Source organism: Pagrus pagrus (genome assembly GCF_965226575.1).
Source record: "Pagrus pagrus genome assembly, chromosome: 15".
Classification (NCBI taxonomy): Eukaryota; Metazoa; Chordata; class Actinopteri; order Spariformes; family Sparidae; genus Pagrus; species Pagrus pagrus.
In genome coordinates, this window is record NC_140199.1 from 9,022,053 (window position 1) to 9,261,625 (window position 239,573).

The following is a 239,573-nucleotide window of genomic DNA, read 5'->3' on the forward strand; positions in this document are numbered from 1 at the left end:
CATTTAAATTCAATTGACAGCCTTATATTTGTGAGATGGAATTATAAATGTGTTATATGTATTTTTACATATCTTTGTGTTTTGTATGTATTTCCCATTGTTGATAATAAAGTACTTTAAAAAAAAAAAAAAAACTGTCATCAAAGTAAAAGACTATCATTTGTTTGCAGTGTATAGATTTCCTGTAAAGACAGACCACACCCAAGCATTGTAGCAACAATTCAAGATCAGTTTTGATGATTGGCAATTTGTTTTGCATATATCACATCATTACAATACACAGTATTTGTCCCACTCTACCTGGTGTCCCACATTACCTCATTACCAAACCTAATGTTCCACTTATTTCATACATTATGGGCTTTATTCAGCTTTAAAACCAGCAATTTAGTTTAGCATTCACCACACAATTTCTTAAGGAACTGCTTCTCTAACTTGATGTTGATATCTTGGCGCTCTGGTGATTAAATCCATACAGTAAATATATTGAATAACTTTGCCTAATAATAGGAAAAGGTTTTTAAGATTTAATAATGTCTGTAATTGTCCTGCATACAGGGGAACATAGTGAGGGTTCTGGGTGAGGGATGATTGATGGATGGATGGCATCATCATTAGCATGAAATACTGGCATATAAAAACAAGGCAATACAGGCAAGTTTATGTCTTCTATAGCTTTTCAACACAGAGCCTAAAAAACCCTTTTTAAATATATATATATAAAAAAATGGATGCTAAACTGTATTGAAAGAGAATGAAATTAACTAAAAAATCCACACACATATAGAATAAAAAAGAATAATAGTAAAGAACAGTCATTAAAGGTCTCCAATTTTAATAAGGGAAATAAAAGTGCAGCAGTGAATATAATCAATTAAAGGCACAGGATAATAAGAGAGTGTTTAATTTAGATTTAAAAGTGGCTACAGCTTGGGTGCATTTAGGATGATCGGGAAGCTGATTCATTCTGTGTGCAGCATACATTAATTGCTTAATCCAACACAGTGTTTGGTTTTGAATCAGAGCACTTCTTTCTGACTACTTCCCAAAGATTTAAGGGGCCTAGTGGGTTTAAAATGTTCAGCTGTATTTTGGCCCAAAGCCATTAAGTGATTCATAAACTAACAGCAGCAATTTAATGTCTGTTTTATAACCAACTGGAAGCTGGTGTAAAAGGTAAGAATGGCTCTTGTAGCAGCGTCCTGAAAGGGTTTGCAGGGTGGTCTGCTGAGAAAAGCAAACAAGGTACTGTTTTGACGGAGGCAACCGTGAATCTTCTTTTGGACAGAAAACTTATTATATTTGCTATTGGTACGTGATAATAGGTTGATGTAATTACTGCCTTGATGTTGCTGCTGAAGTGCAAATCGACACTAACATTTTGAGTCTATGGACTTTAGAGTTTATATTGTCTTAAGTCTTTCTTTTTCAATCTGTATTTTTGCTTTTGGTTCTTATTGTCGTTAAAGTGTATTTTAAAATCTTTCTAAATGTCTTATTTTTAATGCATTTCTATGTCCCTGTAAAGCACTTTGAATTGCCTTGTGCCTGAATGGTGCTTCATGAATAAAACTTTCCTTGCCTTACAGGATTTAGCCTAAAGGTAGCCGTGAGGGGTTGAATAATAGAGACCCGAGAACTGAACTCTGTATGAATCTTCATGTCATAGTCATGCCTGCCTTACATACAACCAACTGAAGCAGTCAGCCACGCCTCAATTTAGAGATTATCTTGAAGTAGCTTATGGCCAATGGTCCCAAAGGCTCCACTAGTTTCCTGAAGCACAGCCTGATATTTTCATGAATCACTGATTAGATGAGAGTAACAGTGCAGTCTTACGCCGCCAAGCCAGAATGAAAAATGTAAAAAACTCATTTTATATTTATGACACTGTTGTTGACTGAATGAAATGAAATCTCTCAATACTTTCAGAATAAACTTAACATGTGAGAGGGTTTTATTTGGTTTGGAATAATTTAGGTTTTATATTTTTAAGAAGGCATTAAGTTGCTTGAAAAACTGCCTGAAATGATCCACTTGCAGCACATCCAGTTCTGAAAAAATCTATAGCACACACACAGATGATTATCGTGACTGATGCTTAGGATACAAGGAAAATAATGCAACGATTGGATTAAATATGGACATCAGCTGACATAGTATATTCCCTAAGGCTGTTATATCTATTGCTGTTTGGCTTAGCAGCCTATTATCTGTCATTATAACCACATGACGGATATACATGGCCCCAATCATGCTGGACTGAATGTTAACATCCACATTGCAGAGAGCTCCAGTCCTGAGAGAGCAAAGGGGAAGGCAAGACGGAAAAAAAGATAAACATACAGACACATACAGTACATAGGGAGAAGAGGCACATCTGTCATCTTTCACGCTTGAAAAGCTGCATACCTCAAAGCCACAGATTGCAGCAAATTAAGAGATTTTTTCTATTTTTTTCAGTCATTCATTTATGCAGCACTGGATGCATTGACTCACAGAAACTCATAGCTGATCTTTAATATTTACAGTCAGTGTCTGACACAGTTTCATGGACGCTGGTGTAAAATACAAGTGCAAATATGTTGATGATCAAAAAGCAATAAAATAATTTCCAAACTGGGAAGGCTGGATGATTGGAACGGTGAGGGCTCCACCCAGAACCAAAAAAGCTGCTTTTGCTTTTTTGCTTTGAACTACAGTAATTATAACCTAATTTTATTTTATCATTATTTTTCAATGCATTATATAATTAATCATTAAATAATAATTATTTAATTAATGCATTGTCTGATGGATTGTTACCATCAAAACTAGTGTCTGCAGTTTTGCTGTGGGTGGTTTTGTGGAATATTATTATTGTCGTTATCACTTATGTGTTATTATTATTATTATTATTATTATTATTATTTGTATCTTTCTTTACATTGTTGTTCCTATTTTGTTATGCTTCGTATTCAACTGAAGGGAATGTGTATGTGTTTGGGGGTTGGGATTTATTTCAATTGTTGTACACTTAACTGATATTGTCATATAATAAAAACCCAATGATAAGATTTTTTAGAAGTATTAGGCACAAGAACTGCATTATTCATGTTAATCCCTGTGTTCTGATTATTTTTTTTTAGCAAAAACTGAAACCCTTCTTAGTTTAAGTAAAGACGGAAAGACTTAATGGCAAAACGCAAAACCTAATTAGGCACATGCAAGTCATTCAGAAAAAATGTCAGGACTGCCCTAATGAGCGTGACCCTACAGCAACTGCAGCGGTGGCTAATAGTTCCTTCAAGGTGTAACTACTCTGTCTAAGAAGGTCGGCACTTCATTGACTGTCAGGGATGAGCCCATTAATACACGTCAGATGAGTTTTGACTCAGATAAGATCCGGGAGTGGACATCACATTAATGAATTCTGCATTAAGAAGAGTAGAGGAGCAAATACTCAGATCCAATGTGTGTCAGTATTAACAATACCACAATGTCAAAAACACTCCATTGAGTCTAAAAGTCCCACATTTGAATTTTCATCTAAAAGTATTTTCAGTAAAATGGATGTACTGAAAGTATAAATATAAAAGTATCATTATGCAGGCGAAATGACCTCTGTCAGTGTTGCATTATCATATAATTGGATGATGCATTCAAATGTAAATAGCACTTTAATGTTGTAACAGGCTGCAGAGCCAACACCACCAATAAACTGATGTTTTTTACTGTATAATTACATTGTGGGCCTATTTTATTTGTTCACTGTAGTCATATCTGAATAGACATAGAAAGTAGCATAACATTTGCTCCAAAAAGTTCCTTGGATTGTTGCTTACAAGTAATTCTTAAATACATAACTTAACACTAAAGATTAAGGAAAAAAATGACCAGATTCTGCCCGAATATTGAATCACGGTCCACTGCAACAACAGCACCGTCTGGTATCGGCTACATATTAAAGGATAAGTTCACCCGAAAATGAAAATTTTCTTTTCACCCAGAAGGAGAGTTGGATGAAGTTTCATAGTCAACAAACATTTCTGGAGCTTCACAGCAAGCTCAGCAGCTACAGTGAACATTTCAACAGGTGTGACTTCGGCTCTCTATATCGCTAGCACAAGAGCTTGGGACCGGACCAGGCCCCAGAGGATGCCGTACAACCTTGCTTTAAATCTGGCATGGTGGTAACTAGCAGTATTGCAGCTAAAAATTTCCCTGCCGCCCAAAAAGCATTTTCCCCACAGAACATTATAAAAACGATATCTGTAAAACTGTTGACAGGACATCTATTTTTTATATTTGTAAAACTTCCCTCATTTAAAAATCTGTGTTGTCAACACGATGTAAAGTCTATGGGCTGAGCAGGAACTTGCGGGCGGGGCCAGTGGGGGGAAACTCTACTGCGTATATCCAGCAGACTACATAACCAGGAAGTAAACACGGAAGCCAGAATAACTCTTTTGGCGTATAAACCAAGCCCCCAGGGGGTAGTGGCCAAACCATGCAATTACATCGTCATGTGATGCACTGCAGCCAAAAAAGACTTTTCCCATAAGCCAACATTGTGAAAGAAGGGTCTGTAAAACAGTGGATACATTTTTCCCCTGCAAAATGATTTGTTTGACTGTCATAATTTGAGCCATACGGTCCAAATAAAATTGGAAAGTCTAGAAGAGACACACGATTAAATTATTTTATCCCAACTCAAGTTAGCCTGGCGCTAAACTGGAAGTTTGCCGGCTCGGCCAATGGAAGCGTCTAGTGCGCACGTCCTATGGGCCACGCAACACGGACAATCCGAGTATTTTCATAGCCGGGAAGTCGAGGCTTTTTTGTGGCTTCAAAATGCCACTGAGCAGAATGAATGGGGCTCTGCCTCCAAGGCTGTGTCCAGATATAATAAAATAATAAAACATCCTTGGTATCTGTAGGTGAGCAATTCTCATTGGTTTGAATGGGCGCCATCTTTGCATCCTGTACATAGTTCCTCTATATAAATCTACGGACCGGAAAAGCTGGGGCTAGCTGGTTAGCATGCTAACTTCAGTTGACAGACAGATATCATGACGTCAGAACAGCTAATTTTTCACAGTGTTGATGGTTTAAGTTCATTTTGACATTTTTCCAACTAAAGCTCTTACATATTGCACCTTTAAACTGTGGAATATAAGAATTATGTGGTATACATGAAAAGTAAAAAAAAAGAATAAACATATTTTTTTAATATTTTGTTCCTTCTTGAACTCTGATAAACATTGACAGTGTATTTTATCTCAACCTAGATTTCAGAACCTGCATTTCACATTGGTGCATGTAAAAAAACACACATTGAGCTGCAAAACAATAAAAAAGCAAGAAAGAAACAAGAAGAAGAAGAAGAAGAAGAAGAAGAAGAAGAAGAAGAAGAAGCTGTATGTCTCCAAAAACGGGTTGTAATTTATTCTTCACACGCGATTGGTCATGGATCGATGCGCGTTCGCGGCGCTCGGAGGTGGCGCGCCCGTGCTTGTGAGCATCGTTTGGGAGTAGAGGAGCGGGGGGAGAGAGAGAGACAGAGAGAGAGAGCGAGAGAGAGAGAGAGAGCTGTACCACACCGAGTCCACCGAATGTCTGCCTCTTCACGCTGCCGATGAGCAATCCTCGCATTCCTATGTCTGCCAGTTGACACACTCAACGCGAAGGACCAGGCTTCCACCTCTGCGAGGATTCAGGAGTCCTACAGCGGGGCTGCGCGTTTTTTCAGGTGAGCCTCCCCCCCGACACCACCACCACCTCCTCCCTCTCCTCCTCCGGTGAGCGACGTCGCTGTGTTTGTCTGTGTATTTACGCGCTGTTCGTGATTAAGAAGAGGGGACGAGAACGGGCGTTTTTGTGCGCGTGTGTGTGTGTGTGTGTGTTGTTGTTGTTGCGGTAGCTGCTGGCCAAGGTGCTGAAACGAACAGTGGTGAGAAAAAAAAAACACACACAGCTGAAGACAGCAGCTCATGTTTGCATGCTATAGGCTATTTAGTGCTGCAGACTAAAAGGAAAAAAACCTCCCAAAGATGTCGTGTGGGTGTCGTAAAGAGGGGAAGGAGGAAGAAAGACTGATGAAGCTGTAACGTGCATGCGATATCTCGATATGCACGTTCTCACTATGGCTGCTCTCTACCCGAATCATTGCCTCTAAGCTGCATTGTGGAGTAGCCCACCTCCTCCAGGGACGGTGTGTTGTTTTTTTTTTTTTTTACTGCATTTACCCGTTGTCAGGGTCCGGGACTTCACCTCACCCTGTGTTGCCATTTGCAAAAAAATCTTTAGGATTGGATAGTGGGTGCCCGTGTAGGACGCGACAAACAAGTCAGATGTTCTCACTGTTGCACACATTGATTTTTTTTTGCTTGCACGATGAATCCATCTGAGGATAGGGTGAGTGATAGTCGTCCCCTACGTGGTGCCCAACATTACTGCTCCAAGTTGTGCCAGGCAGCCACACTTTGAGCCACAAAAAATAATGTCCTTGTCAAGACCTTGTGAAATGTGAAAACATGTAGTGGGAGCTCTTGCACATCCGCTCCATGTGGAAATGCCAAATGTGTGGAGACGTGAGCCAGGCTAACAAGTTATGTAAATTGTTCTCTTCTTGACAAGGTAAGGGGCAAGTCACGTTCAGGCTCCTTTGTTCCTCTGATGGACCGAAATATCTCTTCTGTCCACTACAGGGGCACCTGACATTTCCTGTGGCAGATTTACTTACTGGATCATGGCACAGACCAACAGCGGTGGGCAGGGGACCAACGGGGTAGCGGATGAGTCCCCCAACATGATAGTGTACAGAAAGGTAAGGCAGCTGCTATTTTTAGTCTGGACGTGTGTGTGTGTGTGTGTGTGTGTGTGTGTGTGCTTGTGAGCGTGTGTGCCTCCCTGGCATCAATTAACTTGATGATGAGCGGTGCAGTGGAAATTGATAACACTAATGGCAGGACGGTGTTCTCGCGCCATGGTTGATTTAGGGCTGTAATGCTACATCAGCTTGATGAGAAGATGACGAGAACATGCGATGTTTCCTCACACGACGTGCATGACATGAGAGCATGCTGAACTACAGAGGTGGGGTGGTCGCACGACTTGACTGGAGTCAGACTCGGTTCCCAAATTGGAGGACTTGGGACTTGCTTGACCAACACTTGGATTTGACTTTGTAATCAAGACTTGTGACCTGACACAGACTTTGGGTTGGGTACCAAACTCAGTAATTTTTAAGGGTACCAAGTACAGAAAGGAAGAGAGGGTGCAACCCCTCACCCCTGCAACAAGTTACAGTGAGTCAGAGTTTGTCATGCAAAATGCAACGCTGGCCCACGCAACTAATGTAAGCATTCCTGCAGCCATGGCAGTCGTTAATCGAGAGTTAAACCTCCATGAACGGCGAAACCCAGAGTGAGGCATCGACAACTTAATCGACATCCTCAGGTAATTAATTAGCCAGTGTGTATAAGTTGTTGTTGGAGGTACCTTGGCTGACAAATACTACAGTATACAAGCACTCTGTAGTGACAGGGACAACATAACAGGCAACAGCAACAATGATCAGATCCTGCAGGTGTTACACCCAATCTGGTGACTTAGTTGTTACACCTGATATTAATTTTTTGTAATTACAGAGAGAGTAAAGTACCAAAAAAAGTACCAGTACCTAATTCCAGGTACCAGCATCGGTAACGCATCGTGTTTTTCTTTTTGGAGATAATGAGAAGTTCTGGTTTTGAAACATGATTGAGTAATATCTAGTCCAGATCTTGCAGCCTACAAGGATGCTGCAGAGCAGCAGAGGCAGCTATCATGAAGGGGGCTAGTGCAAAAATAACAGAATTTGGATTCAAGGATTATGTCTTTGACGGTAGAAAGAAGAGAATAGCAGTATGCAAGGTCTCCTTCGACGGCACGACCACCACAACTTCCAACAAAGAAAGACACATGAATGTGTCTTTCGAGCTAACTCACTGGGTGTTCAGCTACAAGGCTAATGTTAAGTTTTTTTATGACTTCACATGCGTCTTCCTCCAATCTCTGCTTACCCACAACCACACACACACACATGGTGAGACACCCTGTCAAGCGTGCACTCATTTTCCCACTTAAACCATCAGCTTTTATTGCTAACATGTTGGAGGATGGATTTTTAACTGACTGACATTAATGAAAGCGAAAGGAAGCCAAAGGCTCTTTAACTGGTGCTCATTACGCAGCTACTGGTGTATTTCTTAATGGTTAAATTTGTTATTATAGAGTGGAGAGAGGGAGGGGAGTGAAGCGTCTCACCGCTGCGACACCTTAACTTAGTGCTGCTCCAAACATCAAACAGATTAGTGAAATAATAATCTGCAGTCGAGATAGCATTTGTTTTCTTTGAGGCTCGACGTCCAATTATAGTTTCTTCTTATTATAGAAAACTTTCACACCCCTAGAGTGAAATATAGATATGAGGCTATGTGCAGTGACTTGTGTGACTTCTCCTCGCACAGAAACAGAACAGTTTAAATGTAGAAATGTAAATGTATGAAACATCTGCCGCATCTCACCAGTGCAACAACAGCTGTACGTGCTTGAGCACGACATTGCCCGATGGGGAATGTAATGTTTTACTTCATTCTCAGATGCACCAATGAAGTGATCATTTTCTCATCTTACTTGTGGATGACTCAAGCGTTGAGTGAATTTCTTCATTTCATTTTCTCTTCACCCTTCAGCGAGTGCTCCCATTCCATCTGCGACAGCTTCTGCACACCAGGACGAGGATACGCTTAGCATGATATCATAGATTGACGGTATTTTATAGCACTCACAGCGTGTTAGGCGATATTACTGCCAGTATGGGATAAGATTTGCTGGAAGTGTCGCTATGCTTGTAGCAGAAAGGAGTGATTTCTATAGTCTAAGTCACAATTTTCAGGATCTTCCCGGAGCAAGACGTCAGGCTCATAAACTAGATGGTTCATAAAGTCAGCTGAATATTGAGGATAATGGAGATAGATGAATGTGACTTTTTTGCCGTTCCTTGTAAGTTTCATTCGTGGAGACGGTGGAGGAAATTGTGTCTCCCATTAAATTTTATTTAACAGTATCAAAATATGCTAAGGCATGAAAACTAGTTGCATCCTGTAAAAGGGCATCAAATATTGACTTGAGGTCTTTCAAGCTATTCAATTACATGCAATGTCTCTTCCTTTATCCTGCTATTGATCCATGAGTCCTACATCTTCGATCATGCAATGAAGGATCTGCACAGCCAAGTAAGCAAATAAGTAGTCGAGCCCTCGTGTTCATCTTTGTTGATTTTACCTTCATCAACCAGACTTTAATGCTGTCTTTTACTTCTTTAAAATTAAGAGGCAAGACAGACGTAAGGAGCCGTTTGTTTTCCGGTGTTTGGTCGATTAATATCTCAATCCGCGCTAGACTGCAAGTGTCGAGTCGGCGTCGCACTGATTTTATTTCTTACAATAAAGTGTATTGTTAAAACGAAATGAAATATCCTGCCTCCATGACGTTGGTATCTTCTTTGCCAAGTGTTTGATAACCATGTTTGAGGGATCATTACAAAAAACGTGTGTTTATGTATACAGTATATTCTGTGTATATAAGAATATCAGCCGATATATCAACAGCGAAATGCTTTAACTCCCAAATATTGGTTTCAGAATCAGCCTCAAAAATCAAGGTCGGCTGTAGTAGTCACTATTTTAGAAAGCTTGCTTCTTGCAAAGAACAAGGTCAGACGATAACAAGAAAATAACGATAGTATCATAAAGGTTTAATAATTAAAATGATAAATAAAACCCTCAAATACATAGTAATTGCAGTCAAGTTTGAAAAAACCAGTAGCAAACGTTGCAAAATGTAGATTAATATCATATTCAGGGCCTTTAAATTGGGCATCAACCTCACGTTACATGTGAAAGCGTCAAAAAAATAGACTTGAAGTATAAATAAACGTTTCTGCCTGTAAGACACAGCTGAGATGCACCAAGCCTTTAAAAACAGATGAAAGGTGCGAGAAGCGATTCCAGGGAAAGATCATTCCTCGGTTGTCAGAGACTTTGGGTACGCTTAAGCAGAATAATCACACATATCGAAGGAAAACTGCACACTGCACAGAAAGTTTGGCCGCTCGATGCTTTGAAATACGCAGACGAGACGGTTGCGTCAGCGTCGCGCGTACACTCCGGTCACGCCAGTGCGTCGGCAACGTGACGCTTGCGGTCTAGACGCGGCTTTAGTCATGAAGCTTTCATACATCATCCAATGCTTCACTTCTCACCACTTGACCACACGTGGCCGCGGCTTGGCTCTGTGTACTGACTGACCTAGATACACTGCAGAATGAAAGAACATAGTGAAGGCAGCAGAGATGACATTGTGTTTCGTGAGTGGGTTTAACTTAAACTGCAAATGGAAGAGCGCTGTCTGTAGACATGTTGCTACGGCCGGGCTGAACAGGTGCCCCAAACGCTTTTCAGATGGAGATGACTTGGCAGAGGTGTTGCAACCCACACTGAGTGAGCCGCACTTAGATGAGGTGAATTCTCAAGTGGGAAACATGCTTTTATGTCCTGTTTTGCTGCTCAGACCTCTTGTACATCAATATTGTAAGAACACAGTGGAAACGCTAAAGTTGATATTAAGCAACGGGGCACTATCTACTCGATAGTTGACAATCTGCTCGTGGTGTATCGTAGTGGAAGGATTATGTAACGTGAGCAGAGGGAGTTTTATGGTTGAGGACAGCAGAAAGTGGTTTGATAGTCTTTCCGCTGGGAGAACAACTATATCCTTTCACTCCCTCAATCATTCTTTTCTCTGTGGGCCGTCCAACCCTCCACTCCTGTCATTAACGTCTAATGAAAATGGATGGGTGGGCCGAGGTGTTGACCCGCTGCGCGCAGAGACGTCCTCAAGAGCGCATGCACACAAGCGCCTCGCTTGAATTGAATGCATACATAGATGTATTGAAAATGTAAACAATACAGCAGCACACACGCACGGCGTCTGAAACAGATGATTGACGGATTTATCGACAGCCGTTTCTGGTGACCGTGAAAATCTAATCGCTCGCTTTCTGAATCCAAGGAAGATGCTAACGAGTAATATGTCAGGACTCGTCTGGTTTATCAAGAAATGCCAATAAAATGTTCAGCGGAATAATTCAGTTGAAATGCACCACGTGTCTGAGGGTCTACATCACTATTTAGCATATAAAAGCCTCTGTGATGTTACGCCGCTCTAACGTTAACCATGTCGGGCTTATATCATCAAATGTACCAGATTGTGCTGTATGTGTGTGTGTTTTTTTTTCTTTTCGCTCCTGCTCACATGTGTGCACCATGAATAATGCTGTGATGCATGTGTGAGCATGTGTGTGTGCTGTATGTAGGGCGAACGCTGCTAAGAGAGAGTCCTGAATATTTTATGCGAGCCTAAAACAGCTCTGGCGAAGTTCATAGCCACTCAGCATGAGGAGGGAACATCTTCTCTCACCAGCCAGCGCTTTGTGTGCGTGTGTGTGTTTGTGTTCTTGTATTTATGCGTCTGTGTGTGAGAGCTTGTATAATTATATTAGTGGCGATAAAGAGGACAGTAAACACACAGTAACATATATTAAAACGATGGAAAAATACAGTAAAATATCATCGTTTTCTATACATTTATCATATTCAATCTCCCAACTCGACACCCACCTTTCACCTATTCTCATATATTTGACACATTTTCCCACACAGCTTTTTATCTTTTCTCCGTAACAATTTTTCTGTTGCAGAAACGACAAAGTGAGATATTTTTTTTGATGGGAAAATATCGTCTCTAACCACATGAAATAGACAGAGCTTTTCATACCGTGCAACAGAAATAATCATCTCAAACAGTTATTTGGCTTGAATGGAATAATTTCAAATAATGACAAAATTCCACTTGCAGCTCGACATCTCAGAGGATTTTTTGGAGTTGACAGTTAATGTCACTTGATAATAGGAGATTTTAATGGCTAGGGTTTTTTTTTTTGTGGTTTCTGGGAAAATATCATTTTAAGGACTCCATACGAGATAAAAAAAAGTTGTTATGATCACATTTTTGGCAGTATACTGTAACTACCGGAGTCTGATCTTCCTCTGTGGTAAAGTATCTGACAGCTGAAGCACCGGCCCACTCTTATTTACATCTGAACTGCCGACGGGCATCCAGTAATTGTTCTTCCAGCAGCCAGTTTGGCTTCTGTCTCTGTGAATGGCCATAAATCCTATACTGTATGTTTATTTTATGTTCTGCTGCTTCCTACTGAGCACATGCAACATTTTTTTTCACATTGTTATCTTCAGTCGATACCAGAGAGCACTGTTTTACATTCTGGTGCTTACGTAAATGTCAATACTGTGTATCTTTGAAGTAATTGGTCCCCGGTGAAACTTAGTTCTTTTCTGGTGATGACAGTGATTCAAAGAAAGTACGAGTCTGTGGTTTTTACTGTTCTTGCACCTTTCAAAACAAACTAACCATGGGTGTTATGGCCAAACAATGTCAGATTGACCCTGATAACTAGCGTGGAATACAGACTTTTTTTTATATGCTTCAAATTATCACCATCCAACATAGTCATGCAATTAATTTCACATCATATGACCAAATAATACATCCCAGCTGACCATAAGGAAATGGTGTCGCTTCGGCAAGTGTGAACCCTCAGCAGTGCAGCCACCTCGCATATCTAAACAAAACAGAGGACGGAGCCTCTATTTCACTACACGAGGTTACAGACGCCATTATGCTTTTTATTTTACGACACTTTTACACTTGGAAATGTCCTGTCCTCCACAAGTACATCCTACTCCCCATTGGTGTCATGCTCACAGATGAGCGGTCTTGAACAGCGGTCCCTCCACTGCCATCCCCTCCACCTCCTGATATGAAAGTCAGGTCATAGATAGGTTATGTGTACTTGATATGATACATTTCGTAGAAAGGTCAATATGGTACTTAGCCTATGACATGTAAAAATGTGATCAGTGGTTTGCAGAAACTTTAGCTGGCAACATTTAATCCTGGCGACTGGGATGAGTCACAGATAAATTGATTGTCATGGCAATAATATGATATTATATAATATTAATATATATATATATATTTCCTGAGAGGGCCCGACTGGACCATTATTGGACGTGGAAACAATCATCCTGTCTCACGACACGTCATTGACTGTTTCCTGGGATTACATTTCACATTTAGGGAAATTGGCAAGCACCAATTTGCCAAATTAGCTTTTGCATATAACATAAAACAGGGAAATACCACCTGAGAATAATAACGGTGAAGTCGTAAAGATCGTTAACAGTTTTTCAGCAGCTTCCCTTCTTACAATGTTAGCGTTCTGTCTGTGTTTTCAGCTGCGGGGAACTCTGTCCTTCACACTTTTGAAAAGGTGTTGATAAAGCACTGTGAGATCTGAACCATTTCCTCCTAGTGCGACTCAGTAATGAAGTAATGAACAAACAGAAATAACAAACAGGGCAAAGGTATTAGTGCGTGCTATTGATTTGTCAATTGATTAAGTGGTTGTGTACAAGAGATCACTTTGCAGGAACAGGACTGTCCCTCTCCAATGCATCGCTACAACACAGCAGTAATACAGTATTGTTAGATGATGCAGAACTGCAGCCATTATTAATAAACTGCCTTCGGTTTAGGATACAACAAATTCAGCAGAGATCTCCTCATTTGAAAGCGTTTTTCAATCTAGGCCTAATCTGCATTTGTTAAACCTACCCTATATCAGCCTGCCCTGCTATCAATACAATTTCCCAACCATCCTACATTGTTCATGAGTCATAAAGCGGAGGGACCTGAATACATTTTCAGCTTTTTCTCAGTTAAGAGCCAGATTGAAGGGTTCTTGTACTGCCTGTCTCCCTCAATCTGCAATCAGAAGATCAGGAAGAACGGGGAGAAAGAGGGAGAGAGGAGGGTGAGGTGGGACGATCTATAATTGCCAGATCAGAGAGAAATCTTTGTGTGTGAAGTAGGGCTCTTTGTATGTCAGCTTGCCAGCCAGGCGATTTCTCTTCCTGTGTATGGAAACATGCATGTTTTTTTTTTTTTTTGCACACACTGTTGAGGGGAAAGTGTGGGTGTTTGGCAGACACCGTCAGATGGAAAATTGGCATTTATGGCTTTGTGCGTTTCAAACTAATCCATTTTTGCTTGTATTTGCTGACATCAATACCTCAACGCCAATTAGAGGGGCTGGCTTTAGTGACACGTGCTACAGTCGACGGTGCAGTTCTGGTATATGTCATCATACTACTGGGGACCAAGATAATCCAGTGCTATGATACATTCCAGAAATACCACGAGTGTCTACAGGCTTTCTCAAGAAAAGCAATTTTGTACAATGCATTCAGTTTATGTAAGTAGTTCATTCTCCTCAGTCCCACTTTTGTTTTTTTTGAGAGACTGAATAAACGGGAACACAGAGAACACATAACAATAATACAATTTATTAATACAGAATTTTTCAAAACAAAGTTATGAAGTGCTCTGCATGGTTGCACCAGGGTTGAGGAAAATGATATCTTGCAATTAAAATAATACAGAAATAGAATGGAATAAATCAAGGCTCTCTGTGATTTATTTGTCATTATGCAACACAGGGTTGCATTACAAAATGTAAGTTTGTAAACTCCTTCTGGCATTTTTTGAATTGGCATCGCAGTGTATGTCAATAGCAGCAAGATGGTGATGATAACATGGTTGGCATTTTCATATTAAAAGTGCAACATCTGGGAAACACTGTCCGTCCACTTTGACTGTATGTGAGCACCAAGCATCCACCTCTTCTCGTCCAGCTGTAGTCCTGCGCTCTGTCGGCTCTCAACATGGTCCACTCATCTAGTGCAACAGCTCGATCCCAGATGGGGTAGAGACTTTCGTCTCAACAGAGATGTTGGAACAACAAGCTCTGATTTCCCGTTGCTTGACTTGCATTTTCCTGATCAGACATTAGCCAGGAGCATCTTGGATCTCTTCCCTCTTTTCCCTTGGGTCAGGTTGGATGGTTGAAAGATGCCATGGGCAGTGAAAGTCTGCTGCTCTTAACTGAAAACCATTTCTTCTCCGATGCTGACTAATGTATTTCTACTATAGGCAATATGTGTTTCCACAATAAAGCTGAATAAAAAATGTAGTGACAATTTGAAGGAGGTACCGGCTACAGCATCTGCATGCGCCGCCGTTGCCATAGCAAAACAAAATGATGATGATGAATAGTGGTAAAATTTCAATAAGACATGTCTGTAATTAAACAGTGTGCTAGAATTAATCTTAATAAAGTATTTTCTTTATAAATACACCTTTTGAGAAGTGATTTAAAAGATTGTACCGATTCATCACAACTCAGATCAGACTCAGTAAAGCCAGCAGAGCCCAACCTGAGGATCTGAGGCTGTGCTCAGGGGAGCAGGAATTCGGCATTATAGCATCAGAGCTGAACTGGGAAGTGCTTTACAGATGATCTGTAAGACCAGTTCTAAAACGGACTGGTTGGTAACCACTGAAGAGAAGCTGAAACAGGGCTGATATGATATTGTCCTCTAGTATTTTAAAACGCAGTAGGTGGTACTATCAAAGGCAAGTTATGCCTGTTACATAGTACTCATAAGTTTCTCCTTCTATGATAGCTAAGCAAGCCTAAAGAGCCATTAAGTGAAACACTGTAATGCTACCTTAGATTATCTTTGGGGTTTTTTTTCCAATCAGAAAAAACATTAAAACCATTTTATGAAAATCCTCCAACTTGGCGTCCCCTGTGGCAATATCAAAAACGTCACACACATGACAAGGTTTTTATGTTATCCCTGTGAGAAATATGTTTATTCATGTTGTTGTCGGTTGTTAGATAAGAGGAGAAATGCCAGGCTTGTATGTGTCTGCTCTGCCTATATCAGCACCTCTAACGCCTGCTAATTAACATGTTATACATGTTTTTGCAGATTGAACAAATGAGGTATAGTGAATTAATTAGTGAGCTTTAGAGATGCTGGTAGGCAGATTTCATTCCCCCCAGTATCTGCTCCTTATGCTAATGCTAGGCTAACCAGCTGCTCTCTGAAGCTTCGTATTTAATGAACAGATATATGAGAGGGGTATATATCTTTTTTTTTATCTAACTCTCTGCAAGAAAGCAAGTGAGATATTTCTAAAATGGTACGAACTATTCCTGTGAAGTTCAATTAGGCTGAATGATGGTTCTGATCTCGGTTAAACTTGACATTTACTCATCGCAGACGGGGATCTCCAATCTCAAACTCAAACACTTTATTTGGCCGCTGAACTCAAAATGGCAGAGTACTTCCTGCAGTTTAACTGGATGCTTCCACCGAGCTTAAATCATGAACATTAGCTGCATATGGACACGGCTGTAGGAGATAAATGATGCATGGCAAAAACTGGTTTGGTGCACGGTTCACCGACTACCACGGACAAAAAGATGTAATAGTGGACTTCACTGGGTGACAGTTCGGGCTGCTCTGTGAAGACAGTGAAAAGATATTTAGGCCTGTCTTGCTCTAAGCTCTTTCCTCTGTGTATGTCTGCCACAGCTGGAGTCTTTAGTGCTGTCTGTTAGGGTTATATAAGGGTCTGAGGAAGCCTGGGCATTAAGATAGAGAGGCTGACTCAGGCCTCGCTTCTGTCTGGTCATTTAATTCCAGCTCAACATTTAGCACTAGATTACAGGAGAACCCCTGCCAGAGTTGTGAATGAATCCTCTGCCATCTCCAGTGTGATGGTCTTAATGTGGACAGAGATGCTCAGTTAGGACTGCAGAGAAAAGGAGAAAACGAGAGGATGTAGAGACGCAGGATGACAGTTTTATCTGCATTTCTTCTTCTGTATTCAGCACACACTGGGTTATGTTTCTGTGCATCTGTCCGAAACATCCCTGTGTCCTTGTTCTCTCGTTGTTTATATCTCTGCCCTTCCTCTCCTGACCCCCCATCTCTGCATACACCATCTGCATCGCAACTGTGTCCATGCAGTCTGCACTTCTAACGCTCTCCCCTGTTGTGTCTGGTGACGGCCCGTCCCTTCCCACACTCCGTCTATAAAGTATAAATTCCTGTTTGCCTGCTTGTCTGTACGCCTTGATTAGTTAGACAGTTAGACGTTGTCTCTGTTTATTGTAGAAACTCTGCATTCTGTTTGCTTCACATTTTGCTTTTCGTATACTTTAAGACAGGCCTACAGCATTGTAGTGTGTAGGATTTCAACTCAGTAATATCAATAAATGTTGGCAGTGTACGTTTCTGCAAACCACAGATATGTTTGAATGGGACAATGCTGTGCCCAGGCTCTGGACAGGTTTAGGCACAAAAAACAGGTGGTTAGGCTGAGGAAAATATCTTGTTTTGGCTTAAGATACCTGATTTTCCCGACGTATTCTCAAAAATATCTGTTCTTTGTTGCAACAGCACAGCGTGAAATTGTCCTGAGGTCTGCTTATATATGGTGTCAGGCTTACAAATATTACTATAGGAGCAATAGTACCCCATTAGCAATACTTCTCTAAGTGACCCTCTTGTTGTATAAGGAGCGATCAAAGTCCGATTCGGGGGTGGTTGAATGGGTTATGGGTCCCGTTTGTGACAGTCAAGAGTGATTTGTTTGTAAGTTGTGTTACATATGTTAACCTGACCTAACTGATCTAACCAAACCATGACCGTTTGATGTTAATAACGGTCCAATAGTCATAATATGTGAGCTATTTGTCAGCAAGCTATTCTGAAAGTGTAACCAGACGTTGCATATTACATATTATTGCTAACTTGCCCGCAGAGCCCTTCACATGAAAAACTGACACTAGAGCGATAGGAAGAGTGTCATAGTTTGAAGCTTAAGACCACTGACCAAGTCTCGAACTGGGGTCACTGGCTTGGCAGCCGTCTCTCTGACACTGTAAACTTTAAAAAGTTGATTTTGCTTTAAAAAAGTTTTAATTTGCACAATTCAGAATTATTACTCTACTTGGTAATTTTGAGGGAATCGGTTTTCTTCGATTTCAGTCTTTGGCAGATTTTTTACAGTGTAGCTGTAGCTGTAAAGTGAACAGGATGTGTTGTAGAAATGGCATTATAGAATGACACATACAAAATTTGACTGTATCCGTGGTTTGCATAAACGTGCCAACATTTTATTCTGGCGACTGGGCTGAGGAGTGCAACTAACTAAATACTCATCTGACCTTCCCCTACAGTGGCTGCTAAAACTGAGAAAAACTCAAAAAAACAACCCTCTCTAGAGCCAGCGTTTGGTTTGTCCATTCTGGGCTACTGTAGAAACATGGTGGAGCAAAATGGCTGATCCATGGAAGAGGACCTGCTCACTCTGTAGATATAGTATGAAGAGGACAATGATTATCATTTCCAGGTGATTATACACTAATGAAAACATAACTTTGAATATTGTATTCCATTACTGCCAATAAAGCCCCTTAAATCTACAAGATCTGTAAACACTGTGATCTGTATCTGTGTTGGCCTTTTTCCTAAAATCTACTAAGGAAACATTTTTTGGTTGTGAAAATTTTAGCAAATTAGAAAACTGATTCATTATGTGAAACATGAACTCCGATGACACCTAATTTCTCTTGGTCGCAAAAAAAAGAAGAACCTTCTGAAGTCTGTCATTACAACGGCTGAAGCATTCTGGCGAAGATAAATAAAATGATCGGAGGGACGCCGTTCTCCAAAACAAGCACTGTATATTTCATCGCAGCCTCTAATCATCGCCAAAGCCACAATCATATTTGCACGTCAAGAGCCTTCAAAAGTAAATAGAAATAAGAAGCCTTTTTATCTTCTCCGCAGAGCATTTGAGTATTTCATGCATTACCTCCCTGCTTTGCAGTGGCAGCACGAAGCGAGAATGTGGTTTGTCTGCAAAAAAAAACCCCCTTTACTCTTCTCTGTCTCGCTGTCACTGTCTAGACTTACGAAAACATATCTCTCAGTCCCACGACTTTTTCCTCCCAGTTTCCCTCTCGCTCTAGTGTTCACTCTTTGCCCTCTCCCACTCCCCACCTCCCCCTCTTGTGCTACCCTCCCGCTCTCTGCCCTCTTTTGTTCGGTTTCAGCTCTTTGATGTTTCTCATGCACTCGCAATATCACACTAACTTTCTCTCTTTGTCTCGCTCGCCCTGGCACACATGTGCACTCGGCTCTCTTTGTACCCCTCCCTCCTTACCGAGCGAAGCATCCATCCACCTCTGTCTCTCCGTCCCCTCCTCTCACATCCCTCGCCTCTCTTTGAAGTCATCAGAGCCCTAGTCAGAGCTCATGCCACTCCAGTCAGCTTTTATCCTCACACAGAGAAGAAAAAAAAGAGAGGAGAGGAATGTATTTAGACCCTGCCGGAGCGCAGTCATCTCTCCTCCTGTGTGAAATGATTCACTCGTGACTCATAGCTTTATTGGGATCTCTCTCTAAACAAACAACCAGTGGATGTGGCATTTTCCATCCAAATTGACTGGAACTGTAACTGAGAGTGCTGGCCTGATTGTCCCCCCGCAGCTCGGTGCCACTTCAACAATGAGGAGTCGGTCTCCCAGAAGCAATCATGTCTCAGTGATTAGCCCGCCATAACTGCACAAATCCAATACCAGCGAAATAATAAAAGTCAAACAGCAATTGTTCCAAAGGGTACATTTTCATATGTTCGAGACATACATTTTCATTTGCCAAACAGACGGAGACACACCTTTGTCTCGAATCAGGCGCTTCTCAACTCCTTATTGAGGCAGAAAGACACACAGATGGAGACACACTCCCAGCTTGCAGGTTGCACTGTGCTGAGCAGCTTCCACCTGCAGCCTACTGAGGCTCACAGCTTCACACCATTAGTTCAGCTTAGCAAGCACAGCCATCCACAGTGCAGCCTAGTCTATAAACCTCAGGCGCCATCTTGACTCAACCTGCTGCTGCTTCCCTCTGTGCCTTTCACTGCTAAAATGTGGCAAAAGAACGATTTCCAGCCGTAAACAAAATACATGCAGGTGCGCTGTGAATTTCTTAAGTAGCTTGACTATATGCGTAATTGTCCTCACAGCAAACACAAGTGTTTTAGCAACCTATCCTAATAATGTTTAAGCCAGCCAAACTTTAAATGACATCCTTAAATTCTTCTGTCATATAGGTAACATGAAAGTTTTATGTTATATTTAAAAACAGAGAGGTACGGTGTAGCGAGACAGCCTGTATTATTTCCATTCATTTTAATATTCAAAGGTGCACTTGAAAGAATTACAGCAGCTATAAAATATGAGGAGGTTAATTAGGATCTGTGTGGAGGAAAGTTGGCCTCATTAGATGCATTCAAAGTCTGTCTTTCTTGTCCAGACAGCTATGTAAACAAGATGATTAATTGGAGCTATTCTAATACAGTTGGCACTGAAAATGCATACCAATATACAGTTTTCTTTAAAATAGATGTTATGATAAGAGCTGTTTTTAGCCATACTAGCTCTATGAATGGCGTTGTCGGTCGAACCACCACGTTGAATCAGACCGAAATATCTCAAGAACTTTTGGATGGATTGCCATGACATTTTGTACGGACGTTCATGTTCCCATGAGGATGGACTGCAGGCCAAAATTTATGTCCTAAATACTTTGGTTTGTGACCAAATAACTGCAGAACTAATGACATTCTCATGAGCCTCAGCTGTGCTTTGTGTTAAGTGATGATCAAATGATAGCATGATACCTAACTAAACCAAGATGGAAAATATTATGCCTGCTAGCATGCTGACGGTAGCATTTAGCTCAAAGCCGCATCACAGAGCTGCTAGCATGACTGCTGACTCTAAGTTGAAATCATTCACCACTCCATTTCACTCTGCTATAGTGGATTCATTTGCGCACTCAGAATTCAGACTCTAAAATAAAATGACGGACAGTAAATACACTAGATAGTAAATGGGCGCTATATGTAGAAATTAGTCACATGCAGAATTCAACAAATTGGAGGCAGCAAATCACCAGAAAGTCGTTGGAAACAAGGAAATGAACATTCCTTCTCATAGTTATTTCTTTCTGTCAACAAAATGTTAACTTAGCAAACACATGTCAGCAACAATATATATTGAGCTAATGCTAAATGCTAGCATTAACAGTTGTTTACTTACCAGTCTAGAAGAAAACGTTGGGATTTCAGCATCAAACTTCATCCCCCTTGTGGCAGTGGAAAGCAGCACCAATGCTAACTCTTGCTGTGCTTCTTTTTTTTATTATTTCTCTTCCTTGGCGTCGAATGTGGTTCATTGTGGGAATACGCCCATGGGACAGGGCTTCTTCTTCATCCTTTCATGTTGGGCTGAGGGCAGAGTGAGTGCTACAGTGTCCGACTGTCGCCTCTTGAGGTACAAAGTGCTTTTACGAGACAGGATGGGCCAGGGCTAGCTGGTTAGCATGCTAACCTCAGTAGATATCTCTGCAACACACCGCGTAAAACTCTTGGACGTTATGTCGAAACTGTGATTTCTTCACTCTTGGTTGATAATTTGAATTGAACTAAAATTCTTACATATACAATGCTCCTTTAAAGTTTATTTTACAATAATGCAATACATGCTTTTTTTCACCTGTAGCCTCATACGGTCTAAAATAAAACAGCTGTCCCACTACTTTAATTAAAAATTCCTTATCTCGGTAACCATTGTTTTAATCTGTAATATTGGTTCTCAGACACTGACCCGTAGTCACACAGTCTGTTTGCTAATTGAGTGATGGCATTCCTGCGGACAATACTGTCTATTGCGTTTGTGCTTTCTCCTGCCGTCCGTTTTGTTTCTGCCGTGGTGGCTGGTGGCTGTTCTGTTGGCATTCCCATGACAACCACACCAGCAGTCTGTCAAATGCTATTATCTCAAACACTTCAACAATGTGTCCAGCACACCCTTAGCTAGCAAGCTGACAGAACATGAGTGTGTCTGTGTGTGTGTGTGTGTGTGCGCTCCAGTATGTCTGTGCTAGTCCATGCGTATGAGTGAGCAAACATTCACACGCTTTAAAGAGGGCTGCTCAGTCCACGGGAGCCTGCAGTGCACCAACACCTTTCACTTATATCTACATGAAGGGGTGAAACACGGTGAATTTATTCAAGAGCTGCGCTGAATCATAATTTATACTTTACCTGACCACTTCCATTTTGTGCTGCTTGATACTATAACTTCACATTTCAGTTTCCTACATAAAGAAAAATGTGCGGTTCTTCAGCGGTTCTTTAGCTTTTTTTTTGTTGTGCAATATAAAGCAGCACTTCCACCACTTAAGAACCTCTTAAGCCCATGTTTAAGAACTGGTTTTGCTTTTTCCACGGGCGTGAGAGCCACAGTAGAGTTACATCACTCAGTCGCTGTATATGTTTCCAGTTTCTACCATGGAGGACTACAGTGACTCTTTACAAGTGTTGCTCCTGGCTTTGCATGCCTAGATTGGCATCCAAACATGACTGGTCCTCAGACAAACGTTGCTTCAGTTGGGGAAATATTTAAAATCTTTTGTTTATTCTACCATTGATAAGACAGAACATGCTACACTCGCTCTGTTTTAAAAGAAATGGTTGTCATAAGTGGTTTTAGTTGGTCCTTGGTCATGATACCCCTGCCTCCAGCCCCTGATGTTAGCAGTTCTTCGTTCTAGACCAGCAAAGTCTTTGTGTCACTGGCACCGAACCAGTACCTGAACCGCCTTGGTCTAAGAGGGGTGAGAAGTTCTCCACTGGTTCTTCTTGTCTCGTTCTCACCCTCCCTTGGTCTTGATCTTGACTTGGTCTCATCCCCTCAAAGTCTTGTTCTTGTCTCGGCCTCGATACACTCAGATTCTGCACGATAATAGTTGATTGTTAAGTTTCATTCACAAATGTTCAAATACCTCCAACCTTGGAATGAGACTCAACAATCAGCTATTTTTCTCCAGAAGCGCTCACTCCACCTTCAAAACCACAAAAGATCAGCAGCAGTAAGATTTCCAGCCCGTGTTAAATTACTCTTTTAACACATTTTCCTCATAATACTAATGTGCCTTTCCTTAAGACGTGTTTTTACTCCTTAATAAAATGTTTTATGCCGTTTTTTTAAAGGATCAGATTTCTTTTTCCACCACTGATAATTAGAACATACCGTATATCAGATTCTCCATCTCGTCTCTGCCAGCGACTGCACAGTGTTAACAGTGTTTCTCATCTCCCAATAAAGCCCCGCCATAGATCTCGTGGACATGTACATTGGCAGTGTTGCCTCTTTCTTTCTCGCTGCCTTCCTGTCCTGGACATGAGATAAAACATGTTATCTTTGCTTGAGCAGAGTGGAAGAAAGACAAGGTCAGGTTTAACAATGCATTAGGACACGATGGGAAGGGTCTCTCATATTCCTTGCACTGGGCTGATTTGATTTGTTGATATTAGCTTCCCTTGGCTGTAATGTCAGCAGAGGCCTGTTTGTAAATGGAAGAGCTGGTATTGGAGTGAGCGAGAGGCAGGATATGTCAGGGCGAGGATGGATGTTTGACAAGATTTGCTATTAATGAAGCTTTCCTGCATAAATGTATGAATAGAGGCCTTTTCTTCATACCAGTGGCCAACCTCTAAACTCTCCAAATATGACAAGTTGACAACTTTACGAGTCTTGCATTTTACTTAGCAAAGATAAAGTCTTACTATCTTTTTAATTTAGCGAGGTAGCGTAGCTTTCCATCTATGTGTTAATGGTTTCTACCTGATGACGGTCTGAGTCATCCCACAAGGGACTGTCACTTCTGAAACGTTCAGCGAAGCCTATCGTCCATCATCTTCACTGTGCCGTAGTTCAAGTGTCACTTGCGTTAAACAGTCTGCCCTTATCGGCTTATTGTCTATCCTGACTGTTGTGTCCTCTGAAGTGTGCATGCGTGCGTGTCCTGTCAGATACCCAGTCCTTGTCTCGTCTCTCTTGCGCAGACAGGAGAAGGCAGAAGAATGTCAGCCTGCCAGTATCCAGCTGCTTCCCTCTTATTGGTATTCGGGGCACACGGAGCCGTCCTGAGTGTCTGTTGCACGTGCCAGGAGGAGGAGAGGAGTGAGGCCCCCTCCATCTCATGTTATGTGGACCTAAAAATAGACAGCATCCTCCCTTCTTTTCTATTCCCAGTGCAGCTCTGTTTCCATAGCCAGCGTCCCTCCCTGGATCTCCCTCTCTGTTTTCCTCTCATCCTTGTCCTCTCCCTCCTTGTCTTTCTGTTTGGTTTAAGTAAATACGCTCTCTGGTGCCCGATGATAAGACTCCTCAAGTGTAATGCCAGACAGTTTGGACGCTAACAGGCTCGCCTTGATGAAGGATTAACTGCAGAGGTGATTTCATTTAACATTACTGTATTCCCATGGCCAGACTGCACTTTTAAACCACTAAAAAATAAAAGCATGGTTATTAAATGCTCAAAGCGCAACTCCCATTAGTGTCAACAATGGCTGGTTGCAAATCACGGACAAGTGTTGAAATCACCGTCTTTTATTATGCGTTTATTGAATTATAAATGAGGATTGTATACACGACCATTAGCAGCAAGATAATGTGTGTTTATTTTTCTAAAACTTTTGCACAGTACACCAGATTGTAACGAAGCTTTCTTCTTCCTTTATCTACTAATTTATGATAGCGTGCTGTTTGAGTGATGAAATCATGGTAGGTGGGCAGGAGGGATATTGGCTTTCAGTGGATTATGTTCTAGCACATGGCCAACCTTGGCTTAGTCATCGCGCCCACTGCCCGCCCACCAAGAAGATGAGAGTGAGAGAGAGAGAGAGCCAGAGAGAAAGAGAGAGGGAGAGAGAGAGAGGCCTTGCCCTAGGAACACTATCCCACCACCAGCCGGGATCATAGTAGGTTTAGAAATAGACAGAACCGGTGTCTAGAAAACAGAGTCAGCTGAAGGTAGAGACAGGAGAGTGAAGGTCGAGGCCCCAGGTGTGCTGCTCCCACATGAACCGCAGACTGATATGTAATAGCGGTGAGATTAGTACAAACAATAAAGACAACAGTGAAAACAGAAGTAATACAGGACAAACGAGTGTATGATTCGCTGCCGTGGGTCACCTGGATCAGAGTGTTATTACATTTGTCACTTGTCGGCAAACCAGAGTACGAGCAGTTTTACAGACGTAAGTGTCACCACTTACTGTCCCCGTGGTTACTGCTGACTACTGCTATAAAAAATCACTATTACTAGTCAAGCTACTGCTTGTACTGCTACTACTTTTTACTATTCCTCCAATTTCTTTTACTGCAGCTGCTCATACAATAGTCACTAATTAACAAAACAAGATACGGGCGAGTCAGTGATTATATAGAGGAGAATGACCTGAGGAGAAGGGCAATAAAATGTACAAAATTATGTATTCATTGAATTTAAAGGGGTTTTCATGGATTATTTTGCCAGCTGGAGGCAGCACAGCTACTGTAACATGTAAACACAACATCAGACAGTTACCTATTTACACATCCAGTAGATACAGAGCAAGATTACCTTTTTAATTGCCATGTTTCTGTCCACCTTATGAATGTAAATCCAATACCCCCTCTCTTTTTAGTTTGTTATTTGGTCTTTGGGGGAAATATCTGGCTCTCTCGCTGCCTGATGATTTATTATGTTCATAAATGCAGCTTTAATGTGAACGAATGTACGTTTATTTCTGTGCTGGTCAGATATACAATTATTATAGAAAGTTAGTACCACCCTCGAAAAGTCAAATATTGACAAATCTTAAGTCCCGCCCCCCTTAATTACTAGGGTTGGGTAAAAAATTGATAAAAGGATCTCGATTCCTGTCTCCTACGATTCAGAATCGATACATAATTGCCAAACAACAAATACTAAGCAGGCCACATGTTTGTGATCACTTTTAAGTCCACAAGATGTTACAACATAATACTAATGGAGCAGAGACTGCCAAAGATTCACTCACCCGCTGGTTACTGTCGCTGGGTCGGACAATCTTGACGATAACAAACATGGCGACGTTGGACCTGTTTAGTCGAGTGCCGCAGTGTTTGTTTCAGGTAGTTTCTGGGCATCAGGCTTCAAGGCGCCGAAAGCAAGGACTGCATTGCTTCGTGGGAGAATATATTTATGATGTTACAGTAAGTGTGTTGAGGCCAAGTCTTTTACCCCTTCTTGGGATCAATAAAGTACCCTTTACATTTAGTCTTGACTATAGACCATGGTGCTGACTGTAACGCAGATGGCTAGCTTTTTTGCTAATCATTGCTAACCTATGATGTGACTATGATGCTAACCTATGATGTGACTATGATGTGCTATCTATATAATGTGCCTTTACATTTTAATATTACCTTTGAAAAACAAAGGTGTCTTTGGTGATGATGATGACAAACTTAGCACATAACACACATAAGTTTAACAGAAAACAGGAAAGCTGACTGAGGTTCATCCAGGTACAAAGCTTGCTCAACTGTTACTGGACTCAGGCAGGATCGATTGGAAGTGCAGTCTGTTTCACCTCAGTGGACAAACTAAACAAGCCTGGTGCTTGAAGATCACAGTGAATTGAGAAACAGGCAAAACGGCGCACGATTTTAACATTTCCTTAAAGTAAAAAGAGCAGGAGACGTCCTGTTCAGAGCTACAGTTTTGTTCCGGTACACCACAGAATTTCTTAAGGGTCTGATGTTCTGCTAAAAGGTTTCGTTACATCTGTAAGAGTCGACGACAATGATGGTGAAAATTAAAACTTAAAAGTCATCACATAAAACCTTCATTTGCATCGGAGCGTACAGCTGTAATTACAGTTCCTCCGGGAGTTGTATGATACTTTAAAATGTGCGGCGAATGCATAAAGCATGAGAAGGCAGAAACGTACCGGCTGGCGAATTTGGAACTAGAACTGCATTAACCGCAGCAATGTCAAACGAGGATAAATGCCAGTGTTCTTTCTTTTCACGGAGCAGGCACTGCTGGATGACTACCTCTCATCCATGATTCAATGCTTGTCTCTTTTTCTCTAGTAGAGGGCTGTCCCTCGGGGGCGGGGGGAGGGATGTTGAGGAGTCGGGGGAAATATTGAACATCCTTCTGCAGCCGCACACCAGGGACGATGACTCTCCGGGGACGTGAGGAGGAAGGGCCCGCGTGTTCTAAAAAGATGTAGATGTCGATGAAAGTGCTGGGGAGGAGGGTGCTGTGGATCGCAAGTATGTGCTGGCAACCATCTGGAAAGCGTTCTAAATGAAATAGTGATAATACCATCTGTCCATCAAAAGCAGATGACAATACTGCCACTGCTGCTTCGGCTGTCATGCACGGGAACCAGAGAGTTCTGATTATTACACTTCCAGCCAGGAAATGATGGAGATGTTGATGCACTACCAACAAAGCGGTATATCATGAAAGGATTTTAATGATGTTGGAGGTGCGAAGGGGAGATGGATGATTATGCAGAAAAATCACAGAGATTATTTCCGTTTTCCTGGAATGATAGCTTCTGAAAGTGAAAAGACTTATTAGCCTGCCAAAATCACTCAGATTTCCACTTTGCTCCAATGAATTAGCTTGAGACAGACATCAAAAAAGGGCTGTACAGACAGTTCTCCCTTTCACTCAGCAATAAATGTGAACATTTCCTACACCTGATTAGACAAAAGCGCCATTCACTGCACTATAATTGGTCTTTGCTTCTGATTTTCAACCTGGAAATATACCAGCGATCCACTGAAATTGGTTTCTGAATAAATTAGAGGCAGGGAGTACATCGTGCAGCTGCAGCTTCAAGCTCGCTTTATATCTTCAGCACCACGTTTTGAATATTTGTTTGCGCCGTAGTTTTCACCCGACACACCTGATCATAAATAACCGCTGTTATTTCTAGACGATATCTGTCTTGGCTGAAATCTCGCAGAAAAATTGAGCTTAGTGGATGTTGTCTATGAAAAAAAGTGTCATTGCTGCTGCAGGATAACAGTGTGGGTTGAGTGAGTTACAGTACGATGGGTTTGAGACTGAAGGTGTCAGCGTGCTCAAGGGTTTATAGCTTTTTAAAATGTCCAAATACGCCAGGTGAGGGCGTATAGAGGGCCGAGATGCGATGAAACATACGAATTGTGAATAACCATGGGCGTTTTCAGGCTGTTCTTCCTTGAACGCATTCATGGTGCTGCGCTCGGTCGCACTCGGAAAAAGTGACAGAGGCAATTGTGTGAGAAATGAAAGACGAGGGCTTGAAAGAGAAGATCAAACACTGCCCGCCTCCTCACCTCCTCACCTCTGCACACCTGGAAATGTGCTGTGCGATGTGGGCGTGCTTTCGGGATTAGAAAGTTACAGAAACGGTCGGATGCAGCCCCCCTATCGATTTTGGCATCTGAAAGGTGTGGGGGAAGAGGAAGAAGCACTTACACCTTTATGAGTCCGATGTTCATTTCTGGCACATAATTATCAGCCAGGTCTTACACAACCTCTGGTGACAGTATATTAAATATAACGTGACTGATTTATGATATGTGTTCACTTCTCATCTGCCACAGACTGAATCTATGCATTTAAATTCAGTTTGGTTCCAGTTAACGTGGTATGTTGTTGATTTTTTTGGCCTTTTAATGTTAAGTAAAGGATATTTATGCATAAAAACACGCTGTAAAATCTGACAAAGTGACCTTACTTACTATTATTGAGTAAAGTTGACTAATAATTTTAAGTTGTTGAATCTTTTTAGCTCGTACAACTTAAATGCAATTGTCTATTTTACTTGGTAATTCTGAGGTAATCGGTTTCCTGCCTTTTTTAAAGTAAAGTCAACTTTTAAAATTTACAGTGCAATAAATTACCTTTACATATGGTCAAACACTGTTAAGATACAGCTTATCAGGCTTAAAATTGCAGATGAGTGCTGTTATTAGTTGGATTTAGCATATAACCTTGGGTTCTTGTATATTCAATCAATATCTGATGTAGGAAAATAACATAATACTCATAAAACATTTGATTTATATTTAAAAAATGTCAAAATACTGTTGTTTATCTGGTAATCAGGAGGAATTACAACATTGTGCAAGTGCCACTAAATTAGTATCAGTAGGATGAAGCAAAGTTAGTAAAAAGATAGTAAAATACTTACTATCACATACAAGACATATGCTTAAAAAATGTCTTTGCTTTAGGTTTTATGTGGAAGAAAATGCATTTGTTACTGTCATGTGCTTCTTAGTGCCTTTTGCTGTGTAACACTGCATATAAACCAAACATAACTTTTATTGTTTATAAGAAAAAGTCCACTGAGCACCTTTAACATCATGCAGCAATCAACAATCCAATTTGTACTGAGTATGTTTTATTCACATCACAACAAACAAGATGCTATATTTAAGCACGCAGAAAACAACACGACAACATGCCACCCAGGTAACCTTAAGTCGATAACACCACACGGGAAATCAAAGATCTTCTTGTTTGCCTGCAAACATCATTCTCACTTTCATCCATTAGCAAATCAGACCAAATCAGATCAAGCCATTAAAAGGCTCTCAGTCACACCTCGAGGAGCATTTCAAAGCTGAGGAGACATCATGGTTGACAACATCCATTTGTAATCATCCAAATAAACCAAAGTCTGTAGTAAGAAAGCCATCTGTCGTTCATCGTCCATGAGAGATTGCTTACAATAACACCGCTGCCGCAGCTGCGAGGAAGAGCCTTTTACAGTGGCATCAGGTTTTTCTTATAACAGTCCTCCATTATGGAAATAATGGACAAAGCAGCACCAACTGGTACATTATAAAACACATTAATGATATTAGGTGTGAGAAGCGAGAGGAGGCATCGAGGAGGAATAATTATCATCTAAAATATTCATAGAACTTTGCGGTTTGCTGGAACGACAACGACACGAGCTGCAACCGGCAGAAGCACTTTGCCTCCTCAGGTTTCTCTTTACTCTACCTTCTAGGATGTGATGTTATTATTAATGCCATATAATACGAATAAGTACGACAGCAGGGAACAAATGTGCAGAGCGAGGGAACATCCTGACGTGTGAAACAGTGAAGTGACATCCCAAGAAACAGATGCCTCATTTGACTGATGGCTCAATGGAGCTTGATTGTGTGCACAGCGACAGAAGTGTATTGATGAATGCCGCGGAAAGCAAAGCTTACCAAGCACCGAACTGCAGATGTTTTTAAACAGCTAATCACTGGTTTGCAGAACGTGCCTCACAGCATATAGAAATAAAGCCTCAGTTCGGATGGAGTAATTGCCTTCTCTCCAGGCAGTGTCGTCACCTGGGCATCTGTTCCCCATGTTCCATAATCCTTCGCCTGCTGTGAAACAGACTGTTGTCCGTTCTCCACCGGAGAGCCTCGGCATATGAGAAGTGAAGGGTTGGATGAATACATGTAAGTGAGGAAGAGACAATGAAAATTACAAAATCCGTAAGATTTAAGGAAGTCTGAAGGAAGAAAGCTCTACAAGGAGAGAATTTCACTTGAGACAGGATGGATTATAAATCAGAGCAGGTCATGTAAGATTAAAGGTGAGCAAAGCAAACAGAGCATGACCATCTGTTGCCGAGGGCGAGAGCGAGGGCTCTTAGCTTTTCTTTCATTACATATTAGAGTCTTTCCTTCTACAGAACCCTGAATGGTTTATGTTTAACATACTCCAGGCCCTCTGGGTTTTTGTGTGAAACAAGCTGCTGATTTGTTGATCGACAAGAAAATTATTGCCCGTTGTTTGATAGTTCAATTAATTTTTCAAACTAAAATAAAACGTTTTTGTTAGGATTTGCTGCTTTCTCTGTCAGTGACCAAGTACATGATTAGAAATGTTCTTATTCTAGGAAGTTTATGCAAAATCATCCAAAAACACAATCCCAGTCTATCCCAAAGTAAATCTAAAGCTGTTGTTGAACCATGTCAAGTAGAACAGGCACGTCAAGTTTTGGGCTTTCAAATAAGGTTTAATAATATTAACCAATAAGGAAAATACCTGAAGCCTGGTGACAGCTTATCTTAGAACAAGATAATTTTATTTAAGAACAAATCTGGCACGACAAACTTTGTTCAATTGCTGGAAACAGTAAGATTTACCTCGGACAGGTATTCAACATTCAACAGGTAATAAATACCAACCTGCCTTTACATTGTCTTGTAGTTAGAATATAAGGCACGTATTTATATGCTGAAAAAAAGAAGAAGAAGAAAAAAAAAAGTTAAACGACAGAGAACCAGAGGAATAAAATCTAATATCAGACCAGTCAGCAGGGAAAAAAGAAACAAAAAGCTAGACAAAGATTAGCTTGAGAAAAGGTGCCATTTGAAGGCAAAGCACTCTGATTGTGAACTTCATTTTCTCAAGACTCAAGAAATAATAATTAACATTAACTCTGCTGCAGAACAAAATAATAATATGTACTTAAGCCAACCAAGATATAACTGTAATGTACCAAATGTGTCGTACAGCTTAGTAGCTCACAAGTAAAGTTAAAATAACCCTTAACCGGAAACAAGAGCAAAGGAACCGGAAACACAAATCCGTTAACTCTGGACGATATCTTTCCCTCTATCCTTCACGCCCTCGGCCCTCGCCCCCGTGCTACCCCCACAACCACGTTCTTTCTTTGACTCTTATGAATGGGCGATGGCGAGCTGCCAAAGATGTCCTTGTGATAGTGGTCACAGGCTGTGTTGCTGTGGTAACTCGGAGACTTAAGATTCATGGCATCTATTCAACAACCTTGTCAGCATGAGCTCAATAACTTCCCCTACCTATCTGCAGGGTAATTTCATTTTGAATGCCCAAGTGGTGCAGTGCTGCACAGGCGCAGGATGAAGTGTTTCACTAACTTCGTTTTGTTTTAGCCGGCAACAGTGTTGGTGTTAGTGAACAGCAGACAGTCGAGCTAATACATTTTTAAGTTTGATCTCACTCCTCCCAGTCAAGGACAACATCTTGCAGTTGTTTCTCGTACAGTACAGGCCGGTTGGCTGTAGTTGGGTGTTGGCTGGATTTCAAATGCATTATCTGCTGTCAATATTTAAACATATGACAAGGAACTTTTAACTGGCTAAGTCTCAGTTTAATACTGATGGATCGCTATGAAATATCCTACATAAGCAAACAAGACCATCAGCGAAAAGATGGGCTTCTTCTATATAATCACTCTTAATGCCTGCCACCTGGTCAGATTCTTAAAATGGAAAACTATCGTTAAGGCAGAGTGCCGAGCATTAATAGTGGAGTCTTACAGTCTGAAGAAAGAGGATGCTCTTTAGTCTGGTGGTCATCTTGGCCAGGCCAAAAAAAGGCCAATTAAACCTCTTTATTTCGATTATTACCACTTTATCAAGGCACACAGGTTATAACTATGTTAACCCAACAATGTATTCACAATTTCCTTCCCGTCAGCACTCATTTTCTCTCTCTGGTGTTCATGAGTTGTGCTGAGTGTTTCTTGCAGTAGGTCTTTACCACAGGAGGCAGCGGTGCTCATACCCCTCTTGTCCACAGGGGGCGCCAGAATGGACGAAAAGGGAAAATTCCTTATAGCTGCTTTAAATCAAAGGTTGTAAGACACTTGCTACTCAGTCATCATATAGATTTGTTCTCACTTATGTAAAGACTCAATATCATTTTGTAGTTATGTAAAATTATGGAGTTATTAAAGTGTTCTGCTTCAGCAATATTACTGATTGATTTGTCTGACGCTCTGCCTGCGGCAATACGTATATGTGCGTGCGAGGCATTCATCATATCTACAACACTGTAATGATATTAATTAGTCTTCTACTTTCTCTGAATCCATTTAGACTAATTTCACTTTTATAATTAAGACTGATGTGAAGGTTTTCACTTTGTGTTACATTATTCAAAGGCTTTACATTGCTAGACATGTTTTGCTACACTTGTACTTTAATTGATTGATTAAACAAAAGGGTTTGTGGTGAATATAAAAGCTCCATTATGCTCACGCTGTGCAAAGTGCTCTTGTCTTACAAAGGCCATTACACTATAAATGCCTCGGGTCAGCATAACTCCTTTGTGTTTGTTAGAAAATGACGATGCAGTTGATCTCTGCATTCCTGAGTGTGGGCTAGGGAAAGTGTGCATTTATCATTCACGTGTTTGTGTTTGTTTGGTGCCTCTCGATGAGTAGAGAAAGAAAATCCTGCAGTTGGAGATAAACACTGGTCTCTCCTCGGAGATTTAGAGCTTATATAAGAAGTGATAATCTAATCAAGGCCGTTTGAAAAAGGTGTTTGAGTTCATCAAGTGCTGAGACTTTCTCCTCATCACCTAAATCTAGGTCACCACTGGAGAGGAAGGGCGTCACTTGAATAAGTCACCATTGTATACAGAAGGTAAGGGTGAGACAGGCAGGGAGCTTTGTCTATTCAGGAGACCAATACCAGGCAAAATCACATATTTCACATACAAAAAATCAGCCTTGGTATTTTATTGTTACAATAAACACAGTCTGAGAAATAAAAGAAAGATGAAAGCAAGTACTGCAAGTCAAGAAGCATAATTACAAAATAGAAAATTGCAAATTACATGAGAAAAGACTGTACGTTGGAAAACATGTTCAATGTGACTGCTATTTTATGAAAGAGCTGTATAGTTTCATGCAGGAATGTGGAAATATTCAAGTTGTTAATTAAAAGAATATTTACAGGATGGAAGAAAGAGTCCAAGAGGCATGCGTAAATGTAACACACTGCGTTGTGTAGACTTTAATGTCCAGAGGGTGGAGGGGGTATGTGAGTCAGTGTTATTGATGAGGCCAGCAGCAGATGGTGAGGTGTGGTTTGAATTTTTGGTCCTGATGGGCTGCAGCCTCTCAACAAAGTTTGTGTCCAAGGTGGGCAACAATCTTTCCTGCACGCCTCAGGCTCCTGGAGGAGTACAGGTCCCGGAGGGATGACAGATCGCAGCCAATCAGCGAATGATGCGGTGCAGTCTGCCCTTGTCCTTGGCAGTGGCAGCAGCGTACCAGATGGTGATGGAGGAGGTGAGGATGGACTCAGTCATGGCGGTGTAGAAGTGCACCATCATAGTCTTTGGCAAGTTGAACTTCTTCAGCTGCCACAGGATGTACATCCTCAGTTGTGCTTTTTTGGTGAGGGCTGCTGTTCAACTCCCACTGAAAGTCCTGGGTGACGATGGTGTCGAGAAGCGGAACAATGAGGTGTGAGGGGTAATGGGGGTGGATGGGGCTTGGCTCATTCCTGAAGTCCACAACCATCTTCAGACTTAAAGCTTTTAAAAAAAGCTTTTTCTGCCTTCACAAGGTCAGTAGATGATCAATATCCCATTTTTAGGTGGCCTCATGTGGCCTCAGAGATGTGACCAATCTTCAAAACTAAAGACGCATAACAGACTAATGACTGGAAGTGCAGCTGTTGGTGTAGAGGAATAAAATCAGAGGGCAGAGACTGTAGCCTTAGGGGGGATCCATTACTGATGGTCTGGCAGTCAGAGACATGTTTCCCCAGCTTCTGTCAGATAGGAAACCTGTGATCCCCCTGCAGGAGGAATCAGGCACAGTCACTGGGAGATAGGGTTGGGCCGATTTTAACATTTTCAAACCATCCATTTCACCTTGAGCTGTTGTTGGTGACTCAGCCGCTCCAAAGAGGAACATGATCAGAGCCTATGAATGACACATTCACAATATATTTTTCACAAGAAAAATCTCAACTTGTACATGATACCAAGACATAAGCACTGAAGCACCTGTGGAGCTGAGCTAATGGGCTATCCTGGGACTCCTGCTAACCAGCCACTTGCTGCTAGTTCTCTCCATGTAACGGTTGGCACAAAATCAAACTGGTTCAAGCTTGTACACCAGACCAGACAGGCAAAGTGGAAACCTACCCAACCTTACTGGGAGAGCTTGTTCCATAGTTGAGTTGGGATAATGGTATTAAAAGAAGAGCACTAGTCTATAAAACCTGGTATGGGTTCCTCAGGAGTCTAAGTGCTGGTTTATGGAGTTGAGGGCCGTGTTTACTGCTTCTACAGACCAGTTGGCTCCGTAGGCAACCTGGTGGGACAGCAGAGGATTATGTAGCCAGTGGTGGCTCATAGCTCATATTATATAAACATCAGGCTGGAAGTGATATTCTTTGAGAAATTATTAACAGTATGCTTTCCCTGTATTGTCCTACAATATTCCCCAAAGTATGAAGGCATGAAGAACATTCTGTTTTTGGATGTGCTCCATATGCAAATACAGCAGCCTGTCTCGAAGAGATGTGTGATTCATTTGTGGTAACAAGGCTCTTCACTACGCTTTAATGCAGCTGCAGTGTAGACGTCTAAGTGGTTTTGTCATAATATTGATCCTTTTTAAGTTACCTGACCTTGAATCCGGTGTGTACGTTGTAATCATTTTTCCAAACTGCTGCTGGTCTTTGAGGGCAAACAAAATGTGAAATAGCATCTCTCACCACAGGTTCTGCCTCATTCGAGGAGCCGAGGACTGCAGTTCAGAAGGAAATGAGATCAAGCAACTGCAAAGACTGTTTTATCTAGTTCGAGCTGTCATGCTATATAGCCGCAGGTTTTATTCGGGGCTGCTCTTGCGCCGCCTTAGGCAGCCAGACTTGAGCTGGGAGTCACCTATTTTGATGTTGTGCCTTTTAAAATATAATAATCCCCCACCTTCTGGGTTCATAAGCTTTCATAATATCTGTCTTTCTGTGTGTGTGTGTGTGTGTGTGTGTGTGTGTGTGTGTGTGTGTGTGTGTGTGTGTGTCTGAACTCTGTCTGTGCATATGCTCTGCTTGCAAAGTGACTGATAACCACTGCCTGTTCTGTTTGTCATGCAAAGATGGGAATATCTGTACTGCCTGTGTTTGTGTGTGGATGCATGTGTTCCTCTGTGAAGCATGAGTGCATATTCGTTGGGAGGAATATCTGTTCTCTTCATGTAGACACACGTGTCCTCAGATAACACTGTCAAGGTAATACCAATCTCCCCGTGCATCCAATGCAGCAACACTAACCCATCACAGCGCAGGCAATGGCGGGAGAGGGGTAGGAGGAGAAGAAGAAAAGGAGAGCTTTTAATTTCCTCCGCAGCACAGTCAGTGAGGTTTTATATGTCTGCACAGACAGAAAGAAACTGGAATGAATTCTAGATGAGTTTCCTTGACAGGACAAGCTTTATTTGATAAAGTGTTCTGAGAAAGGCCAATGTAGGTTTCTGATAGGGTTGGGTTTCCGGTTTTGCCGGTTCGCTCTGGTATACGAGCTTCTGCTGGTTTGATTTTGTGCAGGAGCCTGGGGATAGCCGATTAACTCAGGTCCGGACGTGGTGCAGTGCTTATGTCTTTTACTTCTCAGACTGAAGTGAAGCGAAAACTCGTCAGTAACGAGTTGGTGCAGGTTATGCTGCAGCTTATTAGCGCTAAAGGCTGTTTTGTAGCCTGCTGTACAAATGCTTCTGTTTGCAGTATAAGTGACTGCATTATGCTGTTAATACAAATTTAACACTTCCTGTATCCGTTTCAAATTAAACGCCCTCTAGCGTTTCAGTGGACAGAAAACCTTCAATTCTTAAAAAGGCTTTTATTGTGAAACCTTTGAAGGTACGTGTTGTGGAAAACACTTTGACTACTTGAAATGTCACTGTGTCATCTTTTCTCCAGGTTCACGTAGTTGTCATTTTAATTTTAAACACAACGTGTTGCAGTTGCCCTGATAGACTGTAGTGCTGCTCGACTCTCACTCATGGGTTCTCATTATGTTCCTCTCGGGAGCGTGCGACATCTAGTGGTACAATTCAGTATTACTGGTCCGGGTGAGTTTTAGGCCTTATGTCAAACTGCTTAGAAAATTTTAAATCGGCCCAGCCCTAGTTTCTGTTAGAAATTGTAATTGAGGATGAGGTCATCGTTACAGTGCATCAACTGCTTAGAAGTTGTTTGTGGGCATCATGTTTTTCATCATTAAAAATGTATCTGGATAGGTCCTTCAGTCTGTAATGAACATCATCTGTCTCAAGAAATGTAAAGTGTATGTAGGCAATGATGATCTACTTATTGCTGTTTGATGTCCATGCTCATCAAGTACTGTTGATTTTCTTCCGTCACTCAAATCTAGGTCAGCTCTATAGACGATCTGCATTATTGTCAAGGCAGGAAGCTGTTTCATGCTACCTGTTGGTTATGGAGCAAAATCAACAAATGAACGCTCATTGGTGTGCATGTAGTAGCTCACTTTAAATGTCAAGGTCATAGTAGTTAACAGCAATTGTGAGCCGTGTTGCCTGCCTCAGTCAGGACGCAAAGATGCCTATTGTCACACAATTCACTTACTCCAACTATGATTAAATAAAAACTCTCAAAAACAGTTCTCGGCGATATCTAGGCTGAATAATGTTCATTTTTTCCCTGTTTTACGTAGATGACAGCTGTGAGAAACAGGTTGGGAAAGATCCCCTCACATCCTGCCTGTGGACATAAAAAGAGCTTCTTTTCTTGTCTCCTTTCTTTCTAGCTGAGTTTTCTAATAAAGGTCACTTCCAAATCAGCTATTTCAGGGCAGACAATAGAATTGCTCCTAAATTCCCTTCTAAAAACATCCCACCCTCCTGATTTGTTCGCGATTGGACCTCTATAATAAATAATCCTTTCATCACCTCGCTTTTCTTAGAAACAGCACGTCAAATAAAGGACTCATGGTGCTCTTAACAATGGCTAAAAAAGAAATCTTAAGAGGCCGGCATTGATTTACAAACCCAGTTTGAAAATGTTTTTTTGCTCCAAATGGTGCTTCAGAACATTCTGATTGCACCCTAAGTGCCCTATAGTCTTTGAAGTGCTCAAAGCCGTGTGCTGAAGCTCAGTGTGTGCTTATATCCGGAGCTTTTGTTAGTCACTTCATATGTACTGAGTCCTGTGCCATCATTATTCAATGATTCACACTGTGCAGCCAAAACACTCACTGTTATCTGTTAAGAGGCTGCAGAGACGCAGTCAGACAGCTCTGGGTGGGTGGATGGGTGGGGGACAGAGAAGGAGAGAGAGAGAGAGAGAGAGAGACTCTTGCTCTCTTGTGGGAAACGACTTTCCTCTCTTCCTTCGCAACGTGAAGCCAGTGAGCATCCCGACTTCAAGCGCTTTAGATCCTGAATATTCAAATATTCACGCTGGTGGCATTTTACCATGTGTAGGCGGTGAGGGTTTGCAGAGATAGGAGAGAGTGTGTGAAGTATTGATCACTGTTGCTGTTGTCCTTGTTTGCTCTGTGTCTCACGGTGCCAGCTAACTCTCAGAGAAAAACAGTGAGACATGGATGCAAGGAGGAGGTTGGCGTTACAAGGCACACTCATTTAACGCTCATGAGTTAGGATTGGTTTAGAGAGATATGTTTAAAATGACAAAACATGCAATTTATGTTTTTATGTGTTCCAGCTTTGGATGACTTGCTTGAATTATATATAAATACAGAAATGGTTTCAGGTTTGATTTTAGCATGGCTGAGTTTCTGAAATGATACATCTTCATTTTTAGAGTCCCACCATCTCTTCTAACTTACCTCGAGATGTCTGAGGGACACCAAAGACAAATCTGATCCTCTGATACTTAAACTGTTAGATGTCAACATTTTCTGAAGATCCACAGCTTCCATTATACTGATCAAATATCGTCAGTCTCTCTTTGAGATCCACCCATTTTCCCTCAACCCGCGTTGTCCCTGATTAATTCAGTCAGTGACGTCCAACATATCCCAGAATGACTATTAACAAAGTAGTAAAAGTGTCCCTTTGAACAGACCTTGGTATGTCATTTAGCTTTGCCAGATGGGAAATGTTAAACTATCGTACCCGAGGCTTTAAATAATCATATTTTGAGGAAAATTATCATACATGAGTCATAACCAGTGGGGTCCAATAGATGTTAATGTGTAATTTCACAAAACACCTATCTTTTTAATGACTTTGTGACATGCCTACAGATCTACCCACATCAGGGTTTTTTTTTTTAAAGCAAGCTCATGTAGCGTGTGTGTCGGTAAGTCCATCAGTCTAGCAATTACTGTAATAGCCTGCTATTACAGAATTACAACGACAGCATGACTGGATGCCTGCTCGTATTTTTCATGAAAACACTTAAGGCAAAAAGCGGAGGTTATTAAAGATATAATATGTAGGAATTATGTAACATTTGACATCAGTCGGGGCTGACACAATCCAGACATCAGTCATGTGTGTAAATGTTAAAAAGAAACACCGATAAAACAACAACACCGAAGCAGAAATATAGAAATAATGGACAGCCAGAAGCATTTTTCCAGTAAGGTCTTGATACTTGTGTGAGAAATTTACTCTTTTTTCACAACTCTAATTGTATAGTGGGTGAGCATGGGTGAACGGCCAAGGTAATAATTTGTAGAGGCAGTTCTATCGACCTGTGTCATGCATGTGGGAGATGGAGATTAAAAAGACGGACTAGTATTATCTGAAAATGAATATTTTCGTTAGAAATTCAAAGTCTCTTTTCATACTTTCCTCTCTCCATCTTGCTGGCGCTTCCACCGTCCCCCAGCAGCCACAATATTTGCCTGTGCTCCATCATTGTCAATTACGCTCCAGTCACTAACTGGGATGATTTTAGCTCCAGGGTTTTTTGACTAGCTACAAGCTTTCATTCGAACATTATGCTACAGTACTAGCACATGAACTGCTCGACACAAGTAGTGACAGATTTACGTATCAAACATAGCTTTTTTTTAAAGATAATCATAAGTGTTCACTCTCATCAATGTGGCCACAGGTTTTAAAGTTTCACCCACACAAAATCTTCATTTGTTATGAAGTAGAATTGGCTGCGTCACGTTTACCCAGATGAGTTTCACTGATAAGTCGTGTGTGTGTCATACGAAGAAGGAGAGGAAAGAAAATTGAGGGGGATGATTAAGTCCGAACTGTGAGAAGAAAAACAGATCGGTGCAGTCACCACGCACTAAGTTATAAGTTATATGTTAGGTGTGATCAGATACAAAGGAAACATTTAATACTAAAGACCATTTTAAACACCAATATACAACAAACATTACTCTATCTAGCTCGAGAGCTCAAGATTGAAAGATAAGCTAGAAAGATAGATCTAGAAAATAACCCAAATTTCATGCCAAGTTTTTGATTCAAAGTTTTTTTAATGCTATTGTTAGACTTATACTTTTATGCTCTGATAACACTCATTTACATATTTTATGAGGTGCACTCGACGTCCCAGGCAGCACACATATCCTCTACAAAGCGACGTAGATTTCAGAGTTGAAGTACCTGAATGCACCACGAAGTCCCCCTGAGTGTGTCAAACTCGGGGCACAGACAGAAAAGCAAAGGAGAGAAGCACAGATAAATCCACGGAGATAAACAACACCGAAACACGACAGAGACGCTCGGCAGAGATTTTTATTAAATGACTTTCAGTATAAATTGTCAGTGTGGCGGAGAGTCTTATGAGATTTACTCACCAAAGTCGTCAATACTGAGTTTGATTTTGATTATTTTTAGATTTAAAATCAAAATCTATCACCACCAGTTGAAACAGCACGTGTATTTGATGCTGAGTGATGGAAAATGAAGTTTATGACTTGGACCAAGTGATCTACACTTTACATCGTGGCTGTTCTGGACTCAGAACTCACACTCAGAGTCAGAAAACCCATTTCCCACCTATTACTGCTTCTCTTCACTGTGAGCTTTAGCGTTGATTATACGAGTCCTTTGAAGAAAACATCTGATTGATTCAAGGGGTTACAGGCTCAAGCACCCCAGGTGAGGAAGCAGCATGCTCAGCTGTCTGCATATAGAAGCTTTAATGGGGATAATGAGACTGTTGCCCAACCGTTTCATTTTGAACAGACACTGTGACAGAAAAAAAACCCAGACACACCCTTTAATTAATTAAACCTGATGCCCATGACTGCCTCTTTTCAGAGTCATCTCTCAGTAATAATGCTATCATAAACCGACTGTGGTTAAAATGAATAAACCTTGACAGAAGCTCTCCCGCTGAAAAGGACTCGCAGTTTGACCATTCGCAATGAACAGTACAGAAAATCCTTTACAGGTGGAGGAATATAAAGCAACCCATCTTTGTGTGTTTGTTAATGTGTGCCTGTTTTTTACATTAGCATGTTACCAGACCGCTGAACTCCGTGTACATATTTTCCGAGTGTGTATTTATACACCCGGGGAGGAGTTTGGGGAGCTCTCTTGGCATCTGATCCAGCTGACATATCGGGGCCATGCTCCACTCTCCGCTTTGCTCCCGTCCGTGTGTTCTTGGAAACGTGGCCGCCTTGTGTTGCCCTGCCAGGCCATTGAGACGGTCCCAGTACATTTTGTGACGTGTGTGACTGTTTGTGTGTTTGCATGTGTCTGTGTTTGTTCGCCCTCAGTGCAGCTTTTTGGATCAGATTTGTAACTGGGGCCTGTGTCTGCTATGTCTTTTTGAGTGACGGATGTGTGGCTGTTTTTGGAAACAAATAAACTGCGATGGATAACGACGAGAAACTTTCGCTGCCAGAAATTCAAAATTCAATAGCTGTTGTAGAATTCAATAAGAGCAGCTTTCTGGCAGTTTCATGTGACAAATGACGCAAATCAGAGAGCTTTGTCAAAGGAGTGGCGGAAATCTGACAGCGGTGATTGTTAGTCACTAACAGCCTCACTTCATACTCCCCTGGAGACACGGCTGAACCACACAGGAGCCTGTTTTGTATCTGTTTACCTCTTTTTGTTTGGCTTACACACAACCTCCACTTACTTTGGCAAGTTCACAAAAAAAAAGTATTCACTCGCTCTCTCTCTTGCTCTTTCTCCCTTGTCCCTCCTCTTCTCTCCCACTGTCCCCGTGTTGTCCAGATGGAGGAAGTAATAGCACGCATGCAGGAGGAGAAAAATGGCATCCCCATCCGAACAGTGAAAAGTTTTCTAACCAAGATCCCCAGTGTTTTTTCAGGTAAGGCTTTTATATCTCTGCTCTATTCTTTTAAGCTCCTCTCTTCTCTTCTCTTCTCTCCTCCACTTGGCTCCCACCCACTAAGTACCCAACTAGTACTCTGCTCTTGCCAAACTAAACGCAGAGAGTATTTAGAGAGTTTTCTGTTTTGCATTTCTCACCAGCGGTGCCAGAATGTCAAGAGGATCATATTGGCTTCTCCAGCCGTGCAACCTAATAGATAAGAATTAATGTTGGTGTCATACTTTGTAAGAGATTAGTTGAATTTTATAGTATATTCAAAAGCTTAGAGAGCAAAAGCCGTCATTGCTGTAATGTTTAATGTACACAAAGATTAATCAATGCATTAAAGTGTAACACCACACCAAGTTAACACCTTAAAGTGTGTTTACAGGTCTTGGGGAATGCAGCTGCCTCCAGTGATGTCACTTAGTGGCAATGCTGCATTGTGGGTAATGTGGACGCCAGGCATTGCCTTCCTATGACACTGTTGGACTCACTATGGATTATTCAAAAACAAAAATTTAAAACTGATACAGCAGAATGAGGGATAACGCTTCTTTTATTGCACAAATTCTTCTTCCTTTTCAAAACCTGGTGCCTACATTACCCACAATGCAACTTAGCCATCAAGTGGCATCACTGGAGGTAAGTTATCAGATTAGATGCAGCTTCCTCTGAAGCCACAAAAGGCTTTCTACTCCTTCGTTCACATATGCAGTAGCACTCCCCGAGAGGTGTAGACACACTTTAATGTGTAAAACTGGTGGAGTTACCCTTTAAATATGGTAAAATATACTTACAATATTACTTTAAGAATTCCAGTATCACGTTTAAAAGCCTATAGCAGCTAATTACAATCAGATTACACAGTACACAGTTAAATTAAAATGTTGACTTTGCTTTAATAAAATTATAAGTCTAGTCTGCTAATTTTAAAGTCATCGGTTTCCTCCATTTTTTAAGTAAAGTCACTTTGTCAGATTTTAAAGTGTACTGTAATTGTGCACAAACCTTATTTTTTGTTTTCCCCTGGTCCACCAACAACCAGCCAGAACCACCACTGGCCCACCATCGCTGCTAACAGCACCACGCTCGACTTGTCAAAAGCAGTGACATGTCCCGTGAGCACCAAAACATGAACACCAGACACAGATACATTTAAATAGCAACATTTAGCCACAGTGACGTTAGCGTAACAATGATGGATGCTCTGGGCGTATAAACGGCAGCTGATGCACGGCTCTTTTTTTTTCACAGCTCTTTTCAAATCAAATCAACTGCAGGCTCTTTTTTGTGTGTGTGTGTTGGAAAACAGTGGGACGGCATATTGGTGAATAATGTTACATCTGGTCACTAACGTCACATCTGATCCATCTATGTTAAGATGAGATTAGATAAGATAAGATAGATTTTCACTAATTCTGAAGGAAACAACAGAATGTAAAAATACAACACAGAATATAATACATACACATGATAGACTTTCTAAAAAATAATGTGTAAAAGGAGTAAATGCTGACATTATTGACAGAATAACTATTAAAATAAGACAAATTAGGAAAAATAAGTGAACTATTATAAAAACTATGTAGAAGAGGTGGTTTATACAATAATGCTGAGAAGTAATAAAACTTAATATTGTACATGATATGAGAAATAGAACAGTGAAAAAGTACTATGGCACCTGATGTTATAAAAAGTATTATTATAAATGCTGTTGAGCAGTAAACAAAGTGATATTGAACACGATATTGAAAATAATATAACTTTTTGTCAGATATTATGCAAAGTCATGGCTTGAGTTTTTGGTTTTGTTACTTCCTGTTTTATTTTGTAGTTCTCTCCTCATGTGTCATGTTTTGCTTTTCACTTCCTCCCATTGTCATTTTCCCTCCTTTTTTCCCTGCCCACCTGTGATTCATTTGTTAATCAGTCCCTCTCTATTTAAGCCTCTGTTTTTACTCTTGCTCAGTTTGTCGGTTCGGTTTTCCACATGTCAGCTCTGTGTCTCCTGTGTTCCTCATACTCCTCGTGTTCCTACCTGTTATCCCAGCGCTTACTTGGTTTGTACTCTGTTTGGTCTTATGTATTTTAACTGGTCTTTATCCTCGGAGTTGCCCCTGCCTGCTCCTTCCATTTTTGTTGCCTTACGTTGCCCTCTTTTTGTGCTTGGACTTTTTATGTTGTATTTATTGGACTTTGGTTTACAGCTTTATTGTATTGTTCCTTACCCTGCCTGCCTCCAGAGTGTCTTGCATTTGTGAAAGAGTGTCCTCGCTTTTTTTTCTACATATAACAAGCAAACAGCTACACTTGCTACGTCTGTAGGGACACATCAGAACTGCAGCAGATGGCTTGTAGTTGTAGCTGACCTTTTCACCTACTCTTATACAGTATGTTTCTATACAGTGCTACATTTCTTCCCCATGCCCGAACGCTACATCATAATCAGAAACTCGATAACTGTATTTCTGTCAAGATAGCCTCGTGGAGCAAAACGTGCATCAATGTGCAAAGCTTTTTGAGTTTTCCTCCAAGAGTGCAACACTCGGCGTCATGCTAGCCCCTCCAAAACACATTTCCCCTGGCCGTCTCTGCAGCAAGGACACAGTCCCTCTGTAGCCTCCCCTCTGTGAACACTGCCACTTGTGTTCATTGGAGCCCTCGGCCAAGCTGTAAGCACAACACAACCCAGGTTGCTGCCGTGTGTTTTTCCTCTGCACAACTCAGACCCTCAGTTTTTTTTTTCTTCACCTGCCAAGTTATTCACTCGTTACATTAGCAGCACCTGCTCGACAATGATTGCACTGCTGACAGAACTGTTGTATCCAGACTAAAATAATGCTCTAAAGTTTATAAAGTCCTTGAATTTGTTAGCCACATATATACTTATGTAACATAAACTTGTACTGTTAGCCCCATAGGTATACCAGTGTGTTAACGTACAATATTAATGTGTCTGTTTCATGTGTAAGTGTGTAGTTGCTGTGCGTTTTTGTGGTATTTTGTGTGTTAGGTGTCCTTGTGTGTTCATTCCTTAGAAGAAACTCTGCTGCTCTGAGTTTTTCTGTTCGTGCTCATACAAATGTAACACAAAGCAGAAGTCAGCGAACATTCACATTTATAGCTTTTGCGTGTACCATTTACAGCGTCTTCCAACAGTTCATGAATTCTCATAATTTTCACTTGCATAATATAGTTAATTACATTCATTTTATAGCTTTTTCCATACATCATTTCTACTTAAAGCAGCTGTAAGTGATAATTTCCTGTGTTGAATAGCTCTATATTCCTGCAGTAATCACCGTTATGGTGTGTTTGGTCAGTAACCCATGTGATCCTCCCGTTTGCTGCTATGTCTGGCCGTTACCGCTATGCGTTCACGTGGTGACGTAGAGGGGACGGGGGGGTATTGCCAGCTGCAAAGCAGACAGGAAGCTAGCTAAAATGTCGACAACGCTTACAGCGACATTAATACGTTGAAGTGCTCATTCTCAGCTGTCCTTTTGCTGTATCCTGTTACTATTTGCAGCCGCAATTACCCAGTATTTATAGCTATCCTTGGGAGTATTAATTATTGATGTTATCGCTTATCAACCCGTTTATATTAATGTCACATTCTGATGCCCGCGAACGCTCGCGCCCACACACGCACAACCCAAATCTATGGCCGTGATATTAATCAATTCAAAGAAAAGCCTTGTTAGAGGATTACCTTACACATCTCATTTAAGCTGTCTCGCCAGAAAGTGGGTCATCTTTGATAGTGTGAAAATGGGGTTGTATTAATGACGTTAATCCATGAAAAATCTCATCTGGTTGCGGGGGCGCCGAGAAGCAAAGGGGGGTGCGGTGAAAGAGAAATACAGACAGAACGACGGCTTGATGGACAGAGAGACCGCCACAGGGACTGACTTTCTCACTGCATGAATTCCCTCATGTCTTCATTTCACACCTTTTTTCTGCCTCCCGTGGCTCTCATCTCCTCAACACACCTTCACCTGTCAGCATGACAGGCAGTAATAATAGGTTGGAAAATATATATTTAGCCAAAGTGGCAAAGTCACATGTTGTGGTGCGGTGTGAAAATGCCCGGGGGGCCAGAGGATGCTGTTATGTTTTTCTGAGAAGTGAAAATGATTCGGTTGCATTCTCAGACAGAGGATGAATTGCAAAATGGCATCCAGCGTATGAAAAAAATGTCCATTTAAGGAGAGGCGATATACGAAGTCATCTCTACAGCTTTGCTCGAACAGTTTTTGATGATTGCGTCTTGTGTTTTTGATGACACATGTACGGCGCTCGCTTTGTCTCCTGCTCCGTTTGTTTTACACTGATTCCTCCTCTCCTCTCCTCCCTGAGTCCCGACCTATTTACGTCTTAGTTTTTTTTTGTTCGTGACGGCTGGAAATGTTCGATGTGATGCATTGACTTATTAAATGAAACTATTCCAATTGCAACGTCTGTGCTGCGACTGAGTCAGACAAATTGTGTTGTGACTGTACACAATGGACGCTTCATTATGCCATTGTACCTCTCTGGTCATTTATATTAATGGACTACAGCTTAGAGAGGGTGTCAGAAAAGAAAATTTGGTAATGGATGGCCTATTACCCACCCACATGGTGCAAGGCGAGAGGAATTGGTATGCACTGTGATGATGAAGGGAGGTGGGTAGGGTTCAGGGTGTCATTGTTTTCCCTTTCATTTGCATCTATATGCGAAAAGGTGTTTCAGCACACTGTGAATATATTAGATTTGTCTGATTCATATTTGTGTGCTTTGTCTCATTTCAGGTTCTGATATTGTACAGTGGATGATCAAGAATCTGGACATTGAAGATCAAGGTAACAGAGCTGATTGATATTGATCCCGGACTGAGGTTTTCAATAGGCAAAGACATGAAAGAGACAGGTGGAAGCTGCTGTTCTAAAAAACAACAGGAGGTTAATTGCTGTAGTTTGATTTGGGCTTCTAACAACACGGTCCGCTGTAGCAGCAGCAGCAGAGGATGTGACACACAGCTCGTGGAGGCAATTAAGGTACTTTTTAACACTTAGCTGGTGCACGATTGACACAAGTTGCGTCAAAAACCTGCTCGGATCATAACTCAGTCAAATCTGAACACGCATATACCGTTACTTACACTGTCAGATCGTTTTGGTCGTGAATAAATGTCCATAAATCACAGACAAAAGAGAGGCTCCTTCTACTCCAAAACTTGCTTAAAAATCCTCAGGGTTTCAAAGTAAGACAGTGATAGTATCCACAAGTTTTTCTGTCTTGAAGGCCAATCGGCTCTTTCACCTATCTTTGCTGCCACGACGGAACGAGCTGTTATTGGCTATCAATAAATCACCTGCGATTGTAGCGAATCATTTTCCCTTTCCAGTGGTGTACGGTGGCCAGCTGGGTTACATCAGAGCCCTTGGGTAGAAGCCGATCGTCACGTGATTCACGGAGACTTCAGATAGTTGCAGGAAGCTCTAAGCAGGCAATTTAAATGCATGAACACAGAGAGAGAAGTACAATGTTTGTACTTAATACATGGTTTTATTGATTGATTGATTTACAGTACCGGGCTGCTAGTGACTGCAGCTAACTTCTAGGAACTACTGAGAGGGAAAAAAAAAGGTCCATTGGAGTAAACGGAGATGATGTGAATCTCTCTACTCAAGGGCTCTTGGTTGCGTGGTATCCAAGCTGTTTCAATGCATTATGATGCTAAGTTCCACCTCACAGACTGCTTTAGGGTTAGGATTACCCAGAGTGCAGTTCTTGGAGTGGAGGGGTCTTTTTTCCATTTGTTTTCTAAAGGCAGCTGAATACAGAACGTGAGAAAAAAAATATAAACAAAAAGTTTTGAAAGGTAGAAAAAGGGTTTTATAATCAATATAGATCAGGTAAAAGTCGAGGCCAAACGAGTGAAGCATTGTTACCCTCTCTTATTAAGCCTCATCGTTATTTTGGTGAAAGTATCGCAAAAGTAGTGTAATCAGTTATGCATACTCCACACAGACAAAAATATTGAACAGTAACTTGTTACTTCCAAATGATAGTAATAGGTAAGACATTACATTTGGGATGTAACTTGCCCAACACTGCCGCTTTTGTGGAACATGCGTATGTGTACCATAAACTTACTGCATGGAAAAAGTCCACAGTCAAAGCATTTTTCTTTGATCTGTCGTTTCATGTCCTTGAGCTACAGCAGAAGCTGCAATTCATCTTCTTTTTCATCCTTTTTTTCTTTCTCATTATTCTTATTTTATTCCAGTGAAATAAAGTAGAACTCAACTGTCTGGAGGGAGTTGCCAGATCATTAGTTGAGCCCGTTGTTACACCGGAAATAACTCAAAAGTGGACATGTTCAACCGTGACGAATATGAAAAGCTTGCACGCTTTGAGATCGTGATGAAGACGTACAGAAAAACAACGCGAAGAGCGATCTTTTAGGTTTTTGTGTGTCCCGTAGTTTGACGGTTGTGTGTGGGTGTGCGTTCCAGTGTTTGTCTGCTCTAGTGTGTGCCTTAGCATTGTGCTGCCAGTTCATAGTTGTAGTACTTAGCTGACTCATCAACTCACAGTCCCTTTGTGTGCTGTTTGCATGCAGGGATCCGCCTGCCCTTTTTCTAGGTTTTCTTAGTCGTGCGTTTTATATCGTTGGGTTTTAGTGAGGGGGTGGTGCAGACGTTGTGCAGTGCATATTTCTGTGTATGTGTGTGAATTTGAGGCCACTGTAAGGCATTTAGATCACAGTCAAACACCCCTGCAATGTTTGAGATTAGTTGAACGTTCCAGAGTGGACAGAGCTTTTGTTTTCTTTCTTTGTTTTCTTTTTGTTTTCCATTTACGCAAAGATTCAGACATTTCAATTTGAGGGATTATTCTGTTCCTCGTGCCTCAGACAGCACTCTCATTAATTATGTATCACAGCATCTCTAATATTCAAAAAAAGACAGAAAGAGAGAGATAAGCAATCAGCAGCAAAGGGCCCGTGGACTCACTTCTGCTTAATGTGCTAAACCGGTCCTAAAATTCTTGTTCTCGCTGATCTGTTCCTGAAATCTGGCAGTAACACATGTCATTCCCTCAAGCACATTTCCTTTTTGTGTAACCTGCAATATTGAAAATGTCCTGCATAACAGCACTCGTGATCAAAATCGTCAAAAACTGCATTTAATAACAGTTAATAGTCTGGAAATGTGCCAACAGACAGATGTTGCTTGTCCTTTAAGACATTTTTTTCTTTTTTCTTTTTTTGTCAGTGCACTGTGTTTTTTGCAAACGGACACAAAACATGCTGTCAGTTGCCCTGCGGTGGTGAACAGAGTGTGACTTCTGCACAGAACAACTCCTGGAGGGGCTGACAAACACAGCAAAGTGAAATGCAATTAATTTGGCTCACAGCACGATAGCAGCATGTTTATTATGTAAAGGCAGATGAGCTTATATCAAAGTTGACTGGGGATGAAGAGTTTTTAAATGAGTGCCACAGATAACAAACTGACACACTTCAGATGAACTGAACAATTAAAAAACACCTTTTTGAATTGGAAATTACTTACTATGTCCGACTATAAATGTCACATATCCATCATAAATAAATTGCATCATAAAAAAGACACTTAACTACAGATCTAACAAAGCTAACAGGAAGTGCTAGCAGCTAATTCAGCACGTTGCAGATTTACCAAAAACTCCATGCCAACATTATACTTTCTGTTTATGTACACCACCCGAAGCATGATGGGAACCCTGGTGAGAAAATCGCAACACATATTCATCCCATACGAAAACAGCCTTCAGTTCAGACGGGTTAATGGACTACAGATTGCTTCATGTAGTCACTTACAGTATGAATTAGATTATGCTGCTAAAATTACCATTTTGATTGGAGCAGCCCAATCAACTCCTGACCTCTGACCTGAAAATAAATCCTAGCAGGATTATTAATAATGTATATAATGTGTTATATGAAATAAATTCTCTGAGACTGTAAAGCTATAATAATACATCAGATACTCAAATGTCCTATTTACATTACAAGACTGTGGATTAAAAAAATAGAATTAAAAATGAAAAAGTTTGTTGACAAATCCAAAAGCAAATCCTCTTTTGTGCGAGCGAAACTGCAACCTGACACTTTGTGCTAACATTTTGCACCATTCATTAACGCTGACAGCTTTAAAGTTTCCTGATCATTGTTCGCCACATATAGCAGTTAGCTGGGTGAATGATTGAATGAATGAAATGCTTGTGAGATAAGGAGGTGTGTGAGGAAGTATGAGAAAGAAAAATGGATAAACTGAGCTGGACTGCGCATAATAGAAGAAGATAACATTTTACTTTTTACATTTTGGGGCAAAGACTCCGAGTCATTGTCTCTCTGTGTGTGTGTGTGTGTGTGTCTCTGATTGTATGTGTCTGTGTGAAAAAACGTGATAGCGATGCCCCAAATACACATAAATACATAAACAATAACAGTTTAGTACATAATAATTTCGATCCCTGTGTGAGGAATGACTATATAAATACAGGAAATCAAATTCACCACTCCGCAACAGGACATCCTCAAAAAATCTGTCAGCCAGTCAGACTGTCGCCGTCTGTGATTGTGTGTTCTTAACGGTGTGAACTGCGTATAACGGAGCGCCTCATCCGATCAGTGGAGAACACCAGGGAACGGTCGAATGATCTCTGAGGGAGGACACGTGGCTCATCAGAGCAGCATGGAGTGGGTGCACACTGTTCGTTATAATGCGCCTGGTTTTCAACCTTCTTTAAACCTCCTCCTCATCAGACTCGAGAGTCACTCTTGCGCTGGAGCACTTCAGATGATCCTTTTGCAGTCTCCTGAGATCACCTCTCTGCACACTGCTACCCAGGCATACAGATGTATGAAAGCTTAGTATCTTCCGTGAAAAGCAAAGCGTGGATTTATGAAACTGTGTCAGTATTCTCTCACTCCTCTTCTCCTCCTTACTGTAGTTGATCGAACCAGTTGAGGAGCAGGAACTGTTTAGGTTTAGGCACTAAAACGACTTGGTTATGTTTAGGAAAAGATAATTGATTAGGATAAAGTATGTATGTTACGTACTTGACGTTAAATACAATAACAATATTGTGTTTAATGTATTTTTGTCATGTTAATCTGAATCTGCAAAGCAACAAGCAACAAAAAACACCTGTACATTCCTGTGAGTCGACATATAAAGCAACAGAAAATAGAAAAAACCTGACAGTATTTGAGTGAATGTACTTAAACAAATATTCATCGCCTCAACATCTCCAACAGAAACGCATAGTGCAAATATTAATAATAAGGATAACAATAGTGCAGAGTCTCTCCCCTTGTCTTTAGATAAAGCTCAGCTGGAGGAACACTTCCACACTCCACTTGGCAGTGCTCCAATCTGCTGGGTTTTTGGCACAGAGCTGGTAATATGATGAAATCAGAGGGTGTTTTCCCCCCGGACTCCGAGGCTGGCCTTTCTTGACAACTTGACTAATTCCAGTCCAAGGTTTAGTCAGCTATAAAGCTTATAGAGAGCCTGAGATATGTTAAGTGGAAGCCAGAAGCTCCCCTGCTACCAGGAATGGATCTTTAGAGACTCTTACTAGAAAAGCAACAACAACAAAAGCTCAGTTAATCTTTTATTCAGCACAAGACAAAAACCCCACCTCCATCACTATAAGTCTAATTTTACATTTTCTAATGTATTTTTCTGTAGCTATCGTTCTGTATACTGTCTATACACTTACAGAAATTAAATCTTTGTTCTTGATTGTGTCTGAAAGAGAACTTTCCAAGGAAATTAACAGGAATGTGTGGGAAATAACAGGAATACAAATGGAAATATAAGGGTTATTTTCTCAGGCTGTATTTACCACGTCATATGGAAATAGATCAATTAAAGCTCCTCAGTATGTTCAATCAAGTTACACCCACAAGGTAACAGCCAGTTAGCAAAGTTATAAGCTGATCATTTTAATCAGGTGTGTTTAGGCAGGGAAAGGTGTCAGCACGCTCCAACAGCACTGTCCTAGATGTCACTTTTCATACTTTACTGACTTCACTTTGTGAGATGATAATCAAAAAGAAAATGACAACGGACTCTTGCTTGTAAAATGTCCGTCTTCCTGAATCCCCCCGTGTTTAGCGGACAGGTGCGGATGACGCACACGAGCTCTGCGTCTGACTTCATAACACACCAAAATATAACCACGGAGTGAATTATATATACTCACGTGGGACAACGAACGCCGTGAGAAATAGTACAGTGGATGAGGAGGAAGTGTTTATAAGTAAACAGGCTTAAATAACTTATGACTCATGATTTATTAATAAATGGAGCTCAGCCACGCATAAGAGCGCACGCACGCAGACACACAAGCATCCTGACCTCTCAAAGCTGTGACTGTCACCTCAGTGGTAAAGGAAACGCCGATCTATATTTATCTCATACACGCATACATCCTGTGTGTGCGTCAGAAAGCGAGAGGGCAGATCTGTGCATATTTTATGCATGCAAACAGACATTTTCTGTTATAGCGCTCATAGCTCTGCTTATTTGGACCATGTCAACGATGCAACCTTTGCATCTGTTGGCTTATTAGTGTTTTAAGATCACAGTTTAATGCAAGCCTCCCCTCTGGGCTTTACACACTCAATCGATAATGCAATGTCAAGAATTGACAAGGACGCTGCCGTATGAAACAACATATAAACTGTTTTCCTGCACAAGAAATGTGGCATCATTAACGGAGGATTGTCAACACATTATACGACACATGAATAATAGATACTGACACCATGAAGGGGTTACAGGAAGAGAACAGCGGGGAATAACTGGTGGCTGACGAGACACACTGTTGATGATGATTACATGTTTTCATTATCTGATGGTTTTAAATCAGGGACAGCCAACCGTGTGCTGTGGAGCGCCAGAGGGAAGCAGGTTTTCTCTCCAGCCAAGCACAACACCAGGTGATTTGACTGATGAGTTCCGCCTCTCCGGCTGAAGGTGGGCTAATCAGCGAGGCCTCCTGCTGCGCTGTTTGGTCGGAGCGGAGACCTGCCTATCCCTCCTGTCAAAGCAGTGTCAGAGTCTGTCGGAAACAGCAGCTCCTAATTTGGGTCGCTTTGTTCATTCTGGACATTTTGTCAAGGGTGAATTTATACCGGGGGATAAAAAGGTGAATGGAGTTAATTAGCTGGTGGGACAAAAAAAACAAAAACAAAACCCCAGCATGCTCAGGCTCAGGATCTGAAATGAGGAACTATTGATTGCAGGATAATCAGAGAATCTTCTTTTAATGAAAAAGTGAGATTCCAAAACAGGTTTATCTTTCAGCGCATCAGTATATAATGAATAACAAGTGTTTTTATAAAGAGGATGAATTAGAATTTATATTAAAGAAGGGCCTTATCACATGATAATTAAATTTCCATGGAGAGACTAATAGCCTTACACACTCATATTTGTCTGTTAAACATAAGGCCAGTAGGTGGTTAGCTTAGCTTGGCTTGGTGCAAAGGCTGGAAACAGGGGGAGCAGCTAGCCCGGCATTGTCCGAAGGTCACAAAATTCAGATTTTATTTTCTCCACTTCAGACTTTGTACGGAAAAAATAGATATGTGTTTATTTGTTAGCTTTAGACGTGCCAGTAGGTCGATTTCATTAGCATTTGACTGAGCCTGGCTAGCTGTTGTCAGCTAAGCTTACTTGCTGTTGCCTGTAGCCTTATATTAAGGCTAGCTGCCTTCCCGTGCTGTTTTCTCCTGTTCTCTTTGTGCTAAACTAAGCTAACTGGCAGTTGGCTCACGTTAAACAACTGTATTTTGTCTGTAAATCTGAAAATGCCCAATTATTAATACAAAAGTGATTTATGTAGACAATATAAAACCTTTTAAAACTAATAATTTAGTGGCTATAAATGTTTTTTTTTAATTATTATTATTGTGACAAGGCTATATAAACCAACTAAAATACAAAATACAGCTTAAATTTCTCAGTTCCCACTTCATCTGACTGTTTTCGAATATATTAACACATCTCTGAAAGCGCACAGAACAACAGCCATGTTACAGTCTACAGTATGTGCAAGACATTTGATTGGATTGTTGAATTAAACTTGCGAAAACTTCTTTTGAGAACAAAAGCTTCCTGCCCACAGGTAACACGTACACTCTTGAAACATGCTAAAAGATGTGTGAATGTTTTATACGCATTAAATTAAAGCTGTATGTGCCGCTGACAGAAGAGTACACCAAGTTGTTAATTAACTCTTTCGCCTGTGTTTTCTCCCAGTGGAGGCTCTTCACCTAGGAACTCTGATGGCTGCTCATGGTTACTTCTTCCCCATCTCAGACCACGTCCTCACTCTCAAAGATGACGGCACTTTCTATAGGTTTCAGGTAAGATATCATCAAAACTTTAATAGCTGTAGCCATGTCATGAAGTGGCTCTTTGTGATATGCTGGAGTCAGACCAGTTTAGGAGTTGCTGTGCCCCATAGTTATTAAAGGCACATGAAGAAAGAATAAAAAACACATTGCTTTGAATGTCAATACTGCGACTGACAGTTTTATTGAGTCTTAAAGGAAAACTACCGTTTTTTACAACCTGGACCTTATTTCTGGCAAAATATATGGTCATTTACTCACCCAGATAACTTTGGTGTCATTCGGCGTCGTTCGGACGAAATTAGATCCAGTGTAGCGGCGATATATCCATATAATGGGAGAGACGGGGCAGCGACACACAGCCTCTATATAACGCATTATCTGCCACGAAACTAGTTAATTTCATCAATATTTTGTTATGAAATGCTAGCGCTATTAGCCTCTGAGTCCGGGCTCGTCTATTGTCAACATCCGGGGTCTGTAGGCTGATCTACTACCTCTGACCTGGAAGATGTCGTCTCTGAGCTGCGCGCGCACCCGCGACAGCGCGGCTTGTTTACCTGTAGCTGCTACTGCTAGTTTGACCCCGGATGTTGATAACGGACGAGCCCGGACTCAGAGGGGAATAGCGCTAGCATTTCATAACAAAATATTGATGAAATTAACTAGTTTCGTGGCAGATAATGTGTTATATAGAGGCTGTGTGTCGCTGCCCCGTCTCTCCCATTATATGGATATATCGCCGCTACACTGGATCTAATTTCATCCAAACGACGCTGAATGACACCAAAGTTATCTGGGTGAGTAAATGACCATATGTTTTGCCAGAAATAAGGTCCAGGTTGTAAAAAACGGTAGTTATCCTTTAAGTAAGCTCCCCCAAGTGTGCTGCACAACTAACCCCAAAATAAATCAATGCCTGAGGCTGTTTCTGTTAGTAGCAGGCTTCACTTTGCTTTTTTTACGTGTATTCAGTGTTCATCTGTAACTAGTCCGCACAGAGCTGCCCGAGAAGGGTCAAGATTCATGCTGGTGTCTGCTCTCGGGCTTCGCTGAAAGGAGCTTATGTGCTTTAGGGCGTTCTGCTGAGCCCATTATACAACAAAATGTTTTATTGTGACAGATGCAGGGCCGCGACTGCGTGCCCACCTTAAATGACAGTGCAGACTTTGATGTAAGACACCATGTGGTTAGCTGTGCACTGTAAACAACAAGGTTTCTTTTTAGTTTTGTTCCCTAATGACCTGCTCTCCCCCCTCAGACTCCGTACTTTTGGCCATCGAACTGCTGGGAACCAGAAAACACAGACTATGGTAAGAGAACTGCATTATAGTCTAACTCCTACTTTGTGCATTGTGCACCGTGCACAGCTTAATGATGCTGACTGCAGCACATAACGTATATTTGTCCAGTCGATGTGTTATTACCGCGGATGTTGGTAAAAGTTCAAAAGATGAAACACAAATGATGCAACTGAGGAATCTGGATGTTCGATAGAAACATAAAATAAAATTTTTTTTTTAGATGCTTGGCCCACAGTTAGGAGCTTTTATAGCGCAGAGGGAATGCAATAACTCTGTTTCTCCTGTCGTATATTTATATTTCCAATGTATTCAGACAATTTCTTCTGACTCTCTGACTGATGCAGAGCGATTACAGTGAAGAAAACCAAGGCTGTGTTCGTGCACAAACCTGTTGTGCACATTTGGCTGCAGCGTTTTTTTATGGTGATACAGGGATGAGCTTTTCATTGTTTACAGCAGAGCGGAGAGGAGATAAACATTTCATAATGCCAAAAACGGCAGCGGGCGAATAGCCGCAGCTTTGCAGGTCTTTCATTTGTTGTTTTGAATTGTGGGAGAGGAAAAGGGTTAACGCTCGCCGTGGGAATAATCCTGGAAGTTATTGTGTCTCCGATGCAGCAACTGATTCACGTGAATGATGCCCCGTAATGAAAACAGCCTAATGGCATAATGAAGCCTCCGCATAATGGTCAGTTAACAAAGGGATGAGGGGATGATGATGATAGTACGGGAAGACATCAAAAGTCAGACACACGAGCACGCACTGTAACAGACGCTCAGACACCATGCACAGTCAATGACCTTTGTGATTTGCAGGCCAGTTTAAATGTGCAGTTGAGAGGATTAAATGAGTAAACGCAGGGCCACTTAAGGCTGTTAAAACCAAGCTGAGATCCCGTTCTCCCTCTATTACCAATCTGTCTCTCTCCCCCTCTCTCCCTTTCTCCCTCTCTCAGCTGTTTACCTCTGCAAAAGAACAATGCAAAATAAAGCGCGTCTGGAGCTCGCAGACTATGAAGCGGTAAGTGAAAGAGGTCTTTTAGTGTCAGCACTCCCCTCTTCACGTATCTGTTCTGCTGTTCTGTGTTGGCAGCGCTCTCAGGCTTTATCTCTTTGCTTTTTTGTTCATGCTGAAACTGAGAACATTTGTTTCTCTGTGTGTCACTGCATAATTTGTAACTTTCCCTCCACCAAAGCTATTAAATGAATCACTGGGTTAGTTATATGCTGGTTTTTGTTTTTCTTTTAAATGTGAGCGGGGGATCATTAAAGACGCTATCCAGCCGTGCACTGTACACATCACGTGCGGTAAACATAATCAGATCTCTCAAAAGCCTTTTTATCCCCCGCCCTGTTTTTTTTTTTGTTCTTTGTTTTGCTTGCAGGAGAGTTTAGCGAGGCTACAGAGAGCTTTCGCCAGGAAATGGGAGTTCATTTTTATGCAAGCAGAAGCACAAGCGAAGTAAGTTTCTGTAAGAACCACACATGCATGAGTGAGTCTCCTTACACCCTCAGTATGACATGATATACTTAACCCCCCAGTGATAGACCATATTCACACGATGGCCATTTTCCTCTGACATCACACTCAGATGTCATACTGCTGTATTCTGGGGTGGTCATTTAAACGTAGGCAATCTGACAAATTGTTATCATTTCCCCGTTTCCTGATTGATTAGCAACTGTAAAGACAACCGATAGTTTGATCTGGAGGCACATTGGATCATATTTCAAGGTAAAACCACAGGTTTGATTAGCTTCCATTAGACAACAGCTAACATTAGCCTTCTACCACATTCTAGCTGACGTTACTGTTTGATACGATACTGTCTCGATGAGATTCGATTAGGAAATGTGTCAATTAATACAGAAATATCAACACATGTTGGAGACATTTTCTGAACGTGGAGGTTTGTTACGACCCCAAAGGAAAGCTCGTGGCCCAAAGAGGTCTAACATAATTACACCAGTCAAGAAAAAGAGACAGACTTGAGTCCCCTCCCCCTCTTTATTGACTCCTCAATCAGCCTGAGCAGGCTCACCTGGAGAGAGGAAGAAAACAGACCATGAGTAAGTGACATCAGGGACTTAGACAGACTTTATTGTCATTCAGTGAGCAACAAGTGAACACGGAACGAAATTTTGTTTTAGAGGCTCAGCATAGAATTAAAATATGAGAGTATATCAAAAAACAAAACAAAAAGGGCATCATATGATCAGAAACGGGGGAGGATGTAACAAGGTGAAACACACAGGATGTAATGAAACAGTAATTTTAGCCCCCAGATTTTCACTTTCCATCATCTTTTCAGTTGCTGATCAATTGGGAAGCAGTGAAATAGCAACAATTTGTCAGATTGCCTACATTTGTGTGACATGTAACCTGGAACACAGCAGCATTACATGACCCCAACATCCAAGTTTCCCACCCTGGAGGAAGATGGCCGCCGTGTGAATGAGGACTATTGCCACGTACAACTTCACAGATGAGCCGACAGATCGTACGTGTGTTGGAATACACTACAAGCTCTGTTTTTCTTTCAGGGTGGACAAGAAAAGAGACAAAATTGAGAGGAAAATTCTCGACAGTCAGGAAAGAGCATTCTGGGACGTGCACAGACCAGTGGTGAGTGAAATTACTGATGTTGTCTTCGTCGTCACCTTCGCCGTTATCGATGTCGTTGCCGACATTATCAACATCATCTTAATTGGCCCTGGGAAAGTTTGAAAAATTGAAGGAAAAATAATTTCACGCTGACCACACGCGCAGAATCCAAAGCATAATTACACGCTGTAGATACGGTAAATCGTTTACGCTCCCTGGGTTATTTCACTGGCGGTAGGGATGCATCGGGCTTTGTGACAGAAAAGTTACAAACTCCTCAAAGGTTGTGTCATTTATACACAAGCTTTACATTCCTGATTCCTGTGAAATATGAATAGCGTAAAGAGGTGAGCACACTCTGAATTCCCCGTCGTGTTTTCCTCCGCCACACACACAAAATGCCACATCAATAACTGTCACAACACATCAGCCTCACTGCTGCTCTTCACCTTGTTCATACACACACTTGCGTAGCATTAGCATTTAGTTTCCCCCTGAGGTTACAGGGTCTCCTCTGCTGTATTTCTCTGAAAGCCACTGCTCCATGCTTAATTGGAAAATAAGTTCAATTTATGCGTCCTTGGAGCAACATAATCAATATTAATTCAGATTTCACAGTGACGCCGTCAAGCTACTTAGCTTTGTTCTTGTGGAAGAGACCTAGATTAGACCACTTGTTCAATCAGTCAGAATTTGCACACCAACACTGTGATTTCCCGCTGGTTTACTTGTTTTTGCTAGAATTGGCACATTCCATGTTTAATTAACCAGCATCTGACACATTGTCCTGGAGACTCCTCTGAATCACTCCACACGAAGAATATTGGCTTTGATTAACTCAATATCAGATAATGGTGACGAAATTTGCGCTTTCACCCCAGAGGCCAAGGCATAAGCAGCTAAAGTTGTAAAAATGTAATTTAAGTTGAATTAACTTGTGATTTTCTGATGATCTTCTCTCTCTCCTCTTATAGCCTGGATGTGTGAATACAACAGAAGTCGACATAAAGAAGTCCTCCAGAATGAAAAACCCCCACAAAACCAGAAAGGTAGAGCACTACTTCAACAATGACACAGACATGAACAGACAGGCTTATTGTTCCTTGCTGTGCTTGTCAGCGGTTGTAAGTCTACTCTATTTTTTTTCCCCTCAGTCTGTGTATGGGCTGCAGAATGATATCCGCACCCACAGCCCGACCCACACCCCCGCCCCAGAGGCCAAGCAGCCCACAGAAGAAGAACTGCAAGAACAGGTTAGACCTACAAGTGGTAACCATATTTAACCATTTGAAGTCAATGCTAGCACCAAATTGTATTGGTAGCTCTTATTTGTCAACTCTTAACTTTTTAAATAAAATCGTGACATGGACAGAGTCGACCTGATGTCACCGTTTGGTGTTTTTCCTCCATCATCATAATTATTGTTGCTCCAGGACTAATACTGTAAGTAACCGATCACATTCTGTAATATCATAGCGTTGTGACTCAGGGAGAAGTCCGGGAAAATAAGCACATGGGAGAAGTTATCCTTTCTATCCTTTTTAATTTAATTCATCCTCTATTTTAGCAGAGATGACTCACTGATGCCAAACTCCTACGACAACATACAAAAAAGGAAATCTACAAACTTAAGCAAAGTTATACACATTTACATACACATTTATGCAAACATAGACATACTGTACAAGAGTATTATACATAAGCAAACGATTAACAGCAACTGCATGTATTTTCCTTGATAAATTCAGCCTCTAGCTCTTTAAAAACACCAGATGACACCAGAGAAGAAGGAAGGTTATACAACATTACAGGTGCAGCAGTACTGAAAGCAGCCTTCTGCCATTTAGTCCGATACCTTGGCGTTTATACCTTCTCAATTACAATATATCTTGTGGTTTTGTTGCCTAAATGTAACCAAATGAAATCTGAAAATCCAGGACACAAACACCAGTCTCCAGGGTGAAAGTCCCACGCTTGACCCTTTCATCTACCACAACTGGCTCCATATGTGGACTTTGCAGCGATGGTCCTGGAGCAACATTAGATATGATGTCGTGGAAACAACGCCAACACAGTGATACCAGATAAAACAGTCTAAAGTGCTCACTTCAAGCTAAATAATATAAATGTCTTGTAGTCGTTATGCAGATATACTTGCAAACCAAACACTCTCTTGTGAATTCCTGCAGACTGATGTATGCTGATTGTTCCCTGCTATGGTTTCAGATCACCTTTTGGCAATTGCAATTAGACAGGCATCGACTGAAAATGTCCAAAGTGGCGGAGAGGTGAGCGATGTTGTTTGTGTCTTTATTCAGTTTAGCCATCGATCTGTTTATTGAGCCTTTAAACAGCCTAACGCGCTGTGGAATTAAGAGCTTAAGATGACCTTGAGGAGCAATCGGGCCTGGACAATGCCTTCAGACAGCGTCAGCGCTGACGATACCAGAGACCGGGTCGCACACAAAAGTGTCGGTTTGTCATTTCCTCCAGTGAAAAGAGAGGTGCATTCAGAGAAGAGTTGTCTAGCCTTGTGTCCAAGCTCAGGGTCCTTCCCTCTAGTCAGACTCTACATTTAATTCAATTTGCAGTATTGGCTCTCGGAGGGATTTCACTTCTCCTCCTGTAGATTTAATCTCACGAACTCGACTCACTCACAGAAAGAAATGGAGCATAACTTTACGGGACGTGATGACTAGATTATAACATGACATTTCCAGCTGTGATAGAAACTGACGTCATAATCTCTGTTGTTTCTTCTCATGAAACAGTTTGCTGGGTTACACAGAGCAGTACGTTGAATACGACCCCTTCCTCACGCCTCCAGATCCATCCAACCCCTGGATCTCAGATGACACCACGCTCTGGGAGCTCGAAGCTAGGTGGGTACATGAGAAGAGTAATATATGTAGACGGATACAATGATTGAGTTTATACTGAAGGATATGTTGTGTGTTTTGTGTGTCCTCCTCCAGTAAGGAGCCAGGCCAGCAGAGGGTAAAGAGGTGGGCTTTTGGCATCGATGAGGTCTTCAAAGATCCTGTGGGGAGAGAGCAGTTCCTCAAGTTCCTGGAGTCAGAGTTCAGCTCGGAGAATCTCAGGTACACAAGGAAATACACTTTATACACACCAACATGCACGCACACACGTATAATGCTATTTTTCTTACTTATAAAAACATTATATTGCCTGGAATTGATTCCTTTTTGAGGCTTGACCTAACCTTAAGGCCTTGGTCTTTGTTTTTGCCACATAAGTATGATGTATATTCACATGTATGACTAGATGGTTTGACTTTCAGCCCACGATTGAAAATATGGGACTGATTTACTGCCATATTTTTCTCTACACTTATATAAATAAACATGTTATATTATCATAAATTTATAACTTAAATACAGTTCTCATGTTAAAGGAACAACAATTTTTTCCCCTCTTTTTCCTCCTCTTTCCTCTTTTTTAAACTACTTTGTGAACATGCATTAGGTGGTTTGATCTATAACAATTCATCATATTATATGAGATGATCATGTGTTTGACATGTTATATCTTAATCTGCAAAGCAACCAGCAATTACAGCTGTCAAATTAATGTCGTAAAAAGCACATTTGTCCCCTAAACATAGTTATAAAGTAAGTCATCCTTCTCAAAATTATATTTAAGCACAGCACTTCCTACTGCGCCTGTCAATCCTAAAATAAATGGTTAACTTTCGTGGGACGTGCTTTATGCTCCCACATGGGTCCCCACAATGTGACTGTGTGAAGAGATATTTGTCACCACAACGTGATTAATACAAACACACACACACTCACACACAATGCACACGTGAGAGACTGTGGAGGATTTAACTTACACTTGCTTCCCCCTCTACACACACACACACACACTCAAATGAAATATATGAAACATCCACAGAAATCTACAGTTTGCTCACTGCGGGACTCCCACTGTTAATGCCCGTGGTTAATAACTGAGTTTTCTGGATTCTCTGATGCTGAGAGACACGATCAATAATATCTCACTTGAATTACTATGCAAATACTCACATAACGGCTGGTACATGTACATGTTGGTTTTTCAAAACTGTAGCTGTGGCTAGAATGACACAAGTGAGCAGGAAAATGTTGTGGTAATTGGTTTTTATTCATGGTAACAGGAACACTGCAGAGTATCAAAGGTTCATGCTAAAGGCTAAAAGAGTAACGACAGTGCAGGATAGCTCCTCAATAACTGCCCAAAGCTGATCATGTTGTCAGTTTGATTTAATTATAATTTGATATCTCAGTCAGTTGAGCACAATCATCCCATAAGCGTAATTTCCTCTCTTAACTCGTTTTAAAATTAAACTTGCGGCAAAATGCTGAAAATGTCTACCATTTATAATCCAATTTAAAAGTAAGGCATTACATAACGTTGAAATTCCACCTGTTGCAGCCGCTGCTACACATTTCATGTATTTTGTTCTCCTTTCTGTCGACAATATATGAATATCTGGAATAAATACCATAATGTAAAATGTAAAGGGGTTTTCTTAAAATGGATTTTCCATTTATCATTAGATATTATTTTCCCAAGCAAGTCCATTTACTCAAGAACTTGAGGTGTTGTTTCTCTGATAAAATGTTTATTATTTAGATGATTTATTTATCATTCCTAACTATTAAGCCCTCAAATGTTTTGCATACTTTACACTTCACTGTGCCATTTCTAATTTTTTGGTCTGTAGGTTCTGGCTAGCAGTCCAGGAACTAAAGAAGCGTCCCATCAGAGAAGTTCCCACTCGGGTTCAGGAGATCTGGCAGGAGTTTCTGGCCCCCGGAGCGCCCAGTGCCATCAACGTGGACTCTAAGAGCTACGCCAAAACCACCCAGAATGTCAAAGATCCTGGACGCTACGCCTTTGAGGATGCACAGGTACAAATGACTCAGATACATTAAACCACATCTTGTTACTATGTATTATTTCACACTGCACAAAAGCAGTGGAACATTGCTTGTGATCTGAAACTGTGTAGTGCAACTTATACAACAGCAGCATCTTCAACTTATGAATCACGGCTCTATTTCTGCACTCAATGAGGTATTGAATTTTATAATTTCTTTATAATCGCTGTATTTTCACACTATGTGCTTCTGCAACAGGAACACATCTACAAGTTGATGAAGAGTGATTCATACAGCCGATTCATCCGTTCCAGTGCCTACCAGGAGTTATTACAGGCCAAGAAGAAGGTACAAAACACAAAGCCTCGCTCCAAATAATGGATAAACATAGTGCTTTGAAAACCAGATGAGATGTGGAGACATCCATGTAGATGACAGTAAATCCTTACACTGACTCACTGACCGCATGCTAACCAGCTACCCCGGCCCCATCCTGTCACATAATACCACAACAGATGAAAGTCTGATACCCCCTGTAGTTTCAGCTGGGAGACATGCCTCTGTATGCAAGCAGAGAGCTTTGCTTCTTAGTCTTATAAATAAACAAAATAAACTCACAGAATGTCAAGACATGAAATACTGACATCTATTTTCCTTTATGAGACAGAAACACACAACCTTACACCATCTGGAGTCAAGATTTTCTCTGTTTACCAAATCAAGACGAGCTTAATTGCTTCGCTTACTCATCATAAAACACACTTAATTTAACTGCAGCAGAAATGAAATTAAACTCCAACTCGCCTTTGAATTCTGGCCGTTTCTTACAGATTACATCTTTAGGCTCATTCCCAGTAATCTGCTCACATACACAAACAAACACGGACATTTAAGTTGCTGTTACACTCACCTGTAGTGGCAAATACTCTGCAGGGGCAGGGTTGGTGTTATTCTTCTCACTAATTACAGTCTATACAGATATTTTTGACCACTAAGGGGCAGAAAGTAGTGTCAGAACAACAAGGACATCTCAGTGGGGTTGTGTTTCTGCTCCTTTTTGTTGCGGTTCGGTCCGCTCGGTCTCTCTTGAGCTGCAGACTTTGTGTGAGTTATTGCATAATTTTTCCCTGTTGGATTTGGCACTCTAAACAACTTGGAATTACCTGCGGTCATTTGAGTTATTACAAAAGCAATTGTGTAACGCAGGTTCAACTATATGTCTCCCACAAAGCACACTGTACCTGAAACGGATAATAAAAATGTGTGAGTGTGCAGAGCTGCTTCAAGGTACAAACCAGGTCAAACCAAAGAACATGTCAAACAAAATGGCACCCACGTGCCAGCAATACCAATGAGGGGCAGAGAGACTGAATGCTGCGTATTAATGGAGCCTGATATAGGTGTGAATGATGGAGTAGCTGATCAGGACGCCTGTCGGGTTTGTAGAAACCATTATGAATCGCAGACACCAGGGGCTGTCATAACATGATAAATCATTCAGAATTATACAGGTATATTTATGTGCTCAAAACCTGCCTCGTCTCATGCTGCCTACACTTTCTCTGCCCGTCATTCTGGCAAAGAAGATTTTAGTATTCTAGCGAGGGTTTTTAGATAAAATATCATTTGAATGCAGTAAAAACTGGAAGCGACTAATGATGGCAGACAACTCTTTCTCTGCCATCAAGTGCAGCTTTTGTCTATCTGGCTTTCAAAACCGTTCAAATTCTCGACATTTATGTAAGGCCTCCTGAATTCTCTGAGTGCTGACATTATTGAACTTAATGTGTCCTTTTTTTTTTTTTTTTTGTCCCACAGAAAAGTAAGAACTTGTTCTGAAGGCTCTGGCTTCCAGGTAATGTCCAGTACAAACTGTGCTATGTCATTCTGTTGCTGTAATAGTGCATACAATTGCAGATTGCTACCAAAAATGAAAGGCTTGTTCAGAGGTAATGAAAACACAACGATTGTTAGGGTGCGCTTGAATACTCATTTTGCTATGGAAGGTTGTTAACTAAGTGAAATGACCTGGAGGGAGTTTAATGGCAGACATGATAACAGCTGTTTGAATTTTATAAATGTTAAGATGCTTCCTTCGTATCTCCTTTTGCGTAGTCTACACTCGACCATCCTTTGTGAAAGGAAAGATTATTCCATCACACAATTCCTTCATTTAAATCGTCGCACCATTCACAAAAACAGTGAACTTTTCAACTGCACCCTCACTCTCTTGTGATTATACAGTAATAAAACATAATTATAAAGATTATATTTCATTCTGCCCCAAATCCCTCTAAATCCTGCACACTGGATCTTTAAATCTGCTCAGCATGCGATACGAATGCCAGCAGCAGGTCCGCGGCTGCTCTTGTTGTGTTAAACCAGAATATAAATGTATTTATTCTCCCTATTTCCCGCTTACTTAATTACCTCATTCTGTTTCCACCTGCTCTGCCTTCCTTTCTCTTCTCCCAGCGCAGTGGAAAACACTCGCATCCAAGAGGCTGACCAGTCGTGTGCCATCATGCTAAAATCAATGCCATCTCTCTCTCTCTCTCTCGGACATGAAGAGGGGGGGAACATCTCATCTCTTCGTCATCATTGTCTGTCCATCCGCTCTTGGCTCAGCTGGGCGATGAGCCTGGGCCGTCTGTTCGTCTGTTGTCCACCGGATGTTGCATGTCCATGGAGAGGATGCTCCTTCTTCCCTCTCCTCTTACAGTACCTGATATATTTCCAGTATTTCTCAGAAAAAGGAGGCACTGCTGGACTTGTGAGGACACTGACAGACTGGCGAGATGAAAAATGTCAAATCCGGTGCTCCGGTCCTTTCCATCGTTACTGCTGGATTGGAGCCCCCTCTCTCACTTCCAGCTGAAACAAATGATGTCAGAGAGAAAAAAAGAAAAAAGAAAAAAAAACACATAGAAAAAAATATATAAAACGACAACTTAAACTGATAAATCTAACCAGTGTCATCGCTTTACATGATCTGAGGTCACAGATACTTTGTCACGCTATGGGAAGTGTGTTGTGCAGAATGAATATACAATATATATACATATATATATTATGATTATTATGATTATGATTATTTATTGTGCATTTATTTTGCTTTGAGTTATTTTATCTCACTACAATAACTAGCGCATATGGATTTCATTGCACTTGTAAAGTCACATTCAAAAATGACAAAAATGCTGTCTCCTGTCTTATGTAGAACATAATTCTTTGTTATTCTCTCCTGCATTTATTTTTATACCATATTTAAAGACACTTTTACTTACTTGTATTATTAAAGTTGGCCCTCTATCTGTTACTATGGCCTGGGATGGTATTTTCTTTTTAGCTTTTCAAACACACAATGTGCCGGTTAGCATGCCGCAGCATTCCTTCTGCGGGGTTATAACGATCCAAGAGCAGTGCTCCAACAATGCATTTCTGCTTCCTACCACAAGATGGTGTTAAATTATTTCCTACAGCAGGGATCTTCCAGCTCCTCCCTGAACACAGATCAGCAAAATGCACCACATTGCTCTGCAGACAAATGAAGTTTTGTCATGCAAAAGTGTCATCAGTCGCTGGTCCGCTGGGGGGGTTATTGTTCCGACTGTACCCGTCTGAGGTTAGCAGGGTCTGTTGATGTTTCAACTCTTTGATGGCAGAAGCGACAGGCAGTGTTTTTAATCTCTGTGCCCGGTGGTCAGCTTAGCAAGAGCCACAAAACAGACAAACATTATTGTCTCAGTTGCATCGAGGAATGTGAAATCAAAGCGTCCGGTTAGCGTGTCTGGATACAGCGCAAACAATGATTTATGGATGGGAGATTATGAGGGGTAATGTGATGTGGTCAGAGTACCAATGAGAAAGAGGGTAATTTAGGGTTCTTGTAAGACATCTTTGTCCTTTGTTGTCCACGGTGCCAAAATGTCATTCATTTCCTAAAATTGTAAATGCAAATGGTCACAGGAGGAGAGGGAGAACAAAAAAAAGACAAAGGAAAAGCTCTTATTTTGATAGGTTTAATATATCATGGGTGAGAGTGCAATAAAAAAAAAGAGAGAGAGAAAAGAAATCAAAGAGAAATATCAATAGGCAGAGAGAGACGGGCTCAAAAAATGAAAGGAGTGAAGCTTGGTTTGATTCACACAGTGACCAGGGCCAATAGGATAAACCCTCCCAGTCTTGAGGAGGAAAGGGGGTGGTGGGAATTCAAACTAAGGCAGGCTTTACAGTGAGTCAAACACTCTCAGAGACAGACTACAGACAGTCTCTGCAGCACTAACATACAGGCTTACTGTGACCTGGAGCTTCTCTCTTAAACCTAAGAACAGAAAGACTTTAAAAAGAAAAAAAACTTAGACTGAGAGAGAAACTAAGAAAGACATACAACTCGTTCAGGTGGGATGGAAAACTGACCGTGTCCGAGAATCTTCAGCTGTGAGGAAGAAAAGAGGAGGACAAGCCTGAGGATACTACAGATTATGTTGCCATGGAAACCAAAACCTGGAAGCGGACGAAAGGACCACTGAAGGTGGACGACCTCCCTTGACTGCATCCTCGACACATTACTGTCCCTCTGCGCACTGTGGTGAGAGGTACATGAACCAGACTTTACGCTTCACTGCCGTAACACCTATTTAACACTTTTAAATAGTTGTACTCCATCAGGCTGCTCTAAAAATGTCATCTACCACAGCAGATAGCATGCCTTAATTCTTAATTAACGCAAGTTTTTAAATTAAGAGAGTTTTTGATGGAAGATAATACACGTGGGCGTACAAATGACCCCACTTCACTGGCTGTAATTTCACTGTAAATAACAGGATGTCAGAACACAAATGGTCTGAGTTTGAGATTCTGTGCTGCGTATGTGAGGAAACGGTGATTATAAATGTGAAAGTACCTCATGTACCGATTGGATTTACCAAGAAAAAGTGTAGATAAGTAAATGCTGGCTCGACAAATCCCACGTGAACGCTCTGAATAAGTGGGCAGTGAGAGACCGAGATAGTGAGACCGAGAGTGACTCAGTGAGCCTCTGAGTGACTAAGCGCAGAACCATGTAATCCGACCAGCGGTAGTTGCACTGCTATTTGGTATTATCTGCAAGCAGTGAGGGTTTGATTCCCACTGGGGCCACCCATAGTAAAAATATACACCTCCAAGGTACCGTAAGGTGTTCTGGATAAAAGTGGCGACTAAATTACTATCATTAGCGGCTGCAGGTTTCAGGGAATTAGTGTTGTGAGAGGGAGAATTAGTGCGTGATGATGGCAGGTTGTAGTGTGCTTCTGAGTGAGATTAAGAGTCAGTTTCGCCAGAGAAAATGAAAAATGGTGTTAATGTGCATAATCAACCTTTTTCATGTGTACAAAATACACTGTTCTTATCCTCTCCGTTCATGTGTACATGTGTAAATCCTTGTCTGTTCACTTTCGTGTCATTAATGTATTTGTGTGTAGTCATGTGTGGACTGGCGTGGTGTGGGAACATGTGTGTGTGCGCTCCCACAGTATGCGTGCAGTGAATGGTGGGGAGTTTGCCTTCTGATCCTTCTTACAGCTCCGGTGACTGCACCACCTTGTACAGGCCGCTCTGATGTCAAAGAGGATTTAGCACACAGACACATTACAGTTTCTTTAGCAACAGAAAATACTTCATCGTAAGCCTCTAAAGATAGTAAAACTGGCGTTTGATGGAAGCCTTAACAACATACTTAACACGTGAAGTTTACACATGAACAGGCACTAAGAAAACACGGACTAAAGAGGATTAAATGGGCCGAGGAATGCAGCGTTTTGGCTCGCTTGTGCCGAATATTTCTGTTAAAATCGACATTTTTATAAAAGAAACCAACATAATGTTTGCCTCACTTGTACGCTACATATGGTAGAAATGGAAATTCAGTCATTATCCACTCACCCTCATGCGGATGGAAAGCCTGGTGAAGTTTCCTAGTCCACAAAACATTTCTGGAGCAGAACAGTGTTGCAAGGTTGTCATGAACAACTGAAGTAGATGGGGACTTCTTTTAAAACGGCGGAAAACAACTGGAAGGAAAAAACATCAAATGGTTTCATACAGCTCATCCAGCTCTCTCCTGAAGAGCCCAAATTGATCTGAAAAGATATTATTTACACCCTGAACGCGCGGTGGAGCTATTGCTAATGCTTTTAGTTTATCAGCTAGAGTGAAGAGTTCATCTTAAAAAATGATTTAAATAACATCTTTTCAAAATATTACATTCTATCGCAAGGCTTCTGGACACTTGGAGAGTTTTTTACATTTTTAAACAGGTCCCCATCTACATTAGTTGCTTGAAAATGACTGAATTTTCATTTTTGGTTGGACTTATCCTTTAAAAGAACTATTTTTAAACCCCCTTAACGTGCAGAGGCCTGCTGGTGCCCCAGCCAAACTCATGCTCCGCAGCCAAGCATTGTTGAAAAACCCACAGAACTTTATTTCAAACTTAAGTGCAGATCCTTAAGTTTCCAAAGACACCAAATAAATCTCAAATAATACCCAAGACATCATGTCATTTCTTTTTTTGATGCAAAAGTAAAGACTTGGGAAAAAAAAAGAAAAGAAAACTCACTCGAAGAAGAATATTGCTCCAATAAAGATCTTGAGCAGCCTGGTACAGAATATAAAAGCAAAGACAGGATGACAAAAGGTCATTTTAGCTTCTCAGAAAGGGAAAACTGTATGTTAAGGGATTAAGCAAACAAATCCCACACTGTAAGTGCAACTGGAAGGTGGTGTTAATCACTGCAGCTAAGTAGTGCCATCCTGATGTGAAACGAGAAACGCTGTACTATCATAGCATCTCTAATTGCCCCTCATCCTCCACTAAAGCACTTAATGCAGCTGAGGCGAAGGACTTGCCTCACATTCTTGCCACTACTTAGCTTGGAAAGCATTATATACGGGCTGCTAGTCATTATCAAGATGGATTGTGGTGACAAATGGCTGCCCGAACTGCCTAAAGCAGCCTCCTGGCAATGTTGGCATTAGACACATTTACACAGAAAAGCCCCCGAAAGGACCTGCCCCCCCCCACCACCACCACCTCCTCCTGCCTCCTGCCCCCCTAACCCCAACTGTTAATGAGCCAACAGCCCGGCGTAGTTTGGGAAAACAGAATCCGCAAATGCAGATAATGACATGGTTCCTCTTTGTGTAATTGGCTCCGAGTGAAAACATTTCATTTACCTCTCTTTCCCTCTCTCTTTATATCCTGTGTATGTGTGTGTGTGTGTGTGTGTGTGTGTGTGTGTGGTCACGTATGGGTGTGTGTGCGTGTGTGATTGAGGTTTGAGCTGCACGGTGAATTAAATGCAGTTCTACTGTAATTAACTGCACTTACCAGTCTGTGTGTGAGACTTTCTGACGCACCAATAATTGAGGCATCAGGTTTTGTTTGTTTTAACCTGCCTTTGAAGACACGCTGGGAAGATGTTTCACATGGTTTAGCAGACGTACATCTGTGTGTACAAATTTGAGAAGTCTTGGAAGGATCCTTGCCGGTTTCATCCAATTATTAAACAACTTAATATCTGAAATATCAAAATATTTAGCAGCTCCACTGGATTTTCATGCCTTATTATGTTTTTCATTTCACTTTGAGGAAAAAAAAAAAAAGGGACCCATTGTTATCCAGACAGAAAACATTACCATGGTATTATCATGCCATTCTGAAAAACAAAACATAACAAGTTTCCCACTGATGATAATAGTTGTTTTCAAAAACCGGCTTGTGTCTAGCTCAGCAGTCTCTCTGGTATTTGTAATTTCATTAGAGGTCTGAATTTTGGAACCAAGGTCTGCCACAGTTCAGTGAAGCATATCCCCCAAGTATTTGCGGTTCTTGTAAAACATAAAGCTGTGTTTGTGGACAATATTAGTGTTTAGCAGACAGAGAGGTCCGGTTCAGTTCTGTCTCGGCATTAACACACAAAACCACAGTCTCCTTCCGTCTCCGGGACTCTGGGTTGATTAGCGTCGAGGAGAGGCAGACAGATAGAGTGACAGAGAGGTACAGATGGGGAAAAAGAGGCAAAAAGCTTGTGGAGGAGGGTATACACTGTGCATGAAGCCCAAGTGGTGTTGCTTTTGGTTCCCAGTAGGTCATCCGTCCTTTTTTCCTTGTCTCTCCAAACCCCAACCGCTAACCACCCATCCGTGCACCTCAGCGCTCCCCCAAAGCCCCTGAATCTCTACCCCAAAACCGCAATTTGTCCTGCAGCAGAGATTGATGAGGATAGCTCAACAGGGCCGACGCTATCATACATAGGCGAGTTTCGGAGCGGAGAGGGAGCGCGGCTGCTGACTGTATGGGCCATCTGTCATGTCCTATGTACACAGTCGGTCAGGTCATCCCTCATAAGTCCCAGAGGCTTCGCAGACTGTAGATCAACGCAGTCACAGCATGCCTCTTTGAGTGTAGAACAAGAGGCTGCACACAGAAGCAGAGCCTCTGACCAGGGGTTCATGCATTTGAATACACAGTCAGCATGATTGAGACAGAGCAGCTGAAGACAAATGAGACATGGAAGGTAGATCAGTGGAAGATGGAGAGAGGTCATGACTCCCTGATGCAGTAGGTGGTGGAAGGACCCAGCAGGAGTGTTTGGTTTAGTTATTCTAACCTTATGATGGGTGTGTGTGTGTGTGTGTGTGCGAAAATGTGTGGATACAGACGAAGCACATATCTGAGAAGTTTCAACCCTGATGAAGTTATTTAAAGAGTTATGCTCGTCCAAATAAATAAATGTGTCTTCTGGACATCCGCAGATGAAAAATACCAAATATCAAACATAGAAGTGTGGAGCGATGGAATCTGATTTTTTGGCGGCGAGTATAACAAAAATCAAAAATGCTTCCTCCCTCTACAGGTTTGATCTCTTTGATGAAGAAAACAAAAATCAAAAACAGATTCAAGAGATCAGATTTGCACAAAAAGCATCTTTCGTGTCCAACTCCAACAGGTCTCTTCATCTGGGACAGAAAATCCCCCTTAAGTATTCATACAACATCTCTTCTAGATGGACAAACAGCTGCTGTGTAGCTTATGGCAAGTGCTGCTGTGACGATGATATACAGACTCGGACATGGCTGCCATGACCTCGGGGTCAAGGGCAGAAAAAAGGAGGCAAAAAACCAGAGTGGATTATGATAAAGTAATTTGTTCCATGTCAGAGTGAGTTGCAGGTCCAGGAAAGGAAGAAAGGGAACATACAAATTTGCACAGCAAAGAAGAGTCTTTGAATAGGAGCGGCCAATGGCCTTGAGGCAGTTTGGTTCTCTGTCAGAATTTCTGACTTGATGTCATGCAATGCTTGTCAAGAGCAACATCTGCTGAAAAGATGCTTGAGTGATGGTCAAAAATGTGCTGGCGCAAATTCTGACAGCATGCACACGGGCGGATACTCCATCCTGAATAGCGGAGGAATGATGTCTCTAGCTCTCTCTGGTGCTGGCATGATAAAGTAGACACTATGATTATTATGGACACTGTGGGTCATTCTCAGTTCAGTTTGCTCCATAGTATATCACCAAAGAGTAGAAGAGTGGACTCCCAAAGGGCGCTGTCGAGTTCCCCAACTCTTCCCCTAATAACATGCAGATGGGCCTCCTTAATGCCTGTTTACATATCTGCGGCATAGTTCATGACTAAAGTAAGCAAAGCCCTAATTATTTTACCCGGCGACGGGACCAATAAAATCAACTTCCCCTTCTCGTTATGGGTGTTTAAGTGTATCCTTTGATGGCAGGGCTTTGTTTATTTTTGGAAGAGTTGCGTAGCCGAGAGGAAAGCAAATAGAAGTAATGACACAGAGATGCTGACAAATGGGGGCCCTGGTGATGGATTCATTTCCTCGATCATGCCTGGGAGGCTCGACTGCAAAGGTGGTTCAACGTGAACGTACATTTAAACAATTGCAGACATGATTGGCAATATTAATATCATGTTATCAGATGTAAGACTGTCATGCGTCATCACAGACTTCCCGACATAGTGCTTCACCAGCTTCAGTGTTTGATGACTGTGTTCATGTGACAACTCTGTGTCTACATTTAACGCATTATAACGTCTATCTCTCTTTTTCCAGAATGCTGTGGAGAATAACTATCCCAGTCATACTGGCTGGGGTGCTCTGCATCACTGCAGAGACCAAAAAGCCCCGACCCCAGGGATCCATCCCGTCCCCACACAAGACCAAAGGGAACCTGTCCTCAGAGCGTCACCACCGGTTACTGCAGCAGAAACCAGAGGTGCTCTCCTCCAGCCGGGAGGCCTTGGTGGTCACAGAGCGCCGCTACCTCCGCAGAGACTGGTGCAAGACGCAACCTCTCCGTCAGACAATCAGCGAGGAGGGCTGCCGCAGCCGCACTGTGGTCAATCGCTTTTGCTACGGCCAGTGTAACTCCTTCTACATCCCACGCCATATGGGCCCCAGCTCGGGTCAGGGCCAGAATCGAGGCCAAGCCTCAGGCTCTGGAAGGAAAAGTCACAACAAGGTCCAGGAGCCGTTCCAGTCCTGCTCCTTCTGCAAGCCACACCGTATCACACAGCTCACAGTGCAGCTGGACTGCCCAGACCTGCAGCCCCCTTTCAGGCACCGTAAGGTGCAGAGGGTCAAACAGTGTCGCTGTATGTCTGTGGAGGTGGGCAGCCACGGGAAACTGTGAAGAAGACTTAGAAATTACATCATATGAATATTGTCAGAGGTAGAATTTGTCAAGGACTGACTCCAAGTTGAACTACTCTGCCTCGTGTTGTAAAAATAATGGCTTGTCCAATAAACTGACATGAAACATGGAACTGGTATTATTAAACAAAAGGCTCAGCATCGATTTAATGAGAGACTGGCGGCCATGTTGACAAGCTGTTGAAAGAACGATTTAAGAAGCTGCAAGAGACACTCATGATGAAGCAGCCAATTATCAACATTAAACAAGATTTTCCTCCCTGTTATTTCAAAAAGTTCTTATCTACCTGGCTGTTTGTACTGTCGCTAATGGCTTCTTTTGTGATAAAGGAGTTGAGAAAGTGCCTCAGAGTGTGAGAACCACAAATACTAGAGACAACTGTAGAAATGGTGTGACACCTTTAACAAAGGTTCTGTAATATGACATGTCTTTCTGCAGTTGGATCTACAGCAATTACACAGTTTGCTAGCAATGTTTTTACCTGGTGAAGATGTTGACAGTGTTCTATAATAATTGCATTGGTTGTCTTTTCCTTAATGTTGATGTCAGGGGAAAGGTTTCAAGAAACATGAAACACCACAGCTACGACCAGTGACACCTGCCTGCTCGGACACAAGCCCGGCTGTATTCTGTACATCTGCCACAAATATACTAGCCAGTAGGAAAAAAAAACATACTGCAGCATGTGTAATGGAGGTGCAATGCAATATATACAGTATAAGTATTTTATGTATGTATGTGAAAAGTATATTAAATCTATTTCATATAAAACAACAGTGGTGTTCACAGTGTAGTGCTGTCTGACTTCATATCATGGTTGAACAAATAAACAGAAAACCGTCAACAACAGCAGAACTTTTATTAAAAATTTACGTCATTTCTTTTATTCAATAAATATATTTTTTTCATGGTCAAGGGTATTCAATATTGCACATGAACGTCACATCACATGATCCTATTGCTCCATTAACCTATGGGAGTTCACACACTTGTGTAAAGTAGGAAAACTAACTGCATAGAATTCTGCTTAAAGGGAAACTCCACCAATTTAACACATTCAAGTGTATTTCGAAGTCTTGGGGAGTATTACTGCATATGTGCAAAGTAGCATAAACCTTTCATGGCTCCACAGGAAGCTGCATTTAATCTGATAAAATGCCTAAAGTGATGTCACCACAAGTTGCATTGTGGGTAATTTAGGCACCACGTGTAGATAAGCAGTCCAATTAATTGGACAGTTTAAAAACAAATGATCAAAATCTGATGAACCAGAGATATCACCTTTTTAATTCAACACATTCTTCTTTCTTTTCAAAACCTGGCGCCTACATTACCCACAATCCACTGTGAGTGACATCACTGGAGGCAATTTATCAGATAACATGCAGCTTTCTCCGGAGCCACAAATACTTTACACTACTTTTTCATGCAATTGTATTCCCCAAGACCTTTAAACACACTCTGATGTGTAAAATTAGTGGAGTTACCCTTTAAAACATAAAGCAAATTTACAATATGGTTGAATAAAACAATAGCAGGTTCATATTAGATCACACCACTTGGGTATGCATGATTTTTTCAATGAAGAAAACACAAGAAGAAGTTCTGTATGTAAAACACATGTATAATTGTGACGAGCCTCTGAGACACTCTCAATGAAACTATTAAGAAAAGTAAATGTCACGTTTCAGCCCATGTAAAATGTCATTTTCTTCTTTACATGTAACATTTAATTACACATGATATGTCTCAGAAATGCGCTCTGTTCTACAGCACTCATTTGACCTCTCCACTGTGCAATAAGGCACTTTTCTGTTCTGGTATAGAAACATTATAAAAGTCTGTGCTTTTCAACTGTTAAGGAAGATATAAAGACAAAGTGTTCACGCCCTCCTGGTAAACTACACTTGGGTAAAAACACAAATAGGCTACATATGGCTTTTAAATACTGACAAGGTTTGGATATACTGAAGTGTCGCTACACATTTCAGACTCTGGTGGGCATTTCCTGGCAAGTGACTCAACTGCATTCGATCACCTCAGCTTATGGCCGTCTTATAGTAGCAATATTTCACTCAATTATGCAAGTGCTATCAAAGGGTGGCTCAGAATGTAATTTTTCATCCCACTTTTAAACAATATAAAATCCACTTTGAACCAACTCACAATAAACAACAGGTCTTAATCAAATGAAAACAAACACTGGAAGCAAATAAATGTTGTAAAAATGACTGATGAGTCATTGTCAGATTGTCCAAACAGCGGTTGTGCAACGGGCTTGGCGATGATAATTTTCCATTCTCTGCTTCAGATCTTCTGACCCAGCTTTGCTTTCTGTGGAATAAAAAAAATGGGAGTTATTTACAGCTGGCAGCACTGGCATTCATCTCGGTATGTTACTGCAGGAGCCAGGAGTGTTGTTGCTTCAACACCCTGCAAAGTGTTGGTGAGAAACAGAGCCCGAACACATAAAAGCACAGATAAGACCATGAAGTGTAAAGACGTACTATTCCAGTGGCATGTTTCGGTTTCACATTGTAGGAAGCCTTCTCCCTGGCGGCCTGTTTGAAGCACTCTTCAGCCATTTTGACCCTGAAAAAAAAAAGGCCGGTAATAAAAATCATTCACACTGTTGAAATTCACTATTTCACCATAAAAAAGAAAGACACAGAAGAAGAAATCCCAACTTGGAACATCCAGTCCATGGTCATGTGGTATTTGGACACAATGATCTCGGTTTGTCAAAGGGCCAGTCCTCCTGGTTTGAAATGACTCAGTCTGGTTTACTACTGCATGGAGAGAGCCAGCGGTGTCGCTACTCATTTGTGCTGTGAAGGTCCAGTGTGTAGGACAGAGGTGGGAAGTAACCAACCAATACTTTGTTGCTTGAGTCGATTTTTCAGGTATCTGTACTTTACCTGGGTTTTTCTTTTTCTGACAACTCTGTCTGCTTTTACTGCACAAACATCTGTACTTTCTACTCCTTGCATTTTTAAGAAAGTTACTTTAGTTTTAATGCATTTGAGGGGAAATATCGATCGTTTTTATTTTTGCGTCATTTCACGCCTCCTTCCCAACATCACAAGACTGATTTCAACCCATCACCGCATATCACACTGAAGACTGAGTAAGACGAGATGACGTAACAGGCGTGACAAGATGGAAACGGACAGAGAGGGAGACTCGAATGGGGAGAAAATGTGTGTAGTGACAGATGCTCAGGTTCAGTTAGCTTTGCACAGGTCGGTAGAAATGTCCTTCAGAGGGATACTTCTTACTTTTATACTTTGAGTACATTTCAGAGGCTGTACTTTATTACTTTTACTTGAGTAAAGGTTGAATTAGTATTTCCACTTTTACCAGAGTCTGTTTTTACACAAGTATCTGTAAGTAAAGGATGTGTGGTCTTTTGCCACCTCTGGCAAAGGATTCAGTGATATGATGATGATGATATCCCACCTCTGCCCATAGAGCCCCTACATCCTACACATTGGAGCTTTAAAAAGATGAACGATTGGCATGTTTTCATTGAGTGAGTTGAACACTGTATACCAACAGGCACAGGGTGGTCTCAGTACATTGGTTCTGTGTGTGCCAGTGCTGAATGTTTGCATGTCCATACAGGTGAGTATCTGTGGCCTACCTGAGTCTGAAAGGACACCAGCAGAGAGAGAACTGGGGTGTTTGCCGATGGCAAAGGGCAAAGAGTTAATGCTTTCAAATTTATTTTCATTCTTTCCTACTGAACAAGCAAAGCTTGTGACATTTAGCTTCTCTTACAAATACATATCACAATTCAATCTTCATTTGGCATAATGGACCAATTTGCTTTTTGTTGACATACTCAACAGTATCTTTATATTCATCAAACCACTGGAAGCTAACTGGATGCTGCATGTGTTCTTTTCATTACTGGGGTGAGGACGAAGATTTGGGTCATTTAACCTCTTTTCCCTTCATGAATTTGAATGAATCTGATAGGATCTTCAGTGAACACGAGATGTACTGCAAGTTATTAATGGTTCGGGAACTTGCGCTTGGGGAGAATTCTTACTGAGGAACATTGGTGTATCAGTAATGACATTTTAAAGGTCAGATAGTGGCATACTCTTCCCAAAGACACAAAAATGAATAAAAAAAGACCCTGATATCTCAGCAGGATTTGATTTCAGGACAATGGGTTCAAGTGTCCTGTCAGCAAAAGGCCTCTGTATCAGGTATAATACGATATTCTCACCGTTCCTGTAACATCAGCTTATTCTGCTTCTTCCACTGCTCTTTGAAATCGGTGGAAAACTCGTGCCAAATGGAGAAGAAAGTGTTGGGAGAGACTTCTTTCTCGCCCGCCTTGGGTTTAACCGAGAAGGACACGCTCAACTCCAAGAAGCTGAGGACAGAGAACAAAAACATTACTTTACCCAAGACCAAACTATTACACCATGAGATTAGAGAAACCCACACCGACTGTTGTGAAACCTGGCCGTGCTGAGCAAATATGCAAAATATGAAAGTTAATCTTGAAATAATATGCTTTTTCACAGATTTAATGGCAGAGTAACGTGAAAAAACACAAACCAATGATGACTGTGCAGTTCAGCGAACGGATTTACCGCCAGTGAAGCAGCGTAGTGGTATTTTGACCCCGACGGATTAACTTCCAGGGATAAATAAAACTCTTATACACCTCATATGCAGTGTTTAGCTTTGTCACTCCTCTCTCTAATGTGTATAAGCCTCTATGGAAGCTGTACGTAAGCACTACTGAGGAAAGAGGGGAAGGAAAAAAAGATGTCCGACACGTAGAAAAAATTAGCAAAAGGAAAAGGGCGCATGTGGCAGCGGATGACACGTTAAAGTGTTAAATGTGGTGGCCGTTCGCAGTGGATCAATACAGTGGACAGGTTGGGGTCTCTTTGTTTGGAGTGTGCTATAGGAACACATTCCTAGCCAGCAGTAACAGAAGCCTGGAGCCAAGGCTGTCTACTCTCGCTCCGCTTAGATAAACAACGCAGACACCGCACAGGGGGCCTCCCGTCTGCTGAAGGCCTGGCATGATGGCCTGCACCTTCCATGTAACTGAAGCAACCAGGAGTCCTAAATATTGACAAAGCAGCGAGATTGTATTTCTTCACCACAGTGAGAGTGTAGCACCTCAAACTGTATTGGATTGCATATTTCCTGCGATGCCTTTACTTTCAAATTCACAACTCTTGATCGCAGTTTTGACGCCTGAGAAAGGAGCAGAAAAGTGGAAAAAAAAGTGTTTATTTTACAGGCGAAGAGGCTCTCGGAAAATGTGTAAAGATCTCTTACATCTTCTGAGTGTCTGCCAGCTGCTTCTCTTGTGTTTCCAGTTCGGTTTTGGCTGTAAAAGAAAGCATAAATAAATACGGGATTAGATCGGGGTTAAGAGAAATACAGGATTTCCTGTTACATCCAAAAATACATTCTTTTTGTACCTACAATGCAATTTAGCAGGATTGCACATGTCACCATTACTTAAAATCAACAGTCTTCTCCAAGGTCAGTGCCGTAGCACCAGGTTATTAAGTGTTGGATTCTCCGCTGTTGCACAACTGACAAATGAGCGCTGCAGATGGCGGGACAAGTGCCTCATTGTGCAGAGTTACTTCAGATGGAGACGGATGGCTTTGTGTGTGTGCGAGAGAGGTGTGAGAGAGTGATAGAGACACAGGGAAGGTAAGAAGAAAACTGCACTGTAAATAACTGAGGGCAGTTTCATCCGCTGCCTTATATATATATGAGTTACGGTAAAGTGGCAACAGGCTGCAGAAAAATGACACTAGCACGTATAGACTGGTTCCCTATAAGCCTCGCTTTCACAACGCTAGTCCGTCTGCACACAAGGCTCGATTCTTCACATGAAGATGAAGGTCAAAGCGCTTCTGCCATTGTGCAACAGGAAGAGGCATTTTTTCCCCAGGTCGCTCTCCTCGTGTAACGGTGATACAACTTGAATAACTGTTCGTACTCGACACTGTGAAATAAGAAGAAGGAGAGGAGACGGAGGAGACAAAGAAGGCGAAGAGGACAGTGATAGAAACTGAGGCACAACAAGAGTGAAAGGAAGGTTATTCACTCGTTGGAGAGCACTGATGTTTCAAAGTCGGTTCCCCAGTTGATATGCGTTTTCTCTTGCCTCTAGGACTTTCAAAGGATGGTTCAAACACCTTTCTACTAGATCACTAAGTAACAAAACCTGCCTACTTTTTACTACAACCAGGTTTTGCTCTCCCTTTTTATAGAACTGAGATTGAGGTTATTTGGTCAAACTGGGATTCTTACGGGTGTTTTTTGCTTTGGACAGTAGCCAGGCTGCAAGCAGTAGCTGTGTTCGTCAACAATAATTGAAATGCTGGTATGTGACAACCAGGCAATGAGACTCAGAAATCAACTGTCTTTCTCAAGAGTGGCCTTCCCTACCTCTAACTGAACTTTACATAGCAACTTCATTAACTTTAAGATGTTAAGTGGAATCAAAAGCTGTTCTGTCACACTCACAAAAATTACAAACACATTTGATTTCCTTTTACATTTCCTCAGTTTAAAGAGTCAGTTAATCATTTTGTACAATACAAAACACTTTCTTCCTCAACTGGTAGGAAAGAGTGTTAAAGTGGGAGTTGGAAATTGATTAAAAATGCAATGTAATGTAACCCTGCTGTGATCTAAGCTGTTTGTTCTTACAATAATGAAACCATTGCCATGATGAAGCAAGAGTTTTAACTCTCAAACAATGCATGCTGGGTTGTCCGTTAATACACTGATTATTTCTTTAGAAACGTATTTTAATGAGTTGATTGAACTCTGTAATGTATATTCATACAGCTCATCATCCCAAGTCAGAAGACTTACACCTGTTTATAAGTCTGCAGTTCTGCAAAAAATAGAAATTTTAAGTTAACTTAAAATTAACTTGAAATACTCAAAAATTCTGTATATAAGTCAAGTTAATAAAAACAGATTAGTAGTTCCTGAACGACTTTTTACAGTGTGAGAGTTGGACACCATGGTACACATTAGGAAATATTTCCAGCGCCGGCCACAACATTTATCTCAGCGGGCCATCAAGATCATTTCGCTGTTATAAATGATGATATAAGAGAACAGCAGTGAAATGTGACAGCCTCACTCAGGAAAATGCCGCAGGTTACTACTTATCAAATTTCACATCCATTTTCAAATATAACAGAGCAGCAGTAGAGTCAATCCAGCTGTTTTTTTTCCTGTCTGTATCTTCACTGTGCTGCTGTGTGACAAAAGGTTAGACGTTAAATTCTCCCTCAGACAGCTTCTCTGTCCACTCAAGGCCAATTATCTGTAAGCTGCTGCTGCTTTTAACTGTCAGAAGTGACCCGAACTCTCCTCGTGGCTTTCCAAGACAGACATGACAGTAGATGGGACAGAGAGTCTTTCCTGGCACAATTCTGTGTCCTGCTCTCATCCCGGGAATATCTGGTTGCTAACATGTAATTGAAGCCAGAGCCACATCTAAAAATCTCAGACGAACCCGTTGAGACCAGCTTTACCATTCCGCTGTGTTAAATCCCTCTGCAGGCCGCAATCGTGTCTCTCATCTCACTCAGGCTCATCTATTAATGATGACAAATTGATAAAAATGTGAACTGGGCTTGCAAGAAGCATCTTTAATCTTTAACCACTGACATGGACGATTCGGCTATCGGTGCTATGTTAAATCTATTTTTAGAAATATATCAATTCTGACATTGCCCTGAAGCTCAACCATTCAGTGTAATGATTTAAAAGCACAGTTCACCCAAAAAAACTAAAATACATGTAGTGCTATTTATCCGTCTAGATTGTTTTGAAACGAATTGCCAAGTTTTTGACATTTCAGCCACAATGCACATGAACACACCGGAAAAACGACTTCCCAACTCGAGAAATGGGACCATCCAGGGGCGCACGTGAATGCAGCATGTGTCACCAGAAAATTGTAGCGCAACGCAAGCACGAGCTACGGTCTTGGAGAAGCTCTGATTACCTCTATATCGCTTCGTTAGGAGACACACTTTTGTTGCCTCCACCTCCACCTGCGCCTAAGGGTGCACGTATAAGTATGTTCACTGAGGATGCACGTTTGCACCAGCTGGGCCAGAAACTGTCGTTTGCCATCGTGCACTTGCATGGACCGTGCTTCTGGCCTAACGTTAGCTACCTTAGTTAGCTGTGGATCTGTGGGTTGTCTTCAGTAACCCGTGTAGTGTTTCAAATGTATTCTTCTGGTGAACACAACAAGCCGAGTGTCATGTAGCAGGTTACCCTCCCTGCGGCCGATATCTCCAAACCTTGGCAAGTCACACCAAAACAATCAAGATAGATATAGAGCACTACAGCTAAGAGGGAAATTATGTATTTTTGATTTTTGTGTGAACTGCCCCTTAAATTGCCTTCTTATGTGCTGACTTTAACGTGGAAATATGAGGACAATTTTGAGTTTTTGGAGCCCGATAATCAAACTAATAAAACTGGTAATTACAACCAAATAAAAGGAGAAAACATGCCGGTTCTGTTATTGCATCATGTGGTTCAACATGGTGACGATCAACATGTTGATTTTCCCTTCGATTTTTACATAACTTGCTATACATGAGCATCAACAGCAGAGTTGTAGCTGATAGAAAAAGCCAGGGAGAGTTTGACATCAGTGTTACTAATCTTCATGTCCATCAGAAACAGATTATCACATGGCCAGTGCTCTCTCGCTAGTCACAGTGACTCCATCAAAGGTCTGCATGCATGAGAATTTGTGAAGCGAGCGGGGAAAATCGAGCTAGACCAAACAGCCAAGCTCCAACAAGTCCGCTCCCACTGTTATTCTGTGGTTAGTTTCATGGTCAGAAAATAAACAAAAGCGGTTTAAACTGTGGAGCCAGAAACAGTTTAACCCCGGGCTTTTTAGAAATTACAGAAATAACAAAAATAAGACATTTGGCTGTTGTTCTTTTTTTTTTTTTTTCACCGCCGCAGTGGAGGAACCCCAAGAATCTCGTCTGGAGCCTTCTGAGTCACATGTCCATGTTACGGTGCTTACATTCTGCTCTCAGAGGAAAAACCTCGTCATTTGCATCAAAGAGAGAGCTCCCATATTTCTCTCAAACACAGAGAGAGAAAGGAAAGGAGAGGGGGAGAGGTGGAAATGGGAGAGATGCTTTCATCTGCAGACTTCCTTTAAAATGGACAGTGAGCATTACCACGGAAGAACATATGCTATATATTAAACTCTCATCTGAATACAAAAGCAGTTGGAAGAGAGGCCTGTGAGCCGGGTCCTTCAGAAAGATTGGTCACAGTCAACTGAATGTAGCGAGGGTCAAAGCCGACGCTACGAAAAGAATGACATTTGGCTTGTTATTTTAAAAGCAGGCATAACAAACTGAGTCCTACACCTTTGAAGTGGACCACAATATCCCAATATTATTCTACCGTAGTTGTCCAATTATGGAGAAGAAAGCACGGCGGGATGACATCTGGTGACGGACAAACATGAATACATTTTCAGGGGATTTTGCCGTAACAATATCTGGAAGGAAAATGTAGCAGTAGCTGTTGGCCTACTTCATAACTGAAGTTTTTTCTGTCTTCAGTTTGCTCTTATGGTGTCAAGGGGAGATTCCCAACTGGCAACGTTGGTCTGTCAGTCTACCATTAGTCCAGACTGAAATATCCTGATTACTTTACCTTGATTTTTCATCGAGCATCTCCAGCAGGTTAAAGTTTTCGCCTCTCCAATGAAATATCTCAACATTTACTTCAATTGGCACAAGACTTTTCATTGAAACGTGGCCTTTTTATGGTTTTTGGTGGAATATCTCAACAACTTTTGTCAGTGTAAAAGTACCCAAAAGTCATACTCAAGTTATCATGTTATACATGTATATTACTTTGGTAAAAGTGTCTGAAACTAAATGTACTCAAAGGGGCAATATGTAAGAATTTTAGTTGAAAACAGAATGTAAATAAATTAAAGGTCTGACATAGCTAATGATGTATATCTACTGATGTTAACCGGTCCGGGACTAGCTCCTGTGCTAGCGATGTACATACTAACACTCCCCTTGTCCCGAGCTCCCAGTCCAAATCTCTAGCTGCACGGCTAACTGAGATAACAAGCTAATGGCAGCTACAGTTGCTTAAGTATCAAAGATAATTTTCTGACAGTAAATGTACTGCGAAACAAATAACATCCCCATCAGCTGTTCCATGTGTTTAGAGCCACTTAGCAAATGTTAGCATGCCTAACACGCTAAAGTAAGATGGTGAACTTCGTAAACATAATATCTGCTAAACATCAGCATGTTAGCTTTGTCACTGTGAACGTGTTAGCATGCTTACATTAGCATTCAGCTCAAAGCACTGCTGTGTAACCTGACAAGAGCCGTAAGCATGGCCGTAGACTCTCAGTCTTGTTGAAATAAGAGGGCGAAGGAAGAGGAGGGGATCATACACAATCAATTCATCATCATTGTTTTAACAGCCCTCTTAGTAAACACCTCACTGTGGAGGTTTATTTGATTTCCTAATAGGAGTGATGGAGTGATAGAAAGAGAGAAGAGGTCACGGAGGCAGAGGGGTGCTTCTAATCTCGCTGTCTGTTCCTCTGACAGAAAAAAGAGCGAGCCTTGTTATTAGAGCGAGACAGCAGACAGAGTGGAAAAATAAAGGAAGACGGGAACCGAGGAGGAGGGATGAATTTATGACAAAAACAAATTATGACGTCAAAAACAAGGGATCAGGTGCCGAACATGTCAGTTTCACTCCTGCCTCTGAGGCATCCACTTTTGCTCTCCACAGTCAATTTAACGGGCTGCGTGACAGGTTCACCTTCCACCATCCTGAATCTTCCTGCGAGCCAGAGCAAGACAAACTTTTATGAAGTAGTGATCCAAGATAAAAGACCCAGCTACCAAGCGCAGTCATAATCTGTCAAAGCAGATAGGCATACTTATAACAATAGCTGTGAGTTATTCAACACACCCTGGAATAAACAGGCGTCCCTATGGAAACGACACGGAGTGAACCCTCGTGTGTGTACTGTATATCAACCAGAAAACTGCGTGGAACAGGTTTGGAAATGTGTGCAGACGTAGAAATCATCCTGATTGATGAGCCGCTTCGCATACTCTCACACCGCAGATGCATTTTCATCTTAGATATGCCAAGGCTGCACCGGCGCAGAGTACTCCTTGAAGCAGGAGGGATACATTATGTGCCCATTTTGTTTTAACGCTTTGTCTGATGGTAGCACATGATCAAACCATATGTTTGAACAGACTGAGCATCACCTGTCTCATCATAATTAAAGAAATAATATGTAACATTTCTGCATGTCTAAAAATGACTAGACCTTTGTGATATCACTCAGTCATGCATCTAAATGAAATGAACAATGATCCAACCCAGAGAAATACCTAATGTTATTCAAGGTAACGGTGCTTATAACTTCTGAAAGAGTCAAAGAGTGAGGAAGGAAGCAAACATGACGAAACATAGCGTCATTCAAATCATCTTGTGGTTGTTTAAAGGGTAATTCCACCAATTTTAAACACTGAAGTGTAATAACAGGTCTTGAGGAGTTCTACCTCATATGTGGAAGAAAGGTATTATGAAGCCTTTTGGGTGCTGCATGTAATCTGACAAATTGCCTCTAGTGAAGTTGCATTGTGGGTAATGTAGGCACCAGGATTTTGAAAAGCAAGAATAATGCACAGAATAAACAAGGTGATATCTTTAGTTCTGCTGTTTTGATTTAGTGTCCATAATGACTTCAACAATGTGTGGACTGCTCTTCAAGACCTGGTGACTTCATTACCCACAATGCAACTTGGAGGCAATTTATGAGATTACATGCAGCTTCCTTCCTAAAGAATAATATGTATATACTACTTTTTTTTTTACATATGCAGTAGTACTCCACAAGAGTTGTAAACACACTTCAATGTGTAAAATTGGTGAAGTAACCCTTAAATAAAGACATCAATGTCCATGATCCCACGCTGCTTACTCCTTTGGTTTGTTTTGATTGAGAGACCCCCAGCGGCAGAAATGACATACTATAGACTTAAAGAATAAAGCTGGGGATGTTCTATATTGTTCCTCTCGTCAACAAATGTCATGAAAAGACCCAGAATAAACATGCATTAGTCTGATTATCAATATTTTCTCTATCCCGTCTGAGATGCTCAGCCTCAAGCTCATTTTGTTCCTACTGATTACATCCAAAATTATTTTCTCTACAAACTGGAAACTTTAGCTCGTAGCAAACATTATTCAAACATGAGTAAATAGTGGAAGTCACTGATTCTCAGCAGTGGATTTAGTGAAATTACAAGTATTTATATTAAACACTATAATTATAATACACCACGCTGCCCATGTTCAGAGTGGTGAAGGAATACGTCAGTGAGCGAGACAGAGTGGCTCACTGATGTGTTTTCAACAGTTTTTGGACAACAATGGAAGCCAGTGGAACATAAAAAAAACAGAAGCTATAACAGGCTTTAGCCACACAGACAATACTTGTTAGTGGGATCAGTTGATGGTTTCGGTCTTTTCATGGGCTTTGTTGACAGAATATCTCCAGACTTACGCTTCGACGTGACTGGTGAAAGTCTTATCAATCATCAGTCACAACTGATTTGGAAAACAGTCTCACCTTGGCTAAGAAATGCATCCATCTTGTCCTTAAAGGGTTGCAGGTTCTCTTCAGAGGACATCTTGCAAACTTTCTCCGTCTCAGCTGAGCACGCTGAAACAACAACAGATGATCATGATGAGAAGGGAAACAGTTTCCCCCCCCCCCCATCTTAACCAGCATTTGAGCTGCAATTACAAACTCTACAGTGCACTTCACCCTGGTTGAGCTCGCTGAATCTCTGCTGAATTTCTGCTGAATAAGTGTCAGCAAATACATAATGACCCATAATGACTAATAAGGCACCCCCAGGAGCCTGGAGGGCCTGTGCTGTGATCCCGAGAGAACCTTATCGTCACGCTCCATCGGCAACCATAACGGATACACAAACTCAGCTCAAGAATTGAGAGGTGCAGAGGCCACGAGACGCTTCAGGGAACAGGGAGGTCGGGACTGGGCAAGTGGTAATTCATAGACCATATGGTGCCTCAACCAAAAAGGTACACAGCATGCTCCTTCCACTGTGTTTCTTGCTGATGTCCTTCGGGCCAGCCAAGGCCATTTCGGCGCCGCCTACCTATCGGAACCCCCCTCTGGGAACTGTCATCGAAGCCCGTGTCTGTTAGAGCGCTCAGCTGGCTCTGCGAGGTAATGAAGAGGTCTGCAGGTATAGCATGTGATGATGTATTTATGTACGGCCAAGCATGTGCCACCGCCACTGGGGTCAAAACAGACGCGGGTCCATTTCCCCCGCGAGCAACTCCATCTTTATGAATTGCAAATAATGAACAGCCTAAAGAATCATTACAGCAGAGGAAAAACAATATTTGGCAACACGGATCAGACACCTGATTGGTTTAGCAGCAAAGATACATAAAACATGATAGAGAACAGACCAGGTTCGGGGAATTGTCGATCGAGCTGCAGAGCGAACAAACTCACATGTACATACTCACACATGCGTGTGTGCGCACATATGTTTGCACAAAAATACACAGTCGGTTTTTTTAACCACCTGTAGGCACTTCAGTCCTTGGAAAGTGTTCTGAGTGGTGAGTGACTTGAGACAGAGTCATGAAAGGGAGTATTTCCCGACTGCCTTGTTCATTAGGACTCTTTGCACTCAACAAATCAGTTTGGCATGTCAGGCATAATCCAATTTCCACAGTGTTTTGCTGAGGTCTTGATATGCAATAACAGACCACATTCATTCTTGCATTCTAGTTTTTCTTTTTTATACTTTTACTTTTATTTAATGTCTGTGTTTGCGATATAAATGCAACATATGAAGTCTCTATGTTTTATTTCTTGGTTACAATTTACAACAAGGTACACAAAAATGTGAGTTGTTACAGAGGAATGAATGAGGAAGGACTTGATACTTAATGAATTGGCAATGAGTAATTCCTGAATATCTTTGATTCAAGTACTGTATAGTAGATAATGATGAGTTACTGCATTATTGAATCATTAGGTAATGATTAGTTCATAATGTCTGTGAATCAACATACTAACCACTTTCTTCATGAGTCGTTCCTGATTAACTATCAATCACCCACTGATTGGCATGAACCAGTGATGACATTAATTATTAATTACTGAATCATTAGTTACTCTTTTTTTTTTAACCTTTAAGTAAAGTGAAACATCAAACTGAGTAGTTACAAAATAGACTCCTTAAATACTTATTACTTAATCATTAGTTACTTTATCCTGTGATAATATATAGTTCTTTGATAACATTTTTAAGTAATTAGTATATAATGACTCCAGTAATTCATCATCATCTACTATATAGTCCTTGAATCTCAGTTATTCAGGAATTACTCATTAAAGATTAATTAACTATCAAGTTGTTCCTGATTCATTCTTTACACGCGCCTCCTATAAAAATCGGAGTGTACATTATTGTGAATTGTTACCATTTCTCCCCTAAAATCGATAGTTAGCGGTGACAAAGATTTGTTTAAACCTTATAATGATACTTTCATTACATAAAAGCTGCTTTGTGGAAATTGTAATGTCATGCAAAGATATGTAATAGATTAACCACATGCACTGACTGATGAATGAACAGCCATTAACCAAATCAGGCCATGCATAAATCATATTTAGTGACACAACATGCAGGAACACTCGGAAATTCTCTTCAGTACAGTCTCGCCGTTGTGTGTCTTGCAGCGGATTCAGAGTCTCTTCCACTTCAGTGAATAGCTGATGAACCTTTGATAGTGCACACAGGTAGTGGAAGTTCCCTGACCTTGCCCCCTCTATATTTTGATCTATTTCATGAGGACAGTAAAGGCACAGCAGGTCCAACAGGAGTCTACATCTGACAAGTCACATCTGCTTCTGGTTAGCTCGTCTGTATGACAAACAGATGCTATCTCTCTGTTGACCCGCCTCTGCGATTCCACACATGACCATAGCTGGTCAGGTTTGGAAAATAATTTTTTTTTCCATGGTGCTAGGAGATATGTGCATGGATTACCACATAATTTATTGCTTCATAAATTTCCAGGTGATAGTATTTTAAACATGATGTGACACCTGCCATAATCTGCTGGATATGGCATGGCCAAGTTCACTACCAGGTAAGCTTGTTGTAAATATGCAGTTTGAAGGTTTTTGGAGTGTGTAAGATGACGACCATACCGTTGAGGTCTTTCCTCAGCTTGCGCAGATCTCTTTGAAAATCGTCGAACTTCATCTGGGAGGCCTGGAAAAGGTCCTGGGGCTCAGGCAGAGGGTAGACACACGTCTCTCTGCCAGCATCCTGGTAAAGCACAACACGCATACGCACACCAATGTCAAAGTCAATCTTCCTCAAACAGGGAGAGGGCCTCTCTAGTATATACTGTACACACCAGGCAAGATTGGAATAAATGTCTTTAGAGACCTACATGCACTTATCAGCAGTCCAAACATCTCAGAGAAGATATGGCTGAAACTACGGCGGATAATGACCATTAAGCTTGGTGCGCAAACTGCAATTCTCTCCATCAGAGTTACTACAAGGCCATTATGAGCACTACAGCCATGTCATGCAGGTTGATTTTGGCAAGCAGCACTCTACTGAGTTCATCTCATCTGGAGAACCTAATTATTTACACTAGCGCTCCTTTGGATGCTGTGCCAACGAACAGACTGCAGGTTTGAATGAACCCAGACCAAAGCGGAGCGAGAGATGAAGAGTGAAAGACAGAGAGAGAATTAGAAGAGGGAGCCAGAGGAGGAGAGAGATTTGTTTCTGCTGTAAATGAGGAAAGAGAAAATAAATAATTTGATAAAGGATAAGCCATGGTATCCTCTGGCAAGAGAGGAGATGAAAAGAGAGCTCTGGAAGGATTTCTAAGCAAATCAGACTAAAACAGAAAAGTGATTCAAATAAACAGGAACCAAAACATACCTCATCAAAGTGCCTTAGATAGTAAGCAACAATGTAGGACAAAAGACTCTGGGAGTTATCCTGAAAGAAAGAAAGAAAGAAAGAAAATGAAAAGATCCAAATAAATAAACCAAATTCCTTTTATTTATTAATTTAATCATTTTGGAGCAGGACGTTTTAATTTGTGCAAGGCAAACAAGAACAGAGACAGCGGTCATAGAAGCTGGGGATAAATCACGACATTGGAAGAGCGATGCAAAAAAACACAACTGTGCTGGGCTGGCTGTCATAACTCAGAGTTGGTGGAAAGTTTGATGTTCTTTATGGATACCTTACTCGGTCTACCACCACAAAAACACAAACCACTGTGTCCTTATATGGCTGTGCCAAGGGCACACTGAGCCCGTTGTGATATTGAATAAGAACAGCAAACAGAGTGGCCTCTCCTCTAAATCTGCACAGCTACGGTCCTCATGTTTGGCAGCAGTGAAGGTCCCTTTCAACTCCTGGACTTTACAATAGATGGGACAATTGTAAAACTAAATCAACACTGAGAGTCACCATTTTCCCACATCCCTTATTTTCCAGCACAATGTGAATTACAGAACAAAACTGTTTCCGTGGCTGCACATAAATTACATAAACTTGTCTCCTTTGCTTATTTTACACAAATTTATACGTATACTTCCAGTCTCCGGTTTGCTTGTGAATAACACCTAATTGAGCTCTTGCAGAGTGAGTGATGTTTGCTTTTATTCCAGTAACACACAGACTCACACTGCTCTTAACGTCCTTCAGTTTTGGCAGAATGTCCAAGGTGAAGCCGTCGGCCTGCCCTCGAGACCGATTACCTCCGTTCATGTAGTTGCCAAAAGCCAGCACCAGGCCGAGCACCTGCAATACACACTCGGCACTCTGCAGAGACTGGTGCGCACACGCACACACACAAATGAGATGGAGACGTGAAGGTTAAACTGAGTGACAGAAAAGAAAATTAAACGAGAAGAAGAAGGCCGGTGACTCACCTTGCACACCCTCTGAAGGATTTCTACTTTGCGGAGGATTGAGGTGATGCATTCATGGAAAGTCGACTGAAACAGGATGCAGAACACTCGTTCAGAGAAGTTGGGGATTTGGGATAGCTGGAAAAGAAACCTGACGAAGGCACAAAATCAGTCACCATGACACATCTGTTGAACGACACAGCTCTCATGTACTAAATTCAGTTCAGAAGGTAGCAGCAGGTTTGGCTCTTACTGCTCAGGCTTGTCTAGCGGCTTGGCATCCTCCTTGTCTTTGGATGATTTGATGTGCTTCTTAATGCCGTCCATCTCATCAGCTTGAGCTCGCTGTCGGATGAAAATGCAGATTAAGTTAAGCTGGAAACCTGTTGTATGTGTGCAATACAATACAAATGCAACAAAGGCACAAGAGTACCGGATACCGTGATGTGTAAATATATGTATGAATAATTTCATGAATAACAAAGTCTCACGGTTTACAAAGGATTTTTTTAAACTCAAAATCAAAACATAAACCTAAAATGTAGGACAAGCTGACCAAAATAAAATATGTGCATAGTTTGGCATCAAGGGCTCAATGTGATCAGTTCCTGATGTTTCCCTGATCAAACACATTGGTATTAAACCAGAGTCCTGCTTCTCTGGGCTGCTTGCAAGCGAACATACAAGGCGGTCGCTTGATTCACGTGTATGTTTTGTATATTTTTGTACGTATTGAATGTATAATATATGTGTCCACTACATAACATTGTCACGTTTGGCAAACCGCAATGTAAGAAAATGTACAAAAGGGACAAGAAAATCAATGTACTTCCAGTGACATGCAACCATGAAAGAATTTGGATCTGTCAACGTAAATGGACGGGACAGCGACAAGAAAAAAATGCCTTAAACGTCATGTTGACTTTTACAAAAAGTTTGTCGGGTCCAAAATGAGTTTGTTTATCTCTGCGTAAGAATAATGACGGTTGGATCCAGCTTCTACCAAGGTTTGCCAGCCAATAGGATAACGGCATTGGTATCAGTGATCAAGAGTCTTGGTAGCTGCCAGTTTATTGAAAAAAAACATAAAATGATTTCTACCTACAGTTTGTTCCCTGCATTAAATGTCTGCCAGAACTCAAACAAAAAAACCAAAAAAACAGAGAAAGCTTCTGGACAGGATGTCAATCGGCTTTCTTGACTTGCAGGTGTGCACTTGAGATCTGGGAGGTGAGGACAGTGGCTCCTCTGCGACAGTTAACCAGCAACACTTTTCTCTGTGTAGGTCTACAATGACATTAACATCGCCCAAGAACAATTCTAGCCTTATGGTATTTTTATAAGCTGGGTGTACTGGTCCAGATGTTACTTTTTTACCATTAGGACCTCTGAGTTGCACGTATCATGCAAAGCAGATCAATGGAAGTAACTAATTACTTTTTGGTATTTAGGTTGGAGATACTATAAACCTTGAGGTGATGTTGTTTTGTCCGTTGCTGCCTTTAAGTTCAAGAATGAACTTTCAAGAATCTCTACTTTCAAGCCAACATGAATGAGAATTCCTTAAAGTGCTTTAGAAAATCTGGAAATTTGAACACGGCAGACTCCATCTGCCGATGAAGATCAAAAGCTCCCGAGCAGCTAAGAAACTGGACTTGAGGTGGGTTTGTTTAGTCAGTTTAGTTCTCAATTTCGGCCTGTAGACAAACTGTTGCTCAAGCGTAGAGGAATTCTAAAATTGTGACAATTTTGACTTAAACTCACCAGCGTGCCAGTTTATACAGCTTACGTTTCATAAATCTTAAAGAGTTGCCTTCAGCAGACTACATTCCTGGCTATTATCCTGCTGTCAGGCTCTGGACCACAGTTTTATACAAGGTGGTATAAAGAAAAAACAGGCCAGAAATGCCCGTTCGTTTCACAAGAGGCAAAGACAATAGATGTTAATGTGTCTGACGGAGTTGGGCAAAACAATAAAACCATCCCCAGCAAGGGAATGTAAACTCTCTCTCGGAGCCCGTAGAGCCCCTAAAGAGTCTCAGCCGTCTGCTCTCTCCCTCTGTTTCTCTCCATCTTTTTCTCTGGGGTTTGGCCTCGGCATGGATCCTTAGAAAACATCAAACACCAGCATCAAACGCACTGAGAGCCCGATTAGTATTCTACACACCGCTGCCTTCTGTCGACGAGGGCAAGCTCTCCTTCGCCTTCTCTCGAGATGTTTTCAAGTGTAAATATATTTAATACAAAGCAGATCCTTTTCAAAGGGCAGCAGCGGAGCCCAGCAGTGTTTGGTGTAATTGGGGACAAGTAGGCATTAGCGTGTGATCTTTGAATTGCTAGGGCATGTTGCAGAGGTTGTTAGCATGAGGAATACAGTCCCATGTGGAATATCAAATGCAAAGGAAAGTAGGATGATATTTGTGATGCCAGAATCCCAGCGGTAGCCAAGTGGTATTCATTAGCCAGGTTTTCTCATACGCGCACTAAACAGAGCCAGGCAGGGCTTAATCACTATTTATGTCACTCAATTTTCAAATGGAACAACATTTATGAGATTATTTGTACATACGAGCTGCCAAAGAATAGTGTCCAAATGAGAAATTGCGCCGTGTAATAAACATGTCAGGAATATTTAGACATCACAGGGCCCTGCCGCGGAAAAAAAAAAATCAACAGTTCGAGGTGATTATTTGTAGTGTAGAAGTTCGTAGGAGGGACTGTGGCTCTGACTGACCTCCGTGACATTTAGCTACTGTCAGCTGAAAGGAGCCTGAAGTTCAAACAATCAGTCTGGGCCCAGATTATGGCTTGTGATATTGGAGGGGAGGGAGCAGCGTCCCACTATCACTGTGACCCCTTTAATGGCGGTGGCTTATTGTTCAAAGAACAGGAGTGGCTATAATCCGCAGCTCATAGACTGAGCGGCTCTGTCCCGGCCTCGAGTGTGTGCGTTTCCGTCCGCGTGCGTATGTGCACATTCGTGTGGGTCAACATGTTTGTTTGCGAGCAAAGAGAGAGTGAGCGAGAGCAGTGTGTGATCTCGCTCCTAGCACAGTGAGTGAGGGTGTAACCATTAGAAGCCCCTCGCATTCCTCAAGACAGGCTGACTGTGCTGCCAACTGTGGTTTAGGGGGCTGGAGACCCACAGACAGGATGGAGTCTCGCAATACAAAAGAGAAACAATTTGGCTCCTCGACTCAATAACATAGCCTCAGGCCATAAGGGGGAGAAGGAGATGGAGGGAGAGAGGGAGAGGGCTTGAAGTCTCGGGGTGAGTGGAGAGGTTAGAGGACTTTTGATCCTCAGTTATGACACATTGGTTCATAACTACAGCTTGTCTCAAGCCTCAGTCTCATTCCCATGATCAACATTATTAATATGCCTCTGGCAGCCAAAGGTCCAGGCCTCTCCTGTGTAGTTGTGCCAAAAAGCAATTCACAGGAATTTCACAGCATCTTAAAACTGTATTACAGCTGAAATGTGGAAAACATGCCCGTTTTCATGTTCCATTATTTACTGACCTGACTGGGTCCTGAACCTCTGCTATCAGTGAAGGTTGATGAATATTTATTTACTGTACACAAGGAACCCTTCATCGCCAAAATGGAGACGTATTGGAAAGTAGTGATGACAGCTCTGTAATTCTTTGTATGCTAATATTATACAATATAAATGCGGTCATTTCACTTGGCAAGGCTCCCTCTTTCTCTCTTTTCTGAAACCGCACTTTCAAGAGGAGCTATGTGACACAAACGCTGGAGTCTCTCAACGATCGTTTGCTTTGCACAGGGGCATGACAAAAGTACAGTCAATCAGATCCAGTGTGAAGAAAACATGTTTACTATGTCAAAGCGTCCCGTCCAGGCCTGCAGACGGACCTACACAAGACCGACTGTGTCGCCAAACAGCACACATACCAGTACGGTTTGTGGCTCGCCTGTTTGTTTTGGTATCTAATGCACACTTCCTTTAGTTCACCCTTCAACATGGAAAAAGGACTCCACATAGAGAGAAATGTTCACAGTGATGTGACATCTCTGATTGCTTTATTTAACAGACTGACCGGATCAATTAAAAAGTGGATTTTTTCCCACCTACACTGTAAAAATAAAGCGCCGGCTTCTGAAAGTCCTCGTAAGGTATCTTTTGATGGATAGCAATTGGTGTTTTGTGGTTTACCCTCAGAGGAGCGCCAAGTAAAACAACGCTAACAGCTGATGAATGATTTTATTTTGCCATTTTGTTGATAACTGAGCTTGTTGATCCTTCTTAGGTTACATTCTATAATAAAATGATTGCCTGTTATTCATATATGGCATGAAATGAGTAACCATAAATCATTTCATTTGTCACAAGCAAACCGTTCCAAAATAATACTTTTACTGCAAACCACAGAGGAAAGGACGAAAAAAAAAAAAAAAAAAAAGAGACTGTGAGGTTTTCCCAGAGCGAACGCTGCAGTCGAGATCAGCTCGAGCTGTCAGTGGTGTTGCTTTGTATAATTATTCTCGGTTTGTTGCTCAACACTGTGTATTTATGTGATTCTGCATTGGCAGGAAATGTATTCCAGTTTGGGATATTGTCTTTTCACTGGTCTATTGACTTTACTGCAACCGCTGTCCACATGAGTCTCGATAATCCTCCCTTCAAAGCTAAAAATTGGCAAAGTTAGAAAATGTTTGTTAATGTTGTAATCGTAAAGACATTCACAAGCTCCATTTCCAAGTAGCGCTACAGCATTGTTATACTCACATTTTCGTAAAGGGCGTGCAGAGTCTCCAGATCAACGACGGCGTTGTCCATATTTAGGACGGCTGGGGGGGCGGAAAGCGAGGACGACATGGTTAGTGTGAGTGTTAACACCAGAGCATGTCATGACATTTTCTCATTAACAAGTCAGAAATCAAATCAGCACAAACAGGCTTCCACTTTCACAATCTCCAGACTTGTAACCTTTCTCTGTGGTTAAAACAATGATCAACTTTGGCAGAAGACCTTTTCACCTTTTTCTTTTCGGCTAGACCTTAATGCGGCGTGAAACAAGGGCAAAATTATCCTTGCACAGCCCTCATAAGGCGTCATGAGCCGTATGCTGTGAGTTACCTAGATATCAGCTCTCATCACGATAGCACGGAAGGGGCCACAAACTAAAACATAAATACGGAGGTCTTAGAAATCTGTCAAAGGTACAAAGATCTGTGTTTGAACTCCTGTGTTTGAATTCCTGGTGTCGCCTTTTTGTCTCGGCGCGAGGACCTGGCGCCCGCGAGCATTAATCCTTTGAAAGTAAATGTTTAAAGACAAACAGAGCCCGGGGGTCTGCGGTGTTGAGGCTGAGGTGTTGCTCTGTATGCACAATCGCCCAGTGAAGCACTCGACACCTATATATGTATTTCACCATGATGTGGGTGTCCAAATTACTCACATTGTTTTGATCTGCTGATTTGCTGGTGAGGTGCAGGGGGAGAAGCAAGTGTCAGAAGGGATAAAGGGACTGGGAGTCACTTGCATTGGTCATTGAATAGGATTGGACTTCTTACAAGCTTTTCACTAACACAAACTTAAAGGATAAGTTCACCTACGAATGAAAAGTCTCTCGTTATCTACCAACCTTCATACCGATGGAAAGTCAGGTGAATTTTAATGGTCCACAAAACATTTCTGGAGCAAAACGCAGCAAAACGGCGTCGTAGCATTCCCTTAAACAACTGAAGTATATGGGGACTTGTTTTAAAACATAATAAAAGCAACTGAAAGAAAACATAAAATGGCTCCATAAAGCTCGGTCGGCGTATCCCGAGAGGCCCAGATCCCAAATTAATATTAAAAGAAGTTATTTCTACCCTTTTTAAAGTTGATGCTGCTATGCTAAATTGTCTGAAGTGGATGCATGAGCACAACCGTTCTTATGGTTCTTAATCTTTGACAGCCACATATACTGTAGATACATTACATCAACACTATGCGACCTGCCAACAGGTTAAAATATAACAATAGTACTAAAAATAAGTCGAGTCTTTCTTCCAAAACAAATGCAGCTTGTGCAAGCCAAATCAAAATCTTCATGAAACACTTCCACAGAGGACGCCAGATTCGTCTTGAAACAGTTTCTCGAAGTTGCTTTAAGAAACGAGAATAAAGAAGTTCAGAGGAAAAAGTAAATGAGAGAAAGGACTTTGGAAAAGGCCTCAAGCAACTGTTGTACTGCTCCAGTCAGTTCTGGCTCATGTTTAATGCTTTGATATAGTTTTATCTCTCGTTATGTAATCCTGTAGCCTTTTTAATCCCTTCACTCTTGTGCCACAAGGGCAAATGTGCTCCAAGTTCCTCACTGTCACTCTTTAACTTCTTCACACTCTCTCCTCTCCCAGAGCCACCACAGAAACAACTTCCTCCTCTTTAACTCTCCCCTTTGTGTTTCTCGCACTTTTCTCTTGTAACCATTTGGTTTTCATTACTATCTAAACCAGAGGTCTGGCTGGCTGTTGTGATCGGGGACGGGTTTGTAAAAGAAATGGATGAAAACCGTATCATCGCTGTGACACAGAGCCCTCATGACCAAAAGCCAGACCCGTCAGCCTGGGTCTACCCCGACTACCACATTCAACCCCAGCGTGGCGCCGACAACCACCATCTAATACTGTGACTGGCGCTCCGAAAGCCTCACAGGAAGCAGACACCGCACGGAAGTGAATGAAACATGCAGAGTGTCGGCCAAGTCTGACAACAAACAACAACAGCTGTGAGGAGAAGAAAAATGTGTTGACTTCTCGCTGAGCAATGGAGCCGTCATAAACAGACACGATCTGAATCGATGATTCAGGAGTTGTTTTCCTTCGAGTCAGAGATATCCGAGTGATGAGGGCTCTGCTGGTCACCGTCTTCATCACGGAATCAAGAGGAAATTAACAATGATTCACAACACCGAAAGGGATGATTACAAAGTTTTGACAAATGAATCTTTTTCTTCGGTAATAAAATTGTCCCTTAATTCTTTAATCATCTTAAACCTCTGATGGCACAAGGGAACATGAGCTCAGTGAAGGAATGAGAAAACAATGGCATTGCTAATATATCGTCTTTTGGGAGCTTGTTTATGTGAGTATTTTAAGGCTATAATTACTCACGCCTGATAATCATTCAATTAAAATGCACAGCTGAATAAAATAACACCCTTTTCTTGGATTTTCTTGTCGACGCAAAGCGGTAGGCATCTCAATCATCTAGTACTTCACCAGCCACTGAGATATCTTCTCTCTGATCTTACTCTCCATGATATACTGAAGTTTCCAATCAGCGCTAATTATGTACTATGGAAAAACTGTCCTAACATAGGAGATGAACGACAGTGCTGATGAGAGTGGCCCTTGCTTGCCCTCCCTCTCTGACCTGAGATGGATGAGCCAAAAACAGACATTAAGGCCAGAAACATAAAATAATTAAAATGGTGCATGTACAATATGTAACAGCCGTGGTTGCCGCGGCACGCGTTTATTTTAACCTAACCTACGCAGCTACAATGCGCGTTGAGATAAAGATTCAAAGCTGTAATAAAGGCCTCACTGTAGGAGGGTTGGGGACGTGAGGAAGAGTGTTTAGACACATGGATGAGCGAAGACTGGAGAGCAATCAGAGAGAAACTAAAACAGGAAAACAGTCTGTTCCCATCAACATCTCCTGAATGACTTCACTTGAACAAAAGCCGTTTAGACAAGATGGTGACAACTCATCAGAGGAAGACAGAGAGCCGCGGAGGAACAAGATGTGGCTGTTAGATTATCTTAAACGAGAGGAGGAGAGTGACAAAGGAAAAACATTTCAGATGCTTTGTAACATTATCGCTTGTGATAAAGTTAACTACTACAGAGAGGGAGGTCTAAGCGTTTCGCAGTGACCTCATCTTGCTCACTTCTCAGCAGACTGAGAACAACGTGTATTTCATGAGCTGGGATCGCAGTGCTCCGAAAACAAACATCTCGATACAATTGCTATTTTTTGATTTCAAGGTTCGATTGGTGTTTGTACAGGATGCCTCTGACGAAAGTGTCTGCTGTTTATTGAAAGTCAGTGCTGCTCCTACACACCTCAGGATGGCTGCTTATCTGTTATTAAAAAGAGGAAGATACCGCCCTTATGGTGCTCTGAGGATGGGCTGTTTGCCAAAATAAAATGGGAAACAAGTTATTGAGTTCCTTTTTTTTTTTTGGTGGGTTTTTGGAGTCCCATTCTCCAGTTTCATGGTTTTCATTGGTGTCACACAACTCACTCGAAGCAAGCGCATCTGTCTTGTGTTTGATATAAAATGTGACACTCTACAAAACAAGACACAGTCTGCAGTCATGCTAGCAGCTCTGAGTGGCTGTATTAAACACCACAGTGTTTTGCGCTAACATTGTCAAACTGACAATGCAAACAGGCTGAAGTTAAGCAGGTATGATGTTAACCATCTTAGCTTAGTGTGTTAGCATGTTAACGTTTGCTAAGTAGTATTTAACATAGCTGAGGCTGATGGGAAAGTCAATTATGTTGTGGGTCATAAACCAAAGTTCTGGATATATAAAAAGTTTGGCTAAGGGTGGTGCTAGATTCAAATTTAAGGGATCACCAAAGTTATTCCAATTCATCCTGAGGGGAACATGATAGTCTGTAACAAATTTCAGGGCAATTCATCCTGCAGTTGTTGAGACATTTCAGTCAAAACCACAGATGTCAACCTCATAGTAGCGCCAGAGCAAACGTCAGGGGATCACCAAAGTCATTAGGATTCATCGTCTGGGCACCAAAGGTATCAAATTCTACCAGATTTAAGTGCAATCCGTTAACAAGTTGCTGTGGTATTTCAGTCTGGTCCAAAGTTGTGGGCAGGCTGACCAAATGGCACTGACGTCCTTAGAGCCATATTATAACACCCACTAATGACATCTATTGCATTTTATATTAAAGGAGACATATCACGACATGCTTTAATGCTCAAAAAACCAGTCCTCTAAATCAATTATCTCATACTGTCCAATGCTGCAGCACTTTATTCCCCCTCTGTCTGAAACGCTTTAGTTCCTGTCTCTTTAAGGCCCCTCCTCCTGAATACCCAGTCTGCTCTGATTGGTCAGCTCACACGCACCTGAGCCAGCACCGCAAACAACGACAGGGCAGCTGTGCTAAATCATATCAAATATGTGTCAGACTAGCCTGTAGGCATTTATTATGCATGGAATTAAAGGCGGGAGTACTGATGAGGCGTTTCAGGGGCAGTGTTTTCTGTGGGAGAGAGGAGCTTCTGTTGGTGCAGACTTAAATTTCAAGATATTTTACATGCACAAGAACCTATATAACACACTAAAGGAAAAGAATAATCTGGAAAAGGATAAGAGGTCTCCTTTAATACAAGATTAACCATTACAGTGGTGCTTTCAGTGCCACCTGCATACTGTACTAACAAGTAGGTAATAACATTTCGTTCAGTGTGCAGACACATTATTTTCCTGTAACTTCTGTCACTAAATCTTCTCAAAGAGCTTTAAGAAGATAAAATATGTGACCACATGATAACACGTACCATTATGGATGTCCTTCATATCCAGATGAATGCTCGACATCAGTATACCGACAGCCTGCGAACGCTTGTTGTTCAAAAGCTTCACCACCTGAGAGACAAAGAGAGATGTGTGAGCAGCGGGGTTACACCAGTACAGAGAGAACAGGGATGTTAATACTCCAAATACCACGACATGCACACACACATGCAGACAAGACATTTAATAATTGACTGGAAACAAAAGACAGGCACATCACTCTCCTTTGTCTGTTTACATCTGTGGGAGGAAAGCTCAAGACTATTTGCCCGCAAACATAAGGAAAATTATAATGCTGTCGAGCTGAATTATCATGATTAATTTATCCCTTCCCTCCAATTTTCCACATCCATCATCTTTCAGCCGTGCAAACAAAACCCTTCAGCCAAGAGGAGGCATATTTGCAGTATGAACACCAAATTCAAGTCCTGCAACTGATTAAACATACAGAGAATTACAATAGATTTTATGGTAATGCACAATGCAAGGTAAGGTATACGGCTTCAAGTTAAAAGATCAAAGTGCTCCAAAAGCAGCAATATCAACAAATGTTAGCTGAGTAATAATAGCTTCCACTTGTCAAACAGCCAGGAGTTGAATATCAAACCAGTGTTGTTATTAGGAATGAATAACTGCATCCAAGGGGGCCGTTATGAACCACAGCTCGCCTGAGTAAGCAGAAGTGTGCGCCGGGTAGCAAAGCGGTGAACGGATAGGGCAGGAAACCTGTAGCCTACTGCGATCCAGACAGAACGCTTCCATCGAAACCAGATCAGACAGACCACAGACCCCTCAAACACACAGGAAGTTATATCACCAGGCCCCAACTGTCTCTGTTTTCCCAGCTCGACCACAGCTTCAGGGGACACGCCGTTTTGAGATATGACGGCGAATGACTTCCACCGTGAGCCCGCGATAGCAAGAGTGTAGGGTAGCCACTTAATGGCAGTGAAAACACAAGTCGTTAGTCATGTTTTATCAGCTAACCGCGACTCAGGTTTACATAAAACAGAGTGAAGTAGTTTACTACCTAGCTGACCTAGATGGCATTTCACTTTACTTCTGTTTACATACATCTAAAATGAAACCTCCCTTGCAGCATATCAGTAGTGTTATATCATAATAAAACACAGCTGGATCCACGAACCACTGAGATTATTTTCATGACGAACATTTTCAGGACAACAAAACAACCCTGAAAATTTCATCTAATGCAGTGTTTTCCAACACTCTTATGAGATCCATGTGTCAAAGTTTTGGGTTTTAGAGCAATCCTTTAAGTCACATCAATCATACGCTGATGATTTGATCCGTTTAGCATTTCAGCGTTGGCCAGTGTGGACTTTCATCAATTCAATACAGCTCTGAATCACATGTGAGGAACAACTTGTCCCCTCAAAATGAATCAATATGGAAGTTTCTTTGTCAATTCAAGTTGGGATCGAGCACAGAGCTCAACAAAAAGTATTGCTTGGATTTAACCTGACGTTTTGTGAGAAACTAGTGCTCAACTAATCACCTGATGGTCTGAAATGAGCAGCGGAGGTGTTGTAAGTTTTTGCAGTCAAGTCAATAAAAGCCATATTTACAGCAAGATTCAGCAAAGACACTGTGTTGGGTATAAAGACACAGGTGCATGCTGATGCTGTTAAAACAAAAGAGAAGTTATTTATTTCAGTCTGGCAGCTGATTTGGCCCCTTGACATGGCACAATCAGTGATTGCAGAAGATGACGTCTCAGCTCATGGAGGCAGGGAAGGTATCCTACTCACTTGTCCAATTGCTGCAATGTGTATTAAAAGAAACACTTCTTCTTGCCTGAGTCATAACTCAGTCAAATCTGAACACAAAGCCATGATTCATATATTTTTAGATTTGTTCCGACTTCCACCATCCAGGGAGCTCATTATCTCCAATATCCATCACGAATAAAGATCCATACACCGACCTTGAAACTATGGGGTGAAAGTTTTATGTAACTATAGACCTGCCTAAGAATCATCACATTTTAAAAATAAGAAATCCATTAATAGCAGTCTGCACATCCATGCGTAGGCTGCAACCAGGAAATGCCAATTTGGCCTACTTTTAATGGTGCATTCTGACAAAATGTAAATACATAGGCCTCTAATATTATATATAATATAGGCAAAAATATGAAGTTGAAGCACACAGCTTCTCACCGACTCCCTGGAAACTTTACACTTCCTGTTTAAATCAACCTAAACATCATGAGAATTGTAGTTCCGTAAATAGCAGCAGTAATAGGACTGACAGATATAAGTAATAGTGGGGGTAGTTGGGGGCAACGTATTTGACTTGAAAGCCTCTGGATGAGCTGATGGACAGAAAATTAATCTGCATCTACTTTGATGAAACAAAAATGATTACCTCCGCCAAGGAGGTTATACTTTCCCCCCTTGTCAGTTTGTTGGCTTGTTGGTTTGTCAGCAGGATGACACAAAAACTACTGAACATTTTTTATTTACACAAAAATTGGATGCAGGATGGGTCTCGGGCCAGAATAGACACAATTAAGTTTTGGTGTGGATCGGGATAAAGGGACTGATCCAGGTTTGATATTGATTAGGCTTGACTAAATTAAAGGGGACTGTTGGGCCTTGGCTCTCTACTGGGTGCTTTTAAGCACAAATGCCAAACCAAGTTTCAGCCTCTTAACTGTAAGGAATTCACTGCTTTTCTTTGTCTTTTGTGATTCCAAATTAAATATTTTTGTGCTTTGGACTGTTGCTCTTACAAAAAAAGGGCCTGTTTCTCTATTTTTTTTTTAAAAAAAACATACAATTAATTGCTTGGTTGAGAAAGTAATCAGCAGATCAATGCAATTAAATAATCACTGCAGCCCTACAGTCATTCACATCTTCCCTTTACATGCTCATGAGAAATCTTCATTCATGCGGGATGGAAAAGTCTTGAAGAGCTTAGGACCCAAGCTGCATATTAGCATTTTATTTGACCAGAAGTGAAAACACACTTTGCTTCTCAAAAATCAAAGACCAGTAATACACAAATTACTGCAGGATTGACCCTGAGTGCCAAGAAACAAAAGCCAAAAATCTTCAAACTTGAATGGACGCAGATCACATAATTCAGCAGGATATTCCACAACCACACTCCACCTCGATATGAAAAAGGACAGCAGCATGTACTGTAAGACAGCTCCTCTTTAAAACCTCTCCGCGGAGAGACAGCAGGGTCAGCACATGACACTTGGTGTCAGTAGTAGTATTTCATCTCATCTGATACTGATGTCAGCCGAGGCCTTTAAACTGCCTGAGCGCTGACGTCAGAGCTGCTCTCTAGAGGTAGCTCTGAAGAAGATGCTTGTCCCCTCTCATCAGCGAGACAGCTGAACTCACGACACACAGGGGGATGGGAAGAGCTGCTAGTAGTAGAAAGATGGAATTGATCGTCTTGGGGCCTGCAGGGGCCGACGCTCATGAGCTGGAAATGTCAGAGGTTGGGTCCAAATTGGGGTCAGTCACAGTTAGACTGTACTGAATTGTACATTTGATTGTTTTGTTATTGACTTCAATATCTCCAGCATCATTGTCGTCTTGGAGGAATCGCAGCAATATCACTGATGTCAATTTGTCTCTTGTATCCAGCAATTTAGTAACAAAACCACAACGTGAGCTGATGTCGTAGCTGATGTTTTCAGAGATCGATCAATCAGAGCAACACACAAAGAAAAGTCTGCCACATGTCATCTCTTGTATCTCTGCTTGCAGGTGTACTGAATTCCCTCCATTGTGTCTCTCTGGTGTCAAAGAAACCACCTGACAGCTCCTGGAGTGTGCTTGATGACGGCTATTTCTCAAGTGTGTTTGAAAAGGAATTCCTGTATGAAAGTGTGATTTTCTTGTGAAGGGCAAACTCACTTAGCTTATCTACGGTTTCCGATGGCTGTTGACTTTTGTGCTGTATTAGACCAAAGCTGCAAGGTGAGTTTTTTTCTTTTCTTTTCTTTCCTCCAACTAGTCAACAACTCTGATGCATATTTGGCTGAGACCGACACCATTCACCCTATTACAAGAGACTGAACCTTAAAAATGACTCTGAAGCTGTTATTTTGAGGTAAAAAATGTACATAATGTTGCTTTAATTCGTCACCAGTCTGTAGTTAATATTACTCATAAAAGCATAAACATTAAGTAGTTCATGTACAAGCGCATGCTGTGTATTTCCTGATACAGGACTCTTAAGACTCTTCATAGCTTCACGATCACATAATTCTCCGAAGCACTGAGTACTGCCAAAAGTGTCACACTCGATTGAACCCATGAACTGGTTAAAATAATAAACACATGCTGTCGAGGCGGGGGAATCATCAGGTCTTAGATATACATCTTTTTAAATCAATTTCTCTGGGAAGCTCAATTTTGAGGTAGTTGCATGTGAATACTTCCATTTTAAGCCATGTTGCACTACAGTTTTAATTGATGCTCTCAATTTTTGCTATCCCATTTGCTGCTGTTATAATGTAAATTTCCCCATTGTGGGACTGAGAAAGGATTATCTTATTCTATCTTAAAATATAGATAAAAACAGAAACTATGACCAGTTAGGCTGTTTACTTTTGGATTGTATCAAACAGGCATTATGAGGGGGTTTTACTTATTTATTAGGTGTGTATCTGAAAAAGAAAACAGTAAATAACCTGTATAATAAAATTGTAAATAACTGTTTGTGCCTACACACAAAAATATTGTAATTTAAAGCAGGAAATATCAAAGCTGGTGGCAAAAGAAATGCCAACATTGGCCCAGCGGACATTAAACCATGTCAAAAGGTATTATCAACTGCTGAACCATGAAGCAAGGTTAAGTACAACACTTACTTTGACATAAGTTATGTAATGTGGCTTCAGAAACCACACAATTACACCTACGCTATTATTATTTGTATTTTCTTTTAATTAGGTTAAGGGTAGAGGAGCTCAACCGCTGTCGAGTCAAACTTTCATTCAACTGGAACAGTTTTTGGAGAAAGTTATGCTTTCGTGTCTCAATTCATCACTTCCCGTAAAAATAAGAGGATTTCCCACCGATGAGACCAACATTTCATCTCAGCACGAACTGTCTACTGGGTCTCAATTAGAGGGGTGAGACGTTCTTCCCTGGTGCAACATTATTTGTGACTTAGACATAAATTGGGCAAACAGTCCATTAACATACAAATCTTGACTGGAGCAGTTTTTAAAATTGTAGATCAAATGTTCGACTTCAAGATTGATGGAGTGACATTAAGGGCATTGGGGAGGCAAACAGTCTGACCATTAAACTAAGTCACACAGAAAGCACAATGGGAGGAACCACATCACGATATACAGCTCCCAGGCTTCTCCCTCCCTCCCTTTTTCCTTCTCTCCCCCCCTCCTTCTCTCCCAACAGTCATCACCGTCGTGAGGTTTCCTCACCGCACGCGAGACATTGGCTCGGTGCCACTGGATGGTCACGGGGGAGTCGGGTGGGAGCCAGAGCTCACACCACATAATAACTGTCTGGCTGTAGCAGTTCCTCCTGTCACTCAGAGCCACTCCGAAAGCGGAGAAATGGAAAGAAACGGGGGCATCAGAGCAGTGAGAGTGGAGATGGGAAAAGCCCTGAAGAGTGTCATATTTGGGACGTGCACACACATATTTGCATACATAAACAAATCAGCACAGATGCAGGGCATGGCAAAGTATTGATATTATATCATTATCATGATTTGAGACGTACGTATTTTGCTCGATGGTATAAGTGTTGTCTTTTCCTGCATCACAGGATATACTTGTTCCCATACTGCCCTTAGTCATCCAATAGTCATCACTACAATATCAATAGCCCTACTGGACATTTTAGTGGCTGAGATTAGTTTTATTGCTTTGAAACACACAGGTATCAGTAGTGGCTCAATGGTGCGTTCATGTACTGTCGGAATTATCGGAAAGACTCAAGTTGGAGCAACAACTCGGAAAAGTCTGAGAATATTTTGGTACATGAGTTGCCGAGTTGAAGACATATGACGCTGGATGAAAGTAATTGTGTGAAGAAACTTTTACCACAGTCCTGTATTGTTTTGTATGGTTTCCTTTGAACTTCCTCATCACTCAAATACTGGATACAGCCGTCAACGTGTTGTTTAAACGCGAAAAACTGCAAAACAACGTATTTTTGCCATCCATGTTGCTCCCACATTCTGACATGATGCACATGAACACACCGAAGTCGGGAGAACAGTTCCCAGCTTGGGAAATGGGACCATACCAGATACACATGAATGCAGCACGAGTAAATAAGTGACTGGCACTGTAACCCTGAGGTTATGAAGGAAGTCTGCAGTTAGGATAGCAGCAAAGGAAGCAAATATTCATCCAAAAACTGTGTTTTTTGTTGCATTCATGTATAGTTTATTCTTATTTTTGGGGCCATGTTCGTATAAAGTATATAAAGTTCTTAATATTTGAAAATAAGCAGTTTGGTTATGCTAGCCTTAGTGGCTATCTACACATATTGAGCAAGCTAGCTGTATGGCTTCACGGTAATATTAGAGGCCTGACCTTATATTGTTCCACTGAAAGATGCAGCACAGATGAAGAGTGTGTGCATGACGCAGGTACTATTTTGTTGATGAATAAGCTGCACATTTCATGGCATGTATTAGCAATTCATGTTATCGTTACCGGTTTAGTTATATTGTTACTGACTTATTTTATGCCGCAACCCTGATGTTTAGCAGGTTCAGTCGTAAATGGAAGACAGGCAGGACAGAAGCAAAGGAAGCTGATGTTCATCCAAAAAAATCAAGTATTTGTTGCATTTGAAGCACAATAAAATCTGACACCTGAAAAGTGGTGCTTCCTTTGAGGCGATTTCAAACTATATATATATTATAATATATGACATAGTGCATATGTAGCCATAGAGTATTGTGATAATCATTTTAAGGCCATATCGCTAAAGCCCTGAGATGTAGTATGTTGGATGTACACTGAAAAACTCAAAAGAAGAACATTCACAATGAGGAACATGCTGTACCTGCTTGGCCTTGGACTTGCTGATCGTGTCTGAAATGGGCTTTTTCTTCTCCTTCACAGCACTTTTGGAGAACAGTTCGACAAATTCTTCAAAGTCCACACTCGGTTCCTCGATTTTCTCCCACACCAGTGAGTCAGTGGGTCTAAAGATAGGAGGAAAGAGTAATCATTTACATTGCCAGTAGGCAGGCTTTAATCTGCCATGCACTGTTTGAAAAAAAGTACCCCTTAGTCCACGTTTACCGTATAATTCATGCTGTAGCCGCACCACAAAAGCCATTTCTAGATTGTCTTCTGCTGTTTTATGAGTACTCATTTGTCATCTTTCGCAGACTAAAATGTTATACACTTGTCAAATCCGTCAGCCGAGAAATTACATCTAGAATTCATTATCAAGTTCCTAGCTTGCATGTAAATCAAGTAGTCTATTTCTAGACGTGTATTTGATTGGAATTTTCCAGGCCTTATTAAGGAAAAAGAAACCTGGTTCAAGTCAATTCACTGCTGACCACAATGCCTGGACTGCATCACTTTCATTTTCCACAAGGTTAGCATCTTTATTGCCGTCACAGCACTCGGTTGATCTTAATCTTAAGTGGACAAGCTTCCTCTCAATTCTCTACTGTTCAGAGAATACCTTCGTGCAAATGATCCATATCTATCTTCACTTTATGCAGCATATCCTTACTTTTTAGCATGCAGCTGGATGCGTGTCCAGTAGAGGGGCTTCATTGGCTTGGGGGGCTCTATCACAGCTTTGGCAGCGGCAGCTTCCTGGACCATCATGGAGGGCATGGGGCCTGGTGGTGGTGGAGGCCCAAAGCCCGGGGCTGGGGGTGGAGGAGGGGGGCCCATTCCAGGCGGAGGGGGTGGCGGAGGAGGGCCCATGCCTGGCGGTGGAGGAGGTGGGGGCGGAGGACCAAAGCCGGGCGGGGGAGGAGGGGGTGGTGGTCCAAAACCTGGTGGTGGTGGAGGAGGAGGAGGTGGTGGTGGGGGACAAGGCCCAAATCCGGGTAAGGGCGGGGGAGGTGGTGGTGGCGGAGGAGCAACACCTCCTGGTAAAGGTGGTGGTGGTGGCGGTGGTGGGGGTCCAGAGAGTGGAGGTGGAGGAGGGGGTGGAGGAGCTGAGCTGCTCTGTTGCTTCTGCTGGCACGTGCAGCAGACAAAGCTCTCTGTAGATTTGGGGATGGAGGATGAAACGGGGGACGACACGCTGCCTGATCCTCTGTTGAAAGGCACGTCAAACTTAAAGCCCTCCTCCACAGGCGATGTCTGGATGGACACCTCCTGGCTCATCTTCCCCACTTTTCCTCCTCTCATCTGTGAGGCCTTGTCGTGGACAGCGCCCAGAGCTCCCATATTATCCCTGCTGCCCTTCGCCAAGGAGGCCTGCTGGCCCTGCAACACAGCAATCTTAATCCGCAGGTCATCGATGGTCCTCTCCAGCTGAGGGATGAGACAGCTTTCATCCTCCGAGGACGACTGACCTGACTTCAACCTGCTGGATTCTGTCTGTCGGCGAACAGAACAAACAAATAGAAAAAAGATTTCACTCAACATGCAACCACATCAGGGTTCACACACTGGAAAACTGTAGAAAACAAAACCCATGAATTTATGCTTTTGAAGAAAAAGTCTTGAAGCTCGTACTCAATATTAAAAAGAAGAAAATATGCTGTTACATCTCGGAAACACTTTCATTGCTTTATAAACAGCAAAACACCCACAACTGAGGGAGTTTGGTGACAGAGTTGTGAGTTAAAGAAGGGTCAGAAAAGTCCATTATGTCTAGACTCCATCAGACCTCTGGCTCCAGACTGGTTAGAGCAGGGATGAGGGGATACCGAGAGATTTGACCCCAGAGACAGTGAGTCTCGTTGGGCCTCACATGGGGAGGGTCTGTGTCTGCTAGTACACATTCCCCAGTTGTGGTCACATCGTTGAATCTTAAGGAGAATGTTCAGTCAGTATGGCCTTTCTAATTTATTAACTCTTCTGGGAATCGGGGAGGTTCACTGTGATAATCCAACAAGTCTGTCAAGACAAGCCTGACCTCTGGTGGACAAAGAAGGGTTTACAGCTGAGGCATTTAGCTGATGCAGTTTGTCCAGAGCAAATAATGAGTGATGAGGCTGAGGTTTACTTTATTCCACAACACTTTGACAGGCCACACAGGTCATGTTGTATCAGATAACATCCTTCAATGGCTAGTTGTGCACACAATGGATTGTGCTTCGAAATATGCATATATGAATGTCCCTCATTTTTTGGTCTTCATCCAAAGTCTATTGCATATTTTATATTTTTCAGTCATTTCATACATCTGTATATTTAGCATTACACTTGTAAATAAACAACACTCTATTAAATACTCATTTTAAAGCAACTAAATGCAACTTTCTTAAGAAAGATAGGTGATTATTTAGTTTCTCATCATATTCTGACGTCACATACTGATGCTTTGGGCTGGCATCTGACCCAAGTTGCCAGACAAAAGCTTCAGTATTTGACAGTCTGGGGATGAGAATCAACAATCGACTATCTTTCTCTAGGGAGTTACATTGTGCTGATTTAAGGATAAATAAAGTGTCAGTTTTCTGATACAGAAATACAGTCATAGTAGCTCCGCAGGCAATTAATATATCAGTCTTGCAGGAAGATCCGTTTATACAATGGTAGTGAAGGCATCACATCAGCACATAATTTGGTTTTATAACGATAATTGCCTTGAAATGGTTCATTTGGCAAAGAAGCTGTGAAGTTTTGCACTTTGCATCTTGCTGTTTTCATTTGTGCAGGATCAAGAATAAAAATATGAGGTACACACGAACGTCTACAGAAATAAAGACAGAGGAAAACAAATACCAAAAGCAATATATCTGTCATACTGTTTTTATGTAATAGGTTACCAGATAGAAGATACTCTCTGATGCTAGTAGTAAAACAAAAGCAGCCCAGTCAACAGGATAAAATGTTGGCATTAAAAGTGTCTGCAAACCACTGCCACGCTGTCACAGGCTACATACCATATTGACATTTCAACAAAATGTGTCATAAGATGATCACGTTACATGTGTTTTATGACCTGACTTTCACATCTAGAAGGGGAGGGGATGGTGGATAGCTCCAGCTCTGTCTATGACAACCAAAAGTCATATATTTTTGACTGGAGGTCGGAACTTCTCCAACCTAGTTTTTGGAGAAAGAACCGGTGATATTTAACGAGACGATGGGACATCTCCAGCCGTGTTTGTAGCAACCAAAAAGAGGTATCTTGACCTTTTCCTAACCTTAACCAAGTGTTTTTTGTACCTAAACCTAAGCAGAGCATAAGCTCAGAATTGTCAGACGCTAAAGAAACAAAGTTGCACCATAAAGAAATGTAGTTTCAACATATCCGTGGGTTTGCAGAAATGTACATATCCAGCATTTATACTGGCTATGAATCAAAGCATCCTTTACATGTGGAGTGTAGACAGGGTGAACATACTGTAAAATATTCAAAGATGAAGAGAGGATGTAACCAACCTGAGAGTGGAGAACTCCTGGTGTCTTGGCTGATGATTGATGCAAAGAGGATCTTAAGCTCGTCTCCCTGCCGGTGGTTCGCCCCCCGTAGAGTTCCCACAGGTGAGAGGATACCGGCAGGCCTACAGACGCCCAGGTGTACAGCTGCTCCTCCTGCACACAGTTTATAGAACGAGCAAGGGCAAACACTGTAAACATGATCAGATGTTTGTGCTTCAAACTGCTTGCCCCCATCAAGGACTGCTGTTTATTGTATGGCACCAAAGATGTGAGTCAAGTGCACGGGAATGCTCGAGGATAATAAGCAGCAGCAGAACCGCAGAGTTTGTTTTTACTTTGACATCAACGACGTAGAGTTCAGTTCAATCATCACAAAGCATCGTTTCATTTACACAAGACAAAGGTCCAGTAATGAATGACGACTGATACTGAGCAGGATATCGGGCTTTCAAAGTAAACCACACTGCCTTTGTTTGTTTTTTCAACAGAAACTTTCCTGTTTCATCGTGAAACATGATGTCTCCACCTGAGGTTAAATCATCTGAGGGGACTGTTATGCCTCATTTGTTAAGGGCTGGTAGGAGATAACCGAGCCACAGAACACACTAAAATAATTATTCCTGCATTTCTTCTTCTACTCCCTCTTTCTTTAAATGGTCCACTTTACAGCCACTCAGACATTCATGTCCAAAACTGGCTTTAAGACGCCTAAAGATGCAACCAAAGAGCTTCTGGAGCAGCAGGTTTCTTTATTTTCCTGTTAAGTATCAAAAAGGTGCAGCTGAATCCTTTTAATGAACACGAAAATCTTAAATTTTATGGATTTTTTTCTTTGTATTTTACAGATTTTCAATGTAATTCTGAAATACATGAAACAAATGTTAAATTAAAGTTTAATACTGAAATTACATTTATTGATTTAGATCAAACTTGTGACAAGAGTAAAAGAAATATAGGCTCTGTAGTTACATTTACAAGCATTGTATAGTTACAGTACATTGATTCGTTTGTTGACAGATATCTTGTACATACAAAATTATGTAATAAAATCCAACTAATAGCAGCGCTCTCCTGCAATTTTAAGCCTAATTATTTGTAATGTATTTGTTGTAAACTGATGTGTTTATACGAGATGGTTATATAACTGTTTTCTTTCGCACCTCTGCTGGCAGAATATTACCGATTTATTATGTTTGTTATGGTGCATGGTAGGCATGTTTCTAAAATAGCACCTTCTTAATCACTTCAAACAAGCAGCTAATTACAATCTGAGAATTAATGCATTTGTATCTGTATCATATTAATTTACAGTACTTATTTTAAGACTCAATGCAGGTAACTATGTTAAGCTGCTAAGCTAACAAGCGATCTGCCAGAGGAAATCAGGTCAGCTGAGTCCCCTTTTACTCCCTTCATAAAACACTATTATTATAGTCTTTCCTGATTTTTCTTGAGTTTTAATGTACTTCTTTCATTTTGCTTCCTTTGTGAAGCACTTTGCAACATAAATTTTGAAAATCGCTCTCTAAATTCTTCTTGTTGTTGTCCGCAGTCGTGAATACAGACAGACCACATAAATCTAAAGACTTCATGTGTGCATGAATCACGTGTGAGCATAAATGTCTCATCTGTTTGTCCAGAGAGAGTTTTTCCATTAGCTGAATCATCGTAACCTGACCTACAGCCAGAAACGCACACATGGTACAAAGCATGCCAAATTGATGCCCCTCATCAGTATTTATCCACTCAGCAATGTTTTGTCAAGTGTGAAAAGGGACGACAATTGATTTATTAAGAGTTTCTCTATACCCATCCCCCCCGAGCCCCATTTTTGGACTGAATGAAGCTGATGGAGTATTTAATTTCAGGCGGTGTGCAGAACAAGGAACAAACTACTCACATATTTGTTCACTGCAGCAAATTACAGTCATGAAACTGGATACAATGCCATATATAGATAGCAAAGTGCAGGACAAAGAGGAGGATGAGGAGATGGAGAAAGAGAAGACAGAGGTGATGCAGTGAGTGGTGGTATTTAACAGTGAATGGAAAAAGATATAAAAGTGAGATATTAAAAGGTTGCAGAGACAGCCTGTGATGATTTATTTTAACAGAGAGATTAGCTGTGAGATAGAAAAGCAATAACAATGAGATCTGCGCTCTCAGTGGCGACAGCAAAAGGTTTTTCTCGGTCAAGATGAATAATGCAGGGCTCGAGGCCTGAAGTAGGAAGAGAGCGGGGACAAAAAAGAAACAAAGACCACGGGAGGGCAGGAGTCCAATCCTGTCCAATCCTGACATGGAGAGCTCTTTTGCTGGGGAAGAGCAGCCTGAGCCCAAGGCACGTGGAGCTGTTACATAACATGGTCAGCAGATGGTCTACGCAAGCACAGATGTGTGTGTGTTTGTGTGTGACTGAGGAGGGTGTCACAGGGACTGCTATTAATCCAGCCATGCGAGGGAATGCCTGAGCATGTATGGGTGTCTCCTTTTGTGTGTACGACTACACACGGCAATGGCGGAGTTATTCATAAAAAGAAAGTGCTCTGCATTGTATGGCCTATTGTGAGTGCACACAATGCGAGCAGAATAGGATGTGATTGTATGCGAGAGATTTTCTATTTATGTGAACAAGAGTGTGTGTAGTTGTTTGTGTTGAGGTATGCATACTGTGCGTTTATGTGCATATGAGCATGGTGTACAGTGTGTCCATGCATGGCCATCTGTGGGGGGAAGTGCATTGGGCAGCCGGAGATCAACACTAATCTGTTCACATTCTTTGATATTCAACAGAGAAATAACAAGGCCAAGGGTCTGCAGTCATGCTGGCAGCTAATGTTTACACTGTAGATTAGTGCAACCCAGTCTGGCATCGAAATGTGTAACAGCTTCACAATAATGACTTTAATTAATAATCCGTCAAACAGCTGCATAGCACAAATAACATTACAGCTCCGATAACTACACAACGCAAAGACAGTGGTTCACAAATGATAGCTACGTGTTCACAGCAACAACAGAACACGTTGCATTTTAAATATATTCTATGCCGAGACCTGGATAAATCTCTAATAACTAACAAACATAAATCATACAAATTCACTGAAAGACTATTATGCAAATATTGCTTTTTCCACAGATAATAAGCAATGTCGGCCATTTGTTTGTTCCACAGACAGAAACCTGACAGTAATGTGACCCGAGTGCAGAACAAGAGAAAAGAACAGGCAAAATAACAAAATAAGTATCACACAATTTAACAGCCATTATTGTGAAGCTAATACCTCTTATGCTGTGGACAAATGGGGCTATTACACATTTTGATGTGAGACTGGGTTTTTTTAGTGTGTTAGCATGCTAACTTATGCTAATTAGCACAAAAGACAAGCTGTGAAAATGAATAAAATTAAGTTTTGCAGGAATTTGGTGGCCATGTCTGTATTTTATTTTCTAAATATACACATATTGAAGTGCTTCTAACAAATACATGGCATTGTAATTTGTATATAATCGTCCCAAAGTTCCTTGACTGAAAGCTGCAGTATACCAACATGAGGCTCAGTGGATGGACCCGACTGCTCGAGGACCTTGATAGAAAAGGCTCCGACAGCGTCTGTGTTGAACCGTGCAGCAGAATGTGACTCACGTGAGATTAGGTCTGAGCAAAGCACATTACTGGAAGGGAGAATTAAAGATTCATGAAATCAACTTTCACATGGTCACCCCGTCTACATGCTGCCCTGCTCTTCACATAATGAAACGTCTCTGGGATGAATCACAGAAACCCAGAAATAAATATATAGAGACACAGATTGGTTAAGCTTCTCTACATTAAACTGCAAATCGTTTGAGCTATATTCTTCCAGCAGTACATCTGATAAGCACATGCTCTCTTTAGCATACCAGCCCGTGTTATACTATCTTTGGGTATGTGAGAAATGCAAATCACTTTTCTGCTCCAGCCCTCGGGACGATCACTAACAAGATGCTTTACAGCTTTTAAAGAAAATTGGTGCTATGCTGCTGCAGTTACTGCCTCTTAAAGTGTGGAGTATTAAAACATATCCCCTTGAGTTAAAAACCAATGCTGTCTGAGAAGGCCACATACCCTCTCCTATAATTTAAACAAGACTAGTCCCTCTATGTGAGGTAGCTCATGTCATCATTTTTGTAGACAGTAGAGACAAAGGTCTTACATTGAAGACTGCTGAGACGGTGCTGTCACTATGGAGCTCTGAGCCGCTGTCGCTGAAGGGGTGCAACAGTCCCTGGACCAACATTCGGTGACACAATTCTTTCGCCTCCTCTTCTGTCGAGCCATCACCAGGATGGATGCACAGCCTTTCCAACAGAGTGCGACCTGAGGACAGAAGTGAAAAAACATGAAACATGGCCTGGAGAATACAGAGCTCCATTTTCTACTCTGGAGAAGGATGTTCACATGAATAAAGCATGATTCTGGACTATATTTCAGTGAGTGTTCAAAATAGACACCGTGTGTTATTCTGACCAAAGAGTTGCAAAGAGACGTCTCAGTTTTCAGACGCGATAATTAAACACCTACACGTGCAAACTTTATTCACACCTTTCTAAATGCGGGTGACGAGAGCGATGGTGTTAATTGTGCAGTGCAAAAATAAATTAACAAATGTTAAATGATATTTAAGGCACAAGTTGCCAGCGCATCTAAGAATACCTCTCTAAAGGAAGGTTTTAAAATGGCAATGGAGGAGCTAAATATGACTAAAGGATGTGTGTAAGAAGGCGAATAAACACATGGTGTAGATGTAGAGCTTGTTCATTCAAAATTTGATACATTGAAAAACACATTAGATCATCTCTGTCTGAAAGCAGCTACGCTAATGCCCATACTTAGTCTATAAATATACGTCTCAGACTAATAGAATCCAAACAACTAATACAATAAAAGCTGCTCTTAGGGTTATTTTTTTAAATTAAATTAAGAAATTTTCTAGTTTTCCCTGCTCACTTTATCCAATCAGGACAGAGGACTCCATAAAGAGGCGGTCCTGTCAACTCGTGAACGTGCAGAGAGCAGGATTGTCCTGTTTACCGGCAACAGCGGAAAGGCGAAAGCTGCCAATTCCAGCGCTCCCACTGACGACATTATACAACCAAGAAAAAACGCTTGATGAAGAGAAAGAGACAAAGAGAGCTGCCTCGAAAAAAAAACAACAAAGAATGGGGTCGTGCAAGTGTAGTGAGGTAGAGAGCACGGAGGGGAGTGCTACCTGCAAAATGGACAGAAAGTTAGCTAAAACAACGAGGACGCTTACAGCAGCTTTAAATGGATATTAAAAAAACATACCAGACAAATGTACGGAAACTAGAAGAACATGGTATTTGGCAATGTAGAACATTTTTTGTTTTAATTTTTGTTCTGGAAAGAGGTCAGAGTTAAACCCAAGAAGACAAAATAATTCTTACTGGAACATTTTCTGAGTGGTTTATATCTAGAAAAATGTAATTATAGCTCAAATGAACAAGCATTTATAAGCCTCAGATTGCTTTGCTTTGTACTGTTATGGAAAAACTACCCAATGGATACACAACAGCTTATGTTTAAGAATATGTGGAGGTCCTTCGTTACATTCAGTGTGTTTAGCTTTAACAGAGATCAATTGAATTACTAAATCCTGTCTGAGCTGCGAATAATATCATAAAAATCTGTCATAATCTCAAAATCTGTGAGCAGGTCAGGATCCCAGATAAGAAAAGAAGAATCCTGTTTCTTGTCGACCACGGCAGCAGAAGTAATCATTAGTGGTTGGAAAAAGTATTGACAATGTTACATCGACAGGATGCATAGCGTCAAAGAAAGCAGCTCCATTACTTCAGAAAGTCCAACCATGACACACCATGCAGTCAGTTGTTAATGATGTCAGACTAGCTCGATATTTTTGTTAAGCATGTGATTCAGAGGACATTAAATGAATTAAGAAGTCCTGTGACTCATGGTCCTGTGGACATTGATTTTAGTTTGACAAACACGAAAAGAGACTAATTCTGGAAATTGACTGTGTTTCACAAAGTGTGTGACGCAATTTTCAGGGATGGGTACAATCTTTGAGACACAGACCACAATAAGTCTTAACTAAATCTTACGGTTGATTCACATCCAGAGTCACATCAGTTCAAGTTCATGCATGCAAATCCAGAATGTGTGTTGTTTATCTCGGGGAATATGTTGTCAGCTGTGAAATCAGCCGTTCTCCTACTTCTTGGTCTCCCAGCACACTCCTAAGGGTTGGGTGTGACCTGGAAAACTCGCTGAACTGATCGATGTCACGTGTAGTGCTGGGTGAGCGAGTAAATGAAGAAATAACCAAAGTCTTTGTGAACAAAAACAAGACAGAATACTTTCCACAGTCATGAAAGGCCAGACGGATCAAATGTTGATGTTCGGCTACAGTAAATTCACCTGACGAAATGCGAACGGATCTCATATCATGCCTTATTTTTGTCATGCACCATAACTGTCACTTGGCTTTAGCATCCACAAGTGTGCCCTGTGCCTGTGTGTGCTTTTTTGTCTGGAATCAGAGGATGGCATCCCCTCGGGTCTGCGGCAGTGTTGTCATTCGGTCCTCTGATTTATGAGCACAGGCGCAGACAGTGGAGAGCAGCTGAGCTCTTGAAAGGCACCACAACAAAAAAGGAGGACAGAGTGGCATTGTTTTATCAGAGAGAGTCATTTGTTCTGAAGAAACCTCTCAATAAAAGAACCCCCACTGTTTCATCACAGTCGTCACGAGCTATTGTTCCTTTATACTCAAACTTTATAATCTCCGCTGTGATAATTTCTAGAATGTGATCATTTGTGAGTCATTAGAATTTAAATCACTTGGCAATTATCATAATCACTTCACAGTACGTACCATTGCGTAATACTTTAATCTCAGATGAGGACAGGGTCGGTGCCAAACAAGTAGGAGCCACGTCCGGCCCGTTGGGGGGTTCCCAGCAACAATAGCAACATGAACAAACAAAAATATTTTCAAGGAAGGATTCTTTGTTTTCCTCTGATATGTTTTGTGGTGAGGAAAGTGTTGCTCCTGTGAGAAGTCGAATCAAAGAATGACTATTTTCTATGTTTTCTAAGTTAGAATTATGATATTCTGTATTTTTCTCTGTCAAATCCAACAAAAAGACCAAAAGTAACAATGTATAAAAGCCTGATAAAGGCAGGTTCTCTGTGAAATAGACCTCCAATGCTATAAAAAAACTGAAAAAGAAAATGATATCACACAGTGCGACTGGGTGACATGTTCCTCGTGCGAACTGTTGTTTTATATTTATTCATTTTCTCACATACTCAAGCAGTGGCTGGAAATAGTCTGACATTTGCTCCTGTCTGAGTAACATTTGCTGAAAGCTACAGTTCTCAGTTGTTTCAGGAGTGTTTTGGGTGTTTTGATGCCTAAGCTTGGAAATTATGCAAGTGTAGTTTTCTGCGTTTTGCTCTTTGAATAGGCTTTTATATGCACAGTTAGTGTAAATAAGGAAATAAAGAACTATAATTAAGTTTAAAGTTTAATGCTGTTTGCTCTCCAATGCCATTTTGTTACTCTTGAGGTCAGAAAAAGGTTGTTTTTTTGTTTTTTTTTGCCAGCCGTCTGGATATTTCTTTAGAAAAACATGTGTTAAGTGAGCATTTTCATGATATTGTTCTGAAATTTGAACTTGGACCATGTGAGACTATATGACATGGACCCATTGTGCTTTCCAGCTGATAGGGTCAATTATAGGTCATTTATGCATTAAAAAAATCAGGGGAGGAAAAATTAATACATATTTCAATGTGTTCAAAGTCCTATATCAATGCCAGAAGGACTTAGAGGGGAAAGTTTACTCCTTTCATTTGGAGTACAGGCAAATGGTTCAACAACAGGTTTGAATTTACATCAGGCAGGCCTGGGGCACGCATTTAAGGATAATTTTACATAAATATTCAGGAATGGTAAGAGATAAAGTATGGAGAGAAAAAAAACTGGTTTTGTTTTTGTTTTTAAATGGGATTTGCTGATAATGAGAAAATTATATGTTCATAAATTCATGCAGCACTGAAGTATAATATGGGTTTTGGCAGATTCTGTTCCATATTGTAGGGCTGTGACGTAAACCTGCCAGATGTCTTCAGTTAGGAAGACATTTAATTCGTAATCCTGTCTTCTCTGCCGCTTCATTCAATATTTCCCCAGAGACAGACCAACTGGTGACTATCCATTCATATTTCCCCCACATCACTGTGTCATCCAATTTGTTCTCGATTTAACAAGCTATGCCCTCCTGGTTCACAATAATACAATTGAGAAGCTTTTAAAACTCTCTTGTGGTCTTTAACCAAATTAGCCAACTGTAGTGCATAACATTAAGGTTATTCCCACCAAATTAGCCCTGGTTTCTTTGAAGATTTTTGTTTTACCTTGGTGATGTCTAGCAAGCTCGTCAGTGTTTCCACAAGTTTTGAGCGGGAACATTGCAATCAAGGATGTGTCATCAGTGGAGGGTTGCACAATGCACAACGACGTGTAGATTATGACATGCCCAAATATATTTTGGGTGGAAATAACTTCTATTAACTGTGCTTCATATCTGTCTGATTGAGCTTTATGTGTGGCAACAGTTACCTGACGTTTTCATGACTCACCAGAGAAGACATCCAGGTAGGGTACTGTGTTACTGGAGCTCTTCCGTGCATGATGTGCTCTCCTGGAGCCCAGTGTCCAGTAAGTCCCACTTGTGTAACTCCTCTCTGGTGTTTCCTGCTCTGGGAATCTGGCCCCACCACCCTGCTGTCCTCTTAGCTCATCATCTGTTGACCAGTCTGAAGACACACCGGCAATGGAGCAGGACCTCTGCTTGTGCTTCTTGAGCCCCTTGGCCCCGGTGGATTCAACCTCAGCAGCAGTGGCATCTATTTTCCTGGGAACATTAGGGCTGGTAAGAGGGGAGCCGATTGGAGAAGTGAGCTGCCTGGTGGTGGTCTTGACATAGGAGGGGTGGACTGGAGGGTAGAGTTTGACAGTGGAAGGGGAGCCGGAGGACGTCCGTCTAGGCTGAGAAACATTGGCGTCTGGTGTTAGCTGGCCAAAAGACAAACTACTCTTCCTCCTTTTCAGGGACAGGAAGTCCCGCCTCATAAGTTCCTCTTCGCCCTCCCTCTCCATGGACAAGTCCATGCTGCTCACACTCTTGTGAGGCCCCATCGGCGCTGCACCTGCCACCACTGGATCCAAGCGGACACATGGAACACACATGTTTTTGCTCAGCTGTGGGTACATAAGTGGACTCTCCAGGTCATCCTGGGGCTCCTCAGCACTCTCATATGAGTTGGTGGTATTTGTAGTGTCAGGGAAGCTGTATGTGCTGTTGGTCTTTGGGAAAAGGCTGCCACTGCTTCGCTCTGTGTCTGCGGCTGAAGATGGTGGACCACTCTCACTCAGCGACCCTGGACCAGATGAATTTCTTGATATGGGTATTTCATGACTTTCGTTCTCTAATTTCTTACAGTCTCCGCTTACTTCTTCAGGTACACATTCACTACCAGGAGGGGGAGAGAAAAGTCCCTTATCCAGATTTACCTTCTCAGGGGCTTTTCTCCCCTCGGCCACCATATTCAGCGCCGTGTCACTGGCCACGCATTGGTCTCTAAAGGCCTGCTGGATGTCAGAGAGCAGGTCTTCATTTTCTGCTGTTGCTGAGTGAAAACTATAAAGGTCAGCATCCGACCCCGAGCTTGTTTTCCGGCTGGTCTCATCCACCAGGGATTGGTGACTGTCTGCGATCAAGCGGCTTAGATCCCCCGAGACATCTGATAGCATGCCCATCTCGTCCGCTGACAGGCTCGCCTCTGCAGCAGGCTTGAGTCCTGCTTTGCCAACGTGTGCTGACCTCCCATCTTCAACCATGTCATCCTTAGACAACCCTTTCGCCTTTGATAAACTCTTCCTGATCTTCATCCCCGAAAACACAGAACCCTTCGACTCCGACTTAGATTTCTTCTTCCCATTGCTGTGGGACTTTTTAGATTTTTTGTCCACGTCCCTCTCATCAGCATCACCATCACAGACATCCCCTGCTGCTGCTCCACCACTTCCTCCTCCTTTCTTCTGCTTTGCTTCCTGGTTTCCCATGTTCCTGAGCAGGCGGACACCCTTGGCTAACAGCCCATGCTGCTGGGGTCGAGACTGGGCATGCTGGGCTTCCTCCTGGGCTGCTACTGATGCTCTTCCTCTGTTGGTCTGAGCCCTTTCAGAGCTGGCTAATCCCTGCTGTCTGCCCACCACAGTTAAAGGCAGCTGTGAGAATGATGCTGCCTCCCCCAGCGCCACTGATGCTGCTGATGATGAAAGGAGGAGGAGACTGGCACTGACAGCCGCGGGCTCGCTACCACTCACTCCTCGCTCTCCCCCCCTCCCTTGCACAGCCTCTCTGACTCCCTGATCCTTCCTCTCTTTTCGCCCCTCCTCTCCAGCCCCATCTGCTCCTGCACGCTCAGCTGTCTTGCATAACGGGCTGCTGTTCGAGCGAGCAACGCGCTGATGCTCTGGAGTGCGCTGCCCTTGCCCATTTTCGACTGACTGAGGAAGAAATTGCTTTGGATGCTGTTGCTGATGCTCTAAAATGCACTGCTGTTGCTGGTGTTGTTGATTAAGGACTGAGTGCTGTTGTTTACGGAGGAGGCTGGTAACACTGCTCTTCCTCCTGCCTTTGAAAGTGGTAGTGAAGAAGCTCTCTTTCAGAAAGGGCACTTGGGTCTCCACTGTCTTTATTGTCTGCATTCTGACCAGTGAGGCTTCATCCAGACGAGAGGCAATCTAGACAGACTGAAGTGGAGGGAAAAGAAGAACAAGTTAAAGATCACATTGATTGATTTTATGTTCAAGCTTAGCTTCACTACAGCAGAGGAGAGGCAGTCTGTTATCAGTGGAGTCATGAGGTAAAGGTTCAACATAAGTGCGAGCAGACATAAGGAATCGTATGTCTGTTGTTGCTGTGCAGTGTGTACATGTGATCATAAACTGTTTCCTCCTGTTTTGACTGTTTGTGCCTCAAAACGGTACACTACTTAAAGTAAAGTAAAGTAACTTAGTTACATTCCATCACTGAATAGATGTATAATTTACTTTTACTTTTGGCACTTAAAGTATCTGATATTAAATGTTCTTCAGACTTTGTTTGACTTTTCGGGTACTTTTTACAACACGGACTCATCTAAAAATGCAGAGCTGAAATGAATACTCGATTAATCAATTAGTCAATCTTAAAAAACTAATGGCACCTGATCTACAAAACAATTTTGATAATCAATTAATAGTCTCTTTTTTTTTTAATCAAAAACAACAAAATTGTGGTGATTTAAATGTTCTCATATGTGAATATTTGCTGGCTTTCTTCTTCTTTTTTGATATTAAACTAAATATCTGGAAGGCTGTTGTGCTCTGGAAACTTGTGATGGACATTTTTACCATCTCTAGCATTTTAGTGATTGAATCAATAATCGATTTACTGAGAAAACAATCCGGCAGACTAATCCGTAATAAAAATAAACATGAGTTTTAGCCCTCATATTAATTCAAATAAGATTGTACCAAATTAATCTGAAATCAAACTGCCATTTCCTGATAAAATGTTCTCAGGTGATACATATTATCCCTCCAGTTAACGACACAGTACAGTATAGTATTGGGAAAAATGTAATTTACATATTGTAGAGCTAATAGACGACATTTCTCTAGGCCTGCATCAGTGCACGCCTGGGAGCTGATTATTTCCTCTGGGTGTGGTGCAGACAAAGTAGAGACAAAGTCAGACATTTAACAGTAATTATAGTGTCAAACTTAAGTGGTTTGAAGTTAAAATTCAAATAAAGTAAGTGAAACTAATTACACAGAAGCAACAACAAAATAAACAAATAAATGAATGACACATTCTTGAAATTAGGATCCTAATTAAAAGAAAAACATTTACCAGAAAGAAACAGCTCATACACTCATTAAAGTTTGTGTTCGTACAAACACAATAACTGATAAAAGTTTCTTTTTTCTTGAGCACTTGAGAACATGTTGGTCTGTGTTCGGTAAAAACCAACAAATATTAAGTCATAACTTTGCAGCACGAGTCAAATTTGTAACATTTAAAGTCAAATTCGTAATCAAACACATGAAATGGTAAAAAAAAGAACGAAAAGAGTGTATGAACCTCTTCGTTAAATATCTTTAACTTAGCAGTGACAGTGTACTTGCCTGACGGGTGGATTCTCCTCAGTGGATCAGCACTGACTGAAGAAAACAACACAAATGGGTGTTTGTCTCTGCCTATGAGCCGCTCCTTAGCCATGGGTCACATGAAGTTGGTATTTTCCTCATCACATGCTTGGTGTCCCTGGACATCTTCCATTAGCACTGTCTGAGACTCCCCCACTAACTTCATCAGGATTCATCATGGGAGCATACAGAACTGTGTAACAGTCAAAGACCACCCTTTTGTTTATTCAGTTACTGGTTAAACTTAGACACACGCTGTTAATGCTGTGGTACTGACAGTAAGGGAGACAGGGCTCATATTTAACAGAGAATTGGACCAAAGCCTCCTACACCACCTCCTCGTCCTCACATTTAGTCCACTAGTATTGTCTACCTTTAGTTTGGTGCTCCCTGGTGCCACTTTTAAGTCCTTCCCTCCAATCAAGAAACGAGTTTCAGCTGTGTCCTCCTGACATAAGCAGTTACCAGACATGTCAGCAGGCCTAATTGCTAATTTAAACAACTGAAGGTTTCTGAGGAGGGTGGATATAAGCTCATTTACTTCAAAAAGAGCATTTAAGTCACAGAAGAGCGAAGAAAACAAAAACAATGTAAAACTGGAAGATATTTATATTTATATTTTATATGAATGGGAGCCCTTACCATCACAAAGACTACAGTATTTAAGATTTTAATATTTTACAAACAAATAGTAAGTGCTGGTTGTGTGTTTTACATTATTTGGAATGGTGGTTTTCTTACAAGCAGCAGATAAACATTTCTTGAACACCACATTTCTTGAAAACAAATCCCCCCCAAAACTGTAGAGGTAATAATTAAAGCAAACAGTGAACATCTTCAGCTGCATCTTACAGTCCTGCGTTGTTGCTGTAGAGGTTTGTGGTATGTGTTGCCGGCTATAAATCTAAAATAACATGCACTTTATGGGAGTGGAAAGTCCCTGGCTTCTGGCTTTGACACAATGAGACAGTAAAAATAAAGTATTAACATCCCTGTCACATGTATATAGCTAATATCACATAATAACCAACAGCAATACTGACTTTTTTTTATTACTGGTGGCAACATGCTAATATTGGATAACACACCAAATATGCAAAATAGAATAAAACATGCAGAGACTCACCCAGCCCTCATTAATAACTCCTGAAGGGCTCTTGGACAAGGCACCAACCTGTTCTAGTGGGCTGCTGTGGTCACAGAGGTGTGTAAAAGTGTCCAGGCAGTACTGATACTCATTTATGTGAGCCCATCCTGAGAACATTTAGGTTAAAATTCATTAAAGTGAGGGCTGGGCGTATGGCCTTAAAATAATATATTATATTCTTAGGCTATATCATGATTTACAATATATATCTCAATATTTGAGATCTAATCAAAAACAATACATAAATGCTTGGACTGGATTACATTCACAAATAATAACACAATTATATTTTTATATATTTATAATTTATAATGACTAAGTATGTCGAGCCAATGACTTCACTTTACTGTAATTCAGCCTTTATACACAGGAAAAGACAAGATTCATGTCATATCATAATATAACGATAGCAGACCATATATAGTCACAGTAACAATGTTATATTGGTATATTGCCCAGCCCTAATGAAAATAACACATCATGATTTGTGACACACACATACAAAAAAACATAAGAGTTTCTGTCAAAAAGTTTTTTGTTTGTTTTATTGACTTAAAATATGAGTATGATCAGCATACTTGAAATGTAACAAAATGTTTGCGTTTACCATTTTGGTAGTTTACATTCCCAATATTTAAGTACAAAAATCTCATATTTTGACGAAGAATCTATTATGACACTGGAGCACATTGTGTTGAAAGCAGACGAAATATCCACTAATGATAGGCATGGGATAATTTCTAAAATCTCTTCTGCATACAGCATGTAAGTCACACCGTTATGTGTGACCATGGCATCCAACATCCACTCAACCTCCACTATAACAGCTATCATAATACAGTTTATCCTTTAATACCTGCTGCACAATAGTCAAGATTTGGGTGTGGCAACAATGTAAAAACCAACAACTTAAGATAAGAATAATATAATGTGCAATACAAATAAAAACTGAAATAAATTCTTGCCTTGCTTTACATCTTTAAGCAGACTTATGTTGTAAAAACCTGACGCACTGTAGACTGAAACAGCTGTTGATTCTATTTACAAAATCAACTGCTGTAAGTCTATTTAATTTGTAAGTTTAAAGAAGAAAAACTTCACCCATAAATAATATGAAAATAAACACAAAAAAAGTGGTTATGACAGAAAAGAAGTTAAAATATTGTACCTTCAATGTTTTTTGTCTTCATATTAGCAGAATGGGATTTTAAATACTGCACTGACAATGATACAGCCTGGACTACATGTCTTTCTCAAACCACTAGAGGCTGCCATTGCTCTACTACATCAAGGATGAGTGGCCTTTTATAAAGAGTTCCTCAGTTATCATTTTTGTAGAAATTTAAAAGATAGTGTAAAATCAAAACACACATCTTTATAAATGGACATCTTCGTGTTTGCAATCAATCATTGTGTATCAAGTCAGAAATATCCAAATGTACACAAACAGAATATCATTATTGTATAATCATTACTCGTGACAGAGAACTGCAAGTACATAAAACACAACCAATGTACTTATTGTCTCCACCATAAAAACCACAACAATCACATTGAACACAACAGCAGTTCACTGACTGTGGTGCCACACAGAATATTCACAACTCAGTTCATCAGAAGAATCATTTTCAGACTGGCTCAAAATCTCAGGAATATCTAGAAAGCCAAAGATGAATATCACAAAAACAAAAAACAAAAGAAAAATCTCTGTTGACTAAAAGTAAGGACACAAAAGAAGTCTTTATATTCCATCAGACACAGGAAAGCTATATCCATTTAGAAAGGCAAATGTACAGAGGTTCTGATAAAAACTCATGCCGATCAAGAGGATGGCAGGTCAAATCAGTACAATGCAGAAGCCTGCGAACACAAAATAGTTTTGTCCTGGCTTTCAGTGAAGAATTACAGATACAAAGTTTTGTTTGAAATGCAAAACCACTCTGCACATTACAGATCTAGCTACCCACAGAGAAAAATGATAAGAAATGTGAATCCCCAACCCTGTGACAAAGAGATCCTTCCCCTTGTGTCAATTGCACTTCAATAATTCACCTGCAATGCATTTTAAAGCCCTTTTCTAATATTTTCCACTCAGTTCATTTCCTCTCAGCCGTCCTCCCGTGTACTAAGGTGAAATGGTAAACAGTTCCTTAAGGACAGAGGGAAAACCTTCATCTCTGGACCTCACCTTACACAACCTTTCTGCATACACACAGCTTTGCTATATGGATGCACCGACACAAACACGTACCTCAAGACCACCACATAGGACTGCTGTGCTTGAAATATCAGCAGAGAACACACATTAAGGATCTCTAAGCAAAGGAACTCCACAGAAACAACAACATGGATGCTTCTTTTCCTCGTCCTATGTTAAATCTTTTTATTCTCTGTTTCAACCATCCAAACCTTCTGTCCTTTATGTGGACTCCCTGGGAATTCTCCTGTGGAAGACCACTGACTGAGCAGACTGCCTTTGTTGGAACTGCTGCTTCCTCCTTTTTTTCTGGTCCCAGCGGCAGAGCAGTATCATCTTAAAAGTTGTACGGAAAGTCTTGTTGCACAGGGCGTAACACATGGGGTTGACTGTGCTGTTGACGTAGCATAGCCAGTACCCTACTGCCCACAGGGTCTCCGGGATGCAAACTTGACAGAAGGCATTGATCAACACCATAATGTTGTATGGTGTCCATGTGATGATGAAAGCAAAGAGGATGGCACTGAGTGTTTGAGCTGCCTTCTTCTCCTTCACTAAGGACATGCGCTTCCTCTTGGTGATCTGAGTCCGAGCTCGGGCTGCAAAACGCTTCGCCATGGCTGCCTCTTTGAAAGACATTGGGACAGAGGGGGATTTAGTAGTGGTGCTGGTGGTAGTACTGTCAGTGGCAGTGTTAGTAGCTGTTTGGGGATCATCCGGATGGCCTTGGTTGGAGGTAGCCTGGATGGTAGGCATTGACTGAATCTTGCGTGAACAGAAGCGTTGGTGGTAGCTATTTTCTGAACTGTTTGCTCCATCGGGAGTAGTGGTGGCAGTGGTGTTGGTGGTGAGTGTTGAGAGGCTGTCGCGGTTATACTCCGCTCCCCTGAGGGGATCCTCCTCTGAGGCTGCATCCAGATCCTCACATGAGGTGAGTTGGGAGTTGACAGCAGCCTTTATACCTGGCAGGCTGAGAACAATAGAGAAAATAGCATGACTCTGGGAAATCATCTCTCGCCCCCCACAGTCCTCATCCTCTGAAGAGCCAGACTGGTCCAATGAGGCTGCAGCATCATTATTGTTCCAGCTGTCGCTGCTGCTCTGGTCTGGATCACGATCCTTCTGCCGGAGACTACCAGGTCTCCAAGAACGAACCCCAGGCCAGCAGTGGAAGCGCCCAACCAGCTCCCGACACGTACTCTTTCTCTTAGACAACCTGGTCAGCTCGTAGCTGCTGCAACTTCTGGAACTACCTGTTTGATGGACAAAACGAGCTCTCTCACCAGTACCATTCCCACTTCTTCCTCCTATCCCACCACGTCCTCCCGAACCCTGCAACCCAGCTAACTCTTTCGAACGGTTCTGCGTCTCTTTGTAAATGCGCCAGTAGAGAACACTCATTATTGTCACAGGCAGGTAAAAAGCCGCCATGGCTGTGCAGAAGGTTATTGTGGGCCGTGAGAGGAACTGAATGTAGCATTCATCTGAGGGAACTGTCCTTTTACCCTCAAAATACTGCCAAAGTAGGATGGCTGGGGCCCACAGAACAAGAGAAACAAACCAGGCCAGGCCGATCATGATCCCAGCTCGCTTTGTGGTCCGTTTGGCCCTGTAGGTCAAAGGCCTGGTGATTGAAAAGTAGCGGTCAAAGCTGATGACCAGTAGGTTCATAACTGACGCATTGCTGGCCACATAGTCTATAGCCAGCCACAAGTCACAGGCCCAGGTGCCCATGGCCCAGTAGCCCATCACAAGATAAGCCGTATAGAGGTTCATGGAGATGACCCCAATGATGAGGTCAGCCACAGCCAAGCTCAGCAGGAAGTAGTTATTGACCGTCTTTAGCTGGCGATTCACCTTGAAGGACACCACTACCAGGATGTTGCCGATGATGGTGACCAGTGACAGCATACCTGTCAGCAAGACAATGAGGACAACCTGCCACATAGGGTGACCACCCAAGGGATCAAGGATTGCAGTCCCATTCTTGGATTCGGAAGTGAGGTTTAAGAGTTTGCTGGTGGAGGAGGAATTATCATCCAGGGTATTCACATGAAAAGCCGTCCAGGAGGCTCCTCCAGTTACTCCTTGGTGGAGGGCATTGGATTGAGGGTAGGCTCCGGTTGCTGGGGTCGAGGTGTTGGCAGTCAGGAAGAGACCAGGGTCTGTGCTGTTTGAGCTCATTGTTATGTCCTGGCATATTCTGAAGAGAGACAGAAGGACAGAAAAGGGAGGTAGGAAGAGACAGAGAGGGGAGGGAAGAAGGACTTGGCACAGAAGGAGAAGGAGAAAGGGGGGAAAGGATAGAGTGACAAAGAGAATGAAACAGAGAAAGGACACATGAGTAGCTGACATTCCCATTCATATCCAGTAGGTGAGGCTAGAAACCCATTCTACCAAATTTAGTTTCTGAAAAGGCAAATATGTTCAGCTCTAGCTGGTCTATCCTGTTAAATAATCACTCATAATTTGATTTGCAGATGATCTGTATGCACACTGTAAATGCATTGCAAGCCATATATTAGATTACAACTTGAGATTTGAATCAACAAGGCTAGACAGCCAGCACTTTTGACTGCAATCAACACCTGTATCATAGGACACCCAGGAAAATTGCAAAGACATTTCACTTACACACAGGTAAGTATTGGGATTGCACCTTGCATTTGATTAGTGCCTTAGACAGGGGTTGTTTTCTCCTGTCAGATCAGGTGTGGAGGTGCACGCTGGTGATCTTTATTCAAAATTTAGCTCTGGTGTCTGGTGGCAGCTCTGGTGTCAGTCTGTTTGTCAGTGTGTCAGTCAAACACAGAGTGTAGTAATACCATTCAAACTGCGCTGATAGATTTTTCTAAAATATGAACATGACAGAGAACGGCGGGTACCTTTCCGTATCAAGCCGAAGACTGAAATACTGACAATGTTGCTGGCTCAAGCTAGGCTTTACCATTATACAGACATCACCCTGAGTATGAGCTTGCAGAAAGCACAAAGAATGGAGGACAAAGAGAAGACAAATTAGTTGAGGAAGCACTCCTGGGAGGTATTCTGGCATTTCTTCCTGTCTGAATACAGACATTTTTGGTGTCAATTTGATAATGCAAAATCCCAGTGCTGGCTCATTTGCCATCACATTTGATCCTTTAAGAAAAATAAAGTTAGAGACATATTTTTGGCAGAGAAAGCTATGCAGGGAGAAGAAAATCCTAATGTTGAAATCGAGAGACAATTAGCACTGCACGTGCCAATAGCAGCATGATCCTGGAGAGTAGAAAGTGCTGTTTGTTGTTTGATTGGAGATCACTTCACGATTGGAAACGCAAACAATGAAGGGAAGATCCTGCTGTTTCTGTCAAAGTGGTTCTTGATAATTGGATAATAAGATGAGGAACTGCCATTTTATAAAGCAGCATGCGCTATCGTACTTCAAGTTTTGCTGTGCAATCATTTGCAATTACCGGGGTGCTTTGCATTCAGATGTGTGCATGTGTATAAAAAAGAGATGCTTGACAACAAACATGGCAACAAGAGGAACATGGAAAGTGTTCTATAAGTAAATGTAGATGTCCCTACTGTTATTATCATGTTTAAATGAATGCTGATTTGTATAAAACTGACAAATCTCATGCAGTATTTTTCTTTGGAATATTACCAATATTGTCTAATTTAAGGAAACATTATGTGACTTTTTTACCCTAAAATAACAGCTTCAAAATTATTTTGAATGGTTCAGTCTCTTGTAACAGGGTGAATGTTGTCTCTGTCTCAGCCACTCCGCCCCCCTATCACTTGTTTCTGCACTATGTAACTTCAGTGAGAGGGTAGGATCACAGCGTTACATACATGTTTACAAGTTTTCAACACATAACATTGTTATGACGTAATGGGTTTTGTTTGTAGTTAGCACCTACAATACAACTGACAAATTGTTACAGACCTGGGATTTGGATTTACCACAGTGGTGTTGCACTCAGAAACTGTGGGGGGCGCCAAATATCACAAAATTCCAAGTTCTACATAATGTTGCTTTAAGTGGACAGGGCTATAGCTTAGGGTTAAGACATACCACAAATAAATATGTTTGTTAGGATGAACAACTTTCTTAAGCTCTTTATAAAGGATGAATTTCATGATGGACAGTATCCGTGGTAACTGTTTAATATCACTTTAACTGCTGCTTTTTGACAGCTGGTGCAGTCAATACTATAATTTGGATTCATTTAAAATATTCTGTGTGTCGCTGAACAAACTGCAGAACACAACCACGTGCTTTCTTTTTATTGTGAAAGCCATGAACACGGTGTTCTTCCGCTGACGTTTATGACAACAGTTCATTTTAGACCTGTCACTAACCTACACCGGCCTGTGTGAAGGGAACAAACAACAACCTGTTACCATGGCGGACAAGTAATAACATCAAACGCCTGCTTCTCTAACCCATCCAAACAGACACATACACACACACACCATTTACACTAATATACCGACAATCACATGTGCTGGCAAACTCCCTGTGTGTGCACAATCACACACACACACACATACACACACACACACACACACACACTATTTCAACCCACAGGCACAGGTATTTAAAGCTGAGTGCCGCACCTGTGCCTTGACAGATACTCAGACTTCCTGCAGAGCAGTTAAAGAACCCCAGTAGCCAACAGCGACTTACAGCCATTTGTGACACTGAGCACACACTGCTACTACTATTATCTGGAGGCTTCCTGCTATCCCCACTGTGGACATCTATCACTGTGTCCATGCACATATGGGGAGTGTATGCTCTCACATTTATATACTGTTTATGTTACCAGAGCATGCACACACAAGACTGCATATGGTAAAAGCATACAGAAACACACATGGAAATGAAACCTAGAATTATATTGAAGTACAAACAAGAACAAAACCAGATGAAGAGGGGTATATAACAAATATGTAATATAAAACAAAATTGCCTACAAGAACAAACTTAAAACAGAGGCTACTGTTACGTTTTGACACAGCCAACTCTACTGAGCATTAGAGACAGCAATGTGCTGCTAATAAATGTTAAATATATTTTAATTGGCTTACGAGGGCAAAATGTGCCTGTTTGAAGATAAGGGCTCTCATAGTCTTTAATCTGCTACCTTGATGTGTTGTGAACAAAGAAATAAAATCGTAAAAACAAATAATGACACTTCAAAAATCAGACAAATGCAGCACAGTGATTTGTCCTGTGTGGGGAGTAGAAGCATAGGAAGCTTGCATAACAGGGGTAAAAAGAGTGAATCCTATGGGGAAAGGCCAAATGCCGAACACCATGCTGCTTTTAAAGCCACAGGAAATTCAGTTTGGGCACAGGTGAGTCAAGATGTCACTCAGACGCAAGGATTTACAGAGACTGCACAGCAAAACACAGACTGGAGAATAAACTGCTGTTAAATATACAGTTTATACTGTGCATGTGTCTTTATTGTTAGTCATGTTTATTCTATTTTTCATGCAGAACATTGAAACAATATTTACAATCGGAACAATTAAGCCTTGCTGTTGCCTCAAACTGCAACGCGTGACGAGCAGAAATTTGCATCTGCAGTCCCCTGGGAGCAGAAACTGGCTGCACAACGGACAGATTTTTTACTCTGCTTGTTTTTTCCTAGAATTGAACTGATCAAGCCTATGTGAGGGAGATGACAGCATCCTTTTCCAGCATGGGTGGGCTAGCTACACTTTTGACAACCAGTCGAGCCGTTACAGCATCTCCCCCTCGCTCTTCCTCCAAGCCCACGTCAAGCCCTGTATCTTAAGTTCGACTCCCAGGCACGTAGGTGGGGTGATTTCAGGTACACAGAGAGATCGATACTCACTTACTGTGTTGCAACACAACGTGTTCCCTGACATTTTGAGGCATTTGTCCCAGCAGGGTTGGACAGTGCAATCCAAGTTGGGTCCAAGGATCCATCTAAATGATTGGGCGACTAACACACGGCCATTTCAGGTTTCTATTTTCAGCAACTAATCTAGCCGAGCAGCGGTACGAGGGAGATGATGTCCAGCAAGGATGAGTCATGTATCAAGTGCTTTTAATAAAGGTTGAAGCTGCTATAATCTGAATCTTGGCCACTTTGGCTTCTCCTTGAGTGCCAAAACATACCTTCAGTTAAAGGGATGCCCTTCCAAAAGTTTTATTTACAAGGGCATACAACCAAGGAGGTTCGATCAAGAGTTTCTGTGTTTTACAGGAAAATGGAGAATTTTATAAACATGCTCTTTTTCATGCTACCTTATCTAAAATTTCACAATTTAATAACCTAATACTGAAGTCTTATGTAATGTGCTCTTTTGTGCCGGAGCCAAGTGCTAATATACATCTGGAGTTAGACAGGCGTTTCAGCAGTTTACTCTAATAAGGCATTATTGTAAAAAAGGCATAAGCAGCTTTAACACAAACAAAGATTACCAAACAAGGCAGAACAAGAACGACCATGAACTCAAAACAATAAAATGTACTAAATATACTCTCCGTATGAATGTATTCGCTGGACAGGCTGATAAAAACTAATAAACAATTGCAGAGTTATTGGAAGTTCAGAATGAATGCAGACATATTGTTAATTAACCCAGCAGATGCAAGCAACAGCTTTATGATAACCATCATTGGCTGGGCCTTGCACCATTGTTAAATTGTATGCATATTGCTGCCTTGTGGCAATACGACAGACAGCAGATGTAGAGGAGAGTCAGGACTTTAACTAATGATCACTGACCACGTTTTAAAAGCAGCAATGCAATTAAACGTACCAATATGTAACCTCTGCCGCCAGGGAATGAGTGTTGCGGGGGGCATGACTGCTGCTATGCTTTACTCCTGTTTATCAACCAGCAGTGATCCACAGTGGTGACCTTAAATTGTGTAATTTAATAAGCAATCTACTGTACTGGACCATCTTAGTAAAGCCTCCGCTATCCCTCAAAGCTGGATGATGTGGCATCACACAATAAGGGATAACACTCAAAAATACACCATTGCCTAATCCAGGTCATATAGAGTGATAAAATGAGGTGCGGGTGTTTGTTTCAGGTTGAAATGTGATCTGGAAAACAATGCCACCACACACGCTGCAGTGTGCAGTTATCGACTTCCCTCTATTGAGCGAAGCAGCTTTGCTGATAAGCAAAACCCAGAGAGGAGCAACTCTGACCTAGAAGTTTTATCTTACATTTGCAAATACTACACCAACACATGATGTGAGCTACAACTGCAGTGGCAATGGCTAAAAATAGACTTAAAGTAAGGTGCAATCGAACACTGTTTGATCTGCCCTGTGGATTATAGGAGGTGATGCCACAACTGCTAATAAGTTGGGAGGTATAAAATCCTATCTTTACACAGTTTGACCCAATGTATAGACCAAATCTCTCTTAAACAAACAGTGACTAGAAGGGCAAAATGATTAAAGTAATGACACTCACACCTGTTAATTACATTGACCAAGATTGGGATTATAGACAGAAGAGAGACAACATGAGGCGGGAGTCGGTACATTTAGATTAATAATAGCTCTCCGAGAGATATTCCTGGGTAGAACATACAAAAAAAGGTCTAACTTGTAATATCCCAAAGAGCAACCAAGTGACTTTTGAATTTATTCACTAAACTGTTATGCAAGTTCTATGTTTGAAAGCCTTTTTCATAAATCATCCTCCAGCTGGACACATAGCACAGGAAGCAATCAGTTGTTCTTTCAGCACCACTTCTGACATGTTGTCCAGTGAAACATCACAAACACTTTGACAATGCAATCTGTAGACTCATAAATGTCTTCAAACATTCAGTTTTTCCCACAACCATATTGAAAAAGTCTCTGAAACAGAGATAAGTATTAAAAGAGTCTCTGTTATTATAATTTAACATAGGGCTCTTTGTAGCTTGCTAGCAAACAACACAGAGGTTGGAAGCAATGAAGTACAAATTCTCTGTTATGTATTATGTGTTATGTATTTATTTTTCCTCCCGACATTTTGTCACAAATATCTTTACTTTCTCCTCCTTACATTGTCAAAACAGGCTCGTTACTTTAGTTTGAATGCATTTGAGGGGAATTATAGATTATTTTTTATTTGGCGTCACTGCACGCCGCCTTCCCAACATCTCAAGACTAATTACAACCTATCACGCACAGCAGACGTAGCGAGACGAAACAAAGTTGAAAAGACGTAAGAAGATGGAAATAGACAAGAGAGGGACTACAAAATTACAGTGTTCAAGTCACTGGTCCTTGAGTGCTTGTCCTTCATAAAAGAAAAAGGGACTTTGCGGTTGCACAGGATGAGCTAAATCTATCACAAGCTGGTTGGTGATGATGGGGCTGCTGCCAGAAGATGGTGGCAAGGGTTGCGAAACAGCACAAGGCCATCTGTCAGGTACTCACTGCTGACAAGAACAAGCATTTAGTGCCTACTTGGCAGGAGATGGACTCGCCGGAGTCCATGCGGGACGCTCTAAGTCGACTCTTAAACTTCACAGATTTTCAGTCAGGCAAATCTTAAGTGAGCGTGTTATTATGTGAAGCCTTTACAGCACCTCCTCCGAACAAAGGCTGTGAAACCTGCGGATGGTGACACAGCTCACGAAGGATGTCCCCCACCATGGTCTGTCTCAGTGAGAAATATGACGAAGAAAAAGATGACATGCTGGGCAAGTCATAGCTTCAAGACACAAAGGTAACAAGAATTATGCCGTCAAAGCGATGGTGGTGTCTGATGGTTGAGGGTGGCTACCATCCAAAAAACTTCAAAAGCATTTAGAGGAGAAGCTGCGGAGGAGGAGGCAGCGCCAGCTGCTTCAGCTCTACCTGCCAAGAGGTACAGATAGTTAGAGGCTATTCAACTTGTCTTCTTTAAGCCCTTTCAATCGGTGCATCTCTGTGACCAGTTCAACCTCTGACATGATTTTAGTAGATAGCTCTAAAAACAGCTACTCTGTGCACAACTTTACTGGAGAAACTTTTCTGTTTTTTATGCTGCTTAAAGTTGAAATTGAAATCAAACCAATTTATTCTATTTATGACCTGCTTTCTTCAATAGCCGTGAAATGTCCGCCATTACGTACCTGGATTCAAATTGCCTTCACATGCAAGAGAGGAACTAATAAACCAGAGTAACTGAGCCCCGCTGTTTACCGTTCAGCCTCCTACAGCTGTATACAAGCTCTATTAAGTCACTGCTAATGCAAACCATTTCCCACTGTCGCTGCTCAACATTAAAAGCACTCAACAAGCGGTGGCACTCTGGTAGCTCACCTGACAGAGCCTGTGCCCCATTTAAAGAGGCCTGTATGAAACATTGTGTCAGATTCTCTCGACATCACTGCACGAACCCCTCGACTACTTTGTGTGTGCAGTGCGTCTTACCTGCCAACATAATAACGTAAACAGTAAGCAGCTACTTTTTTTGTTGGTCCTCGAGAAAGTCCCCAGACTCCCTTAATAAATTGTGCGATTTTGTGGTTGTTGAGTCGTGAGAGACTGAATAAACTTTGTAGAAAGCTCTCTAGAACAAATTCCTCATTAACTGGGCTTTCTTGTAAATTCGGCAAATGTTATGACTGAAATTATGCAGCCTGCAGCCTGTTTGTTTGCATAAAAAGCAGAGAAATGAGCCAAATCAACCAGGACTAAAAGTTTAAGACTAGATATTTGTCATTTTATCACCTGGAACAAAAAATAAAGCGTGACTATCAAAATAATGAATAACTTCCTGATGGAAGGAAACATGGATGGCATCTCTGTCTTTGCCTGTTCTTTTGTGGATTGTGCGACAGACTGTCTAGTGAACAAAAAAGCTAAACAACTTCTTCTGAGTTAAATGACAAAAGCCTGTGAAGCATGAACCATGTCTCCTCGATTTCAGGCATCATATGTCTGATAATACTGAAAAATTATGAGGCAGAAATGTTTGTCTTGCTCCCAAAACTAACATGACATTCAAACTAAGGGAACATCCCCATCTGCTGACATCGTGCTTGAATTTCAGACGTGTTGATCCTTACAGCTGTCTCTAAAGCGCACCCATCCAAATTTGGGTTTTGGTGTAAATACAATACATGTGGTATTAATATTAGCATTTGTGCTATTTACCAAGAACGTCACACAGAGTCAGTTAGGGACACGGACAACTTTACAAATGTCTCTGCAAATTCATGTTGGGCATCTGAAAGGCCTGTTTTTTCCAACAGTGAGACAAACTTACAAGAAATGTCTCTCCCAAAAGCAGCCAACCATTCATCCCTTATCACAAACAGTGCGTGAGAGGTTTCTCAGCAAGTAGCAAACATTAGAGGATGTGTTGAGGAGATAAGGTAAATTAAAAAGTCAGAAAATAATGGTGAGTTCACTGCACTGGATGACAGGAAACTCTCCATGGTGGAAAACATTTAGGATGAATGTGGCAGACTTGTAAGGAAGCCAAATCAGGACATCTATATGTGAAATAAAGGAATAGAAGAGAGTGTATAAAGCTCAAGACTAACAGCGTCTGGTCATAACAGGGATGATAGAAAGTGTGTTAGATAAGGCAAGTTAGTAGTACATTACAGAGGTTATTCAAAGTGCTTTATAGGCAGAAAAAAAATGAACAGCTGAGATTAAACGTTAGCGTTAACATTTGAAAAGGACGCAGTTAATTCGCTATCAATGGTGGATGTGTCCTATTGTTTCCTTAGCAAATCTGTGTTGAGATATGCAGGTGAAGAGCTAGTTAGCTGTTAGCTAAGTCTGGTGGTGTGCTTTGCTAACGGAGCTACGAGCTTACAGCTACTGTAAGGGAGCCTAATACAGCTTCAGCTTCAGAGTACAGTTTGGAGGTAAAGGTACTTTAAATGCTAATATTTTAAACTAACAACTGATAATAACAACGTAAAGAAACAACATTATGAATTTGGGACTGTTTATATTTACTTGGCATGGTTGAAATTGCTTTTTGGGGACAGTTTCAGGAAAAAAAACAAAAAACACTGGTATGTCTGGAGCCCTGGTAAAATGCAATGTTTTTCTGCTATGTAACCGAAAAGCTATTTCCTCTGGTTAGTGAGCCTGATGTCACTGGTCGGTGTCATTCGCATAGTGTGAGGAATAGCTTTGTTAGGGCCAGATTAGTATTTATAAACATATCTATACATAAAATGTGGTCATCCTATAATACTACTCGTTATACTGTATTTCTTTAACATATAATAATGTCACAGGCGATGGTGTTTGCTAATATATCGATCATGAAGTTACTGCGCATGTTTCCCAAACACCTTCCCAACACCACTGTTGTCTGGAGTCATGTTGTGAATTACACTGAAAGCAACCACAGCGACCGATGTTCTGATATTGTGTCACTCTTTATTTGCATTACACTGAACACAAATTCCTCCTCAGCGAGCGACCGCACCAGCCACCACACTGGTCCCTCACTTCTTGTCTCTGAGCACTTGGAAATGGATATCCACTAATTACTTTGTTTGTTACTGCTGATGATGAGAGCACACGGTCAGACTCATTCCAGATTTCTACCGCAGAGACAATCTCAGTTTCCTGATGGCAGTGGGTCTCAGATGAGATAAGGGTGCTCAGGTCAAAGATAGGCTGACACATACAAATTAACAACCTTGTCAAAATGTACAATGTAGGGATCATTAAATAATGATTTCATCTGCAGTGCAACAGCTCGGTAGTGACTGCTATCGATGTGTTTTCAATAGTTTATAGTCCTATAATTACAGGCATATATGTGTATATTTATATATGAAAATCTTAACAATCATCCCAATCCACCTAACAGCTGTTGATATATTTCAGCCTGGATTAAAGTGGTGGACCGACAGACCAACAGAACCACACCGCTAGTGTTGTGTAAAAAATAAAAGACATCAGAGGCCAGGTGCCAGAGTAGATCAAGTCCTAGTTGAACAAAGCGCTGTTGAGTGTACTTATTTATTTATTTGATATACATGTTCACACTTTAGTTTCCAAGCCGGCCCTGAGAAAAAGGAGAATAATTTATATAAATGTTGTGTGACGCAGAATGATTTAAGTTATCTAACACTACATTTTCACACTTCTGAATATCGTGGTCAAGATACATGTGTGTTTATATTTTTCTGTAAATGAGAGGAGGAATCGTGCAGGAAGAAGCCATACATGCTTTCATTTAATTGCTTTGTGTTTGTTTTAGTCACGTAAGTGTGAATATTGCCTTTTCAGGTATGAAAATACACATCTGACCAGTGAAAACTCTTCTGCCCTGAGAGCCAGCAAAACAGGACTTGTGTCTGTACAATGGAAGAAGTCGAGTAAGTCCCTTAATACCAGGAAGCAGCTCGGCGTAATTATTCTGCCTAACCTTGTTTATTCTCTTTTATGACCGTGGGCAGCCAGGAGATCTGCTTTTATTGAGGTGTCTTTTTTTTGCTGCAATCCAGATTACTGCAGCGCAGTGTCTGAGTCCTGCTTACACTGGCACCACCAGCCATAAACAGACGGCTGTTTGACGGTAGCTTAGTCTGATAAAATAACAATGCGAAGGAAGTGAAATAATAATCAGTGTGAGAGGTTACGCAGGGTGCCAAGGATGGCTTGTTGGCATGGGAGCCGGCCAAAACCAGATACTCGGAAAGAACTCTGTTGTATCAAGAGCAGGTAGAAAGATGGTACAACTATTTACAAGGTGCAAAATGTAAGCTATGTCCGTTCAAAAGGTTAGTCTCATTTGTTTTTTCTTTTATAAAACCAGTTGCACCTTGTCCCTCTGATGATTTACAGAACATTTACTGGAATGTTTAGTTCCAATACAGGAAGTAGGTTGTAACATTATTAAAGTGCAGCAAAGGCACAGAGAAGAGGTTGAGGTATATAAATGGTTGTACTTGACTTTGACGCAGACCAGGGTTCAAGTCCTGTCTTAAGCTTCAGGTCTGTTTCGAGGCTTTAACAGCTTTTATAGCGATAAATACCTGAATCGTGCTTTAGAGAGCTTGCAAGCTTGTTGGAGAAACAAATGGAATTAGCTTACAGAGAGTGATTTTTCCCTTTATGTTCAGTATAAAAATATCTTTAAAACATCCATAAAAATGACTGTATAGGTCATCTGTGCAAGCAGCTTTCCATTAGTTCCTGCTCAATGGCACATAAAACCAAGACAGCGCCACTTCCTGTGTATAAAATCACCTGAACATTGTGCAGCGCATAGAGAACGCACGCTAACTTCCAGTCTCTCAGCGCTTAGCCCTCCACCAACACGAATGGGAATAATATTTTTTAATCGTACAGCTCTTCTAGACTTTCCGAATGTTATTGGACTGAATGGATCAAATTCTGATAGTCAAACAATTTGCAACTCTAAAAAAGCGTATTCACCGTTTTACAGTTCACATCGTAAGCTTATGGGAACAAGCCTTCTGGGGACAGGGTGCAATCACATGATGCTGTAATGACATTATTTGGCCACTACACAAAGTAAACCCTTTATCTCTGTAGACAGTTTGACTTGTCAAGGCTGGAAAAGTGGAATTTATAACAGTAGAAATGGCTGCAAAACTATGATCTTTCCTGGTTCAGTCTTTTTTGTACCAAATCCTGACCAAACTTTAAAAAAATAAAAGCATTTTTTTTTTCCAACAGTCATCTTTAATACGTCTTTCCAATAATTGCATCAGATCTGCCTGAGGGCAATTGCAAACAGTGTTTTTTTTTCTCATTCAAATTTAAAACTTTCTATAAAAAAGTAAATATTTTGAATTACACAGTTATTTCTTTTAAAAAGAAGAAAAAATAGTCGGAGCAGCCTCTGATGTGAATGTAATTCTTCTTGCTATAGCCTTCAGCTGTTGTATTATAGTAGGCAGGTGTGAGGAGAAAAATCTCCACGTGGAAAGTGAAGTGGGGTGCTGTTATGCTTCAGACCAGTGCGGGAGGCTCATGGGATTTCACACACATCCTCACCTCTGCGGTGGGTCTTCGAGCTTTCTGACAGCCTCAGTAACAAGCCGCTGGAACTCTTTAGACATGGCACTCTCAGACACTTAGAGACATGCCTGTGTAGTATGGCTGTGTATGGGAAAGGAAGAAAAATAGAGAGGCAACACAGAGGACAGTGGAAGAAGAAGAAGAAGGCTCAGGAATATGTCAAACCAAAAAGGCTGCAGCCACTTGAGGATGCCTGCATGGAGAGTCCTTTCATTCTCACAGTAAATCTAAACCTGGATGAGGTCCAATGCATACCTCGCCTGTGTTTTAAAACAAAAGCTAAGTTACTGTCATTGAAATGAGGCGGGGTTTTGTGGTGGATGTCGGAGTGAAACACAGGGTGAAAAAAAACACAAGCTTGTGCATTAAATTCAGAGCGGTGACAGCTCATTCCTAACAATTCCCACAATCCAAACTATGAAATACCACGCTTTGAGAAACAACGTCGTTTCGTGTGAGGCTAATTCCAGGCCTGACCCTTTGCCTCGCTCCTAATGCCTGCACTTCAATACAAACCCTACACAGATGCTATACACATGTAAGTGATAGGCTATTGCGATCAACCCTTAAAAGGAAGTGCAACCATCTGTCTATTGAACAGAACAGGCATTTCGAAAGAGACGGAGAGGGAGAGAAGACACACACTCACTCCTATGTAAACATGCGTCGACAGGAGGAGAGGGGTCTTTAAATGCCGGAGGCAGGGATGGCGGGTGGTGCCGGGGCTTTAGGAGAGTGAGGGAGGGAGGTGAAAGGATACAGTAGGGGGGATGAGAATGTGCGAGGACACGTGAGTGAGTCACACCTCCTGGCTCGGGGAGTGTAAGTTATCCAGCAGTGGGGTATTATGTGTTTATATGAGAGAGGAGTAACAAAACAGACTTCTCATCTCAGGACAGAAGGTTGTCAGGTGACGGAGACCATGTCCACCGCTGTACTGTACTCCTGCGCCGCAAAACATAGAAGCATGTGCACTCGCCTGTGGAAGATATGCTTACATAAGGCTGCACACACTCTGCTCCTCTGTCACGAACACACTTACAGGCATGCAAATACACATGCAGTCAGTTGCCAAAGCTCAAACACTTGAGAGGGCAGTGAGTCAACAAGGTGATTACAGGGAAGTCTTGAAAACGATCCAAGTGCCGTATCGCCACAAAGAGAGGTGGCACTGACAGAGCCGGTTATAATACAGTCCAAACAGTTCTCCTGGCGGATGTAGACAGGCTTACATAGACAGTTAACAAAGCGCTAACTGTATTACAAACATGAACACTCGTGGGGACAAGGAAACGCACACACACACCTAAACACACACACAATCTCACGTCTCTGGCTGCCCCTCTGTCTCATTCACTCAAACATTGGCGACCCATCCCTTCCTGCTCTCTCTGGCTGCTTCACACACACACACACACACACACACACACACACACACACACACACACACACACACACACACACACACACACACACACCGTCTTGGCAGAGGGTGGATCCTATTTCATCCAATAATACCAACCCAGGTGACGTGACTGTACCTGGCACTGGAGCCTAAAATAGCTTTTAAATTTGATTCCCTAAATTCTCCAGGGAAGTCATACTGGTCTCATCTGTCTTTCTCCGTATCAAAAGCCCAGTCTCTGTTAACTAGCTTCAGATGAACCAGACCCAGACATGTCGATCTGGAATGAAAGGTCTGATTAAAAAAAAAAAAAAAAAAAAAGAATCACCCACCTGCTCAAACACAAGCGTCAGTGGATGGCTTGAACATATTATTATATATATATATTTTTCTGTACACATGCATGAACATACAGAGCTTTAACTTGGGTAGAACATGTGGATAAGCATATCTTCATCCCTACTTGCCGCATCACTCAAATCAGATAAATACAGCTTCACCATATTGTTGATTTCTTTGAAGAAAGTTGTTGTGTTCTTGCAGAGCTGGACGGTGTTTACCTGAATTGATTGCATCTCACTCTTCTTTCTGATCAATATTTCATGCCCATGCCAACTATGCGCCTGATAAGGCCTATGAACTATTTGATCTGTGTATACCTCCCTTTTATCATTAGCTGCCGCTCCTCTAACCGCGCAGTATAATTGTGTTATATTTAATTCATGGAGTTCAAAACAAAAATTGGATCGGGTGGCGATTATATGGAATGATGACACACTTCGTATAGAGGTTAGGGTCGGCACAGTGGTTTCAAAGTTGATTGCTCAAAGATTTTGAAGCTGTTTACTTGATAAAAATGATGATGGTGGCGACGATGCAGTGGAGATGAAGACAGACGCGGTTGCTTTAAATGGAAAATATGAAAGGAAAAGCATATTTTAGGCACGTGGGATCCCATATGAAGTCAATCTTAAGATGCGAGTGGATATAATCAGATGCAAATTCACTCTAGGCAAAATAAAATGTTGGTAGGCGAAGTTTCTGCAAACCACTGATACATTTACACTTGTGCATACTGTGTCACAGGCTACATACCATATTCATAGTTCAATAAAATGTAATATAATGTTCACATGACATGTTTTTGACCTGATTTTCATATTTGGGAGGTGGGGGGTGGCGGTGGATTCAAACTGACAAGCCAGTGACTGCTGTTCAAGAGTGAGTTTCGGTGTGAAACCAGTGGATATTTGGCATCAGGCACCTGTTTCTGACTATTTTCTATGCAAATAAGGAAATAAAGAAATGAGTTTGTCTCCTTTTACTTTAGAGGTATTTGAAGGTCACAAAATGGCATTTTTAAGTGCTAAGTGTTCATCTTTAGTGACATTTTCATTAAATTTGAACTTGGGCCGTGAAAGACTATATGATGTGGATTCCTGCTATTTTCCAGCTAATAGGAGCAGTTACAGGTCATCTGCAGGCTTAGTTTTGATTTAAGAATGTAGGTGAGAAAAATAAGAGATGAATTCAGACAGTGTTAGATCAACACTACTATACTGATGATCGATGCCAGAAGCACTGTCAGCTTATAGCCTTTCAAAAGAGCCCAAAAGCCTGTGTGTCAACAACAAGTGTCAACAACAGCTTTGAAAAGACTTTGGGCTAGACTGGGATAGGTGTTTTAGGATTATTTTACATACATATTTAGGTATAAGAAGTTTAGTAAGTTACTTTTTTTATTGATCTGTCAGGGAAACAACACATTAATTGACATAAATGTGATAAAAATGTGCCAGATTCAGAAGCTGAAACATTTCATGTCTTAGCCAATTATGATATGATAAACCTGGAGCCCACATATTGAGAATAGAGGCACCTGAAGATTCCCATTTCGAAAACACATTCAGTGGATGCCAGTGGTTGAGCATTATAAGAATTTATAGCCAACAGTTATATTTTATATTGGGTGCTTGCTGGTTAATGAACCTTGAATGCTAATGGCGACAGACGAGTGATGGATCAGCCACACTGACAATTGGCTTTTGCCGCCGAGGCTTTGTTGTTATTGGTCCGCCAGAAGACATCAAATACAGGAGGGAGAGTCCATTCAGAGCTGAAGACCTCACATGGGCTGGATAACAACGGAGCTGATCTGAGAAGACGCCAAAGATAGAAAATGACATATTGTCAAATAAATCTGAATATTGGAGAAGGGTAATCCCTCTGACGAGTGTGTCTTGTCTTCTGCCATCCTTAGAGCCAACTACAAAGCACACCAGACACATTTTGAAATTAGCATAACGAGGCAAACCACTGAGCTAATACACAAACGGACTAATATCTTGCATAATAAAACTGCCAGCGTTTATGGGGGGGCCCCTGCATCTAGTGAATGATGATCTGTGGCATGTAATAGTTCCCATCCGGCACACTGACAGGAACATTATGAGGATGGAGAGTGATGAGCTCTTCATAAGCCTCTGATACTGTATGGAGCCATGCTGAGTGGAAAAAGACTCTCTTTGACTCCTATTGCACTTACAACACGGCTAATATGAGTGGGAGCACTCAGTGCAAGAGACAACGCAGACCAGAACAGGCTCCCAGAATATTACGTGGGTGGTTCAGCCATAAAAATCATTCTCGGGCTATAAAGGAATCATACAACCGAATTACATTTTGGCTGTAATGACTCTATGAATACCTGGTCTTGGTTTTCTTCCTCGGGTTTTTCAGTATGGTTTTCAAATCCTTTTCTTCTCGAGGCTTACAGAACACGACATGTATCAAACCACTCGTGCTATGACGGGTGAAACAGGCACAGCATGTAATAAAACACCAATAACACGTCATTCTAATGCCTATCAGTAATCCCACTGCTAGTTGTCAAAAATTAGCTACAACTTGAGAACATCCATTCATCATGATCACATAACACCTGCGACTCCAAGCATGCCAGCTCGCTGCGTAAATCACAGTGTTTATTGATACTTTACTGCTGGACTCTTGTCATAATACGACCTAAAAGCAGCAAATCATCAATAACTGTGCTGGTTTTCCGCGAAAAGAAGAACAGAACAGCAAAGGTTTTAAATTTCCATTGAATTAAGCACATTTGTTTCTGCTGCCAAAAAATAATAATCCATCCCTGCTTTCTTCCTTCAATACCGAGAATGAAGTTTTCTGGGTTTTTCCTGCTTTGAACTACCTCCCTCTTAATCAACCGGACCATTTTTCTCACCCCTCAGCCTCTTGTGCGTCTCTCTTTTCAGATGTCAACAGCAAACGAGGAGGCTCTGAGGCCCTTAAACTTATTTAAACAGTGCTGAGAGTGAGTATATTACTCAATGTTGAAGTTAGTGGATGAAGATAAACACCATAACCATTCAAGTGTCTCAGTCATTCCTGAGGACTATGATCCAGAGCTGTTTTGTAGCCTTAATACATTCATATTTAATCATACCATTATGAAAAACGACTCCACTGGAATTCTCCTTTTTTATCTTCTTCCCCTGTACAAAATTTCTTCCCAAAGCTAATGGCTTTATCTCCTGCATTTAAATGGACTCATGAGTGTTTCAAGGGAGAGAAATAGACAGGCAGGAAGACATAAAGAGAAGCAGTCAGACAGAAGAGAGCAGAAGCTTAGAAAGACGCAGGAGGAAGGAAGATCCCCCAGTGGCCTGAATTTGACTGATATTATTCCATTATCTCTCTTTCTATTCATTCCCAGGGTGACCTTAACCTATACTGTGTGGGAATTACAGTGCACTGGGTTGTCATCCATGAACAAGGTAGGGAGCCGCTGTATATACAGAAGCACCTCCAGTATTCTGATTCCAATGTCTCTCAGATCTTGTGGACACATGGAGTACATGATGAATGCAATTTTTACTGGTAATCACACCTGCATTGTATAAGCATTCAATATTCAAGCACCCAACCGTGACGGGAAAGGATTACCTCATTGAAAAATGGAGGTCATTGAGCTCTGTAAATATTGTAAAAGATTACCTCGATGACGCACAGAGCACATGGTGTTGTCATTCATCATCTAAATCAAAAGGTCCGACTTGAGTCCTAATCTCTTGAATACGTGACGTCAGAACATTTTGTGCCACGCTGAAAAACTTCCACAGTCATCAAAAATCAACAGCAGCAACTATGTTATCAATAATTCTGCACAGGTGACCCTAAAGACGGTGGTAGTGGTCGAAGTAGTGGTTGAAGAAAAAGTACATCTATCAAATGTGAACTCAAATGTCTTACAGCTACTTCAAGTAACTTTGATAATTTGTTGATGTTGAAGGGCCCTGAGGACAAAAATGGTCATTTGTTTACTGTCGAAACCAAAAAATGTCAAAAATAAAATAATCTCAAGAAAGATCTCCTTCTGCTTCATTAAAACTGGCTAACATACTACTTACTGTACCTTTGCCCGGGAAAATGTAAACACAGGCTCTTCCAGTCTGCATGGTGATGAACTTGTTGGACTTGTCGGCCTTTTTAATAAATGCTAGTCAGTCATTTACTTCTTTGTGATAAGTTAAAGGAAAAAAAAATTGTATAAAAAGTGTTTTCTGTTTCTGAATAAGATCTGAACTGAGGGGCTGACAGCCTGACCGGACAATCGCCTTGTTTGAATGACTGAACGTGACTGATGTTCGTTGGATCAGCTGATGATCAGCTGCCGGGTGCACATGACTTACAGGTCGTGTCCTGCATGAACTAACGCGATGCTTCATTAACTTATTTTATCTATTCTTCATCCAAGTCCTGAAATGGCCTGAAGCACTCACTTTACAACTCAGTCACACTGAGTGCTGTGCTGTACTCCCCTCATGTGCAAACACAAATCCCAAACAGCACTGATGTCAAACACTTTGATCTGTTTCACACAAAGTGCCGTTTTTCGGAGAATTGTTCATCTGGCTGAGAGCAGAAAAATCAGGTCAGAGGAGGTAAAAAAAAAAAAAAAAAAAAAGTGCAACTCACACTTTTCTTGACTTCAGCTCCTGTAGAAACTTCAAACTCAGTTTCCAAACAAATTAATAAGCATTAGATTGTTTCTCTCTGTTGTTAGGTGACTGAATTACAGTAGATCAATACAAGGTTAAGCTGTTAATGATTGAGCAAACACAGCACTCTTCACTGCCGGGTTTTCTGGGTGTCTGAGTTTGAACAAGGAACTTCAAAACAATCCACATCCGTGATCTGTCATATCAATTGATGCATATCTGCCCACTCACTTGTTTGTCTTTGTGATCGAGCGCAACTGTGCCTTTCATGCCTCATGTGATGAAAGCAACAGTCAATTGAAAGAGTATCATCTTTTAAGTATTTTGGCGTTTAGATGGATTAACCTAGTAAAGAAAGCTGATCCAGTAGGTGGCTGGGTTAGACATACTGTACAAGTTACCACCACACACTGAGGCTTAATGAATGAGAAAAAAACATGTAACCAAAGAGTGCAGCTTGGTATCATTGGTGTGCCATCTGGGCCGAGTCTCCTTTGAAAAAGATTTTAATCTCAAGGGAGGAAGGAAGGTTAAATAAAGGTTAAATAAATAAATAAATAAATAAAAACATGGCTAAAATCAATCATACAAACAAGAATCCCGTTTCCCAATCACATTGAATTATTGCATAATAAACTGTCCTTTTATTCCCTCTCAACTCTCCTCTCTTGATCTGGGAAAAAAAAGTAATCCATGCTTTTATTTCATCACGCTTGAATTCCTGCACCTCCCTATTCTCCCATCTGAGCACGAGCCCGTCAGCCCGCAGAGGCAGAACCGAAGAGAATAACACTCGCTTCCCTGCAGCAGCTTCCCCTTTATTTCACAATAGATTTTAAAACCTTACAGTTACTTTGTGTGAAGTTCAATGAGGTCTATCCTCAAATTAAATTACTGACCTTATGACCTCCTATGATCGAGCACCAAATATGTTGCTGAATCCATTCTTTAACCTAAAAGCTACACTTTGGCTGTCAGAGCCTTTCTGCAGCCAGAAAAATGAAGGGTCTAGGTCATCTTTTAAATCTCTCCTTTCCAAACATGCCTTTTCTTGAGTGTGTGTGCTTTCACCAAGACTTATCGTTTATTCTGCGCTGCATTCTCTCCGCTTTTATATCCTTTGAGAAACTTTTCTCTTTGGTGGTAAAAGCAACCAGACAGACACTTTGGTTGCAAAAATCAACAAAGTTTTCTGGTTTCACACAATAGAAGTTGTCCTGAATACATTTACGAAGGTGCAAGAGAGGTGTTTGGATGTCTTTTGTTATTTTGGTGAGGAGGATTCACGACTTTCTCCCAATGAGAATCCATGTTTCTAGTCTTTACAAGAAATTAAAGTTTTAGTTTGTGGGTTTATAAATATATAAGACGGCCACGGAGTGAGTTATGCCTCCGATTCAGTGAAATGAACATTTTCAAGTGTCATGGCGGTGTTAAATTTAGAGACTGGTAATGTAGACTTACCAAAAATACCATATTAGGCGCCCGATGTCTGTCAGTGCTGTAATGAGTACTTTTTAACAAGCTCTCCCACTGGGGGTGGACAGAATGAGGATATTTTAAAAAAAGCAGTGCTTGTTGGTGTTGCTGACACACCCCAGACCCACATTGAAATTAATGGCTCCATCTGTAAAGTGAGGTTTTCATGAATTCTCCTTTATAAAGCAGCTGTAGGTGCCATATTAATACTGGAGAAAATATTTACTCTTTGGAGAAACGCACACCGCCTATACTCAGAAACTTTCTTTAAATGAGCCGTCAGGTCTTCTGTAAAGTTGTGATGTGGCAAATATACAGTCACTGCCATCAGCCATGCCCCCAGCACGGCTTTGGTTGTAATAACACCGGCAGAGCTGATGCAGAAAAATGGGGGGGCGGTGCCTGCTCAGGTCTGTGAGAGCTGACCAATCAGAAGAGAGAGGACAGAGCATTCAGGGGGTATAGAGGCGCTGCAGCAATGGCAATGACAGTATGAGGAAAAATGACTAGTTTTTTAAATATTAAAGCATGTAAACATCTTCTAGAAGTCACTCAAAAGGAAAGCATGCAGCTAAAATAATAGCATAATATGGGAACTTTTGATTTGCCACCCGTCAGCTCACGTTGGGTGTATCGTCACTTGTAACTTCAAACAGGGATATTTTATTGCATAAAGCTAATGAAACTGCGACTAAAACCTAAAACATTCTTTTATATACCTATTTTATATACTCAGAAGGCAGAGTATCACTTCCATGCACATAGATGTGAGGTCAGGATGCGACTGTCACCAAGCTTCTGCAAAACTGTTCTGCAAAGCCACGCCCATCTGAGAGAAATACCCAGTTTTTAGCGAGACCTTTCAGACAGTTGAAGCACGCTGAATAGTATCCTGATTCCATAAGACTGCACAATGAATAAAAGCTGGAATGGGGGGCTATTTGTTCGCACCAAGATAAAGACACTGACATAAATTGAAAGGGCAACTCTCTACGCTGACATGCAAACATTTTTTATTTCAGCCGAACTATTATAAGTGACTTCCTGGTTAAACAAAGAATCCACGTATTCTGCGCCTGATTTATTGTTGCAATACTAAAATATATCAACCTGGCAAGTCTGAGATCATACATCAAAATCATGGCTGTGTCCTGGTTTTATTGACAAAGTGATCACTTCTTGCTATAATTTAATTTGAGTGAGAGAGCAAATCTGCAAGATTTCAAAGTTGGCTTGAGGTGAGTCTTTGTACAACAAAATCTGCTTTCTCCGGCCTTGATATTTGAAATATCTCTGCCATTGTCCTAATTCAGTTGTCTGACATTAAGGCAGCTTGTGTTGACTGCGTGGAATAAAGAGGGGACTGGTGACAGGCTGCCTTGGTGGACAACAAGAGAAACGTAGGCGTGGTGTGAAATGACAATAACGCTGTTATTTACACTTTCTCACTTCTCTCCATCCCTTGAACATGCACATTATTATTATTATCATCATTAGACTAAATATACGTGTCGTGTCTTTTCCATTTGTCAGGCGTTTTGACAGGCAACATCTGAAACGCAGTGTGTAATTATCATCACAGTGGGCAGTTTATTTCTCCAAAAATGGAGTGACCTTACTTGGGCACAGATGGTGCGAAGCATGCTGAAAGAACAACAAGACCCGACTTAGTGTGAACTTGTCGAGGAACAGCCAGAAAAGCAGACGCAAAATATTTTCCTGACTGAAGTTCCCGTATTTCCCTATGGTTTTTAAAATACAAACAGAACTCATGCTTCAAAGCCGCCCTCAGAGAGGCAAACACTTACTACAGTATAAGAAACCAGGAGATAATTCACCACTTTGTTACTCTGCAGGTGGTGTTTCTCTGTGTTAAGTGGGAGGCTGTCACCTCTGCACACAGCCTCCTCTGACTGTCAAGGACAGGGCTCACAGATAATTAGAGTTAACAGTTTACTTTCCTCGCAAACATTCAAAAAAATTGCTCCCGAGTTTGTGAAAATATGAGGTAATAATTGCTTCTTATCATGCTGACTGCAGTCCACAGAATAACAAGAATTGCCATGTTTACACTGAATGAATACATTTTGCTAACTGCAGTCAGAAGAATAACAAAACTGTCAAGAATATGCTCCATTCATTTTTACATGAATCATAAATCAGAATATACACGCAGTCGAACATATTAATGCTCTGAAAAGTTAGGTTTCAAAGTCCCAAACTTTGAAGATCTGTTGATGTTGTAGTGTCAGTTTTTGACATCAGTTGATGTTTTCACACCACATTTCTCCTCGGGGAAGACGCATCGCTGCTCACTTGATGCATCGAACAAAAACTCATTACGTTAAATCTTTTCATGCTGAAGAGAGACGCATTTATGATGCTGCTTTTCAATTTACAGGCTAGGTTTTTTCCAAAGTGTGAGGACTGACACGCAGGGATCACGCAGACTTTAGCTTCGCTTTTTGTGGATTGTTGAAAGAACAGTGTGAAATGCTGCAAAAGAATCTTTGGTCCTCCAGAGGATGAAGACTCGTCCATCAAACTGATATTTAATTAGCCTGCGGGCAACATACATTACAGCTCACTGACATATGAACACACTCATGGGGGTTGATGGATCCAAGCAGACTTACAGGATGTGATGTGATTAGAGGGTCAACCGACACAACTACTTTAGCCTTTAGGTGGATTCCTCACAGGCTCACTGATGAGATAAAAACCAGTAAAAATTCATGAGTGAAATCTAATTTATCTTTTGTGTTTTGCGGAGCACGACTGAACTTGATGCCAGTTAACTTCAATTAAGATTAGCTGCTTATACTCTGTTCATGTGAAGATGATTTTGTTTCCCTGCCAGTGGAATTTGACGGGGTGTTTTCATCTGGTTAGTTGTTTACTTCTCGAGGGAGAGCAAATTAGGAACGATTTGAAAGCAAATAGGCGGTTTGAATATTCCTACTTCATGTTTTTAATCTTATTTTCTCATTTGGTTGATACAACTTTTGGCACCGACTTGCGTGTTTGCTGTTTGGCCCGTTTGAGGGGGGAGAATTTAGTAATTACAGCACTAAATAAAAAGGTATACCACAAAATTACATCTAAATCACTTAACGTGAAGCATTTCAGCTGCCTAATAACCTAATATTGTCATTATGATGTATTAAACATAACACATATTACATTGCATAATCAAATTAAAAGATTGAATAGCAAATATTGCTTTGTGAACACGCTCGTCTCCAAATGCCACGCTATATTAATATTTATTGTATCTAATTTATTACTTCCTTAGCTTTATGGAGTCGTATTAATATCAACAAAATCAGTTTTCCTTTATTAGTATGCAAATTTAGGCAGCAATGTCTCGCAAATGTAATGAGAACATCTATTATATCAGAGGAATCAGAGACTCTGTTCGAAGGGACTTTTTGGAAAGGAGTCAGCGAGCTCATTACCTTAAAAATAATAGTCCTCTGAAAAAATAGGCTTCATATTCATTTTGAAGATATCGCTACGAGGAGGCCGTCATGACAGCTTCACAGGAAGTTTTTGTCCCCCAAGGTTTTCTGAAGGACTTGGAGGCTGACACCATGCAGTAAGGGCCGTCTGACTCTGGGTAAAGGGGCTGTTAGGTAGGGGTGTAAGCCTGTTAGGCATCTGTGCTCTGGGACCAGTCACTTCATAATCTATCATGGGAAGTCTGTGGTGGTAAGTATAACATTTCTGCAGAGGATTTTAGGAAACTATTTATATGTTAATAATCTGCAATCCATCGTTTCAGGCAGCGCGAATATGTGTGGAAAATGATTATTCCAAAAAGTGAAATAAAATATAAATGTCTTGACATGTAGTTGAGGCAATAACATGCATACATGTATCTGTTGTTTACAATCAGCTCAGGGTATTTTTTTAATTCATTCATTCATACTTGGTGTCCATCTACAGTTTGCATCAGTAGTGATTTGAGTAACGTGATTTCTCTGACGCTGTGCTGAAGTTGTTCTACCAGTGTTTGTTAAAGTCAAACATCTCAATTAAAACATTTATATTTACTAAGTAAGCTGTGACTGGAGTGGAAAAGTGTCTGTAACTGTAATCGTTTCATGTTTACAACATGTCTCTTGTTTTTGGTTTTAAAGCAAGATATACTAAATCTACCATGTGCATAGATGTGGACCTTTTTAGGTCTTTTTTTTAGGTCCCATATTAAGATAAGATAAGATTTTACATTCCTTCACGTTCAAGTTGGGTCCGTTGCTGCAACACCTCTATTCAGCCTCTGTATGAACGTCCCATTTTAGTGCCTCCTTCAGGACCTACTCCCAAAAAGCCTAGTCTGCTCTGATTGGTCAGCCCTCACAGGCCTGAGCAGGCCTTGCCACTATGTTTCTACATCAGCTCTGCCAGTTGTTTTGCAACCACAGCCGTGACGGGGACGTGGCTGCAGGTGGTGACTGTATAGTTGTGACATCACAACCCTACAGAAGACCTGGTGGCTCGTTTAAAGGCACAGTTGCTGAAAACAGACTTTGTGCATTTCTCTGTGGAGTAAGCATTTACTGACACTGATACTTTCACAGTATTCATGTAGCACCACAACATGCTCCATAATCAAAGACATGGAAATCTCACTTTATGTGACCTTTAAAAATGACTCATATCTCCAACTGTAGCGGCTAAATCAAAAGAGCAGACACTTGCTGATACCTGAGCTTCAACCTGTTACCAACAGTATAGCGCCTCAGTTCTGGGAGAGAGTTGTAACACGACAAAAATAATCCACCAATTTCTTTTTCTTATGTTATTCTGTATCTTATCATCTTACCATCTTCTCTTCATTTTGACTCATCCTCTTAACTCTCCTTTTCTGCATCTTATGAAAATGAAAGGAAGAAGGTTGGCCTTAAAAAATATTAACACGCCCCTGTAATTATAGATAGTAACGGTCAAACTTTTCTCAAACAGGCGATATAAACTATTTATACAATCCTTCGGTTGCTTTTCTGTCTCCTGTCCCTCAATCAAACTCTTCCTGTCTCTCTTTGCTCTTGACTCAGACACTCTGTTGAGGGATTTGTGAAGTGATATCATTGCTCTCACAGCGGGGTTAGATAGAAGAGGGTTAAGGTTGGATAGTTCATTGATCGGACGCGAGTGACTGTAGTGGATCGCTTTGATCGGGTCTATGCTTCAGCTTTGGGCAGTATCAGCCCGTTTCATACCGCGTATCACATTCAAACCATTTTTTAAAGCGTTTCCCCCTACAGCTCTCCCTCACCTCCTACGCTATCACAGGCCGTCTGCACAGTGTTTGTTTTGAGTCACAAGTTGGGACACAGTCGGCAAAGAGTGATCTTAAACGTCGTTCGAGCACACAGTAAACATAGCTCAACATTGCCAAAATCGTTTTTCGGGGATGTTACAGAGTATTTATGTGGTGTTTGTGAGAGTCTGAAGGACAGCCTCAGTGTCCCGCTGTCAGTATTCTTGTTTGTTTGGTTGGTATAAATAATAATTCCAGTCTTGGGAATGATTGATGGCACTTTATCCCAGTAAACATAAAGCACACAGAAGGTCACTTTAGCCTCAACAGAGTCTCATTACAGTTAAGTTAAGCAAAGACAGTTCTTGCGGAAGCAAAAGTCAAAGTTTAAAATTTATTTTAGTTTATCTTTTGGCCATAAAGGGTACTCTTTCACCACAGGGTATTCTACTATTGATGCTACTTTAGTATGCATTGCATTGCTGTTTAGATAAATGGCACCGGACGCTTAAAAAGTACTATCTTCAAAACCCCCCACCCCTTAAGGTGTCTTTGTGGCGGTGATAAAAAACATATGAAGGGAAATTAATTAACTTCTACTGACCCGACAGGGAAATTAAATGAGTAAGGCAAAATAAGACAAACGCTCAGTGATGCGCAGTTCCAATGTTGGTCCAGAGTGCAATCACGCTCATCATCGTCTGCTCTATCAAACCGAGGCTTCAGTGGTCTCTTGTAGAGGATTTTGTCACGGATGATGGAGTCCCTTCCAATTGACCTCCTCGTCATCAACAGATGGCTGAGGGAGAAGTCGATGGACCCCAGCAGCTCTCCCCTGGATACCCCCTGCAAAAGACCTCATCCCTAAATCCAATCTCAGGCGTCTTTTGTCCTCTTTTTATCTGTGGGGGAAAACCTGAATGGTCTGTCTTAAATGCTGCTCGCTCAATCTGTCCACAGGAAAGAAGGCGAACGATCTTTGGAAGTTGGCTTTCACATACATTGCACAAAAAAACACCCCACAACTTCCAGTCATGATAAAGATGCTGAACATCGTATTCAATAATTAGCCAGGCAGATAATTGGTTGACTCATAGTGTACAGTTCATACATACTGTACTGTACATGTTAATACATGTATAATTTACTTTCACTCGTTTTTTTGCTACATTCTTTGCCAGAAAATTACTTTTGGTACTATTCCTATGGGTTTTCTTTCACTTTTAACAAAGTAATATTTTAACACAATATCCCAACTTTTAAGTATGACTTCTGGGTGCTTTTTACAACACTGTTAGTAATACTCACTTTATTCATGTAGGAAGCAGAGTAATCTATCAGAGTCTGCAGACTTTGGTGCACTCTGCTGAAGTGAACTGCTGAAAACTGCACTTCTGAAATATTCGAAACAGCTGAATGCCAGCCGCCAAACTGAAAAAACCTGGCTGCCAAGATTTCTCGAAAAACCTCTCTCTGTCTCTGTGCTTGTCTCCTTCCTGCATTTGTCACACCCCAACACATACAGACAGGCCCCAGCTCGCCACAAAACGTAGCTGGATGAAACACTAAAAGTTAAATGCCGTAAAATCCAATTTCGATGTAGTTTGCAAAAGCAAGTCAAATTCAAAAATCAGTTTCTTTGACATTGTTTTGCTCGTTTAAACGATTTAACTGTGGGAACACAACCTTTTACAAATCACTGATCTAAGCTGTCAAAGGATTTTTAAATTAGAGTTTCAAAGCTGAATGCTAATATCAGCACGCTACCATGCTGTTGTTAAGCAAGTGTAATGTTTTCTAGTTTCACCATCTTAGTTAGACCATGACTGTCTGAACCAAAGGTCATGGTGATGCATCCAAAAGTTACTGACATAATAAAACCAGGACCAAAGCCCTAAACTGATCCATCTGACCACCCCAGCCCTCAACCATCACCAAATTATTTCCACAAACTCTCAGAAACGTCACAATGTGAATGTGTAACAACTTAGTCCAGGCACGTCATGGTTTTGGGTTTCAGTTGAGTTATTTACTGATAATTAACCCATTTTTTTTAAATCAACCACTGAACCAGGCGCCTTACTCTATCACTAACTGGACTGATGTTTCATTAATGATGCTGTTCGACTGTATATTTTCATGATGTCAGGTGACCTTGAGTGTCACGTAAGAGAAAAAAAGAAACGTATTATTATTTTTACCTGTTTAATGTTGACTCTCCTTGTGTGTCATGTTCTGATTTATACGTCCTGTCTTTGTCTCTTTCCTGCCTTTTCTCCTGTCCACTTGTGTTTCATGTATTCATTTGCCCCAGCGTATTCAAGTCAGTGTTTTCCCTCTTTTCACATCTGTTCCTCGGTCCAGTTTTGTTCCCCACTTCTCATCAGCACTTGTTGTTTCTGTTCCTCATGTGGTTTGGTTCTCTGTTTAGTTTTGCCCTTGGATTCTCGCTTTTTATTGCCTGCAATTTTTTTTCTCTAGATTTCAGCCTTATTTCATTAAAGCTCACTTTCTGTTTTTCAACCTGCCTTGAGTCCTGCATTTGGGTTCTTTATTTGTAAACAATGACATGGCTGAAATAACAGGTAATCCAATTTTAAATGATGAAGTGATACCTTCCCCCTAATTGTGTCTGAGCTTGTAGAAGAAATTGTGCTACCGCCGACAACACTTTGGTCACGTCCTCTGATATTTTTCCTGGATTTGGCAAACTGAACTGCATGCTATTTTCAGCAGAGGGCACAGCGAGGGTACAAAGTGGAAACATATTCAATCGTTCTCAGAGGCTGACACGTGTTACACATTTATTTATTTAGGTTTGTCAGTAAGTATGTATCATTAACCTTCACTGGTGGCGAAGACTCTATCAATACTAGAGGACATTATTTATAGTCAACCCTGTATTGACTTTTTCTCCTCTCTGAAAACACAATCATGCGATGGCCGTGTGCGTCCTTTGGCGAGTTGCAGTGTTTGTTTTCTTTTTGCTCGGAAGGAATAAGAAATATTTGATTCTCACTCCACCTGTAATTGCACTTTTATTTCTCCTGCAGCTTTACTGCTGGGCTGCTGAGGGCCGCATAATAACATTTAAAAGTCCTTGAAAACTTTGGATATCCCATAATTGAGGCGGCGAATAGCAGCAAGCCCTTTGCCTTTTTGAACAATCACTGGCAAATAAATGTCAATGCTAATGCAGAATGTGGAAGTGGAATTAAAATATGCTTCTGGAAAAGTTGATGATGCAATGTCAAGATGACGCAATTTGGATACAATTCATAATAAAGTTTTAGCAAATTGCACCGAGGAAACTGGTGAGAAGGATTAGGGCGAAGAGGAAAATCGCTTTGTTTGAGAGTCTGTCACACATTCAAAAAACAGATCTCACTTAAGTAGGCCTTGTTAAATAACTGCCATAATTTACACAGACAATCAAGAAGAAAAAATGCAGCTTAGTCTGTATTTTTCTTCCCGCAGTGTCAGAGTTAGGTTTTTTTTCTTTTTAACCAAGTGACAGCATCAGCACAGTAATTTCCAGTGGGATAATAAATCACCTCTACCCTGGAGACAGACAAACACGGCATGTGTGATGGATAGCCGAGCTGTTAAAATGTGAAAACGCGCAGTTTGGATGGAGACAATACAGCGCTACAGCCTATGCCAAGAGGCATTTTGCCAATATGAAACTACCCATTATCATGAAAAATAATCTGTAGGGAAAAAGGTGATTTAAAACTATGTTGCTCAGGGTGACGATGATGATAGCTCCATCAGGGAAGACAGCACTGAAAACATGTTGGAGCGTATGTCGTTTGTGACATAAACACATAAAAGGCAAACTATGGATAAACACAATCTATTTAACTGAATGCCAAGAGGAAAGATGAATGAGGAAAAGCAAAGGAAAGCGGGAGAGTGCAAACAGGCTGCTGCAGCCGAAGACAGGAATATTTCAAGAGAGGGATGCCAGGGAAAACACAAGTAGCTAACGAGGCATGACACTAGGATGTGAGAGGCGAGGAAAGGCAGGTCAAGTTAAGAGGAAAAATATATAACTACATAAAATATAGTTATGACCTATAATGGAGCGAGGTGATTATGCGGTCGTAGCATCCGACCAGGCTGCTGGAGTTGTGAGAGGCTGAGGTGCAGGAAGGAGGTGTTAGGCCGGAAGAGGCAGGGGAATGTATCGTCTCTTCGGGGGTAAATTGCCTGTGACTGCTTTGCGTGTCCATCATTTCTCTCCACGGTCTAATTACAGCCGGTTCCACCTGGCTACACTGCTCTGTCCTCCTCAGTGCACAACGGTGGTAACGTACAACCGCACTGAGAGTCAGGGACCGCGAGTGAAAGATGGGAAAAACTGCTGTTGGAATGTGCCAACAGTAAGTTGTTTTGATTTCTCAATACATCGTAGACTCACACTCAGCTGTCTCCAACAAAACACAAGTGTTTTTTCCGTTTTTGCAGATTCTCCAAGACACATGTTTTTATAAAATTCAGGGACATGAATAATTACGGTAGAATAAATAAAAGTCAACCCTCTTGAATGGCGATTGCCCAATCATAGCTGAGCAGGTCTGTCAAGCAGTTTCTCCACATGATAAAGTGGTGCACATGGAGCTACTCGAGCCTGATCTCACCAAATGGTGTATGAATAACACGGCAGCGTCTTAAGTCATTTTGCAAAGCTGTTTGCTCACCATTTAACGCAGTCCGCGTTGAGCTTTTCACATTGTCATTATAGGCGTGAATGTCACAGAGAAAAAAATATCAGGTGACTTTGTATAAAGGGACAGAAAGTTCACACATAGACGACTCTGGCGTGGATGGACGGGGCAAACAAATGCTGGATTTTCACCCAGGAGGCTGTTTTTCTTAATGTCCCCTGTGAAACCACAAGTCAATGTTGACTTATTTTTAACTTCTGGATTATTTTACATCTATATGCTGAACGTTTTATAGGATATGTAGATAAAAGTGTCCATGATGTTCATTTAGAGCTGATGTTCAACTTCTGTCTTACCAAGCATGACACTGACAAACAGTTTTTTTTTGTAAATTTACAGGCTGATGGCCCGTTTACTGTTTACTGTTTCTCCACTGTTGGTTAGAGTTACAGCAGCAGCTCATCCTGGTAGTTATTCAATTCGGGGAAGTTTACACTCCAGCAACTTCTGCTGAAGTTGTTTTCCAAGATAGTGCCAAGTCTGCTAATCAGACGTGCTACTCCTCGTCCTAAAAGCCTTTTTCTCTTTTGCACAGTACAGTCCACATTTTTCTTCTTGCTTATCCAAGAATGCCAGCAAAGCAGCCGAACATTGTTGTGTTCGAGCAAACTGACTGCTCTTCCACATGTATATTGTAGATCATCAACTGTTGAGTTTTTGCCCGAGGCACTCATATTTATATCACCTTGAAAAAGCTTCAAAACAAGTCAGCTGGATACATTAAAAAGTCAGCTGTGGATGCTGTTATCAAAAGACTAGCAGAGCTAACGTAAGCCCAAAGAGGTAGCTAGCGGGAGCTGGCAAAAAATAATTCAGATTGTTAAATCTGCCATCATTATCATTGCAAACATCATATGTACTTTGTGAGAATAGAAAGCTTGACACGTGTAGCAGCAGGGTTTAACGAGCTGTCGATTCCCTAGCCTTCCAGTAGCTTCATCTGGTCATTTCTTTTTACTGAGAATCGTTATCTCGGAGCTTGTGTGTGACAGAGGCAACTGAATGCAGACCGTTTTTTTCAAACATCAGCAGCTAGCTGCCTTTAAAATTTCACGAGATCTAACAGAACTGCTGCTAAGACGCAGCACACTGTCTAATGAGAGGAATGCTCTTCACTTCTTCTTTCCAAATAATGACGGAGACCTGAATAATACAACCGTGAGATTCACTTCATCACGCAACAGCTTCTTGCCTTCAATGGCTCCTTTCTGTTATTATTACCCCCTGAAACTCATTTTAAAGCTGTCATTCAGAGTAATTCAAAATGACTTTTGAAAGAAAATTCATCATTAGAAAAGAGGGAAACGTTGTCCTGGGTAAATTAAGATCGGTGTATGATGGTGATGTCTTTGAAGAGACGGCAGGAATGGAAAAATAAATCCACCATGCTGTCGTCAGGTGTCAGTGCTCAGTATGGAAACATATTCAGAGAGGCTGAATGGAGCAAATACAGAGTCACTCAGACAGCAAGAGGGAAACGCTGGCACACATTTACACCTACAAACACTGTGGAAAAATAATTAGTCATTACAATAGCTTATTATTTTCAGACTTTAAGCCTAATTGCGCAACAGGGGATGCTACTCAGAAATGACCTGTCTTTTGTGGTCTCATTAGCAAGAGAAGAGACTCATTTTAGTCTGTGAAACCCCAGCCACCACAGTTGAATAACAAATGGCCCACATCAAAATGCACGGTGAGCCTTTGCTTGACATTACAGAGGCTTTGGCAATCACTCTTCAAAATAATAATCAACTTATAACAAATCCTGACAATTATCGCTGAGTGTACCGATTAAAGCCTTGACAGCCCTTTAGAATGAAGTTACAGCACTAATTTAACAAGACAAGCACGACGTGTGTGCGGTGTACTTGATAATCTGTCTAAATAACTTAGTCAGTTATCATTTACTGCATGAAATACGCCGATACTTTGTAGCGCTCTGAAAGTACAGTGCAACAGGCAGAGGATGTAAATGAAGAATGACAAGCATGAAGCCTTCCAACTGTACAGACGCAACCATAGCTGTCTGTCAGAGGAGGCACATGCCAATAAATTTAACAACATCCTCCTCAAGTCACCAGCAGTTCAATAAGGAGGCAGCTGAGAGCTACCCCGATCCGCCCGCAGCAACCTCCGTGACAGGAAACTTTTTCGCTGTCTTCAAGAGTCGAAACAAACGGGTTATCTTACCGAGAGTGAACGCCACGACGCTCTCTTGGCGCCACGTTTCAGCAATCCCAGTCACTCAAGGAGAACGCGGGGGGACTTCCCTAAAAGTGAGACGGTCCTCACAACGTTCTGTCACTTCAAATTCAGATTGCGAGCGTTCCAAGGCACTGGCTTGAAAGCTACTTTTATGAAAGTGAAAATCCATTAAGGAAGCCGGGCTCTTCCTCTGAGGACACATCAGTCATTCGCAGGCAGAGCTGCGGAGACTACACGCACTGTACTGAGGAGAAACCCCCTCTTAATAACACTACACATTTTATATAAAGTCTTTTATGACTTGCTGACAATCACAGTCAGAGCCAGGCACTTCCTCAGCGGGTGGTTGCGGTGTAAAGCTTTTTTTTTTTTCTTTTCGTGCTGATTCATTTTAAAAACCTGTGAGAAGTGAACATGCATATAAGGTGTTGAAGACAGGCAGAGATAAGGTTTCATCCGAGGGATGAAATAGCGTTCGAACTGTGGGAGGTGAGACAACAGAATCAAGTAAGCGTTTTATAACCTGAGAGCCTCGTAAGTAAGTGAAATACAGCCATGTGAGACATTTATTGCTGCGAACCTTAAATTATCCACAGAGCCATTTGGAAGTCAGATTTCCGGCCTGTGTGAGCGAGGACATATTTTATGGCCCTCTCCTGCCCCCACTTGGGAATTGAATTTGGTTGTATTACACAGCACATGTGACCTGTATTAAGTTTGCGAACAAACAAATGACGTGCTATTTTTGGCCACTAGGTCAGGTGTCAGCTACACCACTGTCCTGCTGATTGCGTTAGCACACGGGGTGACTTTGCTGTGCGGCGACAGATCGAAGCAAACCTCAGTTTGTTATGAAATGTGTCTTGGCTTAATCGTGTCTGAGAAATGCCAAATACTGACCACACAAATGGAGGACAAGATTGTGACTGTGTTGGAATCTTGTGAGATTGAAAAAAAATAAACAAAAACAAACTGAATATCTGCAATCACTGTTGAAAACATGGATTTTTGATCCAAATAATGAGCGATTCGAGCTAAACCAAGAGGTTAAATAACAAGCTAATAGGTCAGGTTTGGGCACTTGAATCTCATTTCAGTTCTCAACCCAACTGCCAGAATAAATGTTGGGTTTGTGCGTTTTGTCAGGGAGCTGCATGTGGGGTTTGGTTCAGTTGATCTTTTGTTTAATGTTGAAACTTTATCCTCATGTGTCATGTTTTACTTTCTACTTCCTGTCTTTGTCTGTTTTCTTACCTTTTTCTGAGTAAACGTGGGCTTCATTGTTCATTAGCCGTTGTGTATTTAATTCTGTGTTTTTCCTTTACTCTTTGTTGGTTCGTCTGTTTTCATCCCGCATTCCTGTGTTCTGGATTTGGTCCCAGTGGCTTAATGGCTTAATGGCTTGGATTTTCCTTGTTGACTTTTTGTTACTTGCCTTTTTTGATTTTTCGATATGCCTCTGTGTCTGTATTTGGGTCCTTTTCTGATGAATTGTGACATGTTATTGCAAACCAAGGACAAGTTGAAGCTTGAAATTTCTTTATGTTGAAACTTTGTGTTCCTTTAGGTTCAATTCTTAACTTTATGCTGTGACAACACTGTGCTGATGATCTGGTTCGGTTTAGGCACAAAAACCACTTGGTTAAGAAAACATAATAGAGATGTCATGAGGTCTTCCTAAAAAACACCCAGCTTTGTCACCACAAATACAGCTGGAAATAGCCCCGAGGTCTCCTTAACAACAGCCAGTTGTGTCACGCTTATGAATGTTGAAACGCAGTCTTGAACTGTGGTCACCGGCTTGGCAGCCTTCTCATTTAACTCCACCTGTCCATCTGCTCCACTTCCAGATATGTAAGTCAGGTCATAAAGGTGTAATGTGAACGTGATAGGACACATGTTGTAAAAAATGTCAATATGGTATGTAGCCTATGACATGTACAAATGTGAACGCATCAGTGGTTCAACTGCCAACATTTTTTTTCTGGCAACTGGGCTGCAGTTCTGGCAGCGAAATGTCAAATTTCACACTCTTTGTCTTGAGTCATGCACAGTTTTATAGATTATGTGATTTAGAGAATAAGACCTCCAAGTCACAAACAAATTGATATACTACATCACTATGTCAGCAGTCAAACAGACCTGTCAGGCATGTCATGCATGACTATTCAATCTTCTTACTGGTCAAGTCCAATTAATTCCCCTGAATGTGCAGCCACCTAATGTGATCACGTTTTCTGCGACATTTGTCCTCTTACCTGCCATGTGACTGAGCTTTTGTCACAGGAAGACTATATTTCTAAGACAGATGGCTATAGATGTTATTAACGGTGCCCACTTATCAATTAGTCTGACTCTGAAAAAGCCACTCACACAAAGGTCAGCCGCATCTCTTCCAACAGTCCTGTATGCTCGCCCTCCTGCTCTTATCTCTCTTCTGATGAGCCCACGTTGTCTTGTTCTCGTTGCTTTCAAGACTCTTTTCTTTTACCATCATCTCAGGATCCTTTTTCTCTTCATTCCTTGCCCCTGCTTTTTCACATTCCTATTCATTTTATTCCTTTCTTTCAGAAACTAGTCAAACTCCCACAGCTTTTAACCACTCTCATCCGCTGATGCCTGTAAGTACGGTTTAGTACAGGACTGTCATACCTACGAAGATGATGAGGTAGAGGCATTTGATTTCAGACATGCTCTAATTATGAATTAAACATACAAATGGTTGGGGCTGTGAGGGAACACTTTAAAGCGACTCTTATCTCTGGCTTTGATTAGAGCAGCTTGGTACAAATCTGCATTGGCGTACATCATCGTTTATCATCGATTCATTGTTTCCCTCTCCTCTTCACAAGGACAAATTTATAAGCACGGTTCAATCGGCGACTCAAGGCATTGGCTTTTTCATTATGTTGTCCTTGTGAGGGCATTAACTCCATGTTTCTCTGTCAGTGGCTGCACACAGAGGTGGCAATCAGGTTTCACATCAGAATTCATTGTTTCTGCTTTCGTCCCCATCAGCGGCAGGTGCAGCTGCAGAATCAGCTCGACGCTATTCATTGCTCATGGTCTGAGATTTTCCGTCTCTTATAGGGTCCACTTGTGTGGAGAGACAGTGCAGTGAAAGCAAGGCGAATACACATGCAAACCAATACAGCCAGGAAACTGGGTGAGACAGGAAATCTATTAGCCGGTTAGTCGTGCGGGTTGTTTCATTGACGCTAAGTTGGATTGATTGCGTTGTGCGAGTGAATGTGTCTTGCTTCATAAGGCAAACTCTTCTTGCTACTTTGCCAATTCCTTTTAAGAGCTACAAGGAAAAACTTTTCCCTTTCATTCATAACTGAAAAGGTGAAAGACACTTTTTATCATAAAGATAAAATCCGCAGGAGGTCTGCAAATTAAGCTGAAGGAAATGAAGGCAAACTCTGACCTTCTGTTCACACAGAGCTCAATGTGATCAATGAGGCATTCATTTCCTTAACAGCTGAGATACCAGATAAACTCAGCAGATGAGCGGATGCCCAGCAAGTTTGTCAGCTGTGAAAAGTGAGTCATCGGTCAGCTCAACTGCAATGAGATTTTCATCCTTCAAAGATGTTACATAGACATTCAGAAAATGTATTTGAAAGATTTCAGGACTGCTTATTTAAAGGAGACATATCATGCTAACTTCCAGGTATTTTGGGTTGCTACTTGAATAGGACCACATGCTTTAATGCTCAAAAAACACATCAGTTTTCTCATACTGTCCAGTGCAGCAGCTCTTTATTCCCCCTCTGTCTCTTTTTAGCCCTTACCTAAACTGGTAAAAGGCAAGTTTTTTGCTTTAACTTATGAAGTGTTATGAAATGTTGAATGCACAACGTAACGTCTATAGAATAATGACACCATTAACATTCAGATCGGTTCCCTATAAACCTCTCGGCTTGAAATCTCCAGGCAAAATGAAGGCTGACTGGCGTTCCAGTCCGGCTGGCAGCCTGGCACCATTTCTATCTGCTTTCATGCCTCCATTACAGACTAAATTAATGAATAAACTCATGCTTCGTCTTGTTGCTGTTGGTAGTTGCTACTCTGACAAAAAAAACGGAAAGCAATCTTCGTCTTCGCAACAGCAGTGCCAACAATAATACCACTTGGAACGGTCATCTGCTTCCACTTTCAGAATCAAAAGTGAAAGCACTCATTATGCAGCAGAATGGCTCCCAGATTTTATCACACATAGTAGTGATTGGTGATAATTACTGTAGCATTAACATGTACACTACATTTAATCAGATGGCACTAATTTTTAACTAATTGATGAACAATTATGGAATGTATTCTGTGAAACTGCACTATTTTCTTTAAACTAGTCATGTGTTTTTGCGTAATAATAAGATAAATGTAGTTTATTCGTCTCTGAAATACGATAAAGTAGTCGAAAGTGGTATTTGAGTCAGTATTATGACCTACCACTGCTCAGATAATACTGTAAAATGATATGAAAGGTGAAGCAGCTCCAGGGCAGTAAAAAAAGACACTTTTACTGACACAGTATTTTCTCTTTACATTAAATAAAAACAGCTTGAGACCCACGCAGTCAGAGTCACGGTGTGCACAGATCGACCAGTCATCAAGATCATGGAGGTGAGGAGAATCCATTCAAGGTTCATTTGAGGTAAATCGTTTATGCTTCACGCCATAAGTTTGGAAAGTTAGCAGCTTTATAGATGAACTGCATGCTACTCAAAACTCACTCTAAATGCATACGAGACCTCTTACTTTCCCCTTGATAGTCCTCCCCCCGCCTCATCCTGCATGGATCCGTGTCCCCCAGAATTGGCTCCAGACCAAGAACAGTCGCCTTATAATGCTGACGGAAGGCTTTCTATGCTAATCTGTGAGGTTATTTTGGACTGGATATGACATACAGGATGCTATGTAATGTCAGGAAGGAGAAAGAAGACATAGGAGGAAACAGAGAGCAAGAACAGGTGGAGGATAATGATCATTTCTTTCTTAACCCGCTGCCTCTCCTCAAAGTAACAACGGAGAGAAATACCACGAGATGTCTGAGACTGGTTTCGGTCTTCTTGCAGAAATCCACTGGGATGAGCAATAATCCATCCTGCTATTTAAATCTTGGCTTTCAAATCAGATCATACGAGTCCTTCTAAATGAGCTGAATTCCGTTAGTAAAACTGCATACTTAGCCAATTCTTACAGTACTTTGAACTGATCATGAATATTCAGACCCCAGCCAGCTCGAGCTGACCTCAGTCTCACTGGGTGAGGCACACATGTTGGGTTTTTTTGCAAAGAAACCAGGCAGCTCTCGCATTGAGAGGACTCTTGATTCAGGGTCTGTTAAGGTTAATAATCTGGTGAGGCTATGTCAGTTATGTCCCCAGAGAAAAATTTACACTAAGTGCATTAAGCTAAAGAAATCTGCGACTAACATAAGCATCCCCGGGGAAGAACAATCCTCCGGAGAGCTTTCCATTCCCTGCCAAAGAGAATGGACTGAATCAATGGAGTGTCATTAATTGCAGGACAGGGTGGTATTCTTGGCTCCAATAATTCACAGAGGAAATGGCTGTGAGCATTATTGCACCACACAAATCACACTGGCAGTCAGCTTAGCTGATAGACAAGGGGCAGCTGGGCTTGACTGTTCCTGAAAAATGAACTAGAAATTATACATTAGAGTGGAAGCTCCATTATAGTCACATTATCTGAATCTGGCCAAAAAATACTGGCCACCCCATATCCATGCCTCTGTCTTTCTCTAAAGTTCTGGCGTAAAGGCACAGTGAGAGCCTAACCTGCCTGTAAAACAGCAGTGAAGGTAAAAATTTGTTAATTAGTTGTGGCCTATTATTATTATTAGGGCCCAAGCAGGGAACCTGCAAGGACCCTATTGTTTTTCAAATGATATAGGCCACGCCCATATCCGCCTACCGTTTTTTTTCACTAGCTCGCAAAATGTCGCAAACCTACTTTTTCCAACTCCTCCCAGGCAATTTCACCGATTTGCACCAAACTTTGCACACAGCATCTGTGGACCCTACTGACAAAAAGTGATTACAAGAATTTTGATATTCCAAAGAATACTCAAGTTATTAAATAACAACTTCCTGTAGATTTGGATCAAAACAGGAAGTGTTGCATATCTCCACATTGGTATGTCTGAATGACATGAAACTCAGGATACTACTTCCCCATGAGACCTTAAGGCTCTGTGCAAAAGTTATACGGATGACCACTAGGTGGCGCTCTTTAAATTCAAGTATTCTATATCTCCACATCAGTTGGTCGGATTAAAGCCAAACTTGGTACACTCATTACCACTACCCTCCTGAGGTTAGCTGACAAAGGTCTTACCAATCCACCACTAGGTGGCGCTCTGGTGGCAGTTTCATTTTAGATTTGGCTTTAATTTTTATTATTTTTTATTAATTTTTATATGTAAATATTAGCATTTTAGCTCAATAGCTTCCAGGTCATGTGACCAATTGACTCAAAATCAGTGTGGGATCATGTAACTACACTGGCTGAATGAGATACGCCTCTTGTTTTTACGTTTTACATCTCTAAATCTTTTTTAGTAATTTTTATTATTTTTTATTAATTTTTATATGTAAATATTAGCATGTTAGCTCAATAGCTCCCAGGTCATGTGATCAATTGACTCAAAATGAGTGTGGGATCATGTAACTACACTGGCTGCATGAGATACGCCTCTTGTTTTTACGTTTTACATCTCTAGGGCCACATAGTGGACAAACTTGCCCTCTGCGTCTGCCCTCCGACGGCGCCACGGCCCGACGTACGTGGGGGGGGGGAGGGCCCGTTCATCGCTGCTTGCAGCTTTAACTGATTATTGAATCTGCAGATTACTGTCTTAATTAATCTATACAGCATTTGGTCTATAAAATCATCTCATTTAATTTATTCAACAGTAAATCATGATTGTAATACTGAGTTTGGCAAATCAGCCCTTGTAAATTAGCTTTTAGCTAGCCCTTGTACAGCTAAGAAGCCAGTGCCAGTGGACTATACAGTCTATACAATGGAACACTTGACAGAGGAACTGCAAATGAAATAGGACAATTTTCTTTAAAGATGGACTCTGATGTAAGCAGATGTACTTGGAGGAGAAAAAAAGAGAATGAGAAGCTCTCTGTCAAGGACTGTTGAACACTGTTTTATGTGCAGTGTTACTGACACAGAAAATTGAATAGATTTTTTTTTTTTTAAAGAAAAGAAAAGCATCAGTGTTTGATGAGTTGGGAATAAGACTAAAAATGAACTTTCATACAAATTGGACATTAAAGATATTACTGAAATGGATGCCCATTAAAACAGTAAAATAAATCACTACCAGAGTCAGCGCAACAGATTTCTTTGCAAATTCAGCTTTACAAATTCATATATAATAAATGTACATAAAGAACGAGTTGCAAAACACAGCAGAGGGTAAAATAAGTTGCATAATGTGCCTCCATCTTCAATAACTCAAGTTGATTTTTCCTCAATCCCTCGCAAATAACTCCAATTACTTATCAAATGTTCTGTGTTGATTTACTGCAAATGAAAAGTGAAAATTGAACTTGTGTTATGGTTTATGTTTTTGCTGCAGGCCATGATGCAAACGAGAGACAATCTCCTTCTGAGCGTCTTATCAATGTTTGGAGACAGAGGGAGAGATACTCAGCATGTGTGATCGCTCATGCACCCACACACATAACGCGTACCTCATTAAGTAAGGCAGCTTAAGAGCCTATAGCTGCTCAGGCATAACGCTTTCCATGCATACAGTTTGGAGAGGAGGGAAGGTAATGAGTTGAATTACTTTGCTAAATGGAGGGAGCCTGGTGCTCTGGACTATAACACTGTGCAGAGGTGACCTCAGGAGGCCCTGCACTTTACTCACTGCTCTGTCTCTCTGCTGATGGGCAGGATTCAGCTGGGATGTTATCAGCACGGTTAAACAGGATCACTGACCAGTGGAGGGCAGGTAATAGGCTGAGGGGGGAAGTGTTAGTCCAAAAATGTCACGACTGATTGAAGGTGAATCCACAAAATACAGGGGTAAAAACATATTTGCTTGATATTAATACATCTGTGAGCAGTGGGAGAGAAGCTACACCAAGACTACATTACATTACATATTTACAGAGAAAAATTCAAACATTATTTCCATTGATGAGATGATTGAGGAGATACGAGGCAGACAGGGATAAAAGCCAGACCGGGGAGTAGATAATGGGAGTACATTAACTTCGTTGGGCCCAACTTGATGTAAGGAGAGGGGAGGGTAATGCAATCATTGGCTTTCTGTAAAGTCCAATGCTCTGAGGGTCTGATTTAAACAGCCAGCTTAGGGGTTTTAAAACAGCTGGACAAAACGAATGTAATCTTAAACATGCAAGTTAATTGCTGTTCGCCATAAAGACAGATGATTCATCAACATGGATGTAGATAAAATGACACGGTGGGCAGTGGACTAATATAGCAAATACCAAAATCAATCAGCGAGTATCAAGCATGTTGCAAATTTCTGGGTAAATCGAGTGGCTGAGAGAGACTGCAGGCTTAAATCATGAAAGCTAAATAATGATTAATGGCAAATTACTTAAAACATTAAGCTGTAAAAGGTCGTACATGAGGAAAATCTCTATGGGTGATTATGTTAATGAGAGCACATTTCCTCCCGCGGCTGCTTCAAATATGAAGCCTACACAGGTGGATTGATATTCCTCCTCGGAGCCAGACAAAGCTCAGAGGGCTGCAGGGTTAGTGCGAGGCCAGTTGTAGTCAATGCATGTGTGCATAAGTGTGTGCGTTGACATGCGTTTATCCCGTCTGTCTGTGTTGCGGTGTGTCTGAATTTTTTATCAGGGTCTGATCCAAGTGCCTCCAGATGCTGCTGCCATTTGCTCCCCTGCCAATCAAAGGCCACAGCAGAATGCCAGTCCCTCAGAGCCCTGGTTTACAGGCGGCTTACCTGTATGTCAGTATTACTCGGATTCACACTGTGCTCTACCCCTGGAGCAGCAAAGTCACACAAAGGTAAGATTTTCCCTTTTTATCAGTTGTGAGCGAATGGAAGGAAATATCTTAGGTTTGGTGAATTGTGTTTAGAAATAATTATGTTTAATCACGTTAGTATGAACAAATGCCAGGTTTAAAAACCCTTAAATTGGTTTAATCCTTAACATTTTAGTTCAGTGATTACAGGCTCAAAATAACACTTTAATGAATTACTGTGAGCTGAAGGCGCATTATGAGCAGCTATTATGTTCAGCCATGATGAAAACTTTATGTCCCCTTTAAAAATTTGTGTATCTGCAGCTACCGATGCAAATTCAGTGCTGCAGGGATGATATTTTTGTAGGCCAACCCAGGTACCCTTGCCAGAAAGCTATATGGGATTCTTCTATTGGATGTTGGATTAACGCACCAAAGTAAGCTCTGTGGCAAACAGGAGTTTATGATACTTACACCTTTTGTTCAGCAAGATAATTTCCACAAATGGACACACATTGTAAGCTCTTTGAAGTGTAAAATGGAAAAAAACAGAAGAAAAAATCAAGCATCAGGCAGTAAAGAACTACACTAAGGCTGCATGACTTCAACGTTACCAACACTAAGCAACCTAGTACTCTAAACAATACAAACTTTGCTATAAATTGATAAAGTTGGTTGAGTTACAATAATTTGCAGTCCACTTGTAAAGGCGGAATAAGGACTATATGAATTTCTGTGTTTGGCGTGATGGCGTCTAATGTCCCAGACAACCTTTGTCGCCCCGTTTTTAATCTAGCCGTTCAAAAAACCCATTGCCTTCGAGATGAGGGAACCAGGAGTGAAAAATGCTAAATTATGTCCCAATTTTAAGAATCATTCCTGCAACACTGGGACCAAATGTTCTTCTCTTACAGATTCAACATTGCCTGACATCAAGTTTTTGTAAACTCCATGCATGCATCACTTCTTGTGAATCCAACATAGGAATGGCGGACCCCACCACTGGCCATGCAAACTACTACAGTATATAGAGAGGTATCTAATTAATGTAAATAGGTCAGTCTGTTTTAAGGTTTACACCTTTAAACAGACTCCAAAATAAAATAAAACACGAAAACCATAAAATGAAGCCTTACAAAACTTTTCTAGAATATGTTCTCTACATGTGCATTAAGAACAAGACACAGCATTATCAATTTATCATCGCAAAGGGCAACTGAGCCTCTGCAGAGGTAATGGCGTTTTCTTTTTGAAAGGAATGGCATGCTATTAATTTAAGTGTCTGCAGGTTAGGCACCTCTAACACGGCAGGTTAATGGAAAACACATCAAAAGAACAAGGCAGCAACTACTGGAGCCAGTGTTGTCTGTATACTTTTCACAGTGATGATTTACCTTATCTGTCATCAAAAGGTGAAATAAAGAAAAAATACAACAACAACAAGGGAGGAGAGTGACACAGTCTTTGACATTTACACACATCCCGTGGATTCTCTGAGGATGTCTCAGAAAAGGCCACTTGATCGCAGCACTTGAGACATAAAGACAAAACACTGCTATTTTTCATTACCAATTATATCTTGTCTGCAGACCTGCACCTTGACAGAAGGCCTTTAGCAACTTCCATCCATCTTGATGAGCTATTTTTTGTTGCTCTGTTATATTTCAAAGCATTGACTCGAAAAGCAGCAATAAATAAAAAAAAGAGATATTCAGGGAATGTTAAGTGCAACAAACAGCCTTAATGTACGTCATGGAGAAACGCATCCGTCCCAATTGCATTGCTGATTCTGGCACAGATTAGCATAGCCTGTAAAGAATTGCTGACATCACTAAAACAGGCTATACTAATTAAAGCCAGAATCATCAATTCAGATCCTCGGACACCTTGAACCCTAAAAATGGAAGAGAGGTTTGGTTCCAAGCGGAGCTAAAGTTGGAAACGAATCAAACGTTAGCTTCAGAGGGTGAGTGGATGAATGGAGGCGGAAAGAAACATGAGATGCTTGTAAAGACTAACAACACTTCAAATTATAGGTTAAATATGGCTAAATATGCACATTACATACCATACAAGCAATCTTATTTCAATCCTTTTAAGGGGAAAAAGAGAATTAAGCCAGTTTTCACTCAAGCCGGATGCTGGACTTCCATTTTGTAAATCCTTGTTCAACACATGGTTCAATTAAGTTCAGGCTAGCACAGGTCGGCAGGACAGACGTCGACTTGTTCTATCTTGATCACACAGAAGCCATATCTGTGAATTACACCTCACACGATACATCACACCAGGACCAGCTTTCTCAATGACATCCTGCCTAAAGGATGGCCTGCTGGAAGAGGAACGAGGGGAACATAAGAAATAAAAGGAGAGGAGTTGAGAGAGTTACCACGGAGAGAGCGGGGAAGGCGCAGGATGACAGAAAACAAATGAACAGAGAACTGCGTTTTCAGATAAAGGAAACATACATTGTGTTTCAGACCTCAGCTCAGCAAAAATACTGCAGAGTTCCCCACACATGGGAATACAACAATGACTGGGAAAGATGAGGCTAAAGCTCCGATAATGAAGATGCCGTACTGGCTTTGACTCTCAGACTTATACGTCAAACAGATGACGTTCCCTGTGTTTGTTTTGGTTTGCTCTTTAAAACGTTAGCGAATAAAACTCCTGAGAGAGCGTCTGTTTGTCAGAATTGTCCGACGAAAAATTAGCACTCAGGATGCTCCGCTCAGAAGTCTCAATCCTTTACTGTCTATCTGCGACTCAGCAAAGGTAGAAGATGTAATAATTTCTCATCATAATGATGCAGGCCTGAGATAGTGCTCTGAGGATACAGTTTACAGATTCATCACCGTGCCATTATGACGCATGCCTAGATCAGTATCTTGGAAAAGGAAAGATTCCTAAGGGGTTGTATAAACATAATAACTAAAGTGGGATGACGTAAGGTCCAAAGTCGAAAGACAGAAAGTGTGTTTGCTGTTATTTAAGGTTGTGTCTCAAAGTTTACTGCTGGTTTGTTCAGTAAATTGAGACACTTAATACACTTAAATTAATATATACTATGGCCTGAAAGACACTTACTGCCCTTTTGAGGCTCTTCTTATCTGGTCTTTAGCCACTGAACTGATGAAGTGCAGATTATAATGGAGGTACAAACTTAAATACGTCAAATAATAGTCACGGTCTCTATTTCATTTGTGTATCTGTGGCATACACAGTTTGGTTTTGCACCTGTATACTGTATACTGCCTCAGGATAATATTGTGACATCTCTGTTAACAAGGCTAAGATTCTACTGCCACACAAGCAGCTTTATGAGACTGTTCTTAGGCACTGTATTCGAGCTAAAGGCTAGTGTTAGCATGCTAATATGCTCGAAATGGCAATGCGAACATGCCCGAAATGGCAATGCTAACATGCTGATATTAAGCAAGCAATGTGTCCTCAGTAGGAAACAATACAACTGGCATTCAGTCTCAGGGCTAAATATCTCTGTAGTAGTCACAGGTATTTATTGGCTGCAGCTCCAAGAGACGGAAGTAAAAGCTACATAAAAATAACTGCTGTTAACATTTAAATAGCCCAACTAGGAACAAGAGTTGTAAATTAGCAATAGCCATAAACTCTGCACCGTCCTTATTAAATTAAATTAAAATAAACAGAAAATGAATAAATAAAACCACTAGCACTAGCCTCCATGCTGCTGTATACTATTACCTGTTTTATTGCTTGTTCATGATGTCGAACTCACCAGGAAAATAACAAAAAAGTAATTAAATAAAAAAGTAAACTTGTCTTATTGCTATGGGAAATCAATCATCTATTTGTAGAGGTGTTACCCAAGTCAAAAAAAAAAGAAAAACACCTATAGTTTGGTGTAAAAATGGTGTTACTGTAAAGTGTTAGCACGCTAACATTTGTTAATTAGCACTAAACACACAGTACACTGAGATCATGTGCACATTATTAGTTGGCAGTCATTCTGCCACAAACCAAAGTAAAATAATAATAATGAAAATTGACCTGATAGTTTCACTAGACCAAAACAAGTGCCATACAGTAGGTTACCATGAGTCACTCAGCCTGTCCTCATCAGAAAATTGACCATAAAGGTCGACTGTGAAAGCAGCTTATTACAAACTATATTGACATTTCTTATAAGGGCGTGACCTCTATCGGCTGTCGTAATTACAGCAGAATAGGAGGAAGTCAGGCGAAGTTGTACAAAGAGCGTCCGTCAGAAAGCCCACACCCAGAACACAACTGTTCTGTCCGGAGTAAAACCAAAAGTAAAGAGTGAGTTCTCTTAACTAAAGGTAGTGAAGTTATGTTACGTACATAACACAAACCATGTTTTCCTTGACCTAACCAAGAAGTTTTCGTGCCTAAACCTCATCGACTGGTTCGACAGCTAGCATAAGACTGTCATTTTCATTCATTTGTTTAGGCATGAGGATGTGTTGGAGTCATCCTGAGTGGGAAATAATTGTCTGAACCAAATGAGACTTTGATGAATTGATGCAAAAAACAAAAAATGTTCATCATGGTGCGGAAAGAGAAAAAGTCAGAGGATGGTCAAAGTCATCAGGATTCATCCTCTGGAGAGACAAATGTCTGAACCAACAGTCTGAATCAAAGTGGTGGACCAACCGACCAACTGGTCATCCCGAGAGCTTTGCTGCTAGTGTGGCTAAAATTCAGTTTCTTGTGTTCCCAACTTTTGTTTCCCTCACAGTTTTATTGATCAGCAGTATTGTCATAGCCCAGAGGAAACTTACACAGCTATCACACTAATGTTACGTCCGAGCCACACACTTTATAACACACTTACACACACACACACACACACACACACACACACACACACACTGAGCAACAGAAGCAGGAAGAAGAGTGAATAGACTAGAGACCAGGCTAAAGAAATTTTCTAAATTGAGTTAGAAATTAATTCAAGCGTAAAAAAAATCATTGACTTAAAGAGAAACATTTGTTTCCCTCCTTCAAATTTAAAGCTGCTTCGCTGCAGTCAATAACTTTTAGTGCTGAACAACACTTTTAGTGTGATGAAGCCATTCGGTGCTAATAAAATTTAATTAAGTGTTCTGGGCTTGCCTTTAAAGGCTGCTTTAAAACATTTTCTGCATGTGTTTATCTGAGCGCCATGGCCAGAAAAAAGCTAAATAATAGGTAGTTTTATTTCATGTTGTGTGAATATACCTTTGAAAAACAACATTTCTTACTTCAAGCCCTGATAGCAGACAGCAGGCAACGTGTAGCAGGTAACCATTAGGATTCCTGGAGTGTCTGGTGAGAAGCGATAGTGCAAAGGATGTATTAAATACTGCATGTACAGTACAGAGGTTATAGACTACGGCACTTTTCCACCAGCGCATTCCACGACTACAGAATAACATGTCCACCGGTTGACTGAGGAGCTGCATGAGTCGAGAGCCACCACATAAAAATATATTTATGCCACGGGAGAAAAGTTGGAGCGATACATCTGGACACTGTCTCCAGCAGGTATGGGACTGTGTGTTCTGGCAGCTGAAGTATCAGGGATAATAAAACATTTGGGGGAATTTTGTGGAGTGATGGAAGTGAGGGGGAACATCTAAAAGCTCTCCGGCTCATGTGTAGATGTTCTTTACAACAGGTTTTTGTACAACCAGATTGGCAAAGTGCATAATTTTCCCTGTTGTGTTTAATAAGGGTATAATATCATGACATGGGCATAATGATTGGACATAAAAGGTGGGCTGTTAGGACAGCTGTGCCTCTCTCCCATGTATTAAAATGTTCCCATACACAAATTGAGCTAATTAACCTGCAGGTGGAAGCTGGAAACGTGTGCAACAGCCCAGTCAAAAAATGTGGGCAATTATCTTTTCTGCAAACCACTGATGCGTTCACATGCGTACGTCATTTTTACGTTCACGTTACATGTTCATGACCTGACTTTAATATCGGGAGGTGGTGAGGATAGAGACATACCACTGAATATTTTTTCATGAGGGACCACAGCATTTAAAAATTGTAAGTTGGGCACCAGTGGACATTTTTTTTAGAAGACCTTAAGAAGAAACTTCTAGCTGTTTGTGGTGACAAAAACAGGTATTTTAAGCCAAAACTTGATCTTTTCCTAACCCCACTCAAGTGTTTTAGTGTCTAAACCTAACCAGATCATAAGAAATTACCGAAATGTAAAGTTAAAACATATAAAACACATTGCCAACATTTATTCTGGTGATAAATACTGTTAATGTATTCTGCAAAGAATAAAAACGGGGTCTCCCAAATCATTAGAGCTTAGGAAAAAGCTTAGAAAGGTTTTATGAAGCAGTAAATGAAAAAAGATCATATTCAGGAGATAAAGCAGAAGGAGGTAAAGGGTACTGAGGACGCAGAGTTTATATACTTAAGCTCACAATTCCAAAGATAAAGCTGTGGCGATAAAGTTGGTTTGTTTCCTTGACTAATGCAGTCATAGGCTGTACGCGAGATAAAAATATCAAAGTTAGAGATACGGGAAAGGTTATGAAATGCGTCCCGAGGTGGCGTGGCTTTGTAAAGGAAAACACTTTCAAACTGCCTGTATCAAGACCACAGGCTGCACAGGTACGAGGGTAAGAGTATAGAGGTGATAATGAAATTTAAAAGAAACACCCGAGAGGCATAATAAGTTCCCCCGACATTATAGGACACCAAAGGTATTGAAGATTAGCGGTGAGCATTAGGTGAGCTTTTGGCAGCAGGAAAACTCGATCACAGAAAAGACAGATTGCTGTGGAGCTGACATATTGACAGAGAGAGGCAGCGATTTGAACCAGAGCTGCCTTTGGACAAAGGAGTCAGAGGATGAGAGCTGGTAAAGTGCAGGAAGGGGACTTGGCTGCAGGGTTGTGCAATATGGCGGAAACCAAATTAGACTCATTACGTGCTACATAATATGTGGCATCATCCTCTCAAACCTCAGAGGGAGGAAAGACGAGAGAATACCAGAGAATAGAAACAGTTATAACTAAATATTAACCAGTCAAAAGGTATTTGCTATTATAAATTGTCTAACAGTGCAAACGACGTGATCCACTGCTTATGTTTTGTACCAAGATATAACAAAAGTGACGCAACATATATCTCCTTTACTTTCTTTTATAACAACACCGCTCTCTCCTGACTTGTGTTACCATTATAAAATCACAACGTATTACAAATGTTTACCATATAGTGGAGCTATAGGAGACTTTAGAGGGAATGACACAGCATTCAGTCTTGACATGACAGCATCTCTAGGCTCAGACTCCAGCACTAAAAGAAACAGTGTCACAGCTGTGGGTCTGCAGCGCTGCAGCTGTGCTTTCCTCTCCTGAACATCCATGACTTCTTCGTTCTGTCCCCAGAGGCTTTACCTCATGCTCACAGAGCCGTTCCTTCTCAGCACCCCTGTCTGTGTGTAGTTCACACAACTGTCCCCTAAAGCAACTCATACATATGACTAATGCATAAACAGCTCTACACCGCGAGGAAACAACTGGAAAAGAGAGGCAGTACGTTAACAACAACCCTGCCAACATCTGTGAACAAGAGGGAGATATTCTCAGCCATATAACCCAAAGGTGTGAGAGTAAAATTACATTTTTATTATTCTTAAATTCATAGCTCACAGTAGTGAGTGTGTGAGGAGCCTCCTACAGTCTGCAGAGTGAAGGCAAGAAGACAAGCCAGTGAGACAGGGGGCAAATGTCAATAAAGAGGAAAGTCTTGCAGCGAGTTCAGGGAAATTTGGGAGTGCATTTGTCTTCTTCTTGGGACCCGTGTCATCTTTTTTCATCTGCAAACTGTGCAAAGCGGAGGACTTGCTGAGCGAGCACAGGAACGACTGACAGGCAGGGTCGTTTGATCACCTCTGCCTCTCGGTTCGGTTGCCAGGTACAGTACCACTACACACGCATCCCAAAAGAAACTGAGAAACTCCCGTTTGATTTGTATCACCATTAAATCAGCTGATTAACAGGATAAACTGTAGCGCAGCGGGAGAAAGGGTTATAAAAAGGGAGACTCTCTAAAACAGGGAGGGTTGGCAGGCATGTAACGATGTGTTTTGGGTTGATTCAGAACACTTTGTACTGCGTCCCAAAAAGATGTAAAAAAATAACATAAGTAAAGTGAATTTACACTACATAAAACAACTGTTCAGACTTTTTTCTGTCCCATCTGCGTGATCACAGATCTAATTCGTATCTATTGGGACCAATCTGCAGATACAGAAAGACTTACTTGGTATAACAAGCTCCTGAAATATAATTACCTCGACCAAGGAGGTTATGTTTTCGAAGGAGTACACAAAAACTACAGAACTGATTTCAACGAAGCTTGGATGGAGGATGATCTCAGCCCAGAATAGACTCAATTAACTTTTGATGTGGATCTGAATAAAGGAAAGGATTCACTTTTCGTTGAAATTGCCTGTTTTTCTACATTTCTGGTTATTTCTCAGGGAATGGAGCATGGATCTTGATGAAAAATCAGGCCTGTTAGGTGGCTGGTATGGTATTAGGGAGTACAATTTGATGCAGAGCCAAATAATTTAATTTAATTTAAGTATGTTTTATTTGATGTTTGATTAGGCTTGATTGAATTAAAGAGAACTGCTGGGCCTTGGCGAGGGTATGAGCTCTACTGAGTGTCATTCTGGTTACTGTTGTAATGATCCCAGCTGGAAATCTAAGTGATGTCCAGCCTGCTACATGAAGTGTGCTATTTACACTTTATTCTTCACAAGAATGAAACGTCTGAAGTCAATCAGCACGATCATTAAATGGCCCATGCAAGTTTTGTTTTTTGTTTTTTTAAATGACCAACAGCTGTATGAGGGCCGATCCAAATCACATCCTTTATTCACTGTAATTCATTGTAATCCTTTGTGCTGCAGCTACAACAGCTGTCAGAAAAGTCCCATTGTGCTTCATTAAAACACTGGGACTGCTGCAAAAAAACACAGTTTGATTTGAGTTGCAGAAAAAAAAAAAATGCACGACAGCCAACAGCCTTCATGGAAGACATACAGTGTATACACACTGACAGCAGAGAGAACAGAGCTTTTAAAAAAGAGTCACATTGCATCTTTTTCAGCGACATTTGGCACAAGCAGCATCCTTCTCAAGTGCTGCAACTGTTTTTGAACCTCAGCGCTGAGGACAGCGGCTGTCCAAATGCTGTCCCAACGGGTCCAAACAGACGCTCTGTATTTACAAATATTACGCAGAGCAATACAGAAACATTGGGCACTGTACAAAATATCTGATAGATAATTCTTATTCAAGTGCACAGTGAACAAGTGATGCGTATATGGGGAAGTGAAGTAATTTAGTATTCTGCTGCTTTAAGTAAATCTAAAAATATAAGACAACAGTCGAACCGACAGATATTTAATATTAATGGCCAAGTAACATGATTCTTGCATTACTAGAAAACACCCAGCATTGACAAGGGCTTCCACGCTGTCTTGAAATCAGACATAAATATTAATGAAGAGTGAGATTTCCATTTGGCAAAGTTGAAGAGTGTTTAAAGAGACTGAAAACAAACACCGCAGTGTTTAAAATTCACAAGTCTTGCTATAGTTTTATCAAAACACTGTGGGGACAATAAAGAAGTCAGCAAAGTAAGCTTAACTTTAAGCTTGTGTATGTGTGTGTGTGCGTGTGTGCGTGCATGCGTGCGTGCGTGCGTGCGTGTATGTGTGTGTGTGTGTGTGTGTGCATCCATGTGTGTATTCATGGACCTGATCAGAGATTTCCTAACTTAGTCAAGGATTATTCTGTAATTGCCAGTATGAGCCCCTGAGAACTGCAGCTGAATACCAAATAGTTTAATAATTTTTGAAGTATTATATCGCACGAGCCGACTCCCTAATGAAGTCCCACTGGACCGGTTTGCTTCACTAAAACTCACCTTTTGTTCTCACAAACACTCCATCGGTTCGATTTTGACGGACATGGCTGAGATATTGAGCCAGAAACAACAGACAGTTCACGACAGAGACTGCAAAGCAAAAAAAAAAAATAAGTGTATTCACTCGCTTTCTCTCATACAGTGCTTGTAAAGTGCAGGACAAATTGATGTTATTATCAAGACAAGTTATTCATACTGTAATTATTGCATCAGATAAGAGAGATTTCTGGCCTGAATTATGCATTTTGCATCCGTCTAGGACTTAACAGTATCTTCTATGAAGCTGGTAGTTTTAATGATGAAAAATTTCCACATAATTACTAATCATTTCTACCAGAAACTAGACGTCACTCAGTAACAAATTAGACTGAATATAATGTCCGAAAGTTTCTCACTATATCAGCATATATATTCATGTGTTGAAAAAGATTCCTCCAGTGCTTCGGAGAAACACATTTAAACCTTAAAGCATTTCAGGCCTTAAATCAATGATTTCAATCTGCCACTAAACATCCTGAGTGTTCAATAAAATCTAACAATGTAACCAACAGCAGAAATAGATAAGATAGAACAAGCGAAGGACAAACACATTACTTCAGACAGGTAATCATATTCTAAGAAATGAGGTGACAGAAATGGTTTATCTGTTCCTTCCTACGCTCACGCACCCAAATGTGCTCGTCCATAGCTCTTGTATAACCACGTCTGTGCCTCCTGTTACTGTGAACCCGAAATTAAATGCATGCTGACTGAATTCTATCCAATGCTCGAGTGCTTTTTACCATTTCTGCTGTTCTACTCGCACTCACAGATACGCTGGGTGACAAACTGCAAACCGACTGAACTCTGTATGGGGTAACAGCATGTATACTGCACATATGCGCCATTTCTCCCGTGACAAATGAGCCTTGCCTTTCGCCAGTTAATTAAAATGATTATTTTTTTTATGTTTGCTTGATTTTAGTGTTAATTTGTGTAGGTTTCACTTACAGAGATTGCATTGATCATAGCCCGAGGTTCTCTGCTTTGCTATCAATCAAATCTTCAGTGCAAAACCTGATTTCCATAACGAGGCACTCTCGCCAAAGGCTACTTCATCTAATACTAACATTTCAGGGGACTTGAAGGTAATATTTTATCACAGAACAAGCTAAGCAGCATGTAGATACTATCACAAAAAACCTGTCTAAAAATCTATGTCTGCTACGCTCAGGGGATGAATTTTATTACTTTCAAACAAGGCTTTAGCCCACAGACTGATATTAAACACATAACCTAGGCTCTGAAAATATTAGAAATTCTGCTAGATTTAGATTTTTATCTCTTATGTTTCAACTCAAGGTGAAATTAGCTTTTATAACCGGGGACCATTAAAGGTTTCATATTGTGCTCAATTTCAGGTTCATGCTTTTATTTTGGTAGTCTACGACAAAATGTTTACATGCTTTAGTGTTCAAAAAACACATTATTTTTCTCACAGTGTCCATTGCTGCAGCACCTCTATTCACCCTCTGCCTGAACGCTCCGTTTCAGTGCCTGTCGCTTTAAGGCCCCCTCTTTAAGCCGAGTCTTCTCTGATTGGTCAGCTCTCACAGGCCTAAGCATCGTGTTTTTGCAGCCACAGTTGTGCTGGGGGCGTGGCTGAGGGTGGTGACTGTATAGTTGTGACATCACAATCCTACTGAAGTCCTAACGGCTCATTTGAAAGCTAGTTTCTGAATACAGGCTTTACGCATTTCTCAGTGGATGGAGCGTTTGGGTACTTGAACAGTATTTACACTTAGACCTACTTCATTATATAAAACACTGACATATCACTTTCTAGAACCTGGGACCTTTAAAAAGTGAATCACAGACTAGTCACAAGTGATAATTTAGGTCTTAAAATCAAAAGCAGCCTCTCCAATTCTGGATCTTAATACACGGTAGTACTGCCTGTCCCCCTCTTGTATTGCCAGTACCTGTCCTTTAATGTCATTTCTTGGGCTCTTATTTCAAGATGTGCACATGCAGCACAGATTATCCCACATTCTCTATTTCACTGGGCCCCTGATCACACTGCACATTATTAAACGTTACATTTATTATTATTATTATTAGTAGTAGTAGTTGTAGTAGTAGTTGTAGCGGTCGTGTTAGTGGTGTTTTGTGGTTGTTGTTTTCAAGCTAATATCATTATGTTTGTTTATTTTTTCGGCCTCGTGTGTGCTGATGTTTCCACAGGTAATAACTTACAGATGGTTTGCACCCACCACTGAGGATTGCTGCCGTATATGGGCTTTTGTTTATGCTAATAAACTGCCTGGAATGTGCATCCAAATTAACTTCAAACGTGACTGAACATTATTTAGCGGTCTGCACTGGTTGCGTGATTGAGACTGAGTGAAATGTATTTGTCAGATTTTGATTAATACATTTAAAGAAAAGTCTGGTGTTATTCTTTTTTTTTTTTAACCATCAATACATTGATCTCACCGTCAAATTTTGCCTGAGCCACATCGTTGCACCGGCTGACATGATCTTAAGCGTAAACCCACCAGAAGTGACCATGTTTAACGGGAGGGTGGACATCCTGATTGGATCTTACTTAGAACCTGACGACATCATGCTGTATTGATGACCTCAAACTAAGGATTGAGACCATAAACTCTTAAACTGTTTATTGAGATAATAAATCAAGTGAGAAGTAGAGTCATTTACATAAGCTTACATACATTTGGACTTATTTTAGAAACCAGTGGAGTCACTCCTGCTGCCAGAAATGTTATATGTATGTATATATATATACCTAACTAATTCAGGAGATGACTGAGCCTTTATAAACAACAAAATTATATATTTCTCAGTTTTTTTATTTTTTATAAGTCTTCAGTAGAAAGGAATGGGTTGAGTGCCACAGACAGGGAAGGACATTGAACATTGTTGGTTTTGGTCTTAATGGGATTCGTTGACAATAACAAAAACATAGAATATGTTTTACATCATTCTGTAAAAGAGAAAACATTTGTCATGACATCATGTTTGTAATTAAAGCACAGCTATGTGATCACTCCCTCAGTTAAACGTGTCAGTATGAAACACAAACTGTCTTTAATGCCTCATTATTACCCATCACCACATCCTTTACACACACATGCACAAACGTGTGCACGGGTGCAAAGGTTTATTGATCTTATTGAAGGCTATTTCAGATAAAATACCAATATACTTTGGTCATTAGGAAAACGACATACCTTAAATTAAGAAATAAAGATTTTTTTTCTGCTTTAAAGGTTAGCGGCACTTAGTTCAAAGGGGAAAATAGCAATTATTAAGCATGGATGAATCAATCAACACTTCAGAGGTCATTCAGGAAAATCCACATTGAACTTTTTTGTTCAATGGCCGAGAAAAAGACATTTAATAACGTGCTTACTTTAATAAGACTTCATTTAAAGTGTCTAACATCGTGTTAGCAAATGGCTCGGAGCTGCTCATCCTGCCAAACGTTGACAGGGGGTGTGGAGATCATTTGTGAACACAAGGAATCCTGTTACTCACCAAACGTTTTGGGGAGGTGAAGTGTCTGGAGGTCACCTTTCAGCAGCGTGCCTTTTGGTGTCCATGCTGTCTACTGCGGGTGCGCGATTATCCTCCTCAGGCCGGATCATGGCGTCTGGGAGGCAGACAAGGGAGCAAGGGGGCAGAGGGTGAAGGAGAGGACAGGAGGGAATAAGTTAAAGATGATTTGTCCAAATTAGGAAGTGAAACACCTATAGCGCTCTGATTTTTTTTTTTTTTTTGCATTTGAAATGAGGGACAAGCTTTAACTGCTGGGAAAGACTATAACACTATGTCACTAAAGTTTGAGCATTCATGACTTCTCTTTCCATCCAGAAAATATACATTACACCTCTCACATTAGAGCCAAAGGTCTTCAATTTGAAACTAATTTGTATATCTTTCATGTGTGTCATTGCCAAATAGCTCATATTGCTCTCTGCAAAATCTTTCCCTATGCTTTATTTATCCAATATGTTTTAATCAAGGATCTACTTGAGTAGTGTAGCTACCATTCCCCGCTGGATAATATCTGTCAAAGGGAAGAATGGCATGTCTTCATGTCTAGGGAAGTGTTCATGCCTTATATAGTCTTGGTCTAGTAGAGTTGCCTGCTGCACATAGCTGGATCTAGCCAGGGGCTAAGGAAGCAGACCTTATGAGAGCTCATTAAAACAGTCTTCAAGTCTTAAGAGACAAATATGAATGTACTACAAAAAAAAATTGAGCTTGCCATTAAAAATAATCAAAAGTAATGGAGCAGTTCCCAGACTGGAAAAGGATTTATTAAAAACGGAAGTCAGAGCTGGCTCGGATGGGTAAATGAAAAAAGGGTGACAGAGTGGAGGACAGTCGATGCAGCGGCGCGATACTCGTATTCACACACCTCCATTATTGTGAAACAAATGAGCACACTTCTGCCTTTTTGCATCACATTTACAAATTATACCTCAAAGGTCAATCGAGGAAACATTTCTCTTCTGGGCGACATTTCTGGGTGAGAACGATTCTCTTCCTCTTTGAGGTTTTTTTTTTAATAACACTGACATTTACATTGGCCGCATGAGGTCCAAACTGGAAACACCAATTTAAATAAAAATCCACAACTGTTTTCTAACAAGATGTTGTGCTTCATCCTAACGCTGACAACCTCACTCGGCCTTTCTGCTCCACATTTTGGCTGAGTCTGCAGGGGCGTTCTCAAGCGAGCCATAAAGAGGACTGAATTAGACAATTAACATTTTCAAGTTGCCACTTTAAATCCATAACAGGACTTGATCTGACTCTCAATTTGCACGAAAATACCCTATGAATAAGGGGGGGCTTTTCTCTCAATAATATGAAATGGTAATTATCCAGATAGAGTGTGAATGTGAATGTACAATGGCTCATTACCAATCTGAAACAGAAATGTGTCAGCCAGCACATGTGAAGGCCACTCCTTTAAAGTAATAGATAAAAGGTCAAGTCATTATATAAGCTTTAGTTCTCACAGAGAATTATACTGAGGAGGAAACTCTTGAAGGGCTCATTGTCAAAATGCAACTGTGAGGAATGTGAAAAGAAACTCGCGTTGAATAATCCATCCATACATCAGACGACTGGAGGGCAACTGAGCAAATCACAAAACAAAGCAACACTTCTCTGCATTGAGCATTAAATCTGCTGTATTTGTGTCTCCTACAACAGGATGTATGTTCGAATGCGTAAGAATGTTGTGTTTTCAATTTTTTTACACCAGATACTGTATGTGTTTACCTATTAAATTTGCATGTAAAGTCAATTTTAGCTCTTGTATAACAGGTATTACACTACATCCAATCAAAAGCAGTAGAGGAACTCACTGTAGCATCACATTGGGGTAAAATTTAGAAATAAGACAGTTTCAGATGCTGTAAACAATATTTCAAACTTCAGTGCTGAATACTTTAATGTAGCTGTCAGTGTTTCTTTGATATATGCACACATAGAATAAATGGGAAATATCTGATTATGCTAACCTAGCTAGTCATATTAGGTTATAAAGTGGAACCTTTCCAACTTTTTCCCATCGAGCGTTTCCAAGTGTCAGTGTTGGCGCAAAGAAAACAGGATCACTTTCTGTTTTCCTCAGAGCCTAGCAACTACCATCACGAGGCACACGGCATTCGTTCCCAAATGAGGAAACGATCATCACTACTGTGGAAATAAGAGAGAAGAAGTAAGCGTTTAACTGAAGAGGTAAGGTGATATCGTTATAATTTCATATGGAGTAATAACAGTTTGAGTACTGCTTCATGCAAACAAGTAACTTCAGCAGGGGTTGGCATTGGGGTTGAAGGGGGAGAAGAAGAAAAATGAGGAGAACCAGTGTAAGTTTATTTAATGGCTTAGTCTTAATGGAGTCATGAAAGCAGGTTGTGCTGTAAATCAAACCTTCATTCTGATTGCTTCATTTAGCTTATTTTACATTAATGCATAAAACTGATCCCATTGTCCTGAAAGTTTCTTGTTGGCAGCTCACAGCAGGCGTTCCCCCCAAAAACTGCTATACTGACATATAGTTCTATACTTATAACATTTTATATGAAACATTAAATGCGTTAAAATTTCCCTACCAGTGCAAAATGAACAAATTATTTAAAAAATGATTACATAAATGTGTGTTTTGTGACGTTGATGTTGTAGCCACATTTTTCAACTAGAAAATTCAACATTGAAATCCCGGTTGGTGCTGACTGGGAGGTCAGATGTGTTGACCATAATCCAATTCAACTCTTTTACTCTTCAGTCTAAATAGATAATAAATCAACGTTCCTTTTTTACGTGGCTCAGTTAGTTATGTAACAGTCACAACTGTCTGTTACTTGCTGTAAACATTTATGAGAACTTAACTCAACGTAACATCTACCGTGATAAACGTTTCAATATAGTGATGCATAAATCATCCACTTAGGAAGCACTTCCGCTGTAACTAGGCTAAGTAAACCTCTGCACACGTTATGCAACAGAAAAACTTGTTGGTGAGATGAACCACCTGCTGGCTTCAAGTGTATTAAAGGAGGCACATACTGCAGGAGTGTACAGCCGCCTCAGGCCAACACAGGGGATTGACCACTGCAGCACACAGCCACCGTGGTATACGACTATAACATGATGGGTTGGGTTGTGGAGATTAAACCCTGCAAATCTCATGACACTCTCACTCACAGCCCCACTCCTCTCTTCCTCCTAAATGGAGCCCCTTATCTCAACCAGCTATGGTCCAATATAAATCTCCCAGCGAAGCTCTTCAAATTTATTGGCCGAAAATACATTGATATCACCTTTCAGTGAGTGTTTATCCTTCCCTGTTAGCTCAGCAAGGCGAGAACAACTACACAGAGCCTAAAAAAAAAAAACTGCCCTTGATTAATGTCTTTTGGGATTTATGTTACACGAGTCAAATACCCAGAGTCGGGTTGATTTAGGAGCTGCGAGTTTCTGTTGAGGTATGATAAAAAAGGAGCTCAAACTTCACTGAATGCTTAGGCAAATACAAGACTGTTTACCAACGCTACTTCAGATATTAACTATCAAGCGGCATCTTAACCTTGCAGCAAATACTTCTACCCACTGTGGTGAATGCTACAAATGACTCAGTATGTAATCACCTGCATGTAAGGGCATTGCAAGAGGCTCGGTGCCTCACTGAGTGTCGTACAAATGGCTTTTCTTTTGATGAAGTGATAGTGTGGAGGAGTGTATATTGTCTCCAGCTGCAAAACTGCATACAGGAATGTGTAGGAGCATGTGCGTGAGAGACAGAGGGAGCTAAGAAGACAGAGAGACGTACAGAAAGAAGGACAGACGAGGACAGAAAGTGTGTGTTTCTTATGGTTGAAGCGCAATTGAGATTCAGCCAAGGTCATTCTCTTACTTATGACATACATGGAGCCAGACTGAGCCTCTCACTTGGACGCTCTCCATCTGCTCCCACTGATAAGAGCGGCTACTTCATGTGCAGCACACAGACACCACGGCTCTGCATTGTGTGGATATGGTGTGATTGAAACCACATCAAGATTTTCTTGGATCACAATAAAGGAGACAGTTTTCTCCCACACACAGCTAAAAAAATTAAATAAGTGCTTTAAGGTGTAGTTTGATGTCATGTTACACTAAATCTAAATGAATAAATGACAAATGCTTCTCTTAATATTCGCATGTGGATTTGTTAAAGGGATATTATGCAGGGTTCGTCTGTCTCTGTTTGAAAACGCACCATTAAAAGGTGCAGCAAGTAATCCAGAGAAAGACAATTGATTATTCAAGTATAACTTCAACGAAAAGTGAAAATGCGTTCTTTACCTATTCAGCCTGAAGCAGACTGAAAGGCAGGTGATTTTTAATGGTCAACAAAACATTTCTGGAGATTCACAGTCAAACAGCATACTCCTAAACAACTGAAGTAGATGAGGATTGTTTTAATAAACATAAAATGGCTCCATACAGCTCTTTCAATGTAATGTAAAAGTCTAAAATCATGACTTTATTCACACCCTTTTTAAAGCCGAAGTCTTCACCGTAGCTGCTAAGCTAAAAGTTTCATCAATTCATCTTTGCTTATACTGTGTTGGATTGATGTTAATGTGCATTTTCAGACTCATAAATAAATACTCAATAAATGGTATGGTACACCTTTAAATATGAAATGTTCCACTGAGGCAAAAATGGTCCATTTATAAGCTACAGTAAAGAAGAGGAAGCACATTGCAGTCACACCTACTGCTCAGTGCAGGATGATTTTGTTGAAGAACCTTTCCAGCCACAAAGGTGGACAGGGATATTCTGTTAATTGGTTTATGCATGTCAGCCGGGAAACTCAATTGCAGGATATCAAAGAGGACTGAAACAGCTTAACCCAAATAAGACCTTTACCCGACTGCCAAAAGTCCACATATTTTTCCTCAGTGTCTTCTGAAGCTCATGTAAAACGGGGGAGGTTAATAGGTGTTAGAGCACATTGTCGGCCAAGCAGGACAGCTCTGCTTTCTCCTGATCAACACTCAGTCACCACTCTGCGAGCTTTCTAAAAAATTTATGAGGGAAAAAGAAAATCTTTCCGGCATACGGGTGACGACGCATTTCAGTTTGGATTTTCCTGTAAGCCGTCTGTTTTCGTTGTGCCACAGGAATTCAAAGCTCGGGCTCGGTTAGGGACAGCAGGGGAGAAAAACATGGGTGATGATAAATACTGTATGGTTGAGACATTACTGTTTATGGCAGCGTGTTGGTGCCAGTCCTAAACAGTGTCTAAGTATGTGGCAATAAAGGAATGAAGAGTCATGTTTGCTGTGCTGGGAGGATGGTTTGTTTCTTGCAAATAGTTACACGCAATCCTGCAATTAAAATGAGCTAACAGTGCTTTGTATGCAGATGACAGTCAGCTGTCTGTATATGACTCAAATAAATTGTGTATATATGCATCCAGGCAATCAATTAACTGCTGAATCTTGACAGCAATCTGACTTCACACAAACTTTCACACTGTTAAATTTCTGAGCCATCTGCTAAAATGCTGCCATGTCCACACATACACGTCCTCCTCCCTGAGTGCTCTTCTAAAGGGTGACACACAAAACTCCAAATGGATATCCAAAATTCAGCCGAGCTTCTGCGACGCCGAGAGGTTCAAAGACTGATTGCCATAACTACAGCTGATGATCTCAACATGCGACACTTCCTTAAATGAGCCCATGGAGGTGGACCAATTGGCAGGAAATGAGGCCAAATTGACTGGGAAACAGATGGAAGAGAATCAGCCACTAGAAAGCCTATGATGGGAGGGAACAAGAGCGCAAAACTTCAAATAAAGGCCAAATAAAATGAACTATGGAACATTAATTTTAGAAGGTTATAACAGAATAAAGCAATTTCCTCCCTAAAATCAATTAACCTAAACCTGAGATCTATATTTATCACTTTGAGGGGCAAAAAGGACAACTCCGAGCAGTGGCATTCGGATCTGTCAGTTCCACATTTGAACTCATCCGAATCAAGAAGTTGAAAACATCTTAAGCAATCTGTAACACTGTTCTTTGCTGTGTATTCTTATCTAATCTTTCCAAGAAACAGGACACAAGAGAAAGACATAGAGGCCTTGAAAACTTGCCAAACAGCAAAGCAGTCTCACCCTTTCACATTTCTTGAAAGTCGTCCTTCTAATGAGTTCCACACATAGACAAAATGTGAACCGTCACAGCCAATTTAAAGACAAATTCAGGATTCATTTAGTCTTTGTATTCAGATAAATCAGCGCTGACGGCAGCACAGGTCTTATCGACCTCACAAATAAAGCTGCAGCTCTTCAAAGGCACAAACCATGATCCAAATATAAACACAAGGGTCACCTATCAACGAGATTCAAAAGGAACCAGCTACCTTCTTTAAATTTGGCAGATCTTTTTATACTTATATTAACTCTAGACTGCAACGAAAAGGATGTTTTTCTAAGCTCTAGGCCATCCTCATTAAGACAAAACCTTCATTTATTTTTAACAATGATTGAGGAGGCAAAAACAGTGAAGAGGGAGAGTGATAGAAACCAACAAACTTAGAAAAGAGAAGAGGGTACGGCCTTGAGTATACATGTTTTGGTGAGTAGTGCTGAATATAAACATAACTTTGTTGCCAAGAAAACGCCGCAGGGCACCTTGAATTTCCTCTGGACTTTGCATCTGGACCAGGTCTTTCAGCAAAGTCACATCTGATGGTTATGGCTTTGCAGCAATGACCCTGTGGTGCAAGAGATACAAACACTGAAACAATGGCTGGTGGCGTGCGCAATATCTGGCTCTTGAACTGCACTGGAATACCTGCCGGGTTGATACAACATCTACTGTGAATGACCACTCAGAGAAAATAAACCTTTTGTCATCAGAGCAAATGACTCATGGCCATATTAATGAATCTCCTCTGTTGAATCGGGGTGGGCAAACACAGGCACACACTTCCCTGCGTTTATCTAGCTGACTTCACTCAGCCGAGGTCAGTGGATTACTATCAGTCTTGTAGGGCCGGATATGAAAGCTTCATATAAATCTCTGTACTGCAGGAGCTGTACAGCAACAAGCACTACGATTCCACAGTAGAGAAGTAGAAATGTAGAGGATGTCAGGGTTTAATGTAGTTGCCCCATTTACTCTGTCCAAGTGAGAGGCATGGCTGTTATTATATACTCTTAGAGAAACAAGAGAGCTATAACAGAAATGATACGAAGAAGAAAATGAACCTTGGCGAAAAGATCTCAGGAATGTGCCACTTCAAGTAAGCCTCTGTGCTAAAGGACACTTCATCGCTGAATTTAGCCGCATCATCTACCCTGTGTCTGCCGCCATTAGCAGCCTATTGATCCTGATGAAGCAAACGCTGTCAGGTACTGACAGATCCAAGCCAAGCCACATAAAATTACAGTCAAATGAATTCATATAAAGTGCTTTAAATAAACAGGTTGTTCGCAAAAAGTGCAAAGTGCATGAGTCATCAGTGGAGGGACGAGACTTGAATGGGTTGAGGGTAGTTATGCGCCCAGAGTGTGAATTAAAAATCCGAGCGCGGTCTCCACATCATTAACCCTTCGCAGCTAAACTGACCTTACATGTTCATTTGATCTGATCGTGTTGTGGGGAGTGTGGGAGTGGAACGGGGGTGAGGGGTGCGGGGGCGCCCCTTTGATGCTGTAATGCAAAATTTCTTTTATCTCTCGTGGAGCGTTTGAGACCGGGCCGCCTGTCCAAAAACTCAATTAGAGCCACTCTGAATGTGAGCCGACAGCACAAGAGAGGAGGCGTGAGGTGTGAACGGCACAGGGGGGGGAAATAAATGCAACCATTAGGACGAATGGGACCACAAACTGAGTAACACAAACAAAAAGAGGAGGTTTTTAAGACAAAATCTGCTCTCTTTAACCGCAGGGGGACGGAAAAATCAACGGCAATTGCACCAGCTCTGCGCCTGGTAGCAAGATGACCAAGAACAACCAAATTCCTGTTTATGAGTCGCTCTGCCTGTTCCGATTTCCAGCTGGTGAACAAATAAGCTTTTCATTGAAGTTCATGTTAATGGTTAGTATTGTGTTTCATGGATAATTGAAGGCAGCTTGCTTGACAAATGATGTGTATCCTCGCTGCACGGAGCAAAATTCCTCAGCTCATTTAGCAAGCCATCATCCAGGGCATCATCAGCCCAAACACCACCAAGTAGCATAAAAGCATTCAGAATCCCAAAAGCTCAAAGCTCTTAGCGTGCTCACTCAGCCGAAACCTGTGTGGGTTGTTTTTCCTGCCCCCGTGAAGTATATTGTACCTTCGAGACAAGGTGTAAAGAAAAGGCGGGGATGGGAAAAAGTAGGAGGCTGGAAGGGATGACAGGAAGAAGAGGAGGAATATGTGTCTGACAGACCCCCTCAATATCCTTTCGTGACTGTGAAAAGAGGCATCGCAGCTCAGGTGAGGAGGGAGGAAAAAGGAGAGGAGGGGAAGTGGAGGGGGAAAGAAGCATGGCTTTTTACATCAGGCCTTTCATCTCTCTCCTGCCATCGGTCATCAGAAATGGGAGACTGCCGACCCCCAAACACTTCGTTCCATTTCCATTCAGCTCAGGACCGGCTGAGACTCGAAGGAATGAGAAAATAAAGAAGGTTATATTACAATGTCCCGAAAGGACCGAAAGCATTATTCATGAATTTAACTGCATTGTCCCAGCTCCAGCACCAACAAAAGAATATTCGAGGTTTCCAAATAAAAATGCTCCTCCATCAGGCGAAAGCTACTTCTAACTTTCATCTTGCAAGACTACTAATAATCATGAAATACTTCCCGTGGATGCTGGAGTCAGAAAAGAAGCAAAAAAGAAATCTAGGCAAAAGGTCAAACAAGAACGGGAACAAACTTATTATAAAATCTAGCTCTCCGTACAGTATGTAACAAAAACAAACACGCAGTCAAAGAAAAAGGCTTTTCTCACACGTCGGAGAGACACCCCGGGTGATTTTTAATATATTGTGGCCACACTATAATTCGACGTGTATAAGACTGAGAAGTGTTTGTGTTTTCAAGGGGACGGCTTCAGAGAGAATTATATGTTTACCAGTTTTGTGAAAACTTGCCTTTCGAAATCATGGGAATAACATCTCTGGGCCATTTGTTTGTCTTTTTCACAAGTTATTTGTCCGCTTTGAGCCTTTAATGCTGCACAAACAGCAAGTCATAAACAGTCGGGGTCAGACGGGATCTTCACCGAGGGAACATGAAAATGAGATCAGAGATGCATCTGTGCAGCATTTTTAAAGAGAAGCTGCAATTTAAAGATATACGTATTATTTAACATTTCTGCATTAAGATGTCTAAAAACAACGAGACCTTTGTTTTATATTTTGTTGAGTTTTGCAATGCATGATCCCAAATGTAAACGTAATGTATTTACCTACATTATAAATTTTACTGACGTGACGTGATGTGACGTAATTATTGACATCATCAAACTACTTATTTCCTTTTCATTGTTTTGATTGAGAGACCTATCGTGGCAGAAATGACATACTGTGCGTTTAAGATTAAAATTGTGCAGACACAAAAAAAATGTAAACTTGACAGTAATGCTGAAAACTAAAATACTACAACACGTTTATACCATCAACAGATAAAAGGCTGTATGTTCACTCACACGCCGATGAAACAGCAAACAGGTATCTTTTACTTTCCCCTGAAAAGCTGCGGTAAGCCACAGTTGTGACAGCTGAAGGGTTATTACCAATTAGGCCAGCTGTGTCTCTTTGCCTGTGTGACTGAGGGGAGTGAGAGAACAGCTGAGCCTGTCACAGGAGGTGACGGAGACAAGAGAAGATGTTGTAAAAATTCTCTCGTCAGGACCACAGAAGTGGAAACAGAAAAAGATTTAGAAACCCAGCCCAGTAGCTGATGAAAAATAAAACCGAGGAATAAATTTATAGATACCAGACTAACTGCTGACTTGTGCTAAATGGAGCAGCGAGCTTTTCCCTTCTAAAAAACATGTGCCCACAACGTAAACAACATTAGCTTTAAAGATACACTCCATGGAGCTCACAGATGAGCTGGAGGGAAACTCGAGTCGTTTGAGGGAATGTTTTGGTGTTTTCACAAAATCACAAAGTGTGCCTTACAATTTTTTTCATTTTGCATCTTACTCGTTGTCCAGTGGGATGCCAACGACCTCATCTGTAGGGCACAATTTGTTATCCAGTGGAGAGATAATGATGCTGAGAAACATAATGACGTCTCCACAATAACCACACTTCTATTTCAACTTCTATTTCAACTGGGTTTGATGAGAGATTTTGGCACAGAAATCCAGACTAATTAAAACAAACTCAACATTACACTTAAAGCAACACATGCAAGAATTGGTATTTTCTTTGTAATTTGGCACCCCAGCAGTTTCAGATTGCAAATTGCTTATACACCACCGCTTAAATATGAACAGCTGTAAACGTGTAATTGGAATGAGTCAACAGCTTTTCAAACGGCCAAACATGAAGCAAGTGCAACAACACAAGCGCTTAGCAGGCCAGATAATGTTACTTACTAGTCCAACAACAAGAAGGCCAGCTCGGCATCTGTCTTGGAGCCTTTTACTCTATGAAGAAAACTTCACACAAAGCCTCTGTGCTAGCATTGTAAATACCAACAATCCCATGGTGCTCCAGGCTCCTAGTCTGGCCCGTGCAGAGTCAGCTAGCTGCACAGCTAACTGAGCTAACTAGCTAATGGCAGCTACAGTTAGAAGGCTACCTTGGCATTTACTCGTCTGTGACCTTTTGCCTGCTCACTGCCTCTTAGCTTCCGCCTTCAATGTCCTCTTTGGTCTCTTTGCCTCTGTCCGGTTCCGTTCCAGTTGCCCGCTAGCTTGGCACAGGTTCTGAAGCACATTCTGGCGCCGCTCCCTGCCAGCATTCCCTGCTCCGGGCCTGAGAACCTCCTCCTCCCGGCGGTCCAAAGCTCCTGTGCTAGCAGTGGAAACACCAACAGTGTGTTCCGAGCTCGCAGGCTGGCCTGTGCAGAGTCAGCTAGCTGCATGGCTAACTGAGCTAATTGAGCTAACGGCAGCTACAGCTACCATCAGATAGCAGTTACTTAAAGCTTGTTGGTCATCAGGAAACTCCTTAATCACAGAGAGTTGAGGCAGAGCAGCTGGAGGACACCAGAAGGAATACAAGAAACTTGTCTCCAGTAGAGCCGTACGGCATTGTGTCCTTCCCCGAGTAGATGTTCCTGCTGATCCAGGTTACCCAAGCAGAGTAGTGATGACAGTCCGCATTCTCAGTGACTTTGAAGCTGTTATTTTAAGGTAAAATAGTTACATAATGTTGGGTTAAGTTCTTGGTGTTTCACATCCATTTGACTGAAATGCATTTTCTATCATTGTGGCTCTCCACCGTTTTGTCTGATGTACCCACACAGCTCTGTCAGATGATCTACCTCTTTATCGACGCACCATCATGTCCAAAATGTGTTCATTTGTACCCATTTTAAACTGGACCTTTATATAAAGGCGGACATTGTTATTTTACATTTTTCATACAATCGAACTGTCAGCTGCAGACGTACCCCCCTGAGATACAAGTACCTCTGGCTGGGAGCTGCTACTCTATAGCATACTATAGCCTATTTAGGGTTTGAGAGGGTATTATATTTAGACGAAAAACAAAAACAAATTAGCATCCACAGCAATGCTCTGTCACCCACTGTAAGACAGGAAATCATGTGTTCAAAGCCTGAAAATACCTTTCGTACAGATGCACAGGAGGTTGGGGAATAATGAGAGACATAAAATTATGAAAAATGCAAAACACAATCAAAACCACATGCATCAGAGAGCACATCTTAACAGCCTTATTAGAAAACACCCATCCTGTCAACACAGAAACGGATCCATAGTTTACCATTTGGAGTGAAACAAATATGGAGGCTCATGCTTCCTGCACTCCTTTGTTCCCTCTCTGCTCTGCTGGATCAAGAGTTAATTCTGCTCAGAGTGACTGTGGGCTGCAAGTGACAGCAGTGAATTAATGATTCATTATGCCCAGTGTAAGCAAATAGTGAGCCGGTGATGGAGGAAAATGGATTTACGCACATCCAGCGCCAACCATGACATCTTTGCAGCTTTTAAGAAATATTCGGGTACCCACGTAGAATTCAAAGCAGCGCTGGTTTTTGAAAACCACAGGATGAAAAAGAAACATGCAGCTCAGATCCACAGATTTTTTATGAAAATTGCTTCTTAAGAAATCTGAAACCCGAAAACTTTGACGCTCATAATCATTCATTATGAATGTGATATATTGCTTGCTCAGCCAGGGGCTTTCTTCTAAATGAATTTTCCATTTTCTTTTCATTCAGGTCAGTCACTTGAGTCTCTACTTCTTAGCCTCACCATATGTTCAGAGGTACTATAAAAACTGCCGGGACTCTGTTAAGTTTGCAGGGTGTTTGATGCTGCAGAGGACATCATAAAAGTTTGATCGTTATGTCAAAAATATTCCTCCAGTTTAGGATTATTAATGCAGAGAAAACTGCACAATTGCAGAACGTGTACTACATGCACATTCCATTAAGAGGCACAACGCTGGTTTTACTGATGATGTGCTTTGGGACACTTTGTGTCAAACACATCAGACTGTTTCACTGGTTCAGAACTCGTGGCGTAGCTATAATACGAAAGCTCTATTAAGGTTCACACATTTGAGTCTACGAACCTCTTAATCTACTGTGTCCACAGATCACCTCCAGGCTGTAAATTCAGCCGAGCATCACAGATTAGAGTCTTGCTTCTCCAGTTCCTATTTAAGGGAGAGTGTTGTTGAAGTTCACAAATTATATCATCCCTTCCTCCTACCTTTTCCCATCCCGCCTTACTTCTCTATCTTTGTCACGACCCAAGAGAATAGCGTGTATGAATTACAGCCCAGTCGCCAGGATATAATGTTAGTAGTTATCGCTTCTGCAAACCACAGATACCTCTAAGTATCATGTCATCGGCGATGTACCACTTTGACGTTCGTACATGTTCATTACCTGACTTTCACATCAGGAGGTGGAGGCAATGGTGGCGGCGTTACAGGCGACAAGGGTGACCGCAGTTCGCTTCTCCATCGCAGTGTTTGAAAGTGTGAAACTACTATTTTTATCATGGGGCAACTGTGTTTCAACATTTATAAGAGTGATACCACTGGGTGTTTTTAAGAAGACCTAGGGACATTTCCAGATGTGTATGTGGCGACAAAACCAAGTGTTTTTAAAGAAACCTCAGGACTTTTCCAGCCATGCTTGTGGCGACCTAAACTGGATATTTTTCATAGGCAGTCGGGAAATTTCCAGCCATGTTTGTTGCAAATAAAACTGTGTTTTTCGCAGGAAGTCAGACCATCTCCAGCCGTGTTTGTGGCCTCAAAACTAGATGTTTTTAAGGCGACCTTGGGACACTTGCAGCCATGTTTGTGGTGACTAAAACAAGTATTTTAAACCAAACCATGACGTGGTTTTAGTGCCTAAAACTAACCAGAGCTTCTTTGCCCTAAGAGCTTGGGTTGATGTTCTTAAAATCTTAATATCAGTGGCAACAGCATAAAGAAATGAAATAACACATCAACAGATGCTACAATCGTTCAAACTCCAGAGACAGGAAGTGTAAAATGGATGGTCTTATTCAAACAGGACTTATGAGCAGGTTAAATATGGAGCCACCGATGTCTCCAGGTCGCCTGGATGTACAGCGAACCATCTGCATGTGTCACTCTGATGGATGAGGCTGGAGCAGAGATCGAATGGCCTCGCTGTTTAGACAAGCCTTAGGTTGGGACCCATCCTGTCACTTCCACTGACGGATTGGCTGCATTGAACACGAACAGGCCCGTACAATCACGGCGACAATGCTCCGATAATGGCAATGAGGGATTCTGTCTGTTCCAGAGGCGTGTGGGGGGGGGGTGGGGGGTGTAGAGCTAATCAGTGTGAAGCGTGCATGCATTTTTGTAGCATATCTATCAAGGAGAAAGTGGGAGAGTAAATGCGTAAATTCAGTCTGGTCTGTGGACCAGACTGAATTTAAAAACGCTGAAGAAACGAAGCCCCAGAATCACAGTAAATACATTCAGTGCATAGGACATGAGGGATTTCTGGTTTCATCCCCCTGCAGTCCTCTGAATTATGTTACTATGAAAGAATTGATTTTCTCTTTCAGACACCCAAAGACTGCAGAAGCTACCACAGAAGTAAATCAAATAAGGGGGTGAGGGATTTATTAGAAACACAGCCTGAAAAATCTCCTAATAGGGACACACGTTCAGAGCTGTTTCAATAACAATATCACATAAGTAAACTTCTTTTCTTTCATGCTGGATTCTGTATGGCATATTGTTAGGACTACAGTGAGAATGAAAAACCAAACCAGCATCCTTACATTGATATAAATAAAGTGATTATTTTCTCTGAGTTGTTAAATTGTTGCGGCTCAAGCGGCGGGGATGTAACGATAACAAACTTACATAACTAAACCGAAAATGTTTATGCTTTGGCAATCGTGATGTTTTCAGATTTGTTCTGTAAAACGGAGAAAGAAAAGTGACTGCAGCTCCAAAAATGTCTGCCTCGAATGCAGCCGTCTGCAACACGAATTGTCATTTCATTTTTTCATGGCTCTTTGAACAATTTCACAAGAGAGACAAATGAATTCTTATTCAGGCTCTCAGTCTCTCACACAGTACTCCCGGTCAAAATGAGATTTCGTGATGTGTTTGGTTGGGGCATCATCGGAAGCAGGTACCTGTATTGTTGTCCACACACATGCACCATTTAGCACTATTTGTGTTGTGCGCCTCTAGTTATTTCCACAATATGGATGTGAAATCCAGTTTTGCAGGAATGTTGCAAGCTAACAAACAAGTATGCTGCCGAGCCTGTTTGACGTGCCCCTACGAGAAGACTTAAAGTATAACACTGCTTAAATCAGCGTATCATGTCAAAGCTGCAGGGATGAATGTCAAACTGGTGTTAAAGGGACAGTTTACCCCAAATTAAAAAACATCCTTCAGGCCTCTTGTTCTGAGCCGTTTCACGTCAAAAACACAGATACTGATAACAGGCCGGGCCGATAATAGTTCAGACAGGAAACTCCCTATTTGCGGATTATCTTAAGTAACCAGGTCATGATTTCTGGAATGGGACAGTGCTGTTGAGTTTTAAATGTATTTTTTTGTGCTTTGAGCACCACAAGCTGAGAGCCATCTAGTTCTTCTATATTCCAGGGACGGCAGACACCTCTACGGCCGATATCTCCAAAACCTGGCTTCTCACACTGGAACAGTTACACGGACAAACAGATTCCCCCCCCCCCCCCCCCCCTTTAATGAATTATTCAGTTAACAGCTGCAGCTGAAACGTTTTGACCAGACAATTTGTCTGGATCAAATAACCTGATTAGAACATTTTTTTTTTTTTTTCTTTTAAGCGTTTGTGACAAATTTTTCATTTCACCCTTCAGCAGCTCTTAAAACTATTCAGCAGGGAGACGAATAAATTTCAGTTTTAGACACCTGGCGCTGCAAAGACTGAAAACAGTCAAAACATATGAGTCGTGGAATTTCGGCTGTCTGGAGTCTCTAGAGTTCGTCAGTATTCTTGCCTCGATGTTACAGTTCAGCGACAAAGCATTTCACTTCAGGAGCCAAGTGGCCTCAATCCCAATTAAAACATATACATGCGGCAGTAATATGATTAACTTTATTCACCTTAGCAAAGGATGGCGCTTGGAAACTAACCATTGAATTAAGAGGGAACCCAACACTGGATTGTGAGCAATGTAAATAACCTCTGTCACATCCTGATTATGATATATAGACACCAAAGTGCTTTTCTTAAACTTGCTGCCAAAGCTGAGATACAATAAAAGAGGTCATTACCAAACCAGGGACATGACTCAGACTCTCTTTCATTCGCTCTCCAAGGAACCGTCGTCCACTGTTAAGCTATTATATGTCCTCAGATCCTGATATGTAACGTATAAATAATAAACACAGCGGCGGCGAAGAGGTCACAAGGTTATCCCGGCTCCCCTGGTGGTTTTCAGCAGTTGAGGATTAAGCAGGATGTGACTGATGTAATGATAGCGGCTTAAGGAAAATGAGGCAGATGACTACAAACTCTAACTGCCCCTCCACGTCTTTGCTGAAAAAGAGATTTAATGAGATTAATTTAAAGAGCTTTAGGGAGACTAATCTGGCTTCAAAAAAAGAAAAACGAGCGGTTAAATAAACATGAACAGCAGAGAGGAAGAGGTGGCACACTGCGAGAGAAAACTTCAGGAGTTTACTCAGGGTCACCGACAACATGTAGCCTTTTTAATGAAATATCATTACGCAAACGAATGTGTGAGCTGCAGCAGTTTAACGTACCAGCTCAAAGCCTTCTGGGATCACACCCCCAGTATTTACAGTATTTATTGCATCTGCTGGTACACAGTGGCGCACTGGATGTTTTAATTATTTAAACGGCTATGAGCAGAATTATTATGTAATTATAGCATCTGTTTAATTGTTCTGACGGCAGAGGTTTGTGTTTGTAGACACATTTAACAATCCAAGTTCAGAGGAAACACACTGCAATTGTTTTTTTACTTTAAACTAGAGGGCATAAAGTCAGAATTTCCAGCCATGCGAACGGCTCGGCTCTATGAATGTCAGTCTGACGGTCGCCTGCTCTACCACTTTGACCCAGACTCATATAATAATATCTCAACATATTCTGCACTGTCACAACATTTTTTGGTTTTGAATAAAATATCTTGACTGTCATTGTTTGGATTTTTGTTTAGACATCCCCCGTTTTTTTTTTTTTCCACTTCCCATCTTTATCTGCTTTCAACCCATGTCTCTGCGCACCTGTGTTTTTTCTTCTGTTCCCTGGCCCTGTCTCCCAGTCACGTTCTACCCTGGTTTGTACTTTGTTTTTGGTTTGCACTTTGGTTTTTGTGCTCATGAATTTTTACTGTTTTGCTGCCAGCCTTTATGCCTGCCTTCTTGTTTTGGATGTTGAAATGTTGGACTTTGGATTTTATGGACTACAGTTTTGTTTGCATTAAAGTTTGCTTTTTGTCCTGTTACCTGGCCGCCTCTGTATTTCTTGCATTTGGGCCCAGTTTTGCAGAATCTTAACAGTACGAACCAACTGAAAAAGGAGAGACGAGGTATGAAAATAGACAAAGACAGCAAGTGGAAAGTGACACACGAGGAGATTAAAACAGGAAACGACTAACGAAAAACACAAACTACGACATCAACAACCATCGAATGGACTGGCATTAAATTTGCTTCTGATATTCATGTCCACACCAGGATGACTGGTTATCGCTCTGAGTATCCCTTAACTTTTCCGCCATGATCAGGTCAGAATTTCAACCGTTTATGGCTACACACCTGAAAAATGAATGACCTGTGTTCAAATATTATCATGCTGACAATCAAAACAAAGACAGTGAACTTTTTAAAAATGATACATGCCCCACATCAAAATGTTTTTGCACTATTTTAGCATGATGACGTTAGCATTTAGCTCCATGCACCACTGCGCCTCACGAGTTTGAAATTGGGTTAGGCTTAATAAAATAAATAAAAGGGGACTCAGGGTTTTGGCCACTTTAGGTAAAGTCTCTCATTTAATTCTTACTTATTACAAGCAGATGTACATACGTAACCATTTTTGTTAAGAACATAATAAAAATCATATGATCAAAAACAATACATTCTTCTTCAGTTATCTAAAAAGTGTTATTTGCTGTGAATTCAATCGTGTTCTGGATTAAACATTCATATCAAAGCACAACAAACACAGACATCACCCATTGGGCAATCTTTTTGATAAGAGGTGGTCTGAGTGGAGAGAGACACAATTTCACGGCAAAACGGCTCACAAATCTGCATCGTGCCTCCTAATCTATTTGAGCACAATATCAGCTGTGCTAATTCATTCTCCTCAGCGCGAGCGGGTTTGTTTGGAGCAGAAAGAGCCACAAACTAAAAACTAAAATGGTGTCTTGCTTTGTGCCTCCGCCAGCTCTGCTGCTGATGGAGAATAAGAGCCCGTAGTGTCCTTTGTCTTTCTTGTTTGCCACTTTCATTTGAGGAGATTTAAACTGAACTCGATGCCAGGAATCCAGACTTTCATAAATCAAGCTGATTTAACCATTGTATTTTCATGTTTACATCATATATTTGGTTGACTAAATATTGATAAATAATAAGATCCCACAAATCCAGCACGTTGCCTGTATATGCAATAAATATGCCCAGTTTGGGTTATGATTACATTTCAAAGAAACACAGAGGGTACTAAGCCAATAAACACTTTTCTTTTTTTTTTCTACCAACATAACCCTGCCAAAAACTTTTGTATGGAGATGTGCCAGGCAATTCCATCCATCCTCTCATGCCTCTGGCCTGCTTTTCATCTCAAAGACACCACTAAAGTTAATGTACTCTGGCTGTCTTGTCCTCCACCAAATCTCCCTGTTTGTGTAATACCTCAGAATCTGATGATTTGAAATTAGATTGAAGGCTGGAAAAAAAAAAAAAAAAAAATACTTCCACAACTTTTCCTTGGCAAAGCCGTTCGATAAGGCCTGCACCTGATGTTTGTTGTTGCCAGAGGGTTTTGCACAGCTGATAAGGATGAACAAAAAAAACAGATGACCAATCCGAACACCTACTGCGGTGATTCATGTCGCTGCACTTCTTCCACAAAGCTTTGATGTCGTGCCAAGTTACACACATTCCGCCGATGAGCTCGAGATTATTATCACTCTGCTAAATGGAAGTAATCCCCGGGGAGGTGTTAGAGGTTTTCACTGCTCCATCCACAAAACACGGAGGAGTGAAAATACCAGCAAGGGAAAAGCTGGCATTCACCGATCATGACAGGGATCGTTGCTGCAGGGTGGGAATAAAGACAGTTTATATAAGGATTACACAATATGTTGTTATTTAATATGGGAAACTTTGTTTTATCCGCTATCGGACAATAACGAGATTGTAGCGGATAAATAGAGCTGATAATACAAAAAGTTTTAACGCAACAGATCTTATTAAAGCTAAGGTTAAGAACTTCTGTTATTTCATCAGGGAAGCAGGGAATCATCAAAAAAATCCATATTGTGCATCTCCAGTTTATTTTGCGTTCGTGTGTGTGAGGCCGAGGTGCACGGTGTACGACTTGGTGAAGGATTGCAAGTAAATTCAGACTCAACATTCAGAATCGATGTGTATCGATATTTCATAATCTTTAACACTGCTTGAGGCTGCTTGATGTGTTTTAGATTTGTTGGAGGGTTATCATCAGTTTCACGGGAGAGATATTTCGCCTCTGCTTTAATTTAAATAAATGTTACTTAATACTGGTAAACTTATCCAATACGTCTTTAAAAAAATGAGTGAAAGGTCCAAAAAAATGGCTTATTTGTGTGGTAGCAGAACTTGTTTTGTGTATTTCATCACATAACAACACTCTGATGAATATGGCTTTGTACATGGGCCTGTCGTGCACATAAAAAGAGTGAAGAGCTAATTGTAAAGGGTTCATCTTAAAAGCAAAATGTTCAATCTGGCTGATGGACTAAGACTGCTTCACTTTCTCTTCCGTGTAATCAGGCTGTTGTCTGCTTGTTACTCTTATGCAACACTTCAAATCCCAGTAGGAGCATTAAACATCTGCGTCCCTCATGCCTAATCCTGTCTCAGCTCTCCAACCTGTCCAGAGGACTGCCCCACTGGGCAGTAAATCAGTGACGATAAAGTATTGAACCAACCGCTTCTTCAGGCACACACTGACAAGACAGTAAATTGGAGGTGAAATTTTTTCATTCCCTTTTGTTGCTCTAGACTCATGTAAATGTCAGCTGAGGATTTGACCGGCTGGCCTGAGGGCTGTGGGTCTTGTTGGCTTGGATTAATTTTCCTCTACAGAGTTTCGCCAGAGGGCTCGCTCCACAGCTCGCCCGAGCCTGGTACAAGTTCTACAACCCCCTGTTTCTTTCTGAAATGTCAATCAACCTGCGGAAGGAAAGACTGAAATAAAGGCTCTGGTTTGAACCCTTCTGAAGAATTGGCCAAAAATGTCACTCTTGCGCCTGCTTCAGGGAAAAACTGGGAAATCAAAGTTTCGAAGAGAGTTCGTTTTACTTTACTTTGAATGTGTGGTTCTGATTTTGACATTTGGGGGGAAGGCAGGTGATAAAACGAAGACTGCACAAAAGACAACCTTCAAGCACCACTTCAAGTGCAGGTAGAACAAAGAAAGTTTGGTAAAAGAGATAAATCAGGTGAATCCATAAAAGAAAAGAAAAAACAGCTGGGTAAACAATTAACCAGTCATGAGGGTGACATTAAAGTAAAGATCAATAATTGATCCTCAAAGCATGACTGCACCATCTGCTTAAATTCTCAACAGTGCTATTCAGGGAAAAAATAAATGACACATGTTTGTCTTAACGGCTTCATAAGCAGCACCAAAACGATCAAAATATCATTTAAGTGCCCTCTGCCCCAAGACATACGTATAGCAGCATCTTTACACTTTAAGGGTGCTTTCAGACCTAACCTGTTAAAATGGACCCTGGTGCATTTCCCAGGTTGGGTTGGTTCATTTCGGCTGGTGTGAGAGCTGTCAATTGAACCCTGGCGTGGACCAAACAACTGTACTGAGACTGCTTGGAAAGGTCTCGGATCATTAATGTACAGGACGCATCCCTTCCAACCTGTTTCTACCCGTGGTCATTATTCAACATGCGGTCAATACACAGTCTAAAAACATGCATTACTAATAGTTATTTCTTCGTGAGCTTTGTGACACCAAAGAACACAAATACACGTCAGATGCATTAAGTGCTGCGTAAATTGCTGTGACATTCGATTTCCCCGCATGGGTCCTGATGATGCACCAATGACATCATCATCATCATCATCAGACCAGAACTTTTGTTGCACTCTCAATCTATGAAACAACACAGCCACAAAATCAAATCAACACCTCAGTGACATCAGACCCCAAGCTGAACACAGCAGTAGGATTTTGAACAGCAGCACACACACGCACACACACACACACACACACACACACACACACACGCACACACACACACACACAGTATAGTTAGCTTTTACAGTAGAAGTGCTGCTGTTTGGCACAGCAGCTCCCCACACATCTTATCAAAACCCCAGTTGGCAGCAACTCAGCATAGATATTAGCTCTGACAGGTTGGCACAGCAGCCAATCAGCAACTCCAAATCCCCTTGGGGAAAAAAAACACTCGCTCACCTTTTTTAAAATCTGGGTCCCATAAGCTTGTCAACAGTGTCCCTTTATCTGCATCCAGAGCTAAGATCCTCTCTGTAGACATAATGACCAGCCCCATTCAGCCTCTCTTGTGCCATATGCTGCTTCACAAGTACTTTTTGATCGGTTCTGATGTGGAAAAAGATCACTCGCGCTGTTTTAATTGTGTGACAGGTGTTAAATAAAAGAGAAGCAGAGACAGGCCTATACTTCGATGTAGATTACAGAGGGCCATTAACATAGATAAGCAAGGACGTGCAGACACGTTGATGACATGAGAAAACTGTGTGATTATCCACGAAACAAACACGCGACTGAAGCGATTGTAGTTCTTTAAACATGTCTTAAATATGTCTTCTGTCATTAGACTGCGAACAAAAATCAGGTGAAATGAAGGCAGAAAGGATCAATGATAAACCGATTATGTTAGAGTTAAGTTCTCCACCTCACTCCAGCCTCTGACATGATCTGGAGATGGAGCTCTACAAAGCCAAAAAATGTGATTAATTCAGGATGTGTGCTCGAGCCGAGTGCTTGATACACAATTTGACTCACTTGATATGTGGCTAATGAGCTGGATTACAAAAGCGAGAGGGAGTCAAGCAGAAACAAACAACTGGAGAAAACCAAAAAAGGGCACAGCAGGCATCATTCTCGGTTGTAACGTGCTTAACGCTTCACAGCAGAATCCTAAAAAGAGCTAAAAATCCTGACACATTTATTTTGACGGGAACCTAATCGCACAGCAGCATCTAGTCTAACTTTACGATGGAGTGATTGGACTTTAAACACTTTAATTAAGTTTTAAATGAGGAGGTTCTTGTTGTGACATTAGTGAAATATGATTCATGAGCTCATCATCTCACAGCTGTAATGAAAAGGTATCCTCACTAATCAGAAATATTTCTGTCTGAGCACATTAAAGGAGACAAATCAGGCTTTTTTTCGTTTTTTTCCTCTCCTTCAGTGTTTTATAGGTTCTGTTGCATGTCAAAGGTCTCGAAAGTTAAAAAGGTCAAAGTCGGCACCAACGGGAGCTCCTCTCTCCCACAGAAAACCGTGCTCCTGGAACGCCTCGTCAGTAGCCCCGCCTTAAATTCGGTGACTTTGTGACATACACACTACGTCACCATGTCACATATTTGCATAATTTATGCCTAGCGGCTAGTTTGGCACGTAAGAATTGCTCTGTTGTTGTTAGCTGGCTCGGGCGTGTGTGAGCTGACCAATCAGAGCAGACTGGGTATTCAGGAGGGGGGGCCTTAAAGAGACAGGAGCGTCTCTGCAGCACTGGACAGTATGAGAAAACCAATGTGTTTTTTGAGCATTAAGGCATGTAAACCTATTCCAGTAGTAACCCAAAATAATAATGTCTCTTTTAAATGATATGAAATCAGATCTGTATGCTCACTGAAGCGAGCATCCAAGAGTTAATGGAGCATTTTTTTTAATGGAACGACCAACAGATGTTTGTTTGTCTACAGCAACATCTGTCAGGAGGAACGCCGTCCATGAATTATTAACTTAAATGCTGATTTTATCGACCAGCAGCTGTGACAGAAATCCATCCACTCACCTCGAAGTATAATAGCATCTGCTTTTACCGCACAATGAATGCAGCGTGTCGCGGTATGTGGTATCCTTTAGATTCTGCCAGCCTGAAAATTCAATCAAACATCCCGCTGACAGCAACACCATCATCACCTTGCAATCACGAGCCATAAATGCAAACTGCACAGTCTATAGTGTTGCCTTAATGTCAGGAGATAGCTTCGTTGTGAGTGTCACCCAATATGTATGATGATTGAAAGCATTTTAGTTTCATTGTGAGCATTTATCCCATGGTACATAGATGGATATATCTTTTCACTGGAATAAAAACGCTGCATTGATGGAAGAAAGTCGAGAGCGGACGTGCTCTTTGGAGAATTCAGCAAAGTGGAAACAAGAATCAATAACTTTCAAAGGAAACTTGGAAGGAATTGGAAAAGAAGCTTTGTGCCACAGCATTATCGTGTTTTGGATTGATTTTTTTAATACTTTAAAAGAGGACTTGTTTTTGTTCAGTTTCCCTTCATCCTCAGCAGCAGTTCCCTCATATTTACAGTCGCCTAGTCACTGCTCTAAGCTCTTCCCAGGATTACGAAACGGAAGCCAATACAAATGTGTCAACAGAGGGTAATTGCTATCTTATTAACACTTTAAACTTGCAATGGCCAGACCCTATGAAAAAATTTAAGGCGTGGGCGAGCCGCAGATTTTACTAAGAGGACGTTCAGCTCACATTTCCTCAAAATGTTTATGAGGAGCTTGTTCTTGTCGGAAATCTGTTAGTTTTACTTAAACTCCGATCTCCCAGAGCCACTGAGGATAGATTTTCATAGAACAGGACTGAGCTGTGTGTACTAGAGTTTAATTTACAAAGCAATCTTTAACGTAATCAATACTGTGTGAAACTACATTAACTCAGAATAATAAACAAGCCATCGATGACGGCAACATTAATCGGAGCAAAGAAACGTAACGCTGGATATTGAGAGATCGAGGCCGGTCCAAGTCAAACATCCATCATCATCCTAATGTCCTTTCTACGTGTTACACTTGAGCTGGAGCTGATGCAGAAGAAGTTTGTTTTTTTATTTACAGTACACATACTTCACTGGAGCTCTATAAGCCTCTGTTGTCTTGTTCGCTGTCTCTTTCCCCCCCTCTATGTATGATCAGCGCAGCTCTCTTCTTTATCCCTCCCTCCGGACCTCCACTGAATGATGTGTAGCAAGTTGTTATTGATTTTATTTGCAGAGAACAAAGACGGAGAGGACATAAAAGAGCCGTCATATATTAGACATGAATCTGAATCCCTCCCCCCCCCTGAAGTGAGGTTTACACCGTCAGGAGAGCCGAAGTAAAGAGAGCGAGACAGTTTCTCGGAGAGAGGCAGTGACACATGGCAGAGGATGTGGGTGAATGATAAAGAACGAAGCACGGAGAGCGTTAAAAGAGAAAAAATAAAAAAAGATTACAAGTGCAGCAGTAGAAGCCGGGGTTTGCTAGACGGCTACAAACTGTATGGAAATACTGGTGTGGATGGCAGCACTGCGGGATGTTTCTTAATGCAACATTCACAGTCACGGCTGACAGATCCAAACGTGCACCCACCGGACAGTTTACATACCTAAAAGACCTACATGACCTCAACCCTGCCTCTATAAATCACCCTCTGCTTTTCCTGGCCAATACCTGACCTCTGAACTGTTCCTCACTTCTATTATCTTGACTTGTGTGTGTGTGTGTGTGTGTGTGTGTGTGTGTGTGTGTGTGTGTGTGTGTGTGTGTGTGGATAGCTGTGTGCTGAACATACACAATATCCTAAGGTAAACACAGAGCAGCGTTGTTAACAGCCCTGAAGTGAGCGCCTTATTGCCACCAATAAGGGGCAGCTCCAACTGAGCTTGTGACAACTAGTAAAGGTCAGCGAGTGATAAGTGTCACCTCAACAAACCTGGTGTGAGCTATAAAAGACGCAATTGCATCCTCAGGGCACCCTTATTGGAGGTAATATAACCATGATACAACAAAATAAATTGCAACGTCAATAACGTGATATTTGCATGAGGCGCCAGTATAATTATGATTGAACCCCTTCGCTGGTACTGTATCTAAACTCATGGCCGTGTAAAATACCTGTGAGATGTCAAGATGCTTAATCAGACCTCTGAAGTCTGTGAGTAGCTGCGGTTACATGGACAATATTTATATAATCTTCTGAAAATCCTTCTGCTTAGAGACTCCTTCTTAAATGTTGAAATTTGTGCCCGTCTCTGAGTTATCGGTTACATTTTCAACGTCGATTAATAGGTTAATGATTTATCATTAACATCCCTTGTACGTGACACTTCTTCTGTGGGGTTGACGCCAAAACTTTAACGGGAACTTTGCCGATCTCAACCAGCTTCGTATCACTACATTTTTGGCAGCGTAGGCAAATGAACAATGGTAAAACTTCTCTGCATTTTGCCGCCAATAATCCACGAGAGCGTAGTCGCATTAAAAGGCAACCCTCGGTCTCTTTCTCTTCGATCGAGTGAGGGGCGCTTCACCAAACCTTCGCTCAAACTGTCAAAACTAGGCAGTGCTGATAAACTATACAGCAGGATTTAGAGAGAAACGATCATACAAAGTGCGTATGCATTCCTTCTGATCGGGTCAGATCAGGCTGGTCTCTTCCAATTGATGTGTTTACACGAGGCATTCTGATTGGGTGATTATTCATATTATTAGTGAAATATTAGGGTCCATGAAAGCATAGCTAATGTCTTCCCAGCACTGTGTCTCTGAAGCTAAGCAGATCCTGTGAACATGGGACAACAACAGTAGCTGCCCAGAGCGTGGAGACAAAGACGAAGAGGCCGAGCACACACCCCACAAGGCTTTACTGTAACTGCACTGTGAGGCGGCACGTCTGCTTACTGGAGAGACAACAGAAGACGAGAGAGGAAGTGCAGGGCTGCATAAACACAGCTGTTTATGGACAAGCCGACACTGATTGACAGCTTTCTACCTGATGCTGAAACCACCGCCTCCATCAGCACTCAAAGTCTGGGCAGAAAAACTCATCTAACAACACATTTAAGGGCCAACTGCGGGGAATCTGTGTTACTGTTTTAATAATTGAACCGAGATGGAAAAGTTTCTGCCCATGCACCCTCTAAAGATAGACACTGTGCCTTGCTCTGCTGTGGTCTGCGTGGCTGTGAAAGTGGATTAGACGGGCTTTAACATCAAGACGAGCTCTAATGAAACCCAATGGGGGAGTTAGCCCGTCTGTTTGGCCAGCTGACTCCCGTAAAATACCCATCACTGTCTCCTGTTGCCTGCTCTAAAAGTAGCCTGGTGGTGCCAGTCAGTGCCTCTGGGTTATACTGTTTGATTCTATTGTCTGGATCATACAGCAGCTGAAACTCTTTGTTTCACTCCATCATGCATGTTTATTTCATATTCTTGTGTTTTGTAGTTGCACTTTTATTGAACCTGCCTTTTTGAATGATATATAACTGTCTGTTAGATGTGATCATGTCATATATGCATCCTAGTTAGCGTAGATTCGCATAAATATTAGAAACAGTACTTAAATAGCCCAGAAAAGCCTTTAACTGACACCTGCCTGGACACTCAATGTGACGTGAAGCTCAATTCAAACAGTGGTTGCCATCGTATTTGTCCCACTGTTCATGTTTCTAAGCAGTAGACTTGCTTCAAATAGCTGATTTCACTGAAATACAGCTTAATCTACGAAAAGCTGCAAAAAAAAAAAGCACTCAACCTGCTGATATAAGGCCAAAAATCACTTTTACTGTGGGGACACTCAGTTGGAAGTGAAACTCAATTAAAACCACGTTTTCCCATCATATGCATGAATCATATACTTGCTTGGAAAAGGTTCCTTCACTGGAATACAGCTCAATCTAGTGTGCAAAGGTGCACACGAACGCTTAACAGCTTGACTGGCTCATTAAACCTCATGCATCCCCTTTGTTTACTCCTTACAAACATCCAAGTGTAAAATCAACAAGTTGTGGAGTGAAGTTGTTTTTTTACGAGGACTCTTGGCAGGAAGCAGTGGTCATATTGTTTTTTTTACCTCTGAAGGGATCCAGGCTAGCTCTTTATCCCACTTTCACTCTTGATGCTGAGCTAAGCTTACCAGCAGCTAGCAGTGGCATCACGTTTATTGTACAGATATGAGAGTGGTATGGATTTTTTTTTCATCAAGTGTAAATCAACTGTGATGTCACCCATTGGTTTGTGGACTACTTTTTTTTAAGGCCTTGAGTTTGGCATAGTGACAGCCACCATCTTGTGACCATATTTGGAAAAGAGGGTAAAAATAATTTACAAAATTAACATCGTATCGAAGAAGCCTTGAAACTAGAGATTGAGACCATAATCTCAACAGAAACTGTTTACTGAGGTCATAAATCAGCTGAAAAGTCGTTTTCTCATAAGCTTACATACAATCTGACTTACATTTGAAACCTGTAGTTGCCCCCTTCTGGTGATTACAAAGAATGCAGGTTTAAGGCACTGCCACATCGACTTCACTTTTGAGGCCTGGGAGATATGTCCATATTTTATACAGTCAATGCTTTTCATCTGACTCACAGCAAAAAATGCGATGAGCAAATTTCCAGAAACCTCAAACTGTTCCTTGAATGATTAGACTGAACTGTAAGAAGAATAAAGTGCCCAATCTATCATCCCTCTTATTCTTCTTCTCAATTTTTCCAACGCCATCAGAACATTTTCACCATCTTGGGTCTAATGAGCCAAAAGCCTCAGCATCTGTGCTCACGCCAGCACCCACGCAGAACTACAGGTACAGCAGAAGGTAAGAAAAAAGCAGAGACATTTTCATCCTGCTTGGAGCCAGCTACACCTCAACCATCAATGTGCCATCCTCCACCCACAGCCCATTTGGGAAAGTCATAACGATGATCAATAAGGCAGTAGCATTGTGCACAACAAAACCATTCATCAAGAGGGGAAAGCCTGAAAAAATATTACTCAACCGATATTGACCGGGGCTCAAACAATACATCAAACTGCGAGAGCTCTATTGCTGTTCACCTTTGTCTCTCATCCTCTCCTGCATGTGTCTCTTTTTCTGAATGTCCTCCTCCACTGCGTCTCTCCCCACAGCAGGCAATGGAAAGTCACAATCATCCAAACACATTCCTGCTCCACCTTTAACAGGCCGTGCATTCACCAATGCGTGACACTGAACTTGACTGCACTGTTCCCTAACAGTGGCTGTGTTGATATATTGATATAAAAAACACACTGATTGTGTTGATATATGCAACACATCAAAATGTTAAACTGTAGAGGTGGGGATACTTTGTGAATCACGTACGGCGTCTGTGTTGTCAAACTCACACTGTGGCTCCTGTGATGAATGGCTGCAGGCGTGGACTAAAAGGAAAATATTTGCACCATGGCACAGATGCCATTCCCTCTGCTCTTACTCATTATCCAGCAGCACAATGTCAAAGTACCCCCAGGTCACTGAGAGGGAACATTCCTTCACATGGCCATCTATGGGCAGCATAAATAAACAGGCACCCCAATTCATGAAAGCCCTCCACTTGCCATGTAAGGACACGATTAATTTCTCTTCTGTCCACAGCAACAAATATCAGATCACCAAAATAATAATCAATGTGCCACAGGAGGGAGAATACGCACGAAACACAGCCCCTTTCTGGTGACGACGCTTATCTTCTGTTTGATTAACTTTCACTCAAGAGATAAGAACGAGATTTTTCCCGTGTTTTGATTAACTTTACATGAGCATGTTCGCCTCAGAAGCCACGTCGCCCCCTTTTTTTTTTTTCTTGGAGGAGAGTGCAGAGCGCAGAGAGGGCTGGGCAGGGATGCTGAGCCGGCCAGCAGCGGGGTACAACAACAGCAGCAGCAGCAGCAGCAGCACTTGTTTGCCAAACTTGCATTCAAACAAAAGCACATTTAATGCGAAAAATGCTGAGTTTAAATCCGCTTTGGAGACAAACACGAGTAATCATTAATATGCTGTTTAACTGTGGAACTTCAAAACGCAGCGTTGCGCGGCGGAATAACAGCGGCAGGGAATCTCTTCTGTCAAGTAGAAGGCGACTTTTCTGTGCGTAAAATATCTAAAACTTTCCACTTTTGTGTCTCGTGTTCACCTACCTCATAACATTTAAGTGCGCAGCACAAGTAGATGGGGAAAATGGCAATCCAGTCAAAGTTGTCTCGGGTCCATGTTTGGCACAGCAGCAGTACGGCAGTCCAATCTAGTCAGATCTGAAGCGCTAACAGTACAACGAGGCTCGCCACCTTCTCCCGTCAGCGAGCCGTGCGTTGGACGGCGATGCGCGGAGCACCGCGGGATCTCCAAGGGCGCACGAACAACCAGCGCGTCGGGATTGGTCAGAGCGGCCGTGACGCACCGGCAGGTGGCACACCCGGCGAATGAAAAAAAAAAAAAAAAAAGTCCAGATTCATTCATTGATAATAGCTGTGGGAAACTATAGGAGCTCGACACACACACTGGCTCAGAAAACCGACGAACCAACCCTGTGGGAGTCGTTCAGAAATGTCAGGGTCTTGCCTGTTTCATCGTTGCCTCTCCACACGCTGAGTCTACGCTATTTTTCCCGTTTTAATAATGGGACAGTGACATCAACCAGAGCTTCAAGCTGTTTAATTTGGCACAAAATACTGAGCCATTTCATTTGGCACCAGCAATGTCCCTGTTTTGTAATTGCAGTCTGTTTCCAGATGACTCTGCTGCTGCAGTTCTCTAACACAAAGGAGTGCTTCTGTTTGCCTGCAAGAAAATTAGCTATTTCTCATATGAAGCAGCCAAAATTGGTCTCAATGATTGGTTTTTAAATTCTTTATTAAAACACTTTTTATCCTGCTGACGGAGCTATGGAGACCTGACAACACGCAAACAAAAGAAGGATGAGGAAAAGAAAAAAGCAGTCGCCTGAGTGAGTCTGGGGACGAGTGCGGACACTTGCACATAAATAAATTACAGAAAAAGTATGAAGCTGGAAAAAAATCATTTCATTTGTCCATTTCACCCAAAGAGGGAAACAACCAGAGGTGGCAAAAGCACACCCATTCTTTACTCAAACAAAAGTACAGATACTTGTGTGAAAGTACTGATTCAACTTCTTTCCTCAAATAAAAGTAATGAAGTGCGGCTCTGAAATATATTATATAAGTATAATAATAAAAAGTATTCCTCTGAAGAACAAGTCTACCAACCACTTCTGTGCAAAGCTAACTGCACTTCCCATCATATTAATATAATTCAACTTTAAACTTAAAGGTAGAATCAGCAGGATTTGGCCAAGCTGTTCCTAAACACAGCCACAAAGATAGTTGATTACTGAGTGTCACTCCACAGACGTCAAATACCGACATTTTGGGTTGGTAAAGTAAAGTGAAAAATGAAGGAAATCCAGGCAGAAGGCGGCGGCGAGCAATGACGCCAAAGAAAAATAACTGATAATTCCTCTCAAATGCATCAAAACTAAAGTAACGAGCCTGTTTTGTAAATGTAAGGGGTAGAAAGTACAGATATTTTTCATAAAATGTAGGGAGTAAAAGTAAAAAGTTGTCAGATACTATACTATATATATCAAATACTCAAGTAAAGTACAGATGCCTGAAAAATCTACTTAAGCACAGCCATGAAGTATTTCTGCTTTGTGACCCCCGCCTCTGGAAACAACAGGGCAGCTGAGAGTGTTGTGACAGTTGCCTGAGCGTACAGTAATTCAGCGAGCCAAAGCAAATGTTACAATAATTTTTTCATAAACACAAATAACAAGCGAGCAGTAATCCTGAGAGGAATGTGTAAGCCAATTACCGCTGGCTGCAGGGACCTGTGGAATGGGGCCTTGGAGCTTCCTGCTCAGACTCACTTGCAGACCCTCGGACCACATTTCCTGTTCGCGGTGCAACGTTTCTATGCAAATACAGAACGGTTAGAGACACGGATAGGATATCGCGCCGACTTCCTCCCGACATTTAGAGCGCTCTCATCATCCTAATGCCTTGTGGGTTATTCAACGCTGTGTCTGTGTGTGCTTTCCCAACAGCTGCTTGTTTGCATCCTGTGAGAGTGGGACCGGTTCCTTCCATCTGGATGCTGGTGTATACATGTGTAGGCTTACATAATATTGTGTCTGTTGTATGTAGATGGTTTGATCAGGTTAGTTAATGTTCTGGTGTTCTGTGTACTCTCCTATACCCTTGTGGATATTTGTTAATCTGGGGTTATTAAGAGGATCTATGAAGAGATGGAGCAAGAGACAAATAAATCAAGGTGGAATGAATGCAAATATTGACGTTAAAGCCTATTTATTTTATTTCACTGTTGACTACGCTCAGGCTGATTGAGCAAACATGGCAAATGAGGGCTGTAAATGACATCTGGGACCCCGGGTATAACGTACAGCAGCGATCCTGCATGTTATACAAACAATGCCTCAAACAGTTTGTTGAAAGAAGAATATGTAATAAAATACAGTGTTAGACACCTCCAAGTGAGATACATAGGATTTATTTTTCACACCATAAATAATAAAATGGTCAAGAGAACCCAGTCAGTGGTTCAAGGCCAGCAAACCTGCTATACAGGCTTCGATAAACACACACTCTAAGCTGAGCCTCAACATTCACCTTCCTGCAATTTCACACCGTCTGATTCCTCAAGAACTGCATGGACACACTGATAACCAAGTCACTGTAGCCAACTGGTCTACACAGACAGTTTTCACTTCATAATGGCCTCGTCTGTTCAACTCTCACCGTCAAGTGCGTCCGCAAGCTACCCAATTACCACTGAATAACGTGGAAACATTATGATTCATAAAACCTGCACAAATGTTTCCTTCCTGCTGAAATGTTCAAGGTTTTGTAGACAATCAGAGTTTTGGATAACAACAAAAAAAAAGTTTGCGCCACTTCTGCATCGAATCCATCTGCAGGATGTAAAATTCAGTGAAATACAAGAAAAAAGTTTTGCCAACGAGGCGTACCGCAGGGCTAACAGTGCTGAACACTGCGAGATGAACATGCAGGTTTCTGGTAGTTACTGTACTCTGAGCCCATAAAAAATATATGATCAACAATCCCAAAGGTTCCCAGAAAGACTTGTGGTGTATTTTTTCTGAAATAAAAATCACACTGGACGAGAGCTGCAGGTATTACTCTATTAATTTATAAGCCAGTTTGCAGATAATTAATTGGCAACTATCTTGAAAGCTGAATAATCTATTTTTAGGCAAAAATGCTTCTGCATCCTGCTTCTCAAGAGTGAATTTTATAGCTTTATTTTGTCATGCATGATCGTAAACTGAATGTCATTGGATCATGCTATTGGTCTGACATCTGAAGACATCACCCTGGGCTGAGGGAAATTATCTTAACGGGCATTTTTTTTAAACAGAGCAAATAATCAATCGGGAAAAGTAATCAGCAGATTAATCAATAATAGGCGTCACAAAGGGCATCACAAAAGAAACTAGATCGGCTCCACCAAAGCCTTTAATCCTATCCAGCATATATTTAAATCTGCTAGATCCGGATTGTTATCAGGATCCCCATCACTCACTGATGACCTGCCATCCAAATATGCCTGATTTTTTTCATCAAGATCCGTTATCCCCTGTCAAAAACTCCTGGATCTGTCCTTTTGTCTGGATCCACACCAAACGTAAACTAGGTCTATTCTGGACCGAGACCAGTCCTCCATCCAAGTTTGCTAGAAATCCGTTCAGTAGTTTTTGTGTTATCCTGCTGACAAACCAACAGACCAACAAACAAACACCGGCGAAAACATAATGTCCGTGGTGAAGGTAATAGAGAGAACAAAAAAGCCAAAAGCAGACAACCAGACATAAACACGAGGCTTAACAAAAAAAAGTAAACAAAACAAGTTAAGCAAAAGCAAATCCGAACAAATGAGTCTTTAAGATGTTAGAGAGCTCCAAAGTGCAGGAGCTGCTACCTAAAAACTACGCTCTCCTTTTCTCTTCAGCCTGGAGCGAGGAGCAGATAATGAACTCAGAAGACCTCAGAGTCCTACTTTTATTACATGGCAGCAGCAGCTCTATCATATAGAAAGGTGCCTGACCATGCGGGGCTCTAAATGTGATTACAGGGATCCGGGCAGCCTGTGTAAAGATGTAAGGATTGGTGTGACATGGGATCTTTTGTCATACTTGTTCATAAGCTTGGCAGCAGCATTTGGAGCCACAGGTAAGCAGATTATGGAAGTCTTGTGACGGAGAAGAGGAAATACATGAATAATCATCACTGACTGAGGTCTGTAATAAGAAATAGCCATTAGATGCAGCCCGGTATGCATGCATTTTAACATTTGTATGACTGTTACATATAAATATAGATTCAACAGTTCTGGTTCTTAACAAGACTAATGTCATTTTTCTTAAAAAGAGCTTCTAAGTTAATGCAGAAAAATCGCGGCTGATCAATACAGTGTGACAATCACATGATAAATCTATGTGAATGATAACAAATGTAAGCATTTGATGGGGAAGATACAAGAAAATATATGTCAGGATGAAATGCAATGGACGGGCTCCATTGCATTTTAAAAAAAGATCTTCGATTTGATAATTACAGGAAAATAACACCACAGCATTAAATCATTACGCATCATTGCTGTAAAAGCGAGGAAATGTTTTATAGGAACCACAGCCGGGATCGTTCAGGTTACACTCGGAGTAAACATCACCTGCGTGATCCTACATTTCTGATTTCACAGCGTGAGTAATTTCCACCGATGATTAAAGCTTTAAAAAAAAACATCGTGTTGACATATATATTCCTGAAAAAAACACATCTGAGCTTATTCATCAATTACCACCACTATGAACTAATTATCCTTTTTATTTTTTTACATAACCATTTTAATATGCAAGAAATGTATTCTCACAGTTGACACTGGTCGGGTGCTGCTGGTGGTGACATGTTGAATACCACCAATCTTTTAATTTCCAGAGGGCTTTTCAATTTAAGGAGCATGTTTTTTTTTTTGTTTTTTTTAAATAATTGGAAGCGATCAGCCTCAGGGCGGTGTGTATGCGGGGGGTTTCTGTGTGTATGCGTCCGTGTCCTTCGTTGAGATGTTAGCATCTGAATACCAATGAAGTGCTGAATTATCAAGCACTCTCAGCTCTGCGTCGCTTTGTCATCATTTCTTGCTCCTCCAACTTCAATTCAAACAGTTTTTATACCTCTAACACGCACATTCAGTCTGTATTTTCCCTTTTATAGCCATCCCTTCTTCCCTCTCTTCACATTAATAAAAAAAACCTAATCCTCCTCTCACTATGTCCAAAGAATTGTGTATTTTCGTAGACATTTTAGCACTGACCTTGATCACAGCCCGACTTGTCATCTCCGCTGTCATCCCCTGTCCTTTAGCAAGTTGTTAGTAGAATATACAAGCAGACCCAGTCTCTCACTGTCTCCCCGCAGACCTTATTTGCCATTCGGCCTGTCGACAGGATCCCTCAGTCCTCCACTATAAAAACTCTTCAAAGTGAAGATTGCTCCACAAAATATCTGGCTGCATATTTTTGTATTGCTGCGCCACATAAGCTCTGAAACTCCTCAGACAAACTCAGACGAAGAGAAATCCCTGGAAACACAACTAGCAATCGCACTTTGTCAAATTGTTCCAAGCCCGGCTTCAGTCTCAGTCTTGTTGTGTCATTTATGGGGCAACCATGGGGAGGGCAATCAGGCAGTAATTGCTCAGAGGTCAGCAGCCTGTGGTGAACTTGCGCCATGTTGTGAAGAAGAGTAATCACAATCAAATAGAGTTACCTGTAACGGAAGTGCTGCTATCAGACTGAAGAGGGGATGACACATGCTGACTAATGGCTGGATTCAAAGGAGGTGAAAACTCCAGCAACACATAGTATATAGAGCATGCAAGAATATTGTCAGGGGGAGGCAATCGTTGGCATTAATATTAATAATATTAAAGGTAAGAGCTGCTAGTTTAATTAAGTTTAAACAGTTAGCAATCAGGTAAGGGTCAGGGTAACTAATCATTTTCAGCATGCAGGTCTCTTGCTGGGAGGCTGTTGTTTCCCACAGCGACAGGGAACACAGTAACAAGCCGACAGTCTACATCTGTTGGGTCAGACTATTGTTAGATTAATGCATTTTGGCTTGTGGTAATAATAGTGGATGTCAATCAGCTTTCCACTTAGCTCGCATTCAGGTTAGTTTAGTTAACCGAGTAAAATTTCAGTTGGATTTAAAAATGTGTGGTTGATCGGGAGAGAAATGATGATAAAAAAATAAATCAGAAATGACACAAACGTGTTTGGCACTTGTGCAATTTACTGATAATTGCAGAAGATTGACTCTTGAATTTTTGAGACATTGGATTCTTGATTTCAGACATAAGTACTTTCTTATTTAGCTGGGAATATGCATTAGATGGTTACATACAGTACATGACTGAGGATAGAGCTACGATATGTCCAAGACAAAAAATAAGCATCCTCACCAGCTGAAGATCCAGAGGACATGTATCACAGTGTACAGCTAGCTAGTCCTAGTGAGTAGGCTATGTATAAAAGTATATTATAAGTAAGTAAACTATACAGTGTATGAATGAATAATATATAAATGTGATAGGGAAATGTAGGATCAGCTGCTATTGCATGCTAACATGAATCAAAATGTCAATGCACCCTGCAATGACATACACATCACCTTTTATAAAAGGTGTAGCTTGTAACACAGGCCTGTAATCTCAGGGGAAATCAGAATAACAATGAATGACTTTCAAATAGCATCATCAGGGTCAGGGTCACTTCAAATCCCAAGTCACTGGAGATACTGACCTATGTAATTGTTTTCACAGGCTGGGTGGTGTAAAATTGGGGGTGCTGCCCCTTTAAAATGAAAAAAAAAAGTCTGAGATTGTTGAATTTCTACTTCCTTTAATCAGCGCGACAACATGACATCACCCTGATTCACAGCCAAGAGATACATTAGGTCTTTTTAAAATCTGCGTGCTTTCATTGTCAGACTCAAGGTGAAGAAGCCGTCGTGTTTGTGAGGCGTGGTGTCCTTTATTGGATCTGACATATTCTTCTCTGTGCAATCAGATGAAATTAAAAAAGACTTCCAAAGCAGACTGAGGAGCAACACCAACACACAAAACAGCCTCTGCGAGTTGACAAACACAATCAGTCACCCCAGCCTCTCCTGCTTCGCCCTGTTCCTCCATGTCCCATCTGTCACTAGTCAGCAGCTATTTAGTCGGAACAAAAGTCAGATTATGGAGACTTTTAATTACGCTGAAGGCATAAGCTAATTAATTATCACTATCAGTGGTACGGAACATTCCTTTAGATAAAGGAAACCGAATCTAATTATCTTTTGACCTCTCTCTCTCTCCCCTCAGTAAGCTCTTCAGCGAGTGTACACAGTCAACTCACGACACGCATGAACTTGAAAGTCAAACATTAATATTCTGCAAAATTTCACCGCAGAATTCTGCAAATAAAAAGCTTTCCCTGGCAGTCTTTGTCCTGCAAACACACAGGGGATAGACTGAAGCTTTTCCATGCTTGAGATAACTTACCAGCACGGCTCACGGCTTTGACAGACCCAGTTGGACTAATTCCTCCTCGAGCCACAAAAAACAGGGCTTTCCCCACATCCAACAACACAAAGCCAAAGTGCATAAATCACTTATTCGTAACAGTTTGCCACGGACCGACCGCTTGCTCACCATATGCTGCTTTGTCTCTCCTCCCCGAGTCCCAGCTCCACTCTTTTCCTAATGATGTACGACCGCGCACCTGGTTAGTCAAATACTGATCTCCCAGTATTCATGAAAGAAAGACACCCACCGGGGGTTTTACTGGGTACAGTTTGAAACGCCAGCACTCACGGGGCGTGTGTGTGCGCCTGTGATAAGGGATGAGGATGTGACAGTGAGAAAACAAGCGATAGAAAAACAAGAAGTGGAGGGATGGATAGTAGCAGTGCTCTGAACCCTTATATGTACTGGATAATAGCTGAACCTCCAAGGCCAAAATGAAGGTGCTCATTCTTTTTGTCTCCGGAGCAGATTCTTGGCTCGGTTACTTATTCTCAATTCTGAACATCCAGACGGCCAGATGTTTAAAATCCCAAAGAGATTCGAGGGATATGAGAAATTGTCGGGATAAAAAAGGCAAATAAAGGGATGCGGGGTAATAACGAATTAGCGTGCGTGCTGCCTGCCCACACATGCAGCACAAGTCGTTCTGCATGTCTACCTTTAAGCACCCAAATTTACTCCCGTTAATATCTTTGCACTTATACAATCAGGTTAAGTGGTGATAAATATCCTCTTCCTCCTCAGCCCTCTGAAGAAAAGACCACATCTGGTCTTGGTTGTTAGACTCATATTAGCTCTTCATGCAGGACTAATCAGAGCCATCCCAGGCAGGCTTACGGGATAATTCGGGATCATACTGTTTTGATGGACTGAGAGACAGAGCTCTGCTAACAGTTCATCACGTCTCATTACCTCACGAGGAGTCATCCGCAGCCACTCTGATGTCTGATGCAAACCAAAATCCACATGAGGTTAGATGCGACACAAATACGCTAGTGTACATGAAGCCACGCAGCAACAGAGATTTTATTGTCAGAAAGGTCTTAACCTGGCTGACAGACAGCAGGAATTCACTGCATAAAAATAGTTCCCATGAGGATTGAACATGAAGAAATCAGCATTTTCTTTATCTATTGATTAATTGATTTTATTTCCCTGGCCACCGTAAATCTGGCGTGGGAAATCTGTCTACAGTGAAACCAGAAAGCTCATCGAGCATTGATGAGTCATTATAGATCCATTTGGTCAGCGCTGAACACACAAACATTGGGAGATTTGTGTCATTTCAACAACTGTGAAGGTAACTAAATACCCCTGTTTCACTCTGATTTTAATCACCCATAAGTGCTTTATCATAATTTAAAATTACCAGATCTAGGATCCGCATGAAACTGTACTCACTCACAGATACCTGCCACCTAAATACACCAGATTTTTTAAATCCATGAACAGAAATGTCACCCTCGCGATGTTAAAGAAAGTGAGCAAAAAATCCTGTATCTGTCCCTTGATCACCAAAGTTAAGAGGGTCTATTCTGGGCTGAGACCCATCATCCACCAAAGTTTCGTAGAAATCCGTTAAGTAGTTTTTGTGTAATCCTGCTGACAAACCAAACAACCAACGGACACAAGTGAAAACATAACCTCCTTGGCGGGGATGACAAAACACTTCTAAAAACACTTTCTTTGTGGATTAATCTTGATGATCTACTGGCAAGTTTACAATGTTCACCATCCTGGTTAGACGCACAGTATGTCATTCCTGCTGCTACAGGGTCTCTCAATCAAAACAATGAAATCAAAAGATGTAGTTTAATGAGGCTGTGAAGTAGTGAGGGATAAAAGGAGGTGTTATCTTAACAACCACCACTGCAGATGAAAATCTTTCAACCACCTTTCTTGCTCACTCTCTGACTCTATCCCAGAAGTCATTCCCAACTCATGAAATACTGATGCTTTCCTACGGTGGCTGACCCGACCTACAATCCCAACGGGTCAGTATTTGAGTAGTTGGTAAATCCAAAGCGTCAGTATTACTATCTTACCAACTGGCGCTTTAAGTCGAGTGTTGATCATTGACATTTTGACCTGACGATGCCGAGGGTGGAAAGGTCACCAATGCTGTTACAATTCATCCTGAGGTGGACATGACGTGAACTGAATGTCATGGCCATCCACTCCATAGTTTGTGACATGCCACCCGAAACCACAATCTCATGGTGAGACTGAAAAACAAAAGTCCCCAACGTCATTAGGATTCATCCTCTGGTCACCATGAAAAATGTTAGCAAATTCCATCACAATCCACCCGAAAGTATTATATATATATTTATATATAACAGACATATTTTGGACAAATCCACCTGCATTGCCATCTCTTTAAGCTTCCCCAGCAGACTGCAGAATCCATACGTCTACATTTCAAGGATAAAAACAATGTATACAGTGCACTATAAACACCACACACCCTTTTATAAATATTCAGCGAGATTCATTTTATGAACGAGACCCGGTGACACCTAGCAGCGTCCAAGTCGACGGTTCATTGATAAATAATTCAATACTGAGCACTCGTGTTTTCAGAATACAAAATATATGTATCATGTATGTCGAGAATCCTGGTAAATATGACAGAAACAGGTCTCATAGCTGAGCTGAGTGGTCTATTCCAGTTACCCATGGCAGGCAACATAACACAATAAACATACACATGATCCAGGTTATTAAAACTGACAGACTATTTATCATATCCCTCTGGGTGATAAATAGAGCAAGGGAAGGTTGGAAAAACAACGGAGGATGCAAGTTATTTTCACTCTACAATATATTCAGCCTCTTTCTTTCACTTTTACAACAGACGTTACATGAAGACGCTATTTTTTTCTATCCAGTGCGGATGACACTTTCAATTCATTTCCCACCAATTTGGGGATTAAACTAATTTAACAAATGAAGAAACTCAACTTCAGCATTTACTGGAAAAGAGATGTTTCTTTTCCTCATTATGTCTAAATAAGTTTTGTAGCTACAGTGGAAAATTAGACTATGTGGCTCTCTCTTATTCCCCTAACAGCACTCGTCCTTTCCACAAAGATTTACAGATTTGATTAAAAAAGGATTAAAAAGCTCCAACCTCTGCCAATCAAGAAAGTAGATTAGATATAAAATATCCTAATTATATTTATCTGCGCCCAAATTGCTTTTGAGCCTCAAATATGGGACTCATTTGTTTTTTACTTATATCAGGCCCTTATATACAGTACATTATTAAAACTGATAGGAATGACTGGAGCAAAAAGACTAACACACAACAAAAGCTCGAAGCTATGATTCAACCCCTGAATTAGAAGACACAAGTTATTCCCTGTATCAGGAAACATCTAGACTGTACATCCATCATTGAATATTAGAAGTAGCCTCAAACTAACTTTAAATTGGCAGCTGGTCCCTTGATAAAAGATTATTGTGGTGATTTTGTTATTTTCAGCTTTTCCAAGCCTGGATTTTCTCGTCGTGACAGTTGTTTTCAAAATTACACTATCGACATACAGTGCAGCTCAAATTAGCTGAGAGTTGCTCTCCATAGACCCTCAAAGGCTAAAGCAAGCTCTAAAAAACATGCTTCTTTTAACCCACTTAGCAGTAGGACCTGCATCCTGTCGCAAAGTCCAGATTATTCACTTATCTCCCTCCTGGTATTGCATCCACTGAAATAGACAGTCTGAGATAATTATGAACAAAAAACAAAGGATCGCTGATGTTTGCTCAGAAGCCCACTCGTTTTAAAGATGAGCAATATCCAAACACAGCAAATTAAATAGTTTTAAGGTAATGCAACAAAATCCTCTCCTCTGCTTCTTCAAACACGATTTGATTGCTAAAGAAAAAATGGCAGGAAAGCAAATAAAAAGGAACAAGGAAGTTCTCTTTGCTTACAAAGCAAACTTCCTAGTTCCTGTTAAAGCACTAATAAGCAAACACGGAAGTATAATATGTGAGCAAATTAAAATAACACCAAATGGATCTCAATAATTGATATATTGTAAACAAAGTGAGTACAACAGCCACTGAACATTTTCACATCTCTCAGGTAACTCTCCTGAAAGACAGTTAATGCTATGTTGGTGTGTATGTGTTTGTTTTTATCACATGGTGGGGACTGCGGCATATCAGCACTGCATGGGGACCAAAACATTTGCGAGGACCAAAGTCTTGATCCCGTGGATTAGCACCACTTTGCCACTACGCCAGGATCCATATGTGTTCATGATCACAGCGTGTAGCACAGTTGCAAACAGCATCTGGAGGGAGAGGAGAAAGACAGGCAGGGACAAGAAAAGAGACAGAAGGAAAGACAGGACAGGAATAGACTCTGACACACGCGTTTCTAGATACAGTGGAAAAATGAGAATGTGTCTCATTGTTTTCCCCAGAGCTGTTGCTGGAAGCTTTGTTGCTTCCTTCTCATCTCTGCAGAGAGCTGCACATGGACAGTACCGATGGGGCAATCCTGAGGAAATGGTGCCAGGTAGAGAAGTTTATGAAGTGAACCACAAGCGAACATTTCAGTTATTCTGGAAACAGGAGTTAACGTTAACACATTTAAAGAACGTGGGGGAATTGCCAATGATGTATTTTGCAGTTTGTCACGAGTTTGAGAGAAAGTCGGGTAAGATGTAACATGATGCAGCTGATCTTTACAAAGCTTGTAACTACACCTTGTAGTGTTTTTCAGCTGATGGAGCTGCATAGTTGTCATGAAGATATTTGAGCTTAAGTCCCCTCAATCAGCAGAAACGGCCAGCAGTGAATTCTTTGGTGGCTGCCTATCCACTCTCTCCCATCCAGAGACACTTTTGCAGCAAAGCGCGACCCCAGAGGAGGAATTAACCCAAGAAGAGCAACAGCCAGCTGGTGAGGAGGGAGCGCAATAGTTGAAGAGGTAGGTGTGTTTACTGGGGAAAGTCATAATCTCCTGTATTAGCACTGCCACTAAGCACCAGAGGAGAAGCAGCAAATGCGATGCTACTAAGCGGACCAACCACAGTCATTGTGGCCTGTGTTGCTGCGATGTGCAGTCACATTTCTGGGTAGGTGCACGTCAGGCTACAGTGCAGGCTACGGCATAGATTCAGCGAAGAAGCATAAATCAAGCTGACCTCGGACTGATCCAAGAATGAAGCGTGGGTGGAGCCCGGGAAAAAGGATTGTTGTCTGGGTACCTACAGCTAAATACAATTTAGTGGCCTTGCTCTTAATTATGCATTATATATTAACTTTAAGCCTATATATAATTTAAACAAGTGAGTTAGTCATGAATTGGGAAGTTAGCTATTGAGAGCTAAACAGTTCTCTGTAACCATACCTATTTTTGCTGTAACGTTAGGCATAATAATGTGGGGGTGCAGTGATTGACTCACTTTTGGGGCCTGTAAGGGAAATCTGAACTGAATGCACTGGATGACCTGAACTGAATAACCTAAATTAATCCTTCTTGTATAAATACTGATGTCTGCTTATGAAACTTGTTTTTCTGTCCAGGAGAGGAAAACGACCCCATATGAACCGTCTTAACAAACATGAAAGCCTCATGGTCTCAGACCAGGAGATACAAGGTCCGACTCCTGGCAAACAAGAGACAAGAGAACTGCGTGGCCATAGACCTTCAGCTTATATAACCTCGATGTATAAAAACTGTGCTTAAACCTCAGAGAAATTGTCAGACTTCTCTAAGCCACTTGGGGGAAAGAGGTCTGTCCCTATTCGGCTATTGTTTGGTATAATTTGTAACTTAATTTTCTATGATTTGCTTATATTAAAATACTCAAAGCTTGGTAAATTGAGCACGTTTATTCTCTCACTTAAATTTTTTAAAGAATTTCCACCACAGGGCCAATTTAGGAACTGCAGTTTTTGGCACTTGCTCGTTGGCTTCGTATTTCAGCCCTGGAGGTTGCTGCCTGGTTTCTCCTGGTCTGTCTGGCAGCTTTCTCCACCCACTCACTCCCAGGTGGTGATCCACTGACAGCTCCAATCCTCTCTTCATCTGAGCTTTTGATAAGGTGTGCTGGAGCACTTCATACTTTCATGGTTTAAAATAGTTAAAAATTACAATATAATGCAATCCAAATGCGTTATGTTGTAAAGCTGAGGTTTTTATTTTAGGCAAAAAAAAACCCAAAAAACAAACACAACCGCTGATGATGTCCTGAAACATATTGGTCAACCATCTTTGTATTGAATACATTATGTGTTTGTATTATTGCATCCACCCAGACAATTTGCACTTGAATAATAATGTTTACACACAGAACTTCAGCTGGCGTTAATCTAACAAATTCTAGGTTGTTTTTAATGTTGAACTCTATGATTGAATCTAAACCAATTTTCTCTCTCTCCTAAACAAAGGAAACATGTATGAGTCTAAATCAAACCCCCCGCCACTGTAAACAACGCTGAGCCAAGTTTCGAAACCATCAAATTATAAAGCTCAACTCTCAGACAGTTGTGTGTGTGTATGTGTGTGTGCGCGCACCTTAAATAAACAAAATGCCATAAACAGGCAGGGTGAAATGTTTGTGTTCCTTATTAGAAAGACGAAGGGTTGTGACGTGCTGGCTGCTCGCTCTAAATTGGGCCGGGTGAGGAACCAATTAGCGCTGCGTAGAACAGTTAAAATTCTCATCCCCTCCTGTGCCAATCATCATAATGCAATTTCAGCTGACAAATTAAGTCCAATTTACGGAGACAATTAAAGTAACTAAAATCAGAAAGTAGGCTTGCGCCCCCCTTTTCCCTCCTCAGGGCTTCAGTGACAATATGTGTACTTTTTTTTCCCTTCCTTTTTCTGAGAGGAGGAATCAAATGATTAAACCATAACCTGTGATATGAGTCCGTGCTCTATCCTCTTACACAGACTGAGGAGCAAAAGGAGCAATGGAGAGGGAGACACAGTTGACGGACTCACAATTGGATCCAGAGTGGTTGCATTGGAGATGAGCAGCCACAGGTAAAGATAAGTGAACAATTCCAATAGCAAAATAACTGTCTGTGTGTCCACTCTGAAGCTTATTTACAAAATACAAAGGATCTAGATAAGAGGCATAGTGAAGTGTGTGTGTGTGTGTGCATGTGTGCGATAGAGGCAATCCTACCAGGATGGAAAGTTGACGATTGAAAGGCAAGTGTTCAGGACTGATAATAGGAGCAATCAATGAAAGTCTGAATGGTCGTGTGGAATATCAGACCACAGTATCATTATCTGAAAGGACAAGACGGCTAACCGGACCAACTATGGCTCTTCAGCCGCTTCTTCAAGGTTGGAAAAACCAACTCGTCTGCGTGTGCATTAGAGCAAACACACTGTATAAATGTGCAGCTGTGGCTTGTATTTTTTTTTACCGCGCAAGCGGCATGACTGTGTATTTCATTTTGTTAGTCAGCCGTGTCAAAGCTTGTACATATATCCAGTGTGCCAAGAGAATGATAGATGATGATAAATAAACTTCTCTTTTACCACCAGCTGCTGGTCAAAGTTTTCACTTATCCAGTGAAATGATTCGATATCTAATTAATGTATTGGTGAAACATTTGGTAATGACCTAAATGATTCCCAGATGATGCATCTTCTGTGATCCCCCATGTCCAGTTTTAGTTCAGTCATCTTCTGTTTTATTTTGTAGGATTACCCCTCATGTGCCATGTTGCCTGTCTTTGTCTCATTCCCTCCTTTGTGATTGCCCTCATTTGTTTCACCTGTCGCCGATTATCACCCCTGTGTATTTAATCAGCATGTTCCTCTTTTTCAGTTTTTACAGATGCCCCTTTTATGATGGTGGTCAGCTGGGAAAATGCAAAAGGTAACTTGTGTCTAGTGGTAATAAGTGGTATAAAACTATATTGCATTGTTAAACAGGTGCACAGTATGACTGGGGATGTGAGCTAAAAGGGTTGAAATGGCATTTTTCATTTAATCTCAACTTCTAAAAATATCATCCATCAGCACAGCCCAGTCTCACAGCAGTTTGTGAAATGGACTATTAGCTGGAAGCAGCACTGTGCAGCCTCACAGAGACACCAGCATGGCTGCAAATGCTTGTTTACTGCAGCTCCTGTGAGACCGCATCTTCCACCTAAATCATCATCACTGTTTAAACATTGTGGCTTTGAGACCCTTCCTTTGACTATTTCCTCTTTTTCTCATTCTGATATTGATGAATGAATAAGTTACAGCACGTTGGGTTTCTGTAAAGCAAACCAGCTGAAACTTTATTTCCCGAGGTCAAATAAATTCAGTGCTATAGGCTCTCCCTGCTGATAAAGCAACTTATTGCTCCTGGGCCTGATTTTCCTTTGAAACCAAAGGGGAATATTTGCATATTTCTTCCTGGACTAAATATGTCCAAAAGTCGCCTCTCGCAGAAAGAAAGGGGAGACGAACAGAATACAAATGTGGCACTTGGCACTACACCATGTCTGCCCTAATCTATGGAGCCAAACGGATTACAGGGGAGCAATGTCCCAGCATTTTTAACGTGACATATTCACTGACTGCTACACTCTGACACTCTCTCTCTCACTCTCTGTCTTACTTTGGGCAAGGCCTCATTCATCAGTGTGCGGGAGGGGCTGATGGACAGACAGATAGATGGACAGACAGACTAAGCTAGTAGCTACAGTTGTCTGGGAACACCGAGTTCAGTGATGGCAACACATTCTTATCATAGCCACAGAATGTTCTTCAAGTTGTACATCACATAGCGTCCCTGAAAGGCACCCATGGACAAAAATATTGAAACTTTTGCCGTCCTCTTCCCAAAATATATTGTAGAGCTGCAGAGTCTTACTCTTCATAACCATAAATCCCTGCAGATGTACAAATATTGAAAAAGGAACTGCTTTGGGCATTTGGGTTAGAAACAGAAACGTCTGAGTGGCTGCTCGGTAGAAATACTAAAACACAGCTTTCGTCACAGTAACTCTTGACAGGGCTTTTTACAATATTTGGAGCAGGGTGGTACAAGAAGAAAAAGGCCTTTTGGATCTTATATGCAGTTGTGTAGTTGCTAAGCTGTATGTACTTTAAGTAATTCTGCATCTCATTCCAGATTTCATGCCTAAATATGTGTTGATTATTCACCAATAATGGACCGCTGCTGAGAGGTGATTTGCATGCAATCATTGAAGTGAGATGGTTTTCTTAAAAGGGAGATATAAATGTGGTTGATGGCAAATTTGGCTGGATTTATTAAGGTTCATGCAATTTGCAAAGGTCAGTTTTGTCTGGAAAATGACCTTCCTTGACAGCAGGTGCTGATATGTGCATGGACTTAATGAAAGGTAGTGATGAGGAAATTAAAATAGTAATAATAATTAAACTTTTTTGCACTGAAATCTGAATGTGTCGAAAAGATGGCTGCGTTGAATTCATTTACAAAACAAATTATAAAATGTTTTAATGTTCTGTAGGAGAGGGAGCAGGAATAATAAATGAAAACATTGTCTGAGCAGAGGTCGACTGAGAGTTGTGGCTCCATTAATCCAAAAATGCCCCATGGTGATTTCATTCTGTTGATTAAACACTGAATGCACTTGATGACTTGTCCTTTGTCTTGTCTGTTGACTACAGCTAACAACCTGTCCAGAGCAGAAAAACAACTTTAAAGAGCCCGATTTGACCTAGAAACCACAATCTCACTGTTATGAAAAGGCAGCATAAAACACCCGGTTGTATCATTAGGTGGGCAGCTTTTGTTAGTTCCAGATCTAGTTGAAAGAATGCCGGTTTTGAACCCACTCAAGTCCCACTGGTAAGTGGAAACACGTATCAACAGGGAAATACACATCACAACACTGGAGCTCTCCCTCGAGTGAACGATCGTCCGTTCTCTCATGTTTTATCCGTTTCTATCACTCTCCCTCTTCACCTCCTCTTCCTCATTTTTATGTTATTCCAGTTGTTTCCACTGTTACCTGCAGACAGCGACCGGAGAAAACGATGCCTCTGCCTGTTTTGGTTGCGAACTAGCAGACACGATTCCTTTGTGCCTTAATGCGACCTTCATTTCTGCAGGAAAACTTGAGCCTGGTGAGGTTTAGAGAGAACAAACCTTTGTGGATTACTCGACAGCCATTACACTGTACAATCTGTATTAACTTCAGAATCATAAATTTAAGTTTTATTTCAGATTTGACTACTTTGATTCCTTTTTTTAAATTATTTGCTAAATTTAAAGACACCTCACCAGCACTCAATATATCGATGCGACAGAGATCTCAGTCAGTTTGTCACGTGGCACACCTTGCAGCCCTGCTGAGCAGCACTCCAGTAAATGAGCATCATCTTTGATTTAACATGGATTGTATTGGCTCTAATCATCCCCTCACCATCTGCCCGACAGTGATCATTTGCTCTCGACGTCACAAGGGAGCTTGCTTTCCCTCCAGTGATTTCCTACTTTCAGCAGTCGTGAGCGAGTGAAATGTTAAGGTTCCCTCTGATAGCCATTGACAGCTCTGACACATGGCATAATGGTCCGGGATTATCACTAGGCTATAGTGACAGGACACTTTTTGATTGGCACATTGTCAAAGTCATTAAGCGTTAGCCAGTGAGTGAGAGACAGACTAAGCTGAACTCAAAGAAAATTAATTAAAATAAATTTGCAGACTACCTCCACTTCATCAACACATCAAAAACAAAGCTGTCCCCTGAAAACTGATATCAATCAGTTTGGTAGCGCCTTAGAAGAAGGTAGCTAAATGATCTGAACATAATGACAGAGATAGGCAGAAGGGACCGACCGCGGCAGTCATCCATCCAAATCACAAGGCAAAACAATGAGACCATATTTATATTCAGAAACCTCTGCAGGCCAGACACACACACACACACACACACACACTCTCAGAGAGCTTAATCAAGAGGCAGATTCTGATTGCAGGACTACTGAGAGATGGGCGTCTGCTGCACGGAGGTATCGAGCTCAGATCGACCGTGACGATGATTGTGTGAGATTGTGTCAGTGTGTTGAAGTGATGTGATGAGACTTTTGTTCTGTAGTTACACAAGTGGACACAAATGTTTGGAGAGACTGATGAGGCATCAGTCGCTTTCTCTTTTGAGGTCAACCTAATGCCTTCCAGTTAATCTGTCATCATTGAGGATAAAAAAAACAAAACAACACAAATAAATGAAACGCAAGCAAATATGAGTTTAATTAGCCACCTGATACACAACACATTGATTGATATATATCTGTATATCTGTTTTTATACAATCATATAGAAGAAAGCAGAAGAAAACCATGAAGCGCATCATAAACTCTGGATGCTGGGATTAAAGGCTATAAATGGCAACCGCTAATCAAGCGTGCTTTAACATCTCAAGGCAACCAGCCTGAACTCTGACCCCCGAGGAAATCGTTGGAGATTAGCGTCAGTCAGTAAAGCGAGTCGAGTCTGTCTGTGCTGTGTGATAATATCTCCATGATAACCTCCAGTCGGGCATTTCTGTTGCTCTCCGTGACCTTGACCGAGGAGCAGAGGAATTGTGTTCCTCTAGTCGTCTCCGTGACTGCATGCAAGATTGTTGCCTTTCTGATTTACAGCAATCAAGCGTGGCAGAGTTTACAGAGCCAACAGCCACAGTGAAAGAAACACACACGGAAACTATGCGGGTATTTTTTCCATTCAGTGCATTTTAAAGATTTACACAAAGTTTTGAGTCATATTTAATGCAAACAGAGAAGCTGTTTTGAAGACGTAAACATCGTCGAAACGACACGATTCTACGCTTGACAGTGTTTAATTGGTCCGTTCAGTGTGTGAAGTCAGTTGTAACGCTAAGCTTAATTATGACTCTCTGCACATGTGGGCTCCCCTTGGTAATATCTGGGTCATTTTAGGAGACAAGAAACAAGCCTATTTGCCAGCAGTCAGGCCATTCACACATCACATTTGCCCTCATTCAACTGTGTTGCCATCACAGCCAGCCAAAGCCATCTGCCACCCTGCACCGAGCTCGCCCAGGTAGTGCAGAATTGATGCAGGCTTATCATTTATCCCCAGACCGTGAGGCAGCTTCTGTTTTAAAATGTTCATTTATCCAACCTTCTTTGGTGTAATGTGCCAAATATATTTTTCTTTTCCTATATTTTCAATGGCAGTCTGGCAAAGAATCATAATTTCTTTTTCTGTGAAGGAGCGTTTTGTAACATTTCTATGTAAAACTGAACCTCAGGACATAATGAACAGGATGACTTCTGCATCCATGTGTGTTATCAGACCGGAGCTCCTGTCTTGCATTTAAACACACTTTTAACACCACATTGGTCACCGTTTCTCTCCCTCCCCCTCACTATTCTCTTATTCCACTGATGAACTGAGATTATCCAGGTTAAGATATGTCCCACTATCAAACCTGATAGATTGAACCTTGATACTTGGAGATCTGAATCACTTTGCCACATCTTTGATTGCTATCAAAGAGGTTTTCTGTGTGAAAGGGGGGATTTTCGGAAGCCTTGCTTTATTGGGCAGATTATCACTTTATGTGCGATCAGACTATGGTCCAGGAGGCAGGACCGGGGTAAAGTACCAGAGAAGAAGGGAGTTTTTATGCTGCGATACCACGGATGTGATACCATTGGATGTTTAGATACTTTCACAGTATTTATAAAGCCTATAACAAGAAATATATACAAAAATTGCACTTTTCTACAATATGAGACCAACAATTTATCCAGTAATCTTGAAAATAATCACGGTTAGTTGAAAATAAAAAGGGATGGCTCGCAGCTGCCTCTTATTGCAGCGATGTTTACTGTTTCTAAAAAATATATATATATAAAAACATCATAATACTCTTATACCTTACTACCCTACTTATTAGTTGAAACACTATATTATCCCCTAGAATCCTCAAATACTTTGTTCGTTTGTTTTTTCAAAATAGTATTATGTTACCTTTGTAAAGCCAACACCACAGTACGAGATGAGCTTTGGTAGGAAGTTAGGCCTGGGTGACTTTGTTCTCAAAAGTAAATTAAAACCAGCGGAGAAGAACAAATGGATATACAGTAGAGAACGAACAAAAGCTGATCAAAGAGAAAAACTATGACACACGCACACAGAGAGAGACTGTGCATGCTGTGAGACAAAAAGTGTGAATCTAATCTCATGCCTTCCTTGGCAGATATTATATAAAAATCACTCAGATTTATTTTTCAGCCGCCCAATGTGTCTTCTTAATGAGTCCCGCTAGCTGCATGCACTCATCTTTAAACCTGAGGCAACATTTTATATCTATATTGGTTAACTGCAAAGGTGAAAAGAAACTTTTTTTTACAGACGTGTTGTAAAATCCCTCATGTGAAAATTTTAGAGTGCATACCCCCACCAAGGCCCAACAGTACCCTTTTATCCAACCAATTTACTTCAATTGCGGGTTTATATTCGCTTTTCTTATGTATAACAGCAGGGAAAAAGACTACACTGCATGAAATCATAAAATCTGCTGGATCCAAATATTCACTCACAGATACCAGCCACTAAAATATGCCTGATTATTTTAATCAAGATCCACGTATTAGTCCCTGAGAAAATAAAGCAACATTATGTAGGAATTGGGATTTTGTGCAGTTTGGCACTCCACAGTTTCAGTTCAACACCACTGTCCAACTACAAATCCCAAATTCATGCAACCATACTGTCAGCTGTAATGTCAGGTGGGCTTATTAGCTAATAGCAGCTACAGTAGCAGCCGTTAGCGATTATATTAGCAACAAGTAAAGCTATCTGTTCGTCAGACACTCCACACAGAGTTGAGGCAGAGCTGCCGGAGAATCTTAATAACATATGATCCAATTTCGCCGACATGGTTGGTATCGTGTGACGTACTGCAGCTGAAGCTGTTGTTTTAATGTAAAATATTTACATAATGTTACTTTAACAAAAATGTCCAAAACAGCCCTATCTCACAGTGTTAAAGAAATTGAGAAGAAAACCCTGGATCCGTCCCTCTGTCTGGATCCACACCAGAAGTTAATGGGGTTCATTCCGGGCCAAGACCCATCTTCAATCCAAGTTTAGTGGAAATCTGTTCAGTGGCTCATTAGTTAACGGATACAAGTGAAAACAAACTCCTTGGCGGAGGTCATGACAAATATTAATTGGTGATTGAGCAACTTGTCTGAATCCGTTCAAAGTCATGCGTTTCTCCAATAATAAGATATTCTATGATTTCCTGCACTTCATTCGAGCTAAAAGTTAGTTTAAAATGATAAAAGTAAAACTTCACATTACTTATCCATTAGATACCTTCATCAACACACACATGCACACACACACAAGCTAAAGATAACATGCTGAGAAGGCAGATGTCCAGACAGCTGTGGATACAAAAACAGTTTTTTTTGCAGCTCTGTCTTTCAAACTTAGCCAGGCGATTAGAGTCTTTAGAAATTGAACACAATGATGATTGAAGAATAATATCGATATTCATCTCTCTTGGCTTCAGGTTAGTCTCCCGATTTCTGTGCGACGATAAAAAACAAATTGATGCATAACTCCTGATAATTCCTGCCAATAAACAAGTGCTCCTCCAACTAGATCTTTTGAAACGCAACTTAATTCCGCTTGGAGCAAAAATGGGTCATTTCCCCCAACTGCTGCAGCTTACCTTCGAGTGAGCCAATTTACCAGTTTCAATTATTAAAGCCGGCACCTGTCTCCTTTCAAATTTCAGTGGCTGAGATCGCTGCGCGAGCGGCCCTGCAGAGACAAAAATCCACTCTGTCTGTAGATTTTAAAGTAACAGCCATCGAAATGAAAAGAAGATGTTGGTGTGATGATACAGGATCCAAAGAGGAGCGACGCAAACAAACCTCATCTGCTGGGATTTCTACTCGCTTTCCAGCCTTCCTCGATCCCTTTCTCCTCATTGAGTAATTGGCTTTCTCCTGGCATGGAGTTGTCCAATCTAAATGGTAATTTGGAAGGCCCCCCTCTCGTCACTGGTGGTAATGCTTGTTTACTGGAAGACAGTTACTCTATACGAAAATTAGAGTTGTAATGAGAAGGCAGGGGTCTGTCTGACTGTCAGGCGACAATACATGTCAAAACTGAGAATCTGCTCTACAGCACTTCATGTGATAAACTACATATTGCCTGAGGCACGGCTGTTTTGAGCCCAGGAAAAGGAAACAGAGCCCTAATTAAAACATCTTCTTGTCTTTCTTCTTTTATAAATCTAGAGGCCTTTTCTGAGTGTTTGAACTCGCTTCATGTTTACCTGTGTTTTCCCCAGGTGTTCTGGTTTCATCCTACATTCAAAACACATGCAAGGCAGGTGTATTGGAGTCTCTCAAGTGTCCGTAGGTATAAATTTCTATTTGCTGTATTAGCTCTGATGGATGTGACCTGTCCGAGGTGCTTCCCTGCCTTCTCCCAAATAGACACTAGAATAAGAGCCAACCACTTTAAAATTAAACGGAGCTAATGGAGTGAAGAAAGTCAATAAATCAATGTGTTGGGTGGACCAGAAACAAGAACAAGATGATTTCTCTGCAGATTTTGGATTCTGTAATCGCTGTGAACACCTTCCTTCCTCACCGAAGGATGTGTGTCAGATGTCCTCTCTGCTGAGAAAATAAACAGCATGTCTAAAATTCATTCGTCATGTTGATATTAAAGTACTGTTGTCGAAAGCACGGGCACCTGGAAATATAATCTTCTGTCTGTCATGTCCTCTGCTTTATTATTATTTCTTGCTTTCTGACCTTGCGAGGTCCGAGCATTTCATACCATTTTCCAATCTTTACTCCCGGATAGCATGACATGATATGTGTGGGCTGAAGATTGCAAAAAAAGAAAGAAAGATTTTTGCAACACCTTCTAGGCCTTTGGTTTGGTTATTGTGTCAATTTAAGAATCAGTAAACACCAGTTTAATAATTCCCCCAAAGCCTGGAAAAGAATTCAGAGAGTTGCATTAGAGGAAATATTTTTATCACACGTAAAATGCTTGTCGCAGGCACTTGATCTACCAGATTCACAACAGAACTTCATTACCACCGTTCTTGTAAAAGAAAGACTGCTAGCTTATTGCTTTTAGTTGCTTTTACTTAAAGGATTAATGAGGTCGCATTCAATTACAGTAAAATGTGACAATAATGCCACTGGTGCCAAAACTATGTGTGAAATAATTAAGATGCAGACCATTGTTGCTTAAACTGGCAAATCCCCAATAATAATCCAGTTTAAAGTTTAAATAACTATCCAGATAGATTAAATTTAAAGGAGACATACTGTATTCCACTCATTTCAAGGTTTAAAATTTTGTTTTGGGTTACTACTTGAATAAGTTTACATGCTTTAGTGCTCGAAAAACATCAGTTTTCTCATACTGTCCATTGCAGCAGCACTCTATTCCCCCTCTTTCTGAGATGCTCTGTTTTAACTCCTGACTCTTTAAGCTCCCTCCTCCCGTCTGCTGTGATTGGCCAGTTCACACACGCCTGAGCCAGCGCCGCTAAACGTGTCTCGGCTCTGTCATGTTTTGAACTTCACTTCTACCGTCAATGTCAGCATAAATTACAGCATGATAATGTGTGACGTAGTGTGATGTCAAGAAGCCACGAAATTAAAGGTGGGATTACTGACGAGGCGTTCAGGAGCAGTGTTTTCTTTGGGAGAGAGGAGCTTCTGTTGGCGTGGACTTTGGGCTTTTTAATTATCAAGCTCTTACATACACAAGAACCCATATAACACACTGAAGGGAAAAAAACACATTAATTTAACTGAAACATCCAATGGGTTTGTTTTATCTGGTTAGCAGCTGGCTGTTGGTTGCCCATTATTTAATCAGTGCAACCATAGTGAATCAACATGCATCGTGGCGTTTTAGTGCAGCACTTTTCAATTTCGAGGCCGTCCTGATGACTTCAAATGGGTGCACGGATTTAATCAACTGAAGGGGAAGTATTTCTAAGAGACTCAAGATGTTGTGAATGATAGATACTAGAAGCAATAACACAGTGAAGTCTGTGCGGGCTATTTTCTGGCATGAGGGAAAAAATGTTAGGAAGAAAAGTTAATTTTCTTAACCATTACTGTATCTAAATGATTCGTGCTGCAACAAAAGTTATTTGCTGTCATTATTTCATGATCTGTATCCCTTAAAAACAGCTCTCTGAATTTAAATCGAAGAACTATTCTCAATTCAAGACCAAGACTCACCCTGTGTCACTACCTAAGATGCCCTCATATGCTACACAGCCTCCGGCAGGCTTCAAGTGAATCCCTGACAGGTCAGTGAAACTGAGTAAGAAAAAGACTTTGGAAAGACTGTCTGGGGATGACAGCATGGATGAAAAATAATGGAATACATTTCTGAAGTTCAATCTCAAACGGAAGATTGCCCATAAGCACACACACGGGAGTGATAATTTGTTCACATCACCAAATACGTCCTTTCATTCTGAGACACAAGTGGCACATTTGGTCTCAGCACCAAACAAAATTAATACAATTTTCATGAGATTGCAAAAACAAGCAAGCGAGGAAAGTACTGCCCAAACACTGCCAGGAGCTCCCGAACTGAACCAGTCACGAACAAAAAGGTCATGTTTAATTCAGGGCGTTTTTGCCTCAGGTATGAGTAAATTCACAACTGCACCCTCTCCCCCACTTTCTTGCCTCCTGACATATTTTATTGATTTACAGCTCAGATTACATTGCCAGGATATATTTGGGTGCAGAGGCATTAGCTCCCACACAACCGCAAGAATCCGAGGCAATGTTCAGATTGATGCACCCATATGCCCCCTCCTTGTTCATATTAACCATGCCCTCTATGCAAACCCATACAGCTGCTGTTTGCCTATCTAAAGCCATCTGCCCATGCATAATTCTCAACTCCTTATTGTTGGTTACACATGCTGTACATTACCCGAATGCCTCTAAATAATGTAAAAACAGGAGGCAAAGCATGACGGATCTATATCTCATTGATTTCCCATTGGAGAGTATGAGAAGTATGGCTGGGTCCATTAGTCACAGTGCACATTTTGCATATGTGTCACCAGGTCAAAGCAGACTATATAATTTCTGTCAGTGAAAGCCTTTTTGTAGTGGGTTGTATCACACCAGTGATCTTAGGGAATGAGATCTGCTTTTGCAAAAAAGACAAAAGAGCTCCAGTGATTGATATTCACATCTGTGCAGTTCTGCATATTTTGTTCAGATGAAATGCTAAAAGCTGCTGCAGAGGTAGACGCCAACGGTGACCAGCAGTGACCTTGGGAAGTAATGTTTTCAGATAGAGATGGTGCACATCAAGCCCTGCCGCCAGCATAAAATGTTGTCATTGTACGTTTCTGCAAACCACAGATTTGGTAAATTTGGACGTTAAGCTACATTAGTGTTAACCCAGGAGAAGGAGGGTATAAAGGAGGTGTGACAGATGGCAAGCGAGCAAGCACAAAGCACAAAATTATAATTAGACTGTAGATATTGTGATATCATGAATTCTTTAGGCCGAGATAATCATTTCAATGAAAGTCTAATATTGTGACAGCTCTAGGCCAAAACATGAACTTTGCCTCATCATCACAACACAGCACATCTTAGATTAGAAAGTTTTTCCTGAAGAAACATAAAAGTTGCATCAAAAAGGAATAAAAACTTTCAGCATACCCGGGGTTTGCAGAAATATACATTGCCAGCATTTATTCATTTGATTGGGCTCGTACATGTTCATATTGGGTTGAAATGGTACAAAACCTAGAACTACTTGCTGAGCCTCGATATTCCTTCTTCTTGATTTGCACTTTCAAGTCAGCAAACATCATTGTGGAAAGGAAATTAATTTCCCTCGCGCATGAAATAAATCTTAGAAAAAAGTATCAAGATCAATATTTTGCTTGAAGTTGGTGTCATAAGGTTGTTACTGTGGGGAAGCGACAGCTAGTTTAATGAATAGCCAGTGTGATGATGAGGTAGCTGCATTGTCCTGCTCACGCAGCGGACAGCAGGGGAGAACTCGATTTTCCAGCCACTTTCATCCTGTGCTTCACAAAGGAAAGTTCAAGTTCATGTGCAATATTTTGTTCTTTGACATCACGGATCTGCTCTGTCACGTAGTGCTTCTGTTCTGTATGGCTACTGTTCATTCTTGGAGCAGTGTAAAAAACCTAAACTACATCCAGACCTTCTGGCCTCTGAATCGCTCAACCACAGGATGGAAAGATCACGAAGACTAGAGGGGGAAGCCTGGCGGCTACAGAAGAACATCCATCTTATCCACAATATCTTTTGATGGAGCGGTTGTGGGAATTAGACACAGAGTCAGTGTGTTTAATTTGGGTTGAGTTAGGTGCCCTGCTTCGAATACATGGTGTTCTGGTAAATCTACTGGTGGAAGGCCATGCTTCTGAAATCCTGCCCTGTTTCTCTTGTAGATCTGTGGTGTCAAAGACCTGCAAAGAGGGTTGGATGTCTGTGGGTTTGATGTTATTACGGTATGATTGATTTTCATACGCACTGGAAT

The 239,573-nt window shown here is 41.2% G+C and overlaps 4 protein-coding genes across 13 annotated transcripts; 2 read left to right on the forward strand and 2 right to left on the reverse strand.

The window, feature by feature from the left end:
- The first annotated feature begins 5,563 nt into the window (after positions 1 to 5,563).
- rgs7a (regulator of G protein signaling 7a) lies at positions 5,564 to 66,557 on the forward strand. 6 transcript variants are annotated; one of them, XM_084375617.1, is made up of 18 exons: positions 5,564 to 5,731; positions 6,690 to 6,808; positions 41,935 to 42,031; positions 46,831 to 46,881; positions 54,349 to 54,455; positions 55,705 to 55,756; positions 56,704 to 56,768; positions 57,133 to 57,209; positions 58,292 to 58,373; positions 59,327 to 59,401; positions 59,507 to 59,605; positions 60,579 to 60,640; positions 61,124 to 61,234; positions 61,328 to 61,453; positions 63,082 to 63,268; positions 63,497 to 63,586; positions 65,057 to 65,093; positions 65,714 to 66,557. In XM_084375617.1, exons 2-17 carry the CDS (start codon positions 6,731 to 6,733, stop codon positions 65,075 to 65,077), a joined length of 1,380 nt encoding a protein of 459 aa, XP_084231743.1. In that variant the 5' UTR covers positions 5,564 to 5,731; positions 6,690 to 6,730; the 3' UTR covers positions 65,078 to 65,093; positions 65,714 to 66,557. The 6 variants fall into 6 exon arrangements, with proteins under 6 accessions (XP_084231743.1, XP_084231742.1, XP_084231744.1 ...); XM_084375616.1 differs by having other exon boundaries at positions 65,719 to 66,557; XM_084375618.1 differs by having other exon boundaries at positions 5,700 to 5,780; positions 65,719 to 66,557.
- A 935-nt stretch (positions 66,558 to 67,492) lies between these two features.
- On the forward strand, positions 67,493 to 74,654 carry grem2a (gremlin 2, DAN family BMP antagonist a). 2 transcript variants are annotated; one of them, XM_084375089.1, is made up of 2 exons: positions 67,493 to 67,836; positions 73,357 to 74,654. In XM_084375089.1, exon 2 carries the CDS (start codon positions 73,358 to 73,360, stop codon positions 73,934 to 73,936), a length of 579 nt encoding a protein of 192 aa, XP_084231215.1. In that variant the 5' UTR covers positions 67,493 to 67,836; position 73,357; the 3' UTR covers positions 73,937 to 74,654. The 2 variants fall into 2 exon arrangements, with proteins under 2 accessions (XP_084231215.1, XP_084231216.1); XM_084375090.1 differs by having other exon boundaries at positions 67,493 to 67,829.
- Positions 74,655 to 74,797: 143 nt separating this feature from the next.
- fmn2a (formin 2a) lies at positions 74,798 to 123,796 on the reverse strand. The gene is made up of 18 exons (XM_084375088.1): positions 123,437 to 123,796; positions 119,839 to 122,017; positions 115,364 to 115,527; positions 111,168 to 111,320; positions 108,328 to 109,151; positions 107,641 to 107,782; positions 100,582 to 100,669; positions 95,778 to 95,839; positions 91,279 to 91,370; positions 91,047 to 91,176; positions 90,799 to 90,945; positions 90,043 to 90,102; positions 89,289 to 89,409; positions 86,655 to 86,747; positions 79,271 to 79,322; positions 78,195 to 78,344; positions 76,465 to 76,549; positions 74,798 to 76,291 (listed from the first exon to the last, which is right to left on the reverse strand). Exons 2-18 carry the CDS (start codon positions 121,970 to 121,972, stop codon positions 76,265 to 76,267), a joined length of 4,524 nt encoding a protein of 1,507 aa, XP_084231214.1. The 5' UTR covers positions 121,973 to 122,017; positions 123,437 to 123,796; the 3' UTR covers positions 74,798 to 76,264.
- Positions 123,797 to 124,981: 1,185 nt separating this feature from the next.
- Positions 124,982 to 220,235, reverse strand: chrm3a (cholinergic receptor, muscarinic 3a). Of its 4 annotated transcripts, XM_084376211.1 has the most exons (4): positions 212,537 to 212,722; positions 183,432 to 183,546; positions 179,892 to 179,981; positions 124,982 to 129,004 (listed from the first exon to the last, which is right to left on the reverse strand). In XM_084376211.1, exon 4 carries the CDS (start codon positions 128,983 to 128,985, stop codon positions 127,024 to 127,026), a length of 1,962 nt encoding a protein of 653 aa, XP_084232337.1. In that variant the 5' UTR covers positions 128,986 to 129,004; positions 179,892 to 179,981; positions 183,432 to 183,546; positions 212,537 to 212,722; the 3' UTR covers positions 124,982 to 127,023. The 4 variants fall into 4 exon arrangements, with proteins under 4 accessions (XP_084232337.1, XP_084232338.1, XP_084232336.1 ...); XM_084376212.1 differs by lacking the exons at positions 179,892 to 179,981; positions 212,537 to 212,722 and adding an exon at positions 220,152 to 220,235; XM_084376210.1 differs by lacking the exon at positions 179,892 to 179,981.
- Positions 220,236 to 239,573: the final 19,338 nt, after the last annotated feature.

Excerpts from the sequence above, each read along its gene's own strand:
- rgs7a (XM_084375617.1), top strand. The coding sequence starts at position 6,731 with ATGGCACAGACCAACAGCGGTGGGCAGGGGACCAACGGGGTAGCGGAT. Across the intron at positions 54,456-55,704 it reads GCACTTTCTATAGGTTTCAG|ACTCCGTACTTTTGGCCATC; the intron begins GTAAGATATCAT and ends CTCCCCCCTCAG. Across the intron at positions 57,210-58,291 it reads CAAGCAGAAGCACAAGCGAA|GGTGGACAAGAAAAGAGACA; the intron begins GTAAGTTTCTGT and ends TTTTTCTTTCAG.
- grem2a (XM_084375089.1), top strand. The coding sequence starts at position 73,358 with ATGCTGTGGAGAATAACTATCCCAGTCATACTGGCTGGGGTGCTCTGC.
- fmn2a (XM_084375088.1), bottom strand. The coding sequence starts at position 121,972 with ATGCAGACAATAAAGACAGTGGAGACCCAAGTGCCCTTTCTGAAAGAG. Across the intron at positions 89,410-90,042 it reads ATCTAAGGCACTTTGATGAG|GATGCTGGCAGAGAGACGTG; the intron begins GTATGTTTTGGT and ends GTGCTTTACCAG. Across the intron at positions 86,748-89,288 it reads GCTGAGGAAAGACCTCAACG|CGTGCTCAGCTGAGACGGAG; the intron begins GTATGGTCGTCA and ends TTGTTGTTTCAG.
- chrm3a (XM_084376212.1), bottom strand. The coding sequence starts at position 128,985 with ATGAGCTCAAACAGCACAGACCCTGGTCTCTTCCTGACTGCCAACACC.